Source organism: Giraffa tippelskirchi, chromosome 12 (genome assembly GCF_054371585.1).
Source record: "Giraffa tippelskirchi isolate mGirTip1 chromosome 12, T2T-mGirTip1v1.2.pri, whole genome shotgun sequence".
NCBI classification, from domain to species: domain Eukaryota; kingdom Metazoa; phylum Chordata; class Mammalia; order Artiodactyla; family Giraffidae; genus Giraffa; species Giraffa tippelskirchi.
In genome coordinates, this window is record NC_137286.1 from 88,273,050 (window position 1) to 88,489,816 (window position 216,767).

The following is a 216,767-nucleotide window of genomic DNA, read 5'->3' on the forward strand; positions in this document are numbered from 1 at the left end:
CTCGCTGGAAAAGACCCTGATGCTGGGAAAGACTGAGGGCAGGAGAAGGGGGCGAGAGTGGATGAGATGGTTGGATGGCATCACCGACTCAATGGACATGAGTTTGAGCAAACTCTGGGTTAGTGAAGGAAAGGGAAGACTGGTGTGCACAGTCCATGGGGTCGCAAACAGTTGGATATGACTGACTGGACATTATGCTGGATCTCAGCAGAGTCTGCCAGTTACACTCCCATTAGCAGGTCACCACACCGCCAGGCCAACACTTGCGATTTCTCCTAACTTTAGCCATTCAGGGAGGTGTATAGTGGCACTTCAATGTCTGCATTTCCCTGGTCTTATGAAGTTAAACACATTTTCATGTATTTATTAATCATACTTACATCCCAGTTTTACAAGTACCCAATCAAATCTTTTGTCCATTTTTGTGTTGGTTTATCTTTTAAATAATTTATAGAGTTCTTTATATATTCTAGATTCAAGTTCTGTCAGATACCCATTTTGCAAGCATCTCCACCCATTTCATGGCTTGCCTCTACTAGTAATGGTGGCTTTACTGTATTGCTTTGTTTCATAAAGGGAGATTAAAGAGGGTTTTTACATTTATAGTGATCCAGGAGATGAGTCAATTCCTTTGCCTCCTTCTGTCAGGTGACTGTTAGAAGCACACGAAACTAGTATTAGGAATTCATGTTTAGGTTATTTGTTATTATAAAGTCATTGAAATGGTTCCTTATTATATGAGAGACTGGGAATTTTTTCTGGTAGGGGAAACATTATACAGGTATATAAGAATTTAGGTGTGTGTGTATATATATATATATAAGCATTCATTCCTCCCCCAGGTGAGTATTTGTGACACATAAAAGCAAGTTCAAATTTATTGGCTCCTTATATTTCCTTAATGGTCAATTCTGTATTGTAATTGAAGGGTTTTGTCTTTATTAGTTACCATTGGCTATATGTTGGCAATTACTTACTATTTAAATGTTTTGCATTTACCCTGCAAAACAGCAAAGTGATTATTTTCTTATAATGTTGTGCCAATTTGTAAGAGAATAGTCCCTAGTAATTCACTTAAACACTAATCTAGCTATTGCTATGAAGAGATTTTTGCAGATATGAACAAATTCCCTAATTAACTGACTTTGAATAAGGAAGATTATCCTGGATTATCTGGTGGGCCTTACTCAGAAGGTATATAAAAGCAGAATTAAGGACTGAAGCTGAGAGAGAAGAAATTCCAGCTGTGGACAACAGCCTCAGCCCTGCTCACGGAGTCCCTGCTCCTGAAATTCCCTTCCTGATGGCACGTCATTGTTTGCATTTCCCTCCCTACCCTTCCAAATCTCATGGATTTCAGACTTGGTTAGCCAACTCCCACAATGACACAGCAAATTCCTTGTAAAATGTCTCTTAATGTACATGTATACCAGTAGTTCTGCTTCTCTGGTTAAATCCTCGACAAATACAAAGATCATAGGATCACACAATTATTTTTCTTTATAAAGCAATTATTTACATGAAAAAATTTGTGAATTAAAAAATTTTTCCTATTAGAGGACACAAGTTTGTTCACACTTAGAACCATTGTGGTGCAGTTCATTGTAGGGTTCAATCTTGAATACTGATATTTAAATAGCAATAATTTTTTAAAAATTTAGTCTAATTCACATTTACATAGTACTTATTTTATAACTTTAAAAACCTGATGTCTTCCTCTATTACCATGTAATATGCACTCTTCTTGAATGTTTAAAATGTATAACTTTTGTGCTCTTTAACAGAAAAATGTATTTCTTTTAAAACAACCAGAATTCACCTATCATGTTTTCAAAGTGTGTCCATTAAGTTCTCAAAGGGACACACTCGGGTACTCACAAAGAGAATCATTACTTTTCTTGGCCGAGTTTATCAAGCTATATTTCTGCATGTAATTAAAGGAAAATATCTTTCACAGTAACATATGAAACAAGTTTCTTTATCTAATTTCAGATCTAATCTAGTATTTAATTCTTGTCTCTTGAGAGAGGTCCATAAACCAATGTCCACAAATCCATTTGACACAACAGATAAGAAATATCACTGACTGGGTTCTGGAAATCTGACTTCTAATCTTAGCTCTCCCACAAATAACTGTGTAATGATGGGAAATTCACTTAATCTTTCTGAGTCTATTTCTGTATTCACCAACTAACAAATAGTTATTCAATTCAGTGACCACTAGAAGCCAAGCAGTTGTTAGACACTAGATACGAAACAATAGGAAAAAAGACAGCCCATGCCTCTGAATCATTTCCAAATGATCTTGAAAAAGCTGTTAAGTATCAAATATTTCCCAAGTGAACACTGGTAAAGTAACTTTTAAAATCAGAAGCAGGTTTGATATATTTATTCAGTGGGTGATTCAACTACAGAATGAAGCATTTTTAGCATTATGAAATCCAAAGTTTTAAAATCTTATTTCCTTGCAATTCTGTTTATTACAATTTTATAATCCTGAAGAGATTCTCTTATCTGAAGTTTTTCATGCATTCAGGTATTTTGCATGATGTCTGATGTGATCAGCAATAAAGGTTGCAATAAAGTAGTAGCTATGATCATAACCCTAGAAGACAAAATAGAGATGATGTTTATCTACCATTCAGAAAAGTCAATAAAGGGACATTAAATATATCTTGCATGTCACTTAATTTGCTTGTAAGTAATTAAACTATCACCATATGTGAACGGTTTCTAATCAGAGTAAAGCTTATTACACTTGTACTTCAATATTTTCACCGAAAAAATAGCAAAAATGTAAAAAGAAAAAAAACATTCTGCATAGCCTAGCCATTAATATATGCAAAGAAAAATAACACATTAATTAAATGCACAGAGTAAACATGTGGTCATATCAACAAGGACATAAAAGACTCAGAATTTAGAGAGCTTAGGAACACAGGCAAGAAGTTTCAAATCCCAAAGGAAACACACTACCACCGATAAGAAAATGCTGAGATACAAAATAAGCACGCATAAACAATACAGAGAAAGAACTGTGAAGAGCCAAATGCCCTATCCTGGGAAGTTAAACAGGGCCATCATAAATCACATTAAGAATCTGACCTCCTGTGCAGTAAAAGCATACTATAGCTGAGGAAAAAGGAATAATTAATTAAACCCTGACATCTCTCAGCAATAAACCAAATTGGGTAAAGAGTCAGTAAACTTTTAAAAACTACCATGCAGCAGAGAGAAAATGTAATTGAGTTGAAACAGATTTCTATCTGGTCAAATAAAATCAGTGACAGGTGATCAGTGGCAAATGGAGAAGCAACCCTTCCTGAAGGTGTCCTCTGAGTACAAAGTAAGTACCTTTCAAGGGAAAAAGAAATTAAAAATAGGATGGGAAGAACTTAAGGATGTTAAAAACCAGGTAATTTTTAGGACAGCCCTTACCCTGCCAGAGGCAATTAAAATACAAAATAGAATAAACCAGGAAAGATAACAGTCTAAGGAAGTTTAACCTGATCAAGCGAATAGTCTGACTGGAAGAAAAAGGAATTTTTCTAAGCACTGAATAAACAAAACTGGACCTAATAAAAAATATCACCTGCATTTCAGGGAACAGTGCAAAATCCCCGAGGTTTTGATGGATCAGTAAACGTTCTCAATCTCTAACCTCCAGCAGTGTGCAAAGTGTATCTTGGGTACACCAGTTAATAAAGAGTTCTACTTTAAAATCATCAAAGAAACTTAAAAGCAATCTGTTTTCTATTTTCAGTGGCCAAACTATAGAAGTGAATCTGACAGGAATGCTGTCAAAATTAAGGCTGAGCCTTGGAATTATTTGGTTTCACATCACTCAATGATTAGACCAGTCCCAGTTAATTAGTTAAATTTAAAGCTGAAGGACAGTTTCTTTTTTTTTTTTCTAGTATTTATTTTTTTTCACCTGCAAACTGTTGCAAAACATGATCAGCTTTATTATGCAGACAGGTATCCCTCTACATTTTTAAAGAATTTAGCCATGTATAAACAGAAGAGCTCTTCAGAAAGGAAAAACTCAAGAATGAATAAAACCTTCCAATTTTGACTTTGTAACTTTAAAGTAGCAATGGTTAAAGTGATTTTAGGTCATTCATAACCAGATATAAGACAGCACCTTAAAAGTGGCTGATCTATTTCCCCAGTAACATTTCTCACATAACAATGTGTTAAAGTTACAAATACTGATATGCACAAATAGCTAATATCTATGAAAAATGTGTACAGTACTGCAGCATAATGAATGTGGTATCTGCAATAACTTAATATTAGCCAATTTTTAATATACATGATACCGCTTTTTTTTTTTGCCAATTCACAGGTCAAAAGTTGTTACTGGAGCCCTCTGTTTTGTACATATTACCTGGTGTTTAATACACAATGCAGGCTTTTTAAAGACTTCTCTTGTGTTTAAAGCTAAGATCAATGAAACAAGACAACAGTGCAAGAGGCGGAGAGATGTAATGTGACTATGTAAAAGTCTGTTCCAGTAAAGTGTCTATATAAGGCTGTAAGAAAGGACTGGTTGACGAGCTTCCTGTTGGAAACTGTCCTGTTGGTGCACCAGTCATAAAAGGATTACTAGACACTCCAGCAGCTGCAACTTGACCAAAAGGGGTTACCACTGGCTTTTGTTTGTCCAAATGCTGCAAAACTTGCACCATTGGGCTGTGGAGAAAAAGCTGTCTGTTGAGGAAGACTTGCTTGGGCTGGGAAGGCTGGCTGCTGGAAGCTGCCGCTAAAGCTGGTCGGAAGACTATAGGGAGCGGGAGTCCCGAAGCCTGCAGGCATGCTCATGGATGCAGTGCCCAAGGTTGCTGCTGTCGCTCCTCTGGCATTGGTCTCAAATGGATTTGTAGAAGATGCCACAGAAGGACCAGCAGCAGCAACAAATGGATTTGTGGAAGGTGTAGCTCCAAATGGAGCAGGCACACTTGAAGACGCAGACTGTGTCTGTGCAGAAGCACCCACTGGCACTGTTCCAAAAACACTACTGCTAGCATTACTTGTGGAAGTATATGCGTTACTGGAGGTGGCAGCAGAGCTGGAAACACTGTCCAGTTCTGCCAGGGCTGCATACTTGTCTGAAGATGCACTTGACTGACTGGGAACTGAAACCACAGAACCAACAGGAGCTTTACCTGTGGTCCCAAACCCACTACCCTGATCACCACCTTGCCCAGCACTGAAGATATTGTCTAAATTAGCAAGTGCCGCATATTTGTCTGTAGTCTGTAGACCAGCTTTGTTCGCTGAAACTTTACTAACAGCTGATGCTGTTTGATGACTCTGGGAAGTATTGAAGGTTCCAAAATCAGCACTGGAGGATTTGGGGACGTTATCAAAATGAGCAGAATTAGCATTTACTGATCCAACACATCCACTTGTAGTTTGGGGCTGAAAAGAAGAGTGACTTGCTGTGGGGAAACCTCCAAAATTACTTGAACCACTAGACTGTCCAAATGCATCAAAGTTTGCAAAATCTGCATTTGCAGAATTCTGAGCTGCATGACTGTTGAAATGTGCAAAGTTAGCAAAATTGGCTGTAGCTGTTGACTGAGGTGCTGGAGCAGCAAAGATGTCTGAGCCAAGATCACTTAAAAGGTCAAACTGCTTCTTTTCCTGCTGCTGCCCTTGGGAGCGACCTCCAACAGGGGATTGACTAGGTGTGCCCTTATTTAAGTGCAGTGCTGAATCTCCTAAAAGAGACTTCAGTGGTTTGACCTCAGGTGTGCTGCTCCTGCGGCTGGCAGAGGACCCTGAAATAGATGCATGGACTGACGCCACCACTTTGGCTTGTTCTGGTGGGACATACCATCTTTTCTTTTCATATTTTTCTTGTAGGAACTCGTTCACTTTTTGTGGATCCCTTAAGTCTGGAATTGCTGAAGATCTATCATCAAATAATCCTAGCCAAATCTGTTTACAGACTTCATTTCCATGTTTTTGAAGGAATTCAATTTCCTGTTGTGTGAATGTTGTCACGGAGATGGATTTCACCCTGTGTGGTGGATTTAACCCTCTCAGGCTGCCGGAGCAGGAGGTACAGACGAAGGAGCCGACCGTCATGTTCACGTAGGTGGGGCCGCGCTGGTCGCAGTCGAAGCACTTCCGGTTGTGCGGGAGGCCGGTCATGTCCCGCAGCATCTTCAGGTGCTTCTCCTCCTGCTTCCGCTTCGCGCTGGCCGCCATGGCCGCGGCGCCGAGCAAGGAGGCCAGCAGGGCCGGGAGCCGGGCGGCGCTGCGCCGGGGACCCCGCGGTCCCACTGGCCGCCCTGGCCGCGGCCGCCGCCCTCCGTCAGCGCGCGCCGCCCGCGCCGGACCCAGGCCGCTGCGGCTCGACTCGACCCGGCTGAACGCCAGGCGGACACGCTGCGGAGCGCGGGCTGACGGGCCACGCGAACCGGCCCGAGGGTCGTGGGACAACCGCCGCCGCTGCCTTCCCGACTTCTCCTGAGGGGCAAAGACGAGGAAGGGGAGGACAGTTTTCTTATATAAAGAAAGTAGGAGACAAGCATTTGGCGCCCATGTAATTCTTCACTTGTTAAGAGGTCAAATATGCCCATGATTTTTAGGCCACAAAACCTGTGAAGCATAGTACCAAGCAGAACCTGCCAGTTTTCAGATTAAAAAAATGGACCTGACTGAAAATAGGCATGCGTGTATGCTCATTCGTGTCCAACTCTTTGCGACCCCACAGACTCAGCCCACCAAGCTCCTCTGTCAATGAGGCTCTCCAGGCAAGAACACTGGAGCGGGTTGCCATTTCCTACTCCAGGGGATCTTCCCGACCCAGGGATCGAACCAGCGTCTTTTGCGTCTACTTGCATTGGCAGGTGGGTTCTTTACCACTGAGCCACCTGGGAAACCCTAACAATAAAGCAGACAGTAAGTCCCTCAGGCCTGAGGTAGTCTGAAATCAACCGAAGTTGGCTTGAAAATCTGGAAAGTGGCCTCTCTGGAGCCACTGCCGAGGTACGTCCATCGTGCTGCTCATTCAACTAAAACAAACCTAAACCTAATCTGCTCCAGACTATGCAGTTCACTCAAACTGCCCATGCTGGAAGGAAAGGGAACAGAAAACTGGGCCTGAGCTAAAAACTGCGACTGATGATTTCAATACTTTCTCATCTTTAAATAAAAGAAGGAAAAGGAATGCTTTGTCTTGACTCTTCATTAAGCATAGACAACTATGTTTTTCAGTTGCTTGGGATATAGGCATTTTAGAAATAAATAAATTGACTTATTTTTTCCCCTCAAGGATTTCATCAGTGTTCTAACCCTGCCGCTTTTATAACAAACTCTAGAAATTTTTCAGTCTTTGTAGGAAGGCTGAAACTTTGCTGTTAGTGGTAACAACAAAATTTCCTGGCATAAACTCAAGGGATACAGAAGAGGCAACCAACACCACTATTGCCAAGAAGTTAAAGTCATTCATGTCAATGTATGGCAAAAACTATTACAATATTGTAAAGTAATTAGCCCCCAACTAAAATAAATAAATTTATAAAAAAAAAAAAAGTCATTTGGGAAAAAACACGCTTTGTTATATCACTTATAGCTAGAGTTAATAAAATTAAACACTTCCTTATAATCAAATTTCTCAAGGTTTATCATTGATCTAAAACATGTAATTCTGATCATAGATATTCAAATTAATCTATTAATAAAAAATTCTATTTTTAAATGATAGATAGTCACAAGAAAGAAAAAAGGAATGTTGGGGAGGATGTGGAGAAATTAGAACCCTTGGGCACTGCTGATGGGAATGTAAAGTAGTACAGCTGCTATGGAATATAGTATGAAGTTTCCTCAAAAAATTAAAAACAGAATTACCACATGATCCAACAATTCCACTTCTGGGTATAATAACCAAAATAACTAAAAGCAGAATCTTCAGGAAACATTTACCCATCCGTGTTTATAGCAACATTATTCACAATAGCTAAGACTTGGAAGCAACCTACGTGGTTCATTGCTGCTGCTGCTGCTAAGTCACTTCAGTTGTGTCCGACTCTGTGTGACCCCATAGACGGCAGCCCACCAGGCTCCGCCGTCCCTGGGATTCTCCAGGCAAGAACACTGGAGTGGGTTGCCATTTCCTTCTCCACGTGGTTCATTGGCAGAGGACCAAATAAACCAAATCTGGTATATGCGTAGGATGAAATATTATTTAGCCTTAAAAAGGAAGAAAATTCTGGCACATGATACAACATGGATGAACCTTAAGAGGACTATGCTAAGTTAAATCAGCTAGTCACAAAACGACAAATACTGTATGAGCCCACTTATGGGAAATCCTCAGAGTAGTCACAGAGACAGGAAGTAAAATGGTGGTTGCTAAGCGTTGGGGGCAGGGAGAAATGGGGAGTTAGTGTTTAATGGGTACAGAGTTTCAGTTTTATAAGATGAAAAGAATTGTGGAGAGGAATGATGGTAAAAGTTGCACAGCATTATGAATGTACACTTAAAAATAGTTAAGGTAGTAAATTTTATGTGGTATTGTGGTATTTCACCACAATAAAAAAAAAAGCTGAAAAAAAAAAGCTCAAACAGGTGGACAGGATAGGAATGGTCTCTCATCTGGTCATATAAGGATAAAATGAGTTAATGCTGCGAAAACCGTTTTGTAAGCTTACACACTGATCTAGATAACACTTATCATCATAAGTTTTAGATGAATGTGCCGGAATATTACCCATAAACATATTACCTGTATTACCCATATGGCATATTACCCATAAACATTAATAAAAATGTTTTTAAAAAGACTGGCCATGTATAATTTTCAGGGTTCATTTTTCACCCTGAAAGAAAAATTTTGCTTATATTATGTTACAAAGTGTCAGATTATATCACTTTTAACAAATAAAGGCAGAATTTCTTTAATTATAACTATATTAGCATAGAGTTAGGTGAGTAGTGAATAGTCAAAAGTATTTTAGCCAAGGCAAAAGGAAAATCTGCAAACCAACTGAAATTCAGTAATCGTTCTTCAACAAGGAGCAAGCAGCACAACAGAAAGGTTAGTATCTAACTCAATATACAGTGCATATGTGCATGTCAGACGAATAATACACAGCTTCCGAGGCTAAGATGTGTACCTAAACTGAAGAGTAGTTAAGGTGCAACCTTGTCTTTTTATTTGACTGCAACAATCGCTGCATGTGTAAAGAAAGATACCCGATAATGCTGATGATTAAGTACCATCCAAGCATCAAACTTTGAGCTATTTACACATTTTACAGTAGGACAGAAAATTGTAAATACTTTTCACTGCCAAAAGCTTTCTTAATTCTTTGTAATCTGGTCTTAGATATCATTAACTTAATAGGGAGGTTTTCACTTTAAGTGTCTTATTATAATTAGAAAATATCTTACTAGAGGTACCTTTTCAAATTCTAAAATAAAATTAAGAAAGTACTATGGAATCTTGTTTTTTTAAGAGTGAATTTAGAACAAGGTAAGGTTTCCTGGTACTTGCCTCTTGTAATCTGAAAACAACAGGGATTTTCTTTTCTGTACAGGCAGCTATGAAATTATCAGGAAGTAACTGTCCATCTGAAAGGAACTCGTCATCTTTCCCTTGATCAATTAATATATCCAGCTGAGGACCTGGATAGGACTTCACAAGACAGGTAGCATCATAAGCCTATAAAAAGAGGAGAAATAACGAAAAATAAATTCACAAGTGCCAGAAAGATATTCTTCAGAATATCCTATACTAGAACTGAAAAGAAATTTAAAGTCATTCAAGCTCTAAGGCTGATTAAGTTGGCTTGTCTGATTTTTATTTATAAGGTCTTCAGAATTCTATTCTCATTACAGCCTCTTCCTTACTGTCAAGCAGTCCCAGACCAATAGCAAGGATTTTACATCTCAAGTATTCTTCATTGTGTAACCTTTTTTCTTCTAAATCATCAAGGTTATTAATCACCTCTCAACTCCAAAAACCCTGATCTTTTTTCTTTGTAAATCCTTTCACAAATTGACTATTTCTTCTAACTATTTCAAATAAGCAGTCTATTTTTGTTTCTGCTTTTTGACTAATTCCAGACATAAATCTCTCTTTTGCAATCTGCTGAAAACCACCAAATATCTACTATCTCCAGGAACTTTCAGGAAGACTTGAATAATCTGAATCATGTTAACAACTCAAATTTAGTATCTGAGGAGCTGCCACTAGTACAATTTTCTATTTTACCATCCATCTTTAAATGTTGATCACTCACGTATATTCACTAACCACAACTTTAATGCATTGATCAAGACAAACAAACGATTTTCCCTTTCAGACTTGCTTTCTTTAGTCTTAAAAGGAGAGTGAAAGGAGACATATAAAGTCCAACTAGTTTAAAGTTCTATGATTTCATAATTCTGCACAGTCTCCTTATTCCAAGAGTAAATTAAACGCTGGCCTAAACACAGCATAATTAAGACAGTAAAATCTACTGCCACTTGGAAAAAAAGGATACACGTTCCTTTATAGGCTACCTCTCCCCTACTTCTCTCAATCAGGTGGTCTTGCACTCAAATCTTCTATTAGACCAAAGGCCCCTGTGGACAGGAAGGGAGCATCACCTCTTGACAGAAGATTTCAAAACTCCACACAAACTCTGCATATGGTGAAAACTCAAAACACTGATGCACAAGCATTGTCAGTGCATTGTTCTCCAAGTAACTAATAGTAACAATTTTTGGCATTCTTCCAATATAATGAAAACCTAGGCCTAAGCAAAACAAAACTTTAATCTAGTGACTAAGAGATTAACTTTCCAATTCTGTTAGAATTTCAATGACCAAACTTAAGTAAAATAGGGGTCCATGTGTAAATGATTTTGAATAAACAGCAATGAGACAAAAAAATTTTTTTTTCTCCCCCACTCAAGTATCTGCTACTTGCTAACAAGCACATGATGATGAGCTCATTTGCAAAATATTCAAATTCCTGGTAGGAGTTTTCAAATAGCCCATTTCTGCACAGTCTTGGAAAAAACTGTTTTATTTTCATCTAGAAGCATCTGCTCCTATGCTTGAAAAAGCAATCTCGCTGTTGGAAATAGACTCATAAATGTACATTACATACACAGTATCTATGTTTAAAGGCCGTTAAGCCTAGAATTAAAAATCTAAACCTGAGAGACACTAGATTTTGAAACAGATACACAAAATAAAAACCCAGGCCTCCTGGTTCTTACCATACAATTAAGCACATAATTAATAAGAGATAAGTCTAAATTTAGTAATGGGGGTATTTTTCATAATGTTAATTTAAAAAATAAACATATAAATTAATCATTGGCAGAAAAAAGATGTAGCCTCAGAATATCTGCCATAATTCAATATAATTAAAAAAAATCCTTCATGGGTGTTATTGTTATTGTTATATATATTCACTTTTGTTAATTATTTTTAGCTCTGGATGTTTGGGCTTCCCTGGTGGCTCAGATGGTAAAGAATCACAGTGCAGGGGACCCCGGATCCTTACTTGAATTAAGTTAGGAATATAATGTCTGTAGTGTAGCTTTTCAACAAATTTGAAAACTTATGAATGAGTATTAAGAAAGCCATCCAGTACCTACCTCCCATTTACTTTGATCTGTTCCCAAATATCCGGTAAAGGCTTTTTTGCCCCAACGACAGAGCACTGGGTTGCAAAGTGGAGCAAATGCTGACACAGACTTAAGGAACAAAAATAAAATAAAATGTACAAACAAGTCATAGTTTTGTAAGTTGAATATGTACAGATATTTGCAACTTGCTTAAAAACTGACTCGCCATGAAAATCCCTGTGAACGATTTTCCTTCTGCTATATTACGGGCTTAGATTATATGCCTCTCCAAGATCCATCATCCTTTGTGTGTTCTACTCAAAGAGCTAATAAAATATAATTGCTAAAAAAACAAAGCAGTACATTTCATTTTCACTAAATAAGGCACATCTGAAAGCTCATGATGAATTTCTACTCAGTTTTTCCAGTTAAAACAATGGAAAATCAAAGTAAACTTTATGTGAGAATATTCTTGGTAAAAATATAAGTAAATGATAACATACTGCCACAATAACATTAGTCAAGACTAACTTTTAGGAAAAAAAGAGCCTAGAAAACTATAGTTTGAATAGAAGCAATGAAAATTTCTTGATAATACCTCTAGCAGACCAATGAGAAAACACTGGGATATAAGGCCTATTCTTTTGAGTACGTAGCATGTATTGTATGGTCAATTTAATAGTCTTCCCCCACAATCTCTTGAAATTCCCAACACCAGAAAAGTTTAGTCCCAATATTAAAACAACAGTATCTAATTTCAATCTCTCTAAGTTCCTAATATTATTCAAGACAAATATCTGTCACTAGAAGCTTAGGTAATCTTACTTTGTATTTTCCAGGATTCTTCAAAGCACAAATCAGAGCTCCATGGCCTCCCATAGAGTGGCCAAAAACAGATATCCTTTGGGGGTCCACTGGGAAATTGTCATTTACAAGTTGGGGAAGCTAGAGAGAATTTAATAGTGCGACAGAAGATATGAGAGAAGTAAGTCAAGACTCTTTCAAAGTTGTATAAAAAAAATCATTACTTCCAAATCACAGTCTTACAATGGTTTACACTGTAAAGATTTTCTAAAAATGCAGGACAGACAATGATTATCAATATATCACTGGAGAATATATGATACATCACCCTTAGAAAGCAAATTTAAGAAGATAATGCAGAAGAAACTTCAAAATGTTCTAAACTTTGATCCAATAATTTCACTTCCTGGAACATATTTTAAGTGAAAAGTTCTTATGGGTAAAAAAATTATATATAAAGATAATCAATGCAATAATACATGATAAAAAATATATGTAAACATATAAATAGCTCCATTAGAAAAAAGTAAATCATTGCATATAATGAAATACTATCCCATTGTCAAAATTATGTTACAAATAGATCAGAATATTCTAAAATACTTGTTTTATGTAACTAAAAAAGAAAAAGATAAAAAATGTTTCACAATTATATGAAAACTAGTCATAAAACAAAGTCTGGACTATACCAAAATACAGTTGTCTGGGGTGACAGAATTATGCATGATTAAAATTTTACACTACTATTTCTGAATTTTTATGATGTGGACATTAACATTTAAAAGCATATAAAATTTAGAAAAATGCATAAACTGTACACAAATATTATTAACAGAAGCAATACTTTACCATTTATCCTTTCTGATTATGGTTAATCCCTGTGAAATATGTCTGAATGAACCAACTGCCAGAGAAATGCAAAGTGTTTTCATATACTATTTGCTTTGTATAACCTGGTCAGTGTAAACAGGTATCAACATAATTATTAAATTCTTTAAAGTTGTACTTAGTGAATTTAAATTGTAGAAAACAGGAGTATAGTACCAGTAAACTTTGGAATCTTTACAAAGGTAATTAGTAAATATATACTGAATAGGCTTCCCAGGTGGCACCAGTGGCCAATGCAGGATATGCAAGAGATGTGGATTCGATCCCTGGGTTGGGAAGATCCCCTAAAGTAGGAAATGGCAACCTACTCCCCTATTCTTGCCTGGAAAATTCCATGGACTAAGAAGCCTGGTGGGCCACAGTCCTCGGGCCGCAGACAGTCGGACATGACTGAGCGACTGACCACATCACATCACATATACCAAACAGATTCAACAACACCATACCTTGGTTTAAAAGACTAGAAGGACCTTGTGTCCAAAATCAAACTTTCACAGTCATCGATTAATAATTACAATGTAAATTAAATTACCTCCTTCGTCACGTAAGAGTACATTCTATAGTTAGTTTTCCAAAGATCTTCAGTAGCGTCGACATAAAACCCAGCACCAGTGCCAAAGTCCCAGCTGTCCTCTTCTCCTTTAATATTGCAGCCACCTAATGAAAGAAAAGTCTCGTGGTTTCATCTACTCTGTTAGTAATGCCCTCGTTTAATATTACACTTTAAAATGAACCTGAATGTGCATTTGCATCAGAGCTGTTCACTGGACACTGTGAGCTCTCTGGCCTTTTGGGGCACATGGCTCCTTGCTCTCGATTGCGGTCCTGTGACTAGTTCTGCCAGAGAGGTAGAAAGGGAGGACATGGTCCTGCAGGCCGCGGTATTCACTGGATTTCTCGGTTGATGTTAGAAGCTCCCTCCTTAAGTTTTCTGAACATATCCTCACTGTTTTACCTGTCAAAGGGTTTCGACCTTTTTATCTTTTGTAAATGTGTTGAGATTTCTTCTCTGATGACTCTCCTCACTACCAACACTTCTTCGCTTCTCTGTACCACTGTGATCTCAGAAGGGAATAGAGACAAACGCTTGTACTCAATTCGCTATCTTGAACTGACAGGGAAAATGTCTTATACACTCTGGAATCATTCCATCCTGTTTCTCCTATTTATCCATCCCCCCAGTGGAATTTTCTTACACTCTTTTTTAATTAATTAGGTTTTATTTTATATACTTGCATGCAGTTTAAAGTCAACCACTGCGATTATGAATAAAATCACAGTGATATGTAATTGGATGGAAATGACCTCTTTGTAAAAGTCGGTCTGCTCATCCAGGAACATGGCACTTTTCCACTTAAGATCATTAAGAATTTTTTATGTTTTTTACTTAAAGATAAATCTTATTTTAGAAGTTTATTGTGGAGGCATCTTATATTTTTGATGTTCTTTTGAATTAAAACATTTTATTACGTTTCCTGTGAGACATGTCTTACTTTTTGTATCATACGGACTGTGAAAGGAAATGCACTGCTTCCCAAGGCAGGTCATTCAACTTCCAGATAGTTTTAGCTTCCATTTAAATTCCATTTCCTGACCCTTCCAGGGTCACAAAACAACTTTCAACTATCTGATGGACTGAATTCTCAAATACCTGACATTCTCATTTCTCTAATGTATACATTATAATCACTTGTATTAAAACTAATATTTCTTTAGCTGCATGACTGTTTGACAACTAACAGAAATGAGAAAAGATAATTACTACGTGACAAGACAGGCTACCCAAGGAACAAAAAAATTATTTCCTATGCATTGTAAGTTATTTTGGTACTAGTGCCAATATGATAAAGACTAATTGAGTTGCTCAGTCTCTGTTTTAAAATGTCAATTTATAAAATGGGAATAGCAAAGCTGTTAGTAAAATTCAGTGAGGAAAATATATAGTATGGTATTTTACAGTCATGATGTTGCTTGAAAGATTAGTAAATAGCAAAAATACAAAATAAATTGTGTATATGTTACTCTGCTTATAATTCAGTCTTAAAGATTTATACTTTCACAAAGGACCTCTAGAATAAGAACACTTACGAGGGCTGGTATCTGGAGCGATCACGACAAGGCCATGTTCTGAAGCAGCTTGCTGATAACCAGATTTTGATATAAAATTTTGTTCTGTGCAAGTTAAACCTAAAGATCAAAAATATTGTTATCTCATGCTATACTGTGAATGGCTTAAAGCTTTAATTTTTTAAAACACAAGAAAATAAGCTCACTTACTATTAAAAAGGCTTGTTTTTTTTTTAAAATAAATCATGCTGAAAAAGATACTAAAGTTTCTCTTTTTATAAAATTTGTAACAGTATCAATCTAAGAATTGTCTTGGGTTAAATGATCCCCTAGCTGTCTTTTCAAAGTCACCCACTAAAATTTCAATTACAGAAATCCTTTGGACTAGATGTGTTTGGGAATTCAGAATTTTTCCAGCTGTAGAATGGCAATATGGTACATAAACCAAATGTTAAAACCACCCCAATGGCGTGTTATCAAGTATGCTAATACTATTCCTGCATCAAAACATAAATGTTCACAGTGAGATAATATTATGGTCATCATAATACTAAGAATATTTTTATATACAAGTAGTTCTCAGCAATAAAATTTGGACTAATCATCTTTGAATTTCTCAGTGTACTAGGAAGAGAACAATGGTCACCAAGTATCTTCCTTAATTGAGTTTTAGTTTGAGTTTTTACAACTGTTCCTGCCATTTTTCCTAGCTCTGTGTTTTTTTAGTCATGTGATAGAAGAGATGACAATTCTTATTACGGGAGCCTAATACTATTGATATAATGATGTGAGAATGGCCAAGAATGAACTGGCAACAGAAGCCTGAAGTTAAACACCATTTAGCCCAACAGCCCTTTTCTAGTAGCCAATGCTAAATGTCCCAATATGCCTGATAATTAGCAACACTAAAACTTACTGATTTGCAGGAAGCAGAATAAATTAACTACACAACATAGTTTATAGCTTCTATTTAACCCCCAACAGCCAGCACAGAGAGTCAGGAAACAGTTGCCCAATAAAGATGTGTTAAATTAATAATTATAAGATAGAAAGTTACAAGTGTCATTGGATAAATACTAGAGTTTATGGTTAAATAAACTGTTGGGACATATATATTTTCACTAGTCATGGCAAGGGAACAAGGTCCTCATTTGTTCTTCTCAGAATACCTTCCAGAAACACTGGAGCCAGATCATGGTGGAGAACTGCCTCAAATACTGATAAAAGGTCAGCAATTTTAATTAAATGTAAATGTAACAAAAATGCAAATTAAATGTAACCTTAATGGGAGTGTGTTCAAAGGAGGCAGGGTAATAGTGCAGATTGCATGAGTTTTGGATTTCAAACAGTATCTGGTTCTAAAGGTCATTCAGCTCCTTCTTAACTAAGTTAGTTAAATTAGTTACTTAACTATGCAAGTCACAAATATTCTGAGCCTCAGTTCTTCCATTTGAAAAATAATGGGGATGATATTGCCTATTTTTACCTCATAAGGTGGCTACGAGGATTAAATGTGATAATGTGTAAAGGGTCTTAAACTGTGTCTGAGACACAGTCCAGAGTCTTGCATTTGAGAAATAGAAATGTATTTAGAGATCAGAGAAAAAAATTTTTTTCCGTTGTTAGCTAGAACACAAATTTCCTGATTAAGATAGTAGGGCATGAACAGTAGACTCAGGGAAATGAAGATACTTCTACTAGTAGAATTATGCCCAAGCATATGAAGATGGGTACTATTAATAATAGCTATTTGGTTAACTATACTTATTTTATATGAAGAGCTGGGTTGTTTTTTTTTTTGGTAACAACTTTATCGATGTATAACTCAGATGCCATACAATTCACTCCCTTAAAGTATACAGTTCAGAATAAAGATAGTTTGATTTCGGTTAATTTGTAACAATTGATGCTATCTTTCTGTCACTGTTTTCCTGCAATTAACTGGGATGGAAGCCTTCCAGTATTATTCTGTCATTTTTTCTCAAGTGCGCTGGTCAATCTTCCCTTTTTTCAGAAAATCAAGCCTTAATTTCCAAGGTTTATCTCTTCTTTAGCATCTCACTACGGAAAATGTCCTGTCACTTGATGTAAACAAATAAACGTACTATTTTCTATATTAATAAAGCTCAGATGATACATCTTGATAGATTCCAATGACAGTTACGAATTTAGGACCTTATTACAGCACCTATTATACAATACCCTGGTACATCTGGCCTGGGTTATTATTCTTTTAACAAGAGATATGACTGAAGTAGCTCTCACAAGAAACAAAATTCCAAAAGAACAGGAGAACAGAATGAATACAGCTTTGGCCCATGAATCAGAAAATGTGTTCACTCTTGTATGTGATTTTGAGTAATATAAAATTTCCTGGTCATGCTTACATGGTTTCTAAAGCATCTTTAGCTATACAATATTATGTTTCTAAAACAAACATGGAATCTAGTATTGCTTTCGGCACTACCCAGTGCTCTTCCAGCAAAACTGGTTTGCTTTTTCCAGTCAAAGAAATGAGATGCTGAGTTAAAATTATGTAGGTACTTAATTTTTACCTTTTAAAATGAAATATAATTCTCATTTTTAAAGACTGATAATTCGGACTTATCCTTGAGAAAACATTCATAAGGGAGGATTTATTAAATCAAAGTTATTTATAGGAAGCAATTTTAAAGGAACAACAATAGAACTCTATGACATAATTTGGTTTTCTGAGCCTCTTAAAATGTTTGCTTCTAAAGATGAAGTGCCAGGATCTTGTGAAGGAGCTCTCACAATCCACTGGGCAATCTTTGATATTCACCAGTGATTAAGAAGAAGTCTTCTGTGATGTTGCAGATTGTTGTGAGAGAAGATCCGGTCCGATTAAAACATTCTAGAGAACAATGTAAGAAGTTACTTGTCTATGGTTTCTAACTACCATATTACAGGTGTCCTGATTTACCTAACATTGTTCTATATGAGTGGTAAAGTCTCTAAGAAATGTTTGGTTAGGCACAAACTAAATAACTTTTCTAAGCTTTTGCCAATGAGTCTAGAACTTTATATTTTCTGTTAAATTGTGTGGTCTAACTGAAAAAGAAGTAGATTTTCCTGGTTGGCTCAGTGGTAAAGAATCAACCTACCAATGTAGGAGATGCAGGTTCAATCCCTAGGTCAAGAAGATCCTCTGGAGAAGGAAATGGCAATCCACTCCAGAATTCTTGCCCAGAGATCCCATGGACAGAGGAGCCTGGCAGGCTACAGTCCATGGGGTCGCAAAAGAGTCCACACGACTTAGCAATTACACAATAACAACACAGACATGAAAAAGAAGTAATAAAAGAAATGTAATTCAGTAGGTTTGAAATTATTCTCAGGATAAAGTAAGGGCAGACTATAGGCTCCTAAAGTCTTTTATAAATGGTTAAGAAAGCACACCAGAAAGTCAAGATGGAAGAGTAAGATAAGCCAGGAAAAAAAAGAAAAAGAAACTCCTTTACAAAATGCATAACACTTACCAGACAGCCAATATAGCACAGGGCATTTTCCAGTTTCTGCCTTTGGTGGTAAATAGACAGCAAATTTCATTTTGCACTTCAGTTCAACACTATAATTTTAACAGACATCAAAAAAAAAAAAAATTGCCCCTCACTAGTCAGAAAGAAACATAAAACAAGTGATTTAATGTCCAGAATAAGGGATCTTGTCAACATTTTAGGGCTATACCCCTAGCCCTTAAAGAAAGAACGGGGCCAATTTACCATACTAATCAACCTGAGCTTACACTGTGCATGGTACACAGTCATTTGGAGAAGAATGAATTAAAAGAATAAATGTAATACCCTCAATATAGCACGAAAATTTTTAAAAGAAAAATTGTTTCTAAAGAAATGTATGAAATAACAAATCTAAAGATCTTAAACTACATGTTTGCTCACAGACACTGAAATGGACCACATCCTTAATTCTCTTTTCATATAAATATGAAATTTATACATGTAACTTTCAAGTAAATATCTTATTACTATCACCAATATCAAAACTAGGTAAGATAAATTTGATAAAAACCACAGGTTTTCCATGTAAACAGTTATTCATGCAACCATGATCTTTCATGGGATTATTTAAAGACTCAAATAGATGGAAGCAGAGAGAGATCTAAAATTGTATCCTCTTTGTAGTTACCTGTCATGTTCAAAAACTTTCTGCAGTCCGCCAAAGCACTTGCTGCTGGAAACCTGTTTCAATGCCATTCTTCTCCTATTAGTGAAGAGGGATCTCATTAATTTCCAGGGAATTAGCTCTTAAAAAATGTGTAACAGAACTGTTTTCAGATAAAGTATCTAAACATACAACTGTCTGCCACCTCAAATTTTCTTCACATGCTAATTTTCTGATAAATAGTATTATGAAAGTGACTAAGTTAACTATGTACACTTATACTTGTTATATTCACTTTAGAAAACTTAAGTACTCTGGTATGTCATTACTAATTTATTAACAAGCTTCATGGTGGTATGTCTGTGGACTGTCCCAAATTCCTTTTAGAAAGCGAGAGAATATAAATAATTTATTAACTGATTCCTTTAGCTTAGAAGATTAAACATTGTTAACAGTTTGCCTGTGAACTGTAACTAAAGAGTCAGTGGTATGACTGATTATGGCTGGTAAGAAAATGGGAGGAAAATGATGTAACAGTAATGGTTTTGATAATAAGAAAGAACATGTATTCAACACTTACAGCATAGGCACTTTCCTATATGTTAAACCAGATCAAATTCCTCACCCTAGTGGAGTATTTCAGAGAAAGTGCTGTACAACTTTCAGATCAACATTTCTCCTTTTAAAATAAACCAGCAAGTAAAACATACGGCTGTCCTAAGTGAATTAAAAGTAGTATGTCAGCTTCCCCAAGTATGTTTACCTTAAACCAACAAGGAAAGGAAAAATGAAAAAAAAAAAAAAAGTAGTATGTCAGGAAAAAATTTTGAAGTTTGGTTAATTCTTTTCTCTCCAAAATATCTTAAAGTTTTCAAGAATAATTTAAAACTTAAATGTTAAAACACCATACATTATTAATTTTTAATAATAATACCAAAAAAAAAAAAACCCACAAAAAACTGGAACACCATCTTTTATGTATGGTTAAGCATCTGTTGAGCAAAGAAAAACCAGACTGATTCTGATTTGTATTTCTCAAGGAAGGATTCCCTTTCTCTCTTTATTATTAATCGGTAAATCATACACGCTAAATAAAAAAATCCTCGGACCCCAGGAACAGGTATTAGCACTCTGGTGGTCTGCTCGGTGAAATGCTCTACTGTATACTAGTCCAGCTGTGGTGCTACCGTTACTCTAAAAAGACACGTAAAAATAATCTTGGAAAGCTTATTTTGGAAATGTCTTTGCAAAAGATTAGTTTCAACCTTGAAAGTGAAAGTGAAGTTGCTCAGTCGTGTCCGGCTCTTTGTGACCCCATGGACTGCAGCCTGCTAGGCTCCTCCAGCCATGGGATTTTCCAGGCAAGAATGCTGGAGTGGGTTGCCATTTCCTTCTCCAGGGGATCTTCCCAACCCAGGGATCGAACCCTGGTCCCCTGCACCTTACCTTTAGGTAATCTCCTCGCTAGATCCAAATACTGAGCTTCACGCTTGAAATGTGGGATGTGGCCCCGAGAGTCTGACCTCAGGGCCCCTCTGCTGCTCTGCTTTCCTGCCTCACTGGAAGGTTTTTAAATACTCTTAAAAAATACTTTTTTTTTTCCAGAAAATATTGACTGATTTCATAGCTTTAGGGTATTATAATTACACACAGAGGAATTACCTTCTATTCAAAGGTTTATGCTTTTAATCTTCAAAAGGCCAATTTTTAGAAAAAATGATGTTATTAGTTACTGAATATTAACTTCAGCCATTCTTCTTCATGACTCTTATCTTAAAATAATGAATTAAAAGAGACAGAAGTACACTTTAAAATATATGCACATGAGATCAAAGAATAAAATTTACCTGGTGGAATTATTCTGCAAGGAAGTCCTGTTTTTTTAGACCTAGCAGGGACTATATCTGTTTTCCCAAAACATGGTACACCAAGCATATATCTATTACATGAAAGATATCTAAAAATTATTTGTTGAATTAATGAATACATTTTAAAACTTCTAGCTACCAATTATGTGAAAGTTTTTAAAATTAACTTACTCTTTACCTCTATTGTTTTTAAACTTTGCTATTCACCTATTTTAGTAACTCATCACTGGTCTATTTCTTCTACTCTTTGAATACTCTTTTTAATTAAAATTCAAAATCAAGTACTTTCCATTTGGGCAAAGAAGACAAAGTAAAAATACTGTTTTTTAAATTGGTAGAATGAATTTTTTTTTTAAAGCTTTTAAAGTTCTTTTCCCCCCAACCACCCATTTTAGAAACTGTCTTCAATTACGAATTAAGAAAAAAGGCTCAATAAAAAATCAAGACATAAGCTAAGAACTAGATATGATATACTTTGATATATGATATACTAGGCGATTACATTTTTCACTAAAATTTTCCTATGCTAAACACAGCATATTTTAAGCCAAGTTACTAGATTTTTTACATTCAAGTCCCAAAGTAATATACCAAAAATAAAAGTTTAATGTACCTGTCAAATTACTACTTGCTTTTTGGTCTGTACCAAAGGGTAGATGAGCCTGAAAAAAATAGACCAAATGATGTATAAGTGGGACATACTTTTTACAACAAAGGTTACAGTCCACTACACATTCTCAGGGACTTCCCTGGTGGCTCAAATTCTCAATGGAAGTATCTTCCTTTTTTAAGGTAGATGACCATCCACCCTGGGTGTGGCAGAATGGGAAGACCAGCTGACAGAACAGCATGATCGCTTTACCTAGGCCCATAGTCTAAGTAACCTTAATACCTACTTTGCCACAAGGCCTCGGGTTTGGTTAAAAACTTTTCCTGGAATAAGATTCCAACAAAGAAATCTTTTTTTTCTTTTTAAATACACAGAAAAAAGTTTTAAATTGTAATTTGGAAGTGTGAGATATGATCAATTGCTGAGAGTGATGAAAACAGGAGTGGAGACTAGAAAAGCAAAGGAAGATAAGACCCACCTGAGGTGCAGGTCAAACGCCATGCAGGGAGGACAAAGAAGGGAAGAGGTGAGGACCCTGGGCTCACTGGCTAGAAAACAAGACCTGGTGAGAAAACTGACTGGGCTGATGAATGATGGTGCAGTGAGTGCAACACAGAACAAACAGAAATGTAGGCAGCAGTGCATCCTAAGTGACATTGTCTGACAGATGTTTCGTTTCAGTTCTAGGAAAAGATCTTGGGGGAGAAATGAAATTAAACAGTGCGACAAAATAATAAAAACACCGTCTAGTCAAGACTATGGTTTTTCCAGTGGTCATGTATGGATGTGAGAGTTGGACGGTGAAGAAAGCTGAGCGCCGCAGAATTGATGCTTTTGAACTGTGGTGTTGGAGAAGACTCTTGAGAGTTTCTTGGACTGCAAGGAGATCCAATCAATCCATCCTAAAAGAGATCAATCCTGGGTGTTCACTGGAAGGTCTGATGTTGAAGCTGAAGCTCCAATACTTTGGCCACCTCGTGCGAAGGGTTGACTCATTGGAAAAGACCCTAATGCTGGGTAGGATTGGGGGCGGGAGGAGAAGGGGACGACAGAGGATGAGATGGTTGGATGGCATCACCGACTCGATGAACATGGGTTTGGGTAGACTCCGGGAGTTGGTGATGGATAGAGAGGCCTGGCGTGCTGCAGTTCATGGGGTCGCAGAGAGTCGGACACAACTGAGCAACTGAACTGAACTGAACTCTGAAACCCCAAAACAAAAACCAAAAAAAAAAAAATCCCAAAAACCCACAGTGCCAATTTTCCCAGAAAGTCAATGGAATGTACATCAATAATCTTCAGAGAACAAAGGTTCTCTCACTGCATGGTATCAACACATGGAACGCCAATTAGGTAAGACTATTGAAGAGAAGGCAATGGCACCCCACTCCAGTACTCTTGCCAGGAAAATCCCATGGACGGAGGAGCCTGGTAGACTACAGTCCACGGGGTCGCTAAGAGTCGGACACGACTGAGCGACTTCACTTTCACTTTTCCGTTTCATGAGCTGAAGAAGGAAATGGCAACCCACTCCAGTGTTCCTGCCTGGAGAATCCCAGGGACGGCGGAGCCTGGTGGGCTGCCGTCTATGGGGTCGCACAGAGTTGGACACGACTAAAGCGACTTAGCAGCAGCATTAAAGAGAAAGTTGTCTTTATTCACAAAGCATCCACTCCTCCAAAAGGCCAAACTGTCAGATCTTATTCTTGCTCCCTTTACTCATTGAGGCTAAATGTTCTCTATCTCCAGAAATCTGTATTCTTTGTTATTTCACCCATTCTTTCCTTCCTCTCATGAGCATCAAAAGTTTCCTACATATCTCTACCTGGATTTCCGTTCCCATTCTCTCATGGACTTTGATCCATTTCTCTGGCTGCAATATGTCCCCGCCCCACTGGCTCTTAATGACCTGCACAGGTCTCCCCGACATCACCCAATTACGGCACTGTTCACCAGCACTTCTTCGTAAAAATCCCTTTCCTCAATGAAACTACAGGATCTGAATTCTTCTCTTCCATTCTTTCTTTCTCCTCCCATCTCCCTTTCCTTTTTTTGTTTACACTCTTTCCTTAACTCCCATCCCCTAAGTTTCAACTACTTTTTTTGTGAAAGAATATAAATCTGCCTCTCTCCACTCATTTGTCCTCAAACACTAAGCCAGAATTTAAATTTCCTGTTGAATCCTTCTCACCTAATGTGCCTCTGGCTAGCAAAACTCAACACATCTGAAGTTAAGTTCAATTTCCTACCCTCAAACCACGTTTTTCTATTCCTCTTTCTGCTCTCTTTTCATCTATGCCCATCTTGCCCAACTCTGTAATGTCTTAAAGTTATCCCCTCTTTGAAATTCCCATTACAACCATCCTAATTATACACAAGAAATTAAAACTTAGCTTCCTACTTTGTTTTCTTCTTGTATGTCTCACTAAAACCAATGCTGCATAGAGGCCTAGGGCTTTAATCCATTTACCTTACTGCTCAATGTAGCCCTACACAAGTCACAGTCAGGTCTAACATGGTCTACTTGGAACTAATGATCATTTAAATTTATTTTTAATTTTATTTTAAAAATTGTGATAAAAACAAAGTTTTTGTTCAACCATTTTTAAGTGCATAGTTCAATAGTGTTAAGTTGTAGAGTGTTAAGTATAGTCTGTCCATTTGAAAACATGGTTAGCTTGCTCACATTAACTAGCAGATGACAAATGCTGGCCCACAGCCAGGATCCTGCTACAGGCGTAGAGAGTCAATCCCAACCAACTATCAGGCCAGTAGCTGAAAACCAGTAAGTCACTGAAAAGGAAGACACTAGCATTAATCACACGATTTTTTTCAAGCTTGATTCTATTAAAAGTTCACAAAATTCAAACTATGAACTGACAAAAAGATCAGGATGAATAAAACGCCATATCTACTTCGGTCATATCATTAACTGTGTACTAATCATAATCTCTTTTCCTTCATAAAAATTCACATGGCTTGCCCACAGATGAACTTTTAATCCACCCTGGGGAAAAAAGCATTCATGAACTCCAGACACCTTAACTTAAATTGTCTTCAATGGTCCCACACTATTTTTCTGGGCTTGATTCTTTAATTTAGTCAAACTCAATCATTCTAGTACAGTCTGGATGTTTCTACTGGGGGCCATGGTACAGTGATTTTAGAGTAGGTTGTGGAGCCAGACGCTCCAGGTTCAAATTCTGGCTTCACTAGGTACTACTTCCTGCTAAGTACTCTGGTAGTGGTAGTGACTGGGGGCAAACTTTCTATGCCTCATTTCCCCACCTATAAAATGGGGATATTGATAGGACCAATCCGATAGAGTTGTTAATTCTTGCACTTACAACGCTGCTGGCTATGATTACGCACACTATTATTTCTGCAACCTCCAATGCCCTCCAAGGTCTGTGCAAATGTCGTCCCCCTGACCACCCCATCAGAGATGACCTCCACGCCCCAAGACACGGCTGAGATGCATTTACAACACGATCGTGCTTCCCAAGAGCTTGCAACTGCGTGCAGAGAAGCGGGTTCCCCCTCCCGTGGGGACTGCGAACGTCTGGGGTCTGCTTCCTCCGTGAGCGGGGTGCACATCAATTTCACGCAGAAACAGCTACGAAAACGCAGTGGGCACTTGAGAAACAAAGGGACCGCAGGCCCGAGCGACCGAGTTACACTTCTTGGAGGCTCAGGGGGAACAGGGGTTTGGGACGAGGCGCCGAGCCTCGGGACAAAGTCCTCCGCTCAGAGCCCCTCCCTCAGCCTCCAGCTCCAGCACTCCGCGGCCGAGCCCATGGGCCGCGTTCTCCGCGATCGCACCCACGCGACCCGCCGTAAGGACTCAGAAGAGCCCGCCCCCACCGGAACCCCCAGTGTCACCTGTGCAACACAGGACCCCGGCGGCCCGAGGACGACCAGGCCTCTGCCCAGAGCCAGGCTCACCTCCGGCGGCGGCAGAAGAGCAGCTACGCCAGAAAGGAAGTGCCCGGACTTAATATGGCCGCGGGAGCCCCCGCCTCGGCCCCGCCCCCTCCGGGCCCTCTCGTTCTGGGGTCCTATTTCCCGAGTCTCTTCTCAGCCCCGCCCTCCCTTGGCCACGCCCAAATCCCCGCCCCTTCCCTCAGACTTGCCCCTGCCACAGCGTTTGTGGGCCGCATCTTCCTTTCCAGGACTTGCCAGGTGGGCGCTAGTGGTAAAGAACCCCCCTGCCAATGCAGGAGACGTAAGAGACGCGGGTTCGATCCCTGGGTCAGGAAGAGCACGTGGAGGAGGGCGGAGCAACCCACTCCAGTATGCTTGCCAGGAGAATCCCATGGACAGAGGAGCCTGGCGGGCTGCATACAATCCATGGACTCTCAAAGAATCAAACAGGACTGAAGCAACTTAGCTGGCAGCCCCCTATCCTAAGACGCCTCCCACGTCAAGGACAGGCCTTTCCCCCGACCCCCGGCCTCCGCAACTCTCTCCCTCCAGACTCGTCCCGGAGGACGCAGGACAATGACCAGGCTTGAGTGAACCTGAACTCTGGCCCCACTTAACTCGGGTAAAATGTTTTCCTGTAATCTTTTGAAGTTTTTTAGAAACCAGGAGATAACTTCAAGTCCCTTGCCCCCCACCATCTCAATCTTTTCAGTTCACCTACTTGGTTGCTGGAGGGAAATAGGAGCCATTTAAAAATCTATGCTGGAAACATAGTAGGAGCTTCGCAGTGTCGTGTTTTCTCCCTTCTCTCAGTGTTAGATGAATTGAGCAATAATAGTTGCTGGCTGCTGACTTATAACAAATACTTGCTTGACCTTTTGTTTCTGTTGCTTGTTTTTAACCAAATTGATTGTTAGTGTACTTTGCCATTGAGGAAATTAAATATGATTACATAAAAAGCTTAAAAAAATTTTTTTTGTCCAATAGTTAGACTGACAAATTTTAATGACATCTAAAAGACAAGGCTGGCTCTTTGGGCATGCAACATGCCCAGTGGAACAGGAAGTCAAAAGGAGCCTGCGCTTGGTTTAATTGATTGCTATGCCTCATTGTTAATGAATTTTGAAAGGGCCCCTGTATTTCCGTTTTTCATTAGGCACTGAGTGCAAATGATGTCTGAGAGGAGCGGTAGGTGAACTGTTGCTCACAAAAGAGTGGTAGTTGGAACTGTTGTTATAAGTATAGATGCCACGCAGGAGATTACCCATCAGCATTTTTCCGGTGGCTCAGGACCATAGCGAGCTGTGGGTTGAACTAATCTGAGGAGCTACGGATCCAGTGGAATTCAGGCTGAAGATAGTATTTATTTAATCAAAATGATATTTTCATTCTGAGAAAGCATTGAAATGAAAACTTCAGTTTACTTTCTACTATTTTTAAATATAAATTACTGAAAAGGGAATTTTCTTCAAACTGAGTTTCACAACTAAAATAGAATACCCAAACTTCCAAGTTATTTAGCATTGATAGGAAATATTTGGAAAAAGTTAGAGTATTTATTTGATAAATTGATTGCTGTGGGGTGCAGACTAGCCTAAGAACTGTGACATGAAATCTTCTACTGAAAGGTTCTTCTGTTGATACAGTGTGATGATAACCACAAGTGAAATTTAAAATATATTTTACTCAGCACGAATACAGTTATAATTTATAGCTTCAATAAATTTCTGTTTCTTCTTTAATGTTATATATATAATTTTATGATGTATAATTTGAAGAGATATATGTATGCACCCACCACATTTATTGTAGCATTATTTAGAATAGCCAAGACATGGAAGCATCCTAAGCATCCATTGATGGATGAATGGATGAAAAAGATGTGAGATTTTTATGTATATATGCACAGTGGAATGTTATTCAGTCTTAAAAAAGAAGAAAATGTCAGTTGGTACAAGGTGAATGAACCCGAGGGCATTATGCTAAATGAATATATCAGAGAAAGACAAATAGTGAATGATTTCATTTATATGTCAGATCTTAAGAAAAAAACAAAACCGAGAGCTCCTGGATATTAAAAACAGACTGATGGTTGCCAGAGGTGGTGGAGGGGAGCGTGGAGGGCGCGGGTTCAGAGATGGAGGGGTAGGTATGAGCAAAATCATCCAGATTTCTAGACTTGCCAGACTTCTAGTTATGGAAAACGAGTCCTGGAAGGCAGTTCAAATGACAGAGTAGAAAAAGCCTCAACTCACCTCCTCTGAGGGACACACCTAGTCTACAGCTACTGAGGGTACAGTTCACTCCGAAAATGACCTGAAAATTATCCCAGCAACTCCTTCACATCAGCAAACACGTCCAGGCAGGTAGGAAAGGCTGAGACGGAGTCTCGCCCTAAACCCTACTCCTGCGTGGCAGCCCACAATCTGGAGGGACCTCGCAGAACCTGACCTGGCAGAATCTGAGTTTCTGCCTGGGAGAAACTGTTCATCTCCTGCTTCAGGCACTCCAACCTTTAAGACCTACATCTAAGAAATGAGCCCCCGAATCGTCTGGCTTTGAAAACCACGAGACCCAAAAGGCTGTGTGAGCTGAGAAGCAGCCTCCAAAGGGCTGGCATGTTTGGGCTAACCCGCTCCAGGGCTCAGGGCAGAAGCAGCCCAGTGGTTGAAAATTTCTCAGACTTTATGTGAAAGAGATTAATTTGCTAATCTTAAAATATCGCAGGCTGGCTTGGGGGTGGGCAGGGCCTGTTGAGATACTCTCCTGGGCAGGGGTGCTGGCAGGGGCCATTTTCACGCTGTCCCTCTGTCTTGCTAAAGCTGGTGGGTGCCATTTTTATTTTTATTTTTTAACTTTGGACCTCTTGTTTTCTGGGGGGTGTGGAGGGCACTATCTTCCAGCTCTTCCTGACACACTCCACAGCGGCAGTATCTCCTGGAAGGGAGCTTCTACACACAGCTAGAGCTGGGTTTTGCAGCTGCAGCCCAGGGTGTGCCCACTGACCACTTGTCTCTGGAGGTCAGAGCAGCAGACCACCACCCCAGGGCACCGCTCACATAGACTGAAACATAACCCCAGTCTTTCTGAGAAAGAGACCGATTTGCGTGTCCTGGAGCTTTGCCTTAAGGGGCAGGCTACATTTCTGTTTTCCTCTCTTCCTAAGTATCTCAACATCCCCAAATTGATACCACTTTCATTTCACTTGTCTTTCACTGATTTCAAAGGTTTCATAAAGTAAAAATTACGTATTTCCACTTTCATGATTTCATTTCTTTTCATCCCAATGTTTATTAAATTGTAATTACATTAATATATACAGTATTAATTATATTAATAATACAAGAATATATTTGAAAAGAGCACTTACAGATATAAAAATTAATAAAAATAAAATCACCAATAATTCTACTGTTTAAGGGAGAATTTCATTCAATTTTTCTGCTAGGTCGTCTGGTCATTTAAAGTTTGAAAACACTTGCCTGCAAAACTTTTGTGCCTGATGACTTTTTGGAAGGAGTAGTGAAACCTTTTTCACTTTCTAACATGATTGTTTAGGTTTTAAAATTCCTTTCAGGTACATTTTGATAATTTATGTTTTCCAAAAAGTTAATCTCTTTTATCCAGATTTTATATTTTTTGTAGTATTTTCTTTTTAAAAATAAAAATCTCCACACCTGTGTTTATCATACTTTCCTCCTTGTTAGTAGTGTTTGTGTTCATTCTCATTTAGCTTTGTTTTTTCACTCAGAAATGATTCTTTTTAGGTGGTCTTTCCAAAGAACAATACTTAGATTTGTGTATGAACTTTTAAATGGAAATTTAAAATATATTCCTACAATAGGGATTATTGGGTCAACTGTTTTAAAATTTTTAGTATTCTTGAGATACACTACAAAATTATTTTCTAGAAAGCTCGTAAGACTCGTGTGCAGTGTTTATCTTTATTTCTCCCTTTCAGAAATTGGTCATAGTCACCAATTATAACTCAATAAAATTGGAAAAAAATAAAAATAAATAAAAAACAGACTAGGGTCATATCATATGGTTGTTCTAAAATTACTTCATCTTTTCTTTTTAACAGCAGTATAGTGCTTCATAGGAGAAGGGAATGGCAACCCACTCCAGTATTCTTGCCTGGAGAATCCAGTGGACAGAGGAGCCTGGTGGGCTGCTGTCCATGGGGTCGCACAGAGTCGGACACGACTGAAGTGACTTAACAGCTGCAGCATAGTGCTTCATTCTGTGGATATACCATATTTTATCCAACCAATGCCTTATTGCTCTGGTTATCAATACTGCATAAAAATGACTCGAAAACTTAGTCATGTGAAATACCATTTTGCTACACTCTCTCTGTGGGTTAGGAATTCAGACAGAGCACAGTGGGGATGTCTTGTCTCTGATACATGATGTCTGGGGAGAACTGAGAGCTGAGGTGACTCAGTAACTGAGGAGTGAAATCATGAGTAGACATTTTTACTTACATGCCTGTTGGTTGATGCTGGCTCTTTGCACAGCACCTAACTCTGCATGTGGTCTGACTTCCTTACAGTATGACAGCGAGAGTGTAGTTGGACTTTTTACATGGTATCTGAGGGCTCTAAGGCTGAGAGTCTCAAGAGAATCAGGCAGAAGCTGCACAGCCTTTTCTGTTCAATAGTAGTCACAAGCCTTCCTTGATTTCAGGAGAGGGGAATCTAGACCCACCTCTTGATGGGAGAAGAGTCAAAGAATTTGTGGGTGTGTTTTAAAACTACCACACCTGTTACGAACATGTAGACTGTCTATGGTTTTGTTCATTACAACAACACAACAATGAAGAGTACATACGTATATCTGTGTGTACACGGCAAGGATTTCTGCAGAGTGTTTCCCACAAATAGGGCCTGCACATTTAGAATTTTGATAAATGTACTTCATAACACTCCTATAAGAGTGTACCAAATTTATGCAGCCTTCAGCACATGAAAGAAACTATTTCCTTATCCCTTTTATAACACTAACTTATATTTGAACATATTTCCAAGCAAAAATATTTTTCTCTGAAGGAGTTTTTAATGGATGACTCATTTTCCATGTAATGTATTTTACCACTCTTGCATGTTTAGACTGTTCTTGATTTTTCATTACTATAAAGAACTTGATGATGTATATTTTGTAAGTAATTTGCCCACTTTTAAAAAATGAAGTTTATTTATTTGGCAATGCTGGGTCTTAGTTGTGGCATGTGGAATCTAGTTCTCTCAAACCCGGATCCCCTGAATTGGGAGCAGAGTTTTAGCCACTGGAACACCAGAGGAGCCCCTGAGACTTTCTTGTTTCCTAAGGACAGAATCTTAGAAATGGAATCTCTCAGTCGAAATGTATTCTCCTTTTTAAGCCTCCAGATGTGAAATGAAAGTGAAAGTGTTAGTTGCTCAGTCGTGTCTGACCCTTTGCAACCTGGAGGACTGTAGCCTGCCAGGCTGCTCCGTCCATGGGGATTCTCCAGGCAAGAATAGAAGTGTGTTGCCATTTCCTACTCCAGGGGATCTTCACATCCAGGGATCAAACCCGGGTCTCCCACATTGCAGGCGGATTCTTTACCGTCTGAGCCACCAGGGAAGCCCTAAGCCTCCTGATATGTATTGCTAAAATATCAAACATTTATGCCATTTTACATTCCCATCAATATGTTTCATCTCTTTATGCTCTTTATGCAATGTTCTTCAACAGAGGGGCACTTGCATTTTATAGTGTGTAACCTGAAGCACATTTCACTACAAATTCCCAATGTGAATTCAGAGATCACATAGAATAACTGTCTAGTTCTAATTCTGTATTAATGAGATGTTTTGATAAGTGCAGTATCTCTTTGATGAGTACCATGTGTTTAAAAAAATTAGAAAACTCAATACCTAGACTACACTACTATAGTTACATTTCAGAATGATGTTTTGGCATTATTTTCTTAGGTAGATAGCTGAAATGAAAACATGTAACATTTGAGATGGCTTTATATAATATTTATAAAGCAGTTTAACATCCTCTTACACAGTCTCCGAAAAGTGTTTCTCTTAGCACTAGGGGTCTGAATAAAAATTTGCTTTCCCCAGGAAACTACTCTACTTCTGTCCATCAGTAAGTGCTATGTATTGTATTTCCTTCTTTGTCCTGTTTTTTTAGGATGTTTATAACTAAGTTTTACCCAACTACTATCTCATTCTTTAATCAATATTTTTATAAATACAAAGTTTCTTTTCTTCTACTTAATTTTTATTTCTGTCTCTTTTTTGGAATGTTTGGCTCTTGCTACAACTAATATACCCTTAGTAACTTTTAGAAGATGGAGAGGGAAGTTCTAGTTTTAAATCAGTTGATAAAAATTACATCTTTAATCATATAGATGATTTGGAGGTTGGGCTTATTATATATTAATTTTTGTATTGGTATGACCTCAGAGCAATTTAAAAATTAGACTATGAGTTATTTTGCTCTTCACCTTTCTGTGCCTAGCAAAAGAATATAGAAATTTGGAGGTAATCAAAGTCTTTATTTTAGGCTTAATCTAATTTTGATTTCATAAACTGTATTTAATAAAACATCTAATGGATTGTTTTACAACTCAGAACCAGTGTAGAAGAGTTTTTAAACAATTTCATTGGAATATAATTGCTTTACAATGTTGTGTTAGTTTCTGCTCTAGTGTAGAAGAGTTTTTAAACAATTTCATTGGAATATAATTGCTTTACAATGTTGTGTTAGTTTCTGCTCTACAGTATAGTGAATCAACCGTATGCAAACATATGTCCCCTTCCTCTTGCGTCTCCCTCCCACCCTACCCCATCCCACCCCTCTAGGTCATCACAGAGCACAGAGCTAAGCTTCCTGAACTACACAGAAGGTTACCACTAGCTATCTCTTCTATACACGGTAGTGTATATATGTCGATTACAACTGCACATTTTAACATTTTGCATTTATCATGGTGATAGATCTTAGATTGACATTCTGAAATAATCTGTCTCCATTCTGTAGTTTTGAAACATCATTGTGTTTAGAATTTTGTCTTTCTAGTACGATGTGTTACCGTGAAGCAGACCAGGATCTGCAACAAAGACAACATCAGTCCCACAGAATGAAACCCAAAGTGTTTGTAAATGACTGTTGCTTTCAGCCCAGACTAGTTCAGCTGGATTTAAGAAGACATAACCAGTATCTTTTGATTCTTTTAAATTCTGATTTTTTCCAGTCTTCCTCCAACTAAATTAACCTAGAACATGGAAGTCAGAAATGTTATGCAAACACTATAGAAACTTTACCTTGTGAGTAGGAAATAGGGGTAATGTGCCAGTTCTAAAAATGTTTTTGTTGGAATCAACAAGTGAGGAGCAGAGTTTTAAAACTCTGAGAAAAGGAGTGAGCGGAGAATAAGAATAATAAGAGAATAAGATATGTGGATAGGAGAGATTTTTATCGAGTGAAACTTAATTCAAAATGAAAGAACTGAAAAAAAGCCAGGAGCATTTTGAGCTTAATAGAAATGGTCAGGAAAACAGTGATAATTTTTTTATTGTATTTGGATAACCTGGTATACAAAAGACTATTCTTGCAAAGCTGACACATTTTTGGAATTTTCATAAGCTAGTTATATAAAATCATAAGCTAGGATGTTTCAGGAATATACTTAGGTGAAGTCAGAGATTACATAACAATTTTTATCTCACTTTAAATTTTATCATCACTTGACAAAGCTTGATTAATGAACAGACTTTCTTTATAAATCTGGTTCCACATTTCTCCAAATGACATTGAGAAATTCTAACTCCTTAGAATTTTATTTAGATTCATGTTTCTAGGATTAAATATGAGAATGATAGGCTAAATGAAGGACTTCACTGAATCTTTAAGGTACTAGTATGAATTATGAAACTCCCACTTGGTGATACAGTACTGCTTTGTCGTAGAGCATTCTGATAGATTTGTCTGGAACAAAGTTTGGGAAATAGCAATCTAGTTTACTATTGGTCATGTTCCTATTGAATTAGACCCCATTACAATCTTTCCATACTTGTAATTCTCCTTTCCATCTTCTCTCTGTATTGTCATTGATTTCCAGTTTAATTCCCTTGTAGTCAGAGACCATACTGTGAAAGACTTCAATCTTTTGAAATTTACTGAGACACTTTTATGACCCAGCATAGTGTCTATCTTCATAAATGTTCCATCTGAACTTGATATGTATCATGTGATTGTCGATTATACGGTTTCTAAATATTCATGCAGTCAGGTTAGTGGATAATGTTGCTCAGATATTACACATCTTTACTAATTTTTGTCTAGTCTTAAATGTGTCCTAATAATTATTCAGAAAAAAGTGTTAAAGTATATATCTATGTGTGTGGAATAGTCTATTTTTTCCTTTAGTTTTGTCAGTTTTTGCTGCACGTATTTTGAAACCCTAGTATTAAGCATGATAACCTTTCTTATTATTATATATTTTTGGTATTATTATTATACTTTCCTTATCATTATAAAGTGTCTTTGTCTTTTAACTGGGATGTTTAGTCTATTTATATTTAATATAAGTAGTGATATGATTGGATTTTGGTCTTTAGCTGTTTATTTTCTATTTGCCCTATCTGTTTTTTTATTTCTCTAATTCTTCTTTATAGATTTTTTTTTTGGATTTGTTAAATATTTTTCAGTATTCCATTTTCAGTATTTGGTCAGTGTTTCTCTATTGGCTCTTCAGTTTACCCTTTTATAGTTTTTAAGTGGCTTTTCTAGGAATCACAATATATATTCTCAATTTATCACAATCTACCTTGATTTAATATTATGGCACTTCATGAAAAAAAGTGAGAATTTTGTAACCAGTATTGTTCCATCTTCCCACTCCTCTTCCTTTTAACTCATTATTATTAATATTTTATCTACAGTACATATGCTATAAAGCCCGTGATATGACTACAAATGTATGAAATATTATACATCCAAAGTTATTAATTGCAGCATTGTTTATAACACCAAAACAAAAGAAACAACCTAAATCTCTATCAGCTAAGGACTGGTTAAATATACTTTGGTACATCACAAAATGGAATACTATGCAGCCTGATATAAGAATAGCAAAGTTCTTTTTGTACAAATGTAAAATGACCTCTAGTTAAAAGAAAAAACAAGCATAGATCAATGAGTGTAGTATGCTAGCTTTTGCATAAAAGTGAAAAATTACAAATAGGCATTTGTATGTGTGTAAAGAAGTACAGGGAGAATGTAAAAATCTACTAAAGTGTACTAACTGTAAATAAATTATAGAGGATAGATATGAGGGAACAGGAAGCAGTGAGATTCCTAATTATATTCATTTGATTTTTGAAATACCTGAATATATTTACTGTAAAATTAATTTTAAAGCAAAATGAAAACATTTGGATTGTGTTTAGCTATAAAGCAAATACATAATTTATTTAAAAGTTCTGTTCAGTCATAGTTGAATCAAGGACTGTTACTAAAGATGATCTTGTGCTGCTTAAAGTATGTGCCATGTAGCGTTCCACTTGCTTTTCTATTTTAGATGAAAATGAACACATTCTCACATGCCGTCTCTTTCATCTTTGCTTTTAAAGAACCCATCTTTGTATCCCAGCTTTTTATTCTCTGTTATTCTCTCTCAAAAGAAAATCAATGGTTGATTCAGGAAATGAACCCTGCCAATCACTGAAGAAGGACATAGATTTACTGGGTTATGAAATTTTGTCAATTGCCAGGTCTTTTACTCCTCTGTCTCTTTAACTTTTTTTGAATAAATTGTTGTTTCGTATATTAGGTTAGCAAAAGAGTAAATAAGTACTGAGAGACATGTCTTTTCTTATGAGTAACTTAAATGGATTATTGAGAAGAATGCTAGTTTGTGTATATAGTCTTTCCCTCTGATCTCAGCCCTGCACCTGGCTCTGTGAGCTCAGGTCATAATGGAGTCTTGGATAAGAGAAACATACAAGATGAGCAAAGTCTGGGTAAAAGGAAAAAAAAAAAGTAAGAAAGATCTGGGCCACCAATTAGAAACGTAAGATGGTGGTGGTTGGGGAAAGATATTTATATCACCATTAAAATACCTAAGAATATGTTTAGTCATAAATGGGCAAATTTCCACTTCCATGCAAGTGGAAAATACAAAATACTAAACAGAAAACATTTCTGAGAGTATTTTCATGAGAAGAAAACCAGATAATTAAACGTGTAAATTCCTTTCAAATTTATTGACAAGTTTTGTGTAATGCCTATCAAAATTTCAAAAGTATTCTTGTGGAACTTGGCAAGTGATCCAAGATTCATCTGGAAGAATAAATCAACCACATTTAAAAAAATTCCCAAAACACAAGATGGATTAATAGGAATGATTAATACAGGAATGATTAGATAGTGATAAAACAAACATACTGACATGTAAATTATAGAATCCACATGATGCATATAGGGTGTTTAGCATATAGTTCTTTGAACTGGTTTTGATGTTTGAAAATTTTCCAAATAAAATGAGAAAAAATCTGGCACAGCTCCCTATTCTTATCACATCAAGTCCAAATGCCTGTGTCTGGCTTTTAAATCTCAGAATTAAGAAGCTGTACGAATACCATACCTGTCCAACTTCATTTTCTACTGCTTTGTATTAAGCCCTGTTCTGTAGCCAAACTGACTTCTTCACTGTACCTCAGTCCTGCTGTGATCATTTTCTTTTTCACACTTCTGTTTCTCCTGCCTACGATGTCCTAGTATCCCCTCTTCACCTACCCCAATCTTGCCAGACCTCCACCCAGGTCCTGCTGAATTCAGCCTACCCCTGGCCCACAGACCCTTATCTCTTGTTATCCGTATGATTTAATGCAAACTCTTAAATGCCTCACATTGTTTGTTCATTAAGTTCTGGTCTATTAGTCTGGTCTATTAACACTACTAAAGTGTGCTAACTATGAACAAATTATAGGGTGTTGATATGTGCTTAGCTGTGAAACAGATATATCATTTATTTAAAAGTTCTGTTCATTCATAGTTGAATCAAGGACTACGACTAAAGGGAAAGATGGCCTTGTACTGCTGAAAGTATGTGCCACATAATTCTCTACTTGTTTTTCTATTTTACATGAAAATGAACATTTTCTCACATTCCCTCCTCTCAAACTCATCTTGATGTTTCTTTGTGTTACTTAGCATTTGGCATAGTACTGAGATGATTGATCAAGAATTGGTAGCTGACTGATGAGTGGTCAAGCATCACAGCCATGAATTCAATCATTAATGAATCAGTTTCCTTTGTACCTTTTCCTTTGTCTTTGTACCTTTCCTTTTATTAAATATATAATAAAAGGAAAATTATATTTGAAAAACAACTGAATTCTGCCTTTGAACTACTTGAGCATAGGAAAGGGTGTGAAGGGTGAAATGACTTACCAAACTATTAATATTATCAACGGCAAGAAGTAGGAGAGCCTCAACATTTGTAAAGGAACCTTCCCATTTGGCTGTGTGTGTGGCTATGAATTTGAATGTTTTACAACAACAATATAGCCTTATGTTACTTGCTTAAGTGTTTTAAAGGTTATGGGTAAGACCGACAACTTTTACTAAAGATACGTTTCCTTTCATTTAGGCAACGTGGCTTCCCAGGTGGCTCAGCGGTAAAGAATCCACCTGCTAATGCAGGTTTGATCCCTGGGTCGGAAAGATCCCCTGGAGAGAGAAATACCCACTCCAGTATTGTTGCCTGGAGAATTTCATGGACAGAGGAGCCTGGCAATCTACAGTCCATATGGAGTCGCAAAGGATCAGACAGGGCTTAGTGTCTAAAAAACAACCAACAATGTCATTTTAACATGAGCTTTGCAGAGATGCACGTTAATCAAGAGAAATAGTTGGCATCTACAGTTAGCAAGGGCACTGCATAGTGCCATGGAACCATGCGATAAATAAAGCATTAGAAAGGACAATGTAATCAAGAAAGGAACAGTTAAATTTGTTATTGCCTCAAGAGATTGATTGGGCTTCCCTGGTGACTCAGACAGTAAAGAATCCGCCTGCAATGCAGGAGACCCGGGTTCAATCCCCTGGAGAAGGGAATGGCTACCCAATCCAGTATTCTTGCCTGAAGAATTCCATGGACAGAGGGGCCTGGTGGGCTACAGTCCAGGGGGTTGCAAAGAGTCATACACGACTGAGCAACTAACACTTTTCGCTTTCACTTAGGAGACTGAAATGTAAGTACAATTGAGGGTAGCAGATGTATGATTATAGATTGTGGTGCATTATTTTTAGAAGGGAGAAACGTTTATTGATTGAAAAGAAAATAGTTGTCAAAGCATACTGTTAGAATGCTTGAAGGGAGAGAGGTATAGGCTGCCCCCCACCTTCTTTTAACAGCAGTCCCATAGTGCTGTATTATTTGATAAATTTGGTATAGATTTCCACATTTTTCACATTGATATGGAAGTACAACTAATTAGAATGCATGTGACTCTGTGGGCTCTTTTCCCTAGAATATTAAGCTTTTCTCTGCACAGAGGCTTTTCTGGTATTAAATATATTTTTTGAAGCATAACATATGTAAAAATAAACTGAAAGATTTTTTTTTTTGGAAATTAACATTTCGCTAAATGTGAGCACATGCATACAAAAATGCATTGAGGTTCAGAGGATTCAGTGCAATAATTATAGGAAATTGCTTGACAAGCTCTAAAGCACTACAGTGATTTGAAGGCATGGCGTTTGTTCTCACTTAACTGCTTTGGAAGAGGTTTTAAATATTCCAGACACATAGATTTCTAGATATGTATAATGGTGCCTTTAAACACTGTTATAAAAAATGAATAATTTGAATTGGAAAATTCTTAAACTCCTATAGAATATTCCTTAATTTTGGGGGCTCCTTCTTTGTCATTCTGGATAATCTTTATTGTCCTAAACCCAAACCCAAAATGAGTTTTTTCTTTTTCTCTCTCCACTATATTCATAGATACGTCTTTGGGTGTCTTCTCTCTGCTGCTAGTATTTATGAATTTAGACTGTTTTGGTTCTGGAAAGGCGATCTGAATCCAATACATTCCATAACATACATCTCCAACAGATTCTAGACCAGCTCTCAGGAATCACATACTTTAAATTTCTGCAGTGAAACATATGAATAGTCACACCAAGCAGATAACTAAAAATTATGCCACCTCATTTCAGCTCAGGGTAGATTTTGCCACAAAAGACTTTAGATCAGGTTAGATATTGCTACCAAATCTGTTATTAAGAATTATTTTTTAGTGTCCAGAACTTTAGGGCTTTAGAATTGAGGATAAAGAATTATGGAATTCAGGTTAAAAGGTGGTGAGCCTGTTGTATAATGGTTTCCTGAGGGCTTGGAGCTACAGTTCTCCCATCTCCACTTTATCCCTTTTATTAGCAAACAATTTCCACATTTTGTGCTTCTTCACCTCTGCTACCACTGCTTTCGATAAAGCCCTGGGCTGTATAGTTGCAACCATCAGAGCCTCCACCTTTAATACTACTGGGTCTCCCACTGGTGCCTGAGTGGTCAGAGTTGCAAATCTGATTACATTTTATCTCACTAATTCATCAATGGCTCCCCACTGCCCACAGGAGAGATTCCCAACGTGAAATTTTCCAGTTTAGGGTGTCCCTGATAGCTCAGTTGGTTAGTGGGCTTCCCTGATAGCTCAGTTGGTAAAGAATCCGCCTGCAATGCAGGAGACCCTGGTTTGATTCCTGGATCAGGAAGATCCCCCGGAGAAGGGATAGGCTACCCACTCCAGTATTCTTGGGCTTCCCTTGTGGCTCAGCTGGTAAAGAATCCACCTGCAATGCGGGAGACCTGGTCGACCCCTGGGTTGGGAAAACCCCCTGGAGAAGGGAAAGGCTACCCACTCCAGTATTCTGGCCTGGAGAATTTCATGGATGATCTAGTCTATGGGGTTGCAAAGAGTCAGACACGACTGAGCCACGTTCACTTCACTTCACTTCACTTAGGTGTCTTTGGCCCAAGCCCCATCTATATAGTTCCACTCATCTTCTGTTGCTTCCCTCTCCCTTCACGCTCAGTGTGAGACTTACAGTTCACTGAACTGCCTTACTTCCCCACCTTTGGGCTCATCTAATATTTACGTGCCCTTCCTTGAGGTCAGCTTGGTGAATTCATCCGTACTGGTTATGATGCAGATGAGACATGTCATCAGTGAAAAGTTTCTCAGCCCCAAGGAATGGATAACTGATGTGCAGTCATACTTTTAGGTCAGTATTTTCTGAAAAGGATCTCCATGGGATTCTCCAGGCAAGAATACTGGAGTGGGTTGCCACGCCCTCCTGCAGGGGATCCTCCCGACTCAGGGATGGACTCTGTGTTCCATCCTGCATTGGCAGGCAGGTTCTTTACCACTAGCGTGACCTGGGAAGGCCCTATACAGTGACACTTGAGAAAAAAAAAGTCACCTATTTTTCTGAATAAAAAGAAATCTGTGCCTGATTTCCCCTGTCAGAGGCTGGTGAAAGTCCAGCTTTGTCACTGATGCCAGGGAGCAAGAATCCTCTTACTTTAGAAGAATCCAAAAGTCGTAATTCAGAAATTGCAACATGCTCGTGTCTGCGCTGTGCAGTGGATGCAGGCTGGGAGGCTCGCTCCCTCCATGTCAGCATCAGGCCTGCGGTTCTTTCGTCAGGGCGCCTGGTTTTCCGTTCTCTGCCCTTCAGCGGCAGCCTGACACTTGTACGAGCGCTCATCCCTTTAGTTCCCTGAGTCTCAGAGAAACCTTTGCATAGGCCATCACCCCCAACTGCAGTTCAAAGAGTTGGCTCCTAGCCTCTCTGCATCTGATGTGACATGCCTCAATGGATTAAACAGCCCTGTGGACCAGCCCCCTCTGGAAAGGAGCCTCAGACCGTTAAGAGACAGATGAAGGTAAGAAAAGGAGATGCCTTCTTTTTAAGTCCACATTGTTAAAATAACCCCAAATTACAGTAGGTTGGTTTTCTTGTCCTTAATAACTCACCCTATTATATGAACACCAAGGGAAAACAAACATGGGGATAGATTAGTTTGACAGGCTATCAGACCCATGTGGAAGTTTTGCCTGTGGTTTTTAAACATATTTATTTGGCTGTACTGGATCTTAGTTGCAGCATGTGGGATCTAGATCCCTGACCAGGGAATCAAACCCGGGCCCCCTGCATTGGGAGCGTGGAGTCTTAGCCCCTGGACCACCAGGGAAGTCCCATAGTTTGTTAGCTCTAGAGGTACCTTCAGCTTCATTTCTGTCCCCCTTTCTGTGGGATATAGTCAGGTAGGTCCTCTTAACAAGCAGTGACCTCTTTGCTCTTTAGCTAGTAATGTTCATGTCATTGCATGTTCTGCAATAGGCAAAATCCTGTTCAAGCCTCTACCTCTAATTCTCACAACACCACAAGGCATTCTCATCCCCATTTAACAGATGAGGCTTACAGAGGTTAAGTAATTTCATTTTTTTTCTTCATTTTTCCAGTGTATTCACTGCAGAGGCAGACTTGGAAGCAATATCTATGTAACTCTTAAGCCTATGAAATTTCAAGCATTTTTCTAAATCTTTTAGCATTCCATTTAAAATACAACCTTCCCTTACTAGCCTTACCATGCACTTTTAATCACTGCCAAATTCACTAACACAAGGTTCCCAAGCTCTGTTATGTAAATTCTTGTTTTTGTGAACCTAAGGAATTCTTAATTCTCAGCCTCAACCAGGTCTTGCTGCACGGCAGGGGGAAATACTTTGTTAGCTTATTTTTCAGTTCAGTTCAGTTCAGTTGCTCAGTTGTGTCCAACTCTTTGCGACCCCATGGACTGCAGCATGCCAGGCCTCCCTGTCCATCACCAGCTCCTGGAGCTGCTCAAACTCATGTCCATTGAGTCGGTGAGCTTAATTTTTACTAATGTCCTATAGTTAATTTTCTCATTTTTTCTCAGAGTTTTGGTTTATAGATAATCACATCCATGCTCTTCTCTACACACAGGTATAAATTTGGCATCTGGCTGAGGGCTGCAGTTCCATGCATCATTTTGTGTGTTTCCTCTCTTAGGTAATTCTTCAAAACATCAGGGGACTAGATGGTTGGAGGACTATGTCAGCACAATGACATGAATGTTTCTAATTCAGATACTAAATGATTTTCTCCTTTCTGAGGCTTGGCAGATTTTTCCTCCTGAATTGCCCAATTTTCTTTAGATTGTAACATGGCCATTTTAATCACAATGCACTATGACTGCTTGTTGAGGTCATCAAATCATGATTCCCAGGGCATGTGTTGGAGAAGCATCATTGAACTTAGTTTATCTCCTGTCCATTGTATTTTCTGAACTTCATATTTAAGCTTCTGTATATTTTTAGCAATGACTCTTTTGCATATTGTGCCATTAAAGAAAACTTGGCTGGCTCACTTTTTGGTGACTTTCTTTAAAGTGTGAGTGTTCTGTTGTTATAGATTAGGCGACAGAGGATGAGATGGTTGGATGGCATCACTGACTCAATGTACGTGAGTTTGAGTAAACTCCGGGAGATGGTGAAGGACAGGGAAGCCTGGCATGCTGCAGTCCATGGGGTTGAAAAGAGTTGGACATGACTGGGCAACTAAACAACAACAACAACAGGTTGGAAATTGAAAATAGTTGTCCTGGAAGGAAACAAAAAGTGAAGTAAGAAATGGGAGAGCTGTTTTAAAGAGACAACAACCCTTAGCAGAGTCAATAGCTTCTCTCTTTTTTTTGGAGAAGGTTTTGACCAGACACAGTACTGACACTTCTTAGATCCTCGTGTGAAAACTTTTCTTCTGTCCAGGGATCCAGCAGGGAAACACTCTGTACCACCCAGCTGGTTGGATTGGGGCATCTGGCCAAACTCTGGTGAGAAGGCTATAAGAGAGGCTCAGAACAAAATCTCTGCCCCGACAGGGAGAACCTCAACCAACCCACTCACCCTCTCTTAGAAATCTGAACAGAGGAGTATGGAAAAGACTCAGTAATGAGTGGCAGGTGTAGAAGACAGACGCGGTCATGGTAGACCATGAGTGAGGATGTGAAAAGGAAGGAGAAAATGAAGGAAGTCAGTGTGTAGGAGCTGGAGAAGAAAGAGGGGCACAGAGAGGAACAGCCTGGGAGAGAGCAGCTGAATCCCATGGAGATGTGGGGGAACTCGGCCCTGTGTAACCTCAGGCAGCCCTAGGTTTGGTACACAGCTGGCTGTGCTTTTCTTTCTGGGCTTCTGCGGGGCCTCTTTGACATCAGTGATTCCTGCTTGCTCGTTCCTGTGTGTATCCTGACCATAAACTCCTTTATTGATGGAGGAACTTGATGGAGATTTTTCAACAAATTAGCAGGTCTAACACTCCTTTTAAATAGTATCTTCCCCCTTCAGGTTTTATTTGTTAATGCAAGAAATAGAAAGGATATATAAGAAAGTTATTTTGGGGCATAATTTTACTGAATGAAAGGCATAGGGTTTATTTGTTTTCCCCTTTAAGAGGAACTTAATGTTATGTTCTGTGGGCATGAAGGTGAACCAAGAGAACAAACAACAATCCACCTATTATGATTGTATCATGTAAGATCAAGAATCATCATTTATAGAGAGAATTAATCTTGTTGATGGGGAACTGTCCTTATGGGTTCAGTTCAGTTCAGTCGCTCAGTAGTGTCCGACTCTTTGTGACCCCATGAATTGCAGCATGGGAAGATATGTCTCATTTTAGAGGTCAGAGAGGAAAATTCAAATTATTAAATGTGTGCATGCTGAGCAAATTAGTTTTAATTTTTATCATTGTTTTAAATTTTTTTCCTTTTATTTAAACAAAATTCTTCTTAATTTGCTTTTCTATGTTGACTTGATTCCCATCTTTGGGATATTCTTTTTTTTATATACTCTATCGTGAACCATGGGTCTTCTAATGTAGATTTTAGTAGTGGAAACTGCAGATAGTGATATTGAACATTTTATCTAATTTTAATTTTTTCCCCTTAAAACTAATTTCCAAATGCTGTTCTTAACACTTTTGCCAATGGTGGTGGCATTGCTTCAGGGGACCTCTGTCAGATGCAGTCTCACGAGAGGCATCCCTGGCGAGCTGTGTCAAGTTATCCACATGTTACTTAGGCCAATTTTTGGCAAAGTTAGTAAGTTCCACAAAATCAATATAAATTTTATAAAGAAGACAGGATAGTTCCTCTTGAAACGTCTTATTTCTATTATTTTAAAAAAGTGATTTCATTCCTATTCTTCTCATACTTAGTGATGTCTTAGGTAGAATGTGCACATAGTAGATCTCGCCAATAAACCTGCTGAGAGAGTGAGTTTGCAACCCTGGCATCTGGACTTGATTTAAACATATATTTAGTGGTATGACCAAATAAGCCACACAGTCCATAAACCGATGGACCCTTCTTAGATCCATTGTTCATATAAGGATAAAAGTAGAGGTTGGGAGGCCTGAATCCCATAGCTGACTTGGATGCTACTAGGTCAGGTGACTTTGGATAATTTATTTGAATTTTCTGACTCTTCATCACCACTTCTGCTAATAAAGAGCCTGAACTGCATGGTGTCTAGGCTCCTCTAGCTCTTAAATATATTGACTATGTTTCTTTCTGTTCTTTCCATTTCAATACTTTAGGTTGATCACTTAGGCTAAATAAATAGAACTCATACAAAAAATTGGGCTAAACAAATGGAACTTACACAAATAATTTCTCTTTTACATATCCAGACTGTAGAGTGCTTTTTTTTTTAGGTCTTCTACAGCTTCTGTAGGAATGATAATGACTGTCCATAACTGTCTTGGCAGATTTGAAAAGAATTATTTGCAGCGTGCTTCTGAGATCGATTCTGTATGAAACATGCATGCTGGTTGGAGGGTCTCAGGCATAAATTTAGATGTGATCATGTTGTATGAAGATATCTTTATTTAAAAATTGTTACTGACTATAATGATACCATTTTCTATTGAGGAAGCGTAATGATTTTTGAAAGTGAAAGTCACTCAGTCGTGTCTGACTCTTGGCGACCCCATGGACTCTACAGTCCAAGGAATACTCCAGGCCAGAATACTAGAGTGGGTAGCCTTTCCCTTCTCCAGGGAATCTTCCCAACCCAGGGCTCGAACCCAGGTCCCCCACATTGTAGGTGGATTCTTTACCAGCTGAGCCACCAGGGAAGCTGACCATGACTAATTACCAACTGAATAAAACACTTAAGTAAGATCTTGACCAGGTGTCTTTGGCTCACCTTTGATTTCAGTTACCCGCATTGCAGAGTTCCAAGTTGTCTCCTACTGCTGGTGGAATTGGGTCCTAATTGTCTATAGTATCCTTGATACCATACCCTTAATTAGACTTTTACATCTTCCTTATTTCTTTCTGCTTCCTGGCATCATTTCCCACATAAACAACCTCCATCCCAGTCCTTGTCTCAGCTCTGCACTTGGGGTCACCTCAACTAAGACAAGATCATCTGAATAATAGCATATTATTACCTTTCAATATTTGAAATCAATGTAAGATAGGAAGTACAAATCGTACTTTTCTCTAGAAGCCAGAATAAACACCCTTTTAAGACCTCATAATCTTAATTATAAATAAAAACTTAAATGACCTTGGCTCATTTTCAACAAAAATCTAGCTTTTAAAAAAGAGAGCTTTCTCTGCATTGTGCATTCTACATCTGTTTGGGCTTTGAAATTTTAACCATTCAAGGACTTGAATAGTGGGAACATTTGTTCTTCAGGGAGCCTGGAGGCTGTTTAAAAGAGCAACTTGATATCTTGAAACACCTAGAAACTACAAAAGAGGGGCTGACTTTGAGAAAAATGCCACAGCAGAAATCCTTCCTATGGATATCAGACTCTTGGTCTCATACCTTAGAAACTCCTGAAATCATTAACAACTTGATTTTTCTCATAAGATTCCCATATAAAAGTTAAAGCTGTCTTTTATTTGAAATTCATCTAAAGAATTTAAGAAAAATGTGTGAATTGTGGGTTCCAGAATATTCCTTGCACAGGAAGTTATGCCTTGGTTCATCAAAGCCTTGACTGGACTCCCTAGCACTCAGAGAAGCATAGCCTTAGACTCTGCAAAGATCATTGACTCTAAGTATTCATTATTCACTTGAGGCTTCAACTAAGACCAAGGTCAGACATCAGCAGCAAATGTAGGTTTTCTGTCTCAGTCTTCTGCTCCAGTGGAATCACTGCAAATCCTGAGGTTCCAACTGGATGTGAAAACTCCCCGTAACATTGTTGGCCCAGGTGGACATCTGGTGTTAAATATCAAAAACAGATAACAGAATCAAGACTGATGGAAATACCACTAAGGGAAGATGGGAAAGCTATTTGTTTTTGCAAACTGCCTGCAAAATGATAAAATTTCTCATTTAAAAAATGATAAAAATTAACAAAGAAGTTCTGTTCTGTTGCATATTTACTGCGAGAAAAGGAGTATTTCCTGCCACATCAATAAACAAGGATGTCATTGTCATCAGTGATTGCAGCCTTCCACTGTGCGCTGGTGAGCCCTGAGGAAACTCAGGAAGGAAATCTAGCGGCTATCAGACTCCAGCCACTCCCTATGTTGAGCCCTGAGGAAATTTCAGATGTGAAAACACAGGACACTGGCCCCAGATAGCTGACGTGTGTACCAAAGGAATGATTTCAGTGAGCCCAGTCTCTTGCATCTTCCAATACATAGAAAAGTGCTAAATTCCTTAACTTGACATATCTGCTTTGTTTATTTAACAGTAAGTTTTTGATGTTCCTGGCTACCTGCCCTTTGTTGCAAAACTCCTGTACATCCTAACTCTTCCCCTCACCTCCTTGGAGCAGTTTCTCATGGCTATCTGAAATGCGGTATCCTGGGCTGCAGTCCTCATTCTGCCCCAAGTGAAACTTAACATGCAACGCTCACATTGTGCAAATTGTTTTCAACAACTGGGGAAAATATCCATTAAGAGAAAGCTTAGCAATATTATATTGTTCTCAGTTTAGAATGACATAGTTAAAGTCACAGATGTTTCTTTCAAAACCATCGTTGTTACTGTGGATTAAAGCTCAGCATTAAGTTATAAAACTTTATATAAATTACGAAGTGTCTGAAGGCACCTGTTTTTCTGTGAATCATTTGAGCAACACCAGGAGGATGTTTCTCGCCCTCAGATTTCTTCCCGCCTTGTCTCCCTTGTGTTTAAAATGTTTGCCTTTGGTTTATCCTCATGGTGGGCAGCTGAAGGGATCTGTGAGAGACAATGAGTTATCAGCTTGAGTTACTTATTTGTTGTTGTTTAGTTGCTCAATCATGTCTGACTCTTTGCAGCCCCATGGATTGTAGCCTGCCAGGCTCCTCTGTCTATGGGATTTTCCAGGCAAGGATACTGGAGTTGTTGCCATTTTCTCCTCCAGGGGATCTTCCCAACCCAGGGATCGAACCCGCATCTCCTGCATTGGCAGGTGGATTCCTTACCACCGAGCCACCTGGGAAGCCCAAATTACTTCTTAGAATTACTTACTAGCACTCCAGAAAAGAGGAGAAACTAGAGGAAATGGTGCATAATGTAAATAAGTTTTGATGTAAATAGAAGAAAACCAGTGAAGGGAATTCTCCACTATGTTAAGAACAAAACAGAAACAAATAGTTGTTAAAAATGAGAAGCATTCAGAGAAAGGATAGTAGAAGCTGTTGAATAATAATGTTGCTTAGCCCCCAGTTTTGTCTAGAATTTGCTCTGATGGCTAATAATGTATAGAGGCTTTTTTTTCTTTTTAATAACAATACATCTACAACATTTATATAGTGTTTCATAGGTTATCAAGCACAGCCATAGCCATGATCTCATTTAAGCAAAGTGGTTAGTTAGCCAACATAAGTACTAGTAGTTCCATTTTAGAGACAATGAAATTGAGGCACAAGGACTGACTTGTCCAAGTTCAAATAATCAGTGCACAGAAAGCTCAGATGGGAACTCGCATCTTTTGCTTCTAAGTCCAGTGTTCTTTCTCCTACACCAAATTGAGCAGGGGAGAGAGTTTCTGCTTCAGGGTCAGATGACCCAGGCTTGCACTCATCACTTTTGTTGCCAGCTGTGTGACCTCAAGGCATGTTACTAACCTCTCTGAATCTCAGTTTCTCCATCTGTGAAAAAGAGGGAATAATAATACATACCTGTAGGCTTGTGATGATTCCATCAGGTGAAGCAAGCAAAGCAAACAACTTACTGCCTGGCACAAGACAGGTTCTCAATGCATGGAGCTGGAAATACTTGGAAAAGATCCTTGCTATCCCTACTTCCATTTCCCTACATTTAGAGGTGAAATGATGAATCAGAGCAACTTTCCTGTTTATTCAATGATATAGCATCTCTACTTTAAATAATTCTTGAAACTAGCTTGTGTGAAAATGTGTGTGTGTATGTACCTGTGAATGTCTTTGGGTACACCTGTATATGTGTACCCACAGGCAGGTGTACCCAGAGGTGGGACCAGATATAGTGATGAAACATGGAGCATTTGTCTGCTACAGATAACTAGAAACTGGACCATCACCATAAATCTAACTCAGTTGGGAGGGTCCTCGTTCTTGTGACTGAGCTCCAGAAGCACAGGCTTTGTACTCTCAAAATACCTGGATGGTACCTGGAGCTCCCAGCCTGATCACTTGGGAGGTTTCAGGCAACTCTCTTTACCAGATATAGCTATAGACTCACAAAACTGCCTTTATTTTTGAGTATACTTTATTTACAATTATTTATTCTTTCTCAAAATCGATTTAGCCTTGATTAAAATCATAACATAAAATAATCTTCACTCTATGTGTTCCATATGGCATGGAATAATTTAACACTTTATAAACATGTTTCACTGATGCAAAAGTGGAGAAAGCACCCTTTGCAAAAGCAGCTATAGTAACTTAGTTCAATTTTTCTATGATAGCACTTTAAAAAATGACCATGAGATGGTGCTGTGCCCAAGTAGATTAAGCATGTTTTAAACAGGTTTCTCTATGACACTTAGTTCTTTTCTTTAAATGTGGAAGAATCTACTATTCAACTTAAAGTAAAATAAGACTGGTCACTCTACTTAATATTGACTAGGAATGAGTCTTTTAATCACAGATCCATAAATAAGTCAAGGACTGTTTCACTGGAGTAAGAGGTATGTTAAAAAGCCTTGGTGGGAATTGCCCGGTCCAATGGTTAGGATTCCCGTGCTTTTGCGTCCAATCCCTGTTCGGGGAGCTAAAATCCTGCAAGCTGTGTGATGGGGCCAAAAAAAAAAACACCCACAAAACTTAGCTATCCAAAAGTCCCCAGACTTAACAAAGAGCCCAAAATTACCATTTTATTTAGGATCAATCAAGTATGTAAAAGGAGCATTGCTTTCATCACCCTCATAGAATTGTGTTAGTCTTCCCACAAAATTAGGTTAACTTCCAGTTTATTTAAAGAGCTGACACCTCTGTTACATTTTAATCTGCTTTGACAGCAATGGAAGATCATAGAAACATTAGAACATGAAATTCACATTTAAATTGACATGATACAAACATGCACACATGTGTATATACTAAATGTTTTCAGTAATGACTCTTGCTTTCCTCCATATAAATATATAAATATTGAATAAAGTGCATGGGACATGTCTGTACAAGTATACAGGTACATGTTTGTCTATATACACTTGAAGAGATAATTATGGAGAGAAAAACATACACATTTGTAATATATATGTAGTCAAAAGACATATCAAGCAGTATTTATGTTCATTCTGACCAAGATTGAGTATATGGGTGTAGAATCTGTAGTCTTTACTATATAATGAGATGTGCAGAGTTATAAACTAAGGCAAAATACATCAGAGCAGAGACTTTTTACCTTTGTATCAGTTAGTATGGTAGAATCATTAAAATAGTTCAGTTCAAATGGAGCTTAGATATTAGCAGCTTACCATAAATTCTAGCTTTGAAAAAGACACCTTTCAATGTACTTAAAAGGACATAATTATTAATAGGATAGCCCTAAATGCATTTCCAAATTACACAATGGTATTTCCCACATTCTTTAGTTTTCAAATAGAGTTTTTTTTCAAATGTTGTAGGGCAGAAAACTATTTTTGATTCATAGAGAGGCTTCAGTATTGTAATAATAACATATCTAACATCTATTCCAATAAGAAAGTGTGATTTAACTTAGAGTAATGTAATATTAAGGTGAATTAACTGTTGTTCATCTCTGTCTCTTTAGCAAGCTTTCCTACAAAATATTACATTACTACTTTTTTAAGGGTAGGGAGTCCAGGGTCAGTGAGTAATAAATGAGCTTGTTTTTAAGAAAGTGGAGCAAAAATTTCACTCAATATTTGGTAGTCAGAGTTGGGGTCAAGGTTGAAGTGCGCATTCCTAAATTTATTTGCAGATTTTGACCTTCAGTGGTATTTTCCCCCTCCTTCATTTGGTCGGTATTCATGGGCAACCAGTCAGGAAACTAACTAAGAAGACGATCCTCAGAGTAGAAACAAACCTGTTTCTGAGCCAGATGAGAAAGAAATAAATTCAACTGGTTCTCTAAATGTCTGTTAATTACTATGTTTGATAAGGATCATTGTAATTAGGTTATTTTTCTTTAAACGCAAAGATCTCGTGTTAATTGTTTTTATAACTTTATACCTAGGGCATTTCTTCACACATAGTGTACACTCAATCACCGACTGTGAATCCAAAACTGAGCAGTTTTAGTAAATAACATACATTGATCTGAAAGCATTGATTTACCTGATGGATGCCAACAGGAGGGTCACTGCGTTTTACAGAGTTGTCCCAAGACCCCATGGACTGGCATGCTGCAGTCCATGGAGTCACAAAGAGTCGGACATGACTGGGCAACTGAACAAACAAACCTAAGACTCTATCTACTGCTGTCAGCAGCCAAAAAACCTGAGTTTGTTCCTCAATCCTGACAGTTCCATCAATACTGCTTTACTGCTCAGAGGAGCGCATGCACAATGTAGTCATTAAAGGGCAAGATACCAAACACTTCTATGGTGCTGTTTAGGAGAAGCAATTTCTAGAAATGTATCTGAATGTTTGATTATCCTTTTGCTAGGTTTACCTAGTAGAGCAAACACTAAACAAGACCACATTGGAAATTTAGAATAAAGCACAAGTAGTAGAAGAGAAAGCAGCAATAGTTACTAAATAACATTTAAAATCTTGTTCACTTCTGAGAAGAATTAACTTGAAGTGCAGTAAAAGCCAGCAGCTCTGTGAATATTTCAAAATGGCATCTATGAAAAAGCAGGAATGAAAAAGTTGTCAAGTATTTCTTTTAAGTATCATAGCAATACAGATTTCATAACACTGTCCTTAGTGTCTTTTTCTTGTTGTCATTCAAAATATGTATCATGGTAAGTTTTAAAGAGAATTTTTCTTTATGTAAGAGGCCATTATATGTAACCAATATTTCACTATTTAGAGCTATTTTTATTTACAGCAAAAGGTACCCAACTCATGCTATCAATTAACAACATAGCAGCGAGGTTTCCACTTGAAAATAGAAGATAATTTAGATTTATTTATGGCCTCACGGTAATTATACAATAAAGGCTAAGTACTTTAAAGACACATCATTTAAAATGTTAAAAATAATATCCTAAAGCTCACAGCTGAAATGCTGTCAGAATATTTTTGAAGTGCACATTTTGTGGCATTGAACCCTGCTTTTCATTGACAGAATAAAATGAGGCATATAGATATTATTGTTGGTTCCACTAGACTGGCCTAATTTTCTCCAGTCTCCCAATTTTTTTCCCCTCCCAGAGAGGGAAAATGGACTCCATGTTGCCCTCCACGGTTGCCGCGGCAACCATGTCTGTGTCCATCAGACACAGCTAACCTTTTCATTCACTGTGTTGCTACTGTCTGCAGGAGCATCTTCTGAATGCTCTTTTCCGAGAGCAACCATAGTGCAGTCATTATCTGCCGTCTTGTCATCTTTCTTGGAATTCTTTTTTGGTCCCATTTGGAGTTCACTGGACTTGTAGGCCAAGGCCGGGATAGTGTTCACTAAAATTAACTGCAATGGTTTTTTATTTTCCTTGTACTGACACTGAATATACCTGGAAAAGGCCGACCTGTAGGTCTTATTGAACAGTGTATACACCAGCGGGTTGACTGCTGAGGAGAGGTAACCAATCCAAACGAACACGTTGAGCAGGGCTTCGATGACATCCCTGTTGCAGGACTCTTTGCAGATGACAGCCATTATGTTGGTGATGAAGAAGGGGCACCACATCACCACAAACAGGAAGAAGACGATGCCCAACACCTTGCAAGCCTTCTGCTCATTGCTGATGGACTGCATAGTCCTCCTGCCGTAAGAGCCTGGCTCCCTGTGGATGGACCGCTGGAAGAGCTTTTCCGAAGACATGGAGCTCTGAGGCAGGAAGCTGAAAGAAGCTAATTTGGTCCGTGTTCCAGGATCACTCACACACAAAGTGGCTTCTTTCTGGAGCGACTTGATGGTGAGAAAGTAAGTGATCACCATGATGGTTAAGGGAATGAAAAAGGCCACGAAAGAGCCAATCAGGACAAAGTTCTCATCCGCGAGTAAGCAACTCCCTTCCTTAAAGACTTTGGAATCGTCCTGGAGCCCAAAGACTGGTATTGGCATGGATATACCTGGAGATGGACGGAAAATGAGCCACGATTAAGGAAGTGAGTATATGAAGGCAAGAGCATTACGCATAATGGTGGCTGTTAGAACAATTTTATATCAGCGTTGTTTAAAAGCTTAACATATACTTTCAAAGAGAATTAAAATTCCCTTGGACTTACTTATCTGTTTCATTAAGTATACATTACGTAGTTCCTTATATTTATATTGCCCTACATAGACAATCCTTTACTTATAAAGAAATAGCAATAAATTAACTTTTCTTATGCTATGTTTTTCTGATTATAACATTATACTTATTGATTAAAGAAGAAACAGACTGAGACAAAGATATTAACTGAAGAAGAAACAGACTAAGACAAAAAAAAATGACCAATGATGCCATCAGTCAGAGATAATCATCATTAACAATTTGATGATGTTTATTATAGATATACATACACACACCATGCACACACATTTAAAAACAAATTCAGATTCTATTTCATGTACAATTCTATAACTCTGTTTTTCACCTTATGCATCATGAGCATGATTTATACAAATAACTTCATAAAATTAAAAACTTAATGTATTTCTTTCTAGAAAATTAGGAAAATGAAAAAAAGTAACAAGTTACAAATAATAACATGTGTTCTTGCCAGTCAGGGGCACCCATAATTTGCTTTTTCCATAGTTTTAGTTTTCCATTTACATGCATATGTAAATATATGTATATGCAGACAATATTTTATGTATAACTTTAAATCTCAGTTAATGTTAAATCATAAAACTGCATCCATTTTTAAGCATTTTTGAAAAATATGATTTTCTAATGTGAATTTAAAGTAACTTTAACCTGTTTTGATTCTTTTTTTAAAAAAGCTTTTTATTATGGAAAACTTCTGACATATACAAATACCACAACACAAAATCCAGCACAATGAGCCCATCACCCAGCTTCAACAATGATCAGCTGGAGGCCAATCTTGTTTCACCCATATCCCCACCTGCTGTAACCCTCCCATGTTATTTTGAAACAAATACAAGACATATCATTCAATCTGTAAATATTTTTGCATGTGTTTATGAAAGCCAGGCACTCTTAAAAATCCTGATATTATCATGATACCATTCCCATTCCTACATAGAAATTTAATATTTCTCTAATATTATTAAATACAGAGTTGGTATCCACATTCCTAATGTCCCATAAAAGTTATTATATATTTTTTATAATAATTTTATAAGTAAAGCATTCAGAAGGGTGGATTACAAACAAATTAGCAGCCACGGGCTTTTCTTATTGACAAATATAAGATTTGGGGACAGAATGAGCCAAATATATGGGAATTTGAGTCCATGGTCAAGTTGCCTTTTCACTCAAATTTGGGGAACTTTTAGAGTTGTTAGGCAGAGGAAGGAGCAGAGGGAATAAAGGCAACAGTTGGCCTCTAATCATGCTAGTTTCTCTTCTGTGATGTTACGACCAGATGGCCACCACCATCACTGTCCAGTTTTGGGGAAGTGGGAATGTCTTCCTTTACTGGTCTGGGAATGGTTAGGCCAGGAAATCATGTGTTTGTCATAAAGGAAGAATCAGGATGATGCAGAAAGAATCAAATATATATATATATATATATTTTTTTTTTTTTTTTAGTTGTTTTTTTTTTTGGCTGTGCTGGATCTTCATTGCTTTGCATGGGCTTTCTCTAGTTGCGGCGAGCAGGGGCTGCTCTTTGTTGCGGTGCACAGGCTTCTCATTTCAGGACTTCCCTTATTGTGGAGCACAGGCTCTAGGTGAGTGGGCTTCAGTAGTTGCAGTGCACAGATTCAGTAGTTGTGGCTCATGGACCCGAGAGTGCCAGCTCAGTAGCTGAGGTGCACGGGCTTAGTTGCTCTGCATATGTGGAATCTTCCCAGACCAGGGATGGAACCCATGTCGCTGACTTTGGTAGGCAGATTCCCATCCACTGTGCCACCAGGGAAGTCCTCAGATGCTCTTTGTAAGTTAGTTTAAGGTTGCTTCCTTCATGAAGGGTAGAAACCACAGCAGCACCCCAGAGAAAGTCAGCAAAAAGTTTCTATCTCCTGCCCATGTTTTCAGCTCCTTCAGAACTATATAACAGGGGGTGCCCTGGTCCTTGCTTCTGACCACCATTTAGAGTCTAATAAGTGATCACAAACCAGCCAACAACAGTTTCATTCCCATGCCAGGAGCTACTGCTTGCTTGACTCTTGCTATCCATGGAAAACTTCCACTGAGTTCATCTCCATCCAACCAGGTATCGGACTGTCCTAACCTCACGTCACCTCACACTGGCCATTCTTGCAAGGAGGGTACATCAGCTTGAGTTATTGTAATGCTGGATGCAAGTCTTCCTCAGTGACATTGGCCATTATGGTCACAGACTGAACTGACAGTATCTGTCACTTGCCTGTGCAAGGCCATCCCAGGATTCTTGGAAGGTGGAGATAAATGACATCAGAACTATTCTTAAGGACACTTGGTGTGCTTGATGACTCTTCATTTCCTTCATTCCTCTCTGTCCCTGGCCTGTTTCTGGGAACATGCTGTAGGCCAAGAAGAGACGGAAGAAATGTGGTTCCAACAGGAACATCCTCTGAGATTTTTGGATACAAACAGTTTTACTTATCCTTCAAAAAACTATTTTTTAGAAAAAAATACTTCCTTTTAATTGGAGGATAACTGCTTTACAATATTGTGTTGGTCTCTGTCATGCATCAACGTGAATCAGCCATAGGTATACATATGTCCCCTCCCTCTTGAACCTCCCTCCCACCTCCCACCCCTTCCTACCCCTCTAGATCGTCACAGAGCACTGGGTTTGAGCTCTCTGCGTCATACAGCAAATCCCCACTGGCAATCTATTTCACACATGGTAATGTATGTGTTTCCATGCTACTCTCTCAATTTGTTCCACCCTCTTTCCCTCACTGTGTCCCCAAGTCTGTTCTCTATGTCTGTGTCTCCATTGCTCCCCTGCAAGTTGAGATGCAGTTTCTAAGAAGAAACCATGTTTTGTTTTTCTAGATGCTTGCACTATCTATAGAAGGTGTTTCCTGTATTGATCTACATGATATTTGTTAGTGTAGTTGTTCACTACTTAGAATGGATGCAACCAACATGCTTCCATGGATGTGGTGAGGATAAAATGAACCAAAGATGCAGAGTACCTGGGACAGTGTTCAGTGCACAGTAGACGTTCTACCAATGGGAGGTAAACACAAGAGCAGCCTTTTCCCAGGATTATTCAGATTAAATACATTCACTTGATTTTTCTCTAATTTTGTCATATTTTGCTTTGCTTGTATATTCTGGACTTTATGAAAAAGTGAAAGCTGCTCAGTCATGTCCGACTCTTTGTGACCTCTTGGACTGTACAGTCCATGGAATTCTCCAGGCTAGAATACTGGAGAGGGTAACCTATCCCTTCTCCAGCAGATCTTCCCGGCCCAGGAATCAAACCAGGGTCTTCTGCATTGCAGGCGGATTCTTTACCAACTGAGCTATCAAGGAAGCCCACTTTAATGTATAATAGATCTTAAATCAAAAGAAGTTAAAGAGACTTTCGGATATTGGCTCTATAGTTAATAAATAATGATGTCATTATCTTCTGCCAGGGTGATAAAGGGTCTCAATCAGTTTTAATTTTGTCCAGCTAGAACTGTTGACTGCTTCTCTAATGTGATGAATTATAGCCATTACAATTTGTCATGATACACATAAACAAAATACCAACCATCAAAAAAAAGTGTATGATTTTGTTATTCAACTCTTAGCTGTGCATTTTCCTGATTAATACAGAGGAAGTCACCACCTTGAGAGCCTCTTGCCCTATTTGTTTGTGACCTGGTAATTTATATGAGTGGCAGTTCTCAATTAACCAGAATATAGGATTGTTTAAGAGACCAAATTCTTCAATCATTTTCAATCATTTGGAATTCAGATGTGTGTCCTTGTTTGGGGAGAAGACATTCTCTCTCCCTCTCTCTCATACACACACCCTTCCAGAATGGCCCAACTTCTGTGGTCAGGGAGGGAGAGGAATGATCACAGAAGCTGAGATTCCTCCATTAGGTCAAAGTGGGTGGGGCAAGAGGCACAGGTAGGTCATCGACTCGGGGGACCTTGGTTAGGAGGGGCAGAATGAAGCTGCTTAGGTCTTTAAATGGCCATTCCTCTTTTCATGTGACAAAAACACCTTGCATGCTCTCATATACCATTCTTTTCAGTGCCTCACTCATAGCAGATGGGAAACAAGGGTTTAGGGAGAGACTAACTATACAGTTAAAGCAATACTCTGTAAAAGAGGGGGAGGAATTTTACGTCCAAGAAGCAGAACACTTAGAGAGACTTTGTGGACACAACAAGCAATTCAAAAACGCTCCTACCAAGAGAGATGGAGACGCTGGCAGACAGCCAAGACTGTGGTTAGAGCCATCTACAGTGCTTTAATTTTCTGGTTGCTTTGTTTGGTAATAGCTGCTTTTGAAGACGTGAGATCTCCTCTCAGATGAAATTTCTGCACATAAAGCATTTTCCTTTATGAACAGACAGTAGTTCGAGCTACTCTGCATTTTAATATATTTTTCTGAGGAGTGGAAAACAGCAAACGAAATTTAGTATCAGTATCAGATCCTCCTTGCTTATTGCTTATTTCTTTTTATTAAGACTAAGACAATGAAGTGAATAGGAAACTTAGACACCCAGGAACATGAAGGCTTCAGCTGGTGATCTTGCTCTTAGGGTAACCCTGTTTAGAATTTGCATATAAAGTTTGCCCCTCTGGTTAACATCTTAACACAGTCAGGGTGAATGGCCTTAACTCTGCAGCACTGACTGTGAAAAGCAAGCTTTATTCTCAGTCCTAGATTTTTACACTTTAATATCTTGGGACTGAAGATATTTCTGAGACAGTGTTTCCTTGTGAAATAAGAAGCAGAGATTCTTTGATAGGGAGCCAGTGGGAATCCCCAGGGTCTTAAAGACCAAATTTTGGTTCATAGGTTTCTTTCTCCTGAAACTACTATTCTTCCTTTGCATTTTAATACATGAGTTTTTTTTTTTTTTTAAAGTAACAGGAATGGATTTACTAGCAGTTTGAGAGAAAGCACTACACATGATAACTGCAGGCTACTCATTATACTGTAGGGAGAGAGAGGTTGAATATATAGGCCAACCGGGGCTGGGACTTACCATCCTTCTAGTACAGAGCTTCTAATATAGCTCTGAGCCTGCTCAAGAGTTGCTGAATTCCTTATAAATCTATGGTCTGCTGACAAGGCAGGTGTACGTAACAGTGAAAGCCAGATATGCATGTCAGTTACCCAGGAAATTGTATGTTTCTTCTTAGATAAATTCTGAATTTCTCTTTTTTTTCCTTAAATAATCTTATTTATTTATCTATTTTTGGCTGTGCATGGTCTTAACTGCTGCTTGGGCTTTGCTCTAGTTGCAGCGTGCCGGGGCTGCTCTCTGGTTGCAGTACACGAGTACACTGCGGTGGCTTCTCTTGCGGTCGATGGAGCGCAGGCTCCGGGGCTCGTGGGCTTCAGTAGTTGCAGCACGTGGACTCAGTAATTGTGGCTCCCGGGCTCTAGAGCACAGGTTCAATAGTTGGGGCACGTGGGCTTAGCTGCTCCACAGCATGTGGGATTCTCACAGGTCGGGGATGGAACCCATGTCTCCTGCGTTGGCAAGCAGATTCCTTACCACTGAGTCACTAGGGAAGCCCCCTGCATATCTCTAATAATAAACTGTAGCTTTTCAAAGTAGTTTTACAGTAATTCATTTACTCTGAATTGATTTTATTTTTACAAAATTGTAAAAATGTTATCCACACTGCCCTATAGGCAGATAAACATTTCACTTTATAGAAAAACTGAGGTTTAGCAAGCTTAGGTAATTTGTTTAGAATCACAGCAATTCAGGGGCAAAATCAAGACCTAGTCTTAGGTTTTTCAGTTCTTATGGTTGATTTTTTTTTACCTGCTTATTCGTTCCTTTCATGGTAGTTATAACAGTCTAGGACTGTATCAGAGGTCCTTAACATTGGTTGTAGGAACATGGTGATAGCCCTAAAATTTGCAAAATTTATGTGTATGTACATTGTTTTAGAGAAGATAGAGCCTTCATCAGATTATCAGTAAAGTTCCTGCTCCCAAGGCTGTTAATAAACCCTGAATTATATCAGTGCCCTACTTACAGAGTACACACACACACAATCCCCAATGATCCTCTGTACCTTGACGCTTTCTTTTTCATTCTTTAATCTCAAAGTCGAAACTTTCTCTAGTGAGACATTATTTTTGACGCCAGACATATATTTTAAAACTGAAATTCTTATAATCAACACCTAGTTTCTTTTTTATATTGCCATTATTCTCAACCTCGCGTGCATATTAGAATTACCTGGGGAACTCTTGACAATTTCATCGCCCGGGCTCCATTCCCAGAAGTTCTGACGTTAGTTACTTTGAACAATACTAATGCTCAGGTCCTGCCGGGACGTTATTATTAAAACAAAGGAACACCTAGCTGATCTTAATCTACAACTGGTGTCAAGAACCCAAGACGTATAGGATTAAAAGTGCAGTAAAGAGTGTTGATTGTGAAATAAAACCAAATCAAGTAAAATTTAACACTTCTGCCCTTTACCTTCATTCAATAAATCTATTAATCTTCCAACAGACTCAGGCCAACTTCCTGCAGCAAGCAGCAAGGCAGTGTGGAGACTGATGGAGAGGAAAAGAGACCTGCCCTTTATTCCTCCTTCTTGAGCAGTAGTTAACTGGGGGATAAAAGTGTTGAGTGAGGTTATTATGTTACGCCCAAAGTCTTTGTCTCAGTTCTTTAACTATTATGACTAAATGTCCCAAAAGCCTTTCAAGCTTGTATTCTGCCCCAGTCCATATACGATACTGGGAAGAAATGCTCCAAGTCCGCCTGCGGTACATGCAGTTGTGCACTCATCACCTGAGCTGGTGGCCTTGGTTCCCTGTCCTTGCTTCCTAGAAAGGTGACCTCTTGCTCTTCTGACCCTCACTCCTTTTCTATTGTGTTTATAGCTCAGAAGTTGTGCTTTTTTAAATTTAATTTTTATTTTATGTTGGTGTACGGTTGATTTAGGGCTTCCCAGGTGATTCAGTGGTAAAGTATCTGCCTGCCAAGGTAAGAGACGTGGGTTCGATCCCTGGGTTGGGAAGATTCCCTGGAGTTGGAAATGGCAACCCACTCCAGTATTCTTAACTGGGAAGAAATCCATGGACAGAGGAGCCTGGTTCATCAGGTTGCAAAGAGTCAGACACAACTGAGCAACTAAACAACCACAACATATTTGATTGTAAATCAACTAAGTATACAGCTAAAGTGCTTTAGTTATACATATACGTATATCCATTCCTTTTCAGATTCTTTTCCTCCGTAGGTTATTATGGAATACTGAGTAGAGGTCCCTGTGCTATACAGTAGGTCCTTATTGATTATCTGTCCTATATAATAGTGTATATATGTTAATTCCAAACTCTTGATTTATCCCCCACCCTCACCCCCGATGAAACTGTGCTTTTAATGTGACCATCTTGCACTGAACGGTCGAGAGACTGCATTCTGACTTGTTGAAGGTGTATTTTCAGCTGTGGATAGGACACCTGGAAGTCCATCCAGGTACCTCATCCCAGGCAGATCGGTGTCTACCACCACCTTCTTCACCTGACCATATGTCATGAAGCCCAGATAGGATCTGAATGATACAATGGAATTTGAAAAAAGTGATCAGAGTCTCATTTTCCTGTTGAAATCACAACGAAGAAACTTTTCAAATTCTGTCATTCAACTTGTTATCTGTATTGATAATAAGTGGACATCACACTATCCATCAACGGAAAAGTGTCCTTTTCTAGCCTGTATATTTAGCCATGTGCTCAAGAGCAAAGGTTTATTTACAGAATTTTATCTCTGCCCAATATGCCTCTTCGAAGAACTATATCTTTTCTTCCACGTGTTTAAAAAGGGATAGATTTTGGAGTGATTCCTCCTGAAAGCTTGAAGGGTGAATCTCACATGTGACAACTCATTTCAGGGCCTCTGGGCTTAGAAGGCATGTGCAGAAGCAGTGTCCCTAATGCTTGAGCCCACTCTATAAGATCTCTGTGATCCGGTCTTAATGTCATTATTCACCTTTCTGGATTCTGACACAACCATGTGGTGTTCTCTGTCTTCTTTATGTCATGTCTTGAACTGTTCAGGAGGGTATTACATGTGGCTTGACTCTTCAGCTAGTAGATCTGCCTGCTCCCACCTGTGTCCAGTGGTGTACTTGGGACATGGTGGTGTCTCGCTGCTGGAGCAAGGGGTCCCATTCTGTGTACCTGCAGTACCTCGGAGGGTTACCTATTAATCCAGGCCCAACTTGTGGAATCACAGAAGTGCATAGCAGGAGAGACTCCTGAGGGCACAGGCCTTGGAAAGAAGCACATTGTAGGAGGGAAATACCGAGAATATCTGGGGATGCAGGGTAGAGAGGACTGTGGTGTCTATAGCACATTGAGTTGTTCCTAAAAGCCTTGAGCACCTCAGGGGAAGAAAGATGCTCTGTATGCAGAATCTGGGAGGTACAGTCTCACTTCTCCATTTTGCCCCGGACCAGTTCCAATGCCATTCCCTCCCCTGAAATGCTCTGCCAGCCCCTGGGGGGCTCCAGAATTTTTCTGTAGCAAGGACCTGGTGTGGCAGCTGGCTGGGTATATGGAGCAAGGCAACATGTCTTGTGGCTACATTTGTTTTTACTTTGACTGTATGATGATTTGGGGGTAATCTGGAGGCTGTAGATGGAGATCATAGTCATTTGATGGAGATCAAATGTAGACCATAGTCTACATTTCTTTTTTTTTTTTTTTAATAAATTTATTTATTTTAGTTGGGGGCTAATTACTTTACAATATTGTAGTAGTTTATATATCTCATGACATCATTCTTTTAAGACACCCCTGATATGAAGCCTTCCCCTAATTATTTTTCTCTAAAATAAGAACCTTTTTCCTTTATAGACCTTTATGTGTACGTGCATGCTCAGTTGCTTCAGCCATGTCCAACTCTTTGCTATCCCATGGACTGTAGCCCACCAGGCTCCTCTGTCCATGGGATTCTCCAGGCAAGAATACTGGAGTGGATTGCCATGCACTCCTCTGGGGGATCTTCCCAACCCAAGGATCGAACCCATGTCTCTGCATCTCCTGCATTGCTATAGACCTTCATCACCTCCATAAATCATTTATATTGAGCTCACTTACCCTTCTAATGCCTTAGAATTTTTCTCTGGAATTGCCATTTCAACCATGAGATGATAAATCTCATTATGATAATCGATTATGTGACATCGATTCTTTTACTTGTTGCAGGTTCCTCCAATGGCAATCCACTCCAGTACTCTTGCCTGGAAAATCCCATGGACAGAGGAGCCTGGTAGACTGTGGTCCCTGGGGCCGCTAAGAGTCAGACACGACTGAGCGTCTTCACTTTCACTTTTCACTTTCATGCATTGGAGAAGGAAATGGCAACCCACTCCAGTGTTCTTGCCTGGAGAATCCCAGGGACGGGGGAGTCTGATGGGCTGCCGTCTATGGGGTCACACAGGGTTGGACACGACTGAAGTGACTTAGCAGCAGCAGCAGCAGCCAGCAGCTAACGCAGCACTGCTCATACTTGGGTCTGGACAAATGCTTGTGGGACTGATTGAGTAAGTGAATGGAAAAGGAGAAAAGATGAGGGATTACAAAGGTAAATTATAATAATAATTCTTATAGATATAACTTGAATTTACTGGATTAGTTCATAATGTTATCCTTCATTTTTGCCAGAAAAACACGGTAAATGAGCTTACCAGTTAGCCATGTAGGGCAGAGAGAGGGAAATCAGATAATTATGGGATCCTTAACTTGTATACCTTGTATACCTGTAGAGGATTAACCAGCACATGAGCTGACCATCTTAACAGCTAAAATCACAGGGAAAAGATGCTGTGAAGTGCAGTGTCTGAGGGAGAATCAGGAGACCTGGGTTTATTCCTGTCTTGTTCTGATTCATAACCTAGATCTAGGGTTGTTGTTTTTCTCAAAGTTCTCCTTCAGGTAAATTACACAGGTACATATTAGGAAACTAGAGCACGAGACAGTGAGGACAACACAGAAAGGGCATCACAAGACACAGGTTTGCATCCTGAGTCTGTCAGTCACTAGCTGGGTGACCTTAGACTGCTTAATTGTAAAACCTCCCTCTGTAAGGTAGAGATAATAAAAAGAGGCCTTCCCTAACTTACCTATAGGGCCCTGGTGAGAAAACAACAAGGTAATGTGTCTGAATTATCTTGTAAACTTATAAGATGGCAGTTATTATAATGTCCTTGGCACTATGCTTGACTCTGTGAGTACCACAGAAGACCCTTGAGAACCTTTGTGAAGCCTAAGATCTTGCAGGGAAAACGAAATAGACACAGGTGATTTAGAAAGACAGCAGTGCAATATTTAAAATGGATAACACACAAAGTCCTACTGTACAACACAGGGAATTCTACTCAATGTTATGTGGCAGCCTGGATGGGAGAAGCCTTTCCCTTCTCCAGGGGATCTTCCCAACCCAGGGATCGAACCCAGGTCTTCTGCACTGCAGGCGGATTCTTTACCAACTGAGCCACAGGGGAAGCCCAAGAATACTGGGGTGGGTGGCCTATCCTTTCTCCAGTGGATCTTCCTGACCCAGGAATCGAACTGGGGCCTCCTGCATTGCAGGAGGATTCTTTGCCAACTGAGCTATCAGGGAAGCCTTTAGAAAGAGAGCAGTGCAATATTTAAAACGGATAACCCACAAAGTCCTACTGTATAGCACACTGAACTCTACTCAATGTTATGTGGCAGCCTGGATGGAAGCGGAGTTTGGGTGAGAATGGATACATGTATCTGTATGACTGAGTCCCTTTGCTATCCACTTGAAACTACCACAATATTGTTATTTGGCTATGTGTATGCGCTCAGTCGTGTCCGACTCTGCAACCCCATGAACTGTAGCCTGCCAGGCTCCTCTGTCCATGGAATTTTCCAGGCAAGAATACTTGAGGTTATTTGGCTATACTCCAATTAAAATTAAAAAATTAAAAAAATAAAATAAAGTAAATAAATAAGAAGATAGCAGTGTAGGATAGAATGAGACCAAGAGGAGAAATAGGTGATGTGGATAAACACTCCTACACGATGTCAGAATGTGATGGTCACTGTGGGTTAGTGTCTCTGGGAAAGAGTTGTGTAGGAGACTATGTGGTTAAGCTGGGTTTTTGTGGACAGGGGTCAAGTCCAAAGGTAGAGGGGCAGGTATACTATTGCTGAACATATAGGGCTGTAGTACACCTGCCAGGGTGCACTTGCCAGCGCTGAGTTCAGTTGAGTCTGGCATGCAACTGTGAGCTCAAGAGCAAGGGCCCATGCTTATCAGCGACAAGAAGCAGTTCCTCTCTGTGATAGCAACCTGTTTCAGTCATTCATCCAGTGATCAAATATTAATTGAACATACAGAGAACTAGGTACTTTAGGAACTGACAGGAAGAAGGTGCTTAAGTCTATAATCACTACAATTCAAGACTTCTGCCTGTCATTCACGAACTCGTCAATTCAAATCAAGACTAGGGAGGAAGAGCATAAAGAGGTGTAAGCAGAAAATCTAAGCTTAGCCCTGGCATCAAATTGTTAAAATGCAGTTAAGGTGACTCTTGATACTTTTTTAAGGCAAGTATTAGGCAGGATGGCGGGCTTCCCAGGTGGATCAGTGGTAAAGAATCCGCCTGCCAATGCAGGAGATGCAGGTTTGATCCCTGGGTCAGGAAGATTCCCTGGAGAAGGAAATGGCAACATACTCCAGTATTATTGCCTGGAAAATCCCATGGACAGAGAAGCCTATGGGGCTACAGTCCACGGGGTCACAAAAGAGTCAGACACCACTTTGCGACTTAACAACAACAACAATACAGGATGGCAGTTCGCAAATATTTTGGTCTCAAGACTCTATCACACCTTGAAAAATTATCAGGGACTCCATAGAGTTTTTGTTTCTGTGGGTTATATCTATAAATACTTGTGTTAGAAAAGAAAGCTGAAGACACTTAAAATAATAACTTGCTGACCTATTTTAAAACAAAACTAATAACCCATTACATATTAACATAAATAACATTTTTATGAAAAATAATTATGTTTTCCAGAACGAATCAGTGAGAAGAATGGCACTATTTTGCAGTTTTGGAAATTTCTTTTATGTCTAACTTAATGGAAGACAGCTGGATTCTCACATATGCTTCTGCTTCAGCCTGTTACATCACATGCCACGTATCCTCTGGAAAATTCCACTGCACCCTCATAAAACAATGAAAGGGAAAAGAGAAAACAACACCTTATTTTCCCCAACTTTATCAAGATATATGACATATACTACTGTGTAAGTTTAAGGTATATAATGTTATGATTTGATACACATACACTTTGCAAAATGTTTACCACAGTAATGTTGGTTAACACATCCTTTATCTCATAAAATTACCATTTTGTTGTTGGTACAGTGAGAACAGTAAAGCTCTGTGCTCTTAGTAACTTTCAAATATACAATATGGTATTGTTAACTACAGTCACCATGCTGTACCTTAGATCCCCAGAACTTATTCATCTTATAACTGGAAGTCTGTACTCTCATTTCCCCCAACCCTCAGCCCCTGGTAAGCATCATTCTGATCTGTTTGTAAAAGTCCAACGTTTTTAGATTCTACATGTAAGTGAGATCATACAGTATTTGTCTTTCTCTGCCAGACATTCACTTAGCATAATGCCTTCAAGGTCCATCCATGTGGTCACAAAAGGCAGGATTTCATTCTTTTTAATGGCTGAGCAGTATTCCCTCTATATCTATACACACCACATTTTCTTTATCCATTCATCAATGGGCCATTAGGTGTTTCCATATCTTGGCTATTGTGAATAATGCTACAAACAGCATGGGGGTATGGACATCTCTTCAAGACAGTGATTTCATTTCCTTTATGATAATAACAATGTTGATGACAATGATGATGTTGGTGATGATGATAGTATTAGCTTGCTAGACTTCCTGAAAGTGTCCCAGAGATCCCTGGAAGCCACACTGAAAACCACGTATGGAGAAGAAAAAGCCACCAGGTTCGACTCAGAAAACTCAAGTTTGGATCCCCTGTGAACTTAAGCAAACCACTTAATCCATCTGAGCTTTTTCTCCCATAAAATGGGGTATTATTTAATAGTATCCCCCATTAAAGAATTCTCATGAGGACTATAAATGAGAATTGCTCTACTATTGGTAGTAAATATTAGGTCTTAACTTGTTATGTCTTATTCTGTCTAGCAGACAGAAATAATAGAGAAAAACATTCAACAGCCTTTCTTAATGTTCAGAGTCCTTCATTCTATCTGAAAATCTCTGCTGTGGCTGAAACCACCAAGGTTTCATTGCAGACCTGGTGTGATGAGGAAACTTCTGCTGTTTTCCTTGTCCACTGAGTATCAGAGCTTCCTGCTTCATCAATGTCTCTACCAGGGACTCAATTCTGCTGCCACTGGGAACCTGACACCTCAGCTACCTCCATGCTGGCAAAGACATTCTGTTTTTTTCACTTTGCTCTTTTCCATATCACAGTATTGCCAAATGCTGCTCTTTGAAGGAACCTCAGGCATGAGCCAATGTCTGACTGGCAAGGAAGGCTGGGAATTTGAGTTCTGCCTCTTGGGAATTTCTCCAAATACAGAAAGTTTTGTTGGAAGAGATGGCCATCTATGACTATGCCAGATACCCATTTCACCGGACCTAGCTATGGTGCAATTTGCAGCTGTTGTCCCTGGGCTAGGGGCAGGGAAATGCCTTTTTCAAAGATGACAATGCTGGAATTCCTGGCCTTTTGCTACTTTCCTCTTCCTTCCTGTGATTGTCCTTTTTCTCTGTCATCCCTGCAGTCAGCACATGCTCAGATATTTAATACATAGATCCATCTGGAAATTACATACCAATAGGTGTGAACTTGAATGCATAGGGGAGTGGTGTAGTTGTATAACTGAGTTCTGTGTTGGAATATAAGAGGATGGAAGAGTCGTGCTTGGTAAGCTGAACAGTGTCTAAGGACGATCAGGTTCAATTAAGAAAAAAACACACTGTGCAAGCCAAATAAAACATCTGTGTGCCAGACCAATTTTTCATTATTCAATTAGCTTGGCATAGGTTTGAAGCTTTAAAAAGTTTTTTTTTTTTGCATTGTGTATTTGCCCTGCCCCCATAGCTGCTGGTGTAAATAAACTGCATCTCCTGTTGGTGAGGGAAAAAAAAATTAAAGTGTTTTTAAGCGGATTCTTCTTTACTCACATCTCTTATAGGTTTCTCATCTTGCCATGTTCTTGGGGTCACTGTCCCTTTACTGATAAACTGACATTGTTTCTACCAGAAGGCTCAAACACATTTTAATTTGTTCTTAAGTCCTGTGATCAAGCAGGGTCTTCCTCAGCATGGGTGGCAGACACACTCCCCTTGGACACAGATCAATGCCATAGCCACACAGATAGGTAAACTCTTGTTCTACAGTGTCCCTGGGGGAGGGGGACACAGAAAGTCACCAACCAGTGACCCCCTTTTCTAACTTAAGCTACCCTTCCTTAAGGGTATCTTCCTCCTGTCTTAGCCACTCTCTCCTTGAACTGCTAGGTTTGTAGCTTCCCACTCTTTTATCAAAAACTCATCAGGGAAGATCCCCTGGAGGAGGAAATGACAACCCCCTTCAGTATTCTTACCTGTGAAATCCCAAGGACAGAGTAACCTGATGGGCTATGGTCCACAGCGTCAGAAAGAGTCAGACACGACTCAAGTGACTGAGCACGCATGCACGCACTGGTTGGCCAAGACCTCTGAACTTCCCATCTGGTTTAAGGAAGCCTGAGATGAAGAACTTCGGGTTTTGATTTCTCCCAGACCCTATTTTCAGTGAGTGATAATAAAATTGCTACTCAGTAAGATTTCATTTATTCTAACTTCTACAAAGTTATGTTGTTGTTCAATTGCTAAGTCATGTCCAACATTTTGCAACCCCATGGACTGCAGCACACCAGGCTTCCCTGTCCTTCACTATCTCCCAAAGTTTGTTCAATCTCATGTCCATTGTGTCGAAGATGCCATCCAACCATCTCATCCTCTGTTGCCCCCTTCTCCTCCTGCAATTGTTCCCAGCATCAGGGTCTTTTCCAATGAATTGGCTCTTTGCATCAGGTAGCCGAAGTATTGGAGCTTCAGCTTCAGCATCAGTCCTTCCAGTGAATATTTGGGTTGATTTCCTTTAGGATTGACTGGTTTGATCTCCTTGCTGTCCAAGGGGTTCTCAAGAGTCCACACCACAATTTGAAAGCATTAATTCTTTGGCACTAAGCTGTCTTTATGGTCTAAGAAGTTAATTTGCCAGTTACATGTTAAAATTGAAACTCTTCTTAGAATAAGTCAGACCAGAAGAATACTCTCATATGATGACTTCCATACCATGGAAACAGGGACTTCTGAAAAACTGCCCAGTTGTCCTCTTAGTTTCGGGCTTCCCTGATAGCTCAGTTGGTAAAGAATCCGCCTACGATGCAGGAGACCCCAGTTCAATTCCTGGGTCAGGAAGATCTGCTGGAGAAGGGATAGGCTACCCACTCCAGTATTCCTGGGCTTCCTTTGTGGCTCAGCTGGTAAAGAATCTGCCTGCAATGCAAGAGACCAGGATTCAAACCCTGGGTTGGGGAGATCCCCTGGAGAAGGGAAAGGCTACCCACTCCAGTATTCTGGCCTGGAGAATTCCATGGACTGTATAGTCCATGGGGTCACAAAGAGTCGGACAAGACTGAGCAACTTTCATTTTCACTTTTCCACTTAGTTTATAAGGGTAGGATGATTTTAGACTAAGTGGGAGGGTGACCCTCCTTTTAACAACCTTTTGGACATGTGGAGTAGCAGCGGATCCGGCCAAGTAAACTGTGAACTTCTTGATTATATGTTCACTGCTTTTCTAAACTTTGTGACAGTAGCAAAGACATGGTTTAACTAATGCCAGCCCATTAAAGATTTTCACTGAAACATTTTGTGGGGGACAGAATAATGATGCCCTGAAATGCTCACATCTAACTCCTGGCACCTGAATACATTGTTTCACAGCGAAAGGGAGTTAAGTTTGCAGCTGAGCATTAAGGATGCCAGTCAGCTGATCTTCAGCCAGGGCGAGAATCCCGGTTCATTCAGGTGGGTTCACTGTAATCACAGGAGCTTTTAAATTGGAAGAGGGAGGGGGAAGGTCAGATCAGAGCCATCAGGTCTTTGAAGAAGTCAGACGTTGGCCTCTGGAAGCTGGAAGGGGAGACGTGATACTTTGTCCCTGAGCTCCCTGAAGGAATGTGGCCCTGCTGCTGCCTTGACTCGGTCCGGTAAGACCTATTTTAGACTTCTACCTGAAACTGGAAGTAATACATTCATATGTTTTTTAAAAAATCTGACCAAAGTGTTGCTCAGTTTGTGATAATTGTTACTGCAGCCCCATAAAAGGGATACACATTGCTTGGAGCGGTTCCTGCTCAGATACTTGGGTATTGCTGTAGGTTGGCACATTTGGGGAGATGGTCAGTGGGTGGGGGGAGCTCTCCACGTTATGAACACAGCCTTTGCTTATGCACAGCCCTCCCTGCCCTCACTGTTTTAATGGCATTGCTTTTGTGCGTTTGGAGTGGGATTCACCTGATGAATCCTTCAAAACTTCATGAGTTTTGATGCTCATCCAGGCTCCTGTGTTAATTTTTAAACTCTCCTGTGAGGAAGAAAACTGTTCCAGAATATGAAAAGCAGCCTTGCTTTTCACCTTTATCTATGCTATTAAAGTGCCTATTCACAGTTGTGGTCTTACGGGGTGAAATAAACAGGCAGGAGGCTGGGGTTGGGAAGCAGTGCCTTCTGTCCTTGGTCCTTCCTCTTCCTCATACAAGCCATGGGTGTGATGGATTTTGTTTTCCCATAACCAGTGACAACAATTTGGTCAAGTTCCTCAAATCCTTTTGATCTTTGAATTGAAACTGTGGGTTTAAGTTGTGCAATTAACAATGTCAAATTATCCCAATATGAACACGTATTTTTTTAACTAGTTAAGTCTTATTATTTTGTCATAATAGTGTAAGGCTTTTTAAATTTTTTTTTCATGAAGTTCTTGAGGATTCTTTTGTTACCGCTTTATTTATTTTTTTTGCCCATATCCATCTGCGTGGTTGTTGTTGTTCCTTTGTATGCTGTGTGACCTCCAAATTATTGAGTAAAGGTTGGGGGACACATTCCCTTTATAGAATTGCTTCTCATAGACTGAAGTATCTTTTGTTTGAGTTTGTACCGCAGCTGATGGAGACACCAGGAGAAGGGGTTACATAGCTCACGCCCTAGCCCATATGCCTCCTGGTGACTTCGGTTGGGGAGGAAGAAGGACTTTAGTGCAGAGAATCTCTAGCATTAAAATATGCACCCAAAGTTCCCGTTTGTCCGTATCCTGCCTGGATGCCTCTGTGAGCACCTGCGTGGGCTGCTGATCTAGCTCACCCTCCCCTGGCCCTTGGGCTGGGAGGAGCAGGAGGAGAGAAAGCTCAGGGACCAGCTGTCCTCTCCCCCGCTTCCCCCGTGCTCTCGTTCAGTGTTCTCGACCTTGGGGCACGTTAAAAACATCCCAGAGCTTTAAAATACTGACACCTGGGCTGAGCCTATAGTCTGACTTCGAGCCCCAGGTGAGGCCCGGGACAGAAGACTTTAAAACCTTACAGGTGATTCTCATGTGCTGTGAAGGCCAAGCTCTGCAGCCCCAGCCCTGGTTGGCCTGAACAAGCCCACTGGCTGGAGAAGGTGCCAGCAGAATTTGCAGTTTCTTTGCTTTGCCTGGTCACCAGGGAAGCAGCCCCTGCCAAGGGTGGTGTGGAGACCCTAAGGGGGGAGACCCTAAAGTGGAGACCTTAAGATGGGCCCTCTACCTCGTCTGTGGTTCTCGCTGCTTTCCTCTCTAGATCACGTGTCTCCCATGTGTGGGCCTGATAACTTGTTTTCCTAGAGGTTTGCCATAGCTTTTATTCTAGTCCTCAGAGTCGTTAATAACCTTCTTCTGTTAGGCTGGGAAGAGAGTCTCCAGTTCCAAAGGGTCTGCCTTTGTGACAGCACCTTGAGGCTCTTCTTTACTTTTACACCTGGAAGAATAAAGGGGAACCAGCCTGAGAGACTAAGCAGATGGGTTGTGGTCATCAACACCACATATATTTTCCTATCAGATTGGGGGGCGGAGTGGTATCTCAGGACTCTGGACACAGTGCCAAGTCTGGGATGTGATTCTTTTAAAAAAAAAAAAAAAAATTTATTTTGGCTGTGCTGAGTCTTCATTGCTGCTTGGGCATTCCTCTAGTTGCAGCAAAAGTGAGAGGGGGCTGCTCGCTAGTTGCAGTGTGTGGACTTGTCATTGCAGTGGCTTCTCTTGTTGCGGAGCTCGGGCTCTAGGGCACATGGGCTTCAGTAGTTGGGGTGCAGGGGCTTAGTTGCCCTACAGTATGTGGGATCTTCCTGGCCAGAGATCCTGCATTGGCAGGTGGATTCTTTACCACTGAGCCCCCAGGGAAGCCCTGGGATTTGATTCTTACCTAACAAGTTTGTCCCTCAGAGTTGTTATGAGGATTTAATGAGATAAAGTGGAAAGACCCTCCCCCCCTCCCCCCACCCGCAGCGTCATCTTTCAGGAGGTGCCCACAGATGTTAGCTGAACTTGAACTCTTGTGGTGTGACGAGGACAGAAACATGAATGTGTTACAGGAGGATCAGTGCTCTGAGAATAAGAGAATCCTTGAGTAGGTGGTGTTACAAATGGCTTAGGTGTTTCTTGGTGGCTGTGAGTCATACCTTTAGTGTTCCCTTTTGTTAGGATTGCTTATTAGATTTCGTTAGAATTTAGTTAATTAGACTTTTTTGTTAGCTTACAAGAAGGCACATAATAGAACTTGCAGAACTATTTAGAAGCAAAATAGAAATAAGCTATGTAGCTTATTTCAGTCTTGTACTGGCTCAAGGCAGATGCTGCTAGAATTGACTTTTATTGTCAGCACTTCCAATAGTGGTGGTGTTTTTTTTTTTCTTTTGAACTCTATTAGAATAAAATATCACTATTCCAGGTCTGGCCCTACTCTAGCTCTTTCTAGGCTTTGTCCAGGGATTTTATGGTATACGTCACTAATAACAAGTCAGCAGAGCCTTCTAGGTTCAGGTATGTGATCATAAAATTAACATTAGATAACACTCTCGGGAAAAACAGATCAGAGCCTCTGGTCAAGTGATCATAGATTACCTTCTGCTGCCCCCCCTTCCCCCTGCTGCCACGTGCCCCTGTTATGAGGTTATGAGTTTAAGAGTGTTCCTGGGAAATAAGTTGAAGTCCTATTCCCAGTATTTGTGAATGTGACCTTAGTTGAAAATAGACTTTCTTGATGATCAAGTTCAAAGAAGGTCATTAGAATAAGCCCTAATCCAGTATGTCTGACTTTATGGAAAAGGGAAGTTAGGATGCAGAGACAGCCAGACACAGGGATGACACTACATGAAGATTAAGGTAAAGATTGGGTGGTGCCTCTACCAAAACAAAGAATAAACGGGATTATCAGCAAACCGCCAGAAGCTGGGAGAGAGGCATGGAGCAGACTCTCCCCCACGGCCTTCAAAAGGAACCAGTCCTGCCCAGGCCTTTATTTTGGACTGCTAGCCTCCAGAACTGTGAAACAAATTTATTTACATCACCAGTTTGTGGCACTTTGGTATGGCCTAGAAAAGTAATACACCCCTTTACCCTCACTCTGCCTCCTGGGAGAAGTGATGCTATGGATTGGTTAGGTTCAAGGACACTCACTGAATTATTCCATTGAAACCTGATAATGTTGCTATTTAGCCGTCTTTGGAAAGGTCAGTGTCACATGATCCAACATAGAACATTCTTTTTGTGTGTGTGTGTGAGACCCCTAAATAAACCTCATTAGGGTGGTATGGAGGGTTATCTCTCCCTTGTCTGGAATGGGAAGGGGCTCCCTACTGGGGGGTATCCTGGCCACCTTTTTCTTTGACCTTTTCCTTATGATGGTTGCTCTCTATTCCATATAGACAGACAAACTATAACTGGAGACAGAACCGCAAAGCTTGCTTTCCCTAAAAAGGTCTGAAGTTGGGTAGAAGATGGGGACATTTTAGCGTTCTGAAGGGCCTATGAAAATTATAACACTTGGAAAAAATGATCCAAAATACAAATATGTAACCTTTTCAAAAAGAACATCTAGTGTCTATACAATGTAACCTCTATCAGTGCTGAGCTGGCTACCTAGCTACATTAATATACCACATTGAACAAAACTTACATATTTAAGATTATGTGGATGGAGTCTCTGAAAATAAGTCACCAAAAGTCTTAAACAACCCTGGACTCTGGGAAAAATGGTCTTTCCTCTAGTCACCATCGTCTTATACTTACAACTTGTTCCTTGCTGGTATATTTCTTGACATTCAAGATAAGAGACTGGATTTTAGGGCAAAAAGAGGGTAGAACAAAGCAATCTTTTGTCCTGCTTCATCTCTGGTTATAAATTTCTCTTGGAAAACTGACAGTGTTCTGAATAGTGGGTTACGAACAAGATTCAGGCATTTGTGTCCTACCAATATGATTCTTATCCTCCTTGTAAACGTACTCAATTTGAATTGTTCTTCTCTATAAAAATCCCTCATTAAAATAAAACAGTAATCCCTCATGGCTTTCTAATCAACCTAATATGCGATTTAGAAAGGACTTGAAATAAAGTTTTACCTAGTGTTTGCATTTATCTTTCCAGTGAACTCTTAATAAACCTTATTACTTAACCTCTCTTTTTCCCAACAAAGACAGATAGGAAGTAAAGATGTAAGAATATTACTTCATTCACTATGAGCCTTATGACAATGAAGGTAATTGCAGGGTTCTGAATAGCAATGAGTCTTCCAAATAGATGTGGGGCTTGGCTATCCTTCAACCTTATGGAATATCGATGTTTTATGTGAATACAAGGGCTCCCCTGATAGCGCAGTTGGTAAAGAATCTGATTCCTTGGTTGGGAAGATCCACTGGAGAAGGGATAGGCTACCCACTCCAATATTTTTGGGCTTCCCTTGTGGCTAGGGTTAGGGTTAGGGTGAATACAGGTCTTATATATACCTCAAAATTGGTAAAAGGTAAGGTCAGCTTGGCTTTCTCTAGTAGAGCCTCTTCAATTCTTAGTACAAAATATTAGAGCAAATGGGGCTTGTATGGTGGTTCTTATGGAAGCACTGACAAAGTACTGGGTTGGTCAAAAAGTTGTTTGGGTTTTTCACAAGACGGCATGGAAAAACCCAAATGAACTTTTTGGTCAACTCAATACTTTCATCCTGGGATCAAGGTTTCTTATGAAAAGGCTTGTGACTTAGGTAAAAGGGCTATCATTATTTAATGACTTATCATTTATGCAGAAAATACTTTTCAAATATCTCCGAAGTGTCAGGCATGATGCTGAGCACCAAGGATACCCCCTTGGTCGAAGCAGTCTCTGCTGAGTTTACAGTTCAGTAGGAAGAATGACTAACAATGGTAAGAACTTCTAGGACAGCAGCAGTTTTGGGTTACAACAGGGAGCACAGAGGGACACTTAGATTTGGGGATCAGATCAAGAAAGTTTTCTGCAGAAACTGATCAAAAGCTTGAGACCTCACAAAGAAGGCTTTATCCAGACAGATTGTATACATTTCCTAGAGACAGGAAAGCAGAGCATGTAATAAGTGAAAGTAATTCAATGTGAGGTAAGGCTCCTCCAGGGAGAGATGAGCCTGAAGAGGTATGCAAGAGTCACATCTTGAAGGGCCTTGTGAGCCATTTGGAGAAGTTTTAACTTTATCCTGAGGGTGACACACAGCCATTGAATGACTTAAGGCAGAGAATGGAAATGATGGGATTAAAGGTCTGGCAGTGTGGAAAAGGGATTAGAAGGGAACTAGCCCAGTATGGCATCACTGACTCAATGGACATGAGTTTGGGTTGGCTTTGGGAGTTGGTGATGGACGGGGAGGCCTGGCATGCTGCAGTCCATGGGGTCGCGAAGAGTCGGACACAACTGTGCGACTGACTGAAGTCCAGTAAAGAGGCTGGTGTCGAAAACAAGGTAAGAATTGACAGCAGTGGGGACAAAGAAAGCGGGGGAGTAATAAAACATTAAAAGAATCGGTAGATCATAGTGACTAGGTGTGGATGTGAGGACAAAGAAAAATGAAGACTGAAGGTTTTTAGCTCTGCGGAGTGGTACCTACCCCTTATGGAATGTGAACTAGAAAAGAACAAGTTTCAGGGAGAAAGTAATGAGTCAGTTTTGGATGCAATGACTTGGAGACAGAGTACAACCAAGAGGACTGCTTGGTAAAGAGGCAGGTGTCTGGACAAGGAAGGTGCTAAGGCTTCCTCCAGGACCAGTGCCTCAGGTGTCAAGGGAGGATCTTAGGAGGACGGGAGTACTGGGTGAGCCTTGAAGGATGAAGAGCAGTGGTCATAATGAAGAGGTGGAAGATGCCCCAGACACCGGGAGCATCTCAGTGAAAAGAGACCAGAACACAATGAGGAGGTGCAGGTAACACAGAGAGGTTGAGGTGGAGTAGAAAGTCTGGAAATAATTCTTCTTTTTAAAATATTTTTTTTGGATGTGGACCATTTTTAAAGTCTTTACTGAATTTGTTACGGTGCTGCTTCTGTTTTCTTGGCCCTGGGACACATGGGATCTGAGCTCCCCAATCTGGTATTAAACCCGCACCCCCTGCATTGGAAGGTGAAGTCTGAGCTCTTGGACCACTGGGCAAGTCCCAGGAAATAATTCTTGATGGGCTTTCCATGCCACACCTGATGCACGATGAACCAGGAAGGAGCCAATCAGATTCCAGGCAGGGGAGAGACTCGGGTATATCTGTGCTTTCCAAATTAGATTGGGCACCAACACAAGCATGAACTGGAAATGGGAATAAGTTGGACCACTTTAGATAATAGAGCACTATGCGTGTCAAAGTTAAAGCCCTGAATGAATGCCAAGGCAGAGGGGATGGAGAAAAAAGGAATGAAATCAGGCGATACCAAAATGACAAAAGACCTAGCTATGGACTCTGGGAGGCAAGGAAAATGGCAAGAATGATGTTCAGGAATCGGACGTGGCCACTTCATAAGCTAGACAAGATGGGTGACGGGAAAAAGTAACTATTGAGAAAAGCAGGACAGATGGACCTTAACCCATGGGTTTTCATTCTACTGAGCTCATGAATTATTAAAAGACTGGGATTTTTGTTCACTACAAGAAAGAGTTATAACTTTTGTCTGCAGTAAAGAACTTGCAGTGATGTCATATTATCCTTTTCTATCAATATTAAGGATCAGGAATTATTTCACTCTGAAAAACTACTTTTCTCCAAGGAGACAGCAGTACTCAACATATAGGGAAAAAGAAAATATTACTATAACTTAGCATTTGCTGGCATTTTTCTCTCCCAAATAATCACACACAAATCTCTGCAACAAAGCTTTTCAATAATTTGTCCAAAGCCTCAAGATATTACTATATGGCTACTTATTTTCCAAGTTTCAGTTGAAATAAAAATGCTCAGAAAAATCTTTTCTGAACATCTTCTCTAAATGGTTACCATTATTACTGTTGTAATATTGATACTATGTCCCGTTCATCCATAGCCCTTTTATCTGCTTCAGATTATATTTTGTTTACATATTTGTCTCTCACTGTACTATAGGGTCCTTGGTTGGTGTCTGTGTCATATAGAATAGTAAGGATTTTGACTGTTCCCCTGACTGGATTTCTAATTGGAGGTCTAAGTCTACTTTATTCTGCTCTATAATACATGGAAACCTCTATACTAATTAAGAAGAGATCCCCAAGACTTGCCTGGTGGCCCAGTGGTTAACACTCTGCACTTCCAATGCAGGGGGTGAGGGTTTGATCCCTGGCTGGTGAACTAAGACCCCATGTGCTACACAATGTAGCCCCTTTCCACACGAAAAAGAGATCCTCAGTGGTAACGTGAACAAATTAAAGCAAAACCATGGTGTCAACTGGGCTTCCCAGGTGGCGCAGGTGGTAAAGAAACCATCTGCCAATGCAGGAGATATAAGAGACTGGGGTTCGATCCCTGGGCCGGGAGGATCGCCTGGAGGAGGGCACGGCAACCCACTCCAGTATCCTCGCCTAGAGAATCCTAGGAACAGAGGAGCCTGGTGGGCTGCGGTCCAGAGCGTCACAAGCAGCTGGACAGGACTGAAGCGAGTTAGCCCAGAAGCACATGGAGTCCGTTGTGGAAAAGTGGCGGGAAGGCCTGTGGGTGTGCGTTTGTGTGTTAGGGCCTGAGATGGGCAAAGAAGGATTGCCAGACAATCGCCTTTTATTTTCCTTTTGGATGAAGGAAAGCTCTTTGCTTCTAAAGAGGAAAAGACTTATCGAAAGAAGTCCCACTTAAACTATGTTGTTTCTGCAACCATATTCTTAAGTGGAGAGATCTGAGTGAGCCTTTCTCCAGCAGAAGCTGGCTTAATTGGCTTCCAACTGGGGAGAATGAATTCTTAATCAGAACATATTTTATTTGCTTAAAATGAATATTATTGCAGTTACCCCCTGTTTGTCAACAAAGTGGTCATTAACAGCTATCAGTGGCTGACCTTGACAGATTCCATTACTGAAATAATGAAGTCTGATGGGTTACTATTATTAACATTTGCTGATGGTTTCACATTTGCTGAGCAAGAGATGGGAGTGAAATAGAGCTGCCTACTCAGGCAGGTTGACCACCGGGGGACGGCAGGAAGTAATGAAAAGCACAGGGAGCTTGATGAAAAATGAATGGCTCCCAGGAAGCATTTCTACAAATGAATGCAAATTCAGATATATATATCTTTTAATCACCATGTTGAAAAGGTTGATTACTTAAAATTAGACTCACCAGATGTTTTTGTGGTAGGCAGAAATGGGAAACTAAGCAGGAGGAGAAAAGAATTTATCCTTTTGAAAGGTCCTAGTTATTTCCTAATAGCTGGTAGGAAACTGAACTGCGATGACAAAATGAAGAAAGCAACCAGGTTCAGACTGAAACGGAGGAGAAAGGCTTAGAAGCAAGAAAAAGAGAATAAGATGAAATCCGATTGAGTGTTTGCATTTTTGAAACTTGGAGCTTGGGCTCTCAAAGGATAGGATTTTATTTTTTTCTTCTAAGCAGCTTCCTTCTCACTTGACATTTCTAGACTGTGATAAATGTCCTTCCCTTGTCCCCAGAACCATTATTAAATTTTCTTTACCTCCAGACACATGACCCAGAAACAAATATCCACACGGCTCCTTCCACCAATCCTTGGGGCTCCCCTGTCAGCTTTGGGCCAAGGAGTAAACTTGCTCTTGCGATACAGTTTGGGAGACATTGGGAAGGAAAGTCTCAAATTCTCTCATACTTTCCCTAGATTTTCCCATCACAGATTCATTTCTTTGTATCTGTTGAGCATCTTGATCTTTCTGGCACTCTCTACTTAAAATGCACCCATTTCTGAAAGGGCTGATAACTTAGAAGCTATTAGCTCCTGTATAAACTAAAACTGTATCCCAAATAGAAGTCCTATGGATGCTGAAGCAGGTGGAATGAATTATTTTGGGGAAATTACTGTTTTTCCTCCTCCAAGTGCTACTTTTCAGCAGTGGAAAAGCCTGTAGTGCCCTCCTACAATTCTGAATATAAGGCTACTTCTCTGGTTTAATCTGTATTGCCAAAACTTCCTGGATCACTAATGACCTAATGGAAGTCAGTTTGTCTTGTGCGTTTACATAGTGCCAAAGAGCCCAAGATGATGAATACTGGATACGTGTAGGGGCAACTTCCTTTAGAAGAAAAAAATAGATTGTCTTGCAGTTGTTGTTCAGTCGCTCAGTCTTATCTGACTCTTTGTGACCCCATGAACTGCAGCACACCAGGCTTCCCTGTCGTTCACTATCTCCTGGAGTTTGCTCAAGCTCATGTCCATTGAGTTGGTGATGCCATTCAACCATCTCATCCTCTGTCGCCCCCTTCTGATCTTTCCCTCAGTCTTTGCATCAGGGTCTTTTCCAGTGAGTTCAGTTCAGTTGCTCAGTCGTGTCCAACTCTTTGTGACCCCATGGACTGCAGCACGCCAGGCTTCCCTGTCCATCACCAACTCCCGGAGCTTGCTCAAACTCATGTCCATTGAGTCGGTAATGCCATCCAACCATCTCATCCTCTGTCGTCCCCTTCTCCTTCTGCCTTAAAACTTTCTCAGCATCAGGGTATTTTCCAATGAGTCGGTTTTTTGCATCAGGTGGCCAAAGTATTGGAGTTTCAGCTTTAGCATCTGTCCTTTCAATGAATATTCAGTACTGATTTCCCTTAGGATGGACTGGTTGGATCTCCTTGCAGTCCAAGGGATTCTCAAGAGTCTTCTCCAACACCACAGTTCAAAAGCATCAATTCTTCTGCACTCAGCTTTCTTTATGGTCCAACTCTCACATCCATACATGACTACTGGAAAAACCATAGCTTTGACTAGACAGACCTTTGTTGGCAAAGTAGTATCTCTGCTTTTTAATATGCTGTCTAGGTTGGTCATAACTTTTCTTCCAAGGAGCAGGTGTCTTTTAATTTTATGGCTGCAGTGACCATCTGCAGTGTTTGGAGCTCCCCCCAAAATAAAATCTGTCACTGTTGTTAGTGACTTCTAGCAAATAAAGCCTTCCTAAAACAAAACATCTGTTGGGTCAGATAACTCTAAGAGCTTCCTCTAATTGGTGAGAACTTCAGTGGTAAAGTACACTACTCTACAAAATTTGGAGCCAAGACTGACAGAAAGAGGAGGAAGTGAAGTGAAGGACGGATGGTATTTCAGCCCTGAAGTCAGAGTCTGTTAATTGGGGAAAGAGAAGGCAGGTCCTAAGGGAGACACAAACAAGTGGGGTGCAGTGAGGGTGGAGAAATGGGCAGGTGCCGAGGGCAGAAGGACACATGTAAGCATTTAAACCTAAAGAAAATATTTCAGAGTCATCCAAAGGGTGATGGGAAGCCATTGAAAAGTTATTAAAGATCTTTATTTACATAACTCCTATCAGAATTTTGTTGAATAAGGCATCAAACTTGCTGTGGTTTGAGCATTCAAGTGTTCATCTACAAATTAACTGGGTTGATAGGTGCACAGATTAATGAGTATGTAAAAATTTTGACACTTTTCTGACCACTTGATCAACATGAAAGCACTTTATGAGAATGAACTACAGAGTACATGAAGAACAGCTGGAATTTTCCTTCAAGTAAAAGATGGTGTGACCTTTTCTTGAGGATGAATCTTACCAAGTATTGAAACCGGCTTTTTAATAAAGCAGTAGAGGGTGTTAGTTTTCCTGAGTTATAACGGAAGTTGCTGAGAGCATATGATTATTACATGTAACATCTTTAATAGCACAACAAAGGAGGCAAAGACCATGGTAAGGTAACACATTCAAGGAAAATTAAATTCTTTGCGTGGCTCATTATACTACTTTCTGTATTTGAAAGCCCTATTTTGGACTATGTAGAAAAATAGTGATACTACTTATAAAATGACATTTGATCCACAAAGAAAACAAGTTACTGGTGGAAATATTAATGTTTAGAATGCTTCTAAGCACTTGGTCATTTCTGTGTAAATGACTTAAATCTCTAATTTATACAACTTTTCAATTTATTCCTCAAATAAAATACTAAGGACCTCTGTACTGATTCTCTTTGGTATAACTCTGTCTTACCATGTGCACTTGAGAGTAAACATTTCTTTTAAAACCTTTATCATTTAAGTTCTTTAATTATGACTTATTTTCCCAACAGTCAAGTAAGGTCACATTATGACTGGCTATACAACTTTGAATTAGTATATTACTTGTATAGAATTTAAGGGCAAATACAAATTGAAATCAAAAGGATAAATTCTCCTTGTTAAAAATAAGGCAAAAGACATTCCCTTTCCTTCCCTTAAAGGATTTTCTTTTGTACAGTTGTAAGTTCTTTCTCTGGCTCTGAGCTTTAAATCTTTTACAAAGCCTCTTGCACATCTTACAAGTAGGAATGTCTTTAAGGGCCAGGGAGCCAACCCTTTGAAATGCCATCAAGGGACATAGGGCCTTAAAATAGAGATAGACTAGTCTAGTGGCTATTTTATAGATAACTCAGAATTACTGGATTCCAGGCAAAATATTGAGTTGGCTAAAAAGTTGGTTCAGGTTTTACTGTAAAACGTAATGAAAAACCCGAATGAACTTTTTGGTGAACCCAGCATTTTGAGGTCATTTACTTAGAATGCATTTATATACACACACACGTACCTGTACTGGTGCAGGAGGGGGAGGGGGTAAATCTGCAATATGGAAGGCTGATTAGCATTTCTCACTGACTGGAGGAGGCATAGACCAGTTGAAGCACACCTGAAAGATGTTAGCAGCAATGGGAACATGTGGATGCTCAGAAGGAGGTAAGCTTTCCCAGGCTTCCTCTAGCCATCTCATGAGACCTTGATGCTGTCTACACTGAATTATTAAGTTCTGCTATCTTTATCTTGCCCCACATGCTGGAACTCCTAAGAGGATTCATTTGTGAGAGTTTTATAAATTGCTTTGTAGATTAAAATTCTCTATAAAATGTTGATTACTACAGGCAGTCCTGACTTGGAGAGATTAGACTTCTGACAGTTCCCGTTTCCAGGGCTCAGCATCTGTGTTCTTAACCCAGGAGGCCGGCTCCTGTAGATACAGTGGGATCAGGTGATCCACTTCCTGATCTGCTTACCTGTGAAGCTGACCCGTCCTTCAGCCTTAGCCTGGCCTCATAGTTCTCCTTCTCTGCCTCCCTCCTTTTTCTGAAGTCTCTCAGCTCTTAGAGCTATCCTGGACCTGCCTAGAGGTCTTAGCGTAGGGTGAGGCTGAGGAAAGAAAGTGTTGCACAGCTGGAGTAGTCATGAACGTCAGATCAGAAGACCTGCATTTGACCAGTCCTGCCTTGTTAGTGAGGAGGGCGTGGCAACCCTATCCAGTATTCTTGCCTGGAGAATTCCATGGACAGAGAAGCTTGGCAGGCTATAGTCCATGGGGTCACAAAGAGTCGGACATGACTGAGCGACTAAGCACAGCACAGTACAGCCTTGTTAGTTATGAAACCCAGACTAGAAACCCAGACTAGGTACTTGTCTCTTTGAGCTGGAGAAGACTCTTAAGAGTCCCTTGGACAGCAAGGAGATCAAACCAGTCAATCCTAAAGGAAGTCAACTATGAATATTCATTGGAAGGACTGATGCCAAAGCTCCAATACTTAGGCCATCTGATGCAAAGAGCCAGCTCACTGGAAAAGACCCTGTTGCTGGGAAAGATTGAGGGGAAGAGGAGAAGGGGGCCACAAAGGATGAGATGGTTGGATGGCATCGCTGGCTCAATGGACATGAGTCTGAGTAAACCCCAGGAGATAGTGAAGGACAGGGAAGCTTGGGGTGCTGCTATCCTTGGGGTTGCAAAGAATCGGACATGACTGAGTGATCGAACAACTGAATACCAACTATGGGCTAGGTACAGTGTGTGGGGTTGGAGATTCATCAGTGAACTAGACTACAAACCCCTACCCTCATGGAGCATACATTCTTGGTGAAGATAAAACATAAGTAAATACATTAAAAAGGCAATAAAATAAGGTGGTGGGGAGAGAAACCTGGGTAAAATGGATGGAGAATAGATAAGAAAGAATGGGATAACCTCTCTGGGGAGATCAGGGAAAGTCTTGCAAGAAACAAGCAATTGAGCAAAGGCTTGAGAGGCAATAGAACACGTACCTATCTTGGGAAGAACTTTCCAAATTGAGTCTAGACACAGGAAAACAGGAAACTGAAAACTAGTTCTTGACTCTTGCCTGGAACTAATAACAATGACAACAGCTACTCTTAAAATGCTTACCCTGTGCTAGGCATGTAGTAGACAAAGTAAGCTAGCAGATATCTTGCATCTAAAATAACTACCCTACAAGCTGGTTACAGGTGGCCTTCATCCTGGAAAGTGAAGGCTAACCACCAAATCTTAACAAATTGCCAGTCTCAGGGAAGGGGCCATTTTCAATTTGAATGTGTCTTATTCTGCAATCTACCACTTATGAATTTATATGAATATTATGACATAATGGGATACAAATGTGTATATAGTGTATTATAAAATTGTGCAGGCAATTCTCCGTGGAACTTTGAGCTGCTCTTCCTCCAGAATATCTGATCAAGGATGTTTGAATAGTGAACAGCCTTGGATGATAGAGATAGTGTATCCATCTGAAGCAAAGAGAAGGTTGCTTACTGCTTTTCATAAAGGATTTGGGTTTGTTACATGCAGATTCCTTACTCATAATGTAGTGTACTGTGTGTGGTTGTTATGTGGTTGCATTGCCCTGTGTGAAACAAGGCTCAGGCAACCAGTTCAAGAAAATGATGATACTCTGCCTATTATTGCCAGGAACCTCTGGTCCAAAAGTCTCATGTCATCTGCCAGCATCTGTGAAACTGGCAGGCAAACCTGTGACTGATACCTTGCAAGTAAAGTACAATCTTAAGATGCACTCTTTAGGCATCACATGTAATTTCTGAATGAATTAGTGATTTTGGTAGAACAGTGGTATAGTTAAGGGAATGTAAGAACTGATGATAAAGCTTATATACTAATTGAATTTCCTGAAGTGTAAATTTTAACTTTGTCCTGACTGAAGTAAAAAATATCCAGAAAAAGTAAGAAATAAAAAAGACAGTTCATCAGTTGTCTCGGCACTGCTGCAAAGAGATGGTCAGTTCTTAAGTAGTTGGTTTCCTTAGTCAGCTGGGAACCTAGTTAGTCTGTTAAATTCACAATTTTGTGTCATCAGTGAACATTCTGTTTCCATATTCAAATGTCTTTTCTTTCCATCTCTGCAACGTTATGGGGATGTCTTTTCCCTAAGGAAGTCAGACTTCAGGGAGCACATAATACTTGAATTATCTGAAAGCTCAGCATTCTTGAATATGCAAAGCTGCCAGAGCTGGGTCAGAGAGGCATGCTGAATGGAATTACTGAAGGGTCTGCGCGGCTGGAAAAGGAGCCTGAAGATGAAATGGAAGGCAAAACTCAGACAGCTTGGTACTAAGGTTTAACGTTTGTACAAGGTCTTTGAGGGTGAAGGCTATGCTATGAGCAATGCTATTCAGAAGATGTATTTGGAGGAATTGACCATATGACTGAAAACATACTTCTACTCGAATTGCAGACTCTATTTCCCTAAAATATCGTCATTGGATTTTTTTCCCTTTAAATGAGGAAATCACATCTTTAAAGATATGTAATTACTATACTTAGTTCTTTGAAAGAATCTGCTCACAGGGAGAATACCTTAAAGTCCCTATATTTGGCTGGGTTTCTATTTTATCCATTACACAGAATTTTCAGTATTTATCTTCAAGCACTTCCCCAAGGAAGTCTAGGGTGGCTATTCATCATTGAAGTATCTAAAAGGACTTATAAACCACATCTATATTCACTAACAACTGGAAGATTGCCATTTAAAAGGTGGAAAAATTATCAGCTATTTATATTGCTACACAGAAGTTTCAATACTTATTTAAAAATATCTTAAGAAATTACAGGAAAATAACTTTCTATAAGTCTTTACTTTTTACTCTCAGATAACTATTGGATTACTATTTGACAGTAATACTTGTGGTGATAAAGTCACTTAAAGGGAAGTGAGGGGAGTAAAAATGGAGACAAGACTAAGAGAATAGTGATGATACAAAAAGCACAAGCAAGTGAAGAAAAAAAATGCCCTTCATCAAAATTCCGTGCATCAAAGAACACCATCAAGAAAGTAAAGAGACAGCCCATAGAATGGGAAAAAAATATTTGTAAACTGTATTTGACAAAGGTTTAATAAGCAGAATATATAAAGAACTCCTAAAACTCAAGCATTCTAATTAAAATGGACAAAAGACTTGAACAGACATTTCTTCAAAGAAGATGTGCAAAGGTCAATAAGTATGTGAAATAACACTTGTCATTAGGGAAATGCAGATCAAAGCCACAATGAGATAAAACTTTACAACTACTAGGAAGCCTATTATAAACAAAAAAATAAGCTTTGGTAATGATGTAGAGAAGCTGAAATCCTTGTACATTACTGGTGGGAATGTAAAATGGCATAGTTACTGTGGAAAACCGTTTGGCAGTCCCTCAAAAAGTTAAGCATAAAATTGTCATATGACCCAGCAATTACACTCCACAGTAAATGGTACTCAGATCCCTGTATGCCAATGTTCATTACAGCATTATGCACAAAACCTGAAAGATGGAAACAACCCAACTCTCTAACACATAAATCAAACAAAATGTGTATGTAATGACTATTCAGCTATAAAAAAGAATCAAGTTCTGATACGTGCTATAATATAGATGAAACTTGAAAAGATGCTAAGTGAAATAAGCCAGACAAAAAAGAATAAATGAAATTTCACTTATATGAAATATCTAGAATGGATAAATCATAGACAAAATAGATTGAAGGTTATCAGGAGCTGGAGCAGGTGGGAATGGTGAATAATTACTCAATGCTCAAGGTCTCTGCAGGGATAAGTCTAGAAATAAATAATGATAATGGTTGCATGAGATTTTGAATGTAACACTCCTAAATTATATTCTTAAAATGGCAAATTTGTTAACTATAATTTGTTTAAATGTACATGCCTTTTATTTGTGACTTTTAAATTTAACTTCTAAATGGGTCAAAGGCTTGTTTAAACTGAAAAAGTAAATTTATTGGAACCAAAGGAAGTATATCTGGGGTAATTTACAGGCAAGTGAAAGTAAAAGGACAAACAGACTAGTGTAGGGATGGAATAAGATATACTGTACGCCAAACCACTGTTTTTATCAGTCAAAACTAGAAACAGAATTGGGGAAATGGCTGATAGATTTTAAAACAGCAACATGAGGGAATAAGTTGTAGCCATTAAAATCTTGATTTGAAGCCTATATGGAAAAATAAAAATACATTAATACAACATTATGTGAAGTGTCAGAATATAATATATAGTATGTATAATATTATCTTTGCTAAAATACATTTTATGTGAGTCAAAACAAAAAGTTCTAGGAATAAAATATTTCTAATGGCTGTTGTTTTTTTTGAAAAAAGGGAAAATGAAATATATTGGCGGGCTCAATACTTTGCATCTCTAGTAATTAGATATTGTGCAAAGTAATGTTGGTGGTTTGAACTAGATCCCCTTATCCTGGAGCTGTATCAATTATATTCAATTTTAATCTGAAGACTTAAATGTAAATTGGGCTAAAATTAATGACCAGAGTTAAACCAGTGGTTTAAAGGTGATGTAAGCTAAATTCCAATTAAACGTTGCTTGGGATCTCACTGAATACTCTCATTTAATGCCAAGACTTCAGGGATCCTTTGACATGACTATACAGTTAGGAATTCAGTAGTCAAAATTCATTTTACAAGTGAGGAAATATACACTGCCTGTATTCTGACAAAAGTCAAAGTCGGACAGTAGCCCAGGTTGTCTGAGTCTTCCTACCCTTCTCATCTTGTGCTGAACTGTGCATGACACTGTATTATAACCAGAGGAGCTCAGTGCTGGAAGATGTATCTTCAACATGTTGTTTTGTCACTGAGTCATATCTGACTCTTTTGCGACCCCATGGACCGTAGCCTGCCAATTTCCTCTGTCCATGGGATTCTCCAGGCAAGAATACAGGAGTGGGTTCCCATTTCCTTCTCCAGCAGATCTTCCTGACCCAGGGATCGAATCCACATCTCCTGCATTTGCAGGTAGGTTCTTTACCACTGAGCCACCAGGGAAGCCCATTAAAAAGTTGTTAGATTACTGTTATTAATATTACGCTAACCAAGCCCATCGTCCTTTCTCTCCTCCAACTTTTAGTATATTTTACATTGTAAGAATTATTTCAGCTTACCAGTAATTGGACTCCTCTGCATGCTAGAAGCTTAATGTAGAAAAAGCTTCCTAAAGAACTATAAATGCAACCTGATTCATATTCCATATCTTGTGAGAAATTGGTTAAAATCCCATAAACTAGACAGGTCCATTTTGACCTGAAAAAACAAAAAGGAAATCAATCACAAAACCCTATCTGCTTTTATGACACTATTTACTCAGTTCTACTTGATGGTAGATTAAAAGAGAACCTCTTCTGGTCCATCAGTCCCCTCCTGGCCTTATTCAGGCTACTGGGTTGCTAAATAATCTATCGTCTACTCTGCATTCAACCATTATGGAAAAAGAAAAACAAGCAAGTCATTCCGAAAATAGACATTTTAGCATTACTCTGTTGATATAGTCTGTGATTTAGTTTATTCACCAAAATCCAACTGTACTTCAGAATAGAGTGTTAATAGACTCTCCAGGTAGGTAGATGGACAAGAGCTGCAGATAACACCGCCTGTCTTGGTGAGGCCAGTCAGAAGTTTCAGTGTCTTTCTCTGTATCTTGACACCTAACTTGTTCTGAGCATAATTCTGAAGGTTGTGTACAATCTCTTGGAACCAGAACAAAAGCCTCTTTGTTCAGTGGCTTGCTGACAATTTTAGGTATTGAGATCTAACAGTAGAAAATGGAATTATAGAGCTGGAAAGGATTATCAAAATGTAATTTAATTCTAGACAAATCCCACATAAGTCTTACAATTTCAAAAGAACTCCAGGGAAATTACTTCAGTTGTATGTTCAATTTTTTCCTCTTCAATTCTGGTAAAGTTCATGATGTACAATGATAGCTTTAAAATATCACAGTGCTCCTTGAGGTGTGAGACAGTTCCTGTGATCTTGACCAACTTGGAATGAAAACTACTCTTATATTTAGATTTTAAATCCAAGATAATGTAAGAGATTATGGAAAGTCAAGGCCAGCACACCTGGCTTGAGGAAATCAGAATGGGCTCTTTAATGGTCAGCTTTGCCAGCATGTATCAAGTGCCTACTATGAATGAATCAAAGGCAGTACGGACCATGTGTGTGCAAGATTAAAAACCCAGCATGCCCTACTGCATGGGTTGACAGCTCTGTGTACCATTATTGTACCATTGGTTCCTTGGAAACAAATGTACATAAAATGTATATGTCTGAAATCTTAAAGTGCATGTGTGAGGCACTCAAGAGAATATACATAAAAAAATCTATCCCAGTTCTAAACGGATAGTTCAGGTGGTCCCTTTTCAGTTCAGTCGCTCAGTCGTGTCCGACTCTTTGCAACCCCACGAATCACAGCACGCCAGGCCTCCCTGTCCATCGCCAACTCCCGGAGTTAACCAACCTCATATCCATTGAGTTGGTGATGCCATCCAGCCATCTCATCCTCTGTCATCCTCTTCTCCTTCCGCCTTCAATCTTTCCCAGCATCAGGTTCTTTTCAAATGAGTCAGCTCTTCACATCAGGTGGCCAAAGTATTAGAGTTCAACTTCGAACTACTGGAGTTTCAGCTTCAACATCCATCCTTCCAACGAATATTCAGGACTGATATCCTTTAGGATGGACTGGTTGGATCTTCTTGCAGTCTGAGGGACTCTCAAGAGTCTTCTCCAACACCATAGTTCAAAAGCAATTCTTTGGCGCTCAGCTTTCTTTATAGTCCAACTCTCACATCCGTACATGACTACTGGAAAAACCATAGCCTTGATTAGATGGACCTTTATTGGCAAAGTAATGTCTCTGCTTTTTAATATGCTATCTAGGCTGGTCATAGCTTATCTTCCAAGGAGTAAGGCACTAAGGTGCCTTAGCCACCAATCCTTGGGCTGCTTCTTCAGTTCAGTTGCTCAGTCGTGTCCAACTCTTTGCGGCCCCATGAACTGCAGCACGCTAGGCCTCCCTGTCCATCACCAGCTCACAGAGTTTACCCAAACCCATGTCCATTGAGTCAGTGATGCCATCCAGCCATCTCATCCTCTGTCGTCCCCTTCTCCTCCTGCCCCCAATCCTTCCAAGCATCAGGGTCTTTTCCAATGAGTCAACTCTTTGCATGAGGTGGCCAAAGTATTGGAGTTTCAGCTTCAACATCACTCCTTCCAATGAACACCCAGGGCTGATCTCCTTTAGGATGGACTGGTTGGATCTCCTTGCAGTCCAAGGGACTCTCAAGAGTCTTCTCCAACACCACAGTTCAAAAGCATCAATTCTTTGGTGCTCAGCTTTCTTCACAGTCCAAGCTTTCTTTCTCACATCCATACATGACCACTGGAAAAACCATAGCCTTGACTAGACAGACCTTTGTTGGCAAAGTAATGTCTCTGCTTTTTAATATGCTATCTAGGTTGGTCATAACTTTCCTTCCAAGGAGTAAGTTTCTTTTAATTTTATGGCTGCATTCACCATCTGCAGTGATTTTGGAGCCCAAAAAATAAAGTCTGACACTGTTTCCACTGTTTCCCCATCTATTTCCCATGAAGTGATGGGACCAGATGCCATGATCTTAGTTTTCTGAATGTTGAACTATAAGCCAACTTTTTCACTCTCCTCTCTCACTTTCATCAAGAGGCTCTTTGGTTCCTCTTCACTTTCTGCCATATGGGTGGTGTCATCTGCATATCTGAGGTTGTTGATATTTCTCCCGGCAATCTTGATTCCAGCTTGTGCTTCTTCCAGCCCAGCGTTTCTCATGATGTACTCTGCATATAAGTTAAATAAGCAGGGTGACAACATACATCCTTGATGTACTCCTTTTCCTATTTGGAACCAGTCTGTTGTTCCATGTCCGGTTATAACTGTTGCTTCCTGACGTGCATACTAAATCAGATTATCTGGGAGTGACCCTGAGAATATGCACTTTCCTATGACTCTAACTCGATTCCATTGTTTCCTTATAGAAAAGCCATCCTTCACAGAAATGGGTTCTCATCCAAGGATGAAATGGTTCATTATTTTCGTGTTATGGGTCATTATTTTTGTGTCTTTCATCTTGTTTCAGAAACATAACGTGGTTATGATGGATGCTTGGAGAACCATTTCACCGTTTAGTCTCCATCGTTGAGTCTTTCACTCAGTTTTTTTCTAACACTCTTATAAATGGTTTAGCCAAATGTGAAGAAAACAGGCAGATGAGCAAGTTCTGCTTAAGACCATTCATTGAAAAAGGGTGGTTGGTGGGGTGTTCATTCTGAATGCCATACCTGGAATCAAAATTTTTCTACTCCCTGGAGGACATCCCCTAGGAACACTGCTCCTGTAATGGCTTTCATTTTTATGAGATACATAAGCAGTCAAGAATGAAAACATCATTAATGTAATGAAACTATTTCTTAAATTAACAAAGCACTCTCCTGAGTTTAAAGCACCAAGTTATAGAAAAGACAAAAGTGTGACTTTTTAGCTTTTGCTTGAAGTTAGAACATGAAATTCTCCCAGTATGTGTGTTTCATTCTTAGCTTCTATGACTAGCCTTTCCAAATCTGTTTCTATGGAAACGGACATTAAATCAGCGAAAATACTAGAGAAGCTACTATGGAGATGTTCTTGTAAATTCTCATGTGTTATCCTTTGCCAAGTGAGGCCCCATGTATAAAACAGGCTTAGGTGAACATGTTAAAGATGACTTGATATCAGGAAAACTACAAAGGCTTCTAGGAAACCCTGTTTTTCTTCCTCCCTTTATTTTCCTGTCCTCTCCTTTTCCCCTCTTTCTCTCTTTTCTTTTCTCATTCATTCATTTTATTTATTCAATCAACAAGTATAAGTGAGCTCCTATATGAGGTTAAATCCACAGACTTTTTTTTTTTCCGTCTTATATGGGTCACATGGATGGCTTTAGGAGACAAAACCAACAGGTATACAACCTTGCCTTTCAGTACCTGGGGAGAATATCTGTTAAACACACTGATAGAAGGGCAGGGTTGAGGTTTTTGCATACCAACTATCCAAAGCTTGATGGCTCAATTCACGTCTAAGAACAGTTATGCCTGAACAGTCTGGAGCCACAACAGAATGCTGACAGAGTCCTGTATAAGAAGGTGTTGGAGAGTTGGTAGCTGGGAACCATAATAAACATCTCTCCTTTCTCTTTAAGTAGACAAAACACAGGTACAAGGTTTGTGGTACACTATGGGCATCTGCCAGGGGCTCAGAAGGCAGTGCCTAAAACAGGCATAGACACAATAACCAGTGTGCCAAACAGAGACAATAAATGGAGATCAGATTCCCTCCAGACAGGCTTGAATATCTTTCAAGGAATGAAGCAAAAGTTTAATAAGAAACAGCCCTTACCCAACAGGTAGGCTAATTGCTGTATTAGAGGAAAAAAAAGAACACCCCTGAATAGACAGATTTTGGTTTCTATATCAACTGGGTGGTTGCCAAAGTTTCTATGTCAAATGTAGAAACTGGAAAGTTTCTTTGAATATAACACACAGTGGACATTAACTTGGTCATGTTTTAACCATTCAAGGACAGCCTGTAAACATAGTCACCCATCAAACCTTTACAACGGTTCATCTGGGAGTTAAAAAGGAATAGGAATCTGAGAAAGAAGCCATTCCATAGAAAATAGGGAGATGTAGGAGAGAAAGTAATTCGTTTTGGAAAATGTATTCAAAAGCTAAGACAATAACTTATCATGAAGGTTCTTATGGGCATACACTAATAGAAACTGAGCAAGAAGCTTCTATCCACCTCTACACCCCACCACAGCAAGCAGTCCTAACTCTTGACATCAGCTTTCATTAAAAAATGAGAAATATGAGGATAGATTAGAAACTAAGTTTAGGGAGATCTTTTAAAGTGCCAGCGTTCTTCACACTTCCTGATTCTGTGGCCAAAGCAAAGGCCATTCCCCCTTATTCAGCAAGAGAGCAAAATGCAGGGGACTATCAGAAAGTGCCACCTTCTAGAATGAAAACCAAGAAGGATTATAATAAAATGATGAAACTCTTCATCTGCAGAAGTCTTCCTAGTAGCAACTCTCTAGAAGAAAGGCTTGAAAATGTTTTCAATAAAAACATATCTCCCTGTTTATCCAAGAGTCCAAGATACCTCTCTTAGCCAGCACCTGTAACATGACTAAGGCCAGCAAGTGCTAATCTTAGAGCTCAGCATTAACGTCTAATGAACTATTTGGATGACTGAGATGAAATATTGAAAGAGGCTGAGAGCTAAGAAACCTTCAGCCTTCTTTCAGTGCTGTCCAGGGGGAAGCTGCTCTGATTCAAGATGACTGGTCTGGCTTATTTAAAGACAAACAACCCATAAAGAATCTGCCTGCCAATGCGGGAGACATGGGTTTGATCCCTGGATCTGGAAGATACCTGGAGAAGGAAATGGCAACCCATTCCAGTATTCTTGCCTGGAGAATTCCATGGACAGAGGAGCCTGGCAAGCTACGGTCCCCGGGGTCACAAAAGAGTCAGACATGACTTAGAGACTAAAGAACAACAACGATCCGTAGAGTGGAAAAGGGAAATTCATCAGTGTTCAGTATAAAAATATCCTTTAAAGTTTGTCTACACTCGTAGATCTCAATCCTTTTGTTTGTCAAGCGATATCATGTCTTTCTCCTGCGTTATTCTCTTACTGGAGAGTTCTATCTCATTCTCCATTTTCCCAACTTTCCTCCCTTCTTCAAAGCTCAACTCAAATACCTATTTTCATACAACATTCTCTCATCCTCAATGCTGCTGAGTTCTTTGCATTTTTATTATAATGGTAGTTCTGTTTTCTGCTACAGTTCTTGCTCAATTAGACTATAAGCCCATCGTGTGCTTACATTTTGATTCACATCAAACAAACAGACAAAAAAGCTTGAAATTGTATGCATCAGGCCCTTTGCTAGATGCTTGTAGGTTTGTTCAGGCCTCACTATGTCCCTTACACGCTTATCCTGCCTCTGGCCCACTGTGGACCCTCCCTTACTTCACATTGCAATTTTGTATGGCCATCTGAGAGGCTTGCCCAGCCAGGAAGGAGAATCCCAAGCAGGTGGATGGGTCCAGGAAGATGGGTATATATTACTGATGTGTCAAAGAAGTCAGTTTATTTGAAATGGGTTCATGTTACTCAGCTTCCCCAGAGTGGCATAATTCTGGGGTAAAGGAAGGAAAAATATGAACTTGCAAAGGTGGTGTTTGGACTGCAGAATGTGGAGACCCCAGGGATGTTCAGCTGCAATGATAAGATTCTGCCTGAGAGATCCTTGAGGCCTCCGAAAGATATATTACTTACCTTCTTGTTACTATTTTAAAAAAGCAGCCAATGAAAAACTACACTGGGATGCTATGTTGATTCTGACGAGAGAGAACCTGGCTTCAAAGGAGGAGAATTATCCCATGCTTTCCAAACAGGCCACAAAATCTCAAACCAAAGTTCATCAACCAGTGGGGGAAAAGATTGAACAACTTTCTTACACACCCTATTAATTAGGCCTTTATAACAACCACAGCATGGTAGGTAGTAAGTAGAAAGATAAAAGTAGCAGTTTATTTGGATATAAATGTTAGGCTTTTATAAAGTATGGGGAAAGCAATCTAAAAATAGGTTGAAAATGGGTTTTTGAAATCAAGCATACACTAAATTTCTTAAAGGTAGCTTCAGTCTGACTCTAGAAATTAGTTTTTGCATGCAAGCATGGAAAGGCATTATCTATTATGTAACTTGGGCGGAAGATTAAATATATATATTTTCATTTCTTGTTTTCTTTGGTAACTCATCATCTAGCAAGGGAATAAACAGATGATTAAATTTTGTGAAAAGATATTACATATAAAGGTTGTGAAAGAATCAAAGCAGGGCAAATACCTAATCCTTGGGGAGAGGGAGAAATGAAAAAGGCTTCCCAGAGGAGGCGGTACCAACAGAGAAGTAGAAATTAGCCAAGTGAGGAGGTGAGAAGGCATTTGAAGCAAAAGAGGCAAAGATGAAGGTGAAATGACATGAGAATTATGGGCAATTTATTGTAGCTGGAGAATAAAATGTGAGGCAAAGTATGGTAGGAGGTGAAAAAGAGGTGTGGGAGGGACCAGACTTATGGGGCTTTGTGTCTCTTATGTAAGGATTTATAATCTACAGGTAGCAAAGCCATTTCTTTGGGAACAAGTAAACCAAAGAGTTTCCAACAGAAGAGTGATTTAGTTATTTCACAGGGTGACTTTGGTGACAGGTGGAGAATGACAGCCTCCCAAAAAGCCACACCAAACAAACTCAAAACCTTGTGAACAGGGAAATGTGTGCAGTATCACAGGACAGATGGCAGGGCTGAAGGAAAGGAGAAGAAGCTGATGTATGAAACGACTAGCAAGTCAAAGCCAAGGGAGTAGCCAATTGCTTAGATGTGGAGGAATTTTGGGTATCTAGTACTCTTGCCTGGAAAATCCCATGGATGGAGGAGCCTGGTGGGCTGCGGTCCATGGGGTCGCTGGGAGTCGGACACAACTGAGCAACTTCACTTTCATGCATTGGAGAAGGAAATGGCAACCCACTCCAGTGTTCCTGCCTGGAGAATCCCAGGGGCGGGGGAGCCTGGTGGGCTGCCGTCTATGGGGTCGCACAGAGTCGGACATGACTGAAGCGACTTAGCAGCAGCAGCAGCAGTAATCGAGTAGATATTAATGCCATATTCTGAACTAGAGATTTCAGGAGGAGGAATGGCAGACAGCACAGCTTTTGATCTGGTAAGACTGAGGCTCCTGTGGGATTTCTGGCTAGAAGTCCTCATCACATAGTTGGATGCTGGAGTCTGAAGTTCTGGGGAGCACTTTGGGCTAGAATATAGATTTGTTAGTTCCTCAGTGTTCTGCTAACAGTTGAATCTATGGAAAAGGAAGGGACCCAGCAAAGCAAGGAGAATAAAAAAATGAGAAGGTGGAGAATAGATCTATAGAGAACACTACCACATAAGGAATAAGAGAAAAAGGAGACTATACAAGCAACAGATCAGAGAGGGAGGGGAAGATTCTGAAGAAGGAGATAGTTTTGAAGATATGTCGATACAGAGTTAAATGCATGAAAGGACTGTAGATACAGAATGGTCTATTTATATATAAATAAAACTTGGATCAAGGTATTAACCAAGCTCACATGTCCATGTGTCTATATTCCTTCCTAAAATCCCATTTAATAATTAAAAAAGATAAAGCACATTGATCAGAATAAACTATAACAACCCACGAAAATATCATCTTATTAGTATTTCACTAATGATGGAGGCATCTCTGGAAGACAGACAGCAGATGGGGCTAGGTTTAGAGAGAAGAAGCTGAAGAAAGGGTGGAACAAATTGCAGCAGAGGTCAACAGGGTCTGGAGGGTATAGCCGGAAATGCAAGCGGAGTCAGAGGATATACCAGTGGGAGGGGGCCTGGGGTTTTTGCCTGGGGGTACTCCCTCCTCTCCTGCATATGCTCTGCACTGAGCAATCACAGTGAGGTTCAAGGTCAGCACAGTGCCTGTGGGTGCCGGTCTGGAGAGGCAGGAGGGTGAAGGACAACTTCATTCTATAGTCAGAGCTGTTTGACTTTCTCACCTTGAGGATGCATTCATGTGTTACTTGAGTATGTTATTAAAATAGAAACAGACTTTTGGATTGGATTGCAAATTAGGTGACCTTGAAGAACAGTACAAAGGAGAGAGGTCAAAGCCGGATGGCGCATGTGGGTGTGAATGAGAGGTGACAAAATGGAGCAAGTGAGCAGAACCTTTAGAGGAAATTGATTCAGAGAGAGGGAGATGGGGAGAAGTCAGAGGTTCTGGTGGGAGGGATAGGACGTAGAGACAAAGTGTGGAAGAACTTGGCTATTCTGGGGACGCCCATTTGGAAACTGAAAACTGAAAGTGGAATTAGAAAGTGGGAGTAGAAGAGGAATTGCGCTTGATGGCCCCTCCTTAGGTTGAAAGGGAATAAGATCGTCTGCTCAGAGCATGGTACCCAGGGTTTATAAGAGTTTAATAGGAAAAAGATTTGAATACATCCACTAAAGATAAACCAAAGGATTGAAAACAATGAGAGTCCAGGCAAGCATGGAGACCACGGGTGGGTGGTGCCCGATTCACAAAGTGTAATTTTCTCCAGCAACAGTAAAGATTAGGTGTCCAGGGCTGGGGTTTTGTCAGGCCACTGAAGGAAGAAGTACCAGGGCACAAAGGGTGAGAGTGATAACAAATTGGTCAGATGATCTGTTACCCTTCCTGACTTATGAAGATTTCCTACCTGCTGGCCCAAAAGGAAATGATAGATTTGGAAGAAGCAGATGCCTCCATAGCTTGCAAATTCCTGATGCAGCCCAAGGGCAGGAGGCGGCAATCTATGGATGCTAGTTCTCTGCTGTAAGTGGCCAGAAGCTATGAAAGTCCCAATCCTGTGCCCCTGCCTCTAACTCTTCCACCTTAGAAGAAAGATGAGCAAAAAGCCAAGAAACTCAGTCTACGATGAAGGTCCAGTCCGTAAAGGATAAAAATGTTTCTTTTTCATCGGATCATTTCTTAATTTTCCCCACCAGTTTCCAGTGGCCATGGAGAATGCATGCTACTGAATGCTGTTTTACTCAGTACATGGTCCCATGGCTATGGCTAGAATCTGCCATGCATAGAGAAGTCGGCTGTCACTCGGGCAGGCTCTAAACTACTCGGGCCATTAAACCTCCTCTTATCCATGGAGGGCAGTGTGCTAAAGGACAACCAAGGGCGTGTCTTCTAAGAGCCCAGTCTTTCTGTGATGTGACATTTCAACAAATTGATCAGGTGATCTGCTATTGTTCCTGACTTAGTGAAGATTCCTACCTGTTGACCCCAAAGGGAAGGATCGATTTGGAGGAAGTATATGAGAAGTACGAGAAGAGGTGGTCTGCTGGGGGAGATGTCGTTGAATTCTCGCGCCTGTGTGTAGAAAGGGAAAAGGGTGCTTCACTCGGGGGTCAAGAGAAGGAGGTGGGCAGCGTGGTGGCCCTGCAGAGGCTTTGTTTCATGGCAGAGACAGTGTGGCGGGCTCCTTGGCAGCTCTCTGGTGCTGTAGCCCCGTAAGGAAGGACAGCAGCCCCTCTGGGCTGTGAGCATCGCTGCTCCTGGACCCCAACCTACTCACCTGCAGGCTGGGGTAGTGCCCAGAGTTTCCTTGTGGATCTCTGATGTGCTAATGCATTGTGGCGGGGGTGAAAAGAGGGGAGGCAATCTTATTGCACCCAGGAGAGAAATCAGAAGATAGAGAAAACTGAGGGAAAGGCGAGTTAGACGAATTCTTTAGCAGTTTCCTTTTGTATTGGGTTGACTCAAAAGTTCATTCGGGTTAACATGGTATGGAAAATCTCGAATGAAGTTCTTGGCCAGCCTAGTGTCTGGTAGATGCTCACCTACAGTGTGATCTCTACGCAGTGGGGGAGAGAGCAGGTAACCCAAGTCCTTCCTGCCCTGGTTGTGTGGTGAGTCTCTGAAACCCAGTTCCTGGGCTGACTCCCGGCAGCAAGGGGCTTGGGCATAAACCTGTAAGGTCTCAGAGGAGAGAACCCCAAGTGGGGTCCCCAGGTACATCTGCTTCTGACAGTGGAGCTAGGGGTGTACCCCACTAAGAAGGGCAACAGAACACCATCTGGTTTTGGGCCTATTTTATTCTGCTTATTTATTTTGTATTTTTTGAAGCCTTTCCCCACCCCCAGAAGATACGGTATGATAGGAAAACTCAACATACATATTTCACTCTCATTCTCTTGGACTTAAATATGCATGTAATTTTTTAAAACCTAAGTGCTAAAATTTTTGGTAGTTAGCTGTATGTACTTTCACCTAATTTCAAATGGAATTTGAGGCTATTTACAAACACACACTAAATAAGACCAGAAGTATACAGATATGCCAGCAAAAAGGTCTAGAAAACTGATTTACAAAATTGTATGCAGCTCTAATAAAATTTTCTTTTCTGGGACTAGATAGAAGTTGATTTCTAATAAAAACTCAGACTCAAAAAAGCAAGTGAAAATTTTAGTCAGGAAAAATCTCAAAAAGAGCAAAGAGGGAATATTAGTTTTAAGAGATAATAAAGGCCACGTTTCATCTCAGCAATTAAAAGTATGCTGTAAGTGAATGAACAGACTGGTCAACAGAACATAAATTTCAGAAATAAACCCAAATACACATGTATGACAACTGAGTATATGATAAAGGTGGCATATCAAATCAATGGGCAAATAAGTGGTACAATAAGTAGCTGGTATAAAAAGCAGTGTAGAAATAATAAAATTAAGCCACAGGTTAAATTCTAAATGGACCAAAGACTTAAATGTATAAAACAAAGCCATAAAAATAATGGAAGAAAATATGGAATAATTCCTCTTATAACTTTCTCATGGGAAAAGCAATTTTAGTAACAATTCAAAATTCAGAAGCCATAAAGGAGAAAAGAACATCTATAAATAAAATCATATATATAAGTATGTGAGGGAAAAAACCACCATAGTATTGGCAAGTGACAACCTATTGGGAATGTATAGATAAATTGTGAAAACATGGACAAATAGCTAATTCTCTTATTTTATGTTAGGACAAGTCCAAGAACCTTAAAGAAAGGAGTTCAAAAGATGTTGTAAACTTTTAACATGAGACAAATGCTGTATTTATTGAATTATTAAAGCAACCTCACAATGTAGGTACTGTTATTATCATTTACTCACCAGAAGCCGAAGGTACAGAGAGGTTGAGTAACTTGCCCAAGATTACACGGTTTATAGGGACACAATCAGACAGTTGGCTCCAGACTTTTTGCTCATAACCACCAAGTTCTCCAGCCAAAACTACAGGCAGCCAACCACAGCAAACTTTATATAAATTTGCTCAAAACATAAAAAGACGCTCAAATACTATATAAGTAGATAAATACAGATTAAAACTGTAGTGGGATGTAGCATTTTCATTGTCCCTCGGAGCTGCTTCATTCATCTACACTGTCTAGGAAGGTAAGTTTTGGCCTGCCTGAAGCCTGAGGTTGGATCCAGTGACCTAAACATTTAGTCTAGGATTCCATGCGTGGTGTCCCAGTTTGTGAAGGTGAAGGACTGAGTAAATTGACACAGCTTCTCTCTTCTATCATAAAAGTAATAGTGCATAAAATACAAGGTCATGCTTAGCCTTGAGGGAGGAAAAAAATCTTATTTACACTCACGATACTTCAAAATTACTCCATGAGCTGCAAATACAATTCTAAAATGAAATAAGCTCAAGAAAAAAAATTAAGTTGGTGTCTTTGCTTGCTTGTCAAGATATGACAATGTGAAAATAGTCATTTTCACGTTTTCTATCTGATATATACTTTCACCTGCTAAAGACAGTCAGGGAATAAACAGCATCTATTTTCTTTTCTTATACAGCATCAGCAAGGCAATCATCATGAGTAAGAGGTTTGCTCATTTTATATATTGTAGTTGAAGTCACGGTTCCCTCTGATCAAGGGAATTGGGTTTGTAAAGGTGAAATGAAATTCAGAGAAGCTCAAGATCATTCTTAATCTAATGCTTCAATCTTGACTGTCATCACTTCTTTACTCCGAGAAACTCACAAATAGAAAATGCAATCAATTTGTAATTATGTTCATTGTTCCCTCAGAGTTAGATAGAGGCCTTGGCAAAAGTAAACTGACCAAGCTGGTCACTACAAGGAGCTGGGGAGAAGCAGCCAATCTCAGAGATACCTGGAACAAGACAATCTGAGTCATCTCTGATGTGGTTACCAAGCTTGCCATCTGTTAGATCCTTGCAAACTTTGAGGGTCAGCATAGGAAATGGCAACCTCTTCCAGTATTCTTGCCTGGGAAAGGAAGAAAGGAAAGGAATGGCAACCCACTCCAGTATTCGTGCCTAGGAAATCCCATGGACGGAGGAGCCTGGCAGGCTACAGTCCATGGGGCTGCAAAGAGTTGGACATGACGTAGCAACTAAACAACACCGCCTCTCACAGGGCCCTCTCTCCTATGACGCAGGCGTAACTGTTTCATTCGTGGACCTATAGAACAGTGGTCCCCAACCCTTTTGGCACCAAGGATCAGTTTTGTGAAAGACAGTTTTTCATGGACCTGGGGAGGGATGGTTTGGGGATGATTCAAGAGCATCACATTTATGGTGTACTTTATTTCTATTATTATTACATCGGCTCCACCTCAGAACATCAGGCATTAGATCCCAGAAGTTGGGGACCGCTGATCTAAAACACTTTATCATCATCATATTTGTGTGAAAAATTGTACAGAAGTATGTAAGGGAAAATATGACAATCCTGCCACTCCTAATTTTACCTTCTTGGCAAGTGTGAAGTCTTTTAATAGTTTCTCAGTGCTGTTAATGATATGTAAACATCTCCATGTATTATTACTATTATCTTACCAGAATGGGTCCAGACCAGGCATGCCACCTGCTTTCTGCACTTAACTTCACAGACATTCCTCCAGTTGAATATCCAATAACCCCAACTCAAGATTTTTAAGAGCTGGATAATATTCCATAATTTAAAATAATACATTCAACCATGATCTAGCTTTTCTACTGTTCCCTCAAATTGTCATAGATTCGTACATGTACTTTTTCTGTAGAACAGATCCTCTTTAGTGGGGTTGATAGGCCAAATTTAATAACTTTTGCTAGATTGTTCAAGAACAAACAACTCATTCACACAAACTGAATATGGATACACGGGGCACCATATCTAAAACTGCAGTGGGTGTTTTCACTCATTTTAATTTTGCCAATCAAATGGGTAAAAAGTGACATTGCATTATTGTTTTAAACTATATTTCCATGACTGTTAAAAAGGCTGAGTGTTTTTCATGAGCTTTGTCCATTTTAACTTAGGTTTCTGTGAACTGCCTGTTCATATAGTTTATTTTTTCCCTGTTGAATTGCTTGTCTTTTCATTTTTTATCAAAATGTGGGTGCTCTTTGTATGTTAAGGATAGCAACCCTTGGTCTGTTATCCAGACGTTGAAAGTTTGCTTTTGACTTTGTTGACATTGATTTTAGCCATATACAATGTACTATTTCTCATGCATTAAGCTATGTCTATATCGATCTTTATGGTTTCTGCATTTTTTGACTTGCTTAAAAAGGATCTATTGTGCCATTAGCTTAGTGTCAATGTACGGCAAAAACCACCGCAATACTGTAAAGTAATTAGCCTCCAATCTAAATAAATAAAATAATGAAAAAATCTATGATTGAAACTCAGGGTGTATGAGGAAATAGAACAGTTTAGTGGGGTTACTATTTTATATACATTAATAGTGATAGAAATGTCAGTGTAATGATTGTTTGGGATAGGACTACAGGTGGTGCTAGTGGTAAAGAATCTGCCTGCCAATGCAGGAGAAGCAAGAAATGCAGGTTTGATCTCTGGGTAGGGAAGACCCTCTGGAAGAGGAAATGGCAACCCACTCCAGTATTCTTGCCTGGAAAATTCCACAGGCAGAGGAGCCTGGTGGGCTACTGTCCATGGGGCTGCAAAGAGTTGGACACAACTGAGCTTTTATAATCAAAAAAGGAATGGAAAAGCCAAGAAGAAATTCAAACTAACTGGGATGGGGTGAAAGAAACAACATTTACAAGTCAGCAAACATATGAAATGAGGAAGAAAATTAACTATTACAAAGAAAGGTACATGATGAATGTAAAATGGGAGGGATAAAACCAATTATGTCAGTTGTCACAGTACATGTAGGCAGACTGAACTTCATTATCAAAAGGCAGAGTATCAGATTTTATTTTAAAAAGTCCATCTGTAAGTTTTCTGTGAAAATAAGTATATTAAACAAAGGAACAAAGATATTGAAAATGAAGAGGTGAGAAAAGATACATTGGAAAGATTCAAACAAGGAGAAGGAGGTGTATGGTATACTAGTATCAAATAAAGCAAAATTCAGGGCCTCAATTCTTGTCTTTGGAGGGGTTGGGAGATTAAAAATTGGGAGTTAGGGCTGTCAAAGTAGCCAGTATTTCAGGGGTTATGATCTGGAGTGAAAGGAAGAGAAAAAAAGGAATGTGATGGTATGAGCTTCCTTTCCCTTTAAGGCATTTACCAACTTGTTAGAAGAACAGATTGAGAAATAAAGACATATACACACTACTCGATATAAAACAGACAACCAATAAGGACCTATTGTATAGCACAGGGAACTCGATTCATACTCTATAATGGCTTATATGGGAAAAGAATCTCAAAGAGTGGATAAATGTATAACCATTTCACTTTGCTGTACAGCAGAAACTAACACAATATTGTAAATCAATTATACTCCAATAAAAAAACAAAAGGGTTAGCAGCAGCCATATGGTGCCAAGCAGACAAAAACTAGAGTTGAGAGCTCTTGAAAATGGAGACTGAAGTCATGTTCATCTGAGGTCATGAAGGAATATATCCTAGGTATAAGGGTAAGATGAAAATAGACCAGTGCTCACAAAAACTCATCCTAAACCTGGCTGGATTTAGGAGACCTAACTGCTAAAGTTAATGGACCCCTCTCTGAAGAATGACAACATCAACACAGTATCCACATATTTTTTTTCCAGTGTTTATATTTAATAAAATGACCAGGCTTAGCAGCTGAAAGAACCTAACAGAAAAAGACTCTAGAAAATAGAAATTCCCAGGTAAATCAGATACCCAGATACCTGTGATTAATATTTAAGAAAACAGATGAAAACAGTTATTCCAGAGTACTTGCATGTGTGTGTTGTCATGTCCGACTCTTTGCAACCCCATGGACTGTAGCCCACCAGGCTCCTCTGTCCACAGGATTCTCCAGGCAAGAATACTGGAGTGGGTTGCCATTTCCTTCTCCAGGGGATCTTCCCCACCCAGGGATTGAACCCACATCTCTCGAGTCTCCTGCATTGGCAGGCAGGTGTCTTTTTTGTTTGTTGTGTTTTTAACCACTAGCACCACCTACATACTAGAATCTACAAAAAAGAATCAAGTGGGAATTCTAAAAACTAGACATGCTAGTACCAAATTAAAAATACAAACATAAGCTTAACAGCCAATTAGAAATAGCTGGTGAGGGGATTAACAACCCAGGAGAAGAAAAGTCAGTGAAATGATCCAGACTAAAGTAAGAATTGAGAAGTGAAAAATGTAGAAAAGCATTTAAGTCATGTGTGCGCGCTCAGTGGTGTCCAACTCTTTGCGGCCCCATGGACTGTAGCCCGCCAGGCTCTTCTGCCCAGGGAATTTTCCAGGTAAGAATACTGGAGTGGGTTGCAATTTCCTCCTCCGGGGGATCTTCCCAACTCAGAGATCTAACCCACGTGTCTTGCGTCTCCTGTATTGCAGGACTCTTTACCACTGAGCCACCTGGAAAGCCCCTTAAGAGTCATAAACATGAGTAAAAGTTCTATCATATGAGAAATTGAAGTCTAAGAAGTTAGTGGAAGATGGGAGAGAGAATGGAGCAGAAGCAACATTTGAAAAGATAATGACCAAGATTTCTCCCAAACTGACAAAAGGCATTGAGCTACAAATTTAAGAATCAGTACAAACACCACACAGGACAAGAGCAAACCTAACCCACACTGAGGTACATCATGGTAAAATTGTTAAAATACAGAGATAAAGAAAAAAGTTCTATAGCTGCAAAGGGTGGTAAGAGGTGGTAGATTATAAACAAGTCTGACAAGAAAGTTCTTACTAAGAAACAATATAAACTAGAACTTTAGAACCTCATCCATAACTTGCTGAAAAAATATAACTCCCAAATTTGAATTCTATACTGAATAAAAATATGCTTAAAATGAAGGTGAAATAAAAATGTTTGTTATAAAAACAATAAAGCTGAAATAAACCTAAGTGATATTCTGAAAGAAGTTCTTCAGGAATTAGGACTATAAACCCAGGCAGAAATCACAGAAGTGACAGAAGCAATAAATAGCAACAGAAAGGGTCAATATGTGAAAAACAAATACTAAGTGAACAGAACATTTATGATGACTTACAGGTTTTAAAAAGATAAATAGAAAATAGCAAAAACAATACAAAGGATGGGGTAAACTGACTTAAATATGCTAAGGTTTTTGAATCATTTAGGAAGTGATAAAGTAATTGTATTAGCCTCTTTTAGGGGAAAAATGAATGTTATAATCACTAAAAGGATTTAGAAGACAGATAACTAATGGTTCTAAAAAGGGGAATAGTGAATTGACAATTCTTGATCAGTGCAAAAGAAGGCAAAAATGGGAAGCATCTGGAACATAGGAAAAATGGGAAATAAAAAGAAAATCAAGGTGGTAAATTTAAATCCAAATATATGTGGGTTACATTAAATACAAATAAAATAGTCCAAATAAAAGACAGACTGAATAAAAGCAAAACTTTCTATGCTTCTTACAAGCAATGTACTTAATATTTATATGAAGTCAAAAAGGCGTTTGGCAGTAACAGGATGGAGTAGAAGACATCTAGAAAATAAGACCCTAGAATAAAACCTGGCATAGTTACACTAATTTCAGATGAAGCAGACTTTAAAACAAGAAGCACTGCATTTAATGATAATGAATCAATACAAAAGACAAACTTTGCATGCAGCTAATTAACCCCAAACAAGGTGGAAAACGTAAATAAAAATGTTTAAAGAGGTTTGTGATATAATTAAAGATACCATTTTAAAAGCCACCAGGATGAGAAAGATTTAGAAATAAATTCTATATAACCTTTAAAGCACATTCCTACTTAAATATTTTAAGATCTTAAGGAAAAAAGAGAAATCTCCCAAATTTAATAAAGCCACCAAAAGAAACCTTATAAGAATAACAAACCAACTAATCAAATCATACAAATCCAACTTCATTTATGAATATATTCCAGGCAAGCAAGAGCTGTTTGTTATTCAAATCTGAAAGAAAACTAAATACATCAATAAATTGAAGGGGAAAAACTGATATCAGTAGATGCTGAAAAGGCTTTAATAATTGGTAGAAGAAAGCATGTTAGACCATACACAAAATTTCCAGCCTAAGGATTTAAATGTGCAACAACAAAAATCAATGGAAATGGAAACATAAAAAAATAATTCAGGAGAATATTTATGCTACATTAAAATTCCATGCACAGAGGAGCCCAGTGGGCTACAGCCCATGGGGTTGCAAAGAGTCAGACGCAATTAAGTATGTGCACACCTTCACCAGAACTGACTTTTTTTTTTTTTTAAACCTTTGCCAACTCCTCAGCCATACCTCTCACAGATTTCTGGTACAGAGCCTAGGTAACCTCAGAGCGTCTTGTATTTTCTTATCTGCCTTCTCTGACCACATCAACAGGGACCACAAAACGCACATCCAAGGACATAGTAGCTATGCGATAAAAGTTTGGCCAAATGGATGAATGATGGCTTCTGACTATCTCCTTCACAATTCATTCCAGCCTGCCTGACTCCTGGGTCGATGGCTGGAAGGAGCAGGAAGCAGATTGTGTTTTGGGCAGTAGTGAGGGTGTTCGCTTTCAAATAGAATTGCCCTGGGGTGGCTCCTGGTTATGAGCTATGTCATCCTGTGCAATTTATCCCCTGAAAGGTGCTTTGAACACTACTGTGTCTCTGATCTCTGTGCAGAAACAGCCCTTACTACTAGGGCTTCCCAGGTGGCGCATGGTAAAGAATCCACCTGCCAATGCAGGAGATGCAAGAGACATGGGTTTGATCCCTGGTTCAGGAAGATCCCCTGGAGTAGGAAATGGCAAACTGCTTCAGTGTTCTTGCTTGGGATATCCCACAGGCAGAGGAGCCTGATGGGCCATAAGCCCATAGGGTTGCAAAGAGTTGGACATGATTAGTGACTGAGTACACACATACACGGGCTATTATCAAGCTTGGCTGAGACATGGTCAGGGGAGGCTGTGCGGCTGAGGGTAAAAGACTGGGTGACGTTCCCAGCATGTCTCTCACCACTGGAACACTGTCCAAGCATAGAGCTAGAGTAATTTGAAAATAACTTGGCTTGTTTCATTTATGTTATTCTTGCCCCTCTTTTTTTTTTTTTTTTTTAATCCCAAGTAAGTTGTTAGTTTTATTAAGGGGTAAAAGCAATGCAATTTAACCTAACAAGAATTTGCCCCAAATAATTCAAATTATCAAGGAGATTCAATGAAATACACATTTATATCTACCATCTGGGCTTCCCTGGTGGCTCAGCTGGTAAAGAATCCGCCTGCAATGCAGGAGACCTGGGTTCGATCCCTGGGTTGGGAAGATCCCCTGGGGAAGGGAAAGGCTTACACACTCCAGTATTCTGGCCTGGAGAATTCCATGGACTGTATAGACCATGAGGTCACAAAGAGTTGGATACGACTGAGTGACTTTCACTTTCAAAGATGAACCTTGCTAAAAGTAGATGCTGTACCTTGAAACATTAATGACAGTTTGAAAGCCATCATAATGACTAAGGTACACGCTAATTGTGCAGAACATGAAGACAAATATCCACAGTTTCTTTAGTAGCGGTGCAAAATACCATGCAATATTTAGCCCAGGCCTTTATAATATTTCACTAAATTCTTTCCCCTCTTTGGCTAATTGCATCTCCCTTTGCAGCTCTGTCTCAGTCCCCAACCCTGGCTGTACCTTGGAGTGACCTGGCCCTGCCATGGACCAGTGAAATCAGTAGCTCCCCAGGGCTTTTACATGCAGCTGAGATTGAGCACCACCCATCATCCTTCATTCTCTTGATCCTAATAGGATGAGTTCAAGATTGCTCAGGCCCAGAAACTGCAAGCATATTTGGGGAGCAACATCTGTTTTCTCAGGAAAGAATTTACCAAGTTCAGCAGTGACAGCAGGGTTTGGTGCCGGAAGCTTAGAGTCCTAGCCCTGACACTAGTTGGAGAGGCGGCCCAGTAAGCCACACACCTTTCTTTGTCCTGTTTCCTCAGTCCTTCAAATAAATACAAAACAAGATCTCCCAGTCTGTCTGCTTCAGACTGTATTGTGAAGTTTAAAATGGAAAATAGCTAGGACTTCTAAAAATGCTGAAGTCACACCAATGTAGTGTTTTGGTGTTCCCATCATGTTAGTTGCTCAATCATGTCTGACTTGTTGGGACCCCATGGACTGTAGCCCGCCAGGCTCCTCCGTCCATGGGACTTTCCAGGCAAGAGTACTGAAATGGGTTGCTGTGCCCTCCTCCAGGGGATCTGCCCAATCCAGGGATCGAACCCAGGTCTCCTGAGTCTCCTTCACTTCAGGCAGATTCTTTACTGTCTGAGCCACCACGGGTGATTCCTTAAGTCAATTGAGTTAGTTCCCATCATAATCGAGCACAATCTTTGCTATTTACTTGCTTTGGCCATTTTACTTTTTGAACCCATTTCCTCATCCATAAAACGGAGTTACCTACTCTGCAGATGATATATTTAACAGCAAGACAAACCATAGGACCTGAAAAACACAAGCTATCCTATTATTGTGCTTGCTATCCCTGTGGTAAAGAATCCGCCTCCCAATGCAGGAGACACAGGAGACTCGGATTTGATCCCTGGGTTGGGACAATTGCCTAGAGAAGGAAATGACAACCACTCCAGTATTCTTCCCTGGGAAATCTCTTGAGCCTGGCAGGCTATAGTCATGGGACTGCAAAGAGTTGGATTTGACTGAGTGACTCAACAATAATTCATTTGCATTTTTAATCATTACAAAACTGTGAGTAGACTGCCACAAATCCTTGATGTCGAGCGATGCAGGAGACGAAGGTTCAACACCTGGGTTGGGAAGATCTCCTTGGAGAAAAACATAGCAACTCACTTCAGCTGGGAAATCGCATGGACAGAAGATCCTGGCAGGCTGCAGCCCATGGGGTTGCAAAAGAGTTGGACACGACTAAGTGCTGAACACACACATAGCACAGTTATTCTCAGTTCCGAGTCTATCAGTGTACATGTATATGCTTACTTGTGCAAAAGAATACAAATTTACGTTGTCAGCCAGTGACATTAGCAGATTTTTCTTTCCGAAAGCAAAGCTGAGAATTACTATGCTATAACATATCTTGCAGCAAATAGAACAATTGATTCAGGATGTCAGGGTTCAGCGCAAAAACAAACCAAAAAACCCTCAACAGAAGTCTACTTAGAAGGCACGAACTGTCATTTCAAATGAGAATCTGAAATACTGTTCCACTTACCCACTGATATAGTCCAAACAGCAATTATTTTCAGAAACGCCTTAGTTCTGGAGTTGAACCGGCTGTGATGGATGGGGTTCTGAATGGCAACATAGCGGTCCAGGGAGATGGCACAGAGATGCATGATGGAGGCCGTGGAGAAGAGCACATCCAGGTAAATCCAAACAGCGCAGAGCTTGCTGGGCAGAGGCCACCGGTAGCCTGGGATGCAGAAGATTAGCATTAGTGAGTGACCTTGAACTTCTCTGGCATATGAAATTTACCCTGCTTGAATAGTTTTCATCCTGGCAAAAGACCTGCCTCTTGAAAAACTTGTATACAGATCAGGAAGCAACAGTTAGAACTGGACATGGAACAACAGATTGGTTCCAAACAGGAAAAGGAGTACGTCAAGGTTTATATTGTCACCCTGCTTATTTAACTTATACGCAGAGTACATCATGAGAAACACTGGGCTGGAAGAAACACAAGCTGGAATCAAGATTACCGGGAGAAATATCCATAACCTCAGATATGCAGATGACACCACCCTTATGGCAGAAAGTAAAGAGGAACTAAAGAGCCTCTTGATGAAAGTGAAAGAGGAGAGTGAAAAAGTTGGCTTAAAGCTCAACATTCAGAAAACTAAGATCATGGCATCTGGTCCCAACACTTCATGGGAAATAGATGGGGAAACAGTGGAAACAGTGTCAGACTTTATTTTTTTGGGCTCCAAAATCACTGCTGATGGTGATTGCGGCCATGAAATTAAAAGACGCTTACTCCTTGGAAGCAAAGTTATGACCAACCTAGACGGCACATTAAAAAGCAGAGACATTACTTTGCTGACAAAGGTCCGTCTAGTCAAGGCTATGGTTTTTCCAGTGGTCATGTATGGATGTGAGAGTTGGACTATAAAGAAAGCTGAGCACCGAAGAATTGATGCTTTTGAACTGTGGTGTTGGAGAAGACCCTCGAGAATCCCTTGGACTGCAAGGAGATCCAACCAGTCCATCCTAAAGGAAATCAATCCTGGGTGTTCATTGGAGGGTCTGATGTTGAAGCTGAAACTCCAATACTTTGGCCACCTGATGCAAAGAGCTGACTCATTGGAAAAGACCCTGATGCTGGGAAAGATTGAGTGCAGGAGGAGAAGGGGATGACAGAGGGTGAGATGGTTGGATGGCATTACCGACTCAATGGACATGGGTTTGGGTAGACTCTGGGAGTTGGTGATGGACAGGGAGGCCTAGCAGTCAGGCATGACTGAGCGACTGAACTGAACTGAACAGCAAAGGGCAACATGAGATATTTGCAATGTTTCAAACAGCCTGATGTCAACTGTACTTAAGTAGAGTAAGACTGCACTGGCTGAATGCAAGACTTGAAAACTTACGGCTGGAACCATGCTGGTGTGTTGGAAACTCAGGCTCTGTCTCTTCAGGGTTTCTCTTGTTCTGTCTCCTCTACCTAACAATATCTACTTCTCTTTTTGTTTTTAATGACTCAGGTTGGGAGTTAGGATGTACTTTGAGTTCCTCTATCAAAGAACCCTGGGGAATTCCATGGACAGGGGAGCCTGATCAAAGAATCCTATTAGCCACTTATTTATTGACTTATTTTTTTTTCAGACTGGAGGTTTCCTGAGGTTAGACTATCTCTTAGCCATTATTACAATTGCTCAGTCTTGCACAGTGATGGCATTTAGTAGTCTGCCGAAAATGCTATCGGTGTGAACGAAGAAATGATTAAAAATCCAGACTGGGCATGTGTGCGTGCTAAGTTTCTTCAGTCGTGTCTGGCTCTGGGCGACCCCATGTACTATAGCCCGCCAGGCTCCTCTCGCCATGGGATTCTCCAGGCAAGAATACTGGAATGGGTTGCCATGCCCTTCTCCACAGACCGGGTATATGCCTTCATGAAAATGAACCTTCCCTTAAAATGCTTTGGGGATTAAACTGGGGGACGTGAGGCGGAGCAGGAGGGATGAAGACAATGCTGAAGTAAAGCATGGTATTCTTCTGAGAACTGTTTCAGGGAAGTGATGCTTAAACTTGAAGGAGCCTCAGAATCTCCGAGGTGGTTTCTTAAAATGAGCCACTGGAGCCCACCTCCAGGTGTTCTGATTCTATGCATGTGCAGTGGAGCAGGAAGAATTGCATTTCTAACAATTTCCTAGCTGGTACTGATGCTACCCGTCCAGGAACCACACTTGGGCAACCACTGCCTGGGGCAGTGGCTCTCACCTGGGGGTACACATTAGAATCGAACAGCTCTTCTGGGGGTCCTGATATGCAGGAGGGCGGGTGGAAGTTGGACCTCAACATTAAATTGACTTAAAGCTACCCAAAGGGTCCACTGTGAGATGCAGGGCAGGAAGTCACCTGCTATATTAAAAAGATAGGGTATGTCTGAGGAACACACAGTCTCCTGTTTGTTTTAGAGGGAGATCAAACGATTATATAAACCTTAATTAGTTTTGATGACAATCTAAGCCATGGTGTTAGATCTGCGCATATGTTAAGAAGGAAAATTATGAAGACCGTCTTTCCCCACGCTCTGGACCCACAAAACTGAACAAACTCTCTGTTCACAAACCATCTCTACCAAGATGCCACCACTAATGTTTAGAAAAGTGAAAGTGCAGGAGACAAGTCTGACTTGGTGCCTTTCATGCTACATGCAGACAGCCTGAGCTCCAAGGAGAGTCCAGTGCCTGGGAGGAAGCCACTCTTCTGCCTGGTCGGAACTGATTCTGACTGTGGGAGGAGTTTTCTCTGCAAGGAGGCAGCGGCGACCGTAGTCTGGGTTTCTGCAGTGGGGATAAGTAGGGGGCATTTCTGCGGAGTCCCGGGAACCAGCCAAGGGAGAGGCACGTCTCTCGATGGGAATCAACTACACACAGAGCCGCGGCCACCAGGGGGCGCCGTTGCACCCCCGAGCCGGCGGCGCCCGGCTGGACTCGACTTCCTAACCTGGCTGAAGGCTGCCAGCCCCACTCGCCGCTCTGGGGTACCCCGCCCTCCCCGCCTCCTACCGGGGCTTGTCATCTTCCATTCCTGGAGTTTGCCTTCCACGTGGCAGGGTTTTAGGAAGCGGGAACCTCTCCCGGATGTCTGGGAAATGACAAGCGAATTTAATCAGATCATCCTGGTGTGACATTTTGAGTCGTCAAGCAGGGGCTGGCCTTGCAAGGAGCGCTGTAGACCCAGTGCAAACCCGACGCCCACGCTCCCTTGCTCACCTCCTTCCTCTTCCATACTCCTTGGGGATGGACTGATACACATATTTCAGCTCTTAAGACACAGGCAGAAAAATCTCTTCTAAAAATGCCCATACCTGTTTCTAGCTCTGGGTGACGGGCTGGTGTGCCCGTGTTAGCAGTCTCAATATTCTCCCCTCCTCTTCCACGTTTAAAGGGAGAAATCTGGCTATATTACTCATAATTTGGAAAGACCATCACATTCTGCTTCCCCCTGAAGCCGTCCCAGTGTTTGCTGACTTGCTGAGAGGTTTGACTCTTTCAAACTCCACTGAGAAGAAAGCAAGATGAATCTCTTCCCATGTGTTTCCCACCCTCCTCCAAACAATTCGGGAGGCGTTTATGCACACGCATTTTTAAAGAGCTGAGGGGTAGAATTCAAAGGCACACCTCCAAATTAGTGTTTCTTCAGGCAGGGAACAATTAAAACTGGTGTAAGTCATTTATTCTAATGGAGACGCTGCATATTTTAACATTAAACCCACTGCACCACTAATGTTCTCTCTGTAAATGTTCCAAGGGAACTGGGAAGGTTTTACCACTCCATTAGAAGTGCTGAAAACAATGTGACCAAGATCAAACTGGCCTGTCTTGAAGGCTGTGATACTTGGTTGGGAACATAAAGGCCTGAAAACCAAATGGATTCAGATATGACAGATGCTATTGCTTTAGGACTGTCTTGGGACCTTTATAATTCTACATAAAATGTATGTGCTTTTTAAGCACAAGGCTTTATCTCCCTACGTAAACTGTATGTTTCAAAGCACAAAACTCCAATGATCACAGAGTACAGGTTGTCTGATCTTTTAAAATGTGAGATCTCAAAAAAATGTGAGATCTCATTTTAAAATTTAAGTAGTGTAACATGGTAGCCCCTCCTCCATAAACAAAGCCTGAGGCTTCGTTGGTCCCCTGAGCCCACACTCATCTGCTAATGACATGCACGCGTTTTGTTACCCGTGTGGGTACAGCTAGGAAGTTAATGCCACTTACCATAGAGGATGGTTAACATGGACACGGGCATGACCAGGAAACCCAGCAGCATATCAGCTATGGCGAGTGACATCAGGAAATAGTTGGTGGCATTCTGCAGCTTTTTCTCTAGGGACACTGCCATGATGACGAGTATGTTTCCGGCAATGGTTAGTATAATCACTACCGCTGTCAACAGAGCAGACCAGTTCTTTTCCTGGAGATGAAGTAAGGAGAAGCAGGGTGGTGAGAGACAGCCCTCACAGGAAAGGTTGGTTCGATTTTCTGAGTCCACGGTCCAGTTAAACGCATCTGAAGTGTTACCTTCTCCGGAGTTAAAGTCAGTATTGTAGAGCCTTGTGTCAGCATGTAATTGCATTAAGGAGTTCATAGTTGAGCTCAAAGAAGTGTTTTCTTCACAGAGAATCTCCATTTCTAAGCCGGAACTTGTAGCAGATGAAATGTAAGAAAAACCTCACCGGTTACAGGCTCTGGTCACCATTCAGCTTTATGTCCCCAGGCTCTGTCACAACGAGGCTGGCGTATGTGCTGGGCTCCATCGGTTGGCGTTTCTTCTTCCATTATTACAATCGTAGCTAAAGAACTGCGGCGGCTTCTTTATAGTGCTTTCCTTCACAATTTCAATAGAGTCCTCTGTCTAGCTTCTTTTCTTTTTTGTCTCCAAAGCAAGATCAAAAAAGCAGCATGAACTTTTAAGAGAGAGGTTGCTGAGTTTTGAGGAGTCAGGGAGAAAAATGTGATCCTGGCAAAAAAAAAAAAAAAAGTTTTGTTAACTACCAGGACTGTCATTTAGCTTTATCTCATTCCGTTGGTTACACTGATCATACTAGTTTAGCCACAGCAGTATTAAAATAGCATTCGATTCCAAACAGTGGGGCTGCAGGCAGCCTACAGTAAGACAGGCTATTAAGAACACATCCAGGGTTAATCCCATAGTAAGTATAGTGGTACTTTGGGTTATAGTTGTCAGTCTTGGGCTGCATTGCCCCGCTGCCGTCAGGAATTTCAGCTTGTATTCTGTGGCTTAGTTAATCAAAGAACCAAAAAAAGTCTTAAGGATCAGCAGACAACTTTCCACACTGGGAATTCTCATCGAAAACAATTCCATGGCGGCCAGGCAGCCTTTCAAGCCAGAAAAAAAAAAAAAAAAAAAATGACACAACCGTAAAATACAGCAAGCCGGAGAGCCGGGCAACTTACATGGGTCCTCAGGGTCCGCCCGGGAGACACACTTGGCTCATCTGTGACTCGCTGCATCTCTCCTGGTGATCAAGACGGCAGAGAGAGCCGCTTCTCCCCGAGCGGCCACTGCCAGCAGCATAGTAATTCGATTTCTGTTTTGCTGACTTCAAAACTGTCTGGGAGAGTCGAGTCAGTGCCAGCGTTGCCAGGTCCGCGGCGGCTCCCTCTGCCCCCGCCCGGCTGGGTGCCCCCTCCCTCTCGCGGGGCTCGCCGGGGCCCGGGCGCGCGGAGACATGGTCCCCGGCCCCGCTCAGAGCCGCGCGGACCGCATCGCGGGCTCCCAGCGGGCAGAGCCGCCCGCTCCAGGGACTCCTGCTTCCCCGGCAAGGGACTTGCTCCCCGGCGCCGCCTGGTTCACTCGGCAGCCCTCCCTCTATCTCTGTGTCATAAACTGCAAGGTAGCAACAGTCAGGGAGGGCGGACCAGAAGGGTTTTTTTTTTTAAACCCATTTGCTACATATTAACAGTGGGAAGTTTTCCTTTTTTTTTTTTTTTAATTTTAAAGAGAGAAACGGAGAAATCGCCTTTGGTACAGATTCCTAAGGCAGGTAAGCCCCACTGTGATATTGTTTAGGGTGAAGGGTGAAGAGAGAATGTAAATAAAGGCGGAAAATGGTATTTCCTCGGAGCGCTGGTTCTTCCAGGCAGAGAGCTTATTCCTGAAGTGGAATTACTGACCTCCGCGATTTGGGCTCAGAGTGGCTAGCAGATTTTTGGTAATAACGCTGAGAAGCTATTAGTACTATTTTTTTTTTTCTTCAAAATTTTAAACACGCCATTTAACTAGCTTATTTTCTTCAGCAGAAATATACCCCCTAGAAGTAATCCAATACCTCACACGGGGAAGCGAATAAGTTTTTCCAGAGATAACACTAACGACAGTCAGCTTTCCTTGTAAGAAAGCCCCTTCTCAGATTTTTAAAGAAGGCAGATAGGTCAGGAAGCTCTGCGTATGTATTTTATTTTTACAGATGGGAAAATGGATTCTTTCCTGAATAGTTGAGGTTTTCTAGGTTTCTGTTCATCTTTTTATTCTTTACGTTTTCCTTAGCCAAATACACCTCAACATGTTTCAAACATTCCTTCAACATGTTTTTGGCCAAACCTGTCCCTTCACGGTGGATTTGCCTGATATTTTGTTGCCCAGCGGGTCCTTTTATCTCTAGCCTGGGAGTTGTTGACCTGAGCATCTTCATTCCCCGCTCACCCCATTCTGCTCCCTCCTCTCCCTGATTATTTCCATCCTTCCACCTGGTTAAAGGATCACCATCTCTCAGACAGCTGGCTATTTTCCACATCTCTTCCCTCCTTTTCACTGCCTGATCTTAAGAAGTCTCCAGGGCCACCTCTGTGTACATATTTCCCAAATCTCTTCTCCAGTCTACAACCCTCACTTCTTTGATTAAAGGCTGTATCATGTTCTCCCGGGCTTCCCTGGTAGCTCAGACAGTAAAAGAATCTGCCTGCAATGCGGAAGACCAGGGTTCGATACCTGGGTGGGGAAGAGTCCCTGGAGAAGGAAATGGCAACCCTCTCCAGTATTCTTGCCTGGAGAATCCCATGGACAGTGGAGCCTGGCGGGCTGCAGTCCATGGGGTCTCAAACAGTCGGACAGGACTGAGCGACTAACACTTTGACTTTCTCATTGTCTCCTGGGCTGGAGCAGGAATCCAGCCCTCTGTGCCCTCCCTGTCTTACCCCCACCCCACCCCCGCTTCCCTTGTAGGGAGGGGGTGGGTGGGGGGTGCTTGCCACGTATTGTAGAGCCAGCTGCGGAGAGAGCGTGGGCTTTTGAATCCGAGTTCCCCAGGTTTGAACCACAGCTCTGTTACTCACAAGGAGTAGAACCCCGGACAGCCAAGTTGCTTCATATGATTGTAATAAAACTAAAATGTGATAAGGAGTAGAAATATTTAGCCTATGTCTGGCTGCTCTGGAAGAATGTTAGCCACTTTAATTCTTGTTAATATTCTTACTGATATTACTAAACATGCCACTTGTGCCAACATTCCTTCCGTCTCCATAGGGCACGTGGCTCCTGTCTGTGTCCATCCCCCACTGCTCCCACTTTTCAGGCTGGGACTCTTGTTCGCCTCCCACCAGCAGCCTATATGCAGATGAATTTGTCAATATCTGATGATTTTTAAGCATTTTTACTCTAGCTCACTGTGTCTGGAGTACTCCCCCCCACCACTTTTGTGTCCATTTTGCAAATTGCTACTCAGCTTTCAAGGCTCAGTTCCAATGTTATGTCCTCTGAATCCCAGGCCACCACTTACCACCTGTGTGATGTGGATGAAGCTACTTAACCTCTCTGTGCTGTGACTTCCTCATCTGTAAATAGGACATAATAATAACATCTACCTCCAAGAATTGATTTGAGGGTTAAAAAGATTTACGTATTTGCCTGGAACATTTTACACCCTCAGTAAAGGTTAATTGCTATTGTTGCTATTGTCGTTTAGCTTACTGTTACAAAGATTTCCATGGCATTCTTTCCCCGTGGAGGCAGAGACTATAGCACCTTCTATTTTGAACATGTCTCACATTGCATGTAAGCGCTGGAAAGGCAAAGGCTATGTTTTTGTTATTCGTGGTAGGACATATAGTTGGTGCTTAGATGTGTTTGTGGAATGAATGAATGATTTATAGTCACTTGATGGTGAACTTCTTATTCATCTCTGTACCTTCAGTACCAAGCATAATGTTCCCTAATGGGATGTCCTTGGTAGATGCATTATTAAGGAATAAATGAACTGATTCAGGGAGAAAATTCTAACTCCTTTTTCATTATTTTGTCCAATGGGATACTAAATTAATTTTATTTATAACAGGCAAAGGAAACAACAAGGTCCTACTGTGTAGCATAAGGAACTATAGTTAATATCATATAATAAACCATAATGGAAAATAATATGAAAGAGAATATATGTTTACATACATATATATGTATATATTATATATGTATGTATATGTGTATATATATAACTGAATCACTTTGCTGTACACCAGAAACTAACACAACATTGTAAATCAATTATACGTCAATTTAAAAATTAAAGTATAAATTGAATCACTTTGAAAATCACAAATGAAAAGAAAGGCAAAGGAAAATATGATATATTAAAAAAAAACACTTTAGTGTTGGAAAGTGACTCTAAAGCTTTTTGATGCTAAATCTTGTTATACTGAATGCTGTGTTATCGGTCTTAAAGAAAGCTGATGTTTTCAGACCGTTATTCTACCTGAAAAAAGTTAGGTTTCCAGTCATGGCAAAGGTAGTCATGTGAATTTCTTGATATATAGTTTACATTATGAGGGAATTCTATTAGTAACCATGTGAGATAATTTGTAGTTTCTGTTGTGGTTTCATGAATTCTTGTCAAGGGCAAAACAACGTGGGCAAAATCTCAATCCTTGGCTCCTGGTACTTATACAGAGCTTGTTTGTTAATAGCATGAGAATTAGACTTGGTCAGGATGGTTTACTGCAAATCAGACGCCCGAGTGGGCCTGGTGAGAAGGGTGTGCCCTGGCTGCTGAGGTGGACACCGTGGTGGGGGACTCATTTCTCCCTTCAGGACTAAGGTCACTCCTGCTGCTGCTGGAAGTGTTAGTAGCTGTCTGATCCCTCCCCTGTGAAAATTACTCTCAAGGAGGCCACCTTGTCCATAGATGTGCCCCTCTCCTGGGGCAGCCAGCAAACAGTGTTTGGTCTGTTGTGAGGATATGAAAGTCTGACCCTCTTGCCTCAAGGCCGGAAAACCCTTAATGGCCTCCCCTGTTCCAGAGTGCCCCACCTTTGTCGTGGCTGCATCACAGTTCAAGTCTTCCCCCGTCTCACCCTGCTTCCTACAGCTGTTGGTCTGGAGCTTCCCCTTGTGAATCTACACACAAGGGTTCCTGAGGAGCCCAACCTAAGACTTCCATTTTTAAACTTGTGTTTCAGTGCCTTTATGCCACTTCAGGATGACTTGCATGTTTTACAGAGACAGAAAGATAAGTATTGTCTATATCGATGAGTGCTTTCTTGCTACTAACTTGAAGTTCTTCAATAGATACTATCTTTAGGTAGTAAAGATAGGATTTACTCTCTAATTATTGCCAGAAGGAATTAGAGGTCACTAATATAAAAATGAAATTTATTATTTTGGGCAGAATTACTCTAGTATTTAATTGGACTTTCTATAAGTGTGCGTTTTACAACTAGTTTATCCTGGGGAATTCACTAAAAAATGTTGATTTTATGTTTTCAGTGACTGACATTGTATTCATAGCCCTTGTTTGAATTTTTCCAGGCTAAAGTTACCGGGTTCTGAAATATTAGTGCCTTATAAATGTTAATATATGTAAGAAAAAATAAAGTTCTTTGAGTAATTGAGTCTGGAACATACAGTAACCTGTAGCCTCATTTTAGGAATTTATAGTGCACGGGCTAAGTCGCTTCAGTCGTGTCTGGCTCTTCGTGATCCCATGGACTATTGCCCGCCAGGCTCCTCTGTCCATGGGATTCTCCAGGCAAGAATACTGGAGTGGGTTGCCATTTCCTCCTCCAGGGAATCTTCCAGACTCCGGGATTGAACCTGGGTGTCCCACATTGCAGGTGGATTCTCTACCATCTGAGTAGTGCACAGCAGCATGTTAAAGGCTCTGAGAGATCCTGCTGTGAAGGCATTTGTTTTTAATTTTTCCCATTCCCCCTCCAGCCCCCAGAGTACTCATTGCAGGAAACCTCTATGTGTTTAAATTGCATTGTATTTTGCATCCATTAAATTGTTAAGATCTTAAATGGTTTAATGCATTTTGATAAATATACACACTCATAGAACCGTTACTCAAGTCAAGGTCTCTATCATTTCCATCATTATGCAAGTTCCCTTATGCCCTTTTTTGGACCTTCATTTAAATGGAAGCATGTGGTATGTGCTCATTTGGTGTCTGTCTTATTTTGCTTAATAGTATGACTGTAAGAGTCATGCATATTGCTGTGCAAGTATACTGATTTTTTTTTTTTAGTAGATTGCGATCTGGGAAACTTAAATGGCCTGAATGTCTGGGGTATCAGTCACTTGTTTTTACTCAAAGAGGCATAGACTAACTAGCTCCTTCTTCTGTCTGTCCTTTTATGCTTTATTTTTAAAGACAGTGGCCACCTTAATCTTCACTTAGTTGTATCTGATTTTGTTCTGAATTGGCAGCATAGAATTTGTTTATTCCATGTTATTTCTTCACAATATGCCTCTGAGATTTCTATTACTCAAATCTTACTAATGGTCTAAGAATGAGAAAAAAAAATTCACAGATTTCCCGAGTGGTATGTAATCCATCATTTCCTTTGGATGTTCCAGTTTTGAGGTTTGGAACAAGCCAGGCCCCCTGACCACTGCACACTTGGAGAGCAGTGTCCTGCATTGCCTTCTGTTAATGCCATTAGCATGTGTAAAAAGAAACAACTACTTGAAATTAGCTAATGACCCTGTCGTCTGTCATTTCAGTTTGCCAACAGTGGTGTCTAGTTTTAATAATACTCATTAATTTCACAGATAAAAACTAAATGCTGTGTCAGACAGTTTGAGGAGCTAATACTGTGAAGATGGACACTATTTCTGTCTTAATTCATTCACTTAAGGAGTTTTTGGTGGTGGTAAGCATAAGTATAGAGTTGAGGTATAAGCTTGGCTGTCCGTGGTATGTTGATGGTACTTGAAGTCTGAGGCTAGGTGAGATTGACCAGAGAGTGAATGGGATTATGAAAGAGAAGAGGTCTGATGACTGAGCCCTGGATTATTCCAGTCAGGGAGGTGTGGAGGGACAGTCTAGAGGGCTGCATTTTTGCTGGAGAGTCGAGAGGAACTTAGGTCTAATCTTATTTTCCAGTTTCTAGAGGACATCTGTGTTCCTTGGCTTCTGTAGCCCCTTCTTCCATTTTTAAAGCTAGAGACTAGAAGGTGATTTCTTCTCATGCTGTCACCTCCCTGGTTCTCTGAAGCTGAGAAAGAGTCTCCACTTTCAAGGAGGTGTATGATTAGATTGGGCTCATCAAAAAAATGCAGACTACTCTCCCCATCTCAAGGCCCTTAGCCTTAAACACATCTGTGCAGTTGTGCTTACCATTTTAAGGTACAGTAGTTACAGGTTTGGAGGACTGAGGCATGGAGATGTGGGTCACTACTCAACCCACATCATGGTACTTTAAAGAGCAAAGGTTATGACAGAGAAGAACAGAAGCCTTGGACCAAGTATGCCAACATTTATACTCTAAATCTTAAGGGTTTGAAGGATTCAGCAAACTAAAAATCCCTTTGAGAAGTGGTAAGACAAGCAGGAGAGTCCCATGTCATAGAATCCAACAGAGGAAAGTGTCTCAAGAAAAAGAAAAAGGCCAACTCTTAACTATACTCCGATATAAAATAAAAACCAAAAAAACAAAAGAGGCCAACTGAGAAGTTACTCTTGAGATGCCTGTTTAGATGAAGGCATTGAAGAATCCATTGAATTTGGCAACACCAGTTGGTTGGTGACCTTAATAAGAAATAAGAACAGTTTCACCGAAAGTTTTAAAATATACAAGAGCGATGTGGTGGTGGTGAGCGGATTTTGTCCTGAGAGTGTGAGGTGGAAGGATATAAATATTAAGTTATATAATGTCTACAAGTGATAGGTGTTAGAAGACAATAAAGTGTGGGATAGGGACTGGAGTAGATTTGTAATAGTAGGTGGTCAGAGAAGGCTTTATGGGAAGCTTGTATTTGATCGATGACTTGAAATAGAATGATTCGGGCAGATATATGGGGAGTGGGTGAAGATTGTTCAGCAAGTTTTTCTCCAAGCGAAGACCTTGAGGTGATGGGGCAAGACTGGGATAGGTGAGAAAAAGCAAGGCGGCCAGTGTGGCTGGAGCATGAGTGGGCTGGGAGTTCTCTGGGTAACCCTACACCAGCCAGAGAAAGGACTTGGCTCTTCCTTCAGTGACATGGGAAGGCATTTGATGTGGGTGGGAGTATGCCATGCTCTGAGATACATTTACATTGATCACTCTGGCTGCTTTGGGAACAGAATGAGATGAGGGCTAGGTAGTGGGTAGGAGGGAAGCGGGATGTCCGTTTCATGTGAGAGGATGGTGGCTTACACTAGGGTAGTGCTAATGGGTTTGTGAGAAATGCTCAGATTCTGTGTATATTGTGATGACAGTGTCAAGAGTACTTGCTGGTGGATAGACAGGATGTGGCATATGAGAAAGAGAGGTGACTAGGTTTTTAGATCTGGGCAGCTGGAAGGATGGAATTGCCCTTCATTGAAGTGCTTCAAGGGTGAGCAAGTTTTGGGTGAATATCACATCAGTTTTGGATGTGTTAAACTTAAGATGTCTTATGACCAGCAAGTGACTATGCTGTACAGAAGGATCCAGATAGACGAGGCTGCAATGTAAATTAGGAAATTGTCAGTGTATAGCTGATGTTGAAAGACATGAGATAGGGTGAGATTTTCCAAACATCTGAGCAGACAAAGAAGCAGTTGGACAGCTGAATCCAGGGATACCTCAATGTTTAGAGGTGAGTGAGAACCAGTCAGGGAGTCTACGGTGTAGGCGTGGTGAGGAATGAGGAAAAACAGAAATATTCTCTTCCCTTAGTCTTAGAAGCCAAGGGAAGGAGATATTTCAGGGAGGAGGGAAGGCAACGGAAAGAACATTCGGCTTTAAGAGTCATATAGTTGAAGAGCATTTCATTACGTGGGAAGTTATTCGTGTGTAAAATAAGGGCAGGCTAAAACTTCCATGGAGTGTGGTCTCAGCTTTAAAAACACGTATGCGTGGTCCTCGGCTGGAAGGAAATGCACGAAGGCATTCACAGTCATCATTTAGGTCAAGAGTTGGGGTCATTTTTTCTTGTTTATGTTTACTTTGGATTTTATAAATTCTCTGAAGCATGTATGTGTTAGGTTTATAAACAAGATGATTTAACAATATTTAAACTAATTAAAGGTCATAAGAAGAGAACCGGGAATGATCTTCTGTTCTGAGCGTGACTGAGATACACTGGCTTCAAGGTGAGATGTTAAAAAAAAAAAAAATAGCTTCTCTTTTAAGCATGGCAGTTGTATTATTCAAGATTATTATTGGTAAATGGGAAAAATCTGAGACACAGAAGCATCAAAGGAGATTCTTATGTAATTGAAAAGTCCAGGAATGGAACTGATATTTCAGGCATGGCTGGATCCAGTGGCTAAAGAGATGCAGACCATTTCTGTCTCTGAAATCTGTTTTCCTCTCAGTTGACCTGATTCTCTTCGGCTACACCTGACTTCCTCCATGCAGCTGGGAAAGATGGTTGTTGGCGGTTCTGAATTTACATAATTTGTGATTTAACTTTGTGACATTCCTATATTACCTGCAGGAAAGACCCTGATTGGACCTGCATGGGTCACATGCCCATCTCTGAACCAGTCATGGTAGCTAGGGGAATGAAAAGTGAAAGTCACTCAGTCATGTCCAACTCTTTGCAACCCTGTGGACTATACAGTCCATGGAATTCTCCAGGCCAGAATACTGGAGTGGGTAGCTGTTCCCTTCTCTAGGGGCTCTTCCCAATAAAGGGATCAAACCCAGGTCTTCTGCATTGCAGACAGATTATTTTGGTTGGGGAAATGGAGCCCTTGAATTGGTGGCCAGTCTGGGACCTGTACCTGCCCATACCTGTGGGGAGAGATGAGGGCAAAGTGATTGACTGTTTCATGGGGACTGTATGGAATGGACCCCTTTGTCAAATAAAGATTTCTTGCCCAGACTAGTAAAACAATGACTATCCACTGCTAGTGGAAGGTAATACTTGGCTTGTCCTTTTTTTTTTTTTGCTATGTGTTTTGATTCCATCAGATTGGCTCTGGTGCCCAAGTCATACTTAGGTACTTTAAGAGACATTGCACATATTTCAGGTCACGAGGAGGCCACTTGGTACATTCTCACTGGAGAGGCAAATAGTACTCCAGTTAGTCAGTGTCTGAAAAGGGTAAGTTCATTTCCTGATATATCTACTTTACTACCAGGCATATCCTAGAGTTGGGAAAAATGAATATATTATTACTTAGGTGCTCACTATAGAGCAAAAGGATAACCTCTTTCTTAAAAAAAGACAAGAAAGCTATTGTGAGGCAGTGCTTTTGCTAGTCCCAAAGAATTGCCCTCATAAAATTTTACACGTGTCTGTTGGTTGAATCTCAAAGATGTTTGAGCAGGATTCCAAATTTTGTCTCAACTATGGGTATAGACACCCAGTTAGATGCCTATGGTATGTGCTGAAGGAATATTCCAGGCAAATTTACTTCTTATTCATAACTAGGGAAAGCAGTGAGCCAGACTAAACCGTGAGGGGTGTGAGGGTTAATTTGTTGGGTCAGAGCTATGCCCAACAGCCTCTTGTGCAGTTCTTCTGTGTTCCATTCAAGTTCTAGACAAGGCAGTGGGGAGTGGGGAGGTGGATGGTTAAGGTACTTTCCAAGAAACAGAAACCCTTTGGGTCAATTTTCCCAAACTAGTGCTATGAGAAAAACAGCCTGTGAGAGAAAATACACTGATCTAAAAAGCAAATAATCAGAGCTCACTGCTTGGAATAGATTGTTTAACCTCTTTGTTCCTCTCAATGAAGGCTGTATCTTTTATTAAATAGCACTTATGGCCTGATTGTGACCTTGGTCTTGACCCAGATTGGAGCTCTCCCTTCTTTGTGGGGAGTGGCCATGTGGTAGAAAGGGAGTCTTGAATTTTGATGGGATTAAATGAGTGGACCGTACACTGGGTTCATCACTTCCAGTGGGTTCAGTAGCCCTAGATCAGTCAATATGAAATATTGACTTCCTCAAAAGTACAACAGTATAGCAGAAAAGGCAAGTTTTCACCTTCATGAGGTCACTTTTTAAAGCCAAATTATTGTTCCCTCTCTTTGCCTGATATTGGTAATTCAGGCAGTTAAACTCCTCAGGGCCTTTTTTAAAATATCTGATAGGGCCCCATAAACTACTGAAATGGAAACGAATGTTACCTCAGTGTAGTTTCTCCTAAGGCCACACTATACACTGAGCTACAATTACTCTTTCTGTTGTATTTTCCGTCTCAAGTTACACTGGACTGTGTTTTCCAGGATAAGGTGTGCTATAAGTCACTTCAGTCATTTCTGACTCTTTGTGACCCTATGGACTGTAGCCCACCAGATTCCCCTGTCCATGGGATTTCCCAGGCAAGAATACTGGAGTGGGTTGTCATTTCCTCCTCCAGGGGATCTTCCTCATCCAGGAACCAAACCCACATCTCCTGTGTCTCCTGCATTGGCAGGTGGATTCTCTTCCACTGAGCCACTTGGGGAGCCTAGATGATATATATGTATATATATTAAAACTTTAATTATATGAATAACTTTAAAAAATTTAGGCAATAGAATTCTAGTGAAGGATACACACCACGATTCATTTGACCTGTCTCTTGTTAAACAGGCCAAATCATGTCTTAGTATTGAAAATATTAAATTTCAAAGATACCAGCAAATACCTCTCTAAAATAATATACTAACTTATATTTCTGCAAACAATTTATTAATATTTTCCCCACATCTAACACAAGATTCTTTAAATTGGCAGCCCAAACATTTTCACATTTTATGAACCACTATTGGGTTCTAATAAAATGACTCACTATAAAAGAGAATTATTCTAATGAAGGTATCTGTGAATATAATGTCTATGAAGTATTGCCACTTAATGAAAAATTTCTTTTCATTTATGTGTTAACTTTCAAGGCCTAAGAAATATAACAGTTTTTGGAAGCCACAATCTTATCCACTTAAAACCCTGACTTCTCCTTGGAGTATCTTTATCCCTCAGTTGGAGATTCTCTGCTTTTACCATTTCCATCAATGTTCATTTTAACTGCATTTTAGGAACTCGGTTCCACATAATTTCTCTACAAAGATCAAGTGCTTTCCTCTAGATAATTTGCCATAAAGAAAAGTCAAAGGCTGTAATGTATTTGGAGAAAATAACTTCACGTACGAATGCACCGTGAAAATGTAACACACACAGGACTTGTGCAGAGCTGTGCCTGTGAACAAGGTCTTTACAGCTCTTCTTACTTTAAGTGTATGTGTACCTGGGAGATGTAAGAGATGCGGCCTCAATCCCTGGGTTGGGAAGACCCCCTGAAGGAGAGCATGGCAACCCGCTCCAATATTCTTGCCTGGGGAATCCCATGGGCAGAGGAGCCTGGCGGGCTACAGTCCATAGGGTTGCTCTGAGTCAGACACGACTGAAGCGACAGCATGCACACACATGTGCCTTTACTTATCAGCTTTACATAATACCTATGCTGCTGCTGCTGCTAAGTCGCTTCAGTCATGTCCAACTCTGGGCAACCCCATAGATGGCAGCCCACCAGGCTCCTCCGTCCATGGGATTTTCCAGGCAAGAGTACTGGAGTGGGTTGCCATTGCCTTCTAATACCTGTGAGGGAAGAGAAAATCAGCATGCTTATGTTACTTCTTACCTTCTTTCCGACTTTTCCAATTTTGTTAATTATATCATTTGTAAATGATTCTGGGGCCCAATAACGTTAAATCCATTGTGTGATCATAGTCCTCACACCTGCTCCAGGCTTAGTCCCACAGTTTGCTGGGGTGAATGCTTTACCAACATCTATTTTTGCCATTGCTGTCTAATTATCGCTTGGTTGATTGAAGATTGTTCTCTAGTAGGTTCTTAAAAAACGAGTCATGGAACTATATTCCCTGAGTGTTTAATAGTTCAAAAACATTACTTTATACTTTAGTCTAAAATTCTTGTCACATTTTCTTTCCTTGAGAACATTATGTGTGTATTTATATGTGTGTGATAAGTCGCTTCAGTCATGTCTGACTCTTTTGCGACCCCATGGACTGTAGCCCGCCAGACTCCTCTGTCCACGGGATTCTCCAGGCAAGAATGCTGGAGTGGGTTGCCATGCCCTCCTCCAGGGGATCTTCCCGACCCAGGGATCGAACCCATGTCTCTTAAGTGTCCTGCATTAGCAGGCAGGTTCTTTACCACTTAGCGCCACAAGTGGAAGCCCGGGTGTGAATATATATTAATACATATGTGTGTGAGTATATGTATATATTTGTATCTATGAGATGCATAACCATTTTCAGGTATGAATGACATATAAAAAGCTGTACATATTTAATATATACAACTTGATAAGTTTGGAGATAAGTACCCATCTGTGAAACCATCAGCCCTATCTATGTTTATGACGTAGATACAGTGATAAACATATACATGAACATATCTATCACATTCAAAATTTCCCCCTGCCCTCTTACCTTTTTTTTGGTGATAAAGATGCTTAAGATCTACCCTCTTTACAAATTTTTAAGTATGCAACACAGAGTTGTTAACTCTAGGCATTGTGTAGTACAGTAGGACCTATCTGTAGGACCTATTCACGTTGTATAACTGAAACTTTATACCCCTCAGTTAATACCTCCCCATCACCCTCTCCTCCCCAGTTCCTGCCAAATACCATCCTACTTCTGTGTTTGGCTCTTTTAGATTCCTTATGTAAGTGGTATCATCTAGTATTTGTCCTTCTATATCTGGCTTATTTCATTTAACACAGTGTCCTCTGGTCCATTGCATGAGTGCATGCTCAGTCGCTTCAGTCACATCTGACTCCTGTGACCCCATGGACTGTAGCTCACTAGGCTCCTCTGTCCATGGAATTCTTCAGGCGAGAATACTGGAGTGGGTCACCATGCCCTCCTCCAGGGGATCTTCCCGACCCAGGGATTGAACACGAGGCCTCCTGCGTCTTCTGCATTGCAGGCAGATTCTTTACCACTGAGCCACTGGAGAAGCCTGCCAGGCCCATTCATGCTGTCACAAATGGCAGGATTTCCTTCTTTTTAAAAGTTGAATAATATTCCATTGTGTGTGAACGTCACATTTTCTTTCCTCATTCATCAGTGGACATTTATTTCCATTGCTTTCATGTTTTTGGCTACTGTAAGAGGGCATTGTACATGGTGTCTTCCCGTCTTCTGGGGCTGAGTATGACTGTGTAGAAATATGAGGTTAGTGAGGCTGTTTCCCCTTTCTGTCTTATGCTTTCGGACTTCATCTTTTCACCTTGTTAGCATGTGAAATGAACGCAATTGTCCAGTAGTTTGAACATTCTTTGGTTTTGCCCTTCTTTGGGATTGGAATGAAAACTGACCTTTTCCAGTCCTCTGGCCGCTGCTGAGTTTTCCCAGTTTGCTGGCACATTGAGTGCAGCACTTTAGAGGCATCATCTTCTAGGATTTGAAATAGCTCAGCTGGAATTCCATCATCCCCACTAACTTTGTTCATAGTGATGCTTCCTGAGGCCAGTCAATGCACCAAGCCTAACAATATGCTAGCTCTTATCAAATTTGATACTGATTTGCCTTATTTAAATGGAAACATGCTACTGCCAATTGCCATGCAGTTCAAAATCTTTTAATATACAGGTCTTTTTTTCCCTTGCTGCATTTGAATTTGGCTCCTGGAGTTTGATCATCACTTCCTCCTTCAATGTTCAATGACACTTATTATAGTGACACTCAACTGAATCAGGATCATAGTTCCTGGTTGTTAAAAATTGTGTCACAGCCAATATTCTTTCAGGCAGCACAATATATACACAAATCTGTCTGTCTGGTAGCTTAGTTACCACCTACCATTTGTTTTCCCACCCTAGAAAAGCATGTAATGTTGGAATGTTCAAAAATCCTCTGGAATTGTCTAACTCTATCTTGGCATGGACATTCTTTGTAGTACGCTTGTCCACACTGATGTTGAGTTATATGCACTCTTCCCGCATGCCTTTTTAAAATTTATTTTTAAATGAAGGATAATTTCTTTACAATATTGGTTCGATTTCTGCTGTATATCAACATGAATCGGCCATAGGTGTACATATGTTCCCTCCCTCTTGAACCTCCCAACCATCTCCCACCCTTTCCCACCCCTCTAGGTTGTTACAGAGCCCCAGTTTGGGTTCCCCGAGTCATACAGCAAATTTCCCTTGGCTATCTGTTTTGCATATGGTGGTGTATATGCTTCCATGCTGCTCTCTCCATTCATCTCACCCTCTCCTTCCTCCCACTGGCCCTTGTCTGAAAGTCTTTCTGTCTGCATCTCCTTTGCTGCCCTGCAAATAGGTTTATCAGTACCATCTTTCTAGATTCCATATGTATGCGTTAATATATGATACTTGTTTTTCTCTTTCTGACTTACTTCACTCTGTATAATAGGCTCTAAGTTCATCCACCTCATCAGAACTGACTCAAGTGTGTCCCTTTTTATGGCTGAGTAGTATATTCCATTGTATATATATGTACCACAGCTTCTTTGTCCATTCATCCAGCAGATGTCTTTGAAACTTACAGTCATATCTTATTCTAAAACCAAGGAAGAGAAATAAATGCTTATAGAACCATGTGACAAGTACTATGGTTTACATGTATGTTATCTAGTCCTACCAGCAACTCTGCAAGAGGGGTGAAGTAAGAGTCTATGACACAGATGCCCCTCAGAAGTCAAGAGGTATGTCCAAGTTTACTCTCACAGTCCAGTGCTGGTGTTGGAATCTTAACTGGTGTCTCCATTTTTCTTAATCTATTGCATCATATTTTCTTTGACTATATATTTTGGATTTTATTATGTCTTGGCTTTTAAATTTTAAACTGCCTGATGCCTGCTGTTTCTTTTGCCATGGACATTTTAGTTTTATTTTGCCTTTATTGTATTGCTATATAATATATTACAGCAAAGTTCACATATTGTAAGTGTGCAGCTTGATGCATTTTTCCTAAAATGAACATACCCAGCTGTCCAGCACTCAGGTTGAGAAACAGAAAAGTTCCAGCAATAAGAAATCACCTTTATTTTCCCTTTCAGTCACTCTACCCACTTCTGACAGCAAAATGAGTTTTATCAATTATTAAATTTTATGTTAGTAGAATCATGCAGTATGTACTATTTTGCTGGCAACTTTTATTCAACATCTTTTTTGTGAGATTCATCCTTGTTGCATGTAGCTGTTGATTGGTTTATGCCAATCATTGTGTGACTTACTCATCCTGTTGTTACTAGGTTAAGACCACAACTTACTCATTCTGTTGTTACCAGGGTTTTGGTTAGTATCTAGTTTGGGGCTACTATGAATTGTTATTACTTGGCTAGTCAATGCCTTTTTGGTAAATAAGTGTTTTCTGTTGAGCATGTGTTTAGGAGCAGAATTGCTGAGGATTTTTTGGTATATAAATGCTCACTAAACATTTACTAAAACGTTTTGGAAAATGTACAAAAAATGTAATATCCTATCAACTGAGATATTTGGTACAAAAAAGATTTTCATATCCATACATGAAAAAAATTCACATGATCTTGCCTCCACTTTAAATGAACAACAAACACACTATTTTCTTAAGCAAAAGTCATCAAAACAAAAATTTTCATTAATAAACAAAGAACAAAAAAAGATTTGTGTTCTAATTTTCAGTTCCTTTCTTTGTAGTTCAAATACCAATAAAATCAGCAGTACTACAGTGTGTAGATAGGGAGGACCCTGAGTTATTTTTTTAAAGGAACAATTTTAGTAGGGATTCTCAGTCACTGGTCTGTTCAACAAATATCTATGGATATTTTTCAAAATGCTTATGCCTGCATTCTACCTTAGGAATTTAGATTCAGGTCATCTGGAATGGGGCCAAATTTTCTTCATTAAAACAAACAAAAACTCCATGGAAATACTTGTGCAGCAGAAGCTGAGAACCACTGACATTTTCTAATGTTAGAACAATGGTAAATACTCCCTAGATACCTTTTCTTTATTTTATACAAGGGTATCTGTGCATTCATTATAATCTAATGGTATTTTATACATATTATACAGTCACATTACTTATACTTTGCTAATTGTTCTCTGGTTTTAGCTTTATTTGTTTTGAAAGAAGAATAAATTACTTTAACCCTATTCAGTTCTATCTAGTATTTACTTTGAGCAGGCTGTGTGTTCACTTTCAAGGGATTTGCAGTTTCCATACAACAAGTGTCTTATCAGATCAAGGAATTCAGTAGTTTCTGTTTAATTATAAAAGTAACCTTATTTTCCCAGTTAAAAAAAAACAACACAGTAGATATAGAAAATAAGAATAAAAGTTCCACTTGTTCACCCACCACCTCTCCTGCTCACCCACCACCTCAACCACGATCTTTCTCCTCCCTTTTTTGAAGCATTCAGGAGGTGTTTGACTTTTCTTGGCGGCAGTATTGTATTCTGGTTTGTGACCTTAGGCTGGTTTATCTTTCTGAGCCTCCATTTCCTCTTCTACCTCATAGGATTATTGTGAGGATTATATGCGATGACAGCTGCAGAGTACCAAGTAGAGTACCTAGTGTGTGATGGGCTTTCAATAAAAGAAACCGAGAGGATTAGAATTATGATAGCTGTTAATCTGCTTCCATAACAAAGCACTTGTATAAGATAAGAAAGGAAGGCGCTTTGTATGATACACTCAGATAGCATTGCTCGTCTTATTAAAATGTCTGTTCATTTGAATCCTTACTTGCACAGGAGCAGAAGCAAGTTGGAAACGTGTCCCACACACAGAAAATGTCAGGGATAATGGTTTTATAATTTGCTGAGTTAAAATGTCAAACTGCCTGAAGGTAACATCTCTGGGGTCCAGACTTCTCTTAAGATTAGAGTATATGATGAAGTTCCATCCTGGTATTCACAGTTTGTGTGACCATAATGCAATTTTGGTTCTCATTTCCCATTTAAAAAGCACTTTTAGTGTCATGGGGCTTCCCTGGTGGCTCAGGCGATAAAGAGTCTGCCTGCAGTGTGGAAGACCCTGGTTCGATCCGTGGGTCGGGAAGATCCCCTGGAGAAGGAGATGGCAACCCCTCCAGTATTCTTGCCTGGAAAATCCCATGGACAGAGGAGCCTGGCAGACTACAGTCCACAGGATCACAGAGTCGGACATGACTGGGCGACTTCACTTTCACTTTCTTTTAGTGTTGTAGTAAAAGGTCTCTAATTTCTAAAATATTGTATTGCTTTTTGGTTTGAGTTTTTAATTCTCAATAGGACAAGTTCATGACAGGATACTGGCTCCAGCTTACTTTTTGCTGTCATAAAACAAGCTATGAGATAGGTCAATGTGATTAGATTTACACACAAAGTCATCAATACAACCTTACCAGTCTCTAAATGGAGTAATTTTTGCTGCTTACCTTTGCATATCCCAGAACCCTTACTCATGGACAATCAGTTCACTGACCCACTGCAGATGTGGTCCCCTTATTGTCTGTGAGAGTCTTAAAAACTGGTTATATTTAGTAGATCAAGTTTAATGTGTAACAGTGTGAGGACCAGAACTGTATTAAATAAATGTATACCTAGGTGGGTGAGTGCACCTTGCTGTGTATAGCTAACATGTTCTGGAACAGCTATGGTGGCTAGTTTTTGTCAGTCTGGATTTCATGAGAGGGAGAGATAATTGCATTTTTGACGAAACCTGAAAAAAATGCTTCTGAGAGGATTATGTCTTAAACTGAATCATTTCTCTCTCTCTTTTTTTTAAAGACAGGATTAGAATCACCTTTTGCCTTTATTTGTAGGCACATTGAGAACATAAGAATGATCATAAGCCTAAGTGCATAACAATTAGGCTTAGGCTAATTGGACAATTCCACACAGCCCATAATATAAATTGGTGACCACGCATGCTATTCAGCCTGGAGGAGGGCATGGCAACCCACTCCAGTATTCGTGCCTGGAGAATCCCATGGACAGAGGAGCCTGGAGGGCTACAGTCCACGGGGTCACAACCATGGACAGAGGAGCCTGGAGGGCTACAGTCCACGGGGTCGCAGAGAGTCGGACACGACTGAGCTACTTGCACTTCACACTATCCAGCTTGAAAAATATATGTCCTCCAAACAATTATGTTTCCCTGAAATATTCTCCTCTCGTTTTTATAATTGAAGATGAAAGTGAAAGTGAAGTTTCTCAGTCGTGTCCGACTCTTTGCGACCCCATGGACTGTAGCCTACCAGGATCCTCCATCCATGGGATTCTCCAGGCAAGAACACTGGAGTGGGTTGCCATTTCCTTCTCCAGGGGATCTTCCCGACCCACGGATCGAACCCTGTCTCCCGCATTGGAGGCAGACGCTTTAACCTCTGAGCCACCAGGGAGATGCTGCTGCTGCTGCTAAGTCGCTTCAGTTGTGTCCAACTCTGTGCGACCGCATAGACGGCAGCCCACCAGGCTCCGCTGTCCCTGGGATTCTCCAGGCAAGAACACTGGAGTGGGTTGCCATTTCCTTCTCCAATGCATGAAAGTGAAAAGTGAAAGTGAAGTTGCTCAGTTGTGTCCGACTCTTAGCGACTCCATGGACTGCAGCCTACCAGGCTCCTCCCTCCATGGGATTTTCCAGGCAAGAGTACTGGAGTGGGGTGCCATTGCCTTCTCTGACCAGGGAGATGAGCTAATGATAAATAGTGAGTGACAACAAACAAATAGTTGTTTTGATAGAATCAAAACAACTTGGTTCAACTACTGGAAAAACAATAGATTTTTCTCTTGAAATTGAACATCTCAGTGCCATTATATACTTAAATCATACGTTAATTGTTCAGTTTCTAAGTTGTGTCCGACTCTTTGGGACCCCATGGACTGCAGCACATCAGACTTCCCAGTCCTTCACCATCTCCCAGAATTTGCTCAAACTCATGTCCATTGAGTTGGTGATGCCATCCAACCATCTCATCCTATATCATACGTTAATATATAGGTTAATTACTCTGGGCAAGTGCATGTTTACAATTATAATCAATAACGCTAAGTAGCTGATTGTGTTATTTGGGTACCAAGGCTAACTTGGTTGGACTTAGGAAAATGTTCTAGGAGCAGAACTTGTTTGTATGTAGGGGATTTACTGTAATAAGAGTATTTCCCATATCCTTCTAGTTCAAGTTCCTTTGGCGATGTGTGCGTGCTCAACTTGTGTCTGACTCTTTGTGACTCTGTAGCCTGCCAGGCTCATCTGTCCATGGGATTCTCCAGGCAAGAATACTGGAGGGGGTTGCCATTTCCTACTTCAAAGGATATATCTGACCTGTGGATCGAACCTGAATCTCCCACATCTCCTGCATCGGCAGGCAGATTCTTTACCACTGCAACACCTATTTCTAAAGACAACAGCGATGTTTACAAAACGAGGACCACAGTTGACTTTTTGGTGTGTGAAGTAGAGTGGTTATTATCTAAAGCTTTTCTGTCTTCCTAGGCTGTTGCTTTCCTGATCCTTTGGCTCGAGAGAGGCTCTGGTTGAGGCATTTTTTTTGTTGATTGCTGTTCTCTCCAGCACTGGTTTGGGTTACATGAGACCAAAAGAAAACCCAGAAACTCACCACCTGTGTGGTCCACTGTTAGGTCTCAAGGGCCCTCGGCGTTCTGCCACCCACTTTCCACCTTTCAGCATGTTATGTTCATTTTATATATGACATCTAGGGGTTTTACCTATGCTTAGTGGAAGGAATAGGAAAAAAGTATATCTACTCTTTATTCTTGGAAGTGAAATTTCTCTAGCTGGAATTTTTGAAGACCATCTCAGAATTATAGGCAGAGACCATCTGAATGGTCCGTTTGGGGATCAGTTGTCCACATCTGTTCTGCTTAGCTTTAGGAAGGTCGGCAGCCCTGTGGCTCTTTACCTACTCAGTCGGGGTGGTGAAAGCAGGCTTCTATTCTGGGAGATGATTTGTCTCTCTCTCTATATGTATATATATACTCTTAAGGTTTTTAAGAACTATTACCTTATTCCTTTTGTGTTCCCTTCTTGAGAAGAGATGCCAATTATTTAGTTCTGCAATACTTGGGCAGTCTGAGAACTGTGTATAAATGAACAAATTCAATATGGAGAGGCATGAGGTATTGAATATTTCTTTTTGATTATAAGAGAGAAACTTTAAACTATAAATAAATCATGAATATCAATAATCTTTAATAATAAATGAGGAAGAAATAGCATATAACCATCTTTGTATATCTTTGAAACTATCAAATTCCATATGCATCACTTTAACATATTAGTTCTAAAATACAATCTATTAATCATCGCCTCCTCCGGCAGAAGATGTTCATTACATATTCCTGACAAATTTCAACTGTCATTTTCCTGTCAGGAGTTTGACATTCTCTACAGTGTTTGCTGTGCCTTTTGAACAGTATTTAAAAATCAGTTAGATTCCTGCAAATGTAATTAGATTTTATCTGTCTGATAAAAATGCTCTAATTGAAAAGAAGGATGTTTTCTGTAACCTCTTTCCAGTTCCAGTCACCCTGACAGCTCTTCATTCTCTCCTCCCTCCCACCCCCCAGGTTCTCTTAAACAGCCTCTGGCATTTTCCTCATTTGTTAACTATTTATTAATGGCCTCTCACTATCCAGGCAGTGCTCTCAGTGCTGGGTATACTTATGTGAATTGTTGTTGTTTAGTCACTAATTCGTGTCCACCTCTTTTGTGACCCTCTGGACTGTAGCCTGCCAAGGCTCCTCTGTCCATGGGATTCTGCAGGCAAGAATACTGGATCAGGTAGCCATTCCCTTCTCCAGGGGATCTTCTCAACCCAGGGATCAAACCCGGGTCTCCTGCATTGCAAGCAGAGTCTTTACCATCTGAGCTGACAGGGGAGAGGGACAAGCAAGTGTGACGATCCTAGATGTATGTATGATTGACTTGGGATACTTGCGGAACAACAGACAGTCCAGTGGATCTAGAGTGAGGGGAAGACTGGTGGAATATGAAGCTGAAGAAACAGGCTAGAAGTTGGAGATATCAGATTAGGTAGGGCTCTGCAGGTCCTGGTAAGGAGTGTGGAGCCTAAGAACACAAGAATGCTTTGAGCTGGATAGAAAATTGACTGAAGGAAGCAAGAGTAGAAGAAGAAAATCTAGGTGGAGATTGCTGCAGTAATCCAGGCTTGAGCAAGCTGGTGTTGGTGAATGTGATAAGGTGTCATTGGATCTGGGATATATTATGAAGGTAGACCCAGTGGGACTTGCTGATGGTGTAAAAGTGAGTTATGAGAGAAAAATAGGAGTCAAGGATAACTCTGAAGTTTTTGACCCATGTAACTAAGATGGAGTTGGCATCTGCTATGTGAAAAATTATGGGAGAAACATATGGAGAGAAAATGTTAAATTTGTTAAATCAGGGTTCTTCTTAGACACTCAAATAGAGATATTAAGTAGTTGAATATATGAGCCTGGAATTGGAATTAGGACTGGAATATAAATTTGAGATTCCTCATCATTTACATGATCTTTGAAGTCATAGGACTGGGAGAAAATTGCCTAAGGAGTAAATCAAGATGAAGAGAAGAAAATGCCTGAACTCCAAGGTGCTTCAGAGAGGAGTCAGTAAGAGAAGTGGGGGCAGGGGCTACTGGCAAAGGACACTGGGTAGGAGCAGCCACTGAGACGGAAGGAAGCCTGGGACAGAAGAGTGTTGAGAAATCCAAGAGAGGAAGGTCCTCCAAGATGACCAGGGAGCAGCGAATGTTGCTGGGACATGACCAAAGAGAGGACTGGGAATTGAGAATCACGAAATTAATACTGTTTTATGACCTTGTTGATAAGAGGTCCATCTGGGATGTGAGTGGGATGAAAGTCGGATTGACGTAGATTGAGAAGAGAGTAAGAGGTGAGGGGAGGACACATGAGTTTGGAGAAACAGGCAGCAGTCGGATCGTACGGGGCTCTGCAGGTCCTGGTGAGGAGCCTGGGACTATAAAGACAAGCCGAGAAACTGTCAGCAGTTGGCAGAGCAGGAGGGGATTGGCGGGGGGTGAGCGGGAGGCTGTTTATCTCTTTTTTTTTTTTTTTTTTTGAGGTTGTTAGGAAATTTCTTTATTTAAAAAGTAAATCAAGATAACTGAGGGAAGAAGAAGCAAAAGTCCTCATCACAAGCGTATCTTGGCAAGTCAACTGGGGTCAGCCAGCCCTGGGGTCTGTGGTCAGCAGAATAACAGCCCCTAGACATGTCCATGTCCCAAACCCTAGAACCTGGAAATATATTAAATGGTGAAGGGGAAGTAAACTGCAGATGAAACTAAGGCCTTTAACCAGGTGACCTTGAGACGGGGAGATTATTTGGATTATCTGGGTAGATTCAGATAATTTCAGGGCACTTAAATTGTAGGTGGGCCCACTTCTGATGGAAACTTGCCGCTGCTTGTAGGATAGGAATGATTCCATAGCAAGGGCACTGAAAGTGCTATGAGAGAAAAGATAGTTGTAGCTACATTAAACTCATTCTATGTAAAGTAGAATAACATGGGGATTAAGATAGGATAGAATAGGATGGAAATACATCAAAATAAAAGCAGATTAGAGTGGCATAGAAAAGAACAAATGAATAAAATCTTTTATTTGCATTGTAAACTGTTAGATTTTTTTTTTTACTTTTTTTTTTTTTTCCATCTCTTAACATATGCTTTCTAGTTTAACCAAACACAGGATTGATCATGTGATGGGAACATGTGTTTTTGACTGCCCAGTGTGCATCTTTCAGTGAGGAAACTGTTCTCTCTTAAGACCAGAATTCTGATGGACCTTGTATACTGCCTGCTGACCTTGGGGTGATCACAGGACCCAGCCAGGCTGATCATGGGACCCTTATGTCTCTCACTGCTGGACGAGAGGATATAGGATACACGAGGACTAACGTGGAATCTTGTGAGGTTTTAAATATTGATCCTAGGAGGCAGAATGTCTCTTGCTTTTGAGGAATAACCTGTAAGCCTTCAGTAGGAAAGAATAAGATAAATATATAAAAAGAAGTGGAGACAAGCAGAGCCCAGAGGTGAAGAAAAAGAGTGTGAACAGCATCACTCAAGCCTCCAGATCTACCTGGGTTTGAGAGCATCCTCCCTTAAAGTTGTTGGTTTCCTGAGCCAATAATTCCCTCTTTAGGCTTAAGGTCATTTGATTTTGAGTTTCTGTCAGTTGCATCTGCCAGAGTCTAACATTGCTTCATATTATATCACACAGTTAACAAATGACATATTTTTAAAAGTGCCAAGGATATCAGATGATCAGAATGGTAATACAATGTTCTGGTTGTCATATAGGATTTCCATTTCTGCTTAGAATAGGGGTGGATATACTAAGAGCTGAAAAATATGTCTGTAATATACTTTTTCCTTTAGTTTCTCCCCTCAGATTATTATTTTACTCACTTCTAAAAGAAATGATACTGTCAATGCTGGCTGCCATGTGCATGGATTTTGGTATAGTGCTGAGATGCCTGTAAAGTAATTGAGTCCGTAGGACTATGAGAGCAGACTGTGTCTGCTTAGTGAATGAACCCACTTTCATCCTGGGAACCCATTGTGTTACATTCTCGTGAATATAAAGGAAAATCTCCCAACTGGAACAAGAAACTCGACCTCTACATCCCTAAGAACATTTTACTGTAGTATTTGAATAGACAGACTGGCAATAATGCTGAAATGAGGAAGAAATCCATTGTTTGTTGATCAGTCACTAAGTTATGCTTGACGCTTTGACTCCATGAACTACAGCACACCAGGCTTCCCTGTCCTTCACTATCTCCAGGAGTTTTGCCCAAATTCATGTCCATTGAGTCCGTGATGCTATCTAACCATCTCATCCTCTGCCACTCTCGTCTCCTTTTCTCCATATTCACTAGGAATTGCTTACTTCCATTCATACAGTGTGTACTTCCTTGCTTCCCTGGTGGCTCAGATGTTAAAGAGTCTGCCTGCAATGCAGGAGACCCGAGTTTGATTCCTGGGTCAGGAAGATCCCCTGGAGGGGAGAGGGCATAGTCACCCACTCCGGTATTCTTGCCTGGAGAAGTCCATGGACAGAGAAACCTTGAGGGCTATAGTCCATGGGGTCACATAGAGTCAGACACGGCTGAATGACTATCATTTTCTTTCACAATGTGTAAAGCCCACTTGAGCGGCAAACTTTGCTTCTGGTTCTCAGTAGAAGTTCGAGGTAACTGGCTTCTAAGCAATAGCCCCGTTTCCTCAACAGAAAAGGGAGATCATAAGAGTATAAGCAGAAGTGCATTCTCTGACTCATCCTACACCCACAAAATCAGGCCCTTCTCCCTGAGATCTGGGGTTGCAGACACCGTACCTGTGTGAGGTAACGGGGTGGCCATGTGGGGTGACGGTACCCTGCCTACCTTAGGCTGCGGTGCAGAAGACAGGCTTAGGGGCCAAGTGGCTCCTGGTCTCTTCCATGTCTGACATTGACAAGACACTCTACCTCAACCCGGGCTATGTTTTCTCTTGAAGTAGAGCTGTTAGTCTCCTCAATTTTCTACAAACACCCTGAGGACTTTCCTTCATGCTCATTCTATTCTGCAGCTCCCCTCCATAAAAATCAGTGTGTACGACTGGGTGACCGGGCAGCCTGCGTAGCACACTCTATAAATGTGCAGACTATCTTCTCCTTGCAAAACACCTAGTTGTCCTTGGACCAAACTTGTTTTCTTTGGTAGCAGATGAAAGATGGCTCCATTGGGAGGTGGGCCTACTTTCCTTGAATCTGGGCTGGCCTGCAATGTCTCAGCCAATAGAGTTTGGGGAAATTACCCCATACCAGCTTCAGGCCTGGCCATTGTTTCTATTTGTCTTTTAAAATGCTCATTTTTAGGCCCCTGGGCATGCATTGTGTTGGTCAAACATTTGTTCAAACTTATTCAATCATATGGAAAAACCCAAATGAACTTTTTGGCCAATCCAACACAGAGTCAGACTGCCCTGCTGAAGGGCCCTCAGAGAGCCTCTGAAGATACATGAAGAAGGTGAGGAGACCTCACCTTCAAGTGCCAGGCATGTGAACACAGACATATTGGACCTTTTATCCCTACCCACTACTAGCCGATTACCAATGAATGATACACAGTGATGCCCAGACTGGCTTTCTCCAAATTCCTGACTCACAAAACTATGAGGTTGATACAAAGAGTTTGTTTAAGCCCCCGAGTTTGGATTATAGTGTTAGGCAGTGCCAGGTAGAAAAGCAGAATGGCTTCTTTCTTATTTTGGTATATTTTATTGGAATACAGTTGAAAAACAACATTGTGTTAGTTTCAGCTGGACAGTGAAGTGAATCAGCTATATGTACACATATATCCCCTCTTTCTGAATTTCCTTCTCATTTAGTTAAGATCGGGGCACGCAGTTCCATGTGCTATACAGTAGATCCTTATTATTTATCTGGTTTATACACAGCATCAATAGTGCATATATGTCAATCCCAATCTCCCAATTTATCCCACCTCTCCCCACCCCCTTCCTTGGTATTCAGACATTTTTTTCTCTACATCTGTGTCTCTGTTTCGGCTTTGCAAGTAAGTTGATCTGTACCATATTTCTAGATTCCACATATAAGCAATATTATTTGATACTTGTTTTTCTCTCACTGACTTAATTCACTCTGTATGAAAAGTCTCTTGTTGATCTTTGTCTTTTTTGTTTGTTTTTTAGCATTATATCCAAAAAAATCATTGCCAAGACCAATATCAAGGAGATTTTCCTCCTGTGTTTTCTTGTAGGAATTTTATAGTTTCAAGTCTTTAAGTTTTTAATCTATTCCAGTTAAGTTTTGTGGGTGATGTAAGATAGGGATCCAATTTTGTTTTTCTGCATGGTGCTTCTCTCATGTTATTTTAATAATACTTTTGACATTTTTACCACCTAATCCTTTAAATGCCACTTGATATCTTGCCAGAGAAATGGAAGCTTTTGTGGATTTGAGAGCACGTGTAGCTTCTAATGTCCTGTGTGTGCTGCGTGCTCAGTTGCTTCAGTCGTGTCTGACTGTTTGCGACCCCACGGGCTGGAGCCCACCAGGCTCCTCTGTCCATGGGATTTTCCAGGCAAGAATACTGGAGGGGGTTGCCATGCCCTCCTCCAGGGGATCTTCCTGACCCAGGGATCAAATCTGTGTCTCCTGCATTGCAGGCAGATTCTTTACCACTGAGCCACCAGGAAGCCCCTTCTAATGCCCTATTCTACAAAACATTATGTGATTTCCAAAAATTCGTGCTACCTTCAAGATTAAATACTCCAGTAACTATTCAGTGGCACACACATAACTCAGGTCTTATTTATTCCTGCCTATGTTCTTCCTGAGAAGGTTTTTAATGTTATGTGGTCTTGCCAGTGGTTCCTTTGTCTGCTTGCTAATCAGCCCCAGCAATAGTTGTCTTCAAGCAATCCTGTCTCAGCAGGTGAAAGAAGGTGAGGATCTTGAATTAGCCAAGACATATCTGCCTTGTCTCTCTCCTTCCTTAAACTCTCCATTTCTTAGGGATCTGTGCTCCTGTAGAGGTTGGGTTATACACAATTTCCTACCTGTAAATTGATCCAAGACTTAGCTGGTATGGTAACTCGTACTGTGATGCATGTGTCTGATGGACCATCTGGAACACTCAGTAACTAACAGCACATTTCCCCAACTGTTGTGATGATGGTGCTACAATAGCACAGCAATTTCTGTTCAACTTGTAAGTGCTGTCCAGGGATCATCATGACTTGATTCAAGCTAATTTCTGGGTATTCTGCACTTATCTGCTTGAGAGTCATAGTGGGGATGTATTTTTGGTTCATGGACTTCTAAGAAAGAGGCATAGCTTAGGAATTATATCTTAGCCACCTACCCCCAGATCCAATTTTTAGGATTGGGGCCTGATAATTCAACAGAGAGATTCTCAAAGCCAGTCTGGTACCCTTTCAGTGGAAAAATTTTACAAGCAATTTATGATAAAGAAGAATAACCTTGAAGAAAGAAACTACAATTCCAGCAATAGGGAAGACTGGGAATAGGAAATGTTAAAATGCTATTATGTCCATAACCAAGAACACAGATAGGCTGAGAAGACTGAAAAAAAAAAAAAACCAGCTAAAAATTGGTGCTTTGAATATGAACGTAAGGTGGAAATTGAACTCTGTCACTTAGATTAACCTTTCTAAGCTTCAAATTACTCATCTGTGAAATAGAGAAATGGTACTGGCTACCTTACAGAGGTGTTGAGAGAATTAAAAGAGATGATGCCTGTAAAATGTTTTGATTGGTGCTTGGCACATAATAAATATAAATGTTAAGATTTATTCTTGTTATAATTATATCAAAGCTGATTTGCTAGACATCTAATTATATGGGGGCTTAGTTGTAGTGGGAGCATTGGCATCTGTGAACATAAAGACAGATTCAGGCTTTGGGGTATTTAGGAGACGTTGGTAATCATTTACTAAAATTGATGGGTTTAAGTATGACAAGGGTCTTTTGGTCTATAGTTGCAATGAAAGAAGGTGAAAGGTCATGAAATTTGGAAACATGTTTGAGGGAGTTTGTGCCATTTACTAGTTATGCATATGGGCATGTTACTTAGCCTCTGAGCTGTAATTTATTCCTTTATAAAATAGAAATTTTAATAATAGCCATACACAGAAAATCAAATTAATTAAGCATTGATAAATATAATTTTATAAGTTAAATAATATTATGGACAGGTACAAAATTAATTCACAAATAAACTTAGAAAGTCTATCCTCAAACAAAGAATCTGTTTTCTATGTTAAAACTTGGCTTCACTTTGAAACTCTTACAGAGAGGAAGCCAGTAGAATATATGAGCAGTTATATGGAAGTTAAAAGGAAAACCTTGAGCTAGATGGCCAAATGAATGCTTCCATACTTAACTGAAGTACTATATATAACTTGATGTAAACTTCTGACTTATTTGCAGTACATGTGGGATTTATTCTTTCAATACTTATTGTGTTTCTACTATATGCCCTACACTAATGGTAGGAAAAATTTCATAGAAAAAATAACACTTAAAGGCAAGATGATTTTCACCATATTAAGACTTAAATACTTGCTATATGCCAGATATTATGTTGTTTGCACAGCATTTAATTGTCCCAACAATGTTATATGTTAAGTACTATGGAAACAGAGCACAGAGGTTGAAATCTTGTGCCTAAGGTCACACAACTAGTGGATTGCAGAGTCGGAAGTGACTCCACAGTCCATGCTTTAAACCTTGTCACTCTTTAATGACACCTCAGACTAGAAGCCCCCTTGGTACACTTGAATTTTATCCTATATTTTTCCTTCGTAGCATTTGTCAATTTGGGTTGTTTTTATATGAAGAACTAAATTATCCTCAGTGCCTAGTAAGGTCCAGCACATAGTAAATATTAAAAAATACATATTAGTTGAATGAACTAGGTTAACAAAAAGGAAAGGCATTCCAGACAGTGGAAATTGTGTGGCAAAATCCTGGAGGCATGAATTGACATGGGGATTCTGGAAACAATAATAAATATCCATCGTTGACCACAAATCATGCCAAGCAAATTGTCAGTGTATCACATATATGGATTCTCACAAAAGCCCTTCAGAATAGGTATTATTATTATTTCCATTTTATACATGAAATCAAAGTTCAAATAGAGGATATAACTCATTCAAGATCACTAATTCAATATATCTAGTAAGGGATGGATTTGGGTTCAAATGAAGGTCTGTGTAAATCTCAAGCACAGTTCATTATATGGTGGTATCTCCCTAGTGGTAGTTCAGAATGGCATCAGTAAGAGACAGATTTATTCTTTAGAATCTAAAGCTCTCAGAAAACTTGGAAATGTATATTTAAAGTATTTAATTCCTATAGGCTCTATTATCAGTTAAAGTATAAACCACAGAGTAGCTTACATAGATGTATAGTATATGTATATCTTTAATTGTGATCCACACAGTCAAAGGCTTATGGCATAGTCAATAAAGCAGAAATAGATGTTTTTCTGGAACTCTCTTGCTTTTTTGATGATCCAGCGGATGTTGGCAATTTGATCTCTGGTTCCTCTGCCTATTCTAAATCCAACCTGAACATCTGGAGGTTTATAGTTCATGTACTGCTGAAGCCTTGCTTGGAGAATTTTGAGCATCACTCTGCTAGCATGTGAGATGAGTGCAATTGTGTGGTAGTATGAGCATTCTTTGGCATTGCCTTTCTTTGGGATTGGAAGGAAAACTGACCTTTTTCAGTCCTGTGGCCACTGATGAGTTTTCCAGATTTGCTGGCATATTGAGTGCAACACTTTCACAGCATCATCTTTTAGAATTTGAAATAGCTCAACTGGAATTCCATCACCTCCACTAGCTTTGTTCGTGTAATGCTTTCTAAGGCCCACTTGACTTCACACTGATGTTGAAGCTGAAACTCCAGTACTTTGGCCACCTCATGAGAAGAGTTGACTCATTGGAAAAGACCCTAATGTTGGGAAGGATTGAGGGCAGGAGGAGAAGGGGATGACAGAGGATGAGATGGTTGGATGGCATCACCGACTCGATGGACATAGGTTTGGGTAAACTCCGGGGGTTGGTGATGGACAGGGAGGCCTGGCGTGCTGCGATTCATGGGATTGCAAAGAGTCGGACACGACTGAGCGACTGAACTGATGTTTTTAATTACTTCTCTTTTTCTGGACACTGAAATATTTATTTGCATTATTTTTGGTATATATAGGTAACATGAACTGTTTTATCTAATAATTCAAGTTAGTGTCTCATGTTCAAATGTTGAAGTTACTGTGTTGAGGCAGATTCTGATAAAATTTCTATTGAAGTCTTTTGGGTAAGTTCTCCTCCCTGTGAGTAAGAAGTGGGGCCTCTCAAAATCAGGTTGATACTCCTAACATCATACATCTGTGGAAGGCAAATCATCAGAACTTGGAAGGCATGCACGAAAAGGTAGGAGAGAGAATGACCATCTTCATTATTATTCCCTTGGACTTTTCAGCATCAAGGCGTGCTTGTGGGGATTCCTGGCATGTAGGGGAAAAAAATGACCCATGATGTGTGAAAGCAGACAGTGAGATGACTTAGAATACCCCTTGTTGAAACTGATGTACCTTGGATTTAAACTATATCATTCATTGGTTCTCAACTCAGGCTGCACTTAGCATCGTCTTGGAGCTCTTTAAAAAATACTGATGTCTGGGTCATGCCATATTCTAGACCAATGGTTCTCAAGTTGGGCTGTGCACTGGAGTTCTTTGGGGAGTTTTAAAAACTACCAACGCCTGGAATATACCCCAGGGTTCTGATTTAATTGGTTTGTTGTAAGGCCTGGGTGTTAGGAATTCTGAAAGCTCCCCAGGTGATTGTAATGTGCTACCAAGTTTGAGAATGATTATCATAAACCAACTGAATCAGAATCTCTAGAGGTTATCAAGTTCAGTGATTCTTGAACTTCTACTTATAAAAGAATTATATCAACACTTCTCAAAGCAAGGATTCCTGGGCCCTATCCCCAGATATTCTGACTCAATATGTCTGGGGTGGGAGTTCATGAATTTGCATTCATAATAGACTCCCAAGTGATACTGATGCTCCTGGTTCAATGGGCACTCGGAGCAGCCCTGGTCTAGTTTTATGTTACTCCTGGTGTCATTTTACTCCCAAGTTTTAACTAAAATCCTGTGTAAATGTTTCAGCATTGACTCAATTTTACGTGAGGGTGTAAGAAAAGGATCCTGTGTTAGGACATTGTTGTTGTTCTATAGTCGCTAAGTTGTGTCTGACTGTTTTGCCATCCCGTGGACTGTAGCCCACCAAGCTTCTCTGTCCGTGGGGTTTTTCAGGCAAGAATACTGGAGTGGGTTGTCATTTCCTCCTCCAGGGGATCTTCCTGACCCTAGGAATCGAACCTACATGTCTTGCATTGGCAGGTGTGTTCTTTACCACTGAACCACCTGGGAAGCCCATGCTGTGACCTAGGTCAGAATATTAAACAGGAGTGGCAAGCCCCCTTGGAGCAACTATAAGTAATAAGAAGGTAAATCTCTGGGTGAGCGGGATGGTCATGAGGTTCAGATTGTCAGTGTTTTCTCTTCCACCTCATATTCTTTCTCATTATCAATGGAGGATCTGGGCTTTGATATTTTTAAAAAGGTGTGATGATTTTACCTATGGTAAACAATAAGACACGTTAAGATTACAGATAAAAGTGACTGCAGTTTAAAGAAAATACATTAGAAGTTAGAACTCAGAGTTTTTTGCTCCTTTTGCTCTTTTAAAATATGCACCTTGGAAGAACAACCACATATTTGAATGAGGGTGCAAATGCACCCAAATCTTTTGTTATTTCAGAGATGCTTTTAGAACTTAGTTGACAGATTTTGGAATATCTTTAAGATTTGATCAGTAGCAATTTTTACCGAAAATATTTTTAAGAAAAAAATTTAAACATGCAGAAAAGTAGACTGACTAGTATGAGTTTCCATATATTCAACATCAAGGTGTGTTATCAGAATTTTTTCCATATTGCTTTATCTATATCTTTTTCTTTTCTCTATTTCTGAAGTGTTATCAGTCAAATATAAGACATCATGTCATTTTACACCTCCATGCTTCAGTGTACATCTCTAAAAGGGACATATTTAAATATAACTACAGTGCAATTGTCTTAATAAAATGTTAATTCCTTAATATTATGCAGTACCATCATTTCAAAGGTGCAAAGAAGCCTCTTTGCAATTTTCCTTGAAGTCAGCATCCAAGAAAGATCTATTCATTGGATGTTATGTATCCTAAGACTCTTTTCATTTATATTGACCCCATCCTTATTTTTCATTTCCATGACATTTTGATTAGTTGCAACACCTGGTCAATGACTTGTCACCAGAAACCTCTAGAAGGTCCTAGAGGTTTGCTTCATTGTGGTGTCATGTAATTTGTTTGTCTAGCTCCTGTTTTTTTGTGTTTGCTTTTTAAATTTTTAATTAGAAAATAATTGCTTTACAATGTTGTGTACATACATAAAATTGTGTTGTGTGTGGTTGTGTTCTGCCATAAAACAACATGAATCAGCCGTAAGTATGCACCTATCTTCCCTCTTGAGATTCCCTCCTACTACACCTCTATCCCATTCCTCTAGATCATCACAGAGCACTGTGCTGAGCTCCCTGTGCTATATAGCAGCTTCCTACTTGCTATCTTTTTTATACATGGTAATATGTGTTTTTTAATGCTACTCTCTGAATTCGGGGTTTTTTTTTGTTTTTTGTTTTTTTTTGGTTTGGTTTGCTTCACTAAATTAGCATTAGCTTTAGATACTTGATTTGGTTCTGGCTCCACATTTCTGGCAAGAATACTTCATAGGATGGATGCTACGTGCTCCTGTTGCATCACATAAGAAGACAGTGATATCTGGTTATTTTAATCCTGAAATCCTGATCCCTGTATTGTGAAGCTCCCCATCAACTCTGCATCTAATGGTTTCTTTCCATTGATTGTGTTGCTTGGCTCAATTATTTTACTTAGGGACTATAAAATTGTGATTTTCTAAATCTGTTTTTCCTCCCTACATGATTTAGCTAGAGTATTTTGACTAAAGAAACATCTTTCCATCATCAGTCAATACTACTTAGTTATCCTGAAATACAGTTCATGTAAGTTAAGGTAGACTGACTAATTCTTTCCTCTTAATTTCTAATTGTTAACTTTCAGAATAAGGAATTATTGGCCCAGTTACTTCCAAAGTTGTTAAATGAGGTTTTTGGTCTTTCGCTTTACCTATTTTAATATTAATATTATCAATTCATGGATTTTAAAAAGTCCACTGTTTTCCAATCAATTGCACTCATTCTTTTTGATAGAAACTCTTTCTAATGAGCTCCTTACCTTCTTGATATAACCCAGTTGTCTTTGATACATTCTAACTGGCGCAAAATGTCCCAATAAATGTGGCAAATATCTGACATGTATTTGCCAGAAACTTTGTTGTCTATAATGAAAAACAGAGCTTGGTGATACCAGTTTTATTTAAAGCAAACAAGCAAATCTAATATATAACCATAACGTAAAAAATAACAAAGTTTTTTTTTTTTTTGTGGTTAGTAAGTTTATTTTAAGGGACTAGATCTGATAGAGGGCCTGATGAACTATGGACGGAGGTTCATGACATTGTATAGGAGACAGGGAGCAAGACCATCCCCAAGAAAAAGAAATGCAAAAAAGCAAAATGGCTGTCTGAGGAGACCTTACAAATAGCTGTGAAAAGAAGAGATGCAAAAAGCAAAAGAGGAAAGGAAAGATATACCCATTTGAATGCAGAGTTCCAAAGAATAGCAAGGAGAGATAAGAAAGCCTTACCTCAGTGATCAGTGCAAAGAAATAGAGGAAAACAATACAATGGGAAAGACTAGAGATCCCTTCAAGAAAACTAGAGATACCAAGGGAACATTTCATGCAAAGATGGGCTCAATAAAGGACAGAAATGGTATGGACCTAACAGAAGCAGAAGATATTAAGAAGAGGTGGCAAGAATACACAGAAGAACTGTACAAAAGAGATCTTTACGACCCAGATAATCACGATGGTGTGATCACTCACTTAGAGCCAGACATCCTGGAATGTGAAGTCAAGTGGGCCTTAAGAAGCATCACTACGAACAAAGCTAGTGGAGGTGATGGAATTCCAGTTGAGCTATTTCAAATCCTCAAAGATGATACTGTGAAAGTGCTGCACTCAATATACCAGCAAATTTGGAAAACCCCTGTGGCTACATAACTGGAAAAGGTCAGTTTTCATTCTAATCCCTAAGAAAGGCAATGTCAAAGAATGTTCAAACTATAGCACAATTGCACTCGTTTCACACACTAGTAACTTAATGCTCAAAATTCTCCAAGCCAATGTTCAACAGTACGGTAACCAGGAACTTCCAGATGTTCAAGCTGGATTTAGAAAAGGCAGAGGAACCAGAGGTCAGATTGCCAACATCTGTTGGATCATAGAAAAAGCAAGAGAGTTCCAGAAAAAACATCTACTTCTGCTTTGTTGACTATGTCAAAACCTTTGACTGTGTGGATCACAATAAACTGTGGAAAATTCTGAGAGAGATGGGAATACCAGACCACCTGACCTGCCTCTAGAGAAACCTGTATGCAGGTCAGGAAGCAACACTTAGAACTGGACGTAGAACAACAGACTAGTTCCAAATATGAAAAGGAGTGCGTCAAGGCTGTATATTGTCACCCTGCTTATTTAACTTATATGCAGAGTACATCATGAAAAACATTGGACTGGATGAAGCACAAGCTAGAATCAAGATTGCCAGGAGAAATATCAATAACCTCAGGTATGCAGATGACACCATCCTTATGGCAGAAAGTGAAGAAGAACTAAAGAGCCTCTTGATGAAAGTGAAAGAGGAAGGTGGAGAAGTTGGCTTAAAGCTCAACATTCAGAAAACTAAGATCATGGCATCTGGTCCCATCACTTCATGGCAAATAGATGGGGAAACAGTGGCAGACTTTATTTTTTGGGGCTCCAAAATCACTGCAGATGGTGACTGCAGCCATGAAATTAAAAGTCACTTACTCCTTGGAAGAAAAGCTGTGACCAACCTAGACAGCATATTTAAAAGCAGAGACATTACTTTGCCAACAAAGGTCCGTCTAGTCAAGGCTATATTTTTTTCCAGTAGTCATGTATGGATGTGAGAGTTGGACTATAAAGAAAGCTGAGCACCAAAGAATTGATGCTTTTGAACTGTGGTGTTGGAAAAGACTCTTGAGAGTCCCTTGGACTTCAAGGAGATCCAACCAGTCCATCCTAAAGGAAATCAGTCCTGAATATTCATTGGAAGGACTGATGTTGAAGCTGAAACTCCAATACTTTGGCCACCTGATGCGAAGAGCTGACTCATTTGAAAAGACCCTGATGCTTGAAAGGATTGAAAGTGAGAGGAGAAGGGGACGACAGAGGATGAGATGGTTGGATGGCATCACTGACTCGATGGACATGAGTTTGAGTGAGCTCTGGGAGTTGGTGATGGACAGGGAGGCCTGGCGTGCTGCAGTCCATGGGGTCGCAAAGAGTCGGACACGACTGAGCGACTGAACTGAACTGAAGCTTATTTTAGAGGTCGTTCAAAAGAGCAACAATGGATCTTTAGAAAAATTTTATAGAATTTGAGACCCAGAGCTTTTAATTATACTGTTTTGGTAAAGGGATGTTTGTATGGGTTGTAAGTAAAAAAAAAAAAAGTATCCTAGTGACTCTGGTAGGAGAGTTTTAACTCTTGGTCCTTTCCATTAAATTTCTTTTATTGTATTTTTAAGTTCTAGAATTTCAGATTTTCTTTATCTGTTTATTTGCAGACTTTCTATTTTTTTTCATTTGTTTCAGTAGCATTTAGACTTGCTTGCTGGAGCATTTGTAGAACAGCTGCCTCAAAGTCTGTCGGGTAGATCTAATATCCAGCTCATCTCGGGGTTGATGTCTGTGGGTTTTCTTTCCCGTGTGAAGTGGAGATGTGGTTTTTTTGGTCCTTCATATGCTCAGTAATTCTGGATTAAATCTGACACATTTTGGATATTAGGTTGTGAGATTCTGGATCTTGTTAAATCCTACAGTGAATGTTGAAAAAAAAATTTTTTTTGGATGCCTAATCAGGTTTAATTTGAAAGTTTAAAACTGCCTTCATTGCACTGTAATTCTAATGTCAACTCAGCTTTCAAAGCCTGTGCAGTGTTATTTGAATGTATGCCATGTGTGCATCAGCCAGTGACAAGCCTGGGACCAGTTCTCAAAATATTTTATTTTCTGATTAAGATCTTGTCCATATGTACACAGGTCAGGGATGTTCCTAGGAATTAATAAACTTTGTGAAGTCATTTTCATGTGCTTCTTCACCACTACAATCTCTTCAGTACTTTTTAGCTTTCTGGGGATCTCCTTTTTAGACTTTTGGCCAGAAATCTGGGGCTTTAGTTATCCTGGTCGGAATGGATGTCCACTGCTGCATCCACATAGGGGAACAAATGATGGGATTTCCAAATACAGGGGAGACAATGGCAAACTCGCCGCTGGTTTGGTACTACTCTGAATTGTAGTCTTTTCCACCAACCCACTTGCCATTACTTTTCAGTCTCCTGATCGTTTCCTTGTATATTCTGTCCAGGTTTTAAAGCTGAATTCAATGGAAGAAGTGAGGAGTTTGTTCACTCCACCTTACCCAGAGCCAGAAACTTTTGCTTAGAATTTAAAGATTGACTATTTTTTTCCCCTAAAGGACCAGATAGTAAATATTTTAGGCTTGTTGGTCACACAATTTCTGTTGCCCTATCAACTCTTTTGTTACAAAAGCAACCGTAAACAATATACAAATGAATGGTATGACTGTGTTCCAGTAAGATTCTATTTTAAAATAGGTGTCTGGCCTGCAGACCATGGTTTGCTAATCTCTGTTTTAGATGATGAATTCAGGACTTACTGAGTGGAGGATGTTCATCTAGTAGGGATGTGGAATAGCCATAGGAAGTATAAAATGTTTTCTTTTATCATTTTGATGTTGAAATCTAGCATGGATGATAAGTCTCAAGAGTTACTAGCTATTTTATTTTGATTCACTTAAAAACTGTGATGTTCCCATCTATTGTATCATACCCCACTAGGCATTTAAGTGCTAAAGAATTACTACTTGAGTTATAGGCTAAGTTGCAGTTTTACGCTCTTATTGCCAATGTCTATGTCTTTATTCAATGTCGATTTCATAGTACAAGACTGACATTTCTACTAACTCATGTAGACATAACAGCACAATATTTTTGCTATTTACCATAGCAAAGCTTTTTGATCTTAGTCCTGGTTAATCAGAAACATTCTCTTTCACGATTGTCCCCAGGCCAACACAACTCAATTAGAAGTACATTTTGACCAAAGAAACTCAACTAGTGCTCAAGTGTGGAAGCAAATGTGTATGAGGGTCTACTTGGGTTGCCTCTCAGGCCTGAATATTATCCCATTTACTATCACCATGAGAACAGAAACAGTTTTCTGAAATCCCAAGAACCAAGGAGAATTGGCAGAGATGTATTGTCTTGATTTCAAGAGGAGATCTGTCAGGATAAATGCAGTTTTCAATTTTATATTTCAGACTAAAGTCTGGTCAATTTTGTGCAAGGCAGGCACCTGTAGAGATTCTGAGACTTCTACTTGCCTAAGAATTTCACATCTAGTGGAAGCTGATAGGAGGCTGTGGTCTGGGGTTCTCACTGATTTGTCCAATAGACCTCTCTGTTAACCCTACTTTCAGCAACTCTTATTTGAGGAGTTTTGCCTTACTCTGTTCTTTGAGGAGCTGATAATAAGAACAGAAAGGATAGAAAGAAGAAATGAAGGAAGGAAAGAATAATAGGAGAAACCAGCATTTCTTGTAAAAAGAATAGTTTAATACTTTCATATAAAAGCATGTCACTTAATCTCCACAACCACTCGGTAGAAGGTGTGGGCTGAGATGACTCATGAAGGGACTTGGTGATGCTCCTCAGAGCCCTTGACCCTGGAGAGGGCTCCAGCAGTTCCTTGATCTTCTGGCAGAAGCTGTAGGGTTAGTAAATGGTTTTTCTTTCCCTATAGTGTAGATGCCCTTTAAACTGCTGTGGGTTTTTTTGTTGTTGTTGTTTGCTTGTTTGTTTTGCTATGTCCCAGCTGCTCAGGCCCCTCAGCTATACCCCTCCCTACTGCAGGTTGGAGTAGGTTTCCCATGGATACCATGTCTGTCTTCTCTACACGTGATCCTTCGATGTGCAGTAGCTGTTCAGCCCTCAGGTCTTCTTCAGGACGAGTTGTTCTATATGTGGGTGTAGATTCAATCTGCCTATGGGAGGAGGTGAGCTCAGGGTCTTCCTATGATGCCATCTTGCCCTGCCCCCTTTTAAAATCTGTTATACTAGATGCTCTCATAGATATATAAGAGGGGGATTCAATTCTATAATGAAAGAAATTTATGCTGTGGAATCATCTTCTTACCCTGTACTTTGTAATATTCTGTCCTTCATGAAAACGTAACATCCTTCACTAGTATTATGCATACAAAGGAGATGGAAGAGAAGTAGAATTTAAAATACTTAGAGATACCTAATACTCTGAGAGAGGTCATAATTCAGCAACCCCGAGCGGTACATTGTGGAAGAGAAGCCCCTACTGCAGGTGTTCCAGTGTTACTGTTAGAAAGCTCTTCCTCCTCAATAGCATGAGATGAGCAGTATTAATATGTGATGGTCCCAAGCACAGGAAGGTTAGCTACCCACCCAAAAAGTATCTTAGGAGAGGCAATTAAGACAAAGAAGCAAGAACATACAGGTCTTTTGAAGATGGTATAAAGAGGCAGAACTTGTATAAGAACTTAAATTTGAGCCTTGAAATTTTGGTTAGGATGAATTCTGGGTACTTTTTTTTTAAGTTCACATTCCGAGATGGTACCAAAAAAAAATGGACTTTTACTACCCCAATTTAGGTGTCATTCCTACAAAGATTCGTATTTTCAGGGACTCAAATGGCCTGTCTAGACTTTTAAGACTGAATTTTCTTAAGGTTTCAAGGCCCTTCTTGACTGGTGCTGAGGCGAGCAGAGAGAGACAATAGCTAGTGGCAACATCAACTTTGGGGATTTTCATTGGGTCTAAATCTTACTTCCTCATCCTAGGGTATTACTCACTGTAAGACTCACTTTGAATTTAGTAATAGCTTTTTAAAATAAAAATGAAATATTAAATATGTGGACAGATTTTTAGAATTAAAACAGTTACAAAAATGGGTTTAAAAAGTGAAATATGATATTTGATGACATTTCATGGCCGTGTGGCTCAGTTACATACAAATGAAAGGATGTTCAGAGATATTCAGTATCTTTCTCAAGATTGTCTAACTAGTTAGGCAATATTTGCTTGAACCTATCTATGTTTACTCTCTCCACTGACTCATCCCAAATGGCAGTACATCTCAGAATCATTTGGGGGAGTTTTTAAAATATGTATATTCCTGACTCGAGTAAATCTCCAGTAAATCTGAGTGCCTGGGTATGCGTTTCAGCACATGTACTTTTTAAAATTTATTTTTAATTGGAGGATAATTGCTTCACAATGTTGTGTTGGTTTCTGCTGTACAACAGTGTGAATCAGACCTAAGTATGTATATATCCCCTCCCTCTTGAGCCTCCTTCCCACCCTTTCATCCCACCCCTCTATGTCATCACAGAGCAACAAGCTGATCTCTCTATGTTATATGGTAGCTCCTCACTAGCTAGCTATTTTACACATGGTAATGTATTTATGTCAATTCTACTTTCTCAATTTGTCCCACTCTCCCCTTCCATCCGTGTCCACGAGTCTGTTCTCTACGTCTGCATCTTTATTCCTGCCCTGCAAATAGGTTCATCAGTACCACTTTTCTAGATTCCATATATGTGCTTTAATACACAATATTTGTTTTTCTCTTTTTGACTTATTTCACTCTGTGTAACAGTCTATACGTTCATCCACCTCACTACAACTGACTCAACTTCATTCCTTTTTATGGTTGGGTTATATCCCATTGTTTACGTACTACAACTTCTTTATCCATTCATCTGTCAGCTGGCATCTTGGTTGTTTCCATGTCCTGGCTATGCGAAGCTGCAATGAACATTGGGGTACATCATGTGTATTTTTTTTTTTTTTTTATGAAATCTTACCAGATGATTCTGAGTAAGAACTCTGGTAAGAACTATGCTAATCCAAGCCGACTGTTAGGTGGAGAGTCTTAAATGAATGACTTACTTACAGGCACTCAAAGGATAGGTTTCGAGAACAAATGCATTTTACTTTTAACAAGCAAACTTCTATGTATTTTGTGAACTTACTAGTTACAACTGGATTTTTATGTAGAAGAATTCTGTTTGAAACATACTTGGAAATCTACTTAAAAATTTATTAGGATACTATTAGGATAGAGTGTTTGTTTTGATCTGAAAAAGTCTTTTCTGAAAAAGCATTGTCTGTTTGAGAATGATAGCTTACAGTGTCGGATTCGTGATCTCCGAAGAAGATTTAACTTCGGGACCAGGGACCAGGCTTGATCACTCAAGAGCTTTTGTGTAGCAGAGTTTTATTAAAGTATAAAAAGGGACAGAAAGTTTCTGACACAGACATCAGAAGGGGGATGGACAGAGCCCCCCTGCTAGTCTTTAGCAAGGGATTTATAGACTTTTTAATTAGTTATTACAATAAATCAAAAGAATGTCTCAAGGTTGTAGAAATTTTACTGGACCCATTCCCATAATTTACATTTTAAGATAACAGAATTAGCCAGAAGGTTTTCAGGAAGAAGAAACTGTCCTCAGGCAGGATACATTGTTGTTGTATAATCCTTGGTACAGAGTTTAAACTGAGTTGTTTGTTGGTTAATCAGTTCCGGGCTTAAAGAAAAAACACTGTTTGTGACTGAGACTAAGGAATGTAGAGGGAAAAAAATCTTTGTCTTTTCCTCTTCCTTGAGAATTCTAGACCCCTATCTCTGCTTCAAGAGCCCCAGACCCCTTTTTCCTCCTTGGGGACCCTGGACTTCTTACCAACCTGCCTAGGAACTGACTCTCTCAGGAAGCTGGCCCTTCTTCAGGACCCATCCCCAGATTTCAACCATTCCTAAATTTCATTCAAGGATTATTTACTTTTACTTACTTTATTTTCATAATTCCTACAAATTAATGTTTTCAACAAGCAAGTATTTGCTCCATTATTATCCTTCAAATTTGATTAACAATGAAAATAAAAAATCACACAGCAGAATCCAGAAGGTTGGTATGGACTATTGACTATAATGATCTTGGATTTCTGCTGTATTTTAAATATCTACTGTCTATCCCTTGGAGAAGATGACTCCTGATTAGAAAAGAGTGGCTCATTAATCATGCAGGCAGATTTGATAGTAAATCTTGAAATCTTTATAATAACAACAAAAACTTTGTTATACACCTTTGTGGAGACACTTCTAAAGAATGAAACGCCTGTTTGAACGTATACTTTTGTGAATCGCACAGGGTCAGAACTGATGCTGACCTTGGTTTGGCATTGAATATGAGTAGGTCAGGTTCTTATATGAGAACCTATTGAAGGATCTCCATAGTGAAATTGATCCCTCTTCTCCTTGAATGCAGTTTTCAAATGCTAAATTGTGTACCTGTAGCAATTTCTGGCTGATTTTCAAGAAAAACCCAGGGAATCACAAATTACAAAGTAACCAGTCTTGTACAAGAGTTTAACAACTTGGCCTCATGTAGTCTTTGTATTAAATATATCAGAAATTAAAATAAAGATAAATTAGGCAGCAGATATTAAAATTTCATTGCTCTCAGCATGTATGGCGGTAGAGGTTGTAGAGTCATTTGCTTAGTGTTTTCACAGTCTAGATTAAGCCGGCTTTTTCAGTTGCTTCGTACAGCTTTTTAGAATCCTAATGCTAAGTGTCAGGAATAATGAGTTTCTAGTTTTTAAAAGAAAATTATGTTTATCCCTATTAAATCTAATAATGAGATCTTTGCAAATAATTCAGACAGCAGGGCTGTCAATCATCAGAGCTTATAATAAGAAAAATACTTGTCCTGTGCAGTGGTGCAGTGAGCTTGTGGGGGAAGTGGGACATTTACATAATCTTGAGCCTAATGTCCCATGTCTGCCTAGACAAAATGGCTTCTAACCTCTCTGAAGACTTGTACTCTCAAATCACAGTGGTTTTTTCATTTCTACTGATCATCAGTAAGTGAATGCTTTGTTGTTGTGGTGGTTTAGTTGCTAAGTCATGTCCAACTCTTTTGTGACCCCATGAACTGTAACCCACCAGACTCCTCTGTCTATGAGATTCTCCAGGCAAGAATACCAGAGCGGGTGGCCATTTCCTTCTCTAGAGGATCTTCCCCAACCCAGGGATTGAACCCACATCTCCTGCATTGGCAGGCATGCTCTTTACCACTGAGCCATCAGGGAAGCCCAAATAAATGCATAAAGAATAATAAAGTAGAAAATCACTGTCTTGGTACTTTCAGCAGAATTATATCAATAGTTGTTTAAGCTAATAGTCAAAGGTTGCTGGGAACAGGAAATTCACATGTTCTTGAAATATCCTCCCTTAGATAACTTGTTATTTTTTTTTTGACCTTTAAAAATATTGAGATGTAACTGACATACAGCATTGTGCAATTTTAAGGTATATAATGTGTCTATTTGATATATTTATGGGGGCTTCCCCAGTGGCTCAGCAGTATAGAATCTGCCTGCAATTCAGGAGACGCAGGTTTATTCCTGGGTTAGGAGGGCATGGCAACCCATTCCAGTATTCTTGTCAGGGAAATCCCATGGACAGAGGAGCCTGGCAGGCTACAGTCCATGTGGTCTCAAAGAGTTGGACATGACTGAAGCAACTGAGCACAAGCACCCACAAGATATATATATGTGTGTTTGTGTGTGTGTATATATATATATATATAAAGTTTGTATTACTGGATCTAAAGTTTGTATTACAGCTCTAAAGTTTGTAATATTGGATTGTTACTACCTGTATTATGATATCACGTATTAGATCTTCAGAACTTACTGGTTTCAAGTTTGTACATGTAAACATTTCCTACATTTCCCCAGACCTCCAGTCCCTGATAACCACAATTCTACTGTGAATGAGTTCACCTTTTTTAGATTCCTTATATAAGTGAGATCATACAGTACTTGTCTTTCCTTGTCTGATTTTTGTCACTTAGCATAATGCCTTCAAAGTCCATTCTCATGGTCACACTGTCAGAATTTCCTTCTTTCTAAGGGTTGAATAATATCCCATTATATATATGTAAATACACATTACATCTTAATACATTCATCTGTGGATGGACACTTAGGCTATTGTGTTTGTACCTTGGCTATTGAGAATAACACTGCGATGAATATGGGAGTGCTGGTATCGCTTTCAGCTCTGGTTTCGATTCTTTTGAACGTGTATTCCAGGCATGGGATCACCAGATCATCTGATAGTTGAATTTTTAATTTTTTGAGGAAACCTGATACTGTTTTCCACTGTGGCTTAACCAATTTCCATTCTCATCAGCAGTATACAAGGGCTCTTTTTTCCACATTCTTACCAGGAATTTTTACCTCTTATCTTCTTGATAAAAGCCATCTTATCAGGTATGAGGAGATACCTCCTTGGTTTTGATGTGCATTTCCCTTATGACTAGTGATGCTGAGCATCTTTGCATATACCTATTGGACATTTATATGTAATCTTTGGAAAAATGTCTTCAGGTTTTTTTGCCTTTTTTGTAATCAGATTATTTGCTTTTAGTGTTATTGAGTTATGAGTTATTAATATTTCTTTATTTTAATATTAAGCCCTTATCACATGTATGGTTTGTAAATATTTTCTCCCATTCTGTAGGTTGCCTTTTCAATTCATTGTTTTCTTTGCTACACAGAAGCTCTTTAATTTAGTCCCACTTATTGCAGTTTTTGTTGCTTGTGATTTTGGTGTCTTATCCAAGAAATCCTTGCTAAAGCCAGTGTCAAGAATCTTTTTCCCTATGTTTTCTAGCAATTATACAATTCTATGTTTTACATTTAGATGATCTGTTTTGAATTTTTGTTAGTGGTATAAGATAGAGTTCCAGTTTTGTTCTTTTTTTTTTTTTAATAAATTTATTTATTTTAGTTGGGGGCTAATTACTTTACAATATTGTAGTAGTTTTTGCCATACATTGACATGAATCAGCCATGGGTTTACATGTGTTCCCCATCCTGAACCCCCCTCCCACCTCCCTCCCCATCCCATCCCTCTGGGATGTCCCAATACCCCAGTCCTGAGCATTTGTCTCATGCATCGAACATGGAATGGTGTTCTGTTTCACATATGATAATATACATGTTTCAATGCTACTCTCCCAGAACGTCCCACCCTCACCTTCTCCCTCAGAGTCCATAAAATTGTTCTATGCATCTGTGTCTCTTATTCTGTCTCACATATAGGGTTATCGTTACCATCTTTCAAATTCCATATATATGCATTAGTATACTGTATTGGTGTTTTTCTTTCTGGCTTACTTCACTCTGTATAATGGGCTCCAGTTTCATCCATCTCAGTAGAACCGATTCAAATGTATTTTTTTAATGGCTGAGTAATATTCCATTGTGTATATGTACCACAGCTTCCTTATCCATTCGTCTGCTGATGGACATCTAGGTTGCTTCCATGTCCTGGCTATTATAAACAGTGCTGCGATGAACATTGGGGTACACATGCCTCTTTCAATTCTGGTTTCCTCGGTGTGTATGCCCAGCAGTGGGATTGCTGGGTCATATGGCAGTTCTATTCCCAGTTTTTTAAGGAATCTCCACACTGTTCTCCATAGTGGCTGTACTAGTTTGCATTCCCACCAACAGTGTAAGAGGGTTCCCTTTTCTCCACACCCTCTCCAGCATTTATTGCTTGTAGACTTTTGGATAGCAGCCATTCTGACTGGTGTGAAATGGTACCTCATTGTGGTTTTGATTTGCATTTCTCTAATAATGAGTGATGTTGAGCATCTTTTCATGTGTTTGTTAGCCATCTGTATGTCTTCTTTGGAGAAATGTCTGTTTAGTTCTTTGGCCCATTTTTTGACTGGGTCATTTATTTTTCTGGAATTCAGCTGCAAGAGTTGTTTGTATATTTTTGAGATTGTTTGTCTGTTGCTTCGTTTGCTATTATTTTCTCCCATTCTGAAGGCTGTCTTTTCACCTTGCTTATAGTTTCCTTTGTTGTGCAAAAGCTTTTAATTTTAATTAGGTCCCATTTGTATTTTTGCTTTTATTTCTGATATTCTGGGAGGTGGGTCATGGAGGATCCTGCTGTGATTTATGTCAGAGAGTGTTTTGCCTATGTTTTCCTCTAGGAGTTTTATAGTTTCTGGTCTTACGTTTAGATCTTTAATCCATTTTGAGTTTATTTTTGTGTATGGTGTTAGGAAGTGTTCTAGTTTCATTCTTTTACAAGTGGTTGACCAGTTTTCCCAGCACCGCTTGTTAAAGAGATTGTCTTTTCTCCATTGTATATTCTTGCCTCCTTTGTTGAAGATAAGGTGTCCATAGGTGCGTGGGTTTATCTCTGGGCTTTCATACCTCAACATAATAAAGCTATATATGACAAACCCACAGCAAACATTATCCTCAATGGTGAAAAATTGAATGCATTTCCCCTAAAGTCAGGAACAAGGCAAGGATGCCCACTTTCACCACTACTATTCAACATAGTTTTGGAAGTTTTGGCCACAGCAATCAGAGCGGAAAAAGAAATAAAAGGAATACAGATAGGAAAAGAAGAAGTAAAACTCTCACTGTTTGCAGATGACATGATCCTCTACATAGAAAACCCTAAAGATTCTACCAGAAAATTACTAGAGCTAATCAATGAATATAGTAAAGTTGCAGGATATAAAATTAACACACAGAAATCCCTTGCATTCCTATACTCCAATAATGAGAAAACAGAAAGAGAAATTAAGGAAACAATACCATTCACCATTGCAACAAAAAGAATAAAATACTTAGGAATCTATCTACCTAAAGAAACAAAAGACTTATATATAGAAAACTATAAAACACTGATGAAAGAGATCAAAGAGGACACAAACAGATGGAGAAATATACCATGTTCATGGATTGGAAGAATTAATATAGTGAAAATGAGTATACTACCCAAAGCAATCTATAGATTCAATGCAATCCCTATCAAGCTACCAATGGTATTTTTCACAGAACTAGAACAAATCATTTCACAATTTGTATGGAAATATAAGAAACCTCGAATAGCCAAAGCAATCTTGAGAAAGAAGAATGGAACTGGAGGAATCAACCTGCCTGACTTCAGGCTCTACTACAAAGCCACAGTCATCAAGACAGTATGGTACTGGCACAAAGATAGAAATATAGATCAATGGAACAAAACAGTTTTGTTCTTTTGTATGTGGATATCCAGTTTTCCCAGGACTATTTATTGAAGAGACTGTCCTTTTTCTTCATTGTGTGGTATTGGAACCCTTGTTAAAAATTAGTTATTCAGTTCAGTTCCTTATTCAGTTCCAATTCAGAACCTTATTCTGTTCAGTTCAGTTCAGTCACTCAGTTGTATCTGACTCTGCGACCCCATGGACTGCAGCACGCCAGGCCTCCCTGTCCATCACTAGGTCCCAGAGTTTACTCAAACTCATGTCCATTGAGTCGGTGATGCCATCCAACCATCTCATCCTCTGTTGTCCCCTTCTCCTTCTGCCTTCAATCTTTCCCAGCATCAGAGTCTTTTCAAAGGAGTTAGTTCTCACATCAGGTGGCCAAAATATTGGAGCTTAAGCATCAGTCCTTCCAATGAATATTCAGGACTGATTTCCTTTAGGATGGACTGGTTAGATCTCCTTGCATCCTGGAATGCGAAGTCAAGTGGTCCTTAGGAAACATCACTACTAACAAAGCTAGTAGAGGTGATGGAATTCCAGTTGAGCTATTTCAAATCTTAAACGATGATGCTGTGAAAGTGCTGCACTCAATATGCCAGCAAATTTAGAAAACTCAGCAGTGGCCAGAGGACTGGAAAAAGTCAGTTTTCATTCCAATCCCAAAGAAAGACAAGGCCAAAGAATGCTCAGACTACCACACAATTGCACTCATCTCACACACTAGCAGAGTGATGCTCAAAATTCTCCAAGCCAGGCTTCAGCAGTATATGAACTATAAACCTCCAGATGTTCAGGCTGGATTTAGAATAGGCAGAGGAACCAGAGATCAAATTGCCAACATCCATTGGATCATTGAAAAAGCAAGAGAGTCCCAGAATAACATCTACTTCTGCTTTATTGACTATGCCAAAGCCTTTGACTGTGTGGATCACAACAAAGTGTGGAAAATTCTATAAGAGATGGGAATACCAGACCACCTGACTGCCTCCTGAGAAGTCTGTGTGAAGCAACAGTTAGGACTGGACATGGAACAACAGACTGGTTCCAAATTGGGAAAGGCATATGTCAAGGCTGTATATAGTCACCCTGCTTATTTAGCTTATATGCAGAGTACGTCATGAGAAATGCTGGACTGGATGAAGCACAAGCTGGAATCAAGATTGCCAGGAGTTCACCTTATATGTATTGTTTATGTCTAGGCTCTCTATTCTATTCCCCTGCCTTGTGTGCCTACTTATATACCAGGACCATACTGTTTTGATCCCTTTGTAATAAGGCTTAAAATCAGGCAATGTGATGGGTTCAGCTTTGTGCTCTCTCAGGGTTGCTTTGAGTATATTAATACAAGGTCTTCTGTGATTTCAAATTTTAGAGTACTTTTTTTCTATTTCTGTAAAGAATGTTGGGATTTTGATTAAGATTGCATTAAATATGTAGTTCACTGTGGGTAGTATACATGTTTGCAATATCAATTCTTCCAATCCAAGAACATGGGCTCTATTTCCATTTATTTGTATCTTCTTCAATCTTTTCATCAATGTCTTACAGTTTTTGTTGTACACATTTCACCTCCTTGGTTAAACATATTTCCAAGTTTTATTGATTTTTAATGCTATTATAACTGAGATTGCTTCCTTAATTTCTCATTCAGGTAGTTCACTCTTACTGTATAGAAATGCAACTGATTTTTGTATGTTGATTTTGTACCCTGCAACTTTACTGAATTGATTTATTCTAACAGTTTTTTTTTTTAACGAAGTCTTTAGAGTTTTCTCTATATAAAATCATATCAGCTACAAACAGGCAATTTTACTTTTTCCTTTCTGATGTGAATGCCTTTTATTTCTCTTGTCTAATTACTCTTGGTAGGATTTCCAGTAGTCTGTTGAATAGAAATGGCAAAAAGTAGGATTCTATGCTTTGTACCTGATCTTAGAGGAAAGGATTTTAACTTTTCACCCCTGAGCACAATGTTAACTGTGGCATTGTTGTATATGGCCTTGATTATGCTAAATAATGCTCCTTCTATACTGGACTTCCTTCTTACCCAACTTATTGTTTTTTGTCATGAAAGAATGTTCAATTTTGCCAAATATTTTTTTGGTATCAGTTGAGATGATCATATGATTCTTACCTTTGATCTGTTAATGTGGTGTAGTACATGTATTGATTTGTGTATGTTGAGCTATCTTGAGATAAATCATGCTTGATAATAATGAATGATTCTTTTTAATGTGCTGTTGCATTCAGTTTGCTAATACCTTGTTGAGAATTAGATAAAATGACTTACAGAGGCAGAAGTGAATCTTTCTTTGCATTGGAGAACATAGCCTGTGATTCACTTAACCAAGTGATCAAATTAATGTTCCTTGTTGTGAGACAATGATTATTATGTGTCCTGATTTAGTGAAATAAGTATACAATAGCACCCCTGTAACATTTTTTGCACAGAAAAAAATATATTAGCTGAATCTTTTAGTCAGTGGATTCATCAATCAGACAAGTTAATTACATGACATATTCTATTACAAGACCATTGGCCTGGCCTCTGGCAAAAACTCAATGCCATAAGAAAAAGAGTACACTTCTGCATTAAAAGAGACTGAAAGAAAAACAACCAAATCCATTTTCTGAATCTTGTTTAGATCCCGGGTCAGAGGAAAAACCCAAACTTTTAAAATATTTTTAGGAATTGGTAAAATTTAAATTCAGTGTCTCTCTTCCCCTCCCTTCCCCCCTCCTTCTCCTCTTCAGTAGGTATGAGAGTCATATTGTGGTTGTGCAGAATTAATATCTCCTTAATTTTAATCTTAGGAGACATTAAAATATTTAGAGGTGAAGAGGTGAAGTCTGAAATTCACTTACAAATATATCAGGAAAATGAAAAAAAAAGTCATAGTTGAACACCCGAGAGAGAGTGAGAGAGAATGGAACTATATTGCCAGTAATGTTACACATGGGTTAATCTACATGAAGGGCAGACGGCTGTTCACGTACTGTGCTTCCAACTGCTCTGTAGCTTTGAAATTGTTCAAAATAAAAAGTAGGGGAAAATCTGCTTATTTATTTGAACATACATGGAAGTCTCTTAAATGTTACAGAAAGCTGAGTTCAATAATTTTTGAAATAATTGGAATTTTATTAAATATAAAATCAACTACTTATATTTGAACAGTCAGAACAGTTTGTGTGGATGACATCTTCTTTCTATAAGCATTTGCTTACTAACATGTCAGATACACAGATCTCTTAAAATAACTGTAAACTTGCTCAAGTTCAACTCTCATAGGTACCTGTCTCCTTGGAAAGAAATCTGTTAGAGATTTCTCTGAGGAAATCTCTATAGAGGTTGTGTGTGTTTGGTCGCTCATTTGTGTTCAACTCTTTGCGACCCCATGAACTGTAGCCCGCCAGGCTCCTCTGTCCATTGGATTTCCTAGGCAAGAATACTGGAATGGATTGCAATTTCCTTCTCCAGGAGATCTTTCTCACCGAAGGATCAAACCTGCGTCTCCTGCATTGGCAGGTGGATTCTTTACCACTGAGCCACCTGGGAGGCCCATCTATAGAGGTTAGCTTCCTTAGTAATCGAGACTTCCCTGGTGGCTCAGAGGTTAAAGCGTCTGCCTCCAATGCGGGAGACCTGGGTTCGATCCCTGGGTCAGGAAGATCCCCTGGAGAAGGAAATGGCAAACCACTCCAGTATTCTTGCCTGGAGAATCCCATGGACGGAGGAGCCTGGTAGGCTACAGTCCATGGGGTCGCAAAGAGTCGGACACGACTGAGCGACTTCCCTTCCCTTCCTTCCCTTCCTTCCTTAGTAATCAAAGTTAATCTGATCTCTGTGCCAAGCATAAAGCTATCTTCATTTCAGAAATAAAAATTACACCGTGTGCAGCTGCTTTGAAAGATTCTGTTCATTCTTGGGCTGATTGAGGGATATTGTTCATTCTTGGGCTGATTGTATCTGCATTGCTTGGAACGGCTGCTCTGCTTCTGAAGACTGTCCTGTGGACTTTTCCAATTCTCTGGAGAAAAACACCACAATCCCTTTAGATCTGTGTAAAATCAAAGTTGGTTTGATATATTTATCTTTCCATAGATATCCCATTTGCTTTCCAACATCCGGATCTATTACTGTAACAGGGGCACATTTTACTTTTTTTTTTCTTATATTAACTTAATATGTGTATTAATTAACTTGCTATGAGATTGATCTCTCCTTTTCTGTTGCTTATTTTTATATAAAATCAGTTTTGTTAAACTTTTAGAAAGCCATTCGTTGAAGATAACTTCTCTAACTTTATGCTCCACAGTTAACCCTTCTAATTCTTTTATGTAGGGTTACAAAGTCTCAGGTGGCACTAGTGGTAGAGAATCTGCCTGCCAATGCAAGAGATGCAAGAGATGTGGGTTCGATCCCTGGGTCAGAAAGATCCTCTGGAGAATGAAATGGCAACCCACTCCAGTAGTCTTTCCTGGAGAACACCATGGACAAAGGAGCCTGGTGGGCTACAGTCCATGGGGTTACAAAGAATTGGACATGACTGACTGCACCCACACAAAGTATCATGGGTCTTCTTGATCTCCTGGTTCTGTTCTCATGTCCAGCTTCTATGTGAGCACCTCCTTTGTTTTTCTCCATTGACCTTGTGTCTTTCAATTGGATTTTGTTCCTAGTACTTCATGCTCAGTGTTGGACTTTGTCCTGAAAGGGAGTTTAGGTAGTTGACTTTGAGTCCATGGGACACAGACTGCTCCAGTCTCTTCAAAACTTACCACAAGGGCCAACACCCTCACCCACCACTAGACTATGCAAAATTCACCCAGTGCTGGCTGCTGTTCTCACACTGGCCTTCTGGAATTTCCAGTGAGTTTCTGTTGGCTATTTTAGGACTGTAGTCTTAGACTGTGGAGGATACCCAGTTCTTTCTCATGCTTCCTATGATGCAGATGCTCTATGTATCTTACAGCTACTAAAAGTTTGTTCATACCAGCCCATACTATAGGGTGTATGAAGATACTTTTTCACCTAAGTTTGTTGGAGATGTTGATCATCTCTTTGTTTACTGGCTGCTTGCCTGCTTTATATAGTAGAATTTAGTTAGTTAGTTAGTTATTTCAGTCACTCAGTCGTGTCTGACTCTTGGCAACCCCATGGACTGCAGCACACCAGGCTTCCCTGTCCATTACCAACTCCTGGAGCCTGCTCAAACTCATGTCCATTGAGTTGGTGCTGCCATCCAACTATCTCATCCTCTGTCGTCCCCTTATCCTCTTGCCCTCAATCTTCCCCAGCATCAGCGTCTTTTCCTGATTCTTTGCATCGGGTGGCCAAAGCATTGGAGTTTCAGCTTCGGCATCAGTCCTTCCAATGAATATTCAGGACTGATTTCCTTTAGGATGGACTGGTTGGATCTCCCTGCAGTCCAAGGGACCCTCAAGAGTCCTCTCTGATACCACAGTTCAAAAGCATCAACTCATCGTCACTCAGCCCTCTCCATAGTCCAACTCTCACATCCATACATGACTACTGGAAAAAACCATAGCCTTGACTAGACAGACACTTGTTGGCAAAGCAATGTCTCGGCTCTTTAACATGCTGTCTAGGTTGGTCATAGCCTTTCTTCCAAGGAGCAAGCATCTTTTAATTTCATGGCTGCAGTCACCATCCACAGTGATCCTGGAGCCCCCCAAAATAAAGTCTCTCATTGTTTCCATTTTTCCTCATCTATCCGCCATGAAGTGATGGGACCAGATGCCACGATCTCAGTCTTCCGAATGGTAGAATTTAAGAAGACTGAAAAACTAAACTGCCACTGCCACCATCTTCCCTGAATTAAATTTTATTATGTTCATGAACACAAACTGAAGTAGTACATCATCATCCATGGCATTACTTTCAACAAATAGATGGTTTTGAAATAAACATTTTTGTGACAGAAGTACATAAAATTTTCCTTTGAGTAGGATGGTTTATCTACCATCATTATCCATGGACTCATGAAATTGACTGAGTTATTTTGTGAACATGTTTCATGTTTTTCTCTTCAGTTAGTCCTCCAACCTCTACTGCTCTAAATTTTCTCAAAGAAGAAAGATTAAGAATGATAATTCTGTCTAGAACCACAGACATGGATTTCCCACTATTATGCTGTAATCCTACTTTCCAAAATCATGAACCATACTTTCTTTCCTAATTCTCTTTACTTCTGAGTTACATTTTGCTTAAAAAATTACTCTTATGACTCTGCTTTTAGTTTGTTTTATGTAAATATTTTCTGGATATAAGCAATGCAGTATCTTAAACTTTTATTCTTTCCAAGTTTTTTTTTTTTTTTTGAACTATTGAGATCTTAAGTCAGTGTAGAAACAAATCCTAGAGGTTGATGAAATAGCATACTATAAGGAAAGGTGGGAATGAAAATACAACACATTAAATTGGAAAAATTAACCTGAGGTCATACTTTAAGATAAATACATGTTCCTGCTCAGACACTTCAAAAAAATTAAAAAAGTCCAATAGCATATGTCTTTTGCCCATCATCATTTCTATACCATACCCCTAGTGTCCAGATTTTGTTTGATGTCCAATTTTGTCCTCTGCATTGAAGGGGCCAGATCTCGTGGAGGTGTTTGATTTCCTCTTCAAGGCAGGAGAGAAATCAATCTATGTGTGGAATATTCTGTCGTCAGAAAACAAAAATGCTTTCGGAGATGTAAGGGCCAGTAAAAGAGTGAGTAGATCTAGTTAAGAGGACTCAGCAACAGTAACCCATAGAAATATGCATCAAATAATAATAAAAGTTATAAATTCACGGCTTTTTACAGATGCTAATTTCTACACCCTGAGTAAAAAAGGTTAATGTTAACTGTGCAAAGAGTAGTTATCATATAAAAGGAGCACATATATTTGGATAGTTGTAAAGTTTTTATTTTTTACAGTGGGAAATATTATTATGTGTGGTTTTTTTTTATTAAATATGTGTGTGCATGCACGCACGTGTGTGCATGCGCACACACACTCATTTCTGTGTAAGGAGGAAAGGAATCCAGTGTAAAGTAGGAGATCTACCAAGAAAAGGAAGTAGTGATCAGCAGTGTGGTCAGATGAAATAACCAGCAAATTAAATGTAAAAGTTAATCAGACTTGTTGATCAAGAAGATGGAAATTTCAATTCATTTCTAGTAAAGTAGCCTAATCTCTAATAGCCTAATCTCTTGAGTCTAACAGCTTAAGAGGTGAGGTGTTCATAGAGATTAAACCCTAGATGGCTCTAGTAATTAAAATTTTAAAGATTCTAGAAAAAATATATACTTTTAATAATAATTCAAATAGACTAAATCCATATATCATAGAGACAGGCCAAGGGATTAGGGACCAAGAAATCCAAAAGTTGAAGAATACATCATTTTCAGAAAAGGCACCAACTTAAATGAAACTTAAAACATTTACTATATAAAAGGACTCAGCTTATGATGCTCAGTGTCACTTCTTTGAATTGCTGTGGTCATTACAGTTAGAGCAAGGTCCCAAGGCAGAGTTTCCTAGCCAATGAATGGCATCTGCAACCTTGATTTGTGTGACTATGATCTTTTTCTTTTGTGTCTGGTTAGATTAACAAAACTCTAAAGAGCATCTGAAAATAGCACTAGCAATGTGTCGGAGTATGGGGCAAGAAGAAATGAAGTTAAATACTTTTTTCAGCATTTTGATAACTAGTTTTAATGTAAAGGTATTATAAATTTTGGATCATGAACTTGTTATTTTCTATTTTAGATACTTTAATACCTTCAAAAGAATCAACCATATTAAATCTATAATTACAATTTAAGAGAATTTAATTAATCATATTTCTAACATGTCCAGGTGCTCAGTAAAACAATTTTGGAAGTTTTTAAAATCACATGAGAGATGAATAAATTGGACTCACTAAATGAAGCACTATCTAAGTGGGTATTCCTCTCCTTAAATAAAACCCCCCTTGGTCATAATCATGATTGGTTCTCTATAAAGGGGGTTTTTAATTTTAAACATATCTCCTCTTGTCTGTAAAACTTTAACTTGCCTTTCAAATTCTTTTCACCCTGCATTAAGAAGCTGCAGCAATGAAACGAGATCAGCATTATGACTCACCCCATGGTGATTGATTGTGGTGTCCACCACCAGCCCTTGGCCATCTATTTCTGTCATTGCTGAAATGGAAGCAGAAGAGATCAAAAACGGTGAACAAGTTGGTTGTGTAGAAGGAGAATTGACTTGCTGAGTAGTAGACCTGCAGACTGAGCTTTGTAGCAGGATCTTAAATAATGGCCTGAAGGAGAGATAAATGAGGCATAGGATGATACTGTTGAAGCATTTGAAGCAAGTGTTTGTTATTTTGTCTTCTGCCCCTTCTTTCCGGGGAGCTCTTCCTTTTTCTCTACCCTCCCTATAGAAATGAGCACATGTCATTTAAGACACGAGTTGTACACCCTCTTGGGCACAGAAACTCATTAAAGAAGGCAGCAGGGGTCTGGGACCATGATTTAAAATTCCTTCAGATTTGTTTATAATGAGGCAGAGATTCTTCAGGATTCTTTCTAATCCTCACCTTCCACTTTGGTCTTGATTTGGAAAGCAGGGTCCTGGCTGGTGATAGTGTTCATGATCTCTGACTCATGAAAGAGCCCATCCGTGGTTGGAAGGTAGAATGAGGGTTTCACTAAGAGGAGAGCGAGATGGGACTGGAGAGGCAAGATGCTGATGGTTTGAGTCTCTGCTCCTAGCACCTGAGCAGCAGTCCTAGGCTTTTGTTGGACTTATTCCAGTTGTAGGAATGTGCTGGCTATCGGTTACTTTTCAGCTCTAAACCTACTCTTTGTTTGTCCTAATGTTTGGTAATGGATACAGGCTTTGTCAACTGCATTTGTTGTTGCTGTTTTTTGTTCAGTCACTAAGTCATGTCCAACTCTTTGTGACCCCATGGACTGCAGCACACCAGGCTTCCCTGTCCTTCACTCTCTCCCAGAGTTTGCTCAGATTCAGGTCCATTGAGTTGGTGATACTATCTAACCATCTCATCCTCTGTTCCCCTCTTCTCCTCTTGCCTTCAATCTTTCCCAGCATCAGGGTCTTTTCCAGTGAGTTGCCTCTTTGCAGCAAGTGGCCAAGTATTGGAGCTCTAGCGTCAGTCCTTCCAATGAATATTCAGGGTTGATTTCGTTTAGGATGGACTGGTTTGATCACTTTACGGTCCAAGGAACTCTCAAGAGTTTCTTCAGCAACACAATTCAAAGGCATCAATTCTTTGGCACTCAGCCTTCTTTATGGTCCAGCTCTCACATCCATACATGCAGACTGGAAAAGCCATAGCTTTGACTATACGGCTGCATTTATCCTTTACCGACTGGCCTGATGTTAAGCTCTGCCAATAGATGGTGCTGTGGAAAGGACAGCAAGATAATATGAGAAGGACCTTTTTCCTTCTGTTTCCTCTTTTTCTCCTGTGACATCAAGCAGATCAGAGCTCAGTGGGTCTCTTGCCTATGGTTCTGGCAAGTAGCCTGGAGCCTGTTTCTTCGCCTTGGTTAGTGGCTACATGTTTCTGCAGCTGCCAGTTCCTTCTCAAATGTCAGAATCTCTCTCTTGCAGGGAGAAGACACTTCCTTTAAGTTTCTAAGTTCCCTATTCACGTCTTTGAGCTTAACAGTGGCAACAGCTTTCTGAAGTTGCTACCCTTTTATACCTTAACATTTGCTTTTACATCTTTCAGTAATTAACTACCTATTACCCAGCTAACAATTCTTGGTATTAATATTGTCCTTTTTCAAATTACTGGTGTGTTTTTTGTCTTCTAATTAGACCCCAATGAATATAGCAAGCTGTCTGAATTTGTTACTCGCTAATAAGTACTAGTTTTGCTTAAGGGAACTCAATTTGGGTTTCTTCTCTTGTTCCAGCTCTTCAGTTATTGTTTGGACTCTACTCAATAAATCATTAAAAAATATGTGAGGCATTAGGCCAAGCACTATATCAGGGGCTTGGGATATAAAGAGGAGTATGTTAACCTACTGTCAAGACACAAGAGTATCATTTACAAAATAATTATGATATAGAAGGTATTGGGTGGACAGATACATAAACAAGTGATTAAGATACAATGTGATAAGTGTTAAAGATATGAACAAGGGATGAAGGAGCATGGAGAAAGGAGTGATCAGTTTTACAGGAGGAATGGACATGTGGACACTAGATGGGAAGGGAGTGGTGGGACAAATTGGGAAAGTAGTATTGACATATATACATTACCATGTGTAACATAAACAGCTAGTGGGAAGCTGCTGTATAGCACAGGGAGCTCAGCTCAGTGCTCTGTGATGACCTAGAGGGGTGGGATGGGGTGTGGGAGAGAGGCTCAAGAGGGAGGGGATATGAATACACATAGTTGATTTATTTCATTGTACAGCCAAAACTAACACATTTTGTAAAACAATTATACTCCAATAATAAAAGATTGAGGAACTAAGTGGTCAAGGAAAGATTGGTAGAGGAGTCAAAGATTTTTGCAGGAACTTGAAGGATGAATAAGTATTTACTCGGGAGGAAAGTGGAAGAGGGAATAACACAAACCAAGGTCTGGACTTGCTGAGCCTGTTCAGGGAACTATAGTTGGTCATTGGCTATAAGGGGGTGTAAGAGAAGAAAGCTGAGGGCTGTGGTTTCCAGGTAGCTAGGAAAGGAACATGTTGATTATATTAAGGAGTTTGGATGTATTCTATCCATAGCTGAACATGTAAGCTTTTCCTTTATACTATATACTTGGGGCTACCCTGGTGACTCAGACAGCAGACAATCTGCCTGCAACGCGGGAGACCTGGGTTCAATCCCTGGGTCAGGAAGATCCCCTGGCGGAGGGCATGGCAGCCCACTCCAGTATTCTTGCCTGGAGAATCCCCATGGACAGAGGAGCCTGGAGGGGCTACAGTCCATGGGGTCACAAAGAGTCAGACACCACTGAGAGACTAAACACACACAGCACACATGTACTAGGCCCTGCGCCAAGTGATTACATGCATTGTTATATTCTTATGTAATAGCAAATACTGTCCTTATGCACATTGTGTGTATAGAAAGGGAAGTCTAGGTACATTGGAATACAATTGTTCCCCCCATCCACAGGGGATACATTCCAAGAATACCCCCAGGGGATGCCTGAAACCACAGATAGTGCGAATATTTATGGAGCAGGGCATGGCAACCCATTCCAGTGTTCTTGCCTGGAGAATCCTATGGACATAGGAGCCTGGCAGGCTATAGTCCATAGGGTCACAAAGAGTTGGACACGACTGAAATGACAGCACACATGACACGTATGTGTGTGTATGTGTGTATAAATAGATACATACACACGTATATATTTATATGCACTTTTTTTTCCTATATGTACATACCTGTGATAAAGTTTAATTTCTAAATTAGGCAGATTGAGATATTAACAATAACTAATTATAAAATAGAACAATTATAAAAATTAGTTTAAGTAGTTTTAGGGCTTTCCTGATGGCTCAGCTGGTCAAGAATCTGCCTGCAATGCAGGAGACCTGGGTTCAGTCCCTGGGTCGAGCAGATGCTCTGGAGAAGGGAAGGGCAACCCACTCCAGTATTCTTGCCTGGAGAATTCCATGGACATATATGTATATACACTTGTTTATTCCTATGTGTACATACTTGTGATAAAGTTTAATTTCTAAATTAGGCACAGTAAGAGATTAACAACAGTAATTACAAATAGAGCAATTACAACAATATGGTATAGTAAAGTTGTGTGAATGTGGTGTTCATCTCTGTCAAAGTATCTTGTACAAATTTAATGCATTTTCCATCTTAACTAAGCACTTGTCACACACCACAGGTGTAACTTTGCAGTTTGAAATGTGTCAGCAAAACCAGCTTAAATTTTTTTTTTCCTTTTTCACAGTTTCACAGAAGCTTCATTCTTACCATAGATCTTAGCAATCTCAGTACAGGGTTCTTTTCTTTCCATTTTTAAGTCTAGAACTCTCACCTCTTCACTGATAGGAAGCACTCTTATAGCTTCTTTTTGGCATGTTTGAAGTCCCAGCATCACTCTTCTTAGACTTTGGGGCCATTATTAAGTAAAATAATTGTTACTTGAACATGAGAGCTGCAGTACCTGGAGAGTCCGTCTGAGAACCAGATGGCTACTGAGTGACTAACGGGCGGGACAAGCAGGACGGACGGATGATTCCCCCCCGGTGGGACAGAGCAGGACAGTGCAGGGTTTCATCTTGCTACTCTGAGTGGTGCACAATTCAAATCTTATGAATGATTTCTTTCTGAAATTTTCCATTTAATATTTTCCCATTGTGGTTGACCCTGGATAACTGGGAAATTTTGAAAAATGAAGCTGCAGCTCAGGGAGACCACTGTAACTTGATTGTGTGCATATGACCACACAATAGTAAATGGTGAGGGTTTATCACCCAAATATATAAACAGTAAAGTGTAGCTTTTTGGCACTAAGCTGTAATGTTTCCACAGACTATTTTTATGACTGGCACTCACGTGATATATTGTCCATTGCCCTCTCTTTTGGTGGTATGCCAGAGATAGCTTGTACCTGTTTGCAGGAGCCAACCGTGCTCATCTTTTACCAAATCTAATCAGTGACTTGTGTCAGCAGGTTGAAATCTGCCATGGCAATGATGTTTACACCATGGAAATAGGCAAGCACTACAGATCAGTTTCTTTTCTGTAAAACTGGTTGTTAAATATATAGCATCACTGCTGTTCCAAACTCTTGGATTTTTCAATATACAGAAGACACAGACCTATTGTTTTCCCATCTATTTTGCTTTCTTGTAAATTGAATGATATTTGATCCAATAGTTAAAAATCGTTCTGGTACTTAAATTGCATTAATCCATACGGTATCTTCATAGTAAGCTGATGTTTTATGAGGTTAAACTCAGAACATTCACCAAGAACTCTATTTTCTACTTAACCACCAATGTCGTCACTATTTTTGTTGTGATTATTCTTACTTATGGATTTTTATCACTTTTTCTAAAATTTATCAGTCAACTTGGATTGCCATTGCCATTCTTTTTCTGCTTCAGGTATGTACGTGTATATTCCTCATTTTAGGGACTGGGATTATATTTACTTTATTTTTTTTCTATTTCAACTTGTCAGGGAGAAGTCTTCCTGGGCAGGCCATGATATAGTCATTAAAATAGAACTCCGAAGTAGGAAGCCTTATTCTGGAGCATGATTTTGTCTCAACTAAACTGACTTCGTAATTGAAGCATAGGATTGAGTGTGAGCTGGCCCAGTGGTGCCATCTTTCTTCTAAGAGCATCATCTTTCCAATCCTCACTTTTCTGGGGACACTCTTCCTTAGTAGATTTCAAAATGATGATTCTTCCTAAGATAGCCTCGTAGCATCTCAGATTTCCATCATATATTTTCTCTGCGGATTAAATCAGGGTCCCCAACTTCTAGGACCTAGTGTCTAATGATCTGAGGTGGAGCTGATGTAATAATAATAGAAATAAAGTGCACAATAGACGTAATACACTTGAATCACCCTCAAACCATTCTCCTATCCTGGTCTGTGGAAAAAAATTGTCTTCCATGAAACTTGTCCCTGGTGCCAAAAAGGATGGGGACCCCTGGATTAAATCACCACTCATTCAGAACTGGGGCCACCTGTTCTATTATTATTCTAATTGAATGATGTTACATCAATACTTACCATATTGCTTTAGGAATGACTCTCAGAGCTAACTGCTAAAAGGAAAGGAGATGAGCTGTGGGAAATTTTCCAAAAGTGACTTGGAGTACACTAAATTTAAAGTGTATATTGCAATAGCCACCTGAGTAGTGACTATCATACCACGCAATAATCCCTGTCTGATTGATTGCTTTGGCTCAACATTTTTAGAAAAACATGTTCAGCATAAATCACTTATATGCTTTTTTTCTTTTTTTTTTTTACTAAATAAAGACAATGATTATTTTGTCAAAATCAGGTATCCTCAAATACTTATTTCAGAGAGAGAAAAATAACTTATTGAGTTCAGAGCTGTCTGGTCCCTTACCAGTCCTGAAAATACTGTTTTTGTGATCTTTCAAAGCTCTAATGTCTTTAGGACAACACTAAAAAATACAGACTGTGTACAACCAACAAATCAAAAATGTAAAAATATAGGCTGTACACCATCAACAAATAAAAGTATTTATGGACTTCTTCCTACACAGGAGAGAGGAAAGAAAACCTGTCTGTAGAGACCAAAATGTACTGAAGTGGAGGTGAGGAGAGGAATGGCAAAAAAAGAAATAGACTTTACTATTTTGTGATGTCTCGGGGGGGGGAAGAAAGGCCTCTATGTTGTACATGGAGAATGGGGTGGGAGCTGGGGAATACCCAGGGCCACTTAATGAGGTAGTCTTAGCCCCAGATGAGTCTAGAAGAACCAGAATGAATTAGATAAAAGAGTCATTCCTCCTTGAATGTTATAGCACCAATTTATCAATAAAAGTTACAGTTCACATGAAACTGGACTAAGTTATATAAATATTATAACTTAATGCTTTCCAGGTGACTCAGTGGTAAAAAATCCACCTGCAATTCAGGAGACCCAGGAAACGTGGATCCATTCTCTAGGTTGAGAAGATCCCCTGGAGGAGGAAATGGCAACCCACTCCAGCATCCTTGCCTGGGAAATCCCAAGGACAGAGGAGCCTGGCAGGCTACAGTCCATGGGGTCACAAAGAGTCGGACATGACTGAACACTACATCATGACGATGATGAACTTAAATACCTGTGACCCTGGAGTATCACGGTATTTAACAACTAATAATGCATAGCCAGTGACCAATCAGGACCCTGGTCACAATGCTGGAGCCACTTTGTGCAGCCAGGTGTTGACACTTTCATTTTGGGATCCTGGAGATGTCAAAATACTTCCAAAGGAGGGGTTAATGATGGGAAAAGTGGGTACTCAGGAGGTGCTGGGCAGTGGTTATATCCTAACTTACATGGATATATTTCAGTATGACTAAATATGAACATCAGTCAGTATGGCTGTACTAATATGTACTGGTGGGATATTAACAGGTCCCAACTCAAAAATTCTATCTCTAGGATTTTTCTCAGAGGAAATGAGCCCAAATATTGAAAATACTACATGCATCGTGATAGTCACTGAGAGAACTTATAGATCGTAGAACAACTGGGAATAACCTGTATATTCCACAGAGGGCTATTTAAGTTTTGATGTACTTAATCAATAGAATATTATGCAGTTTATTAAATGATCGTTATGAAAGGTTTATAATAGCAAACAATTCTGTAATCCAATGTTGAGTTATAACACTGTGTTTATGTGTTGCACATATGTATTTAAAACATGCATATGGGTACAGTAGCAACCATATATGCTGTTGCTTTCTGTCTGGGGTTCTATTAAGTATGGACTCAATGAAAACTCCAAAACCTTTTTCACATACACTTGTGTTAAACCAGATCTTTTCAAACTTTTGCAACGGGTTAAAAAATAATAACTTAGGGACAGAATTTTAAGTTGATCTTTATGAAAGTTTGTTTTGTTTAAGCCCACTGTTCAGACATCCATATTCTATTAGCATAGGTATTCTGCCACCAGAGCCCAAAGCCCAGGATTCACTCTTGTTAGCTCTCTTGCCTTTATCTCCTAATTATGTCTTTATCAGCAGCATCTTCAAAATCTATCTTGAATCTGCTTTCTCCAAGCTTCCACTATACCATTCTATTCTAAACTGCCCCTGCCTCCTGTCTTGATGCTTATGATAGTCTACCAGCTTCCATTCCCATCCCATCTAGAGAGCCCACAAGCTGTTTTCCACAGACCAGCTGGGGTGAGCCTTCTGGCACATCTACCAGATCTCTTATGCTCCGGCTTAAAATTGTTAAATGGTTCTCTACATCTCTTAGAATAAAATTCAGATTCCTGCCAAGGTCTATGTCTCCTACCTGACTTGGCCCTTGTCTGCATCTCTATGCTCTTCTTTTCCCGTTCTCCCGTCACATGTGAAACCCCTTCAGCCACTCTCTCTGGTTTCTTTCCTAAAGCACATCAAACTCATCCTACCTCTAGGCACGTGCCCAGATTATTCTTTCTGTCTGAAAACCTTGCCTCCAGAAACTTTAGCCCCAGATTCCTCCTTATCATTTAGGTCTTAGACAAGTTAGTTGGTATTTCTACATGTGTTAAAACTTGTAGGTATGTTAGGGCTTCCCAGGTGGCGCTAGTGGTAAAGAACCTGCCTGCCAATGCAGGAGACACAGGTTTGACCCTGGGTTGGGGAAGATTCCCTGGCGGAGAGCATGGCAACCCACACTAGTATTCTTGCCTGGAGAATCCCATGAACAGAGGAGCCTGGCGGGGTTGCAAAGAGTTGGACATGACTGAAGCAACTTAGCACGCATGCATCATGTAGGTATTTAATATGTAGGACTCTTTACACAGTGCAAATGTTATGAAATATCTCCTTTGAATGGGAGGAAATTGGAGATAGCATGAAAACTTGCTCCTCATTGGCTTGATCTGTTTTTTTTTTTCTCCTGATACATTTCTTCTGTGGCTTCTCATTTTAAGAACAGTTGGAAGGTAGGAAAATTGTTCTTTGAGTATTACGGTTGCATTTGTCAATAAGCATTTGTTTACTGCAGGACTTTATTTAAGCCATTTAAAAAGGAGTCAAACTGTGTGTGTAATAGTAGAGACAAAAGAGGAACGAAATGTATGTGGCTGCCTGAAGTTTCTTATTGCTAAGCTTCCAGCAGAGAAAGCTTGAGATGCATGCTCTCCTGTCTGAGAAGCTGCTAGAATGGTGAGCATGGTAGAAATTGGACCAAAGACAGTGGATACATTTATAAATTTGCATCTGTGATTGTATATTTTCAGTTTAAATATGTGTATCATTGTTGCTTTGATCATGCTAATCAGCATTGTAGTTGTTACTTTGTTTTAACTAACCATACTAAATTTCAGATGAGAATAATTTTATTTTATGAAAAGTCATTTTTCCTTAATGTTTTGAAGTACAAAATAGACATTTAAATTTGTTTGTAAAAGTTGAAAATGGCCTTTAAAATGAGCATACGTGCATGCTAAATTGCTTCAGTCATGTCCAACTCTTTGTGACCTTATGGACTGTAGCCCGCCAGGCTCCTCTGTCCATGGGATTCTCCAGGCAAGAATACTGGAGTGGATTCCCAGACTCTCATCAAGGGGATCTTCCTGACCCAGGGATTGAATCTGTGTCTCTGGCACTACCTCACTGCAGACAGATTCTTTACCACTAACCCACCAGGGAAGCCCTTTAAAATGAGAGGCATATTTAAATCTCTACTCATCATAATTAAGTTTAAAATGGGAGGCAAATTTAATTCTGATGAGTAGAGACTTATTGGGTATTGTGACATCAATATCATAAAGTGTGTGGGAAGAATAAATATGATTTTGCATGTGATTGATAATTTATTATCAACAAAATAGATTGTGATAGCTATGTTTTATGTAAGTCCTATTGTAACCACAGAAAATATTTATGGAAGATTCAAAAAAGAAAATAAGAATGGATCAAAGCATGACACTACAAAATAGCCATGAAGAACCAGGAAATACAGCAAGACAGGCAAAGAGGAACACAAGAAATACAAGACAGAAAACAATTATCAAAATGACAATAATATACCTCCCTATCAGTAACTGCTTTAAATGTAAATGCATTAAACTCCCTAATCAAAATATAGAGTGACTGAATGAATTAAAAAAATACCTACATGCTAAATCACTTTGTTTTTTTAATTTTTAATTTATTTTGATTGAGGTATAATTGATTTACAATATTGTGCTGGTTTTAGATGTACAACAAAATGATTCAGTTATTTTTTTAGACTACATTCCATTATAGGTTTTTACAAGATATAATTCCCTGCATGTGCATGCGTACTCAGTTGTGTCCAAGCCTTTTGTGACCCTGTGGACTATAGGTTGCCAGACTCCTCTGTCTGTGCTGTAAGGTAAATCCCTGTTGGTTATCTATTTTATACATAGTATTTATATCTGTTAATCCCATACTCCTAATTTTTCTCTACCTTCCCCTTTGATAATCATAAGTTTGTTTTCTATGTCTGTCTGTTTTTGTCTTGTATATAGATTAATTCGTAGTATTTTTTAGATTCCACATTATAAGTGATAGTATTTGCCTTTGACTCTCTTCACTAAGATATTCTCTAGGTCTATTCATGTTGTTGCAAATGGCAGTATTTTATTCTTTTTTATGACTTTGTAATATTCCATTGTGTACATATACACCACATCTTCTTAAGCCAGTAATCTTTGATGGGTGTTTGGGTTGTTTCCATGTTTTGGATATTGTAAATCATACTACTATGAATATTGGGGTACATGGCTAAATCACTTTAGATTTAAGGACACACATAAGCAGGAAGTAAAAGGATGGGAAAATAATTCCAAGCAAATGGTAATGAAAAAAGAGAAGTAGTAGTTGTAATTATATCAGATGAAATAGACTTTAAGTCAAAACTGTCATAAGAGACAAGTAAGTACTTTACATAGTAATAGTCAATCTACCAGGAAACTATAACATGTATAATAAATATGTAAGCACTCAACCTTAGAGCACCCAAATACAAGAAGCAAATATTAGCAAGACTAAAGGGAGAAAGAGACAGTGACATAATAGTAAAAAATATTCAAAATCTCACTTTCAAGAAAGAATAGGACATTCAGACAGAAGATGAAAAAACAGAAGACTTGAGCAATGTTATAAACCATATGGACCAGACAGACATACTTGGTGTGATTTTAATCTTCTTAAATTTCTTAAGACTGATTTTTGACCTATGTATAATATTCACCCAAAAGCAACAGATGACACACTCTTAAGAACACACAGAATATTCTCTAGGATAGATTGTAGGTTAGGCCAAAAATCAGTCTTAAGAAGTTTAAGAAGATTAAAATCATACCAAATATATTTTCCTACCACAGTGAGATGTAACTACCAATCAATAACAGAAGAAAAAAGGGAAAATTCACAGATAAGTGAAAATTAAACAGCATGTTCTTGGACAACCAGTGGGTCAAATAAAAAATGGACAGGCAAATTAGGAAATATCTTCAGACAAAGGAAAACAAAAATACAATGTAGCAAAGCATATGAAAGTGGCAAAAACAGTGGAAGCTAGGTTCCTTTTATAATGATAAATGCCTACATTAAAAAAGACAAGACTTCCCTGGCAGTACAGTGGTTGACTTCACCTTCCAATGCAGAGGGTACACATTGAATCCTTGGCCAGAGAGCTAAGATCCCACATGCCTTGTGGCCAGAAAACCAAAGTGTAAAGCAGAAGTAATATTGTAACAAGTTCAATAAAGACTTTAAAAATATTCCTTATCAAAAAAATATATAGATGAAGGACATTTGAAAAAAATCACAAGCATCCTAACTTTACACCTCAGGGAACTAGAAAAAGAACAAGCTAAGCCCAAATTTAGCAGGAGGATCGAAATGATAAAGATTGGAGCAGAAATAAAAGAGTAGAAAAACAAACAAAAAAAAGAGTAATGAGTTGGTTTATTAAAAAGATAAACAAATTGACAAACCATTAGCTAGACTAACCAAGAAAAAAAGACTCCAAATCAGAGATGAAAGAGGAGATATAAGGATGTCACAGAAATAAAATGGATTGTGAGACTGCTATAAACAATTATACTACAACTGATGGGATAACCTAAAAGAAATGGATAAATTCCTGGAAACAACCTACCAAGACTGAACTGTAAAGAAATGAAAAATCTCAACATATGTGTAACTAGTAAGGAGATTGAATCTGTAACCAAAAACCTCCCAATGAGAAAGGGCTATAGCCTGATGGCTAAAGCCATCAGGAATTTTGGAGAATTCTTCCAAAAATTTAAAGGATAATGAAAACCAATTCTTTTCAAAGTCTTCTAAAAAGTTGAAGAGGAAGAAAGACTTCCAGACTAACTTTTTGAGGTTGGGATTACCCTGATGCAAAAGCCAGACAAAGACACTACAAAAAATATACTACTACAGGACAATCCCTTGGAGGAGGAAATGGCAAACCACTCCAGTATTCTCTCTGAGACAATTCTGTGAACATAGAAGCCTGGTGGGCTACAGTTTTGGGGTCACAAAGAGTTGGACATGACTTAGCTACTCAGTGCACGCACACAAAGTAATATCCCTGGTGAATATGGATGTAAAAATTCTCAGCAAAATGCTAGCAAGCCATATTCAACAGTGCATTAAATGGATTGTACAGCGTGAGCAGTGGGATTTATCCCTGAGATAAAAGAATGGTTCAATGTTAAAAAAAATCAGCATGATATACCGCATAAAGAGAAGGAAGGGTAAAAATTACATGACTTAGACATAAGTCCTGAAACTATGACACTCCTACAAGAAAACTATAAAATCTTGATAACATCATCTTTGCAATGATTTCTTAAAAATAACACCAAAAGCACAGGGAACAGAAGCAAAAATAGACAAGTGGGAGTATATCAAACGAAAAAAACTTCTGCACAGCAAAGGAAACATTCAAAAGAGTGAAGAATATTTGCGAATCATCTGTTTTGTTTGTTTGTTGAGTTGCTAAGTCATGTCCAACTCTTTGCAACCCCATTGATTGTAGTCTGCCAGTCTCCTCTGCCCATGGGACTTTTCAGGCAAGAATACTGGAATGGGTTGCCATTTCCTTCTCCAAGAGATCTTCCTGACCCAGGGATCAAACCCACATCTCTTGCATTGGCAGGTGAATTCTTTACCACTGAGCCATCAGGGAAGTGGGATTAATGTACAAAATAGAGAACTCATATTACTCAACAGCAAAACACCCCCAAAAACCCAATTTAAAAATGGGTTTTATATTGAACTGAATAGATATTTTAAATAGAAACTGAACAGATATTTCTTCAAAGAAGACATGTGGATGGCCAATAGGCATGTGGAAAGGTGCTCAGTATCACTGATCATTAGGGAAATGCAAATGAAACCAAAAGACACCCCTTTACACGTGTTAGGACGGCTATAGTATATTTTTGAAAAGCAGGTGGAGAGGATGTGGAGAAAAGGAACCCTTGTACACTGTTACTGGGGATGAAAAATGGTGCAGATGCTATGGAAAACAACATGAAGATTAAAAAAAGAATTAAAATTAGAGCTACCATATGATCCTCCAATTCCCTTTTGGGTATTTATCCAAAACAATTGAAAATAGGATCTTGAATAGATATTTACACCCATGTTTACTTCAGCAATGTTCACAGTAGCCAAGAGGTGCAAACAACCTAAATGTCTATCAGAAGATGAATGGGTAAAAAAAAAAACTGGCATATATACACAATGGAATATTATTCAACTTTAAAAACAAAAGAAATCCTATCACATGATACAACATCGATGAGCCTTGAGGACACTATGCTAAGTGAAAGAAGCCCGTCACAGAAGGACAAATACTACGTGATTCCACTTTAATGAAGTATCTAAAGTGGTCGAACTCCTAGAAACATAAAGTAGAATGGTGAATGCCAGCAGCTGGAGATGATGGTGGAGTTCAGTGGATGTAGGTTGCAGCCACACAAGAAGAGAAAATTCTAGAGATCTTCAGTACAGCAATGTGCATGTAAGTAACAAGACTTGACTGCACAGTTGCAAATTTAAGAGGGTAGATTTCAGATTGTGTTTTTACCACAGTTAAATAGAGTGAGAACACAGCATCAAAGATCTATTGTCTTTGTCACTCTTCCTATTCTCTCTGTTACCAGATTTCTAGGAAAACCAAGGAATCAAAGGAATGAAATTGGAAACATGTTCAATTTGGGGCCTGAAGATTGAAATCTTGGGTATGACCAGATTTCTTGATGTCCCTGGTTTAGGAAAACCTGTGATGAATTTAATAACTTGTGATACTAGTGTTCATGTTGATAGTGATTTCAGTTTTAAAGAAAATGATTTTGCTCCTTAAAATATGTAAAATTTTAAAATATAATATTACACTAATATATAGAAATACAATTTAGAGCGTTATACATATTGGGTTGACCAAAAAAGTTCATCTGGGTTTTTCTATAAGATGTAACAGAAAAATCCGGACAAACTTTTTGGCCAACCTAGTATATACAGCAGTGTATACTTTGCATGCGTGCTAAGTCGCTTCGGTCATGCTTGACTGCAATAAGATCATCTATAACAGCATCGTAAAGCACCTATACTCCAATAAAAATTAATTTAAAAAGAAAAAAGTAAAATTTAAGACATTAAAGTGGATATGATAATAGTGCCATTGGAAATTAAAAAAAATAAAGAAGTGCTCTTCCCCTTTACTTTGGGGATGGAGGAAGGGTGATTGGTTTTGAGATGAGAAGGCGAGTTTCAGGAGACACATCACCAGAACACGCCTGGTCCCTGAGCATTCCTAGCCAGGTGTGTTCCCCACCCCTTGTCCTGAGGAGCTGCAGCGTGGCAGGACAGATGTTGCCTCTGGGCACTGCGAAATGTGTCTCTAGTCTCATGCTCTGCTACCAGCCAGCTAAGGCACCTGAGAGCAGTTCCCAAACCTGGATTTCTCGTCCATAAAATGAGGAAATCAACCTGTCTGACTTCTAGATTGATCTCCTTGTCTTTTCATCACAGTGTCAGTTTCCAATACGTTTCTTGCTTTTCAGCCTATACCCTGATTTTGACTTAGTACCTATGGTGGCCAGACTTCTAGGGTTTGTCCCCAGGCTGAACCTCTGATCCTTTGTCAGTTCTGTGAAACTCAGGAGACTCTTTCCTCTGGTTGCGGTGTCTGAGATAACAGATTTGGCCAGGAGGAAGAAGGGGACAGAGCTGTGATGAGCTGCTGTGAGCAGCATCCCTCCACCTGGGTATCAGGCTGTGTCTGTGGAGACACTGGGTGAGTGCTGGTGACAGGAATGGGCTTTTGTAGAGCATCCCAAATGAATCCTTAGAAGAGAAGATTCTGCCATTTAACCCCTCTCTTCAGCCAAATGTTCCTCATGATGTAATTTGTTAGTATTTGTTGTTAGTTGTTGTCAGGTTATCACACCAATGTACGTCAGAGTGTGTCTTACAGTGATGGGCAAGGACAAAAGGACCCTGTATGGAGTCTGGCAAAAATTCAGCGCATCTGAGCCCATGAACTATGACATCATCATTAAAAAACCCCAAACACTTACCAAATGCGTACTGTGAACTAGGCTTTGTACAAGATGCCGTTGCTTATATTCACTCCTTATTTTGGATATATGTTCCGTTCTCTTTTCTGCTGTAGGTTTTTGCCAACTTACGTTCCACTGTCCTGATCTATGCCTTGTTTTCATTTTCCGGATTCTGACTCACAGCCACCTCATCACAGCGCCTCTGCTTCACTTCTACCTCTGTGGCCTTTTCTGTATTCTCAGTTTTATCTGATGGTTTGACACACAGGCATGTTTATCCCCAGGAAGGTCCTCAGGCTTGAGAATTCTTCGAGGGAAGTAATAGGAACTTTCTGTTGTGGGTCGTGTTGTGCCTTCTGTGTTGGAAAAGTCCTGCTGAAGCTTGTGGCATGTTGTTACCTCACACCTATTAATCAGCTGGAAAGTGTGTACTGAGTATGTTCTCAGGCATCAAGTTTATTGTCATTGTGATATCATTTCAGATTAAATATGCATTCACATTTTAAAAAGCTTGAAAGTCTCCTCTCTCCTGAAAAAACAACAGTGAGGTCAAAGAGCTAACTTTCGAAATCTCGCAATGAATTTATCATCATATCATATCTTAATTTTCCCCCTTGGAAACTGAAATCATGACATTTCTGTAACCCATGGCCTTTTTTCTTGGTGATCACAAATGTAAAGCCAAGATTAAAGCTGAAAACTGAGATTTAGTTTGTGGATTGGAGTTAATTAGTATGAAATTAATTTTAGTCTTCTGGTAGACTTGAGAGAAATGTAATCATTTGTTAAATAGAGCTTGAATGATGGTATTTTCCATGCTGTTTTAGAATAAGGTACAAATGATAATAGCATTTATTATTATGTTGCTTTTTATAGTCACTAAGTGTTTTCACAGCTATAACGTCTGTTAGATATGGTTCCTGTTTTCAAAAAGCTTACCCTGAATAATTTGGGAGAGAAAAACTAAAATATGGAACTGCTAGAGAATGACTAAGTGATAATGAATAAGAATCTAAATATCATAGAGCAGAGAAAGGTCAGTAGAGGTTGAATAAATCCCATTAGATGAGAATCAGCCTACTGCTTCCTCAGGTCGGCTTTGTAAAACATGTGTTACTTGGACTTCCCTCGATTCAGACCACAGAACTGTTAACCCAGCTCAGGAATCCTAGATTTGTAAGAATGGCAGGGGTTGCTTACACTCTCTAGATAACAGAACATGCTTGTGTCTAATCACCTTTGATTGATTCACTCATTTTATAAGCCAGAGACACATGCAACTGTGGGATAAAATCATTGCTGGAAGAAGCACTGAGAACAATACTTTCTTTCATCCTTAGGGAAAAACATATCAATTGTTTCTCTTGCTTTATGTGAATTTGTTTCTGTTTGCCTTCACTGTGATGCTGGATTCTCCCAAAAGAACCACTTGAAGATCTTGCAATTTGTTAGATTTCCCATCAGTTTCCTAACTGCAAAGGCTCATTACCTCAAGTTATACCATTTATCCCCCATGAGAAATGTGTGCAGCAGGAGGAGAATTCAGACTCAGAATTAGCACAAGTTTGCATTAGGAAAAATGGGGATTCATTTCTAAGCTCTTTTTGCTTGAACTTCATTCTGTTAGGAGGCCCTGCTCTGAGTCCATTTATTCCATGGCAGTCATGCCTCTTGCTATATCTCGAGGGGTCTAGGGAGCAAAGAGCCCTAGAAAGGGCTCACACTTTGACGCTGGTTATCACATATGCCTAAGACTAATTGGGAAAGCAACACTGTGTTCATTAAGCATCTTTAGGAATGTAATGTGGCTTATTCTTGCCTGATTTCAACTTTTTCTTGTCATACCTATGTAGTGAGTTGAATTGTATTCTCCGCAAAGGATACATTGAAGTTCTAACCCCACAGACCTCCCTGACCCCAAATGTACCTTATTTGGAAATTGCATCTTGATAGAGATAATCAAGTTGAAGTCATTGGATGTACACTACAACATACGTCCTCATAAAGACAGAAAATTTAGACACTGAGACCATGTGAGGATGAAGGCCGATCTCACAGTAATGCACGTACAAGTCAAGGAATGCCAAAGATTGTCATCAAGACAATAGAAACTACCACATAGACATGAAACAGAGTGTCCCTCTAAATACTCAGGAGGAACCAGCCCCATCAACACCTTGATCCTGGACTTCTAAACTCCAGAACTGAGGCATACCTTTCTATTGTAAAAGCTACCCAGTTTGTGATAGCAAATTAATACACCCCATAAATGAAGCTAAGGATGCTAAGAACATACTATACTGTTCTGCTATCTAACCCCTTCTGGAGATACATGTTCACTGTTCTCAAGCAAGAATAAGAATAGAATAAGAGAATACTTAACATTTATTATTATGTTGCTTTCTATAGTCACTAAGTGTTTTCACAGCTGATTTCCCAGCTGGAGTAGGTAGCCATTCCTTTCTCCAGGGAATTGTCCCAACCAAGGGATCAAACTCAGGTCTCCTGCATTGCAGGCAGATTCTTCACCATCTGAGCCACTAGGGAAGCTCAACATGTTCACTAAGTATTAATATGTTAGCTTTCCAAATTATCATAGATGATCATTTTGTCAAATGTTATCCCTCTATAATGTGGGTCACCATATTCCTGGTGACCAGTTTCTGCTTTCATCAGGGTAGGTTATGCTGCTGTAACAAACAGCTCTGAAATCTCAGCTCAGATGGTAATGGCCTGTCTTCTCTTGTGCCTCATATCCATCACAGGCTGTGCTCTCTGCTCTTCTTGTTCAGGAATCCAGACTGATGGAAAGTTGATTTCAATGTAGATCAGTACAGACATCAAAAGGAAAAGAGTACTTAAAGCTATTCCACTGATGACTAAATGTTGCTCTTATTGACAGCAGATTAACCAGAATGGTGGCTCAGACGGTAAAGAATCTGCCTGCGATGCTGGAGACCTGGGTTCAATCTCTGGGTTGGGAAGAGCCCCTGGAGAAGGGAATGGCTACCCACTCTAGTATTCTTGCCTGGAGAACCTCATGGACAGAGGAGCCTGGCGGGCTACAGTCTGTGGGTTTCCAAAGGGTCAGACACAACTGAATGACTAACACTTTCACTTTACCACCAACTGGGGATTAAGGCATCAGAGGCAGAAGGTACTGCAAAGTATAGTGGAGAACGTTGCCTGACAGTAAGACAATATGTCTTCTTCCCCATCTCTTCTTTCCCAAACCAGTGTCTTTGGCAAATGAATCTTTTTTTCTCCAGGGTTTCCCACCCCTCCATATTCTTAGTGTCTGACCTTTGATCTGAAATAGAGTAAACTTTCATACAAGAACATTTCATTTTTCCTCCTTCAATCTGACTATTCATAACCTATTTAAAATTGATTTATAGTCTTACAGTCTTCAAATTAATTCCAGGCATAAGGCAAGAGAAGGTCATCTTCCTCACAATTTTTACAGTTTATCAGGGTTTTTCCCCTGCCTGGTTTAAAGGGACAGCTTCAGTTTCACTACATTGCTGCTGCTGCTTTCACACGTGTTCACCCAGGCTAATTGTTGATCTGGGTTATCACACTTTTTTCCACTTGAGATCATCTACTCTGAGGGCCACCAAGGCCATGAAGGCAAAGATGTATAGCCACTCGGCTCCACGTTGCCATGCTAATTGGTCTGAGAGTTGTCATTGGGAACCTGATGTACCTCCTCCTCCTCCTAGTTATTGTTGTTGTGTAGTTGCTCAGTCACAACTGACTCTTTTTCAGACCTCATTGACTGTAGCCTGCCAGGCTCCTCTGTCCATGGGATTTCCCAGGCAGAAATACTGAAGTGAAGATTCCCTTCTCCAGGGGACCTTCCTGACCCAGGGATCAAACCCAAGTTTCCTCCATTGACAGGTGGATTATTTACTGCTGAGCCATGAGGGACACCCACTCCTTGTCCTAAGGCACTTCTGTAATAAGCCTCAGTCTCATTGCTCCTCTGAGACAGAGAAAGCTGCCGTGAAAGTGCCAGCCAGTGCCTGGGCTGAGTTCTGCATTCTAGGAATGGCTTGCTTTGCTGTAAGGAGATTCTGTTACAGTTTGCTCCACTTCTCTGGGCTTCCAGCTAGCCTCTCTGTCTGCTCCTACTCACTCTAGTTCTTACACTGTGATAAACTCAGGGAATCATCATCTTTATCCTAAAGATGCTAAATGTTTAGGTTTAGAAAATCCTTACACTGAATGTTACTGTGTTTTGAGGTGTCTTCTCCTCCCTTATGGGACTGTTCTGCAGTCATCTTGTGCCCCCAAATTGTCTTCTTTCTTTCTTTCTTAGTCTTCCTTAATAATTAAGCATCTTGGGTTAGTGGCTTTCGTCCTCCAGTTAAGTGAGGGTTCTACCTTTTGGTCTGGAAATATTTACTTTGTATCTGGTATAGACAGAAAGTTTTTTGAAAACGCTTTATATATTGGGTTGGCCAAAAAGTTCATTTGGGTTTTCCATAAGATGTTACAGAAAAATCTGAATGATCTTTTTGGCCAACATAATACTTCCTTCTTTACTGTTTAGAGAGTATTAAGTAAATATTTTTTGATATTTTAGATTAGAATTGGTAGTGAGGCTAAGATAATCTATTCTTAGTTCTTATATTTGCCCTTTTCTAGAGGACAGAGAAATTATCAAGTAAATCCAAGCTCTTTAGTAACATCACTAGTGTGTGAATCCCAACTCAGCCACTTATTAGCTGATGTCTAGGGCAAGCCACTTAACTTTTCTGTTTCCTCATCTGTAAAATGGCCATGTCAATGATAACAAACTATCACAGGATTTTCCTAGACTCTTATGAGATTATGCTTTCCAGGTGGCTTCCCGGATTCTATAGTAAAGAACCCAACTACCAGTGCAGAAGACATAAGAGATGCAGGTTCAATCCCTGGGTTATGAAGATCCCCTGGAGTAGGACATGGCAACCCACTCCAGTATTTTTGCCTAGAGAATGCCATGGACAGAGGAGCCTGGTGGGTTACAGTCAATGGGGTTGCAAAGAGTCGGACACAACTGAAGTGATCCCCATCCCCCATTCACATTTGCCATTTGATTTGTAAAGAACCTAACATGGTACCTAAAATATAGATGTAGATATTAATAAAATATTTATTGAGTATTTTTCACATGCCAGACATTTCATTTTATATACACTGTCTCTCATGATTGTCATGCAGCTTTGCTAAAATGTCTAAAATTTACTGATGAGGAAACTGAAGTACCCATGATCATAAAGCTAATAACTTGCAGAGCTGGGGTTTGCATTTCCGTCTGACTCCAGAGGGTCAGCCTGTTGCTGCTATGTGGCAATGCCTCCAGATCACTGTTTCTTGTGGTCATTGTACCATTCTGTAGAATGGATTCTCTCAAGGGGTCCTGTAATGTATGAGACTGGCTTATTTCTTACTATATTCCCTGAGCAGCAGTGCTGTTTTGCGTGAGGTTTCTCTCATCAAGTCTGTCAGGTACTGCATGCTTGCTGTCCCAAACTTCATATGCTGAAGCCCTAACCCCAATGGGATGGTATTAGGAGCTGGGGTCTTTGGAAGGTAATTAGGTTTAAAAGAGGTTATGAGGATGGAGCCCCCATAATGGGATTAGTGCCCTATAAGAAGAAGAAGAAGAAAAATGAAGAGAAAGAGACTTAAGAGTTATCTCTCTTGGTCATATGAGGATATAACCAGAAGGTGGCCATTTGCAAGCCAGGAAGGAGGGGTCTCACAAGGAACCTAATTTGCCAGCACCTTGATTTTGGACTTCTAGGTCCAGAACTGTTGTTTTTCCCACTCAATCTATGCTGTTTTTGTTATAGCAGCTGAACTGGCTAAAACAATCTCCCTCAGGAGTATCCTCTTGTAACTTCTGCTATAACATTTCCTTGTACTCTAGTCCAGTATCTTATCTGTTTTCCTTACCTATTCTATGTTCTGTCCACCCAAAAGAATTATTTTGATGGCAACCCATCAGATAAATTTCATTTCATTATAGTAGGAATTTTCACATATTTTTTAATCCTCAAAAAAAACCATACCATGCTATTCCCATTTAATTGTCCAAAAACCTGCAGCAGTTAATGGAGCTAGGGCCTGGTAGAACCAGTGTATCCAAATCTATAGGTTAACTTAGTAACTAGGACCAAGATTATTAACTGGAAATATGGGATTGGGGATCTGACACGTTTGAATGTAGTGAAGGCCCTGCAGTATTAGAGTGGGAGACACAGGTGTTCAGGGGTGTGGTGGCCATTTAAATGATCAACTGAGGTTATCAGGAGGGAGGTGCCTATGATGTGCTAGCTTGGGCAGACCTGACAGCATCCCTCACAGTATAGTTCTGATGCACAAGGAATACTGGCCAGTGGGCTGGATCCTTCTTCCTGGGGTCCAAAGCTTCAAGGAGGACAACTTACAGGCTCAAAGTTTTAATTTCCATCACTCTTTCTCCTACATTTATATTGTGCATGTGCATAATTTAGTCACTAGCCTACAGGTTATCAAGATAAGATTGTACCTAGACTAGAGGAGAACTACATGAGATGGGTACAGGGATTAATAAGGTCATAGACCTTTTTGAAAGGGTTTAAGAGGTGCGAGTTTATGATACTTATTTTTCTCTTTCTGACTTACTTTGCTTTATATGACACCCTCTGGATCCATCATGTCTCTACAAACTACCCAATTTCATTCCTTTTAATGGCTGAGTAATATTCCATTATATATTTATACACGCACACACACTGATCTTCTTTATCCATTTCTCTGTTGGGATACTTCCATGTCCTCACTATTGTAGACATTCAGGGTACTTCCTTGTACTCACTAGTGTAAATAGTGTTGCTATGAACAACTATTTAAATTTGGGAGGGAGTATATGTATATGTGTAGCTGATTCATTTTGCTGCACGGTAGAAGCTAGCACAACATTGTAAAGCAACTATACTCCAAAAGAGGAAAGCATCATTTTACTCATCTAAGGCAAAGTTGCATAAAGTTAGGCAAAAGCATTGTTTTGCTTTATTATTATTTGGAAGTTTCATTATGAGAAAGTGTGAAAGGACTTGGAACTGTCAAAGGAACAGACTGTGACTGACACTTGAGGTTGGCTCGCTCCAGACCACTCTCACTCCATTGGCTTGTTTTCCTCTGCCACAGAGGCTAGAAAACTAAAAACCAATTTCTCTGATTCCCTTCCTGCTTACAGGACAGACAAGTGGCTTAGGTTCCACAAAACTAATGAAGCTGTGTCAGACTAGGATACAGACAGGAACCGCTGTGGCTGTGAGCGTGGAGGAAGTGAAGTGGCGGTCTGAGTGTGTAGGGTCGCCATAGCCACGCTTCCTGGTTTAGTCCGGCGGTGACACCTGTGGAGAATTGCTGGCTGTTCTCTTGGGCTGAGCACTAACAAGCTCCAATGCATCAAAGTGTTTAGCAAGTATGTTTGGTTCTCCAGAACCCACAGAGATTCTGTCAGTTCAAAATTCTTTTACAAATTCCCTGTCTGCTTACATTTCCCAGAATGTATTTTGTTATTTTCAGCTGAACACTGGTAGGTACACTATATCTTCTTATTCCAATTTCCTAGTCTTTCTGCTTTATTACAGCTTTTTTTCCCATAAGAAAATATATAGCCAAGTGGATTTGGTTAGTCACATAAGTATTACTTTAAGATAAAGTAAAATAGACTTCCAGAGTACATGGGGACACTTTGTGACAACTAATTTTTAAAGTTTTTCACTCTTGAAAGTTTTAAATTAATTTCTAGAGTCAAGACAGTTTTAACAGATTGTTGTCACTGGTTATTTGTATGATTCCCTTTAAAAACCGATGAACTATGTTTCCATAATGAAAAATTTGAGTTGTTTGTTCTTTCATTAACTGAAGCCTGACATGTTATTTATTAAACTTTTGAAGACAGTGAATTTATGGATTCCCTAAGGGTTTTAGAACTGCCAACTAATCCTCAGGTTTGTTACTATTTTCTTACATTGATTACCTGACTATCCATAATGATAGCTTTGTGGCTATTTTTAGAATAAGTTAGAGCTGTGGATACAAGGAGCATGAACTTTTCCCCTTCTCTGGTGAAGCCAACTGTGTTGAAATTTCAGGATGAATTGGTATTATAATTCACATGGGCTCAGCTTGGAGAGCTTAGAAATAAAAACTCAAGAGGAAGAAGGAGGAAATCCAGTCTGTGTGGGATATGATCTAATTCCTAAGGATGTATCAAAGAAGTACGATCAAACCAGTTTGCTTTGAACCTTGAAGAATGTCTAATTTGGTAAACGTGGTGGTCTGAGTCAAGCTCTGGTAGCCAAGGAAATCAAGTTTAGGTGGGTGGTTGTGGTCTGGTTCATTCTGTTCTAAGTCCAATCTCACTCTGCTTGCCGCACGACAGGCCAATAAATCCAAGAGATGAGGTGTTGAGGCAGGGAACTGGAATTTATTTGGAAAACTGGCAGATTGAGAAGATAGCAAACCAATGTCTCAAAAGAACCATCTTATGGGGTCTGGATGCCATGTTCTTTCTTAGAACAGGGTGGGAGGTGAGGAAGTAAAGAAAAAAGTCATTAATCTTGAAATATCTACCGGAATGGCCAACCTCAGGGAGGAGTTGTTGTCATTCAGTCTCTCAGTTGGGTCTGACCCATGGACTGTGGCACGCCAGGCTTCCCTGTCCTTTACTATCTCCCGGAGTTTGCTCAAACTCACGTCCCCTGAGTCAGTGATGCCATTCAGCCATCTTGTCCTCTGTTGTCCCCTTCTCCTCCTGCTTTCAATCTTTCCCAGCATCAGGGTCTTTTCCAATGAGTCGGCTCTTTGCATCAGGTGGCCAAAGTATTGGAGCTTCAGCATCAGCCCTTCCAATAACATTCATGATTGATTTCTTTTAGGATTGGCTGGTTGGATCTCCTTGCAGTCCAAGGGACTCCAGGAGTCTTCTACACCACACTTCAAAAGCATCAGTTCTTTGGTGCTCAGCTTTCTTTCTAGTCCAACTGTCACATCCATGCATGACTACTGGAAAAACCATAGCTTTGGCTAGATGGGCTTTTGTCGGCAAAGTAATGTCTCTGTTTTTCAATATGTTGTCTAGGTTTTTCATAGCTTTTCTTCCAAGGAGCAAGCATCTTTTAATTTCATGGCTGCAGTCACCATCTGCAGTGATTTTGGAGCCCCCCAAAATAAAGTCTCTCACTGTTTCCATTGTTTCCCTATCTATTTGTCATGAAGTGTTGGGACTGGATGCCATGATCTTAGTTTTCTGATTGTTGAGTTTTAAGCCAGCTTTTGCACTCTCCTCTTTCACTTTCATCAAGAGGCTCTTTAGTTCCTCTTCATTTTCTGTCACAAGGGTGGTGTCATCTGCATATCTGAGGTTACTGATATTTCTCCTGGCAATCTTAATTCCAGCTTGTGCTTCATCCAGTCTGGCATTTCTCATCATGTACTCTGCATATAAGTTAAACAAGCAGGGTGACAATATACAGCCTTGATGTACTCCTTTCTCAATTTGGAACCAGTCCATTGTTCATGTCTGGTTCTAACTGTTGCCTCTTGACCTGCATACAGGTTTCTCAGGAGGCAGGTAAGGTGATCAGGGAGGAGATGTGTTAATTTCTTGCTTCCTGTAGCCATCCACAGGTGCACAGGGTTCTGAACAAAGGCACTTTGGTATAACATTCAGGCAGAGGGGCAGAGTTCCCCAAGGCCGGCCATTATGTATGGAGAGTATTGTTTTAATGAAGAAAAGCAATGGGAAGCTAGGGTTAGAGTAAAAGAAACAGATCCAATATGGACTCATAATTGGCTCTTCCCTGTAACAGTTCCTGGAAAGACCTTAATTAGTGCCTATGATTATTAAGTGCAGCATCCAACTTTTCGCAGAAGGGAGTTGTCAGAAGCAGTTCAAGTCAGAAGGGCTCTAATCAGGTGGGCTACAGTTAGGGCAGAGTTATAATATCAGATAAACCGAAGTTCTGAGTGAGGAAGCCAAGCCAGATGCTCAAAGTGAGCTATTGGGCCAGTGTTGAGCGTGCACGTGTGTGTGTGCATGAGCATCTATGCCCTTGCGAAGGTTTGAAAGAGGAAGAAGTGAAAGGGATGAGTCATGAAGCCACCCATGATTTGTGAGTTTTACCTGAGGCACCTGGGAACCTAAATCCATGGGAGTGAGACTGTAACCTCCCACTGTTTAGGTAGAGGCGGTTACTTCCTGCCACAGCCCTTTTATTTCAGGAAGAAGGGAGTCACACTCATGGCAGAAGTAAGCCTAGTGAGAGAGGGGCTATGCTGACAGGGACTGACTGATGGGTAATGGAGGCGTTGAGCTTTGGAACTGGGAACAATACAATTAATTTGCATGTCCCCTACGAACCAGACGTTAGTGGTCACTTTTGGGCCAATTATGTTGGCCATCATATTTTAACAGCGGCAGTTACAGCCAATTTAATAAGTAAGTTTTTGTGAGTAATACAACATTTCACCAAAGGAAAGACAATTCTGAGGAGGAAATATAGCTACCGTCTCTAAATAGTATTCACTGCTCTGCAAAAGCAAATCAGTTAAGACACAGACATCTAACAAGAGAGAAATTGTTGTTCCATATTTTTCAAGTGACAATTTAATTAGGTATTGAAAATGGAAAAACAGAAACACTGTTTGCTATGAAAGGTGATGATGAATAAGCTGGCTTAAATTTTGGCATTAAATTTTATTCATTCTTATCACTAGTTCCCGAGTTCCAACTCATTATTAAATATAATATACTTCCTCTTTTTTTCTCTCCATCATCCCCATCCGGTATTTCCACATTTGCCATTTGATTTACGCTGTCTTTGCTTGGTTTCCCTTTTCTGTGAAATTCCAGTTTTTTCTCCCACCAACCCACCGATCAATTTAAGCTTAGAAAAGAACTGTCTGGTTCTTCGTACTCCTTTGTTTAAAAGAAAAGAATGTTCCTACCTTCCTTTTTACCAATTCCATGTTTCTTAGACTTGTATTCAAAGCTCTCAACAAGTCTATCCTTCATCTGCTTTTTTCAGTTGGAGTTCTTTTATTTGAACATTTTTTTTGAGATGTACTCATTGTCTCTTGAAGATGTTTTTTTTCCTCAGAGAAAATGAAAAGATCTATATATTTCCCATATATAGGTATGAAAATATATAGGTCTTATTTCCCTTGTAATTTTGTCTACACCAGTCAGCCTACTTAGATGCTTATACTTTATTGTGCTCATTAATTTATATACAGTTAAGGAAAAGTATATTTTAATCTCAGGATAAACATCCTTAAAACTCAGGCAGAATTTGGTCTTCTGTCATGGCCTGAATTGTGTCCCTCCTAAAACCATATTGTATTCAAGTCCCAATCTCTGAGAATGTGACTATTTTTAGAGATAGGGGCTTTAAAGAGGTGTGACGTTGAAATGAGATCCAGAACACACGACTGGTGCTCTTATAAGAAGAGATTAGGAACATTAGGGCCTGTATAGGAGGAAGTTGATATGAAGACCTGGGGGAAAGACCCCAGGCCTCTGTGGCACCGCCCTTGACATCCCCCTCCAATAGCCATGCACAGGGGGGCTGAATTCTTCCCTCCCAAGTTCTCCCTCAGGGTCTCTCACTGCAACTAGCTGACCTCTTTGAGTAACTGTCTGCTTGCCAAGCTTATCACCTCTCCTGATCCCCTTTCTATAATTATGTAGTGACTGAGATTAGTCTTCATATCTGAAACTCAAGCATGAACCCTTGGCTTTGTCATTTCCAAACTCTCAAGGCCCATTTCAGGGCACCCTACCCCCCACCCCGAGCTGTCTTCCTCCCACGTGTTCATTTCTCTTTTTAAATGTCCATCTACATTCCATCTACATTCCAATCAACATTTACTGAGCTCTCTTTTCTTTTTTGGTAATATTCATTTGGCTGGGTTCAGCCTTAGTTGCAGGACGTGGGATCCTTGTTGCAGTACGTGGCTTCTCTAGTTGAAGCAGGCAGGCTCCAGAGTGCGTGGGCTCAGTAGTTGCACCACGGCAGGGGCCTGTGGGATCTCAGTTCCCAGATCAGGGATCAAACCTGAGCTCCCTGCATTGGAAGGCAGATTTTTAACTACTGGACCACCAGGGAGGTCTCCCCAGGTATTCATAACACTTACTATTTATTGGGATTAGTTGCTCCTTTTCTGTTCTCTCTTAATTCCCCATGTGTGCCTCTCCCATTGTGTTTATCACGTCAAATCCCAGAATCAGCCACGAATAGTCTCAGTTCTTACCCCGCTGTTGTCCTTGAGGCAGATTCAGTACTTCAGTGCGTTCCTAAGGTGATCCAACTTCACATCGGTTAATGATAGATGGACGGTCTGCTGCAGGTGTAGTGGGGAGCTGGAGCAGGGCCAGTGGGGCGAAGCTCCTCGCCTACGGCCCTTCCTCAGTTTCACTTCAGCCATCTGATGCCTCTTTAAAAGTCTCTACTGAACACGGCAATAGGGCTCTCATCTCTGAGCCACGTGTTTCACCCGAAAGAATGGAGGGCAATGAGAGAAATTTAAACATGCCAGTTACTGCCATGTCCATCAAAAGGTGAGTTTGGGTTACATATGAGGAGAGTTACATTTACTTCAAAATAAAATGAAGCTCCATAAATACCAGAAGAGTTGTTTGGGGAACTTAGAATAAGAGCCGTAGCTTTTGTATGTACTTGTTTTATGTATGCAGCTAGTGTCTTCTGCTAAATGGAATTGATAGTAAGTTCTTTTGTGATCCTGAACTATGTGTAACCTATGTTAAAAGCTATGCTTGATTCAACTGGGGCTTCTTTAAAGTGAAGATAGAGTATTGAGTCTTTCCTTTTTAGCTTTGGAAATGAACAATGTTACTAAACAACCCAAAGGTTATGAATCATAGGGGTAAATCAGATACTAGTTTGTACCTATGTTTGTGTTTCTTACGTTTATCTGGGGCACTTTAGACTTAAATTTTTTTTTTCAGAATTTAAAAAACTAATTATTGGTAATTAGTACTAATGCCTCATTATTTTAATGTTTTTCTTTATTAAAAGCATGCTGAAATGATTTGGTTTGTTAAATGGCTCAAGAACATTCTTTGTTTGATCTAGAATAGGAGGATAGACTCGCCTGATCTGAAAAGTATTACGTCTACATACCTGGTCAGTCATGTCCAACTCTCTGCAACCCCATGGACTGTAACCTGCCAGGCTCCTCTCTCTATGGGATTTCCCAGGCAAGAGTACTGGCATGGGCTGTCGTTTCCTATCCAAGAGGTTCTTCCTGACCCAGGGATTGAACCCATGTCTCCTGCGTCTCCGTCTCGGGTAGATGGATTCTTCACCACTGTGCCACCTGAGAAGCCCATTATGTCTACATAGGAAAAAGGAAATGCCATTATTAAAACATTATAACACAAATGATCTTAGTTCTGGTCCCATATACATTAAGTCTAATTATCCAGCAGAGTAACTTTAAAGAGACACTTACTGCATGAGACAGGCAACTGCTTAGTAAAGTTTTCATGAATAATTGATTTGGGGAGTGGGGGAAGGTTTAGGGCTTAAAAATGAAAAGGCAAAAGGATGCCATCCTGCAGAATATAGCTGTGAGGACTGTTTGAAAGGTTTTTTTTTTTTTTTTAAAGGAATTTTCTATTTTATACTGGGCGGCCTGCTAAGGTTAAAATAAAACTGGAGGAGAGAGCCAGCCATGGAGTCACCTAACCTAAGTCACTGCCACCCACAGGACATTTCCATCTCCTTTCCCATTTGGGTGATATATATTTCAAGATTAAGCTATCCTCTAAAGGCTGTTTCCTCTCAGAAGTTTCTAGCTCTAACTTAATTTCACTATGCAGAAACAATCTTTGTTTGACCCATACATGATTCCTGGAAAACTGTCTCCAATTTCTGGGCTTCCCTACATTTCAGGCACCATTTAAGTCAGTTGTATAATTATTTAGCTAGTTTCTCTGAGTTTTACCTCAAAGTAGTTCTTTTCTCCAGGCTCATTCCTTGTAATTTTCTTTGAATTTTTATATATGTTTAACATGGATCTTTTAGTTTAAAAAATCATGAGTGACACAAAGCATGCATTTTTTTCAGTGGCCCAGGATAAAATTAAGTTAAAAACATATTTGGAGCCATATTGGTGATCCTGGTTGGGGTTGCCCACTGTCTGATGGTCCAGGTGGGACCCCATGTGATGCTTTAATCAAGTCACTCTGGTCCAGAACAAAAAAAGATGACATGTAGAGAATAACACTGCTAAAGTACAGCTATAAAAATGGCCTATTGAGAATTGCCTGTCCGAGCCATGTCTTTGTAGGTTTTTGGGTTCCCATGGCGACAGGAGTGTAGAACATGTCTGTTGAATGTTTAGATATCTTTTTGCATCATTCTGTTTCTGTTTCTGATTCTGATTCAGTGTTTGCTTCTCAAATCCAAGATTGGTTGAGTTACATCGTAGAGATGGGGGAGGTGATTAACGGCTGTGTTAACAAGGGCTAACCTATACTCTGAACCTTAGTTTTGCTATCTGTAAAATGGACACTATAATGCCCATATCACTGTCATTTTGCACCAACCAGAAGTCAATCTCTTTCTTCTTCCACCTCTATCTTTTCTCTCTCTCTGTTAATAATTCCCTGCACTTCTCTCTATTGTCAAGTGTTTTATCTGTTCAGTATTAGAAGTCAGGAGAAAAAACATCTTCTTAACTTTCTGAAGCTGGAGTTGCTCCTAGTGTTCATGGAGCCCAGTCTATAAGCAGTTTGTCCACTCAGTTGTGTCTCTTTTTGACTGTAGCACACCAGGCTCCTTTGTCCGTGGAATTTTCCAGGCAAGATTACTGGAGTGGGTTGCCATTTCCTCCTCCAGGGGATCTTCCTCTATAAAAACACGTAAGTTACCCTCAATCAGTGTGTCAGCTCTATACAGGAGGCCCAATATCAATCCCACAAAAGAAATACTCTGCCTGCCTGGCCCTCCCTTCTTCAAATGGGCCTGAACATGGAGTCCCAGGGCGACCCCACAGGCCTAAGCCCCAGAGCTTCTTGGGGCTTTGGTAAACCTTCCATACAGGGGTGGAAGGTCAGAGGATGCCCTAAGAAGAAATGGGTGTGGGCTTGGGGTGCTGTGCCAGGATGACTGCCATTTGTCCCAGACACCAGAGAAGACCTAGAAAGTTTAAAGAGCAGCCCTGCAAGTCATGAGAACATGTGACTTGTGGACCCTGAGGCAGGGCCCCCTTCTTCCAGAGCTTAAGGGGATGCTATCTGAATCTATGGTGATTTTCAAATGTTTCAATACCAGCTATCTGTTTCCAAAACTCTCTGCATTGGGGCTGTGCATTTTCAGGCTAAACTCTGCCTTCTCTGTTTAGTATTCACCATATACAATTTATAATAAAGGGGGCTAAAAAATTATTTAAACCTGTTTGAATTTCCAAAATCCTAGAGAGAAAAAGTAAATCGGATTACATCCCAGTGTAAGATTCAAACAAAGCCCCACTGTTTTACAGTTTTTCCTGCTCAGGAAATAAAAGTTTTACTCTGGAAGTTCTTGCTTTTTTCATCTCAGATCCCCCTCCCTGTTTTTTTGTGAACAAGAGGTTTTATGGGGCATTTCTACAGGTACATAAAGCATCTGAGTTTTACAACTTAAACATCTATGCTGGTACAATCTGTTGGCTGATAGCTTATCATTCATAATATCTCACACGCTAGCAAAGTAATGCTCAAAATCCTCCAAGACAGGCTTCAATAGTACATGAACTGGAAAATTCCAGATGTTCGAGCTGGATTTAGAAAAGACAGAGGAACCAAAGATCAAATTGCCAACATCTGTTGGATCATTGAAAAAGCAAGAGAGTTCTAAAAAAACATCAGCCTACGCCAAAGCTTTTGACTATGTGGATCACAACAAACTGTGGAAAATTCTTCAAGAGATGGGAATACCAGACCACCTTATCTGCCTCCTGAGAAATCTTTATACAGGTCAAGAAACAACACTTAGAACTGGAGATAGAACAACAGACTGGTTCCAAATTGGGAAAGGAGTACCACAAGGCTGTATATTGTCATCCTGCTTGTTTAACTTATATGCAGAGTACATCATGAGAAATGCCAGGCTGGATGAAGCACAAGCTGGAATCAAGATTGCCGGGAAAAATATCAATAACCTCAGATATGCAGATGACACCACTCTTAATGGCAGAAAGTGAAGAACTAAAGAGCCTCTTGATGAAAGCGAAAGAGGAGAGTGAAAAAGTTGGCTTAAAACTCAACATTCAGAAAACTAAGATCATGGCATCTGGTCCCATCACTTCATGGCAAATAGATGGGGAAACAATGGAAACAGTGGCAGACTATTTTGGGGGGCTCCAAAATCACTGCAGATGGTATCTGCAGCCATGAAATTAAAAGATGCTTGCTCCTTGGAAGAAAAGCTATGACCAACCTAGAAAGCCTATTAAAAAGCAGAGACATTACTTTGCCAACAAAGGTCTGTCTAGTCAAAGCTATGGTTTTTCCAGTAGTCATGTATGGATGTGAGAGTTGGACTATAAGGAAACTGAGCGCCAAAGAATTGATGCTTTTGAACTGTGATGTTGGAGAAGACTCTTGAGAGTCCCTTGGACTGCATGGAGACCCAGCCAGTCCATCCTAAAGGAAATCAGTCCTGAGTATTCATTGGAAGGACTGGTGTTGAAGCTGAAACTCCAATACTTTGGCCACCTGATGCAAAGAGCTGACTCATTGGAAAAGACCCTGATGCTGGGAAAGATTGAAGGCAGGAGAAGGGGACCACAGAGGATGAGATGGTTGTGTGGCATCACTGACTCGATGGACATGGGTTTGAGTAAGCTCCAGGAACTGGTGATGGACAGGGAGGCCTGGCATGCTGTGGTCCATGGGGTCATGAAGAGTCGGACACGACTGAGCAACTGAACTGAACCGTGTAGAAGTAGTTCATACTTTTCCTTGTATGGTATTTCATTCTATAAATGTATCACAACGCTTTCATTAACTTACAGTTGATGGACCTTAGGGTTGTAACTAGGTTTGGGCTACTACAGATAAAACCATTCTGAGTGCTTCGGTGCATGTCTTCTAGTGAGCAAACACTCAAAAGCTGGGTCTGAGTATCAGCACTTCCAAAGAACATATCTAAAGCATAGACACATCCCTGATGGCCTGAGTGCTCTCATAAAATTCCAAATACCTACAGTTTAGCTCTTCAAGCTTCTTTTTTTTCTTTGATATGATATAAGAAGAGAAATAATGAAACATGCATTTCACCATCATCATGTGGATCACCACTGGTGCCCAGCTGTACACATCTCACACTTAAAGTCAGGGAATACAGCCTCACTAACAGAAAATCACACAGCATATGAACCAAAGAGGGTGGGAGATAATGAAACTTTATGACTATGAGGTTAGGACTGACAGAATCCATCCAGTAGAATATCCAGTAGCCTCCCATCATAAATGGCCATGATTGTTACTGAAGTGCGCATCATGTACATTAGAAAGTGCCTTTGATTCAAATTTTCACTCCTTGACCTCACTGGGAATTTTAGGGCTGAATCTATTGTTGGCTTGAGGTGCTCATGCAACATTCATTGAGGAAGCAGCTTAATGAAGCAGCTTAATAAAGCAACTTAACTTCCTCAGAGTTTTGGAAGTCCTTTTTACTTTAACAACTTATGCATTTAGTTATTTGTTGAAAGATACACATTTTCTACAGTATATAATATAATGCATTCTGAATTCTGCCCTTCTTCAAGGGGCTTAGGGTTTATTTGACGATTGAAGCACATATATAAACAAATCATAAAAGTGATGAATTTTTACTTTTTGTTCATACATATTGATCCCTCAGACTGATTTTCTTGAAGGTAAGAACATGAATTATCTTGGAACTGATACCTGAATCCTTTCTAAGCAGGAGTTAATCTGTTTCCTAATGCCCAACTCATTTTATTCCAACAGTTCTTAATACATTTAGCAATCTAATATGTGCCAGGTGCTATGCTAGGCACTAGAGATAAAACAGAAACAAAAGACAGTGTCTCTGAGGGCAGATAGCTGATCTTGAAAAAGGAAGTATTTGCATTGGTCTTGAAGTATGAAAACAATTTCTGAAGATGCAGCAACTAAACAAAAGAATATTTTCTTTTGGCAGAAATAACATTGGGGGCAAAGACATGAAAACAAGACATTTTGATGCAGTATAGAGAACAATTAATAGCTCAGACTGACTAGAAAATGGAATGAATAAAAGAGAACATAAGGTGTTGGGGTCATGATAAATAAATCTCTCTTTGCTGCTTGGATTCTGAACCATGTGAGAAACAGGTAAAGACAGAGTTTGACTGGCAAATAGCTTAGTGTAAAAAACAATGGCCCATTATACAGAGTGAAGTAAGCCAGAAAGAAAAGCACCAATACAGTATACTAATGCATATATATGGAATTTGAAAGATGGTAACGATAACCCTATATGCGAGACAGAATAAGAGACACAGATGCATAGAACAATTTTATGGACTCTGAGGGAGAAGGTGAGGGTGGGACGTTCTGGGAGAATAGCATTGAAACATGTATATTATCATATGTGAGACAGAACACCATTCCATGTTCGATGCATGAGACAAAGGCTCAGGGCCGGGGCAATGGGATGACCCAGAGGGATGGGATGGGGAGGGAGGTGGGTGGGGGGGTCCAGGAAGGGGAACACATGTAAACCCATGGCTGATTCATGTCAATGTATGGCAAAAACTATTACAATATTGTAAAGTAATTAGCCCCCAACTAAAATAAACAAATTAAAAAAACAAACAAACAAACAAAAAAACCAAAACAATGGACCTGAATTAAATCCTTGGATCTGCTAGGTTTACTCTCACTGTTAAAGACGGAACTTGACCAGGACAGGCCTACCTCTGCAAGAATCAGCCTCTGGTTAATTTACAGAGTTATGCTATGCAGGGAGGCTCTCTCCCAAGAGGAAAAATTATTAGGTCAAGCTTCCCCAACTATCAGGTTGGCTAGCAAGGCCGTTCAGGTTTTTCCATAACATCTTATGGAAAGAATGAACTTGTTTGGCCAACCCAGTATTGTTCCCAAATTTATCAATTAGAAAAGTCACTTCACTTAACCAACGTTAGCAAAGTATAAGGGTGAAGAGGATCAGAGTTACACTAATTAAGCTGTCTCTGCAAGAAATAAACAGCAGTAAGAGGGAAGTGTTGCTTTCCATAAACATGCTTCTCCCTTTACTTCTTGGAATTCTGTGGGTTAGAATGGGAAGTTCATCATGCTTAGGAAAGGAAATCTGAAGTTTAGCAAGACAGCCTTGCTTGTACCTGCCTGAAACTCTTAGAATACTATCCACCATTGTGCCTCTGAGTATCCTCCTGGACTGCTGGTGAGCAGGTGATATTCTGCTTCCAGAATCTGAGATGAATCAGCATATTAATTAAATACCTAAAGTTACTCCATTCTCAAGATTGAACATTTCCTTATTCTATATTCCATCCAAATTAGCCTGGCCACATTATCTAGCATAGCTTACCAAAAGTCTGTAACGTGACCAAATGACAATATTAAGATTTCGTATAATAGACTTTATAAAGACTCTCTCTGATGTAAAACGTTGGCAAGATGGAATTTCCTCATATCAGAATGTGAAAGCTCCACATCAAATTCTTGTGTCTTTGTGAGTTAAAAGTGAAAAGTCTATTTTATAGATGGAAAAACTGAATTGAATCAAAGTTATACAGTCTGTTCAAATGCAGAGTCAGATTCTAGCTTTAGCATGGAGATTTTATCAAGTACTCTCATTGTTCTTGAGTAGTTCCTACTGTGGATGTGCCTTTCCTACGTTTAAATATTTGGCTTCACTTGTTAGTGTACTTTCACCCAAGGAGTTACAGAAGGATTTTAATGTAGAAAAGCCTGATTTATGGCCACGTGTATGCACAAACCTTGACTTTCCTGCTTAGAATCATCCCTTTAATCAAGTCACAAAGAAACTCAGAGATCCTCAGAGGTTAGAGGTGCAAAGATCTTAAATTTGGGAAAAAATAAAATGGATGATCTTTCCAACTTTACGGCATTTCTTTCCCTCCCCTCTGCCTACCCAGTGAGACTGTGCACCAGAGAAAAGGAGAAGGATCAATTCTAGAGTCATCTCCACTCTCATAAGAGGGGTGAATTCACTCATTCATTTATTCAACAAACTATATGCCATCTACGTGACACTCTTCTAAAGTTCAGGCTATATCAGTGATCAAGACAAAACTTCTGCCTTCATAAAGCTTACAGTCTAGTGTGGAGGGGCAGACAAACAAGTAAGCCTGTAGTATGTCAGGTGCTGAGAAGTGGTATGGAGAAAAGAAAGAGGGTAGTGAGAGCTAGGGTAGGACTGACGTTGTGTCTCTGCCTGAGTCATCTTCGGAAATAACATCTGGGACCTGAGGAAAGACCTGGCAGTCAGGATGCCCTGTAGGTGGCTGATAGAGAGAAAGGAAAGGAATCAGATTAATCCTGGGGATCCTAAAGCAGATGATGATATATGACTGTGAGGGTGGGGACTGGGGGGGGGAATCTTGCTAAAATCATGTGACTATCTCAGGATTCTTTGGAATGAGGTCCAACTCTTTAAAAGTTCTCCTTTGCTTTTTTTTTTTTTTTTTTTTTTTAATGAAATTCTTAAGAATGGTTCTTGTGTGCATGTGCATGCTCAGTTGTGTCCAGATCATGGAGTAGGTTACTCTGTCATGAAATTGTCCAGGCAAAAATACTGGAGTGGGTTGCCATTTCCTACTCCAGAGGATCTTCCCGACCCAGGGATCAAACCTGCATCTCCTGTATCTCCTGCATTGGCAGACGGATTCTTTAGCACTGCACCACCTGGGAATTGTCACAAAAAAAATCTGCAATCAGCAAACCTTGTCTTACATTACTTTTAAAATGCAGTAAATCAGAAGAAATTGGAACAGATATGGAACACTATTATTTCTGATTATATCATACCTTTCAATTCTAAGATGATGTTATCTATTAGGCTCCAAGGGAGATACATCCTTTCAGAAGAGTGCCTTTGTATTTTATTACTAACTTATCTTCAGTGATAGCTGTTAGGAGGGAGAATGCAGTGAGAGGAGTATTCCCACCTTTTACCCCTGTGGCTTTTGTTTGTTCCTCCTCAGAAGATAAAACTGAATAATGCCAGGGAGTGGATATGATTCTAATGGCTTTGCCATTGTTGCCACTGCTCTGAATTACAGAAGACAGGAATGCTCTGCAGGACCATCTAAATTCCAGCATCTAAACTTTTACAGTATGAAGCCTCTAATCTCATTTGCAGATTTGAAATGTATTTGGTCCTTCTTCTTAAATAAACACTTAGAAATAATGAGAAAGGGACAGGTACAGATAGAACAACACCTGGAATTCTCACCTGCTTTTTTTGTTGGTTCTGTTCTATTGCATGTGCTAAGCCACTTCAGTCATGGACTACTCTGTGGACTGTAGGCCACCAGGCTCCTCTGTCCACGGGATTCTCCAGGCAAGAATACTGGAGTGGGTGGCCATTTCCCCCTCCAGGGATCTTCCTGACCCAGAGATCTCTTTCTTACGTCTATCTGCATTGGCGGGCAAGTTCTTTACCTCTAGTGCCACTTGGGTTGGCCAAAATATTTATTTGGGTTTTTCTGTAACATCTTATGCAACCCTTTGGCCAACTCACTATATCTGGGTGGAAAAGATCTCTTTTGACTCTCAGGTACTGCCATGTTGGTTAATCAGAGAAATTAACTTCTATTGTGGAGTATGGTGATGATCTTAAAGAGCTGGCCCCCTTTCATAGTTGAGTTTGTATCTTTTATGCTTTGCACCATCCTTCCAACCTGGAGGTGATAAAAGATGATGATTGTAACTCTGATAAGGCTCCTGATAAATCATCATTAGCATCATAATAGCATTTATTGAACATTCAATGTGTGCCAAGAAATTTTCTGAAAGCTCTACATATATAAAGTTGAATAAGAACTGTTATTACTTCTATTAAAGATGAGAAAAGTAAAACATAGTTAAGCAAATTATCAACAGCCACCCAGCTAAGATGTGAATGAGCTTGTATTTTTAGACAGGTGGTCTAAAGAGTTCCTAAAGAGTTCCTAAAGCTAAAGAGTTCCTTCTCCTACATTCTATATTACATGGCTTCTTGAAAATTCAGAGTCAATGTTAGAAATAATAGTATGTATTTCAATATATGAATTAATATTATAGTGGGGACACAAACTTGCTCACCTTTAACTCAATATTTAAAGATAGAACAATCGTTTACTTTTAAATTTTTCTAATTTTAATTTTCCCACTTACTAACAGCCTACTGTTGACCAGCAGATCTACTGATAACATAGATGGTTGATTAACACATTTTTTAATGTTAAAATGTGTATATCTACATATATTTTATGCATTCATTGCATACCTAACTTTACAAAAAAATTCTGTATTTTTAGCCTTTGTGGTTTGAGAGCTTTTTTAAAACTGTTTCAACTCTCCAAAATACTTTCCAGTATGTTGATTGAAAGAGTCTGCATGTGGATCCATGCAGTTCAATCTTGTGTTCTTCAAGGGGCAACTGTGCCTTGCTCCTTACCTTGCACGTGCATAGTCTGTGACAGTGTACATCAGGAATTGAAGCTGTGGGTGAAAAACTGCTATTTAGCCAAGTTAAAGAATATTGTGTTAGTCAGAAGACGGGGAGGAGATGGAGATGAGGGAGAAGGAAGAAATGAGAGTAAAGGAAGGAAAGGAAAAAAGAAGCCTCATGCCAGTCAACGGAGCCCTTGAAGTGCTTGGACTGGCACAGTGACCTCTGGATCTTCTCTAGACTCTTTAGATGAGTGCAGCCCTCATTTCAATCAACGGCCCTTGGGCTGCATCTACTCTTATGCCCAAACTTGGGCAAAGGGCTGGAGCCTATCTTAAGTTCATGGTTCTAGCCATTGATCTCTATGTCCATCTTGATGACCCAGCACACATTGGCTTCTTTTATCTTTCCCCAGGCTCCCGCCTACCCACTGGCTGTTTCAGCACATTCATATCTGCTATCTGGGGCATGTGGGCCCTTGTTTCCCTGTGTACCTTACAGAGCTCATGGGAACCAAAGACTATTCATCATCTCACATCAGAGCCTTTTACTTACCTCCCATCACATTGCTGCTGCATTAACCTGTGCCATTTGATACTGGCCATGAGCAAGGCTTCCCCTAGCATGCCCAGGGAGTGTGCCCCCAAGGACAATGTGTTTGAACTGTCTTTCTTCTATCCTGAGGTTTCCCATTGCCTTCTCCCCTTGAGGTTTGAATCAAGAGGGATCAAGGAAATGAAAGCCTTTGTTTTTGATCTTTTCACTTTTACAGTATCCCTCTTTCCTCCAGCAGTCTTCTGATCTGGAAGAAGCAAACTTTAAGCTATCATTTTATCTATGTAATTTTCTCCTCTACCGTATGCAAAAGTTCAGGTCAGTTCAGTTCAGTCACTCAGTCATGTCTGACTCTTTGCAGCCCCATGGACTGCAGCATGCCAGGCTTCCTGTCTGTCACCAACTCCCGGAGTTTACTCAAATTCATGTCCATTGAGTCTGTGATGCCATCCAACCATCTCATCCTCTGTCGTCCCCTTCTCCTCTACTTGCAATCTTTCCCAGCATCAAGGTCTTTTCAAATAAGTCAGTTCTTCACATCAGGTGGCCAACGTATTGGAGTTTCGGCTTCAACATCAGTCCTTCCAATGAACACTCAGGACTGATCTCATTTAGGATGGACTGGTTGGATCTCCTTGCAGTCCAAGGGACTCTCAGGAGTCTTTTCCAACACCACAGTTCAAAAGCATCAATTCTTTGGTGCTCAGTTTCTTTATAGTCCAACTCTCACATCCATACATGACTACTGGAAAAACCATAGCTTTGACTAGATGGACCTTTGTCAGCAAATTAATGCCTCGGCTTTTTAATACGCTGTCTAGGTTGCTCATAGCTTTTCTTCCAAGGAGCAAGCATCTTTTAATTTCATGGCTGCAGACACCATCTGCAGTGATTTTGGAGCCCCCCAAAATAAAGTTTGCCACTGTTTCCATTGTTTCCCCATCTATTTGCCATGAAGTGATGGGACCAGATGCCATGATCTTAGTTTTCTGAATGATGTGTTTTAAGCCAACTTTTTCACTCTCCTCTTTCACTTTCATCAAGAGGCTCTTTAGTTCTTCACTTTCTGCCATAAGGGTGGTGTCATCTGCATATCTGAGGTTATTGATTTTTTTCCCGGCAATCTTGATTCCAGCTTTTTCTTCATCCAACCTGGCCTTTCACATGATGTACTCTGCATAGAAGTTAAATAAGCAGGGTGACAATATATAGCTTTGACATACTCCTTTCCTGATTTGGAACCAGTCTGTTGTTCCAAGTCCAGTTCTAAGTGTTGCTTCTTGACCTGCATAAAGATTTCTCAGGAGACGGGTAAGGTGATCTAGCATTCCCATCTCTTTAAGAATTTTCCACATATTGTTGTGACCCACACAGTCAAAGTCTTTGGAGTAGTCAATAAAGCAGAAGTAGATGTTTTTTCTGGAATTCTCTTGCTTTTTCTATGATCCAACGGATGTTGACAATTTGATCTCTGGTTTCTCTGTCTTTCCTAAATCCAGCTTGAACATCTGGAAGTTCCTGGTTCCCATACTGTTGAAGCCTGGCTTGGAGAATTTTGAGCATTACTTTACTAGCGTGTGAAACGAATGCAATTGTGTGGGAGTTTGAACATTCTTTGGCATTGCCTTTCTTTGGGATTGGAAAGAAAACTGACCTTTTCCAGTCCTGTGGCCACTGCTGAATTTTCCAAATTTGCTGGCATATTGAGTGCAGCACTTTCACAGCATCATCTTTCAGGATTTGAAATAGCTCAACTGGAGTTCCATCACCTCCACTAGCTTTGTTCTCAGTGATGCTTCCTAAGGCCCACTTGACTTCACATTCCAGGATGTCTGGCTCTAGGTGAGTGATCACACTATCATGATTATCTGGGTCATGAAGATCTTTTTTGTATCGTTCTTCTGTGTATTCTTGCCACCTCTTCTTAATATCTTCCCCTTCTATTATGTTCATACAATTTCTGTCCTTTATTGAGCCCATCTTTGCATGTAATGTTACTTTGGTATCTCTAATTTTCTTGAAGAGATCTCTAGTGTTTGCCATTCGGTTGTTTTCCTCTATTTCTTTGCCTTGATCACTGAGGAAGGCTTTCTTATCTCTCCTTGCTATTCTTTGGAACTCTGCATTCAAATGGGTATATCTTTCCTTTTCTCCTTTGCCTTTAGCTTCTCTTCTTTTCTTAGCTATTTGTAAGGTCTCCTCAGACAACCTTTTTGCATTTCTTTTTCTTGGGACTGGTCTTGGTCACTGCCTCCTGTACAACGTCATGAGCCTTCATCCGTAGTTCTTCAGGCACTTGTCTATCAGATCTCGTCCCTTAAATCTATTTGTCACTTCCACTGTATAATTGTAAGGGATTTGATTTAGATGATACCTGAATGGTCTATTGGTTTTCCCTACTTTCTTCAATTTAAGTCTAAATTTGGCAATAAGGTGTTCATGATCTGAGTCACAGTCAGCTCCGGGTCTTGTTTTTGCTGACTGTATAGAGCTTTACCCTATGCATAAAGATAAACTTAATTATCTGGTCCTCTAGGCTTATTTCTCAAGATGAGATAAAAGCAGTTAGAAAATTATCTTTCTCTCCAGACAGTGTCTAGCGTCACTGTCTCTTCAAACAGTGTTCGTCTCTCATCTTGGTTGTAAAATCATTGTGTAAATTTTACAAGATAAATATGAGTCTCATCATTCTGTGGAATCCCTGTTGTGGAAATCTTTATCCTTCACCACTACTCCTGTTGCTGCCTGCCTCTGTTGCTCAGGCAGGTAGTTGACTCAGGTTAACTAGAGAGATCATTTCTTGGTTGTCAAACTATTCTCTCTCAGAACCTAAGATGTCTAGTTCTACTAGGATTTGTACTGGTAAGATTATAAAGAGAAAAGCACTTTTCTCTTTTACCAGTCGGAGCGCCAGAAGAAGACAGAAAGAAAGTGAAAGCATTAGTCATTCAGTTGTGTCCGGCTCTTTGTGACCCATGGGCTGTAGCTCGCCAGGCTCCTCTGTCCATGGGATTCTCCAGGCAAGAATACTGGAGTGGATTGCCATTTCCTTCTCCAGGGGATCTTCCCGATCCAGGGATCGAACCCGCATCTCTTGCATATCTTGCATTGGCAGGCGGATTCTTTATCACTAGGGCCACCTGGGACTTTGAAGAAGGAGACTAGAAGACTGGAAAAGGGAGGAGAGACTTACTCCTTCCTGTTTGCTTACTGTTTCATCACATGGCCCAGCAGTGGCCTCTAACATGGGCAACAGCAGTTAGTTCCACTTGTGAGTTTCTCTCCAGACTTTCAGAATCAGCATTATTTGTTCCTCCTCCTCAGAGGTCTGAATCCTGGCTCCTGAGCCTTCTTCTGAGCTTCAATTACCTTTTCTTTGTTCCTCCAGCCCTACAGGGGGTAGCTGCTTCTTGCAATTACTATTTTCCTGTTACTTCTGTATGTGTTCCCTCTTTGCCTTCTCAATTCCTTAACACACACATAGCAAATTCATTTCTGTTAAACTATACTACTAGTTTTTAGATTTTATCTTCCTCACTGGATCTGATCAAAAGGTTGTATATACAGAAGTGCAAAAGAGGAAATCACATTAATATATTTCAGAATAAGAATGCCACTCTAATATTGTAGAACTATGGAGAAATTTTTATTTACCAGAGTTATTTCTGGTGGCAGCATGGCATTTTGGAGAAAGAATTTCCTGATAAATATATTTAGCATGTGAGGTAAGTCCCCAGGCAGCAAATTCCAGATAAAATTTTAAATATTAGATCAATGTTCCTCATGAGAGGCATTTAATTTTTTTTTTTTCTGATCACTCTGTTGACTTTTCATGTGCTTGAGTGGAATTGCTCTGTATATCTTAGGAGCAAGAAGAGAAGAGCATAAGCATGAAAGAGAGAGAAGGACAAACTGCCAGGTGGTAGCTGGGTGACAAGGGATGTATCAGTAGGAACTTAGAAATGTCTTAATAGAAAAATTTGAGCTATTAGTTGAAGGGTGTTTGTGTGACCTTCTCCAAAGTTTTCTCTACAAAATACACAATAAAGCTTATGTTGCCACCTGTTGCTTGTGCTTCAGGGTACTTTTTTTGATAAGAAAACTTTCAGTGCTGAGCTAAACATTGAAACTTGTGGGGAGCTAAAGTGGGGATATCGTCATCTAGTTTGCTGGCATCTAGAGTTCAGGTTGAAGCAATGACCAATGCCTAGACTGTGGATCTATCCAGACCTGAGTATGGATCCCAATTCCACTTATTAACTGCATGAGTTGGGCAATATTACCCAGTTGCTCTGAGTCTTGTTTTTTTCTAATCTGTAAAATGGAATAATAATAATAATATCAACTTCATATGGTGGTTGAGAAGATCATGTGAAACAAATATATTTAAAGTGTCTGGTATATAAAAAATGCTCAAAAATGTTGTTATAGCACTTCAAGTCCAACTTAAATGTCATTTCTTCAGTAAAGCCTTCTCTCAAATCACTTTTCCTCCATCTCCCAACAGAATAATGCAATCTCCTTATTTGATTCACTTATAATCTATTACAGTGGCAATCCACAGTGGCTCAGTGGTAAAGAATCCACCTGCCAATGCAGGAGATGAGGATTTGATCCCTGGTCAGGGAAGATCTCCTGGAGAAGGAAATGGCAACCCACCCCAGTATTCTGGCCAGGAGAATTCCATGGACAGAGGAGCCTGGCAGGCTACAGTCCCTGGGGTCGCAAAGAGTCTGATACAACTTAGCAACTAAACCCCCGTCATAGTGTCTTATTTATCTGTTTTTCCTGTCAGATCCTGAGTCCCTTATAGTCAGACTTCTATAGTTGTTTCTTTAACACCTATAACAGGTTCCTGGAATATAATTTGAAACTTAATGAATATTTGAAAAGGGTGAGTTTTGAGAAATTGTTTCCTAGGAAAGTTTCTGAAAACGAACCTTTATGTAATCAAAGACTTCTTGATGTCCTAGAAAACAAGGGGCCTCCTTTGTATTCTATTTTCTTTAATATGGAGTCACATGGAAGTGCTCCACTGCTGTATGTCCTTCCAAAAATGAGACAGATGAGGAAGTCTGGAAGACTTCATGAGACATGTGACTATGAAATTAACCACTTATAGATGAGGAGAAGAGAGGATGTATGTACAGAGATATAGGGATTTCCAGGCAGAGAGACGCAGGAGAGGCAGGAGGGGAAATCAGGTGAAGGCAGGCTCAGATTGGTGACTCAGTGCCTGTGACTGGGTGACCCTGCGCTAGTGTAATTACTGCAGAAGATAATGCTAGGATAAGTCAGTACCTTATTCTGGAAATTTTCCAATGCCTGTCCAAGGAGTTTGAATTTTTTCCCCTATGGTTTAGAGAGCTATTCACTGCTTTTCAGTAGGGTCATGCCATGATGTGAGATGTTTTTAAAAAGATCATGTTGGAAGCAGCATGGGTAGAATTGATGATAAAGGGAATGGAAGGAAGGGTGGAAGGAGAAATAAACTCCACGGCAGGAGATAAGGAAGGTGGGCAGGAGCTGAGGTGGGAGCTGGGGGTGCAAAGGCGAGGATACCTGCGAAAACACTGCCGAGATTGAGATGGAAGAAAAAAAAAATCCCCCAAAGGGAGGGAGCAAATAAAAATGACAGAATTTCAGTCTGAGGAACGGGGAGGAGGGTGGTCCTTTTAACAGGAATAGTGAAGGCAAGCAAGATTAAAAGATGAAGAGAGTGCCTTTTTCAGATACATTCCTTTTGCAGCATCAGTAACACACATATGGTAAGGTCATGCCAGTGAAATGATCATGCATGTTCAGGCTAGGTGATTTCACTTGCAGGACATCTGCACAGAAGGCTGAAACTGTGGGAATGGGTGACCCAGAGTGATGGCACTGGAACCTTTATAAATGAAATCTACAGGTTTCATAACAAGATGAAGAAACATGGATGGAGACATTTCTTGGGACAAATTGTTATCGAAAGACATCATGAGTTTCTTTTAAAATGGAGAAAGAAAGCTTAATTATCCTTCATATTAAGACACAATTTTCATTCTTCCTTCACCTCCCTGCGGTAAGAATTTTAATTACATGACATCACTGTTGTCAAATGTCAGAATCTTTCATTAGAATGTTGAGGGAGGAGAGAGGTGACTTGTTTTTGTTTTGAAGTTTGAGAGAGAAAGACAAGACACTGTAGAAGAACTGGGATTGGAGGGAATGGCTTAGAGGATAAAGCATAAATATCCCTGAGTTTGTCAAGATGTCTGGAAACATAATTATTTAATCCTGTGCAATGTCATTTTACTTTCCTACAAAATGGACACTGACCCATATTGTTTCCCCAGACAAACACTGAGTGAAAAAATTACCTTTTTTCCCCCTTCATGCTGATTCAGATGAGACACATCCCTAAGACAGCAAGCCCCTAAGTATTTGCATTGGTTTCTTGATTGTGTCCATCCCATCTGCCACCCTGAAAACTGAGCATCTCTACCTTAAATGTAACTTTACTATCTGTGCACTCTGTAGTCTTGATTCCTTCTGGGTGATATTAAAAAAGAAAGGTTACCCCCTATATTTAACCATCAGTAGATCACTTCCAATGAACTATTTTGTTGTTGTTCAGTCACTCACTCATGTCTGACTCTTTGTAACCGCATGGACTGTATCACGCCAGGCTTCCCTGTCCTTCTCTATCTCCCAGAGCTTGCTCAAACTCAGTCCATTGAGTCAGTGATGCCATCCAACTATCTCTTCCTCTGTCGTCCCCTTCTCCTCCCGCCCTCAATCTTTCCCAGCTTCAAGGTCTTTTCCAATGAGTCAGATCTTCACATCAAGTGGCCAAAGTATTGGGGCTTCAGCTTCAGCATCAGTCCTTCCAATGAATACTCAAGAGTTGATTTCCTTTAGGATTGACTGGTTTGATGATCTTGCTGTCCAAGGGACTCTCAACAGTCTTCTTGAACACCACTGTTCAAAAGCATCATTTCTTCGACACTCAGCCTTCTTTATGGTCTAACTCTCACATCCATACAAGATTATTGGAAAAACCATAGCTTTGATTATAGGGAACTTTGTCAGAAAAATAATGTGCTCTTGTATAATTTTCCCCCTTAAGTGTAGGTGGAATCTATGAGGTGCCTCTAACCAGTCAGTTCAGTTCAGTCACTCAGTTGTGTCCGACTCTTTGCGACCCCACATACCACAGCACACCAGGCCTCCCTGTCCATCACCAACTCCTGGAGTCCACCCAAAAGCATGTCCATCGAGTTGATGATGTCATCCAACCATCTCATCCTCTGTCGTCCCCTTCTCTTCCTGCCCTCAATCTTTCCCAGCATCAGGGTCTTTTCAAATGAGTCCGCTCTTCGCATCAGGTGGCCAAAGTATTGGAGTTTCAGCTTCAACATCAGTCCTTCCAATGAACACCCAGGACTGATTTCCCTTAGGATGGACTGGTTGGATCTCCTTGCAGTCCAAGGGACTCTCAAGAGTCTTCTCCAACACCACAGTTCAAAAGCATCGATTCCTTGGCGCTCAGCTTTCTTTATAGTCCAACTCTCACATCTATACATGACCACTGGAAAAGCCATAGCCTTGACTAGACAGACCTTTGTTGGCAAAGTAATGTCTCTGCTTTTTAATAAGCTGTCTAGGTTGGTGATAACTTTCCTTCCAAGGAGTAAGCGTCTTTTAATTTCATGGCTGCAATCACCATCAGCAGTGATTTTGGAGCCCCCAAAAATAAAGTCTGACACTGTTTCCACTGTTTGCCCATCTATCTGCCATGAAGTGATGGGACCGGATGCCATGATCTTAGTTTTCTGAATGTTGAGCTTAAAGCCAAACTTTTTCACTCTGCTCTTTCACTTTCATCAAGAGGCTCTTTAGTTCTTCTTCACTTTCTGCCATAGGGGTGGTGTCATCTGCATATCTGAGGTTATTGATATTTCTCCCAGCAATCTTGATTCCAGCTTGTGCTTCCTCCAGCCCAGTGTTTCTCATGATGTACTCTGCATACAAGTTGAATAAGCAGGGTGACAATATACAGCCTTGACGTACTCCTTTTCCTATTTGGAACCAGTCTGTTGTTCCATGTCCAGTTCTAACTGTTGCTTCCTGACCAGTAGAATACAGCAAAGGTCCTTATTGGTTATCTATTTCAATTATAGCACGGTGTACATGTCCATCCCAAACTCTGCAACTATCCCTCCTCTGGCAACCATTAAGTTTGTTCTCTAAGTCCATGAGTCTGTTTGTTTTGCAAATAAGTTCATTTGTATGATTTCTTTTTAGATTCCACATATGAGGTATGTCATACGATATTTCTCCTTCTCTGTCTGACTTACTTCACTCAGTATGACAATCTCTAGGTCCGTCCATGTTGTTGCAAATGACATTATTTAAAATTTCTCAAAACTTGACTCTGTCATGCACATTCACTGTGTTCTAAGGAGAGTGAGTCAGTGTTACTTGATAAAATATTATTTGAGCAGTGGAACAGAAGCCCTTCAATTTATGAACTGTTATTTTATCCAGCTCTGGTGAGAGGCATAAAGCTATGGACCAGAACAGTCAGTTCTGCCACCAGGGACAGATGACATCGGTTGGTTGGCCAGTGTCTTTATGAGTTTGAGAAGGAATGGCCTTCTGGATAGACTCGGATTCTAAGCTTTCTGGAGACAGGGCATCAGTGTCACCTTAATTTTGCAGATGTAGTCCCGGGGCCCCAGAAGAAATGAGGGAGGTGGTTTCTCCATCACCAGCAAGTCCACCCCATCATCCACTAACAGTGCACAACTCAGGCAGGCCATGTACTCTGCCAGGGCCCAGTTGTTTATATGCTAAGTGAACATAAGCAGCCTTACCTGTGAGAGAGGAGGTAGTTTGGCTGATGACCTGATGCCTCTTTCAAAACTGTAAGATCTACTGTTCACTGTAGCACTTTTAGTGGCTTAATGTTTCCAAAGCTTACAAAAATAACATGTGTGTATATTCATATATATATGTATATATTTATAGAATTCTCAAAATTCAACTGTAAAATTACAATCCAATTAAAGAATAGACAAAACACAGGAACAGACATTTCACCACACTGGATATACAGATGGCAAATAAGCACATGAAAAGAGATTCAACATTATTAAACACTTGAGAAATACACATTAAAACCACAGTGAGATATCACTACATGCCTGGATAAATGGATCAATTCCATTAGCCTCAGAAATGCAAATATTATACATGTTGCTGGGTATAAGTCTCTGAATAATGAGTTGCTAAAGAGCTATACTGGAGAAGGCACTGGCGACCCACTCCAGTTCTCTTGCCTGGAAAATCCCATGGACGGAGGAGCCTGGTGGGCTGCAGTCCATGGGGTCGCTAAGAGTCAGACACGACTGAGCGACTTCACTTTCACTTTTCACTTTCATGCACTGGAGAAGGAAATGGCAACCCACTCCAGCGTTCTTGCCTGGAGAATCCCAGGGATGGGGGAGCCTGGTAGGCTGCCGTCTATGGCATCGCACAGAGTCAGACATGACTGACGCGACTTAGCAGCAGCAGCAAAGAGCTAGACAGTCTACAGAAATTCTTCTTTAAACTACTATGTATCCAACAATATAATATAGTATAGCTCTAGTATAGTATCTGTCTATTTATTTTTTGGCCACACATCACGGTGTGTGGGATCTAAGTTCCCCAGCCTGGGATGAAACCCACATCCTCTGCAGTGAAACAGGCATTCTAACCATTGGACGACCAGGGAGTTATTGTCTATGAAAAGGCTTTATGATACATTTGTTAAGAGATGAAAAAGGTCACAAATGGTAGATTCTACTTTGTTAACAGTTAACATTGATTTTAGAAATATATATCAGGATATTAATAGATATTAAGAGTAGTTATCAACGTCTGGTAGAATTATGAGAAGTTTTGTTTTCTTTGTATTCTGATTTTTCTATAAAGGAGGTGTCTTATTTGTATGATAAGAATTATTAAAAAGAAAATCCCTAGTCAAAAAACGTTTAAAACTTAGTGACATAGTGACACCAAATTCTGGCAAGGATGTAAAGAAACTAGATTACTCATAGATGCTAGTAGACATTTAAAGTAGTACAGCCACTCTTGAAAAGTTTGGCCATTGTTTATAAGAGTAAACGTTCAATTACCTTATGACCCAGCAACTGCCCTCTTGGGCATTTTGCCCAGAGAAATATTACTGAGTGATAAGGAGGAACGCACTAGTGAAACAACCTACAACGTGAATCTATTTTCAAGGGAATTATGCTGAATCAAAAAGCCAATTGCCTAACATTTTAAGGATGATAATATTAGAGAACTGGAAGACAGATTAGTGCTGGCAGGGGTTGAGGGTTACCTGGTTGGCATTATAAAAGAAAACATCTGTGGTGACTTAAATGGGAAGGAAACCCAAGGAAGAGGATAAAAATGTATACCAGTAGCTGGTTCACTTTGCTGTACAGTGGAAACTAACACAACATTGTAAAGTAACTATACTCCAATTAAAAATAGAATAATTCATCCAAAAAAATCACAAGTTGTGGTGGATACACAAACCTATGCATGTTATAGAATTTTATAGAATGTGATATGCATATGCACACCATTGAACACAAGGAAAATCTGAATTAGTCTGGTAGATTGTAACAATTCCCATATCCCCATTATATTGTATTATAGTTTTGCAAGATGTAGAAACTATGTGAAGGGTATACAGAATTTCTGTGTTATTTCTTATAATTGCATGTGAATCTGTATCTATAAATTTAATAACTATCAGAGTCCTGTGTACCCTTTAGTAAATAAAAAGTAAAAGCATCAACAGGCATTTATATGTCCCTTATGTACACTTATTGTATGTCCCTATGTTCAACATGCCCTGTCTTAGAGATCCCTTCAGTTTGATGATATAAACAGAGGATTATTATATAAGAT

General features: G+C 39.9%; 3 protein-coding genes and 1 long non-coding RNA gene across 28 annotated transcripts; 1 reads left to right on the top strand and 3 right to left on the bottom strand.

The window, feature by feature from the left end:
- Positions 1–2,374: 2,374 nt before the first annotated feature.
- On the bottom strand, positions 2,375–6,327 carry LOC145528692 (arf-GAP domain and FG repeat-containing protein 1-like). Its single transcript, XM_081547414.1, has 2 exons — positions 4,391–6,327; positions 2,375–2,605 (listed from the first exon to the last, which is right to left on the bottom strand). The coding sequence occupies exon 1, from the start codon at positions 6,217–6,219 to the stop codon at positions 4,609–4,611; it is 1,611 nt and encodes a 536-aa protein (XP_081403540.1). The 5' UTR covers positions 6,220–6,327; the 3' UTR covers positions 2,375–2,605; positions 4,391–4,608.
- Positions 2,375–25,960, bottom strand: ESD (esterase D). Of its 23 annotated transcripts, none has more exons than XM_081547422.1 (12): positions 25,905–25,960; positions 24,646–24,752; positions 21,963–22,011; positions 19,506–19,580; positions 18,839–18,927; positions 18,142–18,213; positions 15,360–15,458; positions 13,804–13,928; positions 12,405–12,524; positions 11,610–11,708; positions 9,512–9,679; positions 2,375–2,605 (listed from the first exon to the last, which is right to left on the bottom strand). In XM_081547422.1, exons 4-12 carry the CDS (start codon positions 19,571–19,573, stop codon positions 2,525–2,527), a joined length of 921 nt encoding a protein of 306 aa, XP_081403548.1. In that variant the 5' UTR covers positions 19,574–19,580; positions 21,963–22,011; positions 24,646–24,752; positions 25,905–25,960; the 3' UTR covers positions 2,375–2,524. The 23 variants fall into 23 exon arrangements, with proteins under 23 accessions (XP_081403548.1, XP_081403547.1, XP_081403545.1 ...); XM_081547421.1 differs by having other exon boundaries at positions 25,842–25,960; XM_081547419.1 differs by lacking the exon at positions 24,646–24,752.
- Positions 25,961–26,280: 320 nt separating this feature from the next.
- LOC145528702 (uncharacterized) lies at positions 26,281–66,843 on the top strand. The gene is made up of 3 exons (XR_014070571.1): positions 26,281–26,505; positions 64,846–64,969; positions 65,757–66,843. It is a non-coding gene; the product is annotated as an uncharacterized LOC145528702 (long non-coding RNA).
- On the bottom strand, positions 49,348–113,759 carry HTR2A (5-hydroxytryptamine receptor 2A). 3 transcript variants are annotated; one of them, XM_081547415.1, is made up of 4 exons: positions 113,343–113,759; positions 112,143–112,884; positions 107,909–108,109; positions 49,348–52,602 (listed from the first exon to the last, which is right to left on the bottom strand). In XM_081547415.1, exons 2-4 carry the CDS (start codon positions 112,552–112,554, stop codon positions 51,803–51,805), a joined length of 1,413 nt encoding a protein of 470 aa, XP_081403541.1. In that variant the 5' UTR covers positions 112,555–112,884; positions 113,343–113,759; the 3' UTR covers positions 49,348–51,802. The 3 variants fall into 3 exon arrangements, with proteins under 3 accessions (XP_081403541.1, XP_081403543.1, XP_081403542.1); XM_081547417.1 differs by lacking the exon at positions 113,343–113,759 and having other exon boundaries at positions 112,143–112,338; positions 112,446–112,631; XM_081547416.1 differs by lacking the exon at positions 113,343–113,759 and having other exon boundaries at positions 112,143–112,899.
- Positions 113,760–216,767: the final 103,008 nt, after the last annotated feature.

Excerpts from the sequence above, each read along its gene's own strand:
- HTR2A (XM_081547415.1), bottom strand. The coding sequence starts at position 112,554 with ATGGAGATTCTCTGTGAAGAAAACACTTCTTTGAGCTCAACTATGAAC. Across the intron at positions 108,110-112,142 it reads CATGTTAACCATCCTCTATG|GCTACCGGTGGCCTCTGCCC; the intron begins GTAAGTGGCATT and ends TCTGCATCCCAG. Across the intron at positions 52,603-107,908 it reads TGTTTGGACTATATCAGTGG|GTATATCCATGCCAATACCA; the intron begins GTAAGTGGAACA and ends GTCCATCTCCAG.
- ESD (XM_081547418.1), bottom strand. Across the intron at positions 18,928-19,505 it reads AAAGTTTTTGAACATGACAG|TGTTGAACTGAAGTGCAAAA; the intron begins GTAACTACAAAG and ends TTAAAATTATAG. Across the intron at positions 12,525-13,803 it reads ACTCTTACGTGACGAAGGAG|CTTCCCCAACTTGTAAATGA; the intron begins GTAATTTAATTT and ends AATTCTCTCTAG.
- LOC145528692 (XM_081547414.1), bottom strand. The coding sequence starts at position 6,219 with ATGGCGGCCAGCGCGAAGCGGAAGCAGGAGGAGAAGCACCTGAAGATG.